Here is a 288,358-nt window from a genome sequence, read left to right as displayed (position 1 = left end):
AGATGCTTAGCTTCATTATGCTGCATATCTTTACACGGAACGCCGTGTGCTTCCGATGAATTATCGACAAGTGCATAGCTTTACTATTCTGCATATCCATATGCAAAACTCCGTGTGGTTGGTGTGAGAAATGAAACAAGATGAATACAAGGAAAACAAGAGCAATACAAGGGTAACGGGAGGGCAAGGAGACGAATGGAAACACAAGGTGAACAATGGGAAGGCAAGGAGAACGAGAAGACGACATAAAGAACGAGAGAAGTACTAGGATAACAAGGAGAATCTATGTAGAACAACGCAACATCAAGGATAAGGAGAAGACAGCTGTTCATTGCAAGGAGTGTGTTCTGTTTATGATATCGGTACCTGCTCACGACATTGTAAAGTATTTCTGTTGATAAAGGACATAGCAATGAAGCTTTCTTTTCCGAAAGTATTTGTTCCCAAGCTATGTACCTACTATTATGGTCCATATACTGCAGGCCAAGAGTATATAAAGGATATAAAGTATTACAGTACGTATATCAAGACATTTGAAATGTGAACTCAATTACCCTACTGCTAAGTGAATTATCTAATGCAATGAATTTTGAATGGACACAGAAAGCGTTATAAAACTATATTCCCCTCAGAATAACTGCAAATTTAACTATTATAATACAAATGACAAACACTAATACAGGGACATTACTTTATTTTTACTTGCATTTTTATTGTACCTGCGCTTCTGAATGTATTTGACTCGCACCCCTTTCACTAATGTCCTTGCTAACGTCAGCCACACAAACTTACGGCCGCTATTGCATTCGAAGTCTGCTAGCAGGGTAAAGAATATAGTGTGTTTCAGAAATATGGTTGCGTTTTCCATAGAAGGGAGAGCCTATATTATTGAAGCTTATTTCCAGAGGCAGGTATTTATGGAGATTAATTTTATCATTTGTGTTTTTCAATATTGGTGTCGCCGGAGATTGTTGGAGATTGATTTGTACTCTTGTTGGATATTAATGGAAATTTTGGAATATACAACTATTTTGAAATTGGAGTATTAACTCTGTATGAATATTACTTTCCAAATAATTAATATTAAAGATTCATTGGATTCTGGTAAAGGTGCGGTATGGCCAATAGACAATATTTGTTGGATTGAGACTGTATTTAACACACATTCATTAAAAACGGAAAAAAACTTGCAGCCCTCAAATAATACTTTCAAATTATTAGTGAAATGTTGAAATCTCCGTCTTTTGAGTTCACTAATGTAATTAGAACACCTGGAATACCATGTAATGTAGCCTACTTGAATGTGCAACAAATCCAAATGAAAAAATGTCCGAAAAAAGAACTCAGAATATGAAATTCGCTATAAAACGACACAATAATAATAATTCATGAATGTGTTCATATTTCGCTGTTAGAACTCTATTTCGCGATTTGTCGTGATTGTTTTATCCGCATATTATTAATCAGAATCACTTAATTCGTAAAGATTAGTAAAAATCTATTGTATATCTAGCCTATTAGGCCTATGTCGTGATTTTCACGATCTCCGTAAATACCCCCCCCCCCCCGCTTATTTCGCACAGGTACGGTGTGTAGCATGACTGAATAACTTTATCTGTGTGGACTGAGCAGAAGTGCAGATTAGAGTTACCGAAAGTACGGTAATATGCTGAATAAAGTAGCCATTTATAATGAATAAAACTGCCTGAGGAGTTGAGTTTGTGGAAAAAAATGTTACTACTCTACTGTATTTTGATAAAATACCGTAAAAGTGATGATCAAACTGAAAATCCTAATATCGTATTTCCCTGTAACATAAATGGATACACTACTTTTCTCTCCTCCTATAACTAGTAAAATGATTTGTTTACATATTGTACTAGTAACACTAAACTCCTGTAATGGAACGGGGTAACAGTGTTTCCGAGTATAGCCAGGTTAATGTTAAAAATGTTGGTAAAAATAAAGTGATGTCCCTGTACAATGCATAAAATAGAGATGATTGTTTTTATTGAATGTTTTAACACCACTTCAGTCTCATTCATGCTGGTCATCATATTATCTTAAAGAAATATGTACACATAACAAATTAAGAAAATTGTTTACAGAGTTATAATTAAAAACTGCTTTTATAGTGGGAACGAATTCATTGAAATTATTCGTGACTGACTGGAAAAAGAACTTACTTACTTATGCCTTTTACAGAACCCGGAGTCCATTGCCGCCCTATCAAATCCATTTTAATGTTATCCTCCCATCTACGTCTCGACCTCCGCAAAGGTAGAACGCCTTACTTAAATAAATCTACTTCCTCTTTTCCAAGTCCTGTCTTCAAATGGGATGTTTTCTCATGAAGGACGATAGGTTCAATTTGACTCCCATATCCGAAATGTTAAGTGCTAAATCTATTCATGCTTTTATTTCCTAGTTTTGAAATTATTTGTAATTTATATTGCAGTTTTTCTATGTTGTTATTGGCTTTTACAGTATTTTATTAATTATGAAATGCATGTGACATGTTCCATATCATATATGCGGTCAGTTGGACGCAGCAAATGAATTTAAGTATTAATATTATGCACATGGGACACATATGATCAAAAAATGTCGTATGGGCTTAGTGGGCTAGAAGAGAACGTTCCCATGTGTTCTATAAATGTGAATCCTCAAGACTCAGAAGATATTATCAAATATTTTGTATCATTATAAATCCTGTGCAGAGAATATAATTAAAACGGAGTTTGAGTCAGTCATATCCTTAAAGAGATTAAAGTTTCATGGTTATTTAATTAACTGAAGCCTTTTGATGTAAAAGAGATAGGCGTAATAGGCTCTTCGGAGCTGAAGTGGCTAGGGATAATGTAATCCATCCAAAGTTGTATTTCATTTCAATTTTTATAGACTTAAATTTTAGTTGTTACATTTCTCAAACATATAGCCAGTTATACACAATCAGGAAGAATATAAAATCAGAGGAGTGAAAAATGAATATCATTTTAAATATATCGAAATAACATCTGCAGATATATGTGTAGCACATTTATTACACAATACTCGTATTCAATGCTACTTGCGTCCCTTAGTTCTAGTAATAATTGAACAGAAGATATGTTTAAAATGGGTTTAAATTTAGGGTCGTTTATCGATACGCTAAGGAAAAACGTTAATTTTAAACGTTAATGTATTCTAATTTTTCCCCTAGTATGTATGCATATGTTTTCCATACGTTTCACATATCTGGTGACAATGTGATCATTTTATATCTCGGTATTTGAAAAAAATACAAATGGATGTCGAAATGTCAACTTCTTCCAAAATGGGTGAGATTTCGATATAGTATGACAAACATAGGAAACACTTTAAAACCAAAAATTTATAACACAAATTTTGCTCCTGAAATTCCGTAAATATTGTAGGCCTATAATACTCTTACTCACGTTGGTCACATGTGAATTTTTCATCGGTGCCAATTTTCACCCATGCCCCCTGAAGACATTTTTAGCATTCTCCAACACATTGAAACCAAAGTTCTGTACCTTGTCAACGTAGTAATACCCACTATACGCGGCAAAATAGTTTTTTTTTTATTGGCCAGGTTGTTTGATGAACTACTTATAGCTTCCTCCCCACATACGCCAAACATTAGATGGCTTCCATCAGTGGGAAAGCCTAACTTATTTTTGCTTAGAGAGCATGATGAGAATTGTTGAGATTGTCAATTAATATAGATAAATACAATATAATATTTGTTACTCAGCCAAATGACAAATCAATGTAAAATAATGACTTATATTATATGGTAATTAAGTTTTAAACATATAAGTTACATATTGCAAACGTTTTCGCCCATTCAAATACCTACAAACGATATCTCAATTGTAAAATGAAACTTCATAATACGATAGCTAATATTTGGTTTAATCGTAAATGCTTAGAAAACCAAGTTATTCCCAAATATGCTACGATTGGAATTAAATAAAAAAAAACCGCGATAAAGACTAAAACAACTGCACAAATAAATTGGAATAAAAATTGAGATCAAGTTTTTGCATAAAAAGAAAGAAAATATAAACGTACAGTTTTATGAACTATATTTAATAATTTCAAAGACCTTTGGACAGACATGGCCTCTCGTCGACCTAGAAATTAATGAAAAGATCCATTCCTTAATGGAAAATAAGTACAACAATTTGAATAAGAAATTAGATAACCTCATAAATAAAGTAGAAACTAAACATAATATTGAACAACAGAATCCAAAACCTAACAGGATAATTAATTTAACCGATGTAGAATTTACACACGAAAAAGTTAACGTTTTGAATCTGGGTGACAAATATAATTTTCCTCAACCTAACATAAACCAGACACTAGATAAGTTAGTAATTGAAACAGAAACAATAATACAGAATTGTGCCCACCCAAATAAAGATTTTCTCAGTCATCAAACCGCAAAGTTAATAAAAGATTACAAAAACAATTCCAAAACAAAAAAAACAATTAAAAAAGCCTAACAAATAAAACGTAAATTAAATAACTTACAGAAAAAATTCAATGATAATAACTTAGTTCAAGTAAAAGCAGATAAATCCAATGCTGTAGTAAGTTTAGATAAAGAACAATATTGTAACAAATCTTTAGAATTTTTTGAGAAAAATCAAATTATAGAAATCAAAAATTATCCTACAGATATTTACCAAAAAGAAATTAGAACCACTTTGAAAACAATGCCAGATATTATCCCACCCAATGAAATGTTTAAATATATCAATGAAAATCCAAAACTTCCGTCTATGAAAACCTTACCCAAGACATATAAAAACCCTATAACAATGAGACCAGTAGTAAATTGCATAAATTCTCCAAATTATAAAATATGCAAATTCCTCCAACGTTTTTTAAAATCTCCATTGAGATTACAACATTTATACACAACAAAAAATTCCAGTCAATTAATTAATAAACTTCAAAATTTAAAGATTACAAAAAAAAACAACATCCTACTGCACATAAACTAAGTAACTTCAATTACATGATTAATAGATTAATACAATTTCCACTAAACAAAAACAATTACAAGAAAGTATATAATAAAATAATACAAATAGCCAACGAAAATGGTTACAGTACTAATTTGATTAAGAAATTAATAAATAAGAACAAAAGGAAAAAAGAACTAAGCAATATATCTACGTTAACAAAACAAAACAACACCAAAAAAATATTTCAGTTTAGCATATAATCAATTTATATCTAGCAAATTAGCTAATTTCTTTAAAAAAGAAAATATTCATATAGCACATAAACCAACTAATAAACTTAAAAACAATTTAAATAACAGACTTCAAGAAGTTAATAAACTCCACAACAATGGTATTTATAGATTGGAATGTTTAATAATAATAATAATAATGATTTATTTTAATAATAATAATAATAATAATGATTTATTTTAGCTGGCAGAGTTAAGGCCGTAAGGCCTTCTCTTCCACACAACCAGCAAAAAGTATATATACATATGCATGAACTTACAAAGAATTCAACAATTTGATTTAGATGAGAGTTACATGTATACAAGAGTTATTTACGAATTAAACAACAAAATACTATGAACTATTAATTAAACACTGAAATAAACTGGGTAGCAGAATTAAACTAAAATACATAGAATGTTAATATATTTCAAATTATATTAGATAATAGAAAGAGATTATTATGAGACAATTTTGAAAATGCAGCACAATCAGGATGATGTCTAAAGAAAAAAAGCAACAGTGTAGTCAGTAATATTTTAAATCAGTATGATTGGAGTGAAATGCTAATAAGGTTATCTTTTAAGCTGTTCTTAAAGGTGTTTGTTGTCTTGCAGCCCCTAATACTTTGTGCCAAGGAATTCCATTGACGCGAGGTGGATATTGTAAAAGATGAGGAATAACAAGATGTTCTATGAAGAGGTATATTTAGCGTGCCACAGATAAGTGATCTGGTATTTACGTCGTGGTTAGAGTATAGATAAGAGAAACGAGACGAAAGGTTTCACATGTAAGGAAAAATATATAGGACAAACCAAAAGAAATTTCAAAATTAGATACAATGAGCACATTTCTGATTTCAAACATAATCGTAAGAAATCCACATACGCCTCCCATCTAATAGACTCTGGACATGAATTAGGCCCAATACATAAAACTTTAACAATATTAAAATCAGGAATAGATACAAAATTAATAAACTCTGCAGAAGAATATTATATCGTAAAACAGATTCAAATAGAGAACAGCATTCTTAATGAAAATTTGATTCAAATCCGGAATCCCCTATACAACTTCTAACCCCATCACAACCAATATCCTTCTTCTTTAGTTGTTTACACGAACACTCACTTCGCCCACGTCATATTAGCTACAGGTCCGATAGCAGCAGGTCGTCCCACATCTTCGTAAGTACGTCTATAAATTAACATTTTCAATCATTTTCAAATTCTTCAAAATTTTTATTTATTATTTCATTACAGATAACTACTTCAAACATATAGGATGTTTCATAGTGACCTATACAGTTGCCACGTTCAAACGACGAGAGTACTTTCATTATCCATTCCAATCGTACTTTTAAATTTGATAATTTGCCACTTCTATTTCATATTTATTTATTTCAGATATAACCCATCAATCATTGGACTTTACTGAACAAGAGTATCACAGAATATTATGAAGTTTAAATCATAACACTACGTTGTTTCTAATGTTAATATTATTTTAATTTTATGACCTGTAACATTACATTTTAATTATGGAGATGTTGTACATCATTAATTTTAAACAGTTTATCTACCACCAATGTAATGACTATACAGTTTGATATTGAGATATTGTATAATTGTGCCATAAGATTTCTGAATGGGCGAAAACGTTTGCAATATGTAATTTATGTGTTTAAAACTTAATGACCATGTAATATAATTCATTATTTTACATTGATTTAGTCATTTGACTGAGTAACAAATATTATATTGTATTATTTTTGCTGTTTAGCCTTCTTCAGATCTTCGCGAAAGTTCCTCAAAGAAATTATCAGTAGATGAGGAATTAGGTAAGCCTAAATGTCCTTGCACAGATGGTGTCTGTGGTGTTCTTGGGGGAGTGGTAACACCTTCAACGCGAATTTCACATCAAATTTCAACTAGAACCAGACCGTACTCGAACATGTTATCCTGCAGTATGTCAGGATGTCAATTCTCTTACGACATTAAATGTTAATCCATATATCATTTAGAATCAAGGCGAAGAATATACCGAAGCAATAGATCTTCCATGTTTGTATCGAGAGTTGCGATTTTTCCTATTTGCCCGAAATCAATGGGAATTAAAATATGAAGTTTAATTAAGTTGTTTCACTGAAAGATGAGTAGTTTCATATATGCAGGTAGATATACAGAGAGAAAAACAGATAGTGGCATTATTTCCCGAAAGATTTGCGGATCAAGCGCAAACCAACCTAAAAAAATCACACTGGCATAATGCGCATTAAGATTGTTGCGCTGTATCTTTATCCACTGGACTAATGCACACGTAATTTTTTCATTAATCTCTTATGATTCTATGCTTATCAATATTAGTTATTACATAACAATATATTTCAAAATTTCATTACGTCTTTAATATAATTGATTAGCCAGAACTGTTCGCTTCGCTGCACATCATGTTATAAATAAACATCACTTACTTAAATCTGTTATATTTCTAAATACAGCTTTGTTATTATTAATAAATAGGCGTAATTAGTTTATTATAAGTTATAAGTCGTTTGCTCGTAAATTATTTTCAAAGTTGTGTTTAGAAGTATGAATGTAACTGTTAGGCCTATTACCATGCAATACACTCTGGAGTTGTTAATTAATTCTACTTTTAAGCTAGGCATTACGTTAGACCTAACCCGAAATAGAATTTTTTTTAAATTTTAGTAGGTTATTTTACGACGCTTTATCAACATCTTAGGTTATTTAGCGTCTGAATGAGATGAAAGTAATAATACCGGTGAATGAGTCCGGGGACCAGCACCGAAAGTTACCCAGCATTTGCTCAAATTGGGTTCAGGGAAAACCCCGAAAAAAACCTCAACCAGGTAACTTGCTCCGACCGGGAATCGAATCTGGGCCACCTGATTTCACGGCCAGATGCGCTAACCGTTACTCCACAGGTATGGACGAAATAGAATATATTTGTAAGAACAGCGGATTGTTCTCTCAGCTGGAAGAAGGCTTTGTCACCAAACGGTATCACTTGCAATAACGTGTTGCACTGTTTTATATTATTTAAAACGTGTGTTGATAACGGATGTATAAGTAAGTTTTTTAATTCTTGTGAGGCTCTTGAGTCTCAGGAGAAACAACGTTTCCAGCAACACAACATAATCGGTTTGTCCATTACCCCATTTTTGCATTTTATTTGATCTATTTTACCTATTTGATATATCATTAAAATGAACATAATCGATATTTAGATCGTAATGGATTGCTAACATGCGTATTAAAATGCGTATTAACTCTCAACTACGCGTCTAGTTCTAGCAATACGCTCTCGTTGTTTAATTCTTTGAGAACGTTCAGCGCTGTTTTCTCTTTTTCGACTCTAGTAAGTTCAAACTCTCTTACTGGCATGTCAATCAAAGCGTTGGATGCTAGTTTCTCTTGCTCGAACCACTGAAATGTTTGCATAGTTATTTCAAAAACGATTCTCCCGTTCTTCCTCACTCTTATTAGGTCTCCGAATTTTGTTTTGCCTCAGGCAGAAGTGTTTCGGTATAACTGAGACTTCTGTTTTGGCATCAAATACAGCACATGCCTGCCTGTCTAACCTTAATATATAAAATCTTTTCTCACAGAAAATTACCCGAAATTATTAATGTACAATTTATACTTACCCATTAAATCAGAGGCGGGTACAATTCGGTTCAATGAGCAGCGTCCCCGCTCAGTCAGGAGAAGAAGCAGAATTTGCGTTGGGATGGAAGGCACTGGAAGTAGCTGCTTGCACGTCTCATAATTACAATTAGGGAAGGGACGCATATCAAACCATTTAGCAGATTAACTATACGTGATACATAGTTTTATTCAGTTCATCAGCTTTTGATTAGGAACCTCAAAAGACTTGTGCTAAGTAAATATGTCTAGTTATACTCATTTCATTAGGTTATTATTAGGAAACAAAATAAATTATTTTCAGATGTGATGATAGCTAAATAGTCTTTTGACTAAATAATACTTGTATTCATTTAAATACAGTACATAGAAGTACAAAAAAAAAACTTGACTAGGAATACAACATAAACAATGAATGACAGACTCAGAAATAGATGTATAAATATAAATACCCATATACAGTAGAATCACGATTTTCCGTCACCCTATTAACCGATTGTCGGATTATCCGACTTTTTTCCTAGCTTTTGTTTTGCTGCAGAAAAAATATGAAGTACTGTACAATATGCTTCTAGGTAGTTTTCCAAAAGTACTTTTACCTTTACACAAGTATATACGTACTTAGTAGGAATCCTTCGCTGTCGGCTATGGAAATAGTTAGCCTAGTTGTAAAATAGTCACTTCCTACTTTCAAAGAAATTAACCCAAGAACTTTCACAAACCCGAGTACCATTCATACCGTATCCTTATTATTCGAGTGGCCGTACGTATAATTTCTCTCCAAATGTCTTCCTCAATTGTCAAAAGAAAACGTATTATGTTAATTATCGAAAAAATATATATATAAATATTTGAGAGGATTGAGAAAGGAGAAACTGTGGTTGATGTTGCTTTAAAGTACCCGAGTACAACTGAAAGCGAATTAATAAATAAGGATAAGGTGCATAAAGTATGTAAATCTCCAACATGGGGCTTGTACTAGTCTTGTATTTCCACAGACAGTCAACCAACAAGCCTTGGTTTTCAGAAACTGTCGTTGACAACCGAACGTTAGTGAACTTCTGATCCACTACAAAGCACGTTAAACACAAGACCATGAAGGAAATCACAAAATTGTTGGCCAAAGTATTATGCACTTAATTTATCAAAATCTTTTATGCTATGGATTATCAGAGTTGTTCGATTAACCGTTCAGTCCACCCCCTTCATTACCACGGATAATAGGTTCTTTTGTACAAAACATTGTTGTTGCATATCTTAAATTTCACCCAGCAGTTGACGAAGAGGACGTCTCTTTTCGCTGAATAAGACGAGTTATGTTTGGTACAGTCGATCTTGCACTTTCAATTCGAAGAACTGCATTGAGATGTTCATCAGTTAGAATAGCTCTTCTTCCAGATTTATTTATCTTCATTAGAGAGAACAGTTTCTCACACAGATATGTTGAGTCAAACATTGATAACAGATTTGCAGCCATTTTTTTTGCATATGAGGGAAATCCCTTTCCGAAAAATGTTCATAAAATTGTGATAGGCTTTTTCGTGATTCATATTTACCTTTCAATTCATTATCAAATTGAATTATGAGCAACTCGCACTGAACATCAGAAGGAACTGCATCAATTATTAAAGAGTTGAGCAGGGCGCAGCAAATACCTTAAGATTCATTAATAAATCGTTTAGATCTCGAAATCTGATAGACAATCCTTGAATTAGACTCTCAAGAACATCCACAAATGCCTGTAATTGGTCTTGTATTACACTAGATGGTCTCGCTGACAATTTGAGAAAATGGGCTGACTCTCCTTTCAAAATATAACACTGCCAAAGCTGCCAAACTCAGACTGCAGCGTGATAAAAGGTAAAGTGGTGCCATCTAGTCTTACAGCACAAACTACTTATTAGAAGTCAACATCTCTTGTCCCTTTCAGGCGCTCATACAGTTAGCTCAAAGAGCGAGCTCTCTCATTGCCCACCTTTGCATTAAATGAAAGAAACACAAATCGAATTCAAAACAACACATGCACTACTGCTCCTCTAGCAGACAACGGAGCCTGAGTGCTGTCTGCCAAGATTCTCGGTAGAGCAAGGTACAATCGCATGGTGTCATCTACAGAGCATTCGTTTACATAATATAAATCGACTGGCACGAAGGCGTAACAAACCGCGGCAAATCATCTCCCGAACTCTCGATAGTCCATTTCAGTAAATCTGTTAGAGTGGCTGTGTTGACATTAGATTGCGTGTTGTTCTTTTGATTGCGTTAGTGAAGTTTTTATACACTAATGTTTGTGGGAATTGCAACACCAAGAAGGATACATGTAGCCTAACTGAAATGAAATTGAATCCACAGATTAGGTACATGACAATACCCAAATGATTAGAATTACAGAACTTTACCTGATCTGTGATCATGAGATTCCAGTATGGCGTGAAGCCTCCGTGAGCTGCAATCAGAGACTCTAAGCGTGGTGACATGGAATAAAAGAGAGCCTGGATATGTTCCTGGGGAATCTCCCTCCACGCAGTTTGTATGCGAGTCCACAAAGCGTCAAGATTGGGTGTTTGGAGGACCATGACGAAGAAGTTGCAGACCTACCATATCCCAGACATGTTCGACGGACAACATATCTGGCGAACGTACAGGCCAGGGAAGTTGTGGTACCCGTCGTTATTCGAAGAATGCTTGCACAATCCTCGCCACATGTGGCCGGGCATTGTCCTGCTGAAATATGGCATGCGCAGTTGTCTGATGGAGTGGCAGACCTCGGGCTCTAAAATCTCCTTAATGTAGCGGTTGCTGTTCAGATTGCCCTGAATGCGTAGGAGGCGAGATCGCATATTGTATCCAATGGCGCACCAAACCATCACATTAGGCGTTTGTCCGATATGCCGCTCGACAATGTAGGTTCTCAGACTGCGTCCACCACGGTAGCATTTAACACGTATGCGGTCATCATTGTAGGGCAAGTTGAAGCGGGACTAGTCCGAAAACACTATGTTTTGCCACACAGCACGCCAGTTATGGCGGTCATGTGCCCATTTCAGTCTGAGGCGTTGGAAGTTTCTGGCCAATGGAAGCCGACGCAACGGCATGCGAGCCACTAGTCCAGGTCTCAAAAGACGGCGACAAACCGTTGACGCAGACAGGTCCATACCCGTTGTAGTACTCCAAAGTCGATTCAACACTTTGGATCATGCTCTACGGTCCATCACGTCCATGCGGGCAAGATGGCAGTCATCCCGTGCTGTGGTCACATGACGTAGTCTAGTATCCGCTCGTCTCTGCGTACGACCCTCTTCTATCCACTGGTTCCACACACACATCACTGTCGTAGCAGCATGCCCTGTACGAGATGAAATGCCACGGCATGACAAACCTGCTTCCCGGAGACCAAATATTCTGCCCCGTTCGTACTCACTTACGTTCTGATATTGCGCCCTTCCACATCGACAAGGCATATACCTGCACTAGCTTCCACGTCTCCACTTCGTTTGGAAGCTCTGCACTAACTGAGCAAGGCATAACTCTGACCTTGTTGGTGACACAAGAGACGTCACTGTTGGGCCTATGTGTACGCCATCTCTCTGGAAACATAATAAATTATTGATGGTACAGTGTTCTACAAATCTCCCGAGTTTGGAGTCGTTCGGGCCATTCTTTCTGGGTGTTACACTTTTCACAATCAGTAGTGAATTAGCTCGTTCATATAAATTCAAAATTTACATTAGAGGAAAGGAGTTTCATGATAGAGACTTATCGGAAAGGTAAAAATATGATTTGGAAGATTTTCTAATGTTACTGTTCCACGTGTCGACACTATACGAAACCTCGTAAAATATTTAGAGAAATTGGGTCAATATGGAATAAAAGGAGCACTTGTACACGTTGTGTACTTATTGAGGAAAAACTGGATGAAATATGAGAAAGACTAGAACACTCCTCATAAAAATAGCTCCGTCATCTCGCGCAAAAATTGGTGTTTCTAAAACCACAGCATATAAAGCCATTCTAATTTTTAAATCCTTAAAAGATATCAGATGTGTTGCAGAAGAAGGTCACCATTCTCAACACCCCTTATATTCCAGATAAGTTCAGTAATAATATAAGTGCCGAGCGTATGCGAGACGGTTTGCCGGGTGTTGCATGGCCTTCGTACCGGTCGCGCGTCGCCCTGTCGGTCTACATTACATAAGCGAATACTCTCTAGTGTATAGAACCTACAAAATTGGACACTTTATTTATTAATGTCCAACCTTCATAACAAAATAAGGTGAAACTTCGATACGCTCTCACACAACAATGTACAGTTGTCAAAAGAAAAAGTGGCTGCTCCCTTGACGCAAAGTTCCTTCGGGTATCTTCACTACAATTCGGAAACATGCTGTTACATGTTGTTGGACCACATTGCCTGATATCTATAGATATAATTAATATTCTGTGTGTTACTTGATAGCGTAATGGTAGCGCTTCGGCCTCTTATTAGTGATGTCCTGCGTTCGAATAATACCTCGTGATTTTTATATTCATTTTTTGTTTTCTATTTAAGAAAGGGAGAGACGAAATATACATAATTGCTCCTTTCACTTTTACGATTATTTTAGTAATTATCATCAGGTTCATTACTGTATTATGCCTTGACTTTATAATTTTGACATTGTGACTGCAAATTTAAAGAAGAAAGATTTCATTCTGAACAAAAATATATTTCGTGGCATAAACAAAACAAACTTACTGGCGTCTGCCTTAGAACATACAAACAATTAAGCGTTCAAAAAACAAAACAAAAAGCCACGATTCAATATTTAATCCATCTTCACATTATCTCGATCACATCTTCAGGATTTTACGAAGACGGTGTTGTTCGAACACATAAAAAAAATAATGACAAGAAATGTAAGGAGTTCAGGACTATCAGCCTGATACCACACTCTGCGAAGATTCCTCTGCGAATACTGAATCGATGGTTTTATTCTAAGATGGAAGGACATTTGGAAGAAGAGCAACTTGGCTTCAGAAAAGGATAAGGTATAAGGGATGCAATTGGACTACTACGAACAATCGGCGAAAGATATCTAGAGAAGAATAAATAAGTGTATGTAGTTTATGTGGACCTAGAAAAGGCGTTTGACAGAGTGGATTGAAATAAACTGATGGATATCATGAAGAAATAATTGTGGATTGGAAGGACAGGAGGCTGTTCAGTAACCTACATTATAGGCCTATATGAAAGAACGAGTCAAAGTCAAGGTAGGAAAATGAATGACTGAAGGAAGTGAAATAGAGAGAGGAGTACGACAAGGATGCCCTTTATCATCTACCCTGTTCAACATTTACTTGGAGGATTTGGTGAAGAATTGTTTTCAGAACATGAGAGAGATAAAAGTAGGAGGAAGAAGAATAAAGTGCATAAGATTTGCTGATGATATGGCGTTGTTAGCAGAATAGGTGACGATACTAAGAGATATGCTACAGAAGCCAAATGACTGCTGTGAGCAGTAGGAGATGAAGATAAATGCAAACAAGACGAAAACCATGGTTGTCGCAAAAAAAATAAAGAAGGTGAAGATGCGAATTGTAAATGAGACAGTAGAGCAAATGGACAACTTCATATACTAGAGGCGATGTATAAGCAGTAATATGAGCTGCAGCTAGGAAGTCAAAAGTAGGATAGCAATGGCAAAGGAAGCTTTTAATTTAAAAAGCAGCATCTCCTGCGGACATCTGGAAAAAGAACAAAGGAAGCGACTAGTGAAGTGCTTTGTATGGACGGTGGTATTGTATCGGGCAGAAATATGAACATTACGACGAAATGAAGAGAAACGAATATGAACATTTGAAATTTGGACATGGAGAAGAATGGAGCGTGTAAATTGGACAGACAGAATAAGAAATTAAGTTGTTTTGGTAAGATTGGGTGAAGAAAGAATGATGCTGAAACTGATCAGAAAGAAAAAAAGGACTTGGTTGAGTCACTGGCTGAGAAGAAACTGTCTACTGAAGGATGAACTGGGAGTAATTGTGAACTTGAAAAGAGTTTGTGGCAGAAGTCAGATGAGAGACGACATTAAAATAGGTGGATCATATGCGAAGACAACAAGAAAGGCGGAAAATGGTAAGATTGGTGAATGCTGGGTTTGCAGTGAATGATCTGCCTTTGGGCAGAACGCTTACGTATGTATGTTGTATGTATGTATGTATGTATGTATGTATGTATGTATGTATGTATGTATGTATGTATGTAATAATATTCGTGCCATGAATCATGCGAGAGAGAACCGCAACTCTCAACACATGAAAAACCACCGGCGCAGCTCATTCGGCTAAGGCGCTTGCCTGCTGAACCAGAGTTTCGTTTGTACGGACTTTCGATTCCCGCTTGGGCTGATTACTTGACTGGGTTTTTTCCGAGGTTTTCCCCAACCGTAAAGCGATTGTCAGGTAATCTATGGCGAATCCTTAGTCTCATCTCGCCAAATACCATTTTGCTATCAGCAAACCCATCGACGCTAAATAACCTATAGTCGATTCAACGTTAAATAATCAAGTAAAAAGAACACATTAAATGGCCTATTTCGAAAATGTAACAGAAGCGGAACTGAAGTAAGAAGTAACTATATCATTATAGTTTAATTATTGATATGCCGGATCACTTTTACCTTGCAAATCAAGCTTTCAGGTATAACTCCCTGTAAAGTTAATTTGAACAATTTTTCCCTCGAAATTATTAAAATTAACTTTACAGGGAGTTTATACCTGAAAGCTTGATTTGCATAATACACGTCACTGTACGTAACAGAAAACCACAATTTAAGTCACACAGAGTTAGTGTGCACTCAATGTTGGTTGCTTGACAGTTGTCAGCCCACTTTGAAGTCTGTGGATATAGAAGGAAAAATTGGATCGGTGTAGGGTAGAGTTCCCGGGTAGCTCATTTGGGAGAGCATTGGTACGTTTAACCAAAGGTCCCGGGTTCGATACCCGACCCAGGAACAATTTTTCCCTCGAAATTATTCACTTTTACCTTGCGTCCCAGGATTCTGATTGTTACATTATTGGAAAAGTTACACCAAGGTGCACTGTTAAAAAATTAAGAATTAAAAAGTTTTTTTTTTTTTTGAAGTCAAATTATTGGGTCACAATTTTAAGGCATGTATCAGTCCAACATTTGTATATTTAACCAAATTTTCTAAATATTAATTTAAATGAATGACAGCGTTTAAAAGTTAGAATTATTGTTTACTCAAAATAAAAAAAAAATGTGACTATTTTTCTTTCCGTGTACCTACCTTTGAATTCTTTAACGCATCGCGTCAGTTCAGCACAGCTTGATGTACGCTGCAATGGGTTATCGCTATAGTAGAGCTCTTACATGCGCCTCATTTAGCAGCTCATTATTAGGACTCAAACCCCGTGTAACTGCCGCACAATTGAATTGGTTGGGTCGGCGAGGGAGACAGAAGCTGAAACTGAAGCAGTCTCCCTGAAGAATTGATCCCTTGGTGATTAACAGCGGCCACTGAATCGAATTAGAACTGACAGTTCACAGCGATGCAGCGGGTTACTCCAGAGACGAACGCATCGGCTTTCCGAGCCGGCGACCCGGGTGAAAATCCAGACAAGTCCAGGCGAAATATCTGCTGGTTAGGGGCGACGTTGTCCAAGTTCCCGCTTCCATGTCGTCATTTCCCCATTTATGTCTTCTTCCTCGACCTCATCTTCTCTCATTACTTCTTCTCTATCACACACTATTCTTGTTTTCTCCTTTTCTTCTGAACCATGTTGAAAAATCATTAGCTCCTTTTCTTTTTCCAATCATATCGTTCTTTTTTGTAAGCAATCTACTGTAGTTATTTTCCTTCACATTCTGCTAATACGTGGGCCATACAGTCGTAATTTCACAATTAAATTATTAATTCACTATCATCTTTTAACTTTTTATTTAGATGGAATTTTGTGAGCCTGTTGTCAAGTTCGATGTCGAAGATTTCGGGAGAGTTGGTGTTTTCAACTTCCTTATACTGTACTGAAAAATTGCTTCAGGGCCTAACTCTTTGCTGTGTACAGCGGTATCTCCTATCTCTTCTACGTTTTTATTTCTAACTGCTTATTTAAGGGAGGATATACAGAAATTATATTTTGATTCCTAACTTCAGGAACACTTTTCACGTTTTTATGTAGGAATACCATTGCTGCAATAACTTATATACTATTTTATGTTTTAAAAAGTTGTGCTCCAAATTAAAAGAAAAAATACCAGAAATAGTAATTCACTAAAATGAATGTGTTAACCATTTTTAAATATAAATTCAAAATTTCTGTGACATTTTACTCCTAAAAGCACAGTATGTCAATCAAGTGTCTGGAGCACAACTTTGATATTGGTTTTCAAAATTACATATTAAGAATGCAAGAAAATAACATATTTATATACCAGGTAAAATTTCCTTAAGAGCCTAAATTATGTCTGTATCTAATAACAGTTCGAAAGATATTATATTATAACTTGTGTGGAATAAAGAAAAGTTTTAATAGTTTCAATATATTCACAGCAATGTTTAGTGTCATTTAAAAAGTTGTGTAGGCCTAACACGGCTATGAAAATAGCGTCACAGCAACAGACAGGGCCATAAATGCATATTACATTTTATGTAATGTATTTTGCACATATGAAAGAGTATTTTAAAGGCGAGAAGATTCTGAAAAAAAATTAGTTCAAAGATGCTGAGGAAGACAAAGACACCGGTGTCGAACGGTACTGTCCTTCACACAAGGTTTATTTATTTAAATTTAATGGTACTTCCCCATAATCATGCAGTGCATTGACATGGCTGAGCAAAATAATGACGGTAAGCTGGATCATCTGGCATTCAGACGACGGATTGTTACTGCTCTCTTAGAGAAAAATATGCGCTCAACAAAAAGAGGCCCAAGCAAGGCATCGCGAATGGAACATGAAGATTCGAGATACGACTGGCTCGAACATTCGGTGATCTAACAGAACTGTCAAACCAGGTGTAGTTTGTGTCATCAGAAGACTGCTGCAGGAAGGAAGTGTGCCATTGGCTTACATGTCAAGTGTTTTCTTGTATATCACACTAATGTGTAGTAAATATTCAGAACTTAGCATGTATGTGACAGTTTATTTATGTCATCACTGTGATCAGTTAATTTTCATTTTCAAGTTACAATGTTGCACAATTTACCGTTCTGAATTATAAATGTGGATTTATTTTGGTGCAATTCACAGTAATAAAAACTGAATGTTCATATTATTACTTTGTACACTTTAAGAGAAAACAGTTTACAGTTTATATCATATTATCACAAGAATGAGTTACATTTTCAGTCTAAAATTACATTGTTGCATTATATTATTGTAGTTTTGATTTACAATGAGATCATAACTGGTTTTATCTGTATTCGCTCCTACATTTTGGACAACTAATTCATATTGCCCATATGTTCTCCTCTATATCCTACCGACCTATATGTAGGACGCCATTTATTTACAAAACCAATGCCATTATTACGCAATGATTGTTAAAAAACTTTTTAAGTACATTTTATAAGGATACGATGAAATTCCTAGTAAAAATAAGTTTCAGGCTTATCTGATAATTTACGCATAAAATAACCCTCGAGCAACGCTTACGTATGACTCATTTAAATGAGATATACAAACGTAGTCATTTACTTTGCAATAGACTGTACCTTAACGATACCCGACCGAACTTCGTTTATTTTCATGAGTTGGAGGGGGGAACAGAAGAATGTTCAATATAATATTGATAGTCCTATACCTTACAACCAATCCTTTTCTTGCAACTTCTTTTGAAACTTTCACCAAGTACACATCCCTACCCCCACGTTTTGCTGCGCGAATAAATGTTTGAAACATGGTTGCACAGATGCCGGTTAAATGGCAGTCGTAGGATTGACCAAGAACTGCAACGTTGGGAAGACCACGTCTCTGCTTGATGCGAATGCGTTTAAATATTTATAAGAGAGTGACACGGTAGCATGTATGAGTACAGCCAGACGTACTACAGCTTGTTTGAGATTTACTTTACGATCCCTTAGGAACAGACGTGTCAGTAAAATATTTGATATCGTGCAGTTGGGAGATGAAACCTCTGAGTGTTTGCTTCCAAGTTACTATACATTCTCTCTTATAAAAGTGTTACCTAAATGTCATGTCATGTGGTAGCATTGCAGATTGCAAGATCATTGAACGCTAATCTCATTACCAGAAGTAAATTGAAATTTTATCTCCTTCCACATCCTACAAAGATTGAGAATGCGTTTCTTATATTCATTCTACATTTTCTAAACCGATGATCTTCAGTATGCTGATTTTATGACCGAGGTGTCTGAGATGTAATGTCTCTTCTGTTTGTGTACAAACCTCAAAAACTATGGCATGAGTCTAAGGAACTAGGCAGGATTTATTAATTAATCTCTTACCTCTTTTGTTGGCTTATCTATTTGTGAGTTACTTTGCTTGTTTTCTAATTTATCTACTTAACAATTCTTTATTTTTCTCTTATTAAGTAGGCTACTTTATTTGTTTATTTGGGTTTATTACTTTGATTGTTACATTCCTTATTTAATTTAGGCTTATTTTTCTAATAATTGGCTTCTTGAATTACATATTTTTTCAATATCTCATAATTTTCCTTCCTTTCTTTAGAAATAAAATTTTTATTTACTTATTACATTTCTTTTCATTAATTTTTACTCATAGGCTATATACATTTTGCGTTTATACGTAATTAGTTTTAATTATTTGAAATTCCAATGATTTCTTCATTAATCATATTTAATATTTTACTATCTAATTTAGTTCATCATTACTGGCTTCATTCACTTACATATACGTTTATGGCCAATTTAAAAAATTTAATTGTAGCTACAACTGTGTTCTTACATATTATTTTATGAAATTAATAATTTATTTTCATTTAGTTATTCATTTATATTTCACTCATATAGATACTTACTTCTCTCCCCCCCTCTCTCTCTCTCTCTCTCTCTCTCTCTCTCTCTCTCTCGTACGGAGAAGTAACCCCAAGGCTTGCAGTGCAGCTTGAGTTTTTAATTGTACTTACCACTCCTTTTCTGTGAATTATTGGATAGCCGAACTGTAGCGCTCTTGTACAAGTACAGCACGCCGCATCGTGAACTGAACCCGGGTTATGATATGGATGATGAAATGTCAATAATGATAGAGAAATGAGTCCGAGGTCCAACGCCGAATATTCTGCAAATCTGCTTCAATTTGTTGAGGCAAAACCCCGGAAAAAACGTCAACCAGGTAACTTGTCCCAACCAGGATTCGAACCAGGGCCCGCTCGTTTCACATCAGACGCGCTAACAGTTACTCCACAACGGTGGACATATACTTACTTACTCAATCACCTCATATTAATTAATTATTTATCGACTTGATGTAATTGACAAAATGATTCCCATATTTACTTCATTTTCCTTTTATTTACATTTTCATTTTCCCATTTTTTTATATGCGAAGTCTCATATTCCAACTTCCAAGGTTGATACAAATTTCTCCTATACACACACACACAACAGAATTCACAAATAACAAGAAATAGGTGATATGATAAAATAATATAACATTAAATTAGAACAAAAGATACGAAAATAAAGTTTTAGAATATAATGGTGTTTTCCAAGCTTTCTTATGTAAACGAATCCTGGGTTATCACAGAAAACTCTGAAAACTCCATACTAACTCTAGAAATGAGATTTTTGAGAACAGTTAGTGCTGCACACAAGGAGACCATGTAAAAACTAAGATATGACAAGAATTAAAAATAATATTCATGAAAAATATATAAAAATATAGAGAGCGCTGAAGACAACATCTGAATTGTATGGATGGTGAAAGAATGCCTGCAGTGATAGCCAAATGTATAGCCCAAAAATGTAGGACAAAATATCAAACAGAGAAGGCGTAAAATATGAAGACGGAACAGACATACTGAAGCATCGAAGAAGAAGAATTTTATTGTAATTTATTTATGTTCCTATTTATGCATTTTATGTTTTCGTGACTCACTTATAAATAAATAAATAAATAAATAAATAAATAACTAAATAAATAAATAAATGAATAAGTAAATAAGTAAGTAAGTAACTGAGTAAATAAATAAATAAATAGATAAATAAATAAATATTCGTTTCTTATTTATTTATTTATTTGTTTATTTATTTATTCATTCATTCATTACACTGAGTTATTCATTTAATATTATCTTAATTTAAGTTTTGTGTATTGTTTTACTTAACTGCTAATTTAATTATTAATATTTAATTGAGCTATTCATATATTTACTAATTCGCAGAACAATCACGTTTATTTTCTTACTTTGGTACTTACTTATTCATGCTTCTCAATTTTATTAGATTATTTATCCTCGGATTTCGTTACATATCGTAGCTCGCCAAGTGCATCACGATGCTGGGTGAGCACTGGTCCTTATACTGGCCGAAATTTCACGAGAAAATTACTTCCTCCATGAGGATTCGAACCAGCGCGCATTCCGTAAAGGGAGACTTAGGCAGGATGCGTTAGGTCACGACGGCACGGCTGGGACTTAATTACTTCATTGCTTATGTAAATTATGCAGTAATTTATTATTTTAATTATACAAGAATGATTATTAATTTTTAAGTTATTCTAGTGTATGTATTTAGGATCGTTGATTGAAATATTTTATGTACCTAACAGGAACACGAAGCAGGCCTTTAAATGCTGTTCCGTCTTAATTATTACAAGGTTTTTAGAACTGGTCCTTTCGTCTCTCAAATGGTGCTACTACTATTCTTCCAACCTCTGGTCTGTAGTCACACAACAAGGATTATTGTATATTTTGAGATATCAATGCAAAAGCTATAATCTTATTTCATAACAAATATGGATGACTGACAGGTCTAGAGAATGATGGGTTACATATGGTAAGTGGGACAACCCAAGCATGTGTAAAGATCCATTGAGCTACCTGCAGAGTTGAATTTTGATACGAGATAGGTATAACCGCTAAATACGCATGGTTCTCAGGGACAAGGCGTTTTTATATTTGTAAATATACCAAATATCTCTCCAAACTTTACTGTTCTTCAGAAGTAGGCTAAGTCCTATTCAGAAATTTATTATCATTACGATTCCAGCGTCCTTGGTTAGATTCGAACCCGCGAATCTCGGATCCAGGGTTAACGACAGTACCGTAGAAGAGGGTAAAGTCGATCAAAATTTTTCAATTTTTTAATGATATTGAGGTTATGCAATGGAGCGAAGTTCCTCAGAAAATAGCATTTTGTCATCATATCCTTCACTTATGAAGGCACGTCACAAGAATTGAATTACAATCTATCAAAAACTGATTTTTTTATTTGACTTGTGATCGAAGTTACCTGCTTAAATAGGGTAAAGGCGATCACCATTGAATTTTTAGTTTAAGTTCGATTTTAAAATATTGCGGAGTAAAGTCGATCACTGTTGATGTTTTTAAAAACAAATTAAGTAGGGTAAACATTGGTAATTCCGTGGCAGTGGTTCTTTCGTGATACTTTTTCTTTGCTCTTTTGTGAACTAACCAATGGTGTTACGAGATCCACATTTCCGCCAAGGGATTGCATATGTTGTCCAGTTTCCAGAAACATACAGCTAAGCTTTGTGTGACTATTGTAGTTGCTTCAGTGAGCTTTTATGTTTGAAGAGAGCAAGTTTGCGTCGACTTCTCAGGCGTACAAATTTTGTGGATGTTTGTAATTACATTACAGGCTTATTACTAAAGGTAAGCATATGATATTTGGTACAAAGATTTACTGTATCTTCATGAAATTTTAGGAAATGTTTTTGGAATTCTAGTTACATCTGTAGTCTATATATAGGCTTAGCTTTACTGATAGAAATCTTGGCTGTTTGAGACGAAATTTTGTTGAGCATTAAGTGTTACAATTTTTAAAATAGTATAAAATGTACTACAATAGGAATTTTAGAAATCTGAAGACAAGATGTGATTACAAAAAAGAAAACGGAGACGCAATGGGTTCAGTGTAGCTTCTGTTTGATTTGTTATCATGCTAAGTGTCAATGATAAGTGCTAGATGACTTGCAAGAATTGTGACAGAAGATGGAACATGGCTCCACCATTTTGGACCGGACACAGAGGCAGACAATGGAGTGGCATCATACAAATTCACCAAAGAAATATAAATTCAGAAGTACCGGTACACCTTCGGCAGGAAAAATTATGGCTACTGTGTTTTTCGATTCAGAAGGACTCTTGCTTGTGGACATCATGCCACACGGTATCACCATTCATTCTGACGGGTATGTTGCAACTCTCAAGAAACTTCAAGTTCGACTGAGTCATGTTCGACGGCATAGGGAGAAGCAGTATGTTCTGCTATTGCACGACAACGCACAGCCATATGTCAGTCACAAGACCACGGACCAGATCAGAAAATTCGGATAGACAACACTAAAACACCTGCCTTACAGTCCTGAACTGGCACCGTGCGATTACCATCTCTTTGGTAAACTGAAGGATCCCTTCGCGGAACGAGGTTAGAAGATGACTCCCTTCTGCACGCTGCTAAAGAGTGGCTCAAACGTGTTGGTCCAGACTTTTACCGTACTGGTTTACAGGCCCTCGTTCCTAGGTTACGTAAGGCAGTTGAAAGGGACAGGAATTATATGGAAAAGTGACATTTTGTTCCTTAAGGATGCATCTACATTCTGTGAAAATAGCAAAGCTGTAGGATGAAAATATAATTTTTAAACAAACGTTATGCATTACTTTTGGAGTTACCCTAGTAATATAGACTATAGTAAAGTACGTAATAAAAGTGTTCACCCTTTCAGGGCAAAGAAGATCCCTTTTCAATTTCAATTTTTACTTTGATTTCATTCTTATTATGTATTGATATGTATTTCTATGTTTTCTTGCTATGAATATTAGACGGAATTACTATGTTTGAAGTCTTGTGACAATTTTCATTTGACTTTAATGTATTTTTCCACAATTCTTCTACCTGTCACGAAATTATCAATGCAATATCACGAAATTACCAAGGTTATCACGAAATAACCAACCTTTCAGATTAAGTTGTAAAAGTGGTTTTTGGCACATATTCAAGAACGTATCCAATCTTTTATGTCTCCAGATTTGTACAGCAAGTTATCGTCTTTTAGATGAAAAAATCGGAATAAGGATATATTTACACATTTGCATTTTAAATTAGTTTTCATGAAATTATCACGAAATTACCAACGTTTACCCTATATTACATATATTTTATTTGTTATAAGGGGTGTAAAAACAATAATAATCTTCAATATATGCCTATACCATTATATAGTGTATCTTTTGTTACTGTGATCATACTATTCGATACAATTATGCCTATAGGTCTCTACTGTACAATCGTGACTATGATTGCCAACTTATAAAACATAAAAACACATTTTAATACTTCACATACCAACAAACAAAGATTTAAGAATTCAGAATTTACATTGAAATACCACCCTTCAATTATAATCTAAAATGCAATTCAACATTGCTTAGGTTTATATCATATGTTATTTGAAATCTTCCCCTTCTTATGTCACTTTAGAAACTACGTTGTCCCCATAGTCAGGTACAGAGGGGTGTACAAAATATGTCCCTTTGGCAGTGCTTCTCTTACGCAAGAAATTCACCATAATTTCGTCTTCCTCTTTCCCCACTATCCCATCAATATGAGCTATACTATGACACTTCTGTTTATACGTGTTAGTTGGATATATTTCGGTGAATAATTTATTCTTCCTGCTGGTTCTGTTTCGAGTAGGTCGATGGCATGATCGACTTAACCCTACAAAGGTACACGTTTTCTTAAAATAATAAGTTTCAATACTAACATTTACGAACTGCAAAACTATTATTTCAGGATACAATCTCAAAGAAAAGTACTTGCGTATATTTCATGTCTCCTTTCACTGCTGACGATAAATTAGAGTTTGTAAGACTTTGTTTTCATTTAAGACAAAAAGTTGAGAACAGCAATTTTCACTTCAACGGTAATTATACAGTGTTCCCATTGTTGGCATTCGCAGGCTTTTTGTTGTCCCTCTCGCTTACATTTACAATGTCAGGCAATGAAGTCAGCATAACAAAATTTTAACAAGTAACTGAGAAAATATATAATTTTCAATAAAAATCGCAAATGATCGAATTTACACCCACTGATTGATTTTACCCACTTCTACGGTAACCGCTACAGCACCGAATACGACAGTATGGAGGATAACTGTCCGTTCTACCTACGATTTTTGACTTAATGTCGTTTGAAAAATCTCTTGAGGATCAGATATCTTAAAAATCCATTAGATAGAGTCAAGTACTTCAAGCGAACGAACAGAAATAGACGCACAGACAGACTTAAAATGACGACAGGAAGACGCATGGAGTAACATACAGACTGGCGAATAGATGGTTGAACAAACATTACAAATATATACAACTTTGCGTGATATGTGCAATGCATGAGTTTGTTCCAAAATTGTCGTAGTAAAATTAATTATGGAGACTCATGAATTGTTACTTAATAATGTATATCAGAATATTGATTATTGCACTTTATAATTTATATTAGAGCTCTGTTCAGAGTTTTAAGTTTATGAAACTCGTAAACAATTAGAAAAGTGACAAAGTACTTTGGAAAATTGGAATGCATTTATTTGGCTCTTTGTTAAGTGGATGGAGCTGTTATGAGTTATGTATGTTGGGGTCTGCAATCCATTTCAAAATTAGCAGTACGGATCGTTGAAAAGTTAGTTGAATAGCTCTGCCTTTAACCATCGACCAGTCGGGAATTCAATATATACTCATTTAATCAGACAGAAAGTATCAAACAATTTATAGAGAACTGTTAGGACTGGGAACAGAAATGGTGTACAAATTGTGAGGAAATGAAGCCAACTATTCAATTTTGCTCTTATTTCTCATCGTCGTCATCCTCAATAGGCTATATACTTAAATAATAATAATAATAATAATAATAATAATAATAATAATAATAAAGACCATAGTTGTGGTCATCGTCATCCTTTCGTCTTAATGTACCCTACAAATTATAATGATGGTGATGATGGTGATGGTGATGATGACTATTATTATTATTATTATTATTATTATTATTATTATTATTATTATTATTATTATTATTATATCATTGTTTATTATTATTTCACAAACACCACAATGTAACTTTTACTATTTAACTTTTTTTACTTGAAAAACAATCCTGTCCCTTAAATTTATATTTAACTGGGAAGGCCATTTTATTTTGTTTGCAAAAATTGCCAAGAATATTATGTCTTCTGCGAAATTTTAAACGGGGATGGTGAATTCCTACAAAGTCCGGTTAGCAGAATTTAGATATGTGAATTCCTACGAAGTGATATGTGAATTTCTACATAAACACATAAAATGACAAGACAAAATTTTCCCTCCCACTTTGTACAGACTTGGGACTGTGCAACCAGAGAGCAGGTTGGTGTGCTTAATAATTTTATCTTGGTTCATTGTCAAAATCATAAAATTGTGAAACAACTAGGCATAAAGACCTTGGTCAAAAACTTATTTGAAAGAATTATGACAAGTACTTGATATTTAGTTTATGTAGGACACTTTCTTAATGTAATCAAATCTTTTGATGCGCCGACTTGAATATTCATGGATGGTCTCTTGTATAAATGCTTCATTCTTCAACGCCTCCTTCTTTCTAAGCGAGATATTGTTAATTGCTGCACTGCAAAGTTTTACGTATGTGTTTTTTGCATTGTCTTCATAACCTTTAATAATGTGAATATATGGAGATGGTGATGATAAAAATTAGCATTTAAGTCTGCATGAAAAGCCTCACAGGCATTAGTAGTGTGAAGGAAAAGAAGACCACATGAAGGCGTGCACGCCCTGGCGGATTGTTGACTATTGACTGTGTACGGAGCGGCGTTGAGGATAGACAGCGACTGTTTCGGAGGACTATTGCCTGTTGGCTGTGTACAGTGTTGAGGGTAGTCAGTGACTGCATGTTAGTAGATCAACTGATTTACCAACCTACAAAACTGTAGGAATTGACATTATCTCCATTTCTTTGATATTGTAGGCACTAACATATCCCCATTTCTAAAATATTTGTACCTGCTATGATTTTGTAGGAATATGTTCCTAAGAAGTAAAATAGACTTGACTATTTTTCTTACATTCGAAACATACTTTCTTAAGGACACTTTTATGGGGTAAACAGTACTCATATTCGTATATGTTACAACAAAAAAGCTATTAGAATTATAACAAACTAGTGGCTTGTGCAGAAAATGTTGCAGACTAAGTTCATTAGACGTTCAAATCAAAATTTTTCAGATTTATTTTCAGTGACGAATACCAGACATTTTGAATCTTATTGCTTCCATAATAATGACATTTCCTCTGAATGTTTTTTATGCCAAATACTTATTCTTGAACCTATCCACCTTCAGTTTTTGAGTTTCAACGCGAAAACGCAAGTAACAATATCAAGACGATCAGTGGGATTTTTATGTGGGAGTAAAGCAATAGATATTTCAGGTCATTGTGGATTGTAGGTGAAAGTTAAAAAATTGTCAGGTTTGCTATGCTTTCGAACAATTAGACATAGCATCTTGGTATAGCTGCTGCATATAGAGCTTGAAATGTACAGGGTAAAACCATTTTATCCTCCTAAGAGATCTTGCTGAAATGATCGGGAGACTACAACATTTTGTAGGTCTCTTAATTTATCAGCAAATAATACATTTTGGTCTTTCCTTAGGAACTGTAATTTTTGCGCTCTCTCGAGCCATTACTGAAGAGAATGATGCATATAAATATCTACACCACACCGTCATTAAGTAGTACATGAAAAAGACCCAAGCCCACTTGATTAATAACTATAAAAAATATTTGATTTTTAATAACAATATTATTATCTTACGTAAGTTTTGTATGCACTATATAGCCGCCACTCAGTAAATTATAGAAATGAAAATCTAATTTAAAATATTCTCTACATCTACTTACATAACCCCAAAACGTTTCACTTTCATATCAATATAGCATTAATACGTATAATTAATGAAAAATAGTCACATCATGGCATTAACTATAATAATATTTCATTTTTAATGGTAATAAAGTCATCAAACCACCTCACGTTTTGTAGATTTTAATATCCAATACACAGCTATACTCAGAAAATTACATATCGCAGAATCAGACCTGTAAATTATTTTTAGTAAGTCTTTAACTTTTAATGACCAATTGAATTTGAGCTCTAAATATGTCAGCAATCCTGCAGATCATGGCCTTTCTTGCAATAGCCTATTGTTTATTGTAGTGTGTGTTTTGTTTTATACTGAAAAGCAATTAGTTCTCAAAACCGACGAAAGATGGATTTTGGAAAATAGGAAAATTATGTAGGAAAACTAACTCTTCACTGAAAGTTATTATTTTTCTGAAAAACTTTGGGTTCCAAGCTTCAAAATGAAGGGTCATTTATTAAAATCCGTTCAGCCGTTTTCCCGTAATTTCCATTACCAGTTAAAATTATATATATATATATATATATATATATATATACATATAACATATAACATATAACATATAACATATAACATATATAACATATCAACAAAGGCACACTGCAGACCGTTATTAATGAATAAGAAAATATTATTATCTAGCCCTATAGGGTAAACATTAGTAATTTCATGATAATTTTATGAAAATTAATTTAAAATGAAAATTTGTAAATATTTTCTTATTCCGACTTTTCCAGCTAAGAGACGATAATGTGCTGTACAAATCTGGAGACATAAAAGATTGGATACGTTTTTGAACAATTGCCAAAAACCACTTTTATAACTTAAGCTAGTTGGTTGGTTATTTCGTGACAACCTTGGTAATTTCGTTATATTACATTGATAATTTCGTGAGAGATAGAGGAATTGTGGAAAAATTCATTAAAGTCAAATGAAATTATCATTTATTATTACTGGACTTCAAACATAGTAATTCCGACTAATATTCATAGCAAGAAAACATAGAAATACATATCAACACATAATAATAATGAAATCAAAATAAAAATTGAAATTTAAAAGGGATCTCCTTTGCCCTGAAAGGGTGAATACTTTTATTACGGATTTTACTATATATTACGAAGGTCACTACAAAAGTAATGCACAACATTTATTCAAAACTTACATTATTATCCTACAGATTTGCTGTTTTCACAGAATGTAGATTCATCCCTTAGGAACAAAATGTCACTTTTCCAAATAATTCCCTTCCCTTTCAACTGCCTTACGCCATCTAGGAACGAGGGCCTGTAGACCAGCACGGTAGAAATCTGGATCAACACGTCTGAGCCACTCTTTAGTAGCGTACACGAGGAAGTCATCTTCTAACCTCGTTCCTCGAAGGGATCCTTCAGTTTACCAAAGAAATGGTAATAAAATGGAGCCAGATCAGGACTGTAAGGCGGTTGTTTCAGTGTTGTCTATCCGAGTTTTCTGATCTGGTCTGTGGTCTTGTGACTGACATGTGACCGTGTGTTGTCGTGCAATAGCAGAACATCCTGCTTCACCCGATGTGATCGAACACGACTCATTCGAGCTTGAAGTTTCTTGAGAGTTGCCACATACGCGTCATAATTAATGGTGGTTCCGTGTGGCATGGTGTCCACAAGCAAGAATCCTTCTGAATCGAAAAATACAGTAGCCATAACTTTTACTGCCGAAGGCACAGTTTTGAATTTCTATTTCTTTGGTGAATTTGCATGATGCCACTCCAATGTCTACCTCTTTGTCTCCGGTTCTAAATGGTGGAGCCATTTTTCATCTCCTTCACAATTCTTGCAAGTAAGTCATCTCCACCATTCGCATACTGGTCCAAAAGTTCACTGCGCACTGTTTCTCGAGTTTCTTTGTGGATTTTCGTCAACATCCTCGGAACCCATCTGGCACAAAGCTTTCTTAACCATAATGCTCAACAAAATATCAACTCAAACAGCTAAGATTTCTATCAGTAAAGCTAAGCCTATATGGCGACTACAGCTGCATCTAAAATTCCAAAAATATTTTCTAAAATGTCATTAACATATAATAAATCATTGTACCAAATATCATATGCTTACGTTCAGTAATAAGCCTGTAATGCAATTTTAAACATCCACAAAATTTGTACGCCTGAAAAATCGACTCTAACTTGCTCTCTACAAACTCAAAAGCTCACTGCAGCAGCTACAATAGTCACACAAAGCGTTGCTGTATGTTTCTGGAAACCGGACAACATATGCAATCCCTTGACGGAAATTTGAATCTCGTAACACCAATGCTTAGTTCACGAAAGAGCCAGGAAAAATTATCACGAAATAACCACTGCCACGAAATTACCAAGGTTTACCCTATTACATGTGTCCTATGGACTTCGTCGATTGCACATATTGCACTCTAATGATATTCAACAATTCAATTCAATAAATTCAATACTACTAGACAAAACATTAAGTAGGAAAATCAAATTTTGCAGCAATGGAAACATGTAAACCCTGCATTATTCTATGGGTGTCAAACATGGTCGCTGACGGAAAAACAGAAGAACTCAATCCAAATCCTTCAACGACAACGAAAAATGCAACACAAGATCCTAGGTGTGTATCTGAGAGATTGAATATCAAACGTGACGCTGCACCAATTATCATCAACAACGGACAACACACAATTAGCCATCAAAACAAAACAGAAATGGGGAGGCCACGCCAGACTTTGGGACGACAGATGGACGTACAAGACTACCATGTGGGACCCCCGTGCAATCAAACGGCTTCAGGGCAGACTTCGACGCAGAGGCGCGAACTTCTTCAAGGAGCTAGCAGGCCAACAGTGGTCCCGAGTAGCAAGAGGAAAAGGTGATGGAAACACCTCGATAATCATCTGAGCAGTGGATGCAAAATAGAACGATACAAAGACAATCAAACTTTACCAAAAACTAAAAACTCACTACAAAAATGCAGTTCAAAACAAAATCATGTACAAATTCTAAAGTAGATTAGCTTACCTCGTTATAAAAGTTAGAGCTTTTCCTTTAGCAGGAGAACTTTGCCTGTCAAGGAACACAATATGCTTTCTTTATCTTTATTATTTACGATTATCACTCACTGTCGTATTATTGTTGTACTTTCTAGCCATTATTGTAATAGTAGTATAATTATTAACATTGCAACACAAAATGAATTGCAGAAAGCTACCCCTGGACTAAGTAGAATAATTAATAAATAGAACATAGATATATTAGTACCAAAAGCAAAAGTGCTTGCTTCTTATAGTAATGAAACGATATGTATAAAAATCATACTAAACGTTCAGTATAAAAAGTTCAAGATAAAAATAACAAACTCAGTAAATTTCAATATTTATGTGCGAACATAAGAGGACACCGATTGGAAATTTTAGCAGAGAAACAATTTCAAACTTTTACAAAATAATGGCGGTCCCAATAGTTATGTATTGTTCAGAATGCTGGGTAGCACTGAAAAGATACAAAAGAGGATTGGTGTGACATAAATGTGATTTTCAAGACAAGTGGCCGGATATTTAATTTTTTTAGTTGGTTATTTAACGACGCTGTATCAACTACTCTGTTATTTAGTATCGATGGCATTGATAATAGCGAGATGTAATTTGGCGAGACAGAGCCTAGGATTCGTCATAGACTACCAGTCATTCGCCTTATAGTTGGGGAAAACCTCGGAAAATACCAAACGAGATAATCAGCCAAAGCGAAAATCGAATCTACGCCCGAGTGCAACTCCGGATCAGCAGGCAGACGCCGTCGTACGGTGTGTAATTTAGTGTCTAGCCGGCCAAAAATCGTTTCTCGAAAACTATTCGCTAAATTTTAATAAAATTTGGTATGTACCTTAAATTATTGAAGTGAATAAGTTTTTAATAGTGAAAATTAAAATAGCAACTAATTTTACTGAAAATAAAATTAGTAATATTGTCAAAAAATGTTTGATTTGAGTGAAAAAATAAATTAATGTTCATAATGTGGAATGCGCTTGAAATTGAAAGCGTAAGATGAAGGAATATTGCTACATATAATACGTCAGATGCAGTCCCATCAAAATTTGTATTTTTGCTGCTAGTCTTTCCTTCGGCAGCACCGAGTAATGGAGGCTCGGAGAGTAACTGCGGCACTACTATTAAAATCGACCGCGATTTTGTCGACTTAATTTCTTTAAAAGAGTAAAAGATCGGTATTTGTGTCTTTCTTGTGAAGTCTTCTCTGGTGTAGTTAGAATTTATTTATTGTTTGTTGCATAGATTGCTGCCTGAGAGTCACTGTAGATGCGAGCACTGTGGTCATGTTCTGCGCACCATTTCACCGCTTCTTTGATAGCGTAGAGTTCCGCCTGAAAAACTGTGTTGGTGGAGATAGACGGATGAGTTTTGTATGCACCTCTATGCCCCCACAATAGATGGTAAATGCACAGCCAACGCATTCATTAATTCTTTATCCATCTGTGTAAATTTCATACGTATGCATATCGTTACAGTTGTGAGATTGATAGCGGTCGAGCTGTAATCCCGGATGTCCTGCGGCCAGAAAATGTGATGTGAATTGTATATCAAAGGATAATTCTTGAAATGTTGTCCTCTGATGCCTTTTATGTCGCTTATTCCTGCTTTGTAGAGTCCGATCAAGTGAAGTGGCTCTATACCAACAATGACTACAGCCGCATCTGTTGATGTTGTGCGATTCGTAGAGCATGTTCTCTTTGGATCTTTAAGAGTCTATTCTGGGTATATTTCTTATGCAGAACTTCCTGGAATGCCGATACACAATAAAGAATTAATGGCTTCTACTGCCCCTCGATACATTATTTTCAAAATGTCGGAATTTAGCCCCACCGTGGGTCTGGTGGCAGTAGACAAACCTCGAAGAAGCTTGCTTGCTTGCTTTTGTTGCCACATACTCGAGATGCGGTCTAAATGTCAGCTTTTTGTCAAGATTAACTCCTAGGTAGTTAATTGTGTCGACGAATGGAATATTTTTTTCCTTCCATTAAGAGTGGAGTTGCGGGTGCTACCTTGTGTCTTCTAGCATTGCTTTAATCTTAGTTGGATTAAATTTCAGTTTGTTTTCTGCTCCTCATTAGGACATTGTTTTAAGGCAGTGTTTGCTGTGGATATAAGACTGTTTATATATTTATATTTAACAAATGGTAGGGCATCATCAGAAAATGCAATGATGCCACAGTTCTGAGATAGTTGCAGCTGAAGCAATTCGTCATAAAGTATATATACTTTAAAGTTTACATTGCTGTGAAAAATCAACGGATATTTGAAAACGAACGAAATTGTGTTGATGATGTTTATAATATAAAACATCATTAACACAATATAAAGTTTCATATTATACATGATGCTTTAAACTTCAGGTTTCCCTTTTGAACTGGGCGTTCCTTATCCAGTCCCAATTTTTCCACAACTGAAGCCATTTGCTCCTCGCATTTTTTCTCAGACTTCTCAAAATGTCTTTCACATCTTAGCTTTTAACATAAACCATTTTTAAAATCGGAGAAACCCGAATAATATGTAACAAAAACACAGCCAAATCTTCAAAACACGTCCACTTATAAAGACGGCAGTTGGAAGATTAGTTGTTGAAGGATACCCCAAGAGGCACCTAGTGGAGCAAATTCATACCACTGTTGGTTTGCGTTCGATATTAAAATTCTCGGATATTTTGGAAAGTATTTCGTACTAGCAGCGCGCTTTGTGTTATGGCCCTAATTTTCATCATTAACTAAGAGTCGCTTTACGATTTCGACTAACATAAAACGAAACTCAAGTCTCGGTTTTGATTTTTCATGTGTGTGAGAGATAGCGTAAGTCGAATATGAAAGGGCTCGGCAATACGTTGCAAGAAAATGTGCTTTGTAAAGTAGTGGTTATTTCCACTGTCCGTATTTTAACAATTACGTTTTAATTATCTCGGTTTTATCCCTTAAAAATTACACTGTCATGCATGGGTTTTGATGATCCCAAATAACTGACCATTATCTCTCATCTAGTTTTTGTGATGGGTAGGGAAATGCTATTAATATTGTTCTATGACATAATGTTTCTAAAAAATCGATAGAAATATTTTGAAATATTATTTTATAAAGTTTAAAGTTTGTTAAAAGTATTCCGAATGGATTGCCAAAAAATAGAACTGTGTGATATAATAACCTTAAGAATATTCACTACCCCGCCACTGTGGTGAATAAGAAATAAGCCTTCGAATAGAGACACTTTTCTTTTGGAACTGAAAAAAGTGCTAAAACCCATTTCAGTATCCTTCCATTCCATTACTATGAAGTACTAATTGGTGGTACAACTTATATTAACCCTATTCAACTTCTGAAACTACATGGAAACAAATGTGTCCGTAAAATACGTATAAACGTTTTATGACTCTTAGTTTTGCAAGTCTGTGTTTTCTCTAGAAGATAAGGCATCGGAACTGGAATCCAGTGTAGCTTAGTGTATAAAGGGTCAGCACGTAGAGCTGAATAACCGAGTTCGAGTCCCGGTGCCGGAGATAATTGTCTGTGTTCTATCCATCCTTCATCATATGATAACGCAGAATTTCTACACGGAAATATCATATGTACTTCGGTACATAATAATAATAATAATAATAATAATAATAATAATAGTAATAATAATTATAATATCTACAAGACAATCGACGACCAGTGCAAGAGCTCAAGGATACCATACCAAATTCAACTCAACATATTGATGATCTTGTCAGAGAGAATAGACGAATAACAATAAGTGAACTTAATTTATTACTTAATGCCAGCCAGGAAAGTATCTATTAAATACTCCACAAACATCTGCAGTGTCACTCATTAACGGTTGGGCAGAAAGCCGGAAGTGTAAGACTTTGCCAGCAGAACCGCAGACGATATCAGGAGAAAGGCGATCAGTTCTTGCATCGCACTGTGACAGGCGAAGAGTCCTGAGTCATACTTCCGTCGCTGTAGCATGAAATGGAAACACACCGGATCTCCTCGCCCTAGAAAGCTTAAGTTGCAAGGAAAGTCATGTTATCGTTTTTCATCGCTCATGGAGGGTCCATTTTCAGTGAAATTTCTGAAATTTGAACAAATAATCAATGCAGCGCTATGCAGACACTCTCGGGTATCTTAGACTAAACACCATTAATAGACGTCCAAGGTTTTTGAGAAGAAGAATGGTTAAAATCCATAAAAAATACTTGAATTTTCACTACGTTTTGAAAGGTTTTCTTTGGGAAACACTACTACACCCCTCACAACCTCGACTTAACTCCCAGCTATTTTTGACATTTTTTGGAGGTTTGAAGGGAAGCCTGATGAGAACCACATTTCTATTGGTCAAAGCAGTGCAAAATATTGTTAATAATTAATTCACTTCCATGCTACTGGGATTATTTGAAGCGGTATCCGTCATCAAGTGTCACAGTGAGAGAATTGTGCTAACAACATTGGCGAGTTTGAAGTAGTAAATTTAATTTATTTCTCTCTATTAGCGATGGCTGGGTTTCATTTCAACGAAATAACATAAAATTACACATTGAATATCAAGAGAAAGAACATCAAAAAGTTATGAATGATAAGTGTAAAGATAGGCCTAAGGCTACTTATGCTCTGTATTGACAGATTTTTATATTTTTGCACCATGTCAAAGATGCAGAAACATACAAATGTTTGAAATTACACGTCGGTTTCGTCATCCAGGGAAGGGAAACGGATAGCTATCAAAATTTCAGAAACGCGAAAACACGAATTGGTATTATAGCAGAGACACCAGGTGCAAATCCGCTACTTGATGTTAATTAAAAAAATAATTAACATAGCTTCCTTTGAAAGTAAAGCCGATATGATTTGCATATAGTAGATTTAATTTATTTGAAGCTACCTGGCCGTGAATAATAACGCTCCAAGGAAAATTTATAGACAGTCCTGACCTGTATTGAAACTCTGATGTCTTTAAGTATATTGTGAACGTATATAATAATCTGAGGAAATGGTGTATCAACGTGGGTAAAATATAGCTGGGAAATCTATATAGTGAGAAGGAGTTGAAAAGATACACTTTCTGAAGTTTACGGCATTATTGTTTATAATTACAGTGGTCTCTAAGATTAAAGTTCTAAACCAAGTTAAGCTAATGTTCCTATAGAATGAGCGATAATGTGATTATGTTCTAGAAATGTTTCCTCCAGTAAGTTTTAATGCTATGTTAAGGTCAATAATGTTCAGTTTTTCTTGCAACAAGTCTACAGGGATATACGTCTTCTAGCTTAATAAGTTTAAAAATGAAATTAATATATTTGCAAGAAAGAGTTAGTTAAGACAAAAGATGAAGTGAAGTTCAAAGTGGTTCTAATAGTATGAATAGAAGTATGTTATGAATTAGAAGTAGTGATAAGCGAAAGTCAAGGGACATGAAATATATAATCAAGAACATGCACTTAGGTTACGTTATTTTTCATTTATTGATGTATTGATTTCAATACTTCTTTATTCATTCATTCATTCATTCATTCATTCATTCATTCATTCATTCATTCATTCATTCATTCATTCATTCATTCATTCATTCATTCCTTCATTTTTATTTATTTATTTATTCTGGTAGAGTTAAGGCCATCAGACCTTCTCTTCCAAACCACCAGAAATACAAATACAATAGACTAATACAAATAAAAAGACAAATCACACTATAAACAAAGTAAAGTACCGTCAACGCGGGCTACTTTGACCCTTAAGGTGTTACTTGAACCCGGAAAAAAAAATGTTTTCGTCGATGTAAAATAACGATTTGGTGTCGAAAGTTGTGGTTTTTTTTTCTCTGCAAACTTTCATCTGTACAAATATGTTCACCTAAGTTACTCCAGTGGTAAGTAAACATTTTTTTCTTCTGGGTTCAAGTAACACCTTAAGGGTCAAAGTAGCCTGAGTTGACGGTAACACAAAAATATACACAGGTTGCAGTCACACAAACTTTGAGTGCTTAAGTATCATAATTAATTATATCCTAATTAATTAACGAACATAAACAACAAACTTGCAAATTTATTCTAGAGTAAAAAACACAAAATGACACTTCTAGCAGTACCTAAAAACAATTAAGTGAGTCAAATACGTCAATGTATAAAGATTGTAAATAACGTAAGTCAGGAACTTCTGGCCCGAATACAGGAATGTCAAGGATCAGCAGGACCGAGCATGTTCAGTGAAATACTGTACTTATATCACGTCACACATCACACCACATCACTCATCACACACAACACAACCAAAACCACACCACACCACACAGCACCACACCACACCACACAACACCACACCACGCCACACCACACCACACCCACAACCACAATCACACCTACCACCATACCACATCACATCACATCACATCACATCACATCACACCACTGTAAAGCATATAGTGCAATTAAAATATGAAGAATCTTGACACTGCAAGATTGAAGATAAAGTTTTACTTACTTCTTTCTAGCAACGATCAGAGAGCTATTTTTAGTATAATGATGTATACTTTGATCACTAAATATCACATGGGGATGGGCCGTTAACTGAACTGTCAATCGATATATGTGGGAGCAACTCAAGAAGTTTAATAGCGCGAGAAACAGCTGACTGGTAATTTTACTTAAAATCTTCTAAATCCTGAATTACTATTGGAGGATAGAATTCCATCACCTTTAAACATTAATTCATCTCGGTCCGGTTTAAGTACAGGGAATTCGAATGCAATGATGAGCAAGGAAACCGAGAAGGTTGAAAAGGTATTAAAAACGTATTTTACTTTTCATGATGAAAGAATTTCGTAATCTGTACTTGCTTTCATAACCACGCCATTTGTTTATCAAATATGTATTATTAAATAAAATTTAAAGAGTTTATTGCTTCAAAGAATTCATATGAATCCACGAGAAGATATTTTTCAGTCCGAAAAGTTTAAAAATAAGGTGAAAATATTTCTATGATATTTGTTTAATTTTATTACTATTTTAAGTGTTACTAGCATTATATGTTACTAATATTTTTTGTATTTATCTGATGCATGTAAGCTATTAGCTAAAACATTATAATTATCATTTTCTTAATTAATAACAGTGTACGTTGCCACATAAATGATTTTCTTAGCATCGCCACAGATACACTTTATTGTACTTGTCACTATCTCTATCACTAGAGAGTTCTTAAAATTTATATTTTCCCCGCCTTTCTTAAAATATTTTGAAATTATACCTCTTGCACCAAAGGGGAGATCTATAACTGAAACTTGATTAATATATTTCAGTATTATTTGTATTTATCCTGGTAATAATATACATTTTGACTCGTAGATACTTTGTTTTTCAGCATTAACTTCCTATGATTGTATGAGAAGATTCGAAGAGAACGTCAGGATGTAGATCTTTGGCTCCCCCTCCTACCAATAACGCATAACACAATATCAATACGGCGGTTGCTGTCGTCTGCGATACAACGAACTTTTTTGTTGATTTTCGAGTTCGTTATTTTTTTTCCTGATTATTATATGCTTATATAAGTTGTGTTAACTTTCGCTAAGTGGTTTTATATTTTATTTTATCAGTCTTAATTATTATTCTATTATTGTTAATATTTATGTATTATTATTATTATTATTATTATTATTATTATTGTTACTATTATTTTAATCATCAACATTATTATTGATGTTAGTAAAATTTATGTAGCCTCTACTGGACTGTACCCGAGCATGACATATGCTCATTTCGGGTATCTATTCAAATGTACCATTTCAAATGTAAATTATGAATTTGAATAAATATTAAACGAGCTCTTAAACGAATCATAAGACAGAAAGCCGAGTTACTCATTTTTGATAACGTTAAGGGCGACATGCATTAGTGTCGGTCCGTGTAACTATCGCTTAAATGTGCCACTTAACTCTCGTTTAAAAGTTCTTATGATATAAGGTAATTCGGGGGAAGATGCCAGTTGGGGGAAGACGCAATTTTCTTTGCAGTTCTTTTATGTGTCAGAAATTGACAGCGCGGATCCTCTAGTTTGAAGAGTGTTGACGGGGTGGACATGCAGCGTGTGCATTTGTCTTACTTTATCGTCTTTCATCGCCGTTATTTTGGATCTTGTGAGCATATAGTCTGGTTAGTAAACACTTTATAATATTTCGTTGCTTATATTTAAGGTTCATAGACTGATGTTTTATTTTAAATGGAATATCTGCTATATACGTGAGTTGTGCATTTTGTTACGCACACTAGACATGCAGCTACGGCAACAACCTTGTGGCAGTAGGCAAGTAAGTGTGAGTGGCGTCTTCCCCCTGTAACATGGTTAAGAAATACATTATTTAATCCATAAATTATGTTGTGGGAAGGTTATTATTTGATAATATTTTACATTATATTATTTTATATATTCTCTGATACTTTACAAAAGGTATCAATGATTAAAAATGTAATTCACATTTCATTTTTATGCAGACGATGACTTGAAACTGCAAAATAAAAATAGATCGGACATCTTAGTCAAAATAAAATTTAATTCGAGCTGCTGAAGATTTGAAGTATGAACAAAAATCGTCATGGGCTGCAGCGAGGATGTGTGGCATTCCATATAGAACTCTGAAATGACGAATGGAATCTTCAAACCTTACTAAATGTTCGCCAGGTCCTTCCACTAGCGGAGCATGTGGCAGTAGACCTACATCAATAGTTGCTTCCATCAGAACGGATAACGGGATTTCATCTCTGAAAACAATCAGCCCTATTCCTCAAGTAAGGAAATCTAAACTCTTTGGGCGTAAAAAACAAATAGCGGATATCTCAACTACACCACAGAGAAGAAAACTATGCGGGAAAAGGCCAGAAAAAAAGAAACCTTCCCAATCAAGAAAAGAAAAGAGATTTGTAAGTTCATCTTCTTCTTCTTCTGGTAACGAAATTAGTCGCGATGGCAGTGGTAATAGTTTTGATGAAGAAGATGATTTTTGTTGTTTGTTCTGGACACTTTTACGCTAAGAAAGGTTCCAAGTTTGACTGGATTCAGTGCATCGCATACAAGAAATGGTTGCACGAAGATTGCAATGGTGAAAATTTGCAGTGTATGAAATGTGGTGCAGGCTCGTACTAACATTCAGATATTGTGTCCTAATTAATACATTTTTGCAACATAATCATGATACAAGTTTATAATTAATTTCTTAGATGTTTATCTGTAGTTGTAATAAAATACACATAAAATATTCCAATGTTTATTTTATGTATGCCATTTACTCTGTTGTTGCATCTTACCCCATACCAAGTGGCATCTTCCCCGTATATATGGGGGAAGATGTCACCCTGACACGAGTTCTTTTAACATGAAAAATTGTCAACAATATACGCACTTGGAAAGGAACCAGTCATTATACAGAGCCAATTATAATTTAAAAACACGATAAATTTGTTTGTATTACCTTATCACTTTAGGTTTGAGTTGTATAGCCAAGAAATAACTTAGTTGTGGCGTCTTCCCCCGAATTACCTTATTAATTGGGGTTACAATTAATTAAGCATGATATTCTCTAGCAGGCCACATTCGAGCGGTTCTCGCAGATAAGCAGTGATTAGCAGTACCTCCTTATCACTTATAAATTATAAAATGTTGTACAGATTTGCTAATGTTATAGATTTGTAAAATTTTATTAATTTCATAATTGAAATATAGGAATAATTCAATGGGAGATTTAATTAATCAATAGCATATAAATATTATATTAATGTATTTAAAACCCTAGCATACCTATCTCAGGTAAAATAGGGTTCTCTGTAAAATTGGAATATAATAAATACATATAAAGCATCATTAACACAATTTCGAGCAATTTCAAGGATCCGTTGATTTTTTACAGCAATATAAACTTTATAATAAAAGTTTAAATCTTCATGTTGCTGTGAAATTTCCAATTAACACACTTTAATATGAAACTTAATAAAGATATGTGTGTATATTATATACCATCATTGACATAGTTTCGAGCAATTTCAAGGACTCTTTGATTTTACACATCAATATGAACTTTGAAATGCAGGTTTCCCATAACTATAAATAGTGAATTGTTTCCCCTTTGAACTGAGCCGTCGATATTGTGCCATGGCACCTGGCTCGTTGAGAAATTTCCTGACAAAAGAAAAACATGACTACTGTCTCCCAACCAGCCTAATCGGGTTACTTTTCTCCCTGTGATTTCTACGTGTTTTCTGAAATGAAACCCAAGTTGAAAGGAACACGTTTTGGCTTAGAACGTAAAAATGTGTGCTGAATACGCCGACGTTGACAAACTTTGGTGCTTCAAAAAATGGGAAAATCTCTGGAACCGATCAATGCAAACCCAAGGCGACTACTTTCAAGACGACAGTAGAAATTAGGATTTCAAGAATGTATTCATGTTTTTATTAGCCACGGTTCTGTGATATTTTGGTAGTATCTCGTATTTTGCAACTGAACTACTTCAGAAATAGATTACGCACAAAGGCAATATGCACAAATATCATTTATACTTACACTCAATTCAATGCTAAAGACAACTACTCAATTATAATCGTAACAATTTAAACCAGAACTCGCATTCAAGGAACATAAAAAGATAGTTTTGCTATAAACAGTCTGTTATCGGATGCTGCACTTGAAGACAACCGCTACTAGAAAGCACTAGATATCATCAAGTTTCTAGTGGAGTCCTTTGTGACGTTATGTGACACATGTGTAATGTTACCACTTACAAATAACTAACAAACACTCGACGAATGTGGTCAGAATGTACCGTAATTGTGAGATGAAGAGTTGTCGAGGATCACCAGGTGTACACAGCATATAATACAACCAACACTGAGGTAACCGCACCAGAATTATTGATGAAACTGCCGATGATACGTAGAAATGAAAGCTGAGAGATAGAGGGTTCTACATTACACGAAATCAACTAATGTATATTATCGACAGACGGACATACAGACGTATAGACAAACAGATAAATGGATGGGTAGATATACATAGAAAAAGAAAGACAGATCAGACATGCAGGAAGATATGTAGAAGGTAGGCAGGTTGGCAGATAGGGTGGATTAAGTTTGCAACAACTATTGCTTACAAGAGCTATAATAAGCGCCAATGAAGCATCAACGTAAACATAACAATAGCGATAAATGAAAGCACCCCCTAAGAAAAAATTGGCAACACCGCTTACTTGTATTCGTCTAGCACTGTTGTCATAGTACAAGTGCGGCAAACATACCAGATTATGGGTTCTAGGATCTCAGAGACTGCAGTCTATTCAAGCCTGTGGTAAAGAATGTGGAAGGCCCATATGAAATGATCGGTTTAACAGCATGCATGGATGCTGACGGGGTTCTAATTAACTGCAGTTGCAACTGTTTTACTCCTTTAAATAAGACATTACTTAAAAAAAATTAAGTTTAAGTTCAAAAACCCCGAATTTCTCATAAAATTAAAAATATATTAGGTATTTTCATTTGTTAAAACATTATCTTATATTACATAACTATATATATATATATATGTATATATATATATATATATATATATATATATATATATATATATATATATATATAGTCAGATGTGTAAATTCTACGTCTATAACAATGCAGAGGTTAACTGAGGTTCAAAAGGTGTTCACCTTTACAATTAGAAACAAAATTATGTCTATAACCTTCATAGTGTGAAAATAAGAGGGTTACGAATATCGAAAAAATATGAGGGTCATTTCATAAGTAATGACAACTATGTTATATCTTCCGAATAACCTAAAATGTGGTTAGTTCAGTATATAAGTTTGAAAACCTGTTGTACACTGTACGGAAAGCCACCGCCAGATTGCGTCTGTGTGCACACACACACGCACAAGCACACGCAAATTAAGAGAGCTAGAAGTTGTGCTCTAATGTGAACATAAGTAAAGTTGAACAGCAGTCGTAAGTAAAAAAAATTGCAGTTCTTAATAGCAGAAATGTTTGTCAGTGTAATTCTGAACTACGAGAAGCATTGGGTGATAGTGCGTTGGAACAATATCCCTACTCGCCTGATCTCAGTCCATGAAACTTTGATCTCATTCCGCAATTGAAGAAGCCGCTGCGTGGGAAGAGGTTTGCAAAAAGGGAGGACATTTTAACAGCGATTCGATGAGAGGTGGCACACATAAACGAATCGCACACAGTCGATGGTATTCAAGACTTGCATCATCATTGCAAAGGTATGTGGAAGCCTTGGAGGATTGTTTGCAAGGGTGTTAGCTGGGGCACAGGACCGAATCTTCCCGTACTCCAGGCCCAAGTAGGTAGCAGCCTAGAATCCTCCCTGCCCTTTTCCGTACCCTCCCCTAATTCAGTTTCAGACGGAGAGTTGCGCCAAGTTTTGTCAGTTATTTACAATTCATGGGCTCTTTAACAGACATTACATTCCTATGGTTTTTTCCCCTTTTGAAGGACAAGAAAACTTCATCATACGAGAATACACATTCAACATTTCTTGACAAATGTAATAAACTCGGGCTGAAATTCTTTCCGTTAACAAATTTTTCTGACTTTGAAGAGAGTATAATGAGAGCTTGGAAGGTGCAAGTGAATGTAGACTGATACATCAATCCAAGGATCTCAATTTCAATCAACACAAAGCTGGTGGCGAAAAATACTAAATTTGAGACTTGCATACGATTCTCACTCCAAAAATTAAATAGGAACATTTTTAGCCTACATATTTGGTTTGCCAATGTTGGACTTTGGTATGGTTGGTGGGTGTTTTGTCGAGGATTTCATGTCAATGAAGCTTGACACAGCAAAACTACAAACGTCTTATGACTATTTACACCTAATTGAAAAGTACATCAACGAAAACGCAATTTTTCCTCCTTCCGTGTTGGCAGAATTGAGTTGCAGTAGGCAGAGAAGTACCAACGATTGCGAAAGTTTCCACAATAAGTACAATAGCCAATTTTATGCATGCAATCCAGGCATATATAGAATTCAAATCCAGCTGGATACCAAAAGAATAATAATAATAATAATAATAATAATAATAATGATAATAATAATAATAATAATGATAATAATAATAATAATAATAATAATAATAGTCTAACAATAATAATCTATTTTAACTGGAACATTTAAAGCCATAAGGCCTTCTCTTTCACTTAACCAGCAAAAAGTATACATATATATGAATGAACTAACAAGCTACAAACAACACAACAATTTGATTTCGATAAAAGTTAAGTTACCTGTATACAAGAGTTACTTATGGGTATGCAGAAGTTACAAACAGCAACTAATTCTTACAAAAAAGGAAGAGTATGTTCTCACTACGATTTCATATTACACCAAGCAGAAAACTTCAAAGCTGGAAAAGTTTCAAGAATCGGATATGTAAAACTCGTCTCATATAAAGTTAAGTGTGGAAGTTAGTGAAAGAGAAGAAATATTGTTTGGAAAATGACGATACTAAGAGGACATATAAAAATAATGACGAAGCATATGAATGTAGAGACTTATGAGCTGTGAGCCAGTTAGTCTCCTGGCGGTGCACCATGGGTAACGCTGAACGAACTGGGAGAAACAACATTAATGAAATTCAGATAGTCGAATTTCATTCATTTCCGTTTAATGTTAACAGAAAATAAGTGTGTTGACTGAATTTAAGATTTACTACCTGTATTGCACCGGAGGATTCAGGGCTATGCCCCTTTCAAACCCATTAGTGTTCGGGAGGATTCAGGGCTATGCCCCTTTCAAACCCTTTAGTGTTCGAGAGGATTCAGGACTATGCTCCTTAAGAACCCTTTAGTGTTCGGGAGGATTCAGGTCTATGCTCCTTACGAACCCTTTAGTGTTCGGGAGGATTCAGGGCTATGCTCCTTTCGAACCCTTTAGTGTTCGGGATGATTCAGAACTATGCCCCTTACGAACCCTTTAGTGTACGGGAGGATTCTGGGCTATGCCCCTTTACGAACCCTTTAGTGTTCGGGAGGATTCAGGGCTATGCCCCTTTCAAACCCTTTAGTGTTCGGGAGGATTCAGGACTATGCTCCTTACGAACCCTTTAGTGTTCGGGATGATTCAGAACTATGCCCCTTACGAACCCTTTAGTGTACGGGAGGATTCAGGGCTATGCCCCTTACGAACCCTTTAGTGTTCTGGAGGATTCAGGGCTGTTTTCATGACCGCGAGAGGATTCGGTCCTGCGCCCGTTTGCAGTGAGTAATTTACTTTGTTTCCTTTTGTGCATAATAAAATAATTATTTCTGTTTACGCATTTTCTTTTTCTCTTACCGATTTCCTCCTGTACCTGGATCCAATTTGTTACTAGCATTGCGAAGTACATTCCAGTGACCTTCAAATGCATTAATGGATTTATATTCCTGCAGTTTTATTGGCTAATATAACATAGTTGCCATGACTTATGAAATGATCCTCGTAAATAATGGGCGGACGGTAATGAAATATTATGGAGGTGTACTTTTAAAGCTTGTTCAAATAGAACTGTAACTAACGACAAAATCACAGAAGCGAGTCTGGAAATCAAGAATATAAACATTGATAGTTTGGGTATTCGATAGATATTATTCACGATATAGTTGTAAGCGTAAATGAGAAACCCCACAAAGATAATATAACTGTAGTCAATTGTCAAAGGATTGTTGTTTTTGTTGTTTAGTCAACTGTCCGAAGACAGGTCTGAACCTCACAAGTGATACCAACATGGTACCATTTACAAGGCAATGTTATATGGCAACTAGGCCAGGAGATAATAGGGTAGAGTGACCAGTTCCTTTCCCCCTCCATTGCATACATCGCCGATTAGCTACATATAACGCTAATCAGACTTCAGATGCATACAAACGATTTATTGTTGTTCTTCTGACTCATATCATCAAGTTAGATGATCAAGTTGATGTGCATAACAGACAGAACCTCAATCAGAGGTAATGCCAAAGGATATACGTCGTTGAATTTCGTTAGCAATTTTGAATGTTCGAATGGCGACATTCAGGAAATAGAAGGAAATTATTTTCTGTTACTCTAAAATATTGATGCTTTTCTAATACTGTCATTACCGCTTACCGGTATGCAATATTTCTACCCACAAATTGGCGCTTATTACCGACAGACGATAAGTAGACAAGTAGATAGTTAAATGGAAGGATGGACGGACGGACGGACAGACAGACAGACAGGCAGGCAGAAGGGGACGCAGAAAAAGGCAGACAGCGAGAATAATAGGAAAAAATGCAGACAATAACAAATGTGACTGGAGAAAGGGTGACAGAAACGAAAGAAATTAACAAATATAATGAAAACAGGAATAGAAATATTAAGTGAGAAACTGAAAGAAAGTAGCCCAATCAGTTGTGTTAAGACATTAACCACGTTTTATTTTTGACCGCAAGGTGTGCGCGCAGAGAGGCACATGTGTGCGATGTAAACACTGAGGAGGCTCTGTTATGGTTGTGGAGGTGTTCGAAATGGGAATTGCTGGACACTTGATGGGCGCGCGAGATCACAGAGTTGTTAAAAAATTCACATACTGAAAAGGGTCCCTTCTCTTGTACACACGGCTAGCGAATAAAAAAACACGATGGCTCTTAAAAACTGAGTAAATGACGGTGGATGGGAGCAGTGTCACACTTGATGCCCTCGGTAAAATGTAGTAACGGCAACGACATTACGCTTTGCAGTGGGTCTCATTAAGGGAGGAGCAGAAACCAACTAACACAATAAAAACTCAACTCGACAGCAACAAAATTATTTTGTGGCTGTTCAAGTAATTTGTCCGCATATTAACACAGTCAATGAAAACATTTTATAATCCAGAACGACGTAGTTCAAATCAGTTATTCTGTCTCTTTTTTTTTTACTCTACTTCGCGCTTCCCTTCTTTCTCTATCTCTTTTTCTTTTCTCTTCAGTCTATTGCCCTCCATTCCTCTATTTCTTTCTTACTTTCCTTCTATTCATGCAAGATTCCATATCTCGGTCTTTGATATTCATTTTTCTTTCCCAACTTCTTTCTTATAATCTTTCGTAATACCCTCCCTTTTTCCTCTCCATAATTTTTCGTTAGGGTACTTTTTAAGATTTAACCTTGATCAACTCTTGACTTATTGCAGTGTGGTAGTGCAGGAACATTCAAATGTTTAAGACATACAAACAGCTGCTTGATCAGGCAAGGCAGGCAAAGAATCAAGGAACGTTTAAGTTTTTGGATCCATAACAAAAATGTTTCTCTATGAATGAACTCATATTTTCACTTCGATTCTTCAGCCCTTCTTTCTTCATTTATGTCTCATTTAATTCCTTTCTTTTCATTATTTATCTTTTGCTAACGTCTATATAACACTTGTCCACACCTGTGGAGTAACGGTCAGCGCGTCTGGCTGCGAAACCAGGTGGCCCGGGTTCGAATCCCGGTCGGGGCAAGTTACCTGGTTGAGGTTTTTTCCGGGGTTTTCCCTCAACCCAATACGAGCAAATGCTGGGTAACTTTCGGTGCTGGACCCCGGACTCATTTCACCGGCATTATCACCTTCAAATCATTCAGACGCTAAATAACCTAGATGTTGATACAGCGTCGTAAAATAACCCAATAAATAAATATATATATATATATATATATATATATATATAACACTTAAACGTCCACACCTATGGAGTAATGGTCAGCGCGTCTGGCCGCGAAACAAGGTGGCCCGGGTTCGAGTCCCGGTCGGGGCAAGTTACCTGGTTGAGGTTTTTTCCGGGGTTTTCCCTCAACACAATATGAGTAAATGCTGGGTAACTTTCGGTGCTGGACCCTGAACTCATTTCACTGGCATGATCACCTTCATTTCATTCAGACGCTAAATAACCTAGATGTTGATATAGCGTCGTAAAATAACCCAATAAAAAACACCTAAACGAATTGAAAAAAAAAATGAAAGATTTTGTGGGACGGGAATTCCACTTTGAGTGTCATGTAAATGCTTACGTCATGTCCGATAAATGGCGATAAACTCAACGAGTGGATTTCCATACACAAGGGGAATCCGTATAAACTTGACTACTTGCAATATACGGGTGAACCATAAGTAATGTGATTGCAGAGGGCGGATCAGGGTGACCAGGTTCCGTGACTTCATGTTACTGATGCAGAGAGCAGAATGTCTGGCACGTGTTCCCTAGGTACAGACAGTGGATATGTATTAGGAACACAGTTTAGCATATACAGTTGCGAAGCTCAATACTTAATAAATATGCAAACATAGACAGTTGAAATATGCATCCATAGATAGTTGCTAGCCATCAGGGTCGCTACTATTGCCTCATCACAGACTCTTTCCCTAGCAGACGATAAAATGTATTGTACTTTTGATATCGTGTTCTTTTGAAAAATTAACACCTTCCTTCCACTATTGAAATACGAAATATATAAGGTTTATATATTATTTTCATGAAGTATATATATTTTATAAACTCACCTTCCTGGATCTTTCGGAAGGATAACTCTGACCTCTTTTTCTTAGAATTTATAGTGTAACAAACGTCTCCTCGTCACATATTATTACTCAAATTATTGTATTTTAGCCATTTACAGTTATTATAACCGATAACGAACATTTCACAGTTACAGAACTTTTCACAACAATGCGAAATACGGCACAGTCAATGCCTTTTCGATCTACCGTAATACAGTATAGGTTTGGGTTTTCTATTTCAGTGTATGGAGCTCAGTGAATTATTATATTATAACTTTATTGCGTATCATAGCTAAGTTTTATTTAGTGTAATGTGTCCATAAGTTCCCTTTACTTCTTGTTGCATAATATGTTGCAGAAATAATTACAAAACTGTGTTATTTTAATGTGAAGAGAATTTTACATGTTGACATAATCTTTTCGCATCAACATTTTAAGTTTAGAATGGACGCTATTTTGAGGTTTAATAAAAAAAAGTATATTGTGTTTTTAATATAGCACATCTACCTTCATTGATAAAGAAAGAAAATTTATCATGCCACTAGTAGATAAATACAATAATTCAATACTCAATTGTAGTAATAAAATACAGACAAATTGAATGTGCGGAGTATCATACATGGTATTATGATTAATTATAATGTATAATTGCGAATTTAGGAATATAAGATATATAGTAAACATAACCTATAATATTTCCATATGAATGGCAGGGCATTGGAGACCACTAAAATTATACAGAAAGGGGTAACTGGGACAGTAAACATAACCTATAATTTCAACATATCTAAATATTCGTGCGGTGCAACTGAAAATTATTGAATCGTGCATAAATGAATGTACAAGAATTTCGCAATATTTAATCGAAATAAAGGCAGGTAGGTCTATTACACATACGAACAACGTAATTTTCACACCAAAAATAATATTACACTTTAACTCGCAAGGAATTAAGTCTGAAGTGTCTCCTAATCATTGTTTTAAATTTTTATTAATGCAATTACACTACATTTTAGAGAAATATATGTTACTTTTTATGCATTCCAATTAATTTATATGGTTGAAACGCCGCCCTTCATTATCGGGTTAAGCGACTCACATGGTCAGCCTTACGGCCTGTATTAGATCACGATGGCAGTGACACAGTCTATTGTTCCTAGTACACACAGCGCTCCAAGCGGCTAGCAACTATCGCGAGAAATGCAAAAAATCACCCCAAGCTTCGCGAATGTATATACTAGACTGTGGTAGGAACATCACGTTCCGCTTCGCAAACAGATGGCGCATGCTACTACTAGTAAAAGCAAATGCGTAGTTATTATGTGGGAATACGAGATATCGGATGAACTACGCATAGTAGTGGGCCCACACTTAAACAGAGCAGTTAGGAACAAGCGTGTGCTATTGGTGTTGTTATTTATAAATTGTCAGAATGCCTAAGGAAAACGTGTGTGCAAAGTGAAAAAGTGAATGTCTTGTATACCAGTTCGGAGGTAATATCTTCAGCATTGAAGGAGAAATATTTACGTGTAATATAATATAATGTAAAATGACGTTAAGAGCTACAAAAAAGTGGCAATGAGAAAGGCACTGCAACAGCAGACATCACAAGGAATACCTACAAGAGAATCCGTCAACATCGGATGCAAATTCAAATGCGACATTTTGCAGCGACTTGTGTGCTATGATGATCGGTACAAATATTCCATTTAAAAAGTTAGATAATCCACACTTTAGAGGCTTTCTACGTAAATATGCAAAGCAACATATTTCCAGCGAGTCAAAATTACGGAAAAAATTACTTCCCCTCTTTGTACCAGGACATTGTGAACAAAATTAGAAATGAAGTGGGTGACTCATTAGTTTCAGGGAGTTATTCTTTAAGATATTTCAAATAAAGAAGTTTAATAAAATTTGCTCGTTTTTGTTTCCTCTTAGGGGTAAAAACTGTTTCATATGAAATATTTCATAGCGCAATTTTGGAATGCCATTAATTTAATTTCCATTATGCTCAGTAAATTTAAGAGAGCAATGTATTATGAAAGTAAATGTTTAAAAGAATTTTAGTTTTGTCATTTAAATATGCAGAAAATTGATCCAAACAAACGTAACCTTTTAAAATTCTTTTTCAAAACAAAACGTTAAATTTCTTCGGATCAAATTTCTACAAATTTAAAGGAAAAAAAAATTCTTCCAATCATTTATTACCATAATACACTGCGCTCTTAAATTGACTGAACATATATGGACTTCATTCAATGGTGTTCCCAAAACTCGCTATTAAATGTTCAATATAAAATAACTTTTACCTCAAAAAGGAAGCAAAACCGAGAAAAACTGTATTCAACTTTTTTGTTTGAAATATTTCAAAGAATAATCCCTCAAATTAATGGCATTACTTAAGGTTCACTCTTTACAACACAAACAAATATTATTCACTTGTACTTTGGTATAGACGCCAAGCATACGCATTCATAATACGTATGAAACTATAGAAAGATAATACAAACTTGAATTACGGACATACAGATGCATAAATAACAATAATAATAATATTTACGAAATATTCCCATGTGCTTATAAACAGTATACTAAGAATAGTAAATATAAAAGAAGAGAATTTCTTCTGAAATTCGGAACATCTCTAAAATATAAAAACAGAAATCAACGAGGTACCGGACAGTGGTCCCTGATATCATCCAGAGAGGAGCAAATTATGGACTTTTCACACATGTGAAAGTTCTGTTGAGAGAAAGCATTAAGACATATGCTTTACATGTTTTTGTCAAGTGTAAAAATTATTAGATTACTGATAAATCAAAATATGGTTATTAAAATAATGTACAAACACTCAGTTTTGTCAATATAATGATGTATGTAAATGTACCAGTACATGAGTATAAGTACATAAATAAGTTTAGTTTTTAAAACAAATTTTACATTATTTGATTAACTTGGGGTCATCAATGACCCCAGTGGGATCCAATGTAACAAATTAATTCTGGTAGTAGGAGGAGTAGGCTTTCATTTCACTTAAAATATTATTGTTAACATTATAATTATCATTACGATTATTATTATTATTATTATTATTATTATTATTATTATTATTATCATTGAAAGGTGGATTGTTATTCATAGCTTCTTTCATTCAGTTCATAACACATACTTAAATTTTACATCAAAATGTATGTATTTATTTCACTTCCATCATCCTAATTCGTGTACAGTTGATACATGTTACCATAGGAATTTTCCTAAATCCCCTGTCATTTTTTCCATTACTATCCTCTTTCTTAACTCCTTCTTTATTAGTGGCAGTTTTTCATACACTTCATCTCATATTCTCTCATTCATTTCTTACTTCCCTCTTGCTTCTTTCTTTACATAATTTTTTTTATTTGTAGCGAATTACAGTTTAATAATAATAATAATAATAATAATAATAATAATAATAATAAATATTTTCCACTAAAATATCTTAAAGCAACAGTAACAAATATAAATGACACTTGGGACGAATTTAAACGGAGAATAAATATGGGAAATACTTATTATTCGGTAGAGAAGCTTTTGTCATTTAGTCTGCTGTCAAAAAATCTGAAATTTAGAATTTATAAAACAGTTATATTACCGGTTGTTGTGTAGGTTGTGAAACTTGGACTCAAAATTAATGTCTTTCAATAGAAAAATTTTAAATTCAAACGTATCACAGGAACCATTTCTCCTATCTTAAAGCATAACCATTTATTTAAAAAAAATCTTATAGGCCTACGAGGAAGCACATAATAAAGTTCAACAACTACATCTTCAACGATCCGCTTTTTCATTACGGTACTTCTGGTTACTTAACACGTAAATAATGGAGTTAAAAACGTATTAAAATAAACTGTAATATTACCGTAATTATACTGATTTCATTAGAAGGCTATACATATACCTTATATGAATCATTTACATTATAAGAACATGTATTGGATGTAAATTTACATGAAGTTAATTAAGTGTAATTACGTGAACAGCATAACTTTATAAATGAAATAAGATATATACTTTTTATGATCGAGGAGAAATAATATCTTAGGCGTGAAATATAAAATACGGATATTGTTCTTCTTTGGGAAGCTAGTTCCGGCTCTTATTTATACCTCTGAATGATAATGCAAGGAATGAACTGCACCGTTGAAAACCTGAACTTACGTACTTCGAAATACGAAGAACATACTATAATCAAAAGAGTAATTTCCACTAGACTGCTTTTATATTTGTATTCTTATATAGCCTATGGAGAAGAGTTCGGACAGAAGAATATATCAGATGATACACAACGTAATGATATACGAAGACTAAGAGGGAGGCAGAAAATAGGACAGAAAATTATGAATTAAACTATGAATGAAAGAATTCTTATTTCTTGCCATATATCGTCGTTCCTGCAATAATTTCTATTTCACATATTTATCGATTTTCAGTTTTTTGCTCTATTAAATAAGTTAAATATTGATACAGCAGTCGACGTGGTTGGCGAGTTGGTATAGCGCTGGCCTTCTATGATCAAGGTTGCGGGTTCGATCCCGGGCCAGGTCGATGGCATTTAAGTGTGCTTGAATGCGACAGGCTCATGTCAGTAGATTTACTGGCATGTAAAAGAACTCCTGCGGGACAAAAATCCGGCACATCCGGCGCCGCTGATATAACCTTTGCAGTTGCGAGCGTCGTTAAATAAACCATAACATTAACATTGATACAGCAAATAATAAAATCTCCTATATGTAACTATATTTATTTGTTTCGAAAATGTAAAAATTTACAGTTTCCTATGAATGGCTGCCATAGGATGAATAAGAACATATTAAGATTAGAACATATTAAGACACTGGAAAAGATTCAAAAACGGACTCTCAAGTGTTGTCGGAAAAATTCACCATTAAAATGGGACACACTCACGGACAGGAGAACGCGAATTTGATTATGCGCACTGTTCAAAACATACAGAGGTGAGCCTGCCTGGAGAGAAATAAAAAATAAGTTGCAGCAGCCAAATTACTCTTCAAGGAACGACCACTCATATAAATTGAGGGAAGGAAGACAGAGGACGGACACTGGAAAGTTTTCTTTTCTCAATCGTACTATCAGGGACTGGAATGCTTTACCTGCAGACTTACTAAAGGCTTTACCAACAACCAAAAATGTATTTAAAAATGGGGTTAAGGACTTTATTATTAGATGGAAATTATACGCAGTATTTAAAGGGTGTAAATGATATTTTGTTATTGAAGTGTTGTATCAGTGAAGAATTATGTTGTGCCAGTGAAGTGTGTTGTGTAAGTGAGACGTGTTCCTGTCAGTGAAGCTTTATAGTTTATAATGGCAGTGCAAAGTATTTGAACAGTGAAATCTTTTTGAAGTGTTAGTGAAATCAGGATAGAATCAGTGTAATGCGTCGTAGTTCCAGTGCAGTGAGTGAGTTGACAGCGAAATGAGTGTAATGTTGAAAGGTACTTGTGCAGGTATGAACATATCATACTCGTGGGTTTTATTTCGAACTTAGGTTTAAGATACAAATTAGATTTATTTTAAATGTTATTTTAAGTGATCGTGCTTCATTTAATTTAGGATATTCCCTTTTATTATTATGATGATGATTATTATTATTATTATTATTATTATTATTATTATTATTATTATTATTATTATTATTATTATTGTTAGTATTAATTATTAGTATTATTATTAATTGTATTTTTAATTAATAAGTTTATTATTGTCATTATTGAGTGTAATTAGTTACCATTGCCACCGGGTACATACCCATTGCAGTGTGAATAAATACATAATATACATACATACATACATACATACATACATACATACATACATACATACATACATACATACATACATACATACATACATACATACATACATACATACATACATACATACATACATACATAATGTGTTTTTTCTTCCTACTGAAAAATTTTATAATTTGCACATAGGAGCTTTTGCAAGAACAACGACGATATGCTTTAATCCTTTGCTTCTCCTTTTAATTTCTCAGTTCATAGTAGGTACATCTCTTTCTCTCCTGTATATGTTCTTCCTCTTTAATCCCTTTTTGTTTCTATTTTCCTATCTTCAATTCTTTTATTTATTTTCTGCTATCTTTTCTTACAGATTTTATTTTGTAATTTGCTCATCTCTCTTCCGTTTTCTTCGTTCCACTGTAGTTCTTCCGTTCCTCTTTCCTTTCCATATCTTCATACCTTATCTACATCTTCACACTTCCATCTCATGGTGCAGACTAAGTTCTAGATTATCTTCCACATAGCTGTTCATATTTGTTTATGTATTACATGCAATATTAAGTAGCTTGGTACTGCGTACTAATGCGAGTTAACTGTACAACTCCTGTTTGTGCACAGACGGTATCGCGGCACAAAGCTTGTCTGCAAATTGTTTATGGTTACGCGTGAGGCTTTGAATTTATTACTTACGCAAACTTAATCTCTGTAGCTCGCTAATTTAAGTTTGTTCAAGTCACTCGGGAATTTGGACGTACGGGTAATAAAGTGGATTACACACACAATTCCCTTAAAGTAGCTAACCTCATTGTCATAATCGATGAGAAATAATTTAATCAGTAAGTTCGGTCAACTATGAAGGAACAGCAAAGTTAAAAATAAACAAAAGAGGCAAATAATAGATTGTATTGAAAACTGACGTCATTGAAGTCACGAATATATTTCGGCCGTGCGTATCAAACATACAAATTGAAAATATAAAGAAGTATGAAAAATAAAAATGAAAAAATAGTAATAAGAGATTAAATAAAAGGATTGAAGATAGAAAGAAAGAATGATGGAAATAAAAAGTAAGGAAAATTGTAAGAGAAGCAGAAATAAACAGGAACTAAAGAAGTAAAAAGCAAACTATGGAAATTACACTCTCATTAAAAATTACAAAAATCTAATCTATATATATATATATATATATATATATATATATATATATATATATATATATATATATAATTTGAACTGGTAGGGCTAATGGAAATTACGGGAAAACGGCTGAACGGATTTTAATAAATGACCCCTTATTTTGAAGCTTGGGACCCAAAGTTTTTCAGAAAAATAGTAGTTTTCAGTGAAATGTCAATTTTTCAACATAATGTTCCTAATTTATAAAATCCATCTGTCGTCACTAATTGCATTTCAGAATAAAACAAAACACAACTACAGTAAACAATATTACACGAAGGCCATGACCTACAAGATTGCTGATATATTTAGAGCTCAAATTCAATAATTGGTTATTAAAAACTTTAAGACTTACTAAAAATAATTTACAGATCTGATTCCGTGGTGTGTAATTTTCTGAATACAGTTGTGTATTGGATATTAAAAACTACAAAACTTGAGGTGGTTTGATGACATTATTACCATTAGAAAAGAAATATTATAGTTAATGCTATGATGTGAGTAATTTTCATTAATTATTACATATTGATGCTATGAAAGTGAAACGTTTTGGGGATATATAAGTAGATGTAGAGGATATCTTAAATTAGATCTTCATTTCTATAATTTACTGAGTGGCGGCTATATAGTATATATAGGTAGTGTATCTTACTGAAAACTATAAAAGTTACGCAAGATAATAATATTGTTATTAAAAATGATATTTTATACAGTTATTAATCAAGTGGGGTTGAGTCTTTTTAATATATTTAATGGCGATGTGATGTAGATATTTATATGCGTCATTCTCTTCAGTATCGGCTCGAGAGAGCGCAAAAATTACAGTTCCTAAGTGTCCATATCAACTACACGATTTATTTGAATTAATTCGCCGTCGTGACCAATTTAGGACGCAGGTAACGCTGCCGGATCCGACATCACAGGTCACTCTATCTATCTGTTTCTTGATCTGTCTTGCTGATGTCTGCCACGAGATTTGTATTTCTGAGCAATCTTAGTCAGACCAAAATTCTTCATAACTTTTTAAATCAGAGATATCGGCCGCGGGTATATTGTGTCTCTGACGAGGAGTCAAGAGACCTTCCGCTTACAGAATCGCTTGCAGACACACTCTTGAAAGAGATTCTTCGTCGCTGTTGCATCTCGTTTAAAAGCTAGAAGCTTTCCACACTTGACATACTTCTTCTTCTTTTATATAGGTCGTAACCTGTTTTTCTTCATGCTTTATCCTGGAGATTCACTAGATGTTGATTGCAGACCATCTTTCCATCTTTGTTGCGGCCTTCCTATACCTCTTCTTCCTAGGGGTTTCATGTCCCTGGCTATTTTTGCTATTCTACAGTATCATCCCTCATTCTTGTAACATGATTATTCCATTCCTTTTTTCTTCCTTTCATAAATTTATTAATGTCTATTATTTCACACTTGTCTCTTACTTCCTTATTTCTCACCCTATCTCTTCTCGTCTTCCCTATTATCGATCTTAATGTATTCATTTTTACTGTTGTATATAGCTGACTTATTTTTTTTTTTTGTGATGGCTCGTGTTTCGGCTCCATAATTCAATATCGGTCTTACCATTGTTTTATATATTTTAACATTTTCTTCTATACTTAAATATTTATTTTTCCATGTTACATCCCTTAAATAACCTGATACTCGGGCTCCTTTCATGACCTGTTCTCTAGCCTCTTTATACGTTTGGCGATCACTTGATATATTAACTCTTAATTCATTCATTCATTCATTCATTCATTTATTTTATTCCATAGATCTTACATGAGCAATGAAGCTTTAAGATGTGGAACATGTCAACATTTTACAATATTACAATTACAATTTTTACAAATTTTTATAGTTTTACAATTTAGTAATTTTCTACAATTTTTACAATTTTTTTACATTTTTTTTACATTTTGGCGAGATGTAGTGAGATGAGATGAGGTCCGAGGATTCGCCAAAATATTATCCGGCATTTGCCTTTTCGGTGGGGGAAACCTCGGAAAAACCCAACCAGGTAATCAAATCAAAGGGGGTAATCAAATCAAAGGGGTTGATGCCAAGGACTCGCCATAGACCATCCGGCTTCAGTCCCACGGCTGGGGAAAACCTCCGAAGAAACCAAAGTCCAAAGGGGGATCCAACCCAAGCCCGAACGCAGCTCCGGATCAGCAGCCCAGCGAGTCTGCCGACTGAGTACATCGATGGCTCTACTAAAAGTATACAATACATAGGCAATCAGATTATTAAATTTACAAACGCAAACGATCATTCATAAGTTGAGCTATATTATAATACAAAACAATTTAATTAAATTTAAATAAACAATTCAACCAGTTGTGATATACAGAAATTGATAATACATATCATGCAAACTACTTCAAATTACAAACACAAACAATTTATCAGTAGAGCTATATAGATTACTATTCAATTTAAAGCATATACAAGTATTGAAACTCCATTACTTCTTCAATAATTGTCCCTTCTATTTCCAGCTTACATCTTAACGGCTCCTTGGATATAACCATAGTTTTAGTTTTCTCTGTTAAAACTACCATATTGTATAATTTAGATGTCACCACAAATTTATGTAATAATCTCTGTAAATCATCTTCGGATTCTGCTATAAGTACTACATCATCTGCGTAACCTACTATATTTATCTGGTTATTACCCATTACATAACCTTTCATTGTTTTAACACTATCAATTAATTTATCCATTATTAGGTTGAAAATTGCTGGACTTAAGGAGTCTCCCTTGCCGTATTCCTCCTTCACATTTTATTTCACCTGTGGTCTGGTTTCTTACTCTTAGACTACTTTAGTTTTGGCGTCCTTGTATATGGCTTCAATGGTTTCGATCAACTTATTAGGTACTAAATTTTTCCTTAATATTATAATAATATCTCGTAGTATAACTCGATCAAATGCCTACTTACGATCCACAAAACACAGGTAGGCAGGTTTATTATATTCAGTCGCCTTTTCAACTATTTGACGAACTGTAAATATAGCGTCTGTTGTTGATCTACTCACTCGAAATCCTTGTTGTTCTTCATTGATTTGGAAGTATGGTTGTAGCTTTTTCAATATCATTTTAGTTAATAACTTTAATGCAGCACTCAAGAGGGTAATTATTAGGATCATTTCTCCTTCCCTTTTTAAAAATCGGTATCGTAATACTAGTTTTCCATTCTTGAGATATTTATCTAAGTTCTAGTATTTTATTAAATAATACTTTTATCTGTTTTCGTATTCTCTTCCCTCCAAACTTCAACATCTCGTTACTAATTTCATCTTGACCAGGGGCTTTTTTATTCTTTAATGTTTTCATTGCTTCATTTATGTCTTCTGCAGTAATTTCGTCCATATCATTCCCATTATCAATTATGTTATTATGTTCCTATTTATTTGGACTTCTTGGGTTTGTTCCATATTCTCACACTTGATATACCTGTTAAAAATTATCTTTTGAGCACTTTCTCTGTTCTTCAGTTGTATTCGTTTAATCAATTGTGTTGATTTTATTTCATATGTCTTCGATTTTAATGTGATGGAGTATTAAGAGTTTTCAATATTTTTTTCCTCAAAGATCTATTTTTTTAGCTTGTATTTTGGAATTGTCTCTTTTTGTTATGATTCAAATTCCACTACCGTATGTTAGAATTCGCCACCACATTTAATGCCGAGTTCAAGAAAGTCTAAAGTTCTACATCCGTGGCGCTGTCATTTTGGCTGTATTTACTGTATATCTCCGATTAGTATTTAATTTAAAGTACTTGTGCTCAATGTTTGTTTAAATTCAGCAAAAGTGGTAACGATTCCGCCTAAACATCCAGGAAAATCGACACGCGCATAGTTTTACAATGCTGCATATCTTCACATAGAATTACGTGTAAGAAGAAGAGACATACAAGGAGAACAAGGGAAATACAAACGAGAATAGGAAGAGAAGGCGAACAAGGAGAATGGGGCAAATCGCAATATAGCGAACGTAGAAGCTCCGCCCACGACCCTTTCCACTTTTCCCCTACTAGCTCACCAGACACTCTGCGTGATAGGCGAGTGTTGTGTCGAATGCACATTTCATGTGGGAGAGGATAACTTCCCCTACTGGCGTTCGCTATATTGCGATTTATCCGGAGAATGGAAAGAGGATAACTGGAATACAAAAAAAAGGGAAGAAAAAGTGAACCAAGGGATTACAAAAGGGAACGGAACGACAAAATGAACAAGTGGGAGTGAATGAAAAAAAATGTAAATATAAGGAAAACAAGTGGAATAGATGGAGAACAAGGTATGAAAGATTAGGAGAATAAGGGCAATACATGAAAATCGAGGGAAATGGAAGAAGAAGGAAAAAGGAGGAGGACAAAGGGAAGTGAATGACAAGAGAAGCTGAATACATAGAATCAAGGGGAATATAAGGAGGATAAGAATAAGACAAGGAGAGCAAGGGAAAGACGAGGAGAATAAGGGGAAGTGAATTGGAAGAAGGAGATTCAAATAGAACAAGTGGAATACAAGAAAAGATATGAAAGAGAGGAAGAACAAGGGAAATATGTGGAAATTAAAGAAATTATAGGCTTTGTAAAACCAGGGGAATGTAAGGAGAGCAAGGAAAAGACGGGGAAAAGACAAGAAGAACAGGGGGTATGTAAGGAGATCAAAGGAAAGTGAATAATAAAAAATGGAATATAAGGAGAACAGGTAAAATACGAGGAGAGAAGTGAAAGTTAAGAACAAGAGGAATGCATGGAAAACAAGAACACAAGGAAAACAAGGAGCAAAAGGGGAATACAAGGAGAACGAGTGGAAATAAATGAGGACAAAGGGCAAGACAAGAACAAGGGAGAAGAGGGAGTTGCATTTTATGTGATGGGCTATTCGCAATTTACTCCACCTCATATCAAGTGACGAGAAAGACATACGAGTAGTTCTGCAACAAAACTTCTTGGTTTCGTGATAGATAAGTAATATTTTATCAATCTTTCATAACCACTTGACGTGCATCACTTTTCTTATGTTATCTTAAAGAATACGAATATTGCTATTGTACAGTATTTTCAGAAACTCATGTCGCTTAGAAATGTGTATTGTCAATTAAGTATTTGCATAAGTAAGTAGCTTTGTGTCTTGAATCGAATATTAATTTTGTGACAAATATATTATTATTATTATTATTATTAGTAGTAGTAGTAGTAGTAGTAGTAGTAGTAGTAGTAGTAGTAGTAGTAGTAGTAGTATATTATCTCTCTATTTTCTTCTCCCTCTATTTCCTTTTCACTTTGTCCTTCTCTTTTTCCTCTTTTTGTCTATTTGTTCTCTCTTTCTCTTTTTGTATCTCTGTTTTTTGCTCTATTTCTCTTTTCCTCTTTGTCTCTTTTCCGCTTTCTCTTCTTGTATCTTTGTTCATGTACTCCAAGATGAAAATGACGCCGACATTCTCTTCCAGCAGCGACAGGACGAGCACAATTTTCATAAAATGTCTTAACAGCGATTGAACGTTGGGATTCACCTCACCGATCCATGTTTCTACAAAGAAATGGTAGTCAGCAATTATTATCAACATCATGAGCAATAAATTCGCGCAGCAAACATAATTATTATATACATAAGTCTATATGTAATTTCCTTGTAATAATCTGTTTGTTCTCTTATGTTTAAAAATATATATTAAAATTAATAATCAATGCTTAAATTAAGAAGAAATTCTATTTATAATAATATTTTATTTTCAATTTACATATTACTTTTACAATTCCCATTCTGCCGTTTTGGACTAAAAATTATTATGCAAATAATTTCAGTTTGATAAGTCTGGGCCATGTTTCAGTTTCTGTCTATATTTTGAAGATTTGATCTTATACCATAATTTACCAGAATATTTTATCACGGGTAAAACGAAATACATATTATAAATATGAAATCATTCCCTTAATGTACCTAGTAAAACGAATAAAATTTTGTACCGACTTCAAGAAATTTTATTTTATTTTATTCTAATTGTTGAAGTTTCGTTGGACAAAAACTGTTTTAACAGAAATGTGTAAGAAGACGTGGTCCATTTTTACTTGGAATAATAAATTCTCTTGAGAAGGAAATGTTCTTGAGTAAGGAAGGAAGGAGGAGCTACATTAGCAAAATAATACAGAAGAAATCGGCTATAGAAACGAGGTGGCGTACGGATGAATAGAACTAGATGGAAGTGAAAATAGAGAAACATGCAGGAAAGGGAAAGACACTGAAGAGGGACAGGAAGAGTAAGAGCCAAATAATGACAGTGATGTCAGATCTTACATCCGGCGCAATACGTGGCAAACTGCTAAAACAAGCAATCTCCAGTTCCATCCCTGTCGGATGATGTTGACATTTGATATACACCTCAACTTTAGAGTCCATTAAGATTTTGGTTTTTGTTAGAAGTTCTCCCGATGGAAGTAATGTATTTTCTTCCTGAAAGTCAAATCGTAGTTTTGTGCCAAAAAGCAGCGGTGATCTGGAGCTGGAGGGGACGACATTCATCACGAGATGAGAGTCTCTGCTTAATGTGCCGTTCCACTTGGAAGTCGAGATTCTACTGCAGAGCACCAAGAAAAAGTTGCCAAGCTCACAAAAAGTTTTAATTGTTGTGCAGCTGAACTTGCGTCTTTCAGATGTCATAACCTTCATTTTATTAAGTGGTCAACCTGCATTTAGTTTGTATTTTCATGAAACTAGAATGTTCAACTATTGCTTATGAAAGAATGAAATTTTAAGGTATGAACAGATTAGGGTACTTTCAATTAAAAATTACGTTTATGTATAAATTAAATATTAATAACAAAATGTTGATGAAGGATAATTCTAAAGAGGAGAATTGTTCATAGTTATAATAAGTTACATCGAAAAATGTCTAAAATACTAATACAAATGTTACATGAATTTTAAGAAATATTATTTTGTGCGAGATCGTGCGTATTTGCTTGTTTTCCGCACAGAACCAATACGCGGTAAGTGTGAAATACCACATTCAGTATTCCCAACGTAATACACATAACAATTTCCCTCTTCTTACCGCTTAAGCGCGACATTCATTTTACTGCTTTAGGCTTTTAACATATTATTTTTAGAGACGTTTAACATAGTAATAATTATAAGTTGGAAAATTACCACTGCAAGTTCACCTAAATAGCAATGTTAATTATTGTTTTTTTAAATATTTGCAAAAATTAAGTAAAGTCTACTACTCCACGAATTGTCTTCTTCGGTGAAAATTTACCCCCACGATTCTTTTTGTATGCTCAAAAAGATTTTGCAAAATGTGATTTACTACTCCACGAAACTTATTGCATTCCTGATACAAGTAACATTAAGGAAGCCGTGAAAAAATCAACAAGATTCCAGATGCCGATGTTATTACTGCAATATGTTATATAAATAATATTGTTAAAATATTAAAATGAAAAATAAATCATTTATAACCTCACCGTTTGTTTTAAGTTCGCATTTATAGACTGGGGGAAAAAAAAGACAGACGTATATCACGGCCTGCTGGAGTAGACTATAGTAAATACAGAAAACATTTTATAGCAACAATATTGCCGTCATTAAACAGAAACCAAGATGGAGATTTCATTGCAACTAATTAGAAATTCGTCTTTCAGGTATGTAATAAACGATCTTCGCACAAAATAATGTACGATACACGAGCGGTATGTTTGTTTTCATGTTCTCGGAAATTAAAAAAGCTCAACTACGTTTCGCTTTTTCAATCTTTTCCTCGACCATGAAAACGTCAACATACCGCTCTTGTAACGTATATTACTATTAAAGTGACATTTATTAACGATGAAATATTTTATGGAAAACTACAGGGAAGACATAAAATAAAAAATGATAAAGCGAGAACTGCTGCTAGTTATTGTTAAATAATTTGTACATGCATTTTAGAAGAATGAGAGTTTTGTCCAAATTAGACCTCAACGTGCCCACCATTGCGAACACGACACAGTTCATATCTTGAGCCTAATTCCTCTCATATATAACTTTGTCAAAGGCTGAGAAAATCTTTGCTCTGAGATCATACACATCATCCTTCACGAAACCCCAGAGAAAGAAATGGGGTTATGTCAGGTCTGGGGAATTTGGGGGCCACAAAATTGGCTCTCCTCGACCACACCAATTGTTACCAAATGTGTCATCCAGATAATCATGGACGTCTATTCAACAATGAGGTGGTGCAACATCCTGTTGGAACACGATACCCATGTTCTTTTCTTATTGCCGTTGTGGTTCGAAAATGTTTTGCAACATGTCCAGGTATGGTCGTGATCGAACTCTTTCCTCTACAAGATAAACGGCCCATACAGATAATAGCGACTTACCGCGCTCCAAATATTAACTTTAGGACTACCCCGTTCCATTTCATATGAGACATGCGGATTTTCACGTCCCCATATAATTGAATTATGGGTATTCAAACGCCCGCTGACATAGAAGATTGCTTCATAAGAATATAATGCATCTATTCAAGAAGCATTTTGTTTATTGGGTCATTGCTGAGTAACTTACTTTGTTTCTTATGCGGTAACAATTATCAGACAAAACTCCCGTGCTTCTTTATCACATTGGAACTGAAATTAATTCTACAGCATCCCCGTCATAAATTATATAGTAATTTTATTTTATGTCTTCCGAAACGAATCAGACTGTATTTCTAGGAGCAAACTACTTGCGACTAACGAAGTTTGAGGAAAATGTATTTTTGAGCTGCAGATTAATTTTAGTAACATAGTTTTAAACAATGCCATTTCCAAAATAAAAAATAAGTAATTTTAATAAAACTCTAAGAAACATAGGCCTACATTTTAAGATGGAAATTTACCGATAATAATCCAATTGTGAAGATTGATATTTCTATTACCGGTATGTAAACAAATTATTAATATAACAAATTACTGTAATGAACTATGTTGTATGCCATTAATTAAATATAATCACAAAACTTCCAAGATGATAATCTAACACTTAAATTCATTAGGATATCTATAACGGACTTTAAATAAATTATACCTTTATGAATCAAATATGAGGAATATCACTTTTGTTGACGTCGTACAAAATTTTGTCCAATATTCTTTTGAGGAGATTAACTCCGTACGTAGATGAAATTATTGGGGATCATCAGTGCGGTTTTCGGCGTAATAGATCGACTATTGATCAGATTTTTTGTATTCGGCAGATAATGGAGAAAAAATGGGAGTATAAGGGTACAGTACATCAGTTATTCATAGATTTCAAAAAGGCTTATGACTCGGTTAAGAGGGAAGTATTATATGATATTCTTATTGAATTTGGTATTCCCAAGAAACTAGTTCGATTAATTAAAATGTGTCTCAGTGAAACATACAGCAGAGTCCGTATAGGTCAGTTTCTATCTGATGCTTTTCCAATTCACTGCGGGCTAAAGCAGGGAGATGCACTATCACCTTTACTTTTTAACTTCGCTTTAGAATATGCCATTAGGAAAGTTCAGGATAACAGGCAGGGTTTGGAATTGAACGGGCTACATCAGCTTCTTGTCTATGCAGATGACGTGAATATGTTAGGAGAAAATACACAAACGGTTAGGGAAAACACGGAAATTTTACTTGAAGCAAGTAAAGCGATCGGTTTGGAAGTAAATCCCGAAAAGACAAAGTATATGATTATGTCTCGTGACGGGAATATTGTACGAAATGGAAATATAAATATTGGAGATTTATCCTTCGAAGAGGTGGAAAAATTCAAATATCTTGGAGCAACAGTAACAAATATAAATGACACTCGGGAGGAAATTAAACGCAGAATAAATATGGGAAATGCGTGTTATTATTCGGTTGAGAAGCTCTTATCATCCAGTCTGCTGTCCAAAAATCTGAAAGTTAGAATTTATAAAACAGTTATATTACCGGTTCTTCTATATGGCTGTGAAACTTGGACTCTCACTCTGAGAGAGGAACATAGGTTAAGGGTGTTTGAGAATAAGGTTCTTAGGAAAATATTTGGGGCTAAGCGGGATGAAGTTACAGGAGAATGGAGAAAGTTACACAACACAGAACTGCACGCATTGTATTCTTCACCTGACATAATTAGGAACTTGAAATCCAGACGTTTGAGATGGGCAGGGCATGTAGCACGTATGGGCGAATCCAGAAATGCATATAGAGTGTTAGTTGGGAGACCGGAGGGAAAAAGACCTTTAGGGAGGCCGAGACGTAGATGGGAGGATAATATTAAAATGGATTTGAGGGAGGTGGGGTATGATGATAGAGACTGGCTTAATCTTGCACAGGATAGGGACCGATGGCGGGCTTATGTGAGGGCGGCAATGAACCTTCGGGTTCCTTAAAAGCCATTTGTAAGTAAGTAAGTAAGTAAGTATGAATCAAATCACTGCTTAGGCCTAATAAACAACGTTTTAGAAAATCACTAGTAGAATACAATTTTAAATTTATTTTAATCCTCACAAATAAGTCTTCCGTATACAGTATTTCAAAATGCATATAATGCTACAGATTCAGCCAACATATCTTACCGGCATTATTATTACCGATCCACAAGGTTACTTTTCGACTCCTGTTTACTTTAAGCCCTGCCTAAGACACAATGCTTTGGTTTGTTTTATCAGTTGTTGCACCACGCCGAAGACACAATTCTGTTGGCATTCCAATTGTCAATATCAGTTAGGTAGTTGTCTGAACTTTACTATGAAATATGACTTTCATCATGGTTAGGTAGGCTATACAATAACTCCTTGAAACCTAACTTCTGTAGTGGTCGCACGACTTAGCTTCACGAAAATTATTCAGTAAGTGACGAAAAAAAAAGTTATATTTTCTATACGAGGGAACTTCGTCCGAAACATTTTGTAACAGAAAAAAAAAAAACATGAGAAGGATGTAAATCAAGATTTCAGGTATAACTCCCTGTAAAGTTGATTTGAATAATTTCGAGGGAAAAATTGTTCCGGAGCCGGGTATCGAACCCGGGACCTTTGGTTTAACGTACCAACGCTCTACCACTGAGCTACCCGGGAACTCTAACCGACACCGATCCAATTTTTCCCTCTATATCCACAGACCTCAAAGTGGGCTGACAACCGTCAAGCAACCAACTTCGAGTGCACACTGACTCCGTGTGACTTAAATTGTGGTTTTCTGTTAACGAACAGTGACGTGTATTATGCAAATCAAGATTTCAGGTATAACTCCCTGTAAAGTTGATTTGAATAATTTCGAGGGAAAAATTGTTCCGGAGCCGAGTATCGAACCCGGGACCTTTGGTTTAACGTACCAACGCTCTACCACTGAGCTACCCGGGAACTCTAACCGACACCGATCCAATTTTTCCCTCTATATCCACAGACCTCAAAGTGGGCTGACAACCGTCAAGCAACCAACTTCGAGTAAGTACACACAGACTCCGTGTGACTTAAATTGTGGTTTTCTGTTAACGAACAGTGACGTGTATTATGCAAATCAAGATTTCAGGTATAACTCCCTGTAAAGTTGATTTGAATAATTTCGAGGGAAAAATTGTTCCAGAGCCGGCTATCGAACCCGGGACCTTTGGTTTAACGTACCAACGCTCTACCACTGAGCTACCCGGGAACTCTAACCGTCACCGATCCAATTTTTCCCTCTATATCCACAGACCTCAAAGTGGGCTGACAACCGTCAAGCAACCAACTTCGAGTGCACACTCACTCCGTGTGACTTAAATTGTGGTTTTCTGTTAACGAACAGTGACGTGTATTATGCAATCAAGATTTCAGGTATAACTCCCTGTAAAGTTGATTTGAATAATTTCGAGGGAAAAATTTTTCCGGAGCCGGGTATCGAACCCGGGACCTTTGGTTTAACGTACCAACGCGGAGTTAGTGTGCACTCGAAGTTGGTTGCTTGACGGTTGTCAGCCCACTTTGAGGTCTGTGGATATAGAGGGAAAAATTGGATCGGTGTCGGTTAGAGTTCCCGGGTAGCTCAGTGATAGAGCGTTGGTACGTTAAACCAAAGGTCCCGGGTTCGATACCCGGCTCCGGAAAAATTTTTCCCTCGAAATTATTCTAATCAACTTTACAGGGAGTTATACCTGAAATCTTGATTTGCATAATACACGACACTGTTCGTTAACAGAAAACCACAATTTAAGTCACACGGAGTCAGCGTGCACTCGAAGTTGGTTGCTTGACGGTTGTCAGCCCACTTTGAGGTCTGTGGATATAGAGGGAAAAATTGGATCGGTGTCGGTTAGAGTTCCCGGGTAGCTCAGTGGTAGAGCGTTGGTACGTTAAACCAAAGGTCCCGGGTTCGATACCCGGCTCCGGAACAATTTTTCCCTCGAAATTATTCATGAGCAGGATGTGATGTTTGTTATAACAATACAAATCATTCTGGGCTTTCCCAAAGACACTCAGGCGAAACAAAGTTTCGACAGTGAAAAAAAGAAGCACTGCACTGAATCAAAATTCCGTCGTGGATTTGTTTTAACATCCAACGAGAAAATCGTGTGCGCGATGCTCGATCACCATTATTCAATTTATGAATCATCGACAGCTTATATCACTGTCCTTCGCAAGTCTTTCGTGGCTACGGCTCAAAAAACGTAGAACATTAACTTATACTCTTTGTCTTCACACTTTCGAATTGTGCATACCGTAACACCAAATTACCTTTCATCCCGTTTCTCTTATCTATACTATAACCGCGATGTAAATACTAGATCACTTATCTGTGGCACGCTAAGTAGCCTATACCTCTTCATATTACATCTTATTACGTCTCTTCTTCTTACTTGGTTACTTAACGACGCTGTATCAACTACGAGATTATATAGCGTCGATAGAACTGATGATAGCGAGATGATATGTTGTGAGATGAGGCCGAGGATTCGCCATAAATTACCTGACATTTGCCTTACGGTTTGGGAAAACCTCGGAAAAAACCCAACCAGGCAATCAGCCCAAGCGGGAATCGAACCCGCGCCCGAGCGCAACTCCGAATCGGCAGGAAAGCGCCTTAGCCGACTGACCTATGCCGGTGGCTCTTATTACGTCTCATCTTTTACAGTTTCCACCTCGCGACAATGGAATTCCTTGTCACAAAGTGTTAGGGGGCTGCAAGACAATAAAATCTTCAAAATAGCTTAATGGATAATCTTCTTAGCAATCCACTCTAATCATACTGACTTTAACGTTCACTGAATAGATGGTATCTTCTTTCTTTAGACATGCAATATGATTGCACTCTATTTTTACAGTTGTCTCGTAATAATGTCTTCCTATTATCTAACATTATTTGAAATATATTAACATTCTACGTACATTAGTTTAATTCTGCTACACAGTTTGTATATCATTCTTTAATTAATAGTTCATAGTAAATTACTGTTTAATTCATAAGTAACTCTTGTATACACGTAACTTTTATCGAAATCAAATTGTATTCTTTGTAGCTTGAAGTTCATTCATATGTATGTATATTTTTGCTGGTTGACTGGAAGAGAAAACCCTACGGCCTTAACTCTGCCAGCTAAAAGAAATTATTATAGTCTATTATTGTTATCATTATATTATTATTATTATTATTATTATTATTATTATTATTATTATTATTATTATTATTATTATTATACGGATAAACTTTCAATTGTTGTGCTAGGCCAGAGCTGGGCAGCAAGAGCGGATTCTATTCTCTCACAGGGAGCCATATGATTTCTTTTCATCCCCTTTCTTCCCCGCCGAACACCGCGCAGCGTTGATTCAGTGACGGATGAATATTAAGTATCCCCGTTTAAAGTCTAGATCCGCTCTCGATGCCCAGGCCTGTGTTAGGCGACGCTACGGGCATGGCTCAACTCGAGCCTCACATACACATGTGCCTATTTAAAGTTTGTTCTGTTAGGTCACACTTCAATAGGAATTTCTTATTACCTGTTTCTCCCTACTTACTAAATAACTGAACACAGTCTTTCGATGGTTGCCTCTGGAAAACGATCGGATACCTGCGTAAACAGATCGCGTATGATTTCTTCTTCAATAGCTACGTTTCAAAGAGGCAAATGAATTGTCATATTGTGTATCTAACTGTAGTAAAAATATGTATTTATCAATAAACTTCAGTCAACTAAATGACATTGACAATGTTAAATGTGAGCAGAATTGAGTCGCCGTCTTAATCCAATATCTGATATAGAAAACGCACGCAAGTGTCCCTTGCCCTGCTTAAAGCAAATAAAAGGCAGCAAAACTCAACGGCCGTCCGCCAAAAAGCAACTATGTGGCTCAGTACAAATACCGGTAACTTAGGTTCGACTCGGTCTATAGTTACACAAAACAATAATAATAACAACAATAAATACTTTCAAAATACAGGAGAAGTAGCGTAATATAATTATAGGAGGAAGACGAATAAAGTGCATAAGCTCTGAGAATGGTAAAATGTTGTTAGAAGAAGTGGAGATGATACTAAGGGATAAGCTACTTAAGCTAAATGACAGCTGTGAGCAGTAAGGGGTGAAGATAAATGCAATTAAGACGAAGATCATGCTTATCGAAAGAGAAATAAAGAAGGTAAACATGCGAATTCGAAACAAGATGATAGAACATGTTGACAGCTTGAAATACTTGGAATATACGAGTACTATAAGTAGTAACATGAGCTGCAGCCAGGAAGTCAAAAGGAGGATAGCAATGGCAAAAGAAGCTTTTAATAGAAAAACAAGCTTCTTCAGCGGACGTCTGTAAAATGGATTAAGTAAGGTACTAGTGATGTGTTTTGTGTTGATGTGACATTTTATGGGGCTGAAAAATTGTCATTATTACAAAGTAAACATAAAAGAGTGGAAACGTTTGAAATATGGATACGGAGAAATATGGAGCTTGTGAAATGGTCAGCATAAGAAATGAAGCTGTGTTGGAAAGAGTGAGTCAAGAAAGAATAATGCTGAAACTGATCAGGAAGAAGAAAAGGAATTCGCTGCGTCACTGGCTAAGAAGAAACTGTCTGAAGGATGCACTGAGAGGAATCGTGAACTGGAGAGAAGTTCGGGGCAGAAGAAGATATCAGATGATACATTAAAATATATGGATCGTATGCGGAGACTGAGAGGTAGGAGGAAAATGAGGAATATTGGAGAATACTGGGTTTGCAGTGAAAGACCTGGCCTTGTGCAAAAAGCTATGAATGAAGAATGAATGATTGAATGAATGAATGAATGAATGAATGAATGAATGAATGAATGAATGAATGAATGAATGAATGAATGAATGAATGAATGAATGAATGAATGAATGAATGAATGATAAGACTGTATAACAAAATTTCAACTTTTTGTTGCTCACAGAAATAAAAATATGCGAATTTATTTAATTGGAATACGCTGATTTCAAATCTGAAGTCAGTTTTTCTCTATCACCTATGAGGACGTGTTCAAATTTTCGCAACATTTGCAGTATCGTTGTGTATTCATACATCATTTTAGGGAATTTTTGCAATGATATTACTAGAATCACTCCATCCATCTTAATCAAATCATACTTACTGGCCTTTAAGGAACCCGGAGGGTCATTGCCGCCCTCACATAAGCCCGCCATTGGTCCCTATTCTGAGCAAGATTAATCCAGTCTCTATCATCATATCCCACCTTCCTGAAATCCATTTTAATATTATCTTCCCATCTATGTCTCGGCCTCCCTAAAGGCCTTTTTCCCTCCGGCCTCCCAACTAACACTCTATATGCATTTCTGGATTCGCCCATACGTGCTACATGCCCTGCCCATCTCAAACGCCTGGATTTAATGTTCCTAATTATGTCACGTGAAGAATACAATGCGTCCAGTTCTGTGTTGCGTAACTTTCTCCATTCTCCTGTAACTTCATCCCCCTTAGCCCCAAATATTTACCTAAGCACCTCATTCTCAAGCAACCTTAACCTATGTTCCTCTCTCAAAGTGAGAGTCCAAGTTTCACAACCATAAAGAACAACCGGTAATATAACTCTTTTATAAATTCTAACTTTCACATCTTTTGACAGCAGACTGGATGGTAAAAAGCTTCTCAACCGAATAATAAAAGGCATTTCCCATATTTATTCTGTATTTAATTTCCTCCCTAGTATCATTTTTATTTGTTACTGTTGCTCCAAGATATTTGAACCTCTCCACCTGTTCAAAAGATAAATTTCCAATTTTTATATTTCCATTTCGTACAATATTCTCGTCACGAGACACAATCATATACTTTGTCTTTTCGGGATTTACTTCCAAACCTATCTTTAATCAAATCATACATTATCCAAAACAATAAAATATATTTTTCTACTAATGAAACAATTTATTGTGTTTTATGTAACGATGTAAGCTAAAATATGGCAACATCTCATTATTTCAAAACTTCTTCCGGGATGACTCACGCCGATAAAATAGCTCCGAAACATCTGTGATAAGTTGCCAACAGTAATCAGCAAAGCATGTTGGTTGCCGATTTACCTTTGTAACTCCTTTCAATTTCTAATAAGTCCTGCTGAAACCTTTCTCCATACTCGTCGCCGACGAGTTCCAAGTTCGATGGAAAGAAATATAAGTGGGAATGTAGAAAGTGAATATTAAGGGACATGTTACGGCCCATTAATATATAATCCCTCAACAAGTGTTCCACCAAATCTCTGAAATCATCTGCTCTGCAGTTTCGAAGATAATTCACACAAACAGATTTAACCCGCCAGCACACGCACATTATTTTATAGCGGTAGCACACGCGTTGGGTATTTTTTACCCCAAAATAAGTAAAGTGTTATTAAGAACAAAACATAATTAATACTGAAATGCTATAATTTTATAATTGTTAGGAATATTTTAAAGTAATTTGAATACTTTTTTTTTAATTTAACAATTAATCGTATGAATACTAAGTGAAAATCTTCCACAGAAAAACACCACAATATTATAATTTTTATCTCAATGCTAACACAAATGTAAAAATGAAAGAAAAAGTATTTATAGGCGTCACTCATCCACTCACTCACTATCACCACTTCCGGTATCAGCATACTCCTCACAAAAAGGCACCGAATGTACCTTACAAATCATCTTGTTGCACCTATGGCATGACGAAGTAATTTTACGATCCTTCTTCCTAGGACATACCTCACATCGACTTGACATATTCATTCGTTTCTGTGTTGGTTGGGTTAGTTCCTACACACCATTCATTCTTCGAATAGTGGATCTGATTTCCAAAGGCAAATTCTTCAATGTCAACCGATGGGCCAAATGATTTTTCACCAATCCAAGAGCCAGTTCTTCAGAAATGATCGGCGGATGATTGATCCGCAAAAGAAAGAAGAATCTGTTTATTCCCATTGTTGCTGGAAACAAAGGAATTCCAGTTCCCATCAGTTGTCCACAAATCTTTAGCGTTGAGTTTTTCTGACCTCAGTGCACCAGCAAAATATAACAGACCAAGAAGTGCTTTTATCTCAGTCTGATCAGTTATCGAAGCATCTCGTTCGCGAACGAAGTTGTTCTGGATAGATCTGATGTAAATATTTGTGTACTTGACAATATCATCTATGATGTTATCATCTATTAGACACGACCAGGTTTCTAGTGGTAACTTTGCTTGGCGAGCTTGTCCCTTACAGCCCGGAAGGTGAGTAACTACATGGCACGCTCTGGTCTAACATTTCGAGGTGGTACACTCTTCCTCCAAGAAGTCCCGTCTTTACCTTTGTAAATAGTAAACTGAGATAGTGGAGCGTTGTCGTCACAGTCGTCATCACTACTCTCTGCTTCCTGTTCCTGTTCTGTCTCGGTATTATGTTCACTTTCCGAAATATGATCATCTACATCTTCCGATTCACCTTGAATAATTTCTTGTTCGTCTTCTTCATCCAGCAAGCCTACTATTTGACGACTTTGTCTAGACTCTAAGTCCATCTTGAAATGTAAAATACAAATGGAACACTATCAAAATTATTCGCTACTACTGCTTCTTAAGCACACGCGCGGGGTATTTCTTACCCGGTCTTTATATAAACATGTGTAAACTTGTGCAGCCACAAGAAAACTAACTCAATCATACGTACAACAATGCACAAAGATCTGAAAGAAAGATACTGAAAACGCGGGATGAATTTAAAATTGATGGACAGTGTAGCCAACAAATAATATAACGCCTGGATATTTTTTACCCCAGCGCGTGTGCTTACAGGTTAAAGGTAGGCCTGTTGTGTCAACTGAAGTGAGAGTCCCTCGAATAGAACATCGTGCAGCAGATATTGTATTTGTGAGCATATATAGATGTCTTCCTTTAACTTAGCCTCATTCTATCTTTGAAATTTCTCCTTTAAATGTTGGAATGCCCTTCTTGATTTGTTTATTATCTTCACAAAGTTCTTTATTAACCCCAGATGTGCACAGAATGAGGTATTACAAGGCACTACTTCATGTTATTAAGAGTAGACACCAGCAAATCCCGTATACCTTAACATTTACAGAGGTTTAACAACTCCTGAGAATAATAAACCGCGACAAAGAGGAGAAAGTTACTCAGATTCATAGAAAATACCTCGCCCCCTCCCCCAGGAACAAACACTTCCGCTATAGGGTGCGGTAACAATATCTCAGGTGATAGAATACGTAAAAAATCAATATATTGTTCGAATTCTGTGGGTGCAAAATCATGGTAATTGATGCATTGTATGTCTGTAAGGAATTCAGTCTTGTATAGTGTAATAATAATCTTCTTCTTCTTCTTCTTCCTTTCAAGTTTTAGGCCAAATGGCATATTACGATCTCACAGTTGAATTTTCAATCCAGCGCTTCTTTGGACGACCGAGAGATCTCTTCCCGTTTGGACGATAGTGGAGCATGACTTTTGGGATTATATCTCTATGCATGCGATGCAGATGATTTATCCAGTTGTTCTGATAATGTTTTACGTGATTAATTACAGGTGCGTTTGTGATCCCATTTCGTATATCCCGCTGTATATCTCATAAATTTCATTTCATTAGCCGTTATTCTGCTTTCGTCTCTCTTCCTCAATGTCCATGCCTGACTGCCTTAACAAAGTACAGGTCTCGCCAAGGTCTTGTAAAGGCGAATTCGAGTATGCCTTTGTACTAGGGAAGGTTTGATAATGGTGTTAATTATTCCCATTATTTTGGTGTATTCAGAAATTTTCTGTGAAATGTCTAATAATAATAATAATAATAATAATAATAATAATAATAATAATAATAATAATAATAATAATAATAATAGAGTGCAGCAGGATCCGTACAGGCCAGTTTCTGTCAGATGATTTTCCAATTCACTGCGGGCTAAATCAAAGGAATGCACTGTGCCGATTGTTTTTTCGGCACCCTGTGTTTTCTTTTTCGTTTTGCTTTAATGATTAGTTCTTTGTTGATCCTGTGTGACTTTATTTCTACTTCTATTACTTTCTTCCTCTCTTTTAAAGATGGCTCTGTATTTTAGTTCTTATTTTCTCCGCTAGTTCTTTTGTATTTATCACTTCATATACCAGAAGACGAATGTACCCCTACGTTCGAGGCGCCATTCCCTATTGGGGGAGTCCACACCTGTGGAGTAACGGTTAGCGCGTCTGGCCGCGAAACCAGGTGGCCCGGGTTCCAATCCCGGTTGGGGCAACTTACCTGGTTGAGGTTTTCTCCAGGATTTCCCTCAACTCAATATGAGCAAATGCTGGGTAACTATCGATGCTGGACCCCGGTCTCATTTCACGGCATTAACACCTTCATCTCATTCAGACGCTAAATAAACTGAGATGTTGATACAGCGTCGTAAAATAACTTACTAAAAATCCTATTGGAGGATTCATAATTGTAACAGTTTCCATGTTTTGCTGGGGCGAGTGCTTCGTCCTAGAGAAGAGTCTTGTGTCGACCTTCGGATAAGTATCCTCGTGGCTGGGCTGAGCGTCGGTGCTTCATATTTCTCCGAGTACAGAGCGCCGAGTTGAGGGCGTTTGGTGAAGAGAGAGAGAGTGTAGTTACTGGCTGATGCGAATGTAGCACTAAGTCCTTGCCTGATTTATAATGGGCGTTTCAGGTTTGAGGTTTATTAGATTAATAGTTTTTGTGACCACTCTCGCTCACTATTATGAATGTATATTTTACGAGATTTAGCCATTTTGTGATCCTCTGTCTAATTGAGTATTATGTTCTATATCTGACCTGCCATGACGGATATATTTAGTGTTGCATACGCTTGCTGAGTCATTGACAGTGGCTGTGCTCGTTATATATGCAGTGTCGACTGTGGACTTCTACAGGGACATCATTTTATTTTTACTAACATTTCTAATATTAACCTGGCTATACCTTTGAGAACCATAAACATCGTTTGCTACCCCCTTCCACGACTGGAGTTCGATGATACTGGCGTAATATACAAACAAATCACTTTACTAGGTATAGGAGGGAAGAAAAGTAGTTCATCGATTTACGTAAACTAGAAAATATCGCGATTTTGAGTTTGATAATTTTCATTGGTTTTTTGGTTAATCAAAATAGAGTACAGTATTAACAATGAGTGTTTTTACTCACGAACTGAGCTGTCCATACGGACGTATTCATTGTGCAGTGTCTATTATACTGTCTATAGCATATTAGCATACACTATAGACAATGAAGTAAAATTGAAAAATAATCAAATATGGATATTTAAACACTTTTTTGAAAATGGTGGCCGTTCATTTCGATACAGGCTTCAGTTCTAATGTGCATAATATTGCACCTAATTCCAATTACCAGTTTCGTCCTTCGTACCAGTAGCTCGTGTTGAAATATTTCTGTACCTACTCTATAAAAGAGTACCTTACGTACTGTAAATTCAATCTTCACTTCTGCCCGAAAAGATAAGATTACTCAGACATACTATCTACTGTCCGTCCAAGTGGTTATGTCGCAGGGTCGTAGAAAGGGGGAAAATCACTTGACAGTTAATTACTTAACGAGGCCCTTTGATTTAAGTTATTTTAAACAGTTGTATAATATTACGTAGACGTCGAATTCCTAACAGAAATTAATGTTTTCAGAAAAGAGCTAAGACAGCCCAGCCACTAGCCTTTACAGAGAGACGAATAGAAGCGGGTAGAGGAAACCGCATCCCGTAGACAAATAGACGACAGTGCCTGTGCGAAAATAATTCATTATTGAAAGCTCTTTCGTCACTGGAAAACGCGAATATATTTTTGGAACGTACTGTTTACTGTGACCGTAAGGCTACTATGACTGTATATGCGGCCTTGGTTCTATGTGGAGGACGGTTGAACTTCATTAGTAGAAGGGGTGGGAATGAAGTACATTAAAAAACTAAGGTACAATAAAAATTGAAGTAAAAATAAAATGATATCCCAGTATATCCAAGTGATTTTGTGAAGGTGGTTGTCCGGTCATGGTTTTTAATTAGGTAATACTCACTTCGTATTTATTAATTAATTATTATAGGAATAGTGGGTATCTCTTTTGTTCATGGTGAACGAGAGTGAGCTAATTTCTTCCGCGTTCTCTCTCTCTCTCCTTTGTTTTTACTCCTCTTTGGCAGGTTGGTTTTTCAGACCTAAATTATTTTATTTATTTATTTTGCTAATAATTGTAACATAAAATATAATATATACAGAAAAACTTTAGCTCAATCATGAAAGAGTAGAACTCGTGCTCAGGGACTGATTCCTGAATTGAAATTATTAAGTAACTTATACAATCCAATTTGTCTTATGTCTACTATACAATTAGAATATATAAATTTAAATTTACATTTTTTCAGTTTTTATAAAATCCATTTCCTATTACAGATCATTTCCTATTAATATCAAGAATATCAATACCATCTAGATGGAAACAAATTAAAAGAAACATAAATGAACCAAAACAAACTTTTAAAGTTCATCTCCTACAAGAAGAAAGTATACTACAACTGTATCAGAAGCGACTTAATCAATATATAGATGAAAGACCAATAAGTAATAATATAAATTCAGAATGGGAAGAAATTAAACGTATAACTATAAAGGCTGCATCAGAAGTATTGGGTAAGAGGACAAAAAAATATAAAAATAGGGGACTCAAAGTTTGGAATGAAGAAATTGCGAACATAATAAATGAAAAGAAAAAAGCATATTTACAGTTCCTAAGTAATCAAACAACAGAGAACCGAACAGAATATAAGAGGTTAAATGCTGTAGTGAAACGCGAAGTGAGGAAAATAAAGCGACAAAGTTGGGATAAATATGTGAATGACTTACAACACGACCTACACGGACGACAAGAGAAAGTATATAAAGTTCTAAAACAGTTGAATGAGAATGAGAAAGATAGACTACAGCATAATCCAATTAAGAATGAAGAATGGAACAAATATTATAAGAAATTATGGACTGATCCAGAAGGAGATAAATTAGTAATAACAAATGTTAATGAAAGTGTAGATTTAATAAGTATGGATGAACTAAAAGAAACTTTAGAAAACTTCAAAAGCAAAAAAAGTCCAGGAACTGACGGTTTGAATATGGAACTATTTAAATATGCGTCGATTAAATTCCAAACGAGGCTTTTGAACTTTATTAATATGTGTTGGAAAAATGGACATTTACCAGAAGAATGGAATATTGCATTGATATGCCCGATTTTTAAAAAGGGAGATCGAACTAAATGTGATAATTATAGAGGAATCAATCTTTTGAACTCAGGTTATAAGATTTATGCAAAAATTATAACACAAAGAATTGCTCCAATCTCAGAAACTATACTGCATGATTCACAAAATGGATTTAGAAAAGGACGTTCCTGCAATGACTGTATCTTCACGATAACACAACTTATGGAGAAACGACGAGAATATAACCTACCAACTCTAATAGCTTTTATAGATTATGTAAAAGCTTTTGATAAAGTTAAAAGAAATTTGCTATGGGAAATAATGATTAAAAACGGTTTTCCTCAACATCTTATAAGAGTAATACAAAGTATGTATACAAATACAAAGTTTAAATTGGAGAAATCCATAGAAGAGGATAATTTAATAGAGATTAATTTAGGAGTACGACAGGGGTGTCCATTATCGCCTACCCTATTTAATATATATATTAATGACGCAGTTGTACGATGGCAGACTATGCTTAAAACACATTTTAAAATAAAAGGGAGAAACATTGATACACTGTTGTTTGCTGACGACCAGATCTTAATTGCAGATTCGGAAGATAATTTACAAAGAGCCATACATGAATTAAATAATATTACAAGTGAATATAATCTTCAAATCTCATATGAAAAAACGAAAATAATGGCTCTTAAAGGAAGAGATCTGTTAAGAGCAAAAATTTGCATAAATAATAAACCCATCCAACAACAAAGTGATTTTAATTACCTTGGTTACATTGTGTCATATACTGGCAATAGAGATGTGCAAAATAAATTAAACAAATTCCAAACACTATGTGGTACAATAAAAAGAACTTTTAAAAGTTGTAATAGGGCAACACTGTTAAAACTTTACAAAGTAATGGCGATCCCAACCTTGCTTTATGGGTGTGAAAGTTGGGTCTTGACTATCTCACAACAGAAGAAAATAGAGGCTGCTGAGATGAAATTTTTGAGACAGGTGGCAGGTTATAGACTCATAGATAAAAAGAGGAATGAAGATATTAGAAAAGAATTGGAAATTCAGAGTCTAAATGAAACAATCATTGAATACAGACAAAGATGGCAAGATCATATACAAAGAATGGATGAAGATCGTATACCACAAATAATAAATAAATATAAACCTGTAGGTAGAAGAAATGTCGGCAGGCCACGGATGAGATGGTCGGATCAGTTTTCTTGAAGACGGAACGAGCCACAAGGCTTATGCCGTGATGAAGATGATGATGATGATAAAATCCATATATAACTTTTTTAATTTAATACTAGAACTATTAAAATTGACAAGATTAGGATACTATTATTCAAATTTATTTCAGTTATTGTTGTGTTAATAAATTGTTACTTGTGAAGGTGAAAGAACTTTTTCTTCTTACTATTCACTTATCATCCAACGAGGTTATCCTTACTATTATCCAAGATTTATTGATTATCATTGGGGAATGGGACCCCATCACGTCTCAGCACTATCATCTTTAATTTTTAATTTTGCTCTAGAATATGCCATTTGGAAAGTTCAGGATAACAGAGAGGGTTTGGAATTGAACGGGATACATCAGTTATTTGTTTATGCGTATGATGCGACTTTGTTAGGAGAAAATCCACAAACTAATAAGGAAAACACACAAATTTTACTTGAAGCAAGTAAAGAGATAGGTTTGGAACTAAATCCCGAAAAGACAAAGTATATGATTATGTCTCGTGACCAGAATATTATAGGAAATTGAAATATAAAAATTGGAAATTTATTCTTTGAAGAGGTCGAAAAATTCAAATATATTGGAGTAATAGTAACAAATACAAATGAATCTCGGGAGGAAATTAAACGCAGAATAAACATGGGAAATGCATGTTATTATTCGGTTCAGAAGGTTTTATCATCCAGTCTGCTCTCAAAAGAGCTGAAAGTTAGAATTTATAAACCAATTATATTACCGGTTCTTCTGCATTGTTGAAAAACTTGTACTCTCACCTTGAGAGAGGAACACAGATTAAGGATCTTAGAGAACAAGGTGCTTAGGAAAATATTTGGGGCTAAGAGGGATGAAGTTACAGGATGGAGAAAGTGACACAACGCAGAACTGCATGCATTGTATTCTTCACCTGACATAATTAGGAGCATCAAATCCAAATATTTGAGATGGGCAGGGTATGTAGCTCGTATGAGTGAATCCAGAAATGCATATAAAGTGCTAGTTGGTAGCCGGAGGTAATAAGACCTTTGGGGAGGCCGAGACGTAGATGGGAAGGTAATATTAAAGTGGATTTGAGGGAGGTGGGATGTGACGGTAGAGACTGGATTAATGTTGCACAGGATAGGGACCGATGGCGGGCTTATGTGAGGGCGGCAATTAACCTCCGTGTTCCTTAAAAGCCATAAGTAAGTAAGTAAGTAAGTAAGTAAGTAAGTAATAATAATAATAATAGTAATAATAATAATAATAATAATAATATTAGTAACAATAATAATAACACTTACCAGGCCTATAAGAGTTCAATAAGACGGTGACAAGTCCAGTGTTGACTTATGATTGTAGGAACTGAGCAATTATTAATCGTGGAGTTGATAAAAAGTGCAAGCCGCTGGAACGAAATTCTCGAAGGCACCAGTTGGCGACTCTCTTTCATAACATGAAAATAACATACCCGCAGACCATGAAATATAAACTATGTGAATGAATATGAAGTTCGAGAGAAAAATATCTAATTTAATCTGGCGTTCTATGCCCGAGGTTGCGGGGTCGATTCCTGGCCAGGTCGGTGGCATTTAAGTGTGCTTAAATGCGCCGGGCTCATGTCAGTAGATTTACTGGCATGTAAAGGAACTTCTGCGGGACAAAATTCCGGCACACCAGCGACTCTGATATAACGTCGGCAGTTGCGAGCGTCGTTAAATAAAACAAAACATAACATTTTTTCTAATTTAATTTTAAATCACAAAAGACATTCCATATTAATATTGCAACGTTGGGCCTCTGTTTACTTTGAATAGTTGGTATAAATAATAAGTAAATAATACTTAAATGATTAAGTTTTACCCTGCCGTCGAAAGTATGTTAGGGTGGAATGTCTCTTGGGTGAGGTAGTACAAAGAGAACACTCAACATAAATAATCAACTATCTGCTTACATTTATTAATTAACACTTCCGGAAATTGGAAAATGAACAAAAAGGCTGCAGTAGAAATACAATCACCGATACTTCACCAATGCATCGAAACTGGCTTGCCATTAAAGGTCACTGAACTGGCATTCACCATTACACACAATAGTAACACCATCTATACCCAGAGATTCTAAGTATAAGTATCTTGCTAGACAAGTCCAAACTTGTCGGATGTGGTAGAAAGCACCAATACGAAACCAAACACAACCAGTGTAATATACACTTGACGAATGCCAGCTTATTCGTGAATTACTTAATACTCTGTATGAAATCAAATTTACTTCTACTAATCACAATAAACATACAATTACTGATGTAGAAAAACCTGTTACGATTCCTGGTAGGCCAGTCTCGAAACCAAACAACAATGGTCTCTCTTCAACTCTCATGAATCCGTAATCACACAGCATACCACACCACAACTCGGTCACGCTTCTACATGTAGTAAGTCACTATCCTCGATCGAGCCCCGACTACAGCAGTACACGTCTCTGCCCGGACTGGGTTATCCGTGATTCCATCACAGATAGTCTCTAAACAAAAACCCCTAGCTCTCCACGGCTGTCACTCAACCATACTCTTCGAGCGTCGACCCCAGACTACCCAGACACAAGCGTCCCTCTCAGGAGAACCGACGCTAATTAATTAATAATTAATTTGGATAGGGCCAATGAAAATCTAAAGCCCATGTCACGTGATAACTTAAAATTCGCTCCTTATACGTGATAAATAAGAGACCATGAATGGTGGAAAGAAAACAAGCTATCTATAAAAGGAAGGAAGAGACCAAAAATGGCGAAATAGAAAGCCATCTATGAGAAGTAAGAGTAACTAACAACAAGGAAAAATGACATAAATAAGAAAGAAAGGAAAGAAAGAAACACAGAGTGCCGAAATTAAAACGGCACAATATTATGTTATCTTCACAATTACAAGTTATTTTGAATGAAGAGGAAAGAAAGCTACCTTGTGTATAGGCAAGGTTTTAAAACGGAACACAATAAGGCAGTTGAACGAGGTAAGAAATTTCCAGTTCTCTTTTTAGTTACATTTTGAGGAATTTAAATTAGAGAAGAAATGTGTAATTGTAAAATAGGAAAGCAACAACAATTGTGCGTGTAAATGATGAGATAAATTTAACATAACCTTCATATCAAACAATACTTGCATAATATGAAGTGCATTCCAGAGTGATGCATTGGAGTTAAATCGCTCGCTTGAACTCGGTCGAATGTCGTACGCTCGAGCGAGATAAGATCGGTCGTGATACGCTAGTAATAAATAAAAGCTTTTTACACTTGCATGTTTCGTCTCTAAGTGCCGTTCCAATTTCGCGGGTTTCATACACTCGTTTGAAAGCACTTCGTAACAAACAACGCATCGAGGTTTCGGTTCACTCTCATTGCCACACCAAGTAAATCCAATTTCAAATAACTCTTGTCATATTCACGGAAGTATTGTTTCTCTGAATAGCTACCACTAAGACTACATATTTCTTTAATGACACTATAATCACTGATATTAACATATTTCTTCACACACAGCTTCTGAACTATTAGCACTGTCTAAATGAAGCGTATCATTTTCTTTCTTTTCAATGATCCGGATCGAAGCCAGTTTTCCATTATTTATAATGGGCACTATTTAACAGAGACATGGACAACTACTAGCGTGTACCACATAAGAAGGAGTTCAAACAACTAACTCCTATAGTCCCGTCGCTCTAATTTCCGGCAGCCAATCGCGTTGCAGGTCGGCTACATTTAAACGTGTGCGTCTTGTGATTCGCTGATTAATTTCTTAAGGCTCGATAAATACTTAATATAATCGCCTACCATTTTAGCTCTTTCGTTGGCGTTCGCAGAAAGCACACGAAGACGTTATTTGCCGCTCAATTATTTGCTGAATTACATTGCGTTTGATTTATTATCATAGGAGCTACGACATGATAATGTTTAACGGTGTGGCAAATAGATTCCTCGTATGATAGCTCGGCAACGTAAGAACAAAAATGGCGAACGATACTACCTACCTAGACTTTATAGAGCCTTCACTTTCTAAGACGTAAGAAAAGAGGCAGAGTCACGCCGGAAATAACAGCGTCGGGACTATAACAGGCAAGCGATGAATCAACAATGCACAGAATTTGTTACAAGTTACTTGTGATTGGCTACAAAAAATATAATTATAAAAGTATTATAATTAATTAATTCCATTTTAAAATATAAGTATATTGATATTAAAATATGCTACAAAAATGATAAATTTGCTTTTGAAGGGAACAAGAGTAAGGTGATCCGCGGAACTATTCTGACTTTAAAAAGTGGTCCCCAGTTCGAAAACGTTTGAGAAACGCTGATGTATGGTATTATAATATTTAATTTTCAGTAATTAACTGAAATAATTTCCAATTTATATTATAGTACAGTGGCATTCAATGTTTGTAAATGTATTTTCCACCATTTCAAAATGATGTAGCATTAAGAAGTTTGTCTTGAAGTGGAAGAGAGGCAAATTTAAATTTAATATATACTGTATGTTATCTTACAGTGTCACCAGTAACATATCTAACGTTCATTAACTTTGGTGTGCGTTTTCAACAAAATGGAACAAAACTTTTGAACCATCCTGTGATTTAAAATATATGATGATCATTTTGTATTTTAACATTTTTTGTAAGTATGTACTCAATAGTACATAAAATTGTTCATATTCCAGATGCTTAACGACGATTGATGTATGATTTTGTTTGGGGTAATTATATTACCCCCTCTTGTTGGTAGTAAGTTGTGGAAAACCTTGGTAGCAGGAGGGATCGCATTTAAATGTAATTGCAAGCAGGACATTGCGTAGGCTGATATAAGAATAATGAAAATACATATACAGTAGGATGGGTAATATAAGTCATGTTATGTTTATTAGTCATTACGTAATTTTAGAATATAAATATAACAATAAAACATAATACGATATAATTTAATGTTTTAAAGTAATGAAAAATTTATATATATAATTTGAACTGGTAATGGAAATTACGGGAAAACGGCTGAACGAATTTTAATAAATGGCCCCTCATTTTGAAGCTTGGAACCCAAAGTTTTTCGGAAAAGTAGTAGTTTTCAGTGAAATGTCAATTTTCCTACATAATTTTCCTATTTTCCAACATCCATCTGTTGCCAGTTTTGAGAACTAATTTTATTTAATCACGGCCGACTTGATTGAATTTCAGAACAAAACAAAACACACACTACAATAAACAATAGGTTATTACACGAAGGCCATGACCTGCAGGATTGCCGACATATTTAGAGCTCAATTCAATTTGTTATTAAAAACTGATTCTGCAATGTATAATTTTCTGAGTACAGCTGTGTATTGGATATTCAAATCTACGAAACTTGAGGTGGTTTGATGACATTATTACCATTGGAAATTAAATATTATTATAGTTAGTATCATCATGCGTCTATTCTTCATTAATTGTATATAATATTGAAGCTTTATTAATGACACGAAAGTGAAACGTTTTGAGGTTATGTAAGTAAATGTAGAGAATATCTTAATTTAGATCTTCATTTCTATAATTAACTGAGTGACTGCTATATATATCTACAAAACTTAAGTAACATAATAATATTGTTATTAAAAATCAAATATTTTTATACTTATTAAACCAGTGGGGTTGGGTCTTTTTCATTTACTTAATGGCGGTGTAGTGTAGATATTGATATGTGTCATTGTCTTCAGTATTGGCTCGAGAAAGCGCAAAAATTACAGTTCCTAAGGAAAGATAAAAAGGTATTACTTACTGATAAAATAAGAGGTCTAGAAAATTTTGTAGTCTCCAGATCATTTCAGAAAGATCTCTTAGTAGGATAAAATGATTTTACGCTCTACATTTCAAGTTCTACATGCACCAGCTATAAGAAAATGCTATTGTTCGAAAGCTTAGAAAACCTGACATTTCTTTAACTTTTGCCTACAATTCATAATGACCTGAAATAGCTACTGCTATCGTCCTGACATTGATACTTGCGTTTTCGCGTTGAAACTCAAAAACTGAAGTTGGATAGGTTCAAGAAAAAGTATTTGGCCTAAAAAAATCCATTCAGAGGGAGTATGTTTCATTATTATGGAAGCAAATAACTATCAAAATGTCAAATATTCTCCATTGAAAATAAATCTGAAAAATGTTTATTTCAACGTCTAACGAACTTAGTTTGCAGCAGCATTTGCTGCACAAGCCACTAGTACAGTATATTTACAGATATTATCACAAAATCAACCGTTAGACTATTCTCATTTGTATTAATTCTCTCTTATCTCTCAGTAGGATACGTGTGTCCTGCCAATATTAACCGATTATATGAGACCCACTGAGATCTGAGGGGCCGTGAATCTCATGGCATCTGTGACACCCTGGTATAGCCGCGTCCATGGCTCAAGTGGTAGGGCACTTGTCTTCCATCCAAACGGCCCGGATTCGATCCTCGGCCAAGTCGTAATGGAATTTGTGGTGGACAAAGCAGACGTTGGAGAATTTTTTTCTCTGGGTACTCTCATTTTCCCTCTATTATTCCACCAACACTCTTCAGCTTCCCCTCATTTCATCTACCATCTGCAATAGTAAAAATAGGCGGGAGTGAAATATTTGATCTTGCACGAGTTTCCTATGCTGATATAGAAAGGGCTTAGGACACCGGTCCCTGGGGCCTATGAGGCTATTCGTCCGCAAAAGGGGACCTGGCTCTATCAGGGCCTGAGGCAGGATTGCCCAGCTGTCACCATCAGGTTCAGGGATTCCACCCAGGGCACCTGTCGGACTTGGATAATTATCGCATAATAGGGCGCACAACGGCTCAAAGTGTTTCTAAGTTCACGAACCTGTCCCAGATCAGCTCTCATAAGAGCCGAGCCAAGATATCCTGGCATCACCAGACTATTTTCTGTAGCCTATATATTTAAATAACAGAGATAACCAGCGGAAGTTAGTTAATCCGTAGCGGTATCTGAAAGTTAACCTCTAACTCTAAGTCGCTTTTAATTTTTTTTTCTTTTTACACTATTAAACCGTAAAATGTCGAAACTTTTGCTCATATGCCACAAATATAGGGTTATGCGTAGAATCCACTAACTTAGATTGTTCCCGGAGAAAGCCGTAGTCTATTTCATTTTTTTTGTCCTAGTTTGAAATTGCGGTAAAGCATAGACAGCCAGCAGACGGGCTGGGTCGATTCTACTTATAAACTGCAATAAAGCATAGACAGCCAGTAGACCGGCTGGGTCGATTCCACGTATAGTCTTATTTTTATTTTTATAGATCAAATGCCTGAGAAGACATGAAAACCCTACCGTGCTTGGAGAACATATAATTATGATGGGTGGCAAGATTCAATTTTTCACAGTTCATATGTGTGTATCTAATACTTAACCACTTCACTTAAGTGATTCGGATTTCGCATATTGCGAATAGATGAAAGGACAGTGACTCATTTTCAAGTTGCACGCCAATTCTGCCAGGCCACGTTATGCATTATGTGTGTATCTGTGAAGAGTTATGTCGAGTATTAGGTCGAGTGTAGCGAATGGGTGAGGATAATGATATAAGTGAGGAAGGGAGAAGGAGAAACCGGTGCCGGCACGTAGCCTACTCCTATCGAATAGCACCAAGGAGATTGCAAGGCTTAACGTATCCATCCCACGGACGAATCATTATCAACAGTGACATATGCCTTCTCTTCATATGCACTTCGGAGAGATTTGGGACCTAACCCAGGCATCTTGGCCCACAATTTAGTGATTAGAAGTTGTAAACTGCAAGCTCTCCTAGTCCCGAGATAAAAATGTTATATGAAAATGTATGACCCCGCCGGGAATCAAACCGGCGCCGGCTGGTCTAGAGACAAAAGCGCTACCACAGAACTAACTCGGCAGGCATATTCGTTACACAGTAATGATGAATGAAAATTGATAAAATAATGGGACGAAAAATTGTTAGCGTACGTTCATGGTAGTACTATTCAATACGTTCTGAATAAAAAAAAAATAACTGAAAGATACATGCAAAATATATTTTTTAACAACACTGCATCACTTACTAGGTTCTTTGGCGTCGGTGATATTGGTGATAGCGAGATGGTATTTGGCGAGATGAAACCGAGGATTCGCCTTAGATTAGCTGACATTCGCCTAACATTTGGGGAAAACCTCGGAAAAAACGCAACCAGGTAATCAGCTGAAGCGAGAATCGAACCCGCGCCCGAGCGCAACTCCGGATTGGCAGGCAAGCGCTTTAGCCGACTGAGCTACGCCAGTAGCTGATATATCTTGTAAATGATATTCAAGTACACATTTTTCGTTTTAATATGACATTATTCCCTGACGAAAGACTGAATATTAAGAATTAAACCATTTATACTCTTAGTCAATACTCACAAATTGGCATCATCAAAGATTAAATTTTCCTAAAATTAGAAAAAGTAATTATTAACTAAATAAGATAAGAAGACAGGTTTTGAAAATAAGATAGAATAACGTCAAGGTTTTAATATTAAAAAAAATTGAAAATAGAGAATTAATGAAGTTATTAATGTATTCTGATAGCTATATTAATTAGTAAAGGTTCAGAAGATAATTTGACTTTATAAATTGAGGGGTTGTGGGCAAGAACATGGTAACCCACATGAAGACGAATTGTGAACTAACATGGCGATAATATGTTAGGGGACATGCTCTATCTAGTGACGAAGTAGTTTGCGTCTATCCCCAAGAGATGGCTTGTTATACTTGTTTTGATAACCCACATTTCTATTCTTTGGAAAACATAACACAGTTACTTTTCCTCATTTTTCTCAAAACCAATAAATTGTGGGTTACCATGTTCTTGCCCACAACCCCTCTATTGGTTTACTACTATATTTTAAATTCAATAAGAATGCATTTATAATAAATTTATTAGTCATCATAATAGCAATGAATCGAAAATGAGTGCATGCGATACAATGATGAAACTAAATTGAGGTTGATTATGTAAGCAACTTGTCAAGTTTGTGTTTAAACAGGAAGGCGGTAGTCTTCATAGGAGTTACGCACACGATTCTGCTGACAAGAAAATATTGCAAGAGGAAAGATTAACCGGCATATGGAATGTACCGATTCAACTATTTCAGGCTCATGACTTACAGTATGTCGACATCGGCTCACCTATTTGAAATAATAAGTTATTGTGTAAAATAGGACCTAAAAATTAAACATAACGTCGCTTAAGAACCAATACCGCGTAACTGACAAAATGTAAATTTTACAGGAGAAGGAAAAAACCGATTAAAAACCATAAAAATAACGCAATAGTCTTGAAAAGTGGTGTATGGCTATGAAATAGCATAACTAATTTGTAACCAAGTGAAAATGGATGATCATGGCCGTAGACATTTGGCCATGTCACTTACGCGGTAATGGAACTCTGCAGTTGACTACATTTTGTTAGTTACGCGGTATTGTGAGACAACTTTAGCAGCTTCAGGCCACACGCCGACAAGCGTTTTCTTTGTGTGAAAACTGCCTTCTGAAAATATTATTCGTGCTCTTGTATATGCCAATGTGCTATCTGAATTGTTGTCCTACCATCTGACTTGAGGTCAAGGTCGGTAGGCTGTAGCTTGAATCAGCACTAGATTACGTTCCAGACAATGATTGCTGCATTCTTAGTCAATCAAATGGTGAAACTATGGGAAAGGAAAAAGAAGACACAGTTCAATGTTTATTGTTATAATAATAATAATAATAATAATAATAATAATAATAATAATAATAATAATAATAATAATAACAACAATCTGATACCAGGTACATTATTTTCACACTACGTATTTGAATAGATAAGTAGAATTGTTACTAAAACGTTGCCGACAAATATAATTTTATAATAAAATATTATTATTACTATTATTATTATTATTATTATTATTATTATTATTATTATTATTATTGACAATGGGCTTGACTGACTTGCGAATAATGAAAAGAAAATCACATAAAATATAATAATGATGATAATTTTTCAGGCACAACATTCGTTAAACACAATTAAGAAATAATTGTAGGCCTATGCTGAAATCACAAAAAGTAATCCTTGAGTAACCCTAGTGTGGAATACTATCATAAAAACTATGGCACAATCGGTTCTATATACAATAATGTGACGGTATTTTAGGCAGGCTACTAATGCTCTTCTTTTTCTGTGCTTTTGCACGAGAACATGACTTTTTTTTTTTTTTACTGAAGAGACGCCATCAGTACTATTAGCTAACCAATATCGCACAAATCATTCTTTAATTCCCAATGTACACAGAAACATCTTTTTGCACACATGGATTTTTTTTCTCATCAACTTTTAGGTTGTAGACAAATGTTCTCATTCTTCTCGATTCAGAACTTGTACTGCCAGTTCTTTTCGTAGGAGTGAAATCCACAAGATTTGATACGTAAATGGTCCTCGTTCCCAAGTCATAGTTTTCCAGAATGCCTGAAAGATGTGTCTTCTCTCATTAGAAATTAAATTACAGCCCTTTACTTTCGAATTTTGGCACATTTTATAACTACACTCTGGCCCCAAATTCCTTGCATCTCTTTCCGTATCATGTGTCACTTTGCCATCTTTCGATCTCTTGTAGCTAAGATAAGCTTCCTCTTCCATTCTAAGTTTTCTGTTTTTCATTTTCTTCCACTTACCCTTGTGTGGCTTTGAACTTCTTTTTCTCTTTTCTGTCAAATTTCCATGAAACGCTTGTAAATTCTTCTCTTTACCTTTTTCTGACGAATGTAAAGATGTAGAATAAGTAGCACTCACGAATTCTTCGGTGTCGTCTACATCTGAAGAGGCATCCGAAATTTGGTGTAGATCCTTGATTGACAGGGTATTGTCTTCAGTTTCTGTCCTATCCTATTTCTAGCTGTATTATTTTAATAGTGTTGCCCTAAATGAAACCAGACTGTATAATACGATCATAACCTTACCGGTAACACTGGACGGATAATCCCTGTTGCAGCAGCCCATTTTCAAAAGGACGGTTCTCTTTTGCATTTGAAATATCATGCAGTACTCCTACGAATACGATGAGATTACTAGTGTTTATAAATGTGATATAAATGGATTAAAAAACATGTGTAGTAAATATTATCATCAACTTAGATCTACCTCCTACCGAAGGAAATGGAAGGATCCAAGCTCAGCACCACTGAATGTAGCGCAAATTATTTTAGCGGCCCATTCACGATTATTTATATTAAGTACTTAAATTAAGCTTGCTGTTATGAGTCCGTAACAAAAGAAAGATAAACGTTGAATAACTGTGATATTTCTTACGCCATACCTTCGTTAATGTTCATAGAAGTTTCTCCAGTCTTGAATGCAGAACATAGCACAGATAGGATTTCGTTCTTGCTAAATTGACTGTCGTCTGATTCATTATCCATTTCTTTTCTTGTATCTGTAGGCCTATATAATAATAAAATAATAAATGTACTATATTTCAGTGAATGAACTTGCAATAAGATTCTGCGGGAATTCACCTCAACTAACATTCAATTTACATTAGTGAAATAATTCTTATATTTACCTTTTAAATAATTGAATCTGAACACTTCTTTAATCTTCTCAGAATATTACACACTGTTGATAAAATTTTACAAGACAGTAACGAGAACCAGCTTCCGAACTGAGGGCGCGCAGGGAGTAGACATAATAGCCTGTCTGTTGTCAGATACGCGGTATTTCCTACCGACTTCTCGTGACTTCAGATACGCGGTATTGTACCCCCTCCTTCGCACGCAGGCCATTCATGCAATCAAATTCCCGCGCTTGTCAATGCATGCAGATGACAATGGAAGTACCATCTGTGCAAAAAAACAGTTTTGACCAAAAATGTCAGTTACGCGGTATTGTTTCTTAAGCGACGATAAATACTGGATAAATAGAGCGACAGGAAACATTGATTTACACTTGTTTATTGTAGAGTTAAAATTTAAAAAAAATGTATTGAAATATTTATGGTAGTAAATTGTGAAAAGGAGAAGATAAATAAAGTTTAAAGTCTTAATGGTTATTACGATTGGTTTAAACATGCACTAAATCCAGACGTAAGTGCAAGTTTGAACCAATAAATTATTGAGATTTGCGATAAATTAATTAGTTTAGAAAATTGTACATTTTTAATGTATAACTGCTTTTGTATATACAGTAGATATTTTTTCTTAAATTATTAAGTTTTGTACTTTTGTGAACTAATATCGATAAATCTATCACAAAATCTATCACAATACTCACAAATTATAATAATATAACATTGCTATAAGAACTGTAATTTCTGGAAGAATTTCCATACATACTAATAATCACAAGCTGAAAGTTTCCTTTATCTTCTTTTGGAGGGCGCTGGATTGAGAAATCTTCATGTTTTCCAGGCTGGTGACAAAAGTACTCAAATAGAAAGAATGCTACGTGGGCATACGTTATGTCAATACAGAAATTATACCGAAAGCGAAACTTTTTTATTTCTTTCCCTCTTTCGCAAGTTATCTCAGGCGGAAATACAAACATGGACGTATAAGGAGAGGTATGATGAAATAGAGACGCTGACGGGAGTAAGAAGAAGAAGGGAACGGTTCAGAAAACAAGAAAAGACAGTTCAATTCTTCTCAAGATTCTATTTCTCCACAGATTTCTGTTATCCTCCCAAACCTACATCATACTCTCTCTATATATATCTGTTCCTTTCTACTTCGTTTGAACGCCGGGGGTCTGGAATTGATTCTAAACATTCATCTAGAAGGTAAAACATGTGGGAAGAAAGGAGATTGGGGGGTTAAATCAAGTGAGAGAAGAGAAGAATATAAGAAATGTGAAAGAAGGGGGATCTGAAAACAGAAAATAGAATGGAAATTTATTGAAGGTAGTAGGATGTGTGCCCGCATTCCTCAGAAAGGGGCCATCCATTGGAGATCCATAACAAGTTTTGTGTTGAAACAGGGAGGTTCGTAAATACATTAAGGGGAGACCTGTAGTAAGCAAAGGAGAAGCTTTTCCCGCAGCAACTGCACAATGAATAACAAGAGATGCGAAATTCGTGAGGTGCGAAAGAGAATTAATCTGTTTCTTGCACGAATATTGCAATCATGTTCATTTCGTTTCCGACGAGATCCCGATTGCAGGAGGAACCTTTTCTTCTGAAGATTGTATCACTTGAATGGGTGAAGGAGAAAGATGTGAATCACGATTCACAAAGCAAATGTACTTTTTCTTTTCTAATTATATTCCAATTTGATTCATTCTTAAATGTCTCGGCCGACGTGAACTGTCAGATATGTAGGCCTACCAGTGAATTGCTAGTTGGTAGTTAATTATTTAACATATCTTATCAACTGTAAATTTTATTCACAGATTACGAAATGACAAAGAGATAATAATCATGGTTGAATGGTAATGTAAAGAAAGTCTAATAGTTTTGGAGTCACTTTGTCCAACAAAATTGTTGTAAGACCTAACAGAATTCGAATCTGTGGTCAGTTGGGTGAAAAGCCATCAGATGCATGAGCTGCAAGATTATAGGCCTAGTACAGAACATCAATTATTAATATTAAAAATTGTACAATTGAGTCGCGGTATGCGGAACAGATAAACCATACGATATTAATGTTACAGTATTTAGGCCATCTCTAGCATTATAAACTGATTGTTACTACATCGAAAAACGTCCGTAAATGGATTATTATAGCACGCGTGCCGAGAAAAGGAATCACGTAACATATTTTTATGACGTATTAGCGGAACGCTTGCTAACTTGGTTATCGCTTCTATGTGCGACGTAACAAGAAACGAAATGCAGGACAGAAGGTAACGTATCATTTATTTCCAATCTTTAACAATTTTGTACCACTTTTGTAATGTTACATAAACCAGTTTTATGCTCGACCATGCCGAAATGTAGTAATTATACACCTGGTAGCAGTCCTTTAATGCATATCATTAAAGTACACCTACTCATTAAAGTTCAGGTGTTTTCAGCCAATGACAACTCAGCTTACAGGTGTTCAGCCAATAACGAGTCAGCTTTGTACCGTTATAAAACTGCAAGTATCGATTATTCTCGGATATGCAATCGAAAGAGAATTTGCGAAAAGTCATGGAGGCTGGAAATCCAATACTGTCGCAGAAGGTTATGTTCTGTTACTATAATAATTAGCGTTAATTGTAAATAATATTCAAATAAATTCAATTTGTCATCTCGTTTTTCTATGTCGAATTCAATAATCAAAGTTACACCAAGTTTAACGGATTACACAAGGTCAATGACATTATTGTTCCTCGGAAAAAATCAATACTTTCGCGTCTGCGCACATCTCACAATTCACGACCTAGAACAAGGTCACTTCCGATGTTGTCAGATACAAATAAAATGCATACATCTGAATACTATAATTTCAAGTTAGAAATATGGTCGAGCATAAATAGTCGTATGAAACTAGCCTATAATGGTAATTAAGAAGGTCGTATGAAAATTATGAAACTCTCTTGCGCTCGTTTCATAAACATCCATACTCGCTTCTTAATGACTATCATTATAGGGTCGTTGCATGATGTACTATTATGGTTCAGATAAAATATATTTAAAAAATAAAGGAACATTGATTTGTAATGAGCCACCGGCGTGGCTCAGTCGGTTACGGCGCTTACCTGCCGGTATGAAGTTGCGCTCGGACGCGGGTTCGATCCCCGCTTGGGCTGATTGCCTGGTTGGGTTTTTTCCGAGGTTTTCCCCAAACCGCAAGGTGAATTCCAATAATCTATGGCTAATCCTCGGCCTCATCTCGCCAAATACCATCTCGCTATCACCAATCTCATCGAGGCTAAATAACCTCGCAGTTGATACAGCGTCGTTAAATAACCAACTAAAAAAATTTGTAATATGACCTGTAAGGTCATCCATTACTCTCTACTCAATGCCAAGGCCAGGCGCAACTAATCGATACAAACATATGAAGACAATTTGTGAGTTATGGATCACGAATTCAATTTTATTTCATAATTTCTTTCCTACAATTTATAATGCTAAGATGCCATAAAGTGTTGTATCCAATTAGTGAATAATCTTATTATGACACTCATGAAAACATCACTAATGCCATAATCATAAAGATTATCCACTTGTTCCATAAATATTATGCCCACAGGATAGATAAGCACACCCACCAATTATTATTATCATTATTATTATTATTATTATTATTATTATTATTATTATTATTCAACTTCAGGTGTCACAAAAATGTACGAGTTAAACTTACTAGAAGCGCTATAAAGCTATACAGTTCATCATGTACTGTTAGAGTTCTTATAATAAAATGAAATCCATTTTAAACTTCAAAGCAGAAGACAAATGGATGATGTAAGTTTACTGTAGTAAGTAGTTGAGGGTGTAACCTTTTTATTGTTTACGTCTATGGATTGCCATAACATAAAAATACGTTTTGCATTATTGTGATGTCAGAAACCTCTTTGAAAATTACATGAAGTGATTAATATGTAAGTGTGGTTAACTCTTGCTATGATTTTTGCGAATTTTTATACGTCGATACCACTCTTGACCGCAGGAGAGGTAAGAGAGTGTAGAGAGGTTGAATAATAACTATATTACAGATAATATTTATATAACACAGCCAGAAGGCACTGCCGAAAATAATTTTGCATGTTCAGTGATAATTTAAATAAAATTATTGAAATAGATTAAGCCGAAATAAATTACAATCTTCAACTAGGACTGATATTACCAACGTTAACATAGCTATTGAAAGAGATAAGAATGAAAAGCAGGAAGCTATTCAAGAGCAAATTTTTGGAAGCGTATTTGGAAGAGTGGGAATATTGGAAATGAATCTAAATAATAATCAAATAAACTGCACCATCTCCATTTAAGTTATAATGCGAAATTGAGACATTTGAATTTTTCAACGATTTCTTAACTTAGATGTAGTTGAGCTTCTCGTAAAATATATTATGCGTATTTCAAGAATTCCAAACTGAACTTGGAAATAATGCAATTCAATTATATTAAGTTACTAAATGGATACGTTCCTATTCTCAGATTAAGAACATTCTGGACAACACGTGAAGATGCCATTAGCGACATTGCTTCTCATTTCATAAAACGGAATCATTTTGAAGAAATATTCTAGTTTTTCTATCCTCCGAACAATGCTAATTTAGACAAAAAAACTTATTGCAGATGATTAATAATTATTCGGAATTGTATTTCTGTGATACATTTGTTCAGGTTGCACTGCCAAGAAACGAATCAGCAATTTCATATGCCACTTCCAGTAAAATAGTGTCGTAACTAGAATATAATTTGTAAAGATTTAAGATACGCTATTTCCTAGTAAACATCTGCTGTAAAAATATTTTAATAAATAGGTTAAAGTTATGTTTTTATTTAACGACGCTCGCAACTGCAGAGGTTATATTAGCGTCGCCGGATATGCCGGAATTTTGTCCCGCAGGAGTTCTTTTACACGCCAGTAAATCTACTGACATGAGCCTGTCGCATTTAAGCACACTTAAATGCCATCGGCCTGGCCCGGGATTGAACCCGCAACCTCGGGCATAGAAGGCCAGCGCTATACCAACTTGCCAACCAGATCGACAATGAATAGGTATCAAAAGCTTTGATAATTTACTATTTCATTATTAGAACTTTATACCTCCAACCAGTAAAACAATTTACGAAAAAATTTTACGAAACTTATCTGTGATTTTCGACATAGGACAGTGTTTTACTAGGAGTGCGATATTTTGGAATGTACGGCTTTAAAATTGATTTATTCGTGATATATCGATACGCTTAATCTATAAAGCAAAGGTTCTTGCATTCCATCTGTTTACTACTTACATTGATTTTGTGTATATGTATATGAAATTATGAAGAAAGATACCAACGTCCGAATGGATCTGAAATCGGACTAGGAGAAACTGTGATCATGAATTTCTGAAAGGTTTTAGAAGAAAAAAAAATTGTGAATCTGAAGTTGTCTCCTTATTTTTATAATTTGTCAAACTAAGGTAGGACTATAGGGCTTAGAGCAGCGTTTTTCAAAGTGTGTTACTCAGATCTTAAGGATTCCGTATGTCCTAAATGATTTTTAAGTATTATTTTACACTTGAGAGGTACTATAAAATATATACAAAAATTACGAAAACAAAGCCCAATAAAAATTAGACACATCACCAGTAATAGTAATGGTAATAATATACAGTACTGTTTTCGCTGTAAGAAAAATCCTAATGTAAACACAAGCACGTGGCTGTCATACCCGTGACTGGCTCACAGTCGAAACACTCACACGACGCAGGAAAATATAGTCCGCATTTGGAAACTATCATCTTGTATTATTTGAAAATAAATAATTGAATTCTAGTTCTTAAATGCAATGAAACATATAACTTCACTCATATGTAAAAGGCTATGTAAAAGAAAAGCTATTTTTATATTTTGTTATGTACTATGAACGCGGATGAATACAAACAGTAATAACGAGGTAGTGTGTTCTTGTAACAAGCTGGCGTCACTTGAGCTCGTAGTTCACGTAAGCACGTGGTACTGAAGTATGGTTTCTGTATCCTCGGTGTGTTTGGTTATTGAACATAAGAGTAGAAACAGTCTCAAAAGCAAATAGTCTTAATTGTATATAATAAGTTATGTGAGTTTTAATCACAGTAATTATAAAGTAAATGTTTCCTAAGCAAATGAATGCATAGTAGTGAGGTTAGGCCTACTTGACGAGTAACAGGAAATGTTTAACATGAAACAGAATATACAACAGTAGGCGGGAACACGTACTGAGAATCTATGGCGCCAAACAGCGGCCAATGAAGCCTCACTTCAGTCACGTGCTATTGTTTATATTAGGATTTTTCTTACAGCGACAAGATTATAGATTATTATTACTATTATTATTATTATTATTATTATTACCATTATTAGTAACATTATTATTATTATTATTGTTATTATTATTATTATTATTATTATTATTATTATTATTATTATTATTAAACATGTGGAACGAAAAATATTTTTCATGTATCGCTTTCATCACCGAATTTTCTGCGTGTGTGCCATGTGCCAAAGAAAAAAAATTCAGGAACCGAGTGAAGCTGCAACTTTCAGTTGAACCAAATAGGCCTAACGTATATAGGGCGAAATAAGGAGCGGAAATATTTTTCTCTGCCTAGAGGTGCCAAATAACTAGATTCGCCCCTGCACCGCACCCTGAGACTTAATGTGTGTTACCGCTTCTTTTATGGACATGGTTGATCGAGTCCGTATAGTCACTTTGCTGTAGACATCATAACTCAGCTACGTGGTGACATCTGTCGACTTCAGCCACGTAGGCTCAAGGGTCATAGACGTCCCGCTAGAGTGCTCTTTCACTCACAGAGTAGCGTACTACTCCTCCTCAGACTGATGGCACCTATACGCTATTTACAATCTAGCACATGCTAGAAGGTGCTATTAAAACGGTAATGATGAATATTGAAACGGTAGTGAGAGTGACGGTGGAATGATGGAAATGGCAGAACCCCGAGAAAAACGATCAGAAACATTGGCCTTATCCACCACAAATACAACCCCACCATCGCCAGGATTTGAACCCAGGTCCGCAGTCATTGTAAGACAGTGTTTCACTAACTGAGCTACAAAAGCATCCTTTTACATATGTTAATGTAGTGTCTGACCACTGATTGGACTATTTGTCAAAGTTTTTCCACCGTGGAAACTTTCTTGATATGTAGTCGTGTAGTGTAACCGTGGAATCCATGTAATTCCTCCTTTTTTCAAGTTTTGCTATTACAGTATATTATTATTGCTGCTATTCTTGTTGGTAGCAACACTAACAATTGAAATAATAATAATAATAATAATAATAATAATAATAATAATAATAATAATAATAATAATAATAATAATCCAGATGAGAAAGCTATAGAAGACGAAGCACTCGAATCAGAAGAAGAAAAAGGATTATCTATTTAATGGAAGAAGTTGGACTAGCGCTTAGAGAAACGGAGAATGGGAAAGTAACAGGAGTGGATGGAAACCCTATTGAAATAGTGAAATGCTTGGGTGGAGACAAGGAGGAAATTCTATCATTATGAGAAAGGCGAATGGCCAGAAAATTTTACGGAGACAGTAGTTGCTTCTGATACCAAAGGAAAATAATGCCAAGAGCATGACATCACAATCGACAAAGATTTTTCTGCGAATACTGAATCGACTATTATATTTTAAGATGCAAGAACATTTGGAAGAAGAGCAATTTCGCTTCAGGAAGGGAAAATATACGAGAAATTCAATTGGGTGCTACAAACAATCGGCGAAAGATACCTAGAGAAGGATAAAGAAATGTATATAATATAGTATTTGTGGGACTAAAACAGGCTTTAGACAGAGTGGATTGAAATAAACTGATGGAGATCCTAAAGATAATTGCTGTGCATTTGAAAGAGAAAAGGTTGTTCAGTAATCTTTATATGAAACAACGAATCAAAATCAAGATAGGAGAAGAAATTAGAGAAGGAAGCGAAATTGATACGTCAAGGACGCTCTTTATCACCTACCTTGTTCAACATCTACTTGAAGGATTTAGTGAAGAACTGTTTTCAGAACATGGGAGGAGTGATAGTAGGAAAAAAAAAGAACAAATTACATAAAATTTGCTGATGATATGTCGTTGTTAGTACGAGAGGAGATGATACTAAGGGATATGTTACTAGAACTAAATGACAGCTGTGAGCAAAATGGGATGAAGATAAATGCAAATAAGACGAAGACCATTATCAAAGGAAGAAAAATAGAGAAGGTAAACTTGGACAGCTTCAAATACGTGGGGTATACTATAAGCAGTAACATGAACTGCTGCCAGGAAATCAAAAGGAGGATAACAAGGCAAAGGAAGCTTTTAATAGAAAAAGAAGCATTTTCTGCGGACCTCTGGAAAAAGAACTAAGGAAGAGACTAGTGAAGTCCTTTGTGTGGAGTGTAGCATTACATGAGGCAGAAATATGGATATTACGACAAACTGAAGGAAAGCAACTAGAAGCGTTTGAAATGTGGATATGGAGAAGAATGGAACGTGTGAAGTGAACAGACAGAATAAAAGACGAAGCTGTGTTGGAAAGAGTGGGTGAAGATGAATAATGCTGAAACTGATCAGGAAAAGGAAAAGTAATAAATTGTCTGGGTCACTGGCTGAGAAGAAACTGCCTACTGAAGGATGCACTGGAAGGAATGGTGAACGGGAGAAGAATTCGGGGCAGAAGAAGATATCAGGTGATGGATATATGGATCATATGCGGAAACAAAGAGGAAGGCAAAAAAAAGGAAAAATTGGAGAAAGCTGGATTTGCATTCAGACCTGTCCTTGTGAAGAATACTATGAATGTATAATAATAATAATAATAATAATAATAATAATAATAATAATAATAATAATAATAATAATAATAATAATAATACATTCCGATTTTAACCATTTTTATTCATGAATGGGCTTAAAGATTTCGATAGTTAAAATATATATAGTTCTTGGAATGGTTTCACCGCGGATTTGTAAACCTTTCTTTTGTTTGAGTGTGAATCTGTGACAACTGCTCGGGTTGAATGATGTAGGGAATTATAACACCGTCATGTGTTTCCCATTTATCATGATCTGTTAATATTACAAATGCATGAAACGTAGCCACACATAATACTTTTGTATTGAACGGGTATTTAAAAATACATACATTACATTTAAAGCTTTGTGAAATGAAACGGTATTGACAAGTGACTTCCTATCAGTGTCAGAATGAACACAGCTTTGCACTTCCCAATATATTGCCACATCACAGAGAAACATCAGTTATATTTTGAGTTGATTGCACGTATAAACCATTCGAGGGAGGGATTTTTTTATTCGTTTGGTTACATTGCTTCTCCCTTGTGGGCTTCAACTCAACATATTTCCAATATGGTTTAGAAATAGTTAGTTTTCATCTATTTAAAAACTAGAGGATCAAAAAACTTGTAGCCGATATTAAGTGACATAGAACTTGTGATAAATTCTCATATACATGGGATTATATTTTGTTTGATCACTAGTGACCTGAGTTTGCATGTCGGAAGATATTATCGTTCGTCCAAACTCTGTGATACTGATGTTTTGTTATACAACTGCCTTTGTTGGCTGAAAATCCTCCCAATAGTCAGAAAAGAAGAGTGTAGCGAATTCTATAAAATGGATTATAATTATGTGGTATGGGAATGAGTCAATGGTAACTCCATATTCTAAAATGAAAGGGAAAATTCGTCATAGATTATCGTTATGATTGAAAATTGTACACAAGTAACATAAATAACATAAATAAACTTTATCATGACTGGTTCTAAACTCATCGTCCTTATCAACCTAACCAATGGCTTTATTCACAGCACTGAATTAAGGGAACGAACAAGTGAAAAATGTGGAAAAATGGAAAAAAATACAAATTTTTGTTTTTATGTTCATAATTTTATTTAAACCTTCTACTTTCATAATATGGCCTCATTTTTTATTTGGGAGCCCTTTAAACCGTGTCACATGACGTTTAAATGTCTGCTTGCACGTGCTTCGTTGCCCTTTAAACGAGCTGTCAGCTCTAAAGTTTATGTTGAGCTTTGTAATTTGAATAAAGCGGGCTAGTTTTTTTTTCTGGTGTGTATCTAGTGAAATTAAGTTTGTTGTCACTCCTGAATATACTATCAGCTTGCCTGTCAGCCCTGCAAATACTTCGTTTTGAAACTGAACGGCAAAATATTGTTTGTGGACCGTTTCTTCTCGAGTTTGTGCGTTTGTACGTGAATATTCATACTTGTTTTGCTGATTTCGTGTTATTTAGGATGTTATTAAAGTTTTACACTAATTTTGTATTCAATTAGTTGTATATATTAGTGTGAATAAGTTAGTATAAGTGCATTAGGTTAGGAATCGTCACAATAACATTCAAGACCACGTGTATAACTCAACATTTAGCATTTTAGGCATAGTTTTAGTTTTCTAAACATGAATAGACTAAGTGACATTCATAATAAGGGCAAGAAACGATCAAAATATGCTAATAGGGCTAAAAATTTAGCAAATATAAGGTGGAAGAATGCCAAAACTATTGTGGAATGTGTGCAACAAGAAAATGTGTTAGGCCTAGTTGGTGATAATGAAGATCAAGTGTCAAAAGAAACAAATAATAAACAAAGTGCTAGTGAGATAAAGTTGATAAAATATGGCAACTTGCAGGAGAATTCAAATATAAGTGCCCCCCAGTGTAGTGAAGACTACACGTTAGTGCATGTAAGTTTGTGGAGTGAACTGTATAAAGGAGTAAAATGTGGTGAATGTGGAATGGATAGTGCAAAAGCTGAGCTTACTGAACCATCAGGCTTTGCATTTAAAGTGATAGTGAAGTGTTATAATTGCAACACAGTGTTGAATGAAATGTATACAAGCCCTAAGGTAGGTAACACTGAGTCAACTCGACCTCCCTTCGATGTAAATAGGAGAATGGTCAACGCCTTTGTTACCATGGGAAAAGGACACTCTGCTATGGAACAACATTGTATGGCTATGGGTATGGCAGGTTTGAGCTCACCATCCTTCAACTCTCACCTGATAAAACTGACGGAAGAAAACAAACTTGTTAGACAACATGTGTTGAGAAATGCTCACTCTGCAGTTAGACGAGCTCACATGGAAGTGGACAGTTCTATTAGTGATAGTGATGTTATAAATATTGGTGTGTCATACGATGGCACATGGATGAAGCGTGGACATACATCAAAGTATGGTTTAGGTTTAGTCATAGATATTTTAACAGGGCTAGTGTTAGATTTTGAAATAATGTCAAAATATTGCAGTACTTGTGAAAAGACAGAAAAAAAAATGGATGTTGCAAGTGACGAATATAAACAGTGGTATCAAAGTCACAAAGATGCTGGTGTTTGTGAGAAAAATTTTGATGGATCTTCAAATGCCATGGAGATGAAAGCTGCAGAAATTCTCTGGACCCGGTCCATTAGGTTGTGTAATATGAGGTACACAACCTTATTGTCTGACGGGGATGCAAAAACACACCATCACCTTCAGCAGCTTCAAGTTTATGGTGAAGGCATTGACATTAGAAAAGAAGAATGTGTGAACCACGTTGCTAAGAGAGTAGGTAAAGGTCTACAGAATATTGTTAGGGAATGGAGAGGGACAGATTCCTCAATCGGAGGCAAAAAAAAGGGAAGTCTGACTGCAGAAATGATACCTCGACTGCAAAATTACTACAGAAAGGCCATTATTGATAATATCCCCGATGTAAACAAGATGAAGAAAGCCATCTATGCAACACTTGACCATGCAATGTCCACGGATGACAGGCCCCTGCATTCAAGATGCCCTAGTGGTGAAAAGTCATGGTGCTTCTTCAACCGGACCATTGCGAAGCAAGAAGCTGTTCCGAAGCATGACTTGAAAACCATGAAGACAGTGTTGCGACCTGATGTTGTGGCTAAAATCATGCCAGTGTACTGTAGACTAGCTAGTGATGAACTTCTTAGCAAGTGCACTGCAGGAAAAACTCAAAATGTGAATGAAAGTGTTCATAGTGTGATATGGCGGAAGTGCCCAAAAGAAATTTTTGTATCAAAAAAAAAACTTGAAGTGGCTGTTACTTCTGCTGTGACTGAATTTAACATGGGTTGTACAGCAAACATTTCCATGAGAGATTTAGTGTCAACAGTGAAATTATCTCCTGCAGCATACAAAATTGGCAATAGGAGAGACAAGCGTCGACTGCAGCAAGCGGCTACTTCAACCAGTGAGAACTTCAAAACAAGCAGGAAGAAGCTACGTTTGTCAAAAAGTGTCACTGAAAGTAGGAAAAAGCAGCAGGAGGGGTCAACATATCAGGCAGGAGGGTTTTAAGCAATTTCCATAATGTGTAAGTACTCAAACATAGTGTTGTACTTTAAAACTTGATTTTCTCCCTTTTAAATTTTATTACATTTTAACATGTTCAAATTGCTCCATATGATGCATTTCTTAACCAATAGTGATGAAATTTTTACCACAAGCCCATATTACCTAAAGGAAAAAGACTGTCACATGGATTTTTAAAATATTTATTATTTGCCAAGATATAAATTGATTAAGATGCATGAAATTAATTTTTTTCTTTAAATTGGCACTCACCCAGTTTTGAATTTTTTTCTCAGTAACTAAGAAGTGCTAACTAAAAATCATGTGATAGATGTTTTATTATTGTTAGAGGAACTGTTCTATATTTTTTTTAAATTCATAATGTTAAGCGTTCATCATGCAGCATTTTTTAAATATTAATTAGTATTAATTGGTAAATAATTAATTTCTTCAAAACTAATTAAGATACATTGATGAAATTTATAGGGATGTTTTAAATACATATCAGCACTCTGTGGTAAAAATTTCAGTCCATTAGCATCACAAATGCATAATTTGAATATTTCACTTGTTCATTCCCTTAAACATTTTTAATTCATTGCTGTAAATTAAAAGCTCTATTATCACAACCAACACATTAGCAACTATAAAATCCATAAATTTATTCATTTATAACTTCTTCAGAAACAACACATTACAAAGAAAAGGCGTACAATTTAAAATTAAATTTAGATACTAGTAATGGATACAATACTGTACGGCACGCGAGAGTAAACAGATTTTATACGCTCCAGGAAATTATCACTCTCGGTTTCGCTTCGGGCGCATAACATCTAATTCTATTCCCCTATAATATAAATTGTTATTATTATTATTATTATTATTATTATTATTATTATTATTATTATTATTATTATTATTATTATTATTACAAATTTTCACCCGTAACTAGAACTTCTGTTCTTTTATGAAAGGGTGGCTTTACGAAAATGAACATATAATAATACATTTACTTACACATATACATGATACTTACGTCACTAGAGATTAAGAGAAGAATATATTGTACAGACAAATAGCAACATAACCATCAGGTGTAATGTGTATCCAGTTGAACATAGCTTCAAAGTATTTTAAATTATATTATAATGTTTAGTCATATTTAGAAGGTGACAGTGTTCACTAATTATCATATATTGTAAGTGTATATTGATTATAAAATTTGGTTAATATGATTTTCAATTTATTTTATTTTTAGATGGAAAGAGATCATAATGAAGTTACATGATGGGACATGAAGATTAGCTGTTGACGTATTCATCACCGTACATGCCTGTCTGGTGAAGTTCCTTCGCCATATTGTAATTCTACCTGAATCCCCTGCGTGTTTCACAAGTAGAAATGGACAGAGAACATCTGTAACAGCGTCCATCCCTGAAGTCTATCTGTGAAAGTGATCGCTATTGGGAAGTTAAAAATCAAAAGAGACAATGATATGAAAGTATTAATAAACTATACCTTTAGAAAGAAACAGATAATGTTTTAATTCCTTTAAATATTTTTATTACACTTAAGTAAGGCGAAAACGGTCCTAAATAGAATCTTTTATAATATACGCCATTTGACTGAAAACTATTTGTATCAATGTACACATTAGTGCAAAATAACGATTACATATTACAGTTTATCGTACATAAAGCAAAAATGAATTTCGTTAACACTAACAAGCAAACATTCTCATGGGTGCAGATAAAGTTCTTTTTCTTCCACCATGTTAATAAGGTCAAAACAAGTGTTTATACAAATTTTGGCCATTCGAGCGTAATTACAAGGACAGTCAAGGAATTAAGTTTTCCTGAGGCCGTTTACAGAAAGAAAACACAATTTCACTGAAATACTTATTGGAACAGATACAGCAACGGTTGAGCTATTTTTCAACACATTCCTCACCGAAACTGAGACATTTGTCATATCGTGGAATCACAGAGAAATGCAGACAGCTGCGGGTGTCACACACTGGTTCCGGTTCAGATCCCAGGCGGTAGTCTTCTGATCTCACGGTATAAATATCTCAATTCCAGTGGCGAATATGTTGAAAAACAGCTCAACAATGGCTGTATCTGTTCCAATAAATCTTTCCATGGAATTGTGTTTTCTTTCTGCAAGTGGTCCCTGGGAATCTTAAATAATATATTATGAATATTATAATGTTTTAGGGAAAGAAAGAGAAACATCACTGTGCTGGGTAAAAAGTGGGATTTTTCGTTAGTTTCCTTTGCATTTCTATGGTTATCATTGTTGTCCGAAGACAGGTCTGGACCACACAAGTAAAACAAACAAGGCATCACGCATAAGGCAACTAGGCCAGAAGATAATGGAGTAAGGTGACTAATTCCTTTCCCCCTCCATTGCAAATATCGCCGACTAACTACATATTAAACTAATCATAGAGACTTCACATGTATGCAAGCAATTGTTTTTCTTCTGACATATTGTCAAGTGAGATGTACTGGCTGATAATAGATGTACAGTGCATATCAGCCAGCATATCAATCACAGGTTTTAATTGCCATATTGTTGAGTTATACATTAATGATTTTATTAGTACTGCTACAAGAATTTTGGAGCTTCGTGCAATGGTTCTTTTCTAAAGGTGGACGTCACACACGTAAATATAGATTTTGGTCTAATAATTACCTCCAGGTTTTAATTCAACAAGTCTCATGATTTCAAAGTTGCAATATGTTGCAGCTTTACTTCGTAAATAATCATTGGTCCATATTTATTCGAAAAAGACAACAGTGGAATAACAGAAGCTGTCACAGTAAACAGTGAGCGTTATAATATTATGATACAGGATTTCGTCATCCTAAAATGAGAAATCACGATGTGTAAAACATAATCTTCGTGCAGGATGGAGCACGCTCTACACCACTACAAAACAATAAGTTACACGATTTTAGATGATCATGTCTACAATAGTTATTTTCCAAAATTATGGCCTGCACGGCCTCAAGATCTCATTCTGGTCGTCTTTTGGTTTTGAAGCTATCTTACTGAACGAGTTTTCGCGGCACACCTAAAACCATACAGCAACTTCAAAATACTCGTACTATCTCGCATGGAATTTGGAATATTCCAAGATATTTTGTGCAGAATACTGTCCATGGTGTGTAAAACATAGTATGTGTTGAAGAAGTGCAGGCATATTCCTGATATTTTGCAAATATCAAATTCCATTCATTGCCCAATACAGTGATATTTACGTTTTATTCCTGAAATATAATTTTTTAACGGTTTAAAATTTCAAGTTAGCTACAATTTTTTTATTCATTTATTTATTTTTATTGCTAGTAAGTCTGAGATGAATACAAATTAATAAATACAAAGAAAGATAAACTAGCCCATTCTTGAATGAGTAAGACTCGTGCTCAGGAGGGGATTCCAATACAAAGAAAAACAAAATTAAAATTGATAGTGAATACAGACTGATTAAAAAGTGTTTAATATGTTAAAACCCAAACTATAAATCCAATACATATTTGAATGGCCATATTGTTTAAATGCTGTGCTCATTGTAGAAAGCTCTATTACTTATAAATATTTAGCCGTCAGAAAATGTATATTTTAATTGATATATTTTGTGTATTCAAGATAATATCTTTTCAACTATAAATAATGATATTGCAATGCGACAGATTTCGAATTTTTAGGCTCGTTTAGCGTAAGCTGAAACATACGTTCTTTAATGCGTCTAGTTTTAGGCAATATCATCGCTCGAGGATTTCTCGTGTTGCATATATTTAGAAACTTTTATGTAAAATTGTTGCAACCTATCCTATTAGAGCCTAAAATTTCAAGATCTAGTTATGACACAGAAGTCTCCTGTCTCTTTGGGAGTCGTTAACTCACATAATATGTATCAATAATGGATTCTTCCATAAATTGTATGTATGTATGTATGTATGTATGTATGTATGTATGTATGTATGTATGTATGTATGTATGTATGTACGTATGTATGTATTTATTTACACAGCAAGTGGGCAAGCACCCGGTGGCAGTCGTACACACAATATAAACAATACAGAATAAAATTACAATATACAATACAATTATACAGTACACAATACAATTATACAATACACAATACAATTATATACATAATGCAATAAGAATACACAATACAATTTAACACAATATACAATTTAACACAATAATAATAAAACATAAAATAACCTAATTTTACAATACAACCTACATATGTATAGGCCCTACATAAGTTTCAATAGTCTTTCATTTTACTCTCATCTCACTCACTGTAGTGGCACTATGACGCAATTCACTGACACTTTAGGACACATTTCGCTGACACTATAGAACACATTTCATTGACGCTATAAATTATCACTGATCGGAACTATTCACTGCACTGTAAAACCATAACTTCACTGACTCACCTCGCTTCACTGATACAACAGTTCAAATAAGACAAATAATTACACCCTTATGCATACATATAAAGAAAACTACATTTAAGCTAAACATTTCTAGTCCAAGGCCCTCTTACACGGTATTTTTAAATAATTTACAAGTCAAACCAAGGGAGTAACTCGTCAGGCTAAATAAATACAGGGACATAATTTTATTTTTACTAACATTTTTAATATTAACCTGTCTATACCTTTAGAGAACCGGAAACACCGCTTGCTCTCCCCTCCAAGACTGGAGTTCGATGATACTGGCGTAAAACACAAATCACTCTACTAGGTATAGGAAGGAAGAAAAGTAGTTCATCCATTTATGTAAACTAGGAAATATCGCGATTTTGAGTTTGATAATTTTCACTAGGTTTTTCTTTAATCAAAGTGCAGTACTGTATTAAGAATAAGTTTTTTTTTCTCACGAAGTGAGTTATCCATGCGAACGTATTCATTATGCAGTGTATGTTATACTGTCTACAGCACATTAGCGTACAATATAGAGAAAGAAGTTAAATTGAAAAATAATCATAATATGAATATTTAAACACAATTTTGAAAATGGTGGCCGTTCATTTCGATACAGGCTTCAGTTCTTTTGTGCGTATTATCGCACTATAGACTATTGCATCTAATTCCAATTGCCAGTTTCGTCCTTCGTACTAGTAACTCATGTTGAAATAATTCTGTACCTACTCTACGTACTGTGAATTCAATCTTCACTTCTGCCCGACCCGAAAATATAAAATTACTCAGACATGCTATCAACTGTCCGTCCAAGTGGTTATGCCGCAGGATTGTAGAAAGGGAGGAAATCACGTGACAGTTAATTACTTAACGAGGCCCTTTTATTTAAGTTAAATTAAACAGTTGTATAATATTACGCAAACGTCCAATTCCTAAGAGAAATTAATGTTTTCAGAAAAGAGCTAAGACAGCCCAGCTTTTACAGAGGGGCAAGCAGAAGCAGGTGGGGGAAATCGGGATGCGACGTAGGCAAACGGACAGTACCTGTGCGAAAATATGATTCAATATTGAAAGCTCTTTCGTCACTGGAAAACGCGAACACATTTCTGGAACGTACTATACTCAGTAACTCAGTACTGCTTACTATTTGCGGTCTTGGTTCTGTGTGGAGTTGGAACTTCCTTAGTAGATGGGGTGGAGTGAAGTACATTCAAAAACTCAGGTACAATAAAAATTGAAGTAAAAATAAAATGATGTTCCTGTACATGTCACCTTAAAAGATTAAATGTTAAATGTCACCTTATTGATAAATTGATAAAATACATACAGTATGTTGAAAACCATGTATTTGTGAGCTTGCGTTCATTGCAGCAACTGTACCTGATCTAGTTCCGTATGAATTTGATCTAGCCACACGGAGAGGATTTGGTGGTTGTGAGCTAATTGCGGAGTGAAGAGTCCAAGAGCCATCGAGTTTGTCATCTCGCAGCGACAAATCTAAAACGTCCATCAAGCTCGTAATTCGGACAAATTGACATTTATGAACACAATTATGCGTATTCTCAACACACAAAACACACACTCAGCATCAAGCACTGCCTGTCATGCAATAGGACTCATTACATCACTCCATGTTTGCTAGACCTCCAGACTAATGTGTCGCTAATTGCTTTACGCACAATGAACTAAACAGCTCCCTATTCTTTATTTCGCTTTATTTCTATTGTACATTGTATCATTTTTTCGCTCTAATTTTATTCTCAATTAGTTATTTTACTGTAATTTCACTTCCATAATACAGCTTACATCTAAATAATAAATCGTCCAATATTTCTCAACAAAGTGTCACATACTGTAATAAAATTCAATCTGCTATAGCATTAATCAATCAGATGTTGACGACAGTGATAATGATGATGACGATGATCCTGCACATGTATTATGGTGCTCTTAGCTATAATAATGTAGAATTGAATCAATGTATAATTATTTAATATACATTTACACACCTACCCTGTTCAACATCTACTTGGAGGATTTGGTGAAGAACAGTTTAAGAACATGGGAAGGGTGATAGTAGGAGGACGAAGAATAAAGTGCATAAGATTTGCTGATTATATGACGTTCTTAGCAGAAGAGGAGACGATACTAAGGGAGCTACTGGAGCTAAATGACAGCTGTGAACAGTATGAGATGAAGATAACTGCAAATGAGACGAAGATCATGGTTGTAGGAAGAAAAGTGAAGAAGATAAACTTGCGAATACAAAATGAGGCAGTAGAGCAAATGAACAGCTTCAAATATTCTAGGGTGTACTATAAGCAGTAACATGGGCTGCAGCCAGGAAGCCAAAAGGAGGATAGAAATTTCAAAGGAAGCTTTTCATAGAAATAGGACCATCTTCTACGGACCTCTGGAAAAAGAACTAAGGAAGAGACTAGTGAAGTTGCTTTGTGTTGGTTGCATCATTGACTGAGAAGAAACTGTCTACTGAAGGATGCAATGGAAGGAAGGGTGAACGGGAGAATAGTTCGGGACAGAAAAAGATATCAGATGATAAACGATATAAAGATATATGAGTCATATGCGGAGACTACGAGGAAGGCAGAAAATAGGAAAGATTGAAGAATGCCGGGTTTTCAGTGAACAAATGTATATATGTATGTATGTATGTATGTATGTATGTATGTATGTATGTATGTATGTATGTATGTATGTATGTATGTATTTATTAAAAACCGGGATGTTTCTTTAAGTTACACTGAGTAATACTACATGCACTGAGCTCTCTTATAATATCACAATTACTTACAATAATTTATAATAATTCAAAGTTTACAATCTAATTTGAAGATTAGGTAATTTTGTTTTTACAGTTCACTTATTTCTCTCGAAATATATGCTGCATTTATATTGATTTTCTGCAAATTGAAATTTACAATCTGAGTTGGATTATTTTGTTTCCATATTTTTCTCTTTTCTTTCTCTATAAAAATGTTCTAAGGTCACAATTAATTATAGCTATCTACCGTTTATAGTTTACAATCTACTGTTAGACTGTGATGTATGTATGTATGTATGTATGTATGTATGTATGTATGTATGTATGTATGTATGTATGTAAGCTTATGTATGTATGCACGCACGCACGTACGTATGTATGTATGTATGTACGTATGTATGTATGTATATATGTATGAATTCTACTACCTCCCAAGTTATTTATGTTGTCTTTTAGTTTAATAAAATTTCAATGATAAAAGTGCTGTTATAAAGCTAAACTAATTATACGAGTATTATAGCAATGAAGACGTGCCTTTAATTCACGTGAAATAATCTCTTCATAATTGTTGAGGGAAGGCTGTCATAATACAAATAAGGCCTAAGAAAAGGAATGTATTATTGTCACAAGTCTCAAAGGATTAAGGCCTAGTGTAACACTCATTATTTTTATTTTTCACATAAAATCCTTTCTTAGTAAGTCTCATTACTTTCTAGACAGAGATATCAATGTCTTTGTAACAACAGCTTTTTAAAATATTGTTCTCTTGCAAATTAACTCTTTTCGAGATGTAACGTCTCTTCCAGGAGAAAGAAGTGTTTAAAATATAGACTCGTTCTGCGGAGATAATTGAATGCTAAAGTATATTTGTGACATCACAGTTTCTTATACTTGAAATCGTAAAAAATCGTAAAAGAAAGACCAAAAGATTATAATGTTTAAGTTTAATATTACAGCTAGCAAAACTCTGTTCAGTACATGCACAGGCATTATGAACGGAAACAAATGCATTTCATTCATTCATAGTTTTATGCACTAGGGCAAATCTTTCACTGCACACCCAGAAATCCCAATCTTCCCCCTTTTCCGTCTTTATCTTAGTCTCCGCAGTCGATCCATATACAGTATCTTAATGTTATATAATATCATCTGATTGTCTTCTTATATCCCGAACTTTTCTCCCGTTCACCACTGTCGCTGTTCAATACATTCTTCATAGAGAGGAGTACAAAATTTCCTCCAATTTCACATGATTAAAAAAATTATTAAGCAATAATTCTCTGAAAAGAAATAGTAGTGTAATATTATTACAAAAGGCGCAATAAATTATTTCAGAGCCGCATGCGGCCTACGTGCAAGTTACTGACATCACTAGCATACGGTATTTGTTACCAGAAACGCATAAAATTCGTGTGTCGTTGTAGTAAGATACGCTGCTTTCTCATTGTTTCCTTTTGTTCTGAAATTAAATTAAATCTCACCTGCTGTGCCACCCTTCATGCCCTTTGACATTGTCTACATAGCAAGCGAGAGGATTGGAGAGGCTGTTATAATGGAATGATTACGTTTGGCATAGTGGATTGGAGATCCATATTGGAATTAAACGCAAAAACAAATCAATTTTTTACCTTTGTTTCATTCCCTGTGTCGGTGCTCTTTGATATAAATCCTGTTCCACATTTCAACCTCCGTATCATATCTGCGTTACATTTAACGTATGGTAGCAAAGGATCTCTCATAACAGAATTAGAAGTATAATTGAAATTTTAAAACATCATGACATGGTTCATATTATTATGAAAACAATTACTGAATGGCTAACAGGCAACATTATTATTGCATATTATGTGAAACCAATTTGTTCTGTTAACGATACATTTTTGTGTTCAGCATTATCACCCTTATCCAAACCGTTATCATCATCATCATCATCATCATCATCATCATCATCATCATCACCATCACCATCACCATCATCATCATCACTTATAATAATAATAATAATAATAATAATAATAATAATAATAATAACAACAGATCGAAGGGTTAAGTCTTCCTAAATGTGCTAAAGTTAAAGTACATTAAATTGGAAATTTATGTTTATCATCATCATCATCATCATTATCATCTTACTGTCAAGTACATAGCTTCATAATATCTATTTTTATTTAGAATTTGGCCTAAGCATTTTCTGTGAACATTAAGTTTTATCTTCGCTGGTAGTGTGCATTTTAAACGAATTTTAATGTGGATACCTTCCAAAGGATTGTTCATACGCTGTGAGCATATTAACTTCATAAAGAATGAGAAACACGTAATTTCTATTACCCCTATGGATCTTGGAAAGTAATGCAAACTCACACACATAATATATTGTGTGTTTGAGTGTGAATATTATTATTGTTCAAGATTCACAAACAATATATAAATAACGTATTTCTCTTTTATGAAGTTAGTATAATGTTTTAATTGGGGCGTCCATTTTCAAACTTCTGCTTGTCCAGTGATAAAAAAATGTGGTAAATTGAAAACAAAAACGCTAGAATACTGTATTAAGTTATCATTGCAGACGTATGATTTGTTGCCGTTTATTTATTATAAGCAAGAATTATTGTGTGAGAATTTGAGAAAGAGCAACTTAATAGTTTTTATTCATTCATTCATTTAGTTATTTATTGATTTAATTATTTATTTATTTAATCTGGCGAAGTTAAGGCCATCAGTCCTTCTCTACTACACCACCAGAATACAAATAGACATATACAAGAAATAAATGCAGAGAGATGAAGGAAACAAATAGTAGTAAAACTGCAGATACAAATACAAAAGAACATAAATGCAAAAAGGAGGAAAATAATAAAATATATATTTAATTTTATTTTTAATTTATTAATAAATTTCATTTGGACAATGGTCGTTTTTGAACTATGATATGGACAAGATGCATTTTGGACCAGTAGACAGCCATATTGCCACGAAGGAAATGTTATTTGGAGCTGTATTTAGAACAACAATCAATGAAAGAAGAAAAATCAAGTAAGTTTTATATCTGAAACGCAGATTTACCTATAAGTCTATAAACTTATAGAATCAGGCGTTACTGTACATTGACAGGCTCATTACTTATTACGATTGTCATCGTCAATCAATCAATCAATCAATCAATTGATCAATTGATCAATCAATCAATCGATCAGATTTTATATACTTTTCTTCTAATTAATAAAACGCTGAACTCTAAAAATGAATGAGCAATAACTAAAATTAACGATTTTGAAACAATTTGGACATGGACACGAAAATTTAGATTTAAACTAAAGGATTGCATACACCTCCGAAAGTAATATATAGCATATATATATATATATGCTATATATTACTTTCGGAGGTGTATGCAATGCTTTAGTATATATATATATTTTTTTAAACCACTTATTCATAGATTACAAAAAGGAATAAGACTCAGTAAAGAGAGAAGTTTTATATGATATTATAAATAAATTTGGTATTCCAAAGAAACTAGTTCGATTACTTAAAATTTGTCTATACAACAAAGTCTGTATAGGTCAGTTTTTGTCGGATGCTTGTCCAATTCACTGTGGGCTAAAGCAAGTAGACGCACTATTACCTTTATTTTTTAACTTCGCTGTAGAATATGCGAGGATAACAGAGAAGGTTTGGAATTGAATGGGTTACATCAGCTACTTGTCTGTGCGGATGATGTGAATATATTAGGAGAAAATCCAAAATCGATTAGGGAAAACACGGGAATTTTACTTGAAGCAAGTAAACAGATAGGTTTGGAACTAAATCCCGAAAATACAAGGTATATGATTATGTCTCGTGACTAGAATATTGTACGAAATTGAAATATAAATTTGGAAATTTATCCTTTGAAGAGGTAGAAAAATTCAAATATCTTAGAATAACAGTAACAAATATAAATGACACTCGGGAGAAAATTAAAAGCAGAATAAATATGGGAAATGCCTGTTATTATTGGGTTGAGAAGATTTGTCAACTATAATAATAATAATAATAATAATAATAATAATAATAATAATAATGGTTTATTTTAACTGACAGGGTTAAGACCATGTCAAAAATCTCAAAGTTAGAATTCATAAAACAGTTATATTACCGGTTGTTCTGTATGGCTGTGAAACTTGGACTCTCACGTTGAGAGAGGAACAGAGATGAAGGATGTTTGAGATTAAGGTTCTTCGGCACAGAGACTGCAACTTGTTCATACGACGTTTCGTCTGCAATATTCGCCGGGCTAATAATAAAACACTATCCCTCGAAATGTTGTCCTGGCTCTCTTCAAACATATCATAAAAATACACTGTCTTTCCCTCCTCTTTCATATAGCGCATTTATTCACTCGTGTTTATCTTGCATTCCGATTTAAAAAATTATCCACCAACTAAAATCTAGACACATGATCACAGCTCTCCTCAATATAATCCGTACAATCCCACCGAATATTCTTGTACTGTTTTCTTCTATTTTAACTGTTCCTCGACTTTAGAATTTCGTACCGAGAAATGTCAGCAGAGACTTTCAGATGTTTAACGAATTTAGGAATAAAATAAGAAAGCATTCATCAACTACTTATCGTTACCAATAGTAGTTGTTTCAGTCTTTTTAATAATTTCTTGTATTGCTTACATGTATATAATAATAGGATAAATATTATAATTACCTCATGATGCTTTTACACACATAAGTGTTCTGCCCCAGGGCAGGTCTTTCTCTGCAAACCCAACATTCTCCAATCTTTCCTATTTTCCGACTTCCTCTAAGCGCGCACGGACGGTTTTTCGTCCGCTTATCCGCCGCGGTTAGAAAATCGCTTTGATAGAACACATTGCTTGAAACGGATGTGAACTCACGAGCGGATATTTTACAGCAGCGGTTTTAAAAACGCAACATGTTCTATTTCCCGAGCGGAGCGCCAACCGCGCAATATTATGAAACACGTGTCAGAATATGTTAGTGTGCACACGAGCTGCAAAACAACCGCTTAATGATGCAGTTGTGACATATTATCCCAACCAATGAACCAATGGAAAGTCTTCGACAAGTAAGGAAATAAAGAGGCAAAAGAAATTAATGTCTAGGAAGCCTAATTTCAAAGAATCCCACCTACAAATTCTGAAGGATAGTAGAAAAGAAGAAATTGATAAAGATAAATCTTTCTTGCTCTCATTATTGCCGACTTTTCGAAAACTTTCACCACAACAAATATTGACAGTAAAAGTGGAATTTTTTCAAGTATTACAAAAATTCATTTTTCAACGAAATAGCTAATCCAGGTCACCCAGTTATGCAGGATATCAAAACACATTTATGCATATCAATTATCACTTCCCCTATCCTTCAAATGTGTTTAGTTCATCTGGAATTCCACCACATGATCAGTCTACACATTTGACTCAACCTGGGCGGATGGTTCCACTTCAACAGATTCAGACTCCTCACACAGAACAGACTTCATCTACAACAATGAATTTATCAACATATGTGCCCTATTCTGAACCAACGCCGTCCTACAGTAGACTACACCCAGAGGTTTTTCATTGTCGCCTAGTGACAGTACAGTGCTCTCATCTGACTTATTCGAACTGCATTAACATAAACATATTAAATAACTTGCTTTATATACTCGTATGTAATGTCTTGTGTAAATTGTAACGCTTGAAACCAAATATAAATATTGTTAACCTTATGGTGACTGCTAGTCTTTCTTCTGGTGCTACTGCCTTTCTCATAATTGTTTATATCCTGATAAGCTATGTGTGGCTGTATGAAGTTTAAAAATACGTTCAATGAATTTTTACTCATTCTAAAATATCCAGAAAAATTTTCAGGATATGATACGGAAATAAAATTTGGAGCTCCCTTATTGTTTAAGTTTCGCTTACAATACACTGCACATGCTGTACAGTAAACAAGAGTACCTTTATACATGTTACTTGTAAACAGTTGTGTGAAACTGCTGCCTAGACCTACATACAGGTGGACTCCCATCAAGACTCGCTCCAAATTTTAATTCCGTATCTGTACAATGAATCTGTCCCTTAAGTAGTCTTTGGCTTAAGAGGGGATGGACCCACATTCTCCTTCTTCGCTGTTTTCGAAGACGTAATATAAATATTACAGATTTTCCACAAAATTCATGTTTTCTTCTTGAGTGTTATCAGCTAGAGCTACAGTAGACTGAGAGAACAGCGGTTTTTTCACCGTCCGTGTGCCCACTCAAATCAGGAGAGCTGTTTTCTTACCGCCGCGGCTAAATATCCGCACGGACAGAAATCCGCTCGTGCGCGCGTAGTCTCCGTATATGAGCCGCATATCTCAATGTCGTCTATCATCTGTTATCTTTTGCACCGAACTCTTCTCCCGTTCACCATTCCTTCCAGTGTATCCTCCAGTATGGACTTTCTTCTCAGCCAGTGACCCAACCAATTCCTTTTTCTCTTCCTTTTGAGTTTCAGTATCATTCTCTCTTCACCCACTCTTTGCAACACAGCTTCATTTCTTATTCTCTCTGTCCATTTCACACTCTCCATTCTTCTCCATATTCACATTTCAAATTATTTTAGTCGATTCTCTGCACTTAGCCGTAAAGTCCACGTTTCTGCCCCATATAATATCACACTCCATACAAAGCACTCCACTAGTCACTTCCTTAGTTATTTTTCCAGAAAAGATGCTCCTTTTTCTATTAAACGCTTCCATATGACCTCTTATTATTATTATTATTATTATTATTATTATTATTATTATTATTATTATTATTATTATTATTATTGTTACCATTTTGGTACTTGACCTTTCGTCATTCACCTACACGACGCCAGTTCTGTAGACAATTTGCTGACAAAGTCGTTGACTAGAGTACACCATAGGTATCTGTTCTACTCAACACCTGCGATGAGATGAGATGATGATGTAAATTTCTTGGTGCTATCTTATCACGGGCTTGACCAACAGAAGTTATAAATCGATGGCACACCGAGGATAGAACCCGGATTCACAGCATTATAAGTCCAGCGCTCTAGCCACTATACCGCCATGGCGACTATATCATCATCATCATCATCATCATCATCATCATCATCATCATTATAATCATCAATATTTATAATGGTTTCACTACCACCACTTACTATCTAACATTATTAAGTTTTACTTTTGTCATTTACTATTTTTTTTTATTGAGTGTCATATTATTGTAGTACGGTACATTGTAGATATTATTGTAAATATTACTCTATGGCTATTGTATGTAATTAGTGTCTGGCTGACGAAAGAGAAGGTCTGTTGACAGCTCAGTCAAATGAAATACTGTATTAAAAAAGGTAGGAATATAACGCATGTCGAACAATTATCAAGGCGATCTTTTGCACTGTAAATCTGACCGCGAAATATATTTTTTTATAATACTATGCTTTTTGAAGGCCCACAGAATTGTTAAACATATGTTGGTTTTGTCTCCATTAATGATGGGGAAACTTTGCCCATTCTTTCTGTTTACATCCCAACATTATTTCACTTCAACCTCAGTAAAAATGTAACATTTTGAAGCAAACTCTTTATTACAATCTCACTCGATTAATCGATGCCGAGTTTCTCCCTGTCGCCACCTGATTCGTTGTCTTCGTTATGACGCTTACCGTTAGGTGGCAGCAGTGTTTGACAACCGATGCGATCGTAATACTGGAAAAACAAGAGAATAGCGTTGCAATGATGTAGCATTAAGCTGATTGGGTTTACCAGAAACAACTCTGCGTTATGGTCCTGGCTTCGAAGTTGGAAACCATAAGCCTCTGTATTCTGTCATGCGTGATGTATACAGAATTTGGGGATATTCTATACACGATTATCGATTTGTTTGAATGCGCTCATGCATTGGGAATTTAGTCTTCTATATTGTATACAATGAAGTCAATAGATTATACCGAACAGGTTTGTTTATCTTTAATAAACCGTACGTAATCCATATAGGCTATTTTGTGTCCGGAAACTAATGTCCAAAGCTTCTGGGATCGTTTCCTTCATTAAACTGTACAGCAGTGAGGCAATACCTCGCTTTATTTTCGCTAATACGTTATCATCCTGGCTTAATATGTAATCTCGATTAAGATTGTATTTCGTTTGGCAATTTTGGATAATCCTACTGGCAAAATAACAAAAATACCAAAACAAACTTCTTAATTAAAATGGTAATTAAAACTGACTAATATTTTTGATTCTCTTTAAATCAAAATGTCTATATGACATAGACATTCATCTCAATTCTCATTAGAAGTATTAATATAAAACAATAGAATCCTTCCACTGCAGAAACTTTGTGATGTGGCAGCGGGCTAGGGTTCGATTCCCGACGTTGACTGCAGTAAAATTTGTGGGAGATAGGAACAAGGTGTTTTTCTACAGATTGAGTTTTCTGTCGCTCATTTGCATATTATAAACTTCATTGTTCTAACGTTTTTCATGTTTGATCTCCCATCTGTTCATATCCTATCCTTTCACGTCATCAAAAATGTGGTTCGAGGTGAAGTGTACAAGGTGAAATGACGTTGGATGAAAGCTATCAGCGTATTCAGAATCTCACCGGACCTGTCGATATCAATGACGTCACGCTGCAGCGAAATAGGAACAAAACTGCTGGTAGATTCAATGGCTATCATGGCGGCTGTACGAGTTGTATGTTACGCTAGCAAGATATTGAGAAATTTTCATACTGTCACCTCGCCCAAAGAAAAGAGAGCACAAACAATGTATTTCAGTAGTAATAATTGGTCCGTTGACATTTTCATTCATAAGTCATAAAAATATACAGAGACAACATTTTATTTTTACTAACATTTTTAATATTGACCTGCTATATCTTCGGATTAAAGGTCTAAAACCGGAAACACCGCATGCTCCCCTTTCCAAGACCGCAGTTCGATGATACTGGCCTAAAATACAAATCACTTTACTAGGTATAGGAGGGAAGAAAAGTAGTTCATCCATTTATGTAAACTAGGAAATATCGCAATTTTGAGTTAGATAATTTTGCATTGGGTTTTTGTTTAATAAAAATACAGTACTGTATTAACACTTAGTGTTTTTACTCACGAATTGAGCTATCCATTCGGACGTATTAATTATGCAATGTATATTGTACTGTTACAGCACATTAGCGTACAATATAGAGAATGAAGTTAAATTGAAAAATAATCATAATATGGATATTTAAACACATTTTTGAAAATGGTGGCTGTTCATTTCGATACAAGCTTCAGTTCTTTTGAGCACATTATCGCACTATACATTATTGTACCTAATTTAAATTATCAGTTTCGTCCTTCGTACGAGTAACTCATGTAGAAATAATTCTATACATACTCTATAAAAGAGTACCTTACGTACTGTAAATTTAATCTTCACTTCTGCCCGATCCGAAAAGATAAAATTACTCAGAAATGCTATCTACTCTCCGTTCAAGTGGTTTTGTTGCAGAGTCGTAGAAAGGGGCGGGAAATCACGTTACAGTTAATTAACGAGCCCCTTTTATTGAAGTTATTTTAAACAGTTGTATAATATTACGTAGACGTCCAATTCCTAACAGAAATTAATGCTTTCAGAAAAGAGCTAAGACAGCCCAGCTACTAGACTTTACAGAGGGGCGAATAGAAGCAAGTGGGGGAAACCGGGATTCGACGTAGGCAAACGGACGACAGTACCTGTGCGAAAATATGATTCAATATTGAAAGCTCTTTTGTCACTGGAAAACGCGAACATATTTCTGGAACGTACTATACTCACTAACTCAGTACTGCATACGCGGCCTCGGTTCTGTGTGGAGAACGGTTGGAAGTTTACTAGTAGAAGGGGTGGGAGTGAAGTACATTAAAAAACTCAGGTACAATAAAAATTGAAGTAAATATAAAATGATGTCCCTGTTTTTTTTTACGTTGTGCTCATTACAGAAACACAGCAGAACACACCATTATGTCATTCGTTTGCCAATTCTCGCCCTTCACAAGAACCAATAAGATTCACTGATGGCGGCTGATAAACACTGCCACCACCTTTGCACGCTGATGGTAGCTTTGCTGGAGCATCAATGACGTCATCGCTGAAATTCGAAACATTGTCATGCCATCTGATTGATCAGCGCTGAGATTAGCAATACGCTGTATGTGATGTCCCACTAGTAGAGACCTTCTTCAGTCGGTTTTCGGAATCTCTGATGTGAAAGAGCGCCCTTGTAAAAAGATACAAACCAATAAAGTAAAAAAAAATCATCAAAATACTGAAACGCGTTACGTCGTCCGCTGAATCAGATATCAAAGGCGCACTGGATGATTGGCTAGCGCAGTGGAAGCAATAATGACAATTAACAAGTTTATAATAACATAACAATGTAACTGACTGAACAATAAATAACATAACAATGTACAAATGAATTGATGTCTGATTAACAAGATGCGTGCGATACAATGAAAAATATTAAAGTGCAATAACAATAGTTAAAATCTATACGTAATGGCTACCTCTACTATCAACGGTCAATGGTCAATGGTCTTATATACAGTAATATGTAATATGATTCCATTTTCCAATGTTCTCGTACGATAGAATAACACATAATACGACCATAGAAACAGTCTTTTAAACTAAATGCATACAGTCCCGCATATAGCTTTCACTTTATCTCATCGATTTTATTTCCTCGGTGTTTATGAACGTACATACAGTCTTGATCCACGAGTTAGCGTATTATGTCTTACCTCAAAACATATTCATAGAAAAGAAACCCTAATCCATATTTCGTTCCTATCACGACAGACAATCATACACATTCAATAAAACCATTCATATAATACGCACACCTGTACAATACTTCACAAAAATCAATATTCGATACAGAGAAAGGGAAAGGAATGCTTATACAGGGTCATCATTTTATTTTTACTAACATTTTTAATAATAACCTGGCTATACCCCTGAATCAACGCCGTTTGCTACCCCCTTCCATGACTAGAGTTCGATGATACTGGCGTAAAATACAAACAAATCACTTTACTAGGTATAGGAGGAAAGAAAAGTAGTTCATCCATTTACGTAAAGTAGGAAATATCGCGCTTTTGAGTTTGATAATTTTCATTAGGTTTTGTTTAATCAAAATACAGTACTTTATTAACAATGAGTGTTTTTACTCACGATCTGAGCTGTCCATGTGGACGTATTCATTATGCAGTGTATATTATACTGTTTACAGCACATTAGCGTACAATATAGAGAATGAAGTTAAATTGAAAAATAATCATAATATGGATATTTAAACAAATTTTTGAAAATGTGTGGCCGTTCATTTCGATACAGGCTTCAGTTCTAATATGTATATTATCGCACTATAGACTATTGTATACCTAATCCTAATTACCAGTTTCGGCTTCGTACTAGTAACTCATGTTGAAATAATTCTGTACCTACTCTATAAAAGAGTACCTTACGTACTGTAAATTCAATCTTCACTTCTGCCCGATCCGAAAAGTTAAAATTACTCCGTCCAAGTGGTTATGTCGTAGGGTCGTAGGAAAGGAGGAAATCACGTGACAGTTAATTACTTAACGAGGCCCTTTTATTTAAGTTATTTTAAACAGTTGTATAAAACGTATACAACCTTGTATAAAATTACGTAGACGTCCAATTCCTAACAGAAATTAATGTGCTAAGACAGCCCAACCACTAGCAGGCGAATAAAAGCTGATGGGGGAAACCGGGATACGACGTAGGCAAATGGACGACAGTACCTGTGCGAGAATGATTCAATATTGAAAGCTCTTTCTTCACTGGAAAACGCGAACATATTTTTGGAACGTACTGTTCACTATGACCGTAAGGCTACTATGACTGGTTATGCGGTCTTGGATCTGTGCGGAGGACGGTTGAACTTCATTAGTAGAAGGGGTGGGAGTGAAGTACATTCAAAAACTCAGGTACAATAAAAATTGAAGTAAAATAAAATGATGTCCCTGTATATAAATACACTAAGGAACGTAACCCCATTTAACTATAGCAAAGCTAGAGCATGCTTCTATTACAATGTAGAATCTCTCATATCCCGATATCTAATGTTCTCGGACGTTCCAACTATACTCGATATGACGTAGAATTGTGCCCAATAGTTAGCGTACTTCTACTCGCAACATAAATCCGTAAGTAAGTAAGTAAGTAAGTACGGTAAGTAAGTAAGTAATGCACAGTCTTTAAGAATCTAGAACAGTGGCGTTATATACAACAATTTGTTGTGATAAATGCGTGAGAAAATTACAACTTTTTGTTAAAAATCGAAAATTGCAACTATGGAATTCACAACATGTTTTTAGCTTCAGAATACTAGCGAATTAAAGAAATGATACCCCTTCATAAAAAAAGCTTATAAATTAAGTTCAGAGCGTTGTATACCTTTATCTGGAGCAAAAGCATTAAATTAACAGAATACCATTATAATGAGATTAGGTCCGAGACTAAAAAATCCAACGCCCACATTTTCTAGCAATACAGAACAGTGCTAGAAGCACAAAATACATGCTATCCCGGTAACAACGCCATTACAATAACAGAAAATTCTGCTGAAACTGATGTGCAGGCAATGTTAGACTATACTTCATAAACAATATTTAATGTCACAAGAATGAAACTGAAGCATTTGTCGGCAGATGTAATATCACTTCTGTCAGCTCCAGATGCATCTACACATCTAGATGTGTCTACTCAGGCTCCTGACCAAGACGACTCCTTTATCTCCGCAGACTTTGATGCTAGCGAGTGAAAGAAGTACGGTACTGTACACATCTTATATGTATGTATATACAGATAAAATACACTACATCTCGCCAAAATATTGTAAAAGTTGCACAAAATTGTAAAAATTGTAGAAAATTACTAAATTGTAAAAGTGTAAAAATTTGTAAAAATTGTTAGTGTAATATTGTAAAATTTTGACTTGTTCCACATCTTAAAGCTTCAGTGCTCATGTAAGATCTATGGAATAAAATGAATGAATGAATGAATGAATGAATGAATGAATGAATGAATGAATGAATGAATGAATGAAGAGGTAAAATAGATTATAACTTTGAATACTCTAAGAAGCAATGAAATGATCATCCACGCCAAAAAACGTTTACTGTGGCTATTTATGTGAATTTACTCGATATTTAATTCCTAATTATGTTACTTTAATGATTAGTTTGGACTTTGTTACGTTCAAAATAATTCAAACATCTCTAGAGGCGTTGACCAAGAAATTGAGAAAATGAACCACTATGCGCTGTGATCCTACTAGAAAAAGATTTGTAGATATGCAGGTTCGTTGAAATTTAAATGGGTAGGCCTACTATGAGCAAAAGGGATGGAGATGTTCTGAATTTGTTAAACACAATGGTCATTAACAACATGGTTTGAGCCTTTGATGATGAAGAGAGTTGCAGTTCTGAAGCTTCTCTGAATGTATTGGAAGAGATATGGCAACGTAGGCCAATAACATGTTTCTTGCATTAATAATTATTTAACACTGTGCCACCCATTCCCGCAAGTCCTTTTTTGATTTCTTTTAATCTGAAATCGAAATAACCGTAACTAGTCGTGTGTTGTGATTCGTACTGTATGAAACAGATCGGAAATGGTGACACGGATTCGTTTCGAAACACGTGTGATTTACTGATTTATGCTGAGTTACTCCTTATAATTTTGAACACCAGGTGGCAACAGTGCCACACAAAACGGTTAACTCTTGGGAAGAACGTGTGTTTATCTTGCGAACCTAGTGGGTTACTGGCTCATCTTTTGTGACACAACAGCAATTCAGGATAAAATATGGTTTGCGACAAGTCCCATCCAATTCAACAATACACGATTTGGCACGGAAACTTGGAGCGACTGAGTCTCTTCTCAGTGAACGAGGCAAACATCGACCATAATTGCCAGATGCTGCGATAAGAAATGTTTGTGTGTGTAACAGAATACTAAAAATCCTTACGACGGATTTCGTAGGAGACAGGAAATTACTCAACGTGCCAGAGGGTAACGAAGTACGTAACTGAAGTTTCGGCCATACATAGTGATGGTGACATCATTATACCAATTATACCTGGAACCAAATGAGAACAGAGTTCGATAATTTTTATGATACTCAATACACCTTAAATGGTTAAAATCACATGTTTTGCGGATGATTCTATTTGCATGGATATGTAAACTCGCAAAACTGCACGAGTCTTAAGCTACTTGCCGATAATTCAAATAAATTACATATAAACTCTGTTTCGACTGGAGAAAGAGGGAATTCGGTGCATCATATAGATTTTCACAAAGTTCGTTGAAGAACTTTATTATGCGATCTCTCTCTTTCTTTCTTTACAGAGCATAGACCCGAGGGCTCAAACTAAAGTCAGAGGTTATTGTGTTTTACCACTCCTATTCTATTTCAGCCGAACGGCCCCGCTCTTGTACAAGTAGGCTATACCGTGAACGTAACCCGGTCTTTGGTATGGAAGATGGTATGTGAATTAAGGATAGCGAAATGAGTCCGAAGTCCAATGCCGAAAGTTACCCATCAATTATGCTTCATCTATTATCAGGAAGTACATCTCATTTGACAATATGTGCCAGAGGAAGAACAACTGTTTGTATGCAAGTCTGACTAGTGTATATGTAGATAGTCGGCGATGTATGCAATGGAGGGGGATAGGAACTGACCACCCTTCCTCATTATCTTCTGGTCTAGTTGCCTCATAATTTGTAGCTTCTTGGTATCACTTTTGAGGTTCAGACCAAACAAAGGAAAACTCTCCAACCAGGATTTCAATCCTGGCGCGCTCGTTTCACAGTCAGACGTACTAACCGATAGTACATAGCGGTGGAGTTTATTATGTCACACTAAAGTAATTCCAGCAAGGTGATGTGACAAGGCTTAAGCCATGTGATTCAGTGTTGAGAATCTAGAGATATGTTTATTTTAGGGCTGTTTCAGTCATTTCTAGGAATCTTCGACCAAAAGATCGCCCGACTTTTAGCATTCCTGACTTCTTTTGTGAGACTATGAATGTTCTCTCCGATGTATTTTAATTGGTGTGTAAAAGAAAGTGTGTATCAAATCAATGAATAAGAATAAAATCTGAGATCTCTAAATGGTCTAGCTTCCGAGCTATATATATATGGCTTGTTTCAATGTGACGTCATGCCTGCCCATTGTCCAGTGTTACTGCTATTACGCAGCATATTATTATATTATACAGTACTTTCGTGTACATCAGTTCCAAACCATATTGCACCTACACCGAAGGCAAAGGGAACCGAAACCAATCATTTGCATCATTCCAGGTTCGAGAAGTTTTAAACATGTAAATGAGGCTATAATTAAACTATAAAAAAAAACAAAAAAACAACCACAACAACCACAATAACAACAATAATAATAATAATAATAATAATAATAATAATAATAATAATGAACGATCATGTACCTTTAGTCGAAATAATCTGTCTTCACGTTAAGGGGAGAGGATGGTATTTTTTTTTTTACTTTTTTCCTATTTGTTGTAAAATATTAATTTTTTGTATGAAGGGAGCTCATAGCTGTAGGAACTCAACTAAATATGAATATTTAAAAAAAATTACTTGGGGGCCCAAATTTGAAAAAAAATATAACCAATGCAGAATTGTACTGAAACCAATATATCTAAATCAAACTTTTTTGCAATGTATTTGCAATAGCATGTTCTACAAACTGTCTGTAACAGAATTTTGATATTAGTCCCTACGTTTGTAAAATATACAATTAAAATTTAATAACAATTTTCTGATTTCCTTTCTTACAAACAAACGGACTTATTTTTAAAATGAAATCAATTAACAAAATTCTGTTACACAGAAACGTTTTCTAATAGTCTAAAGAATGTGTGTTCTAAATTTCATGCGTGTATCTTTAATAGTTCAGAAATTATATCCATTTTTGTCAGGCAATGTTGCAAAAAAAATTGAAGTTACTGGAAACTGATAAAATTGAGAGTGTCATTTAAAAATCCATAGCGTAGGAAGTTCAAAAATGATGTTTCAACATCCGATAAGGGCATAAATACCCACAAAATATTATGCGATACATTCCACATATATCAAAGAGTATTTTAAAGAGAAAAATAATTTTTTTGAAAATTTACTCACTTTTCACCAAAAAATATCATGATCTCCCCTTAAAATAATTAACGTACTCTCCATCAAAGGTACTCTTTTCTGATTTTGTTCTGTTTGTTTTCACAGAGGTGTTCATCAATTCATTCGGTACACAAATATTCTATATGCTAAATAACAAAAATTTTAAAGTTTGTGTTTTTAATATCGTAGTTATTTTTTTTTCAAATCGAATAGGATTATTACTTCCGCGCCATCTTTAATTTAATTGTCTAGCTGTATTAAAGTATTCAAGACAGCGGTTCCAAACGAATTATGGAACGTTATGCGTTCTTCTGTATCACATCTGTTATTATTTCACTTTCGTGCCTATGACATTTCTCGCTTATTGGCATTATTTCGTACTGACCACACCGACATCACAATGTATCTATAATTTGTCAATCTACATTTTCAAAATCTTTATTATTATCATTCCTGCTTTTCGGAGGTTCGAATGGGTATGGTTTAATACCAGACATCGTAAAGCAGGTGAAACTGAAATGTCATATGAACCTGTGACAGATAGTCGTACACTAAGGAAAATAATCGTACTCTCTTCCATTTTAAAATAAAAAAATAAACTTATTTAATAATTATTACAATACATTTAGAAAAGTGAACGGAAACATAAAAAACCGGGAAGTTAGAAGTAGAAGAAGAAGAAGAATAAGAAGAAGAAGATGATGATGATGATGATGATGATGATGATGATATGATGTTCATTATTATATATTTATTTAAAATTGAGAAAAAATGCATTAATACAATATACTCGTAGTTCAAAACGTCATACTTTTACAAAGAATTTAAAGAGATGAACCTTTCCAGGAAAAATGTTGATATAGCTGTGAAGAAAGCTCCTGCTTTGAATTCAGCTTACAAAATGTCCATAGAGATAAAAATTACAAGAAATCAGATCTCTTCCTAAATTGAATAAAAATTAATTAACTTAGAAAGCATGATGGAAATATTCAGATTGTCAATTAATATATATAAACACAATATAATATTTGTTACTCAGTCAAATGACAAATCAATGTAAAATAATGACTTATATTATATGGTCTTTAAGTTTTATATACATGAATTACAAATTGCAAACGTTTTCGCCCATTCAGGCATCTTCAGGCACAATTATACAATATCTCAATATCAAACTGTGTAGCCATTACATTGGTGGTAGATAAACTGTTTAAGATTAATAATGTACAAAACATATCCATAATTAAAATGTAATATTACAAGTCATAAATTAAAATAATGTTAAAAACCACGTAGAGTTGTAATTAAACTTCATATGAACAATTTTACCTATATGATTATCTTAAAGTTAATTGTAATTCGATAAGTCTACTGTAATACTTGATTTATTATTATTATTATTATTATTATTATTATTATTATTATTATTATTATTATTATTATTATTATATGCATCTAATTACTTATGAAAGTTTTACTAACCTATATTATGACATGTAATAATATAATTTGTTATTGTGTCACAGTCCATACATTGCGAACGTTTTCGCCACTTGGCACCATCAGGTATTATTTACAATATCTAAGTTAGTACATATGGAGATGTTTTGTACATCATTAATCTTAAACAGTTTATATACCACCAATGTAATGGCTACACAGTTTGATATTGAGATATTGTATAACTGTGCCTGAAGATGCTTGAATGGGCGAAAACGTTTGCAATTTGTAATTCATGTATATAAATATATATATAATGACCATATAATATAAGTCATTATTTTACATTGATTTGTCATTTGACTGAGTAACAAATATTATATTGTGTTTATCTAAAAATTAATTAATTAAATATACAGGGTGTAAAGTAATTAAACAGACAAATTACGGGAGGTTGTATGGTACATCAAAATAAACGGTTTTCTCTAATGTCATATTTTCCTCAGAGGCTTCATTAAACCAGCAGAAGGCGTACGCGTTCTTCAGTTCATGACGACTCTACACATTCACATTTTGTTGTATATCTTGACCTATGCAGTGCTTTATTAAACCGGTCTGGTAGTGCAGATATTTGCTGCAGCAGGGGAAATAAACGATAATCCTGAAGTCTTTCACCGCGTTAGACATTCCATGTCCAGCCGATGTAACCTTTGTGTACAGGTCGATAGGGGTATTTTTGAAATCTTTTTCAGTGAATTTGGTTGTAAATGATTTTGAACACCTTTTGCAGTATTTCTGATGTGTAAAGGTTTTATAAGATACTCAAGCTATAAAGCATGGGAATGGTTTTTGTTACATTAAGATTTGGTGTCCTCGCGAAATAGTACCTCACAGCACAATATGACATTAAAGAAAAGTGCTTGAATTGGTGTTCCATACAACCTCCCGGAGTTCGTCCGTTTAATTACTTTTCACTCCGTTTATATAAAATAAAATAAATAAAATAAATTACTAAGTAAATTAAAAGAAACAAAATAAAATAAATAAATAGACTAAAATAAAATAAATTAAATTAAATTTATTAGTAATCATATTCACATATCACTCAGACATCTATAATTGGCTGTAACTTAATATGTGCACGTGTCCTTTCATGTTTCAAACAGCTGTACTCATTGTAAATCGTGTAGTTGACTGAATACGAAATGTGCATTAGCAACATTGTATTAATGTCATTGGGGAAAGTGTATGGAAATTTGTGTTCGCAAAGTTTCCATTAATATGAGTGGTACATAAACAACAAAATTGTTCTCCACTTAATGTAACACTGTTATTCCACAGTTTCATAAGGGCATATAGTGACATAAATAAAACAACAAGGTTTAAAATGTGTCACAACTTAAAATAGGGGTGGTTTAAGGTTTGAAGTTAAAATTTGTGAAACTCGCATAAGCAAGAACTCATAACTTGCGAGCTCGAATCAAAGATGTAGGGATAAAAGTGATATCACTATGGAGACCTATAGGAAACTTAAATTTCAAACGAAATTAGTGAGATATTACTTATTTTCAGTTGTGTCACTTTTCAAGCGGGATTTCAATATCATATTATTCTTCTTTCCCACTTAAATCGTACAGTTTAGCCGATGTATTGTTTAAATGCATTAAACTGAATGTACAAACGAGCCGGTAAAATAGAAGACTAATTTTTTGTTGTTTTAATACAGTTTTTTTTTTTTTCAAATTGCAACATTGTCTCAAATAACACTGAGTTTCGTGAAGCGTTAATATAAATATAATTAACGTTAATATAAACGGGATAATCCGCTGTAATACAGTGCGATCAATTATGCTTTCCCTGCGGCGCGGGGTTTTTTCTATGAGCGAGCCCCCACACGTTTGCCGCGCACTGGAGGGAGCAGCAAGCCTGCTTGCTTACTTGTTGACCTTGCTGAATGTCACAGTCGTAGCGCAGCTGTTCCCGGGTGTGTGTTGTGTTCATCGTTTCTTAATTTGACAGCATATATGCTATAAAATAGATTATGCCTCGTGAGTTTACAACGGCACAGCGTGTCTTTATTTACAATTCATATGTGTTAACTCAGCTCGTGAAGTTCGAAGACGGTTTCAAGAAAGATTCCTGAGTGTCGACGCTCCAGATCGTAAACCAGTCCATAACCTTTATAATACATTTCAGGAAACGGAAGTGTCCAGCCTAAAAAAAAAAAAAAAAAAAAAAACAAAACAAAACATAAAAAAACAGCGTAGGGTTTTCACCGAAGAAAGATTACATGACATTCGTAATCGTTCAGAAAATTCTCCTAGGAAATCTCTTCTTCGCCTTGCACAAGAAATGGGACTTTCATATAGGTCTGTGCAAAAGGCTACTAGATTACTGCACTTCAAGCCGTATAAAGTAACTGTGGCACATGCTGTTGTGCGTACGTAGGCGCACATTTTGTGACTGGGCTCTGGAAAATATGAATAATTTAATAAGGAGATACGAAAAATGTGTGAAGAATGAAGGCGGGCAGTTTCAACATCTCATTTGATAATTTGGTAAATAATGAGATTTGGATCTTGTAACGTAACTAGCCTTTATAGAACAGGCGGGGTAACATTAGTAACGAAAGAACTAGCTACATATAGAATAGACTTCATGGGAGTACAAGAAGTTAGGTTAGATGGGAGTGACATATCACAAATAGGAGATTACTTGTTGTTTTATGGGGAACGAAACAATAATCACCAATTAGGAACAGGATTCCTTGTTCATAAAAGAATAAAATCAGCAGTAAAAAGGTCGAATTTATCAGTAACAGGTTATCGTATTTAGTACTTAAAGGTAGATGGAGCGACATCATAGCTATAAGATGATCATATAAAGGATAGTTTCTATGAGGAGTTTGAACACACTTTTGATCAGTTATCTAGATATCACATGAAAAATTTATTGCGGGATTAGAATCCTAAAGTATGACAGGAGGATACTTTTAAACCGACTATTGGAAAAAAGAGACTACGCGTAACTAATAATGACAATGTAGTTAGGTTAGTCAACTTTGCGACTTCTAAAAATTTAATTCTCAAAAGTACAACATTTCTCCATAAGGATATACATAAATATACTTGGACTTCTCCAGATGGATTGACACACAACCAAATACATCACATCTTGATAGATAAACGAAAATATAGGCCTACTAGTATAGCAGACATTTGAACTTTCAGGGAGGCAGACTGTAATTCTGACCATTATTTGGTAATTGGAGAACTAAGAGAAAGACTATCAGTAGCCAAACGAGTAAAGCATCAAGCTAATACTAGTAGATTCAATATCCTGAAATTAAAGGACGAGAAAACTAAGCAACATTATCAGGTCGAGATTTCAAATAGGTTTGACACTTTAAAAAGCTCCGACGAAGTTGAGAAAGAGTTAGATGTCAATAGCTTGTGGGAATATATCAGAGAAAATGTCAAAATTGCAGTTGAGCAGAGCATAGGTTATTATGAAACTAAGGAAAAGAAACCGTGGCTTGATCAAGATTGTTGCATGGTAGTAGAAAGAAGGAAACAGGCAAAAATAAAATTCTTACAAGATCCAGTTGAGGCGAATAGAGATAACTATTTCAATGAAAGACGGAAAGCAAGTCGTACACTTACGAGTAAAAAGAGAAATCACTTAAAGGAAAAATTGAATGAGGTAGAAACAAATAGCAAAAATAAAAACATTAGAGATTTATATAAGGGAATAAAGGAATTTAAGGAGGTATATTAGGCAAGGATAAACATGATCAAGGATGAGAATGGTGACATGCTTGCAGACTCTCATTCAATCCTGAACGGATGGAAAAACTATTTGGGCAACTACTAAATATACATAGGCCAAATAGAAATGATCGGAAAGAAATTCAAATACAAACTGCTGAGCCATTTATACTCGAACACACACTTTCTGAAGTCCAAATTGAGACAGAAAATCTGTAAAATTACAAGTCTCCAGGTATCGATTAAATTCCAGCAGGATTAATACAAGATGGTGGAAACATTATCCAGCGAAATTTACAAACTTGTACTTGCTATTTGGGAATAGGAAATTGTAACAGAACAAAAGGAAGGAGTCCATAATTGTACCTATTTTTAAGAAGGAAGACAAAACTGACTGTAGTAACTTTCGAGGAATATCACTTTATTTGACGTCGTCCAAATTTTGTCCAATATTGTTTTGGAAAGATTACGCAGATCAAATTATTGTGGATCATAAGTGCGGTTTTAGTCGTAATAGATGGACTATTGATCAGATTTTTTGTATAAGACAGATATTGAAGAAAAAATGGGAGTATAAGGGTGTAGTACATCGGTTATTCATAGATTTCAAAAAGTCATATGACTCGGTTAAGAGAGATGTTTTATACAACATTCTTATTGAATTTGGTATTCCCAAGAAACTAGTTCGGTTAATTAAAATGTGTATCAATGAAACTTACAACAGAGTCTGTATAGGCCAGCTTCTGTTTGATGCTTTTGCAATTCACTGCCGTCTAAAGCAAGGAGATGCACTATCACCTTTACTTTTTAACTTTGCTCAAGAATATGAAGTTCAGGATAACAGACAGGGTTTGGAATTGAACGGGTTACATCAGCTTCTTGTCTATGCGGATGACGTGAATGTGTTTGGAGAAAATACAGAAACAATTAGGGAAAACACGGAAATTTTACTTGAAGCAAGTAAAGCGATAGGATTGAAAGTAAACCCCGAAAAGACGAAGTATATGATAATGTCTCGTGACGAGAATATTGTACGAAATGGAAATATAAAAATTGGAGATTTATCTTTCGAAGAAGTGGAAAAATTCAAATATCTTGGAGCAACAGTAACAAATATAAATTACACTCGGGAGGAAATTAAACGCAGAATAAATATGGGAAATTCGGTTGAGAATGTTTTGTTATCCCATCTGCTGTCAAAAATCTGAAAGTTAGAATTTATAAAACAATTATATTACCGGTTGTTCTGTATGGTTGTGAAACTTGGACTCTCACTTTGAGAGAGGGACAGAGATTACGAGTGTTTGAGAATAAGGTTTTTACGAAAATATTTTGAGCTAAAAGGGATGAAGTTACAGGAAAATGGAGAAAGTTACACAACACAGAACTGCACGCATTGTATTCTTCACCTGACATAATTAGTAACATTAAATCCAGACGTTTGAGATGGGCAGGGCGTGTAGCACGTATGGACGAATCCAGAAATGCATATAGAGGGTTAGTTGGGAGGCCAGAGGGACAAAGACCTTCGGTGAGGCCGAGACGTAGATGAGAAGATAATATTAAAAGGCATATGAGGGAGGTGGGATATGATGATAGAGACTGGATTAATCTCGCACAGGATGGTGGACTTATGTGAGGGCAGCAATGAACCTCCGGGTTCCTAGAGTAAGTAATGAGCGTCTTAAGTTTGTTTGTGTATCGTTGTATTTTTGCTTTGCTAATCACCGAGACGCGTCTAACTGGCTAAGCGGCTAACGAGTGGCGCGCTCGCCCATAGGCAAAACACTCCGGCGGAAATCAAAACTGATCGCACTGTATGTTATATTATATACAATAAATATTCAAGTCAATATAAATTTGCCAATTATTACAGAGAGAAAAATAGATAAAGGAACTTGCTTTCAGACTTGTCTTTATAAAATAAATGTCTTGTAATGAAATAATATCGCTAGGCCGTATTTATATTTATCGTTACAAGATATATCTTTATTAATCTGTGAATAAATCTTAAATAAAATGTTACATATTTCACTGCTTGTATTTTGAAATATTACTCATTAGCTCAATAAACACAAGACAAAATTGCTTTGTGTGACTCCTTAACATATTTCTGATTGCTTCATATTTATTCAGTATAGGCCACTGTAGCGGAATGTAGCGGAATTTTGTCAGCTTCGAGTGGATTTTGTGTTTCTGGAGTTAGGCTCATTGAAGAGCGGACAGTTGCGTGTATGACTCAGTTGAAGGAACAGATGAGGCACGGCGAACTGTTTGATTTTCCGACTCTGAAGGCTTAGACTTTGTCAAGTTTCCTCTCGAGTTAACCTACAAATGGAAGTAACTAAACTTAAACTTGACATGCACATCAGGACTGAATGTTGATTCTCTAAAAGGTCATTGAGTCATGGAATCGTGGTTTCCGACATTTGCAGGTACTTCTCACTTGTGACAGTCCGTTCGAAGAAGTACTGCCCAATTATTCCTCTGGAAGACAGACCACACCGTAATGTTGCTCCTGGAAGACTTACGGCCCTTTATTGAAAGATGTGTGGGTTTTCGTTAGCCCAGTACACACAATTGTGCCGGTTTATTGTGCCATTAAGTTTAAATGTGGCTTCATCTGACCGAACAATTAAGTCTTGAAAGTCTTCCCTTTCATCACACATGTTCAAGAACCTCTCACAAAATTCCATTCGCCTATCTGGGTCGTCTTATTTAGTGCGTGGACAAGTCTCGGAATGTAAGGCTTCCATTTTTGAGCTCGCAAAATCCGATGAACACTGGATTTGCTGATACCAATCTCACGCGAACATTGCCTCATTGACTTCTTTGGGGATTGTGCAAAAGCATACATGACTGCATCAACACTCTCGTTATCGGTGGAACTTCTCTTTCTTCTTCTTGATAATTTATAGCGTCAATGAAATGTGTTCTACAGTGTCAGTGAAATGTGTTATAGAGTGTCAATGAAATGTGTTCTAAAGTGTCAGTGAAATGCGTCATAGTGCCACTACAGTGAGTGAGATGAGAGTAAAGTGAAAGACTATTGAAACTTATGTAGAGCCTATACATATGTAGGTTGTACTGTAAAATTAGGTATTTCATGTTTTATTATTAACTAGCCGTACCCGTGCGTTCCGCTGCACCCGTTAGAAATAAATATAAAGTAATTACATAATTAAAATAGGACATTTGATCCAGGGAACATTCGTGTTTGATATAAGAATAAATCATTTATTATGTTACTTAATTTAAATTGTATTTCCATAATTAAAATGCGGTCATTTTCATCCAGAGACCACTCATTTTGTCATAAAAATTATTTTAGGAAATACAGGAAACGAATGTACAGAATAGCCTATCAAGTTTTCTGTGCATAAGAAGCTATTTTAATCTTACCTGTCCTCGATTCACTCAGAAGTTACTGTAATAACATTATAGCATTATGTCCATCTAGAGAAACTACAGTTTCAAATGATGAATTAATAATTAATTATACAAATCAGTTAATTTAGCTTCCGATATTACTTCATACAAATACAGAAACATTATTTGTAGGCTATGTTTCATAGCTTTCGATTGTTGCTGTCCAAGGCCCCTTATAGAAGAAGTCATTTGTTTGTTAATTCATTACACGGCCTTAGATGGCAATTATTTTAATTTTAAAGCTCATTTATCTCATTAAATATCAGTCCTATCAAACTTTTTCAAGAAATAAAACTTATCGGAAATTATTTTCAAAGAAACTTTTGTTACGTAACATTTTTCACAAAAATCAATAATAAGCGAGATATTTTGATTTATTTAATTCAGGCCCCCTTATAATCCCCCTTTTAAATAATGTATTTTGAATGCCATATAGCCTAAAAGCTAAGTTGCAACGAACGTAATTTATATTCCAATTTTCACCGAAATCCGTTCAGCCATTATCGCGTGAATAGGTAACAAACATCCAGAGAGACAGACAGACAGACAGACAAACAAAAGTTTCAAAAAAGCGATTTTCGGTTTCAGGGTGATTAATTATATATGTTAGGACCAATTATTTTTGGAAAATGGAAAATTATCAGAAAAATTTCGGCTACAGATTTATTATTAGTATAGATTGTAATTATTGTGATAAATTGTATTGTGTATTCTTATTGTATTGTGTATACAATTGTATTGTGTATTGCAATTTTATTGTGTATTGTTTATATTATGTATACCACTGCCACCGGGTGCGTGCCCACTTGCAGTGTAAATAAATACATACATACAGCCTTTCAACACATCTTGCACCGTTCTGTCGACTTCAAACTTGTCTCGGATTCTTGTGATAATCTTGTTAGCGGTTGTGTTCTAAATTCAACCCTCCAAAGTCGTTGAACCTCAACAACATTCTTCATTTCCCAATAACATTTCAATATCCACTTACGTTCATGGAACCATAATTGCACCGCCATGTTTATTTGTAAACAGATGAACATGTTTCCATGTTTTCCACTGCCTTCTGAAACATAAACCGCAAACTCGTATTTCTATCGCATTACATTGCTGTGAAATAATATTTCAAAGGGTGTATACATCAATTTTGGACACTCTGTATATTGTATTGCAGCAGCTAAGACGTTTTATTGTTTTATTATTTTTCGTCAATGGTTTAGTTGTTTAAACGTTCTGCCGTGTTATGTTGTATGATTAAAACTTAAATGTAAAATAATTCAAACATATACCGGTAATTAATCTGTTACATTTACTGACATGCCATTTAATAAATATAGCATTATTTATTATTGAAACTTGTGCTAATACAAATGTCGTGATCCACCTAGAAAAAAATTGGAGATGGAATGAAAAACACGGTGAGAGGTATTATAACTCACCACTGCTTGTATTCTCTCTCTCTTTCTATCAAACCTGTTTTAAGCCCCCTAATCTTTATGCGTTTTTTCTATTTCCCCTACCGTGCCCGTGCCTGAGTTAGAAAATGAAGTACATCTATATAATTATTCGCAGAGACTATGATTTATACCTGTTGAGTCAGATGCCATGTCTTCGGTCCAATAGGAACCACTGTCTAGCACTCTAAATTTCTCGCACCAGTTTCTGCAACATACTTATTGTCTACAAGTAAAATCTTAATGCAACACAAGTAATCCTTTTTATACTAATGGCGGGCACATAATCATTCGTCATTCACTCATATGAAACCAGTTGTGTAGACCAATTTACCGACAGAATCGTACCCCAGTGTGTCATAGGTGACTGCTCTATGCTACAATCGCTATGAGATGTGATGATGATGGAGATTTGTAGGGATGCCACAGGGGGGCCGGACCTTCCGGAGATAACTGTGTTACCTGTGCCACGGGCTTCCTCAACACAAGTTATAGGCCCTAAATCGGGTTACACCAGGGCTCGAACCCAGGTCCACAGGACTATAAGTCCAATACTCTACCCACTGGACCATCGTGGCGGCTACAAAAGTAATGTTCACGGGACGAAATGGTTTTCCGGGGACTAATCATACTACTTCTAACCAATAAAACGGTACGAAAGGACGTGTTTTAACCGATCATGGCTGTTTATTGCCACAATTTTATCACTTCACTAGCATTTGTTTATTTTTGTCACTTCCCTAGCATTTGTTTCTTTTTTTGCCAACATTTCAAACTGAAAATTCTCTACGGTACTATAAAACATGTTTTGCGATCGTCATTTGTTTCCCGCACGGGTAGTCAACTGAAAATGGCGGCTCCGTTCAAATGTTTTGGTAAAGCTAACATTATTGAAATAAAATTTTAGTAAGTCAGTTAATATTTTATTGCATTAAAGTACTTTATTTCTTCTAATCTTTATATAGTTTCTTCTGTTTTTATCACCTCTGCACCAGTTGTTTTTTGTTTGACTACATTTCAAACTGCAAATTCTTTACGGTACTATAAAACATGCTTTGCGATCGTCATTTGTTTACCGCATAGATAGTCAAATGAAAATGACGGCTACGTTCAAAAGTTTTGTGAAGCTAACATTAGTCAAATAGAATTTCAGTATAAGTCAGTTAACATTTTAGAGTACTTTATTTCTTCTAATCGTGTAATAGTCAATTAAATCCCACTCGAATTTTGAATTTCTCTAGATAAATCAAAACCTCTAGTGAGATTACTGTTGATAAAACGGGAACGTTTATTCTCCGAGGACAATAACTAAGAATGAGACAGTGTCCCCGAAAATAAGGGACGTCAGGTCACCGTATTTATATGATACCGTTAGTTTAACCTTATTTGAAAACAGTGGCTATCTAAAGACGTAAGTGGGAAGGATGGCTACTTCCGTCATGGACTTCTAGCAGAATGTGGTGGCCACAAGTGGCGAGGTAACACGTTAAAGTACAAAGTGTCCAACATGCCCGACTGTACAACAGACCCTAATTTACCCTATATGATACCGTTAGTTTAACTTTACTTGAAAACAGTGGCTATCTAAAGACGCTGAAATGATGGCAGAACAATAATTGATCTCTGAAAAACTGAAAATTTGAGTCAAAGTCTGCTGCTGCGTCACAAACATCATAGGACCTGGTTGGTGTCGAAAGCCTGTTTAATTTAGTGAAAGGTATAGTGGATTAAATTGCCGTTCAGCCCACATAATTCGAACTAGTGTACTAGAATGTTCAAGGACTCCTCCAATATAGCTCGGACACTAGGATATCCTGAATTTCAGGCTCGAGTGTGTCACTTGTCCGTGTTTATCCAGAGTTATCTAAAAATAGTGGTATCGGACCATACTACCATGTAACCAGACAGGTCACGCCATTTTTGAAACTACAGTGTTCCCTCATTATTAAGCTGCGAATTTTTAGGCACTAAAAACAGTTGAAAGAGGCAGGCAAAATAGGCATTCAAAGTTCTAAAATAGGGATTTAAAAAGGCACTAAGAATTTCTAATTCTTAATGGCTAACACGACCATAGCGTAGCATTATACAATAGTTTCTATGTCATTAAGGCAGTGAATAATTAAATATTCGTCCAGTTGTTGTAATGAGAACTGATGTATATTGTCTGTAAGAATGTTCATAAATTGGGAGAAACTCCCTTCCACTTCACATGAAGTGATGGGGCAATACTTCAGGGATCCAATCTCAGCTGGCGATCAAACCAGTGGGAACACAGTAATGTCAATGTATTTTCCAATCAGTGCTTCTGGTGACTTTTTCTTTGGCATATCTCCACGGTATACTTCACGTATTACAGCAGAAAACTCAACTCCATACTCAATTCACAAACTCACAGAACGGATACACAGTTTAAAACAACTACCCTAATCAACTACCACAATGATTCATGCGGCTTTCTAAATACATTTTTTTTCTTATTGGTTGATTTTAAATTATTCGATTTCTCCGCGCTCTGGTGGCAGTAAAACGTAAGACACAGAATTATCGATAGTTCTATATCACTTGCCTCTGCTAGATAAAAAAGAAACAAATTACAGATTAAAAAAATACAGATAGAATGGCCAGTAAATTCAAGTATAATATATAATACTGATATTTAGGCAACTTTTTAGGCATTTACTAGTGAAATAGGCAATTATAGGCACTATAGAATTCGCATATAATACCCACAATGTCTTAAAATGGATATGCAACCTAAAATCTTCCGCCTTCAGGTTAAGGATTAAAATAGGCGTATAGGCATAAATCCGCAGCTTACTCATTATATTCATGAGAAAGAGAACAAAACGGGTTAATGGGCTCCATTTTTGTAATAGGGACGGTGATGATGATGATGATGATTATGATGATAACGTATTTTGTAGGAAAGGGTGACAACAATTTCAAAGACACATGTGGCTAGACGTCGAAGTAGTGACGCTTTGAATTCTGCTTAGCTGGTCCACACCATGTTTTTCCACCCAGTTTCCTTTTAACTGTCAACTCACATTACGTCATGCGTTATCATTGCCGGAAGAGAAAGGAAGATCGGTGCAGTATCCATGTTATGAAGTTACCCATTAAATACAGAAGCTGTAGGGTGATGAGGGAAAATTTTGTAGATAAGTCTTTTATTTTCATTTATCGACGTGCGGGAGGGGAGAAGAGAAGTTATGTACTCCGCTATCCCATCTATAAAATTACCTGCAAGCGAATTCTGAGATAGTAAAATTTCAGAATCTAGCAGCGCGATACATTATCAACAACCATTTCCGTCACATCCACACGTGTGAGTCGCCCTTGTGGAAATTGACTCTTCCATTCAATTCTCCGATGTTATCGGACCCAAATTGAAGCGCATGGGTTAGTACACTCCATAAGCCATTATTCTATATGTTCAAGATAGTATATTCGACTATGCTCACACAGAAACTCTCGTATTTCCTGCATCCAATATGATGCTATCCCTTGCTACACATGGAAATGTTTACAGCTATGTATAATGACTGACAGAGGTGACGGTACAGATAACGCTTGCATTCACACAATCCCTAAAGACTATACTTCCAGTTCTCGCTTTCCTAAACTGGTAATAATAATAGTAATTCTTCATTTAACGTCCTTTTCAACGGCAGAGGCTATTCAGACTCAATGAAGTGATAATACAGCGATAATGGCCCATTGGCAGAATGAGTATGGCACGGAAAATGAAATTATAACAAGAATATCGACACCACAGCCGATCTGCATGCTGAGAACTTCAGAGAATGTACCAGGGATCGAATACTGTTCCCCTAGGTAAGATTTCATAGAACTCTGTTTCTCTAAATCACTCACTTTTGCAATAATTTTACTTACAATTTGGGAAAACAGTTCACAACTAAAATGTATTATATCCGGTGGATAGCATAGGATTTAGCCCTATATACACTAATGGTCCATCCATCCATCCATCCATCCATCCGTCCGTCCGTCCGTCCGTCCGTCCATCCATATAATATTTGCGTAAAAATATATACAAAGCAGGAAAAGATGAAGAATAAGAATAACTAAGTAGGTAAGAAAAGGACGAAGGAATAAATTAGTATAGGTAGCTGGAAGTGATACTTACTTACTGGCTTTTAAGGAACCCGGAGGTTCATTGCCGCCCTCACATAAGCCCACCATTGGTCCCTATCCTGAGCAAGATTAATCCAGTCTCTACCATCATATCCCACCTTTCTCAAATCCATTTTAATATTATCTTCCCATCTACGTCTCGGTCTCCCCGAAGGTCTTTTTCCCTCCGGCCTCCCAACTAACACTCTATAAGCATTTCTGGATTCGCTCATACGTGCTACAAGAATAAGCAGTCGTGGACAGCCGATAAGTAATGGTCCTCCAGCTTTGGGGTTGAGCGAATGGCTAACAACCCATCACCGTAAAAAACAGCTTGTTACGAAACTTTCAAATAAGCTGGAAGTAATAGGGGAGAAAATATTAAAAATAAAGATAAAAAAAAGGAAAGGAAAAAGAGGAAGGGTATTGAGAAGAAAAAAATATGTAAAATATGTAACAAATATAAAGAGGAAAAGTGGTGGAAGAACGAGAAGAAACAATGAAGGTCAAGAAAGGAGAGAAACTAAAGAACAAGTGAAAATTATGCAATAAAATATTACAGTAATAAAAATAAGAAAATATAGGTGAAATGAAAAGAAGCTGCAAAAAGAATAGTGAAGAATAATAAATAATTGTGTTAATTTAATACTTGAAGTTTTATTTGAAAATGGCTCTCCAATTGCAAAGTTAAAACACTTCGTAACAATTATTAAGCTGCTTCCTATTATATAAATTAAAGCTATAATTCAAAATAAGGAGAGCAATCGATTCAATTAGTTTATAGCAATACGCAGGTGACATACCAAAATGCGTTTGAGTTCCTATACATCAATCATATACACTATCGATTATTCGAACTATCATTGGGTATAATTCCTAATAAGCTTAATTGCGTTAAGTGTACCATATTTTGTAAATGTTTTCTTAAGAAACTACGATTTACCTTTTCGATTAACATCATAAAGTAGAAAAAAAGTTTGAATATACAGATCGTCAATTAAACAATTATCAATACTTTCAGAGCACAACAAACATGGCTGTAGATAATGAAACAATATTTGTTAATTATATAAATGGGCAAGGTTTCAATATCTTATGATTCTAGAGACGAATAAAAACAGGAGGGAGAAACTGAAAAAAGTTTTAGAGCATAACTTTGGATTGTAAAGATCTTATTACTTATGAGTAACAAAACGAAACAAAAAATGGAGTTTTTAATTTTGTCGACATATTACTAGTACAAACTGTGAAGTTAGTGATTCGAAGAACGCAGGCGGGAGCAAGCCTTTAGAGCGCGATGTAGCACGCGACATTTTAGATCCGTAATCTCCGGCGTATTGCACTCATATAACTTTAATTAACCAATGACATGCACACAATTATCATTTTATTTCATTAACCTGTGTTGCAGCAGTTGCTGAAAGTGTGCCCATTAGCATTCTGATATTCCTGAAATTCACTCGATTTTCTTTGTCATGGCTGCCGTAATTTTTGGACTACAGTAACTCTGTAAGATTTCTATTTTAAAAGTTTAGTAGACGTATGGGCTGAAATTTTTGATACGCCTACTTTTGTGCAACACAACGTAAAGATTTAATAGAAGAACGTTTAAGTGTGCATCAATATCAAGTTTTACTTCTATTAGAACTCTTGGACTATCCATTTTAAGAGTTCAGCGATCCCGTTTCTCTTAATCTAATAACAAGATTTCGAACTACTCGCGTGTTCAGTTCAAAGTGTGTCGTGGCTCGCTGTATGTCATGTGGCTAGTGGATGAGCCTAGAGAATTCAATCTTCCTACACTTCGGCAGAGGCGTATTACCTATGTGCCAGAGAAGTTGCCTAGCAAGCACGGCGTTCATACTGAAGAGTACTTACCGATACGTACCGTAACGCCCGTAGTGGCAGGAATGTGAACTGTTTGGAAACAAGTATTCAGGTGAGTTTTTTTTCTTACTATCGGGATATGGGGAGAGGGTTAAGACGATTACTTACGTATTTGTTGACATTAACTTCGACGGTCAACATGGACACGGAGCAGTTGATTTGTTTGTGGAATGTTGCCGTACGCAACCGATGATAACAAATACCCTGCGTACGTCTTGCCCTCGCAAAACACAGTTCGAAAGAGGTTATGGTAGCACACAGACCGTACAGACCGCCATCTGTTGCTACTACGTTCAAGTTATACAGTACACGTTCTCAAGTTCAGATTGAACGCCTTGATTAATAGGCAACTTCTCTGACATAAAAGCTGAAATTCGCTTCAAATCGCTGACTCACCAACAGTGACGTCATGACACACTTTGAAATGAACATCCAGTATTTGGAGGTCGAATGTCGGGGAATTTTTCTACAAATTGCCTACACACGTGTCGGCATGAATCTATTTTGACAGTTGTTTTCGAGTAAACTTTTCCGCCGGCATTATATTATGTAAACAACTACTTTAATGCACAGCACACACGTCTTCTGTGACTAACATCTGAGACTGTACTAAGCTGTGGCAACGATCGGCAGTGTTGCCAGATAAAGGAATCGCAACCGTCGTACCAACTTATGAAAATTGTACTTTAGCATAAAATTGTCGTACATTTCTCAGCTTCCTAATACATATATATGTATATATATATATATAATTCTAGTCCACCGTTGTGTAGTAATGGTTAGTATGTCTGACTGTGAAACGAGAGGGACGGGCTTAAAATCCTGGTTGACACAACTTACCTGTTTGAGGTTGTTTTCGGGGTTTTCTCTCAGACCATTAAGAGCAAATGCTGGGTAACTTTCTGCGCTGGAGTCATTTCGCTGACATTCTCACCTTCATGTCATTGACGCCAGATAACCATCGCAGTTGATAAATAATCATAACATAACTTATATATATTATATATGTCTACAAGTCAATTTCGGTTCCAAATTTTAAGAATTTACCACTAATTATTGTTCACATCCACAATGACATTCAGGATTGAAACAAATCACCACCCAGTTCTTCATCATCAACACTGTTATCGCAGTAAGGCGTGCACGATAACGCTTATTTGGAAACAACTTTGTTATATTTAAAGTCAGCAGAAATTTGATCTTTTGCCGGCGCGGCGGCAGATAGGCCAATAAATGCGGCGGCTGAAAATTATATCAAATTAATTCATTTACAGCGGACTCAAACCCGACACCTATATAATGTCGGCGCGTTTAGACTTATTAATGCTACTGCGATACTATTTCATTGACTATTATACGTTTACTACGTCACACTACTTTTTACCAATAAAATGGTTCAAAAGGACGTCTTTCAACCAATCATGGCTGCTTATCGCACAATTTCATCGCGTCCCTAGCATTTTTTAAATTTTATCGCGTCCCTAGCATTTGTTTATTTTTATCACTAACCCAGCATTTGTTTCTTTGTTTGCCAATATTTCAGACTGCATTGGTCTGGACGTCAAAAAAACAGAAAATTACAAACCACTCTAGTCGATGCACAGCACTTTCAAATATGACTCACATTGGCATTCAAGAACAAGAATTAATAAAGATCACTGGTCATAGCTATGCATCTTCCCTGAAACCCTATTTACAAATAAATGAAGAGCACCATTCGGAAATCCTGAATAAGTTGAGAGATACACCATGTACATCACCGAGTTCATTTCTTTTACGCACACGTCCAATATAACATCAACTGAACCACCAACCACTAAAACATTTAAATTTGAAGATTGTACCTACTTTCAATAATTGTTTCTTTTAAAATTATACAAGTTTATTTTTTATTTCATCATCGTTAATTGAAATGTTTCTTGTTTATTTCATAATCCCTAATTAAAACTTTTCTAACACTCGTTTATATTATTTAGATTATGTTATAGCTTCTGCTATATGACATGAATAGTCACGTATCAGAGATTGTTGAATACTAATATTTATTGAAAATCATCTGTCAATTGGCGTTGATTACTGGGATCGGGATAATTGAAGTAGAATGAAACTGTTTTAATAAAATTGAAACTGAATCAACAAAGCCTTTTTGACCAGTAACCGTCCACAGAGTTCAATGAAGATTCCATAGTTGGCACAACTGATAAGAAAACAGCTAATCGTAACACACTACTGCCATCTACTAGCGTAATATTTATAATGTTGAGATGGTACAAATTTGAAGACAGTATTGTATTTTCGCAAGTCAATTAATATTTTATTGTATTGGAGTACTTTGTTACTTCTAATCTTTATATACTTCCTTCTAATCGTGTAATAGTCAATTAAATCCCACTCGAGTTTTGATTTTCTCTAGATAAATCAAAACCTGTAGTGAGATTACTGTTGGTAAAAGACTTCCTTTGTCGAACAAACAAGGAAGTCAATAAAACTAAATATGTATTAGGCTACTTTGATATAACCGCGCCGTATACGTGAAACCTAGAGTTCAAGATGACGAATTATGACTTGCATGGCAAGCATAGCTACCAGATCGAGTCTCAAACCATTTTCTCCCTTTAAAAGCATATTCATTTCGTATTAGCCAAGGACATACTGAATGAAGAAAACTTGTCTAAAAGGGACTAATTAACCAGCAACTTTATTTCAATTATAAACCAACATTATAAGTTCCAAAATAATTTTTTCCCTTCACTAAAATAGTCGTACAAAATTGCGTACGGAATATAGATCAGTCGTACCTCGTACAATTAGTCGAAATAGACTATAGTCGTACACATGGCAATCGTGACGGTCGGTAACATACAGGCACACTTAGCCTTGAAACATGAAGCAATCAACAGTTGGGATCTTTTCGCTTTCTTCGGATCAGACGTGAAGTGACCGTACTGTAGAATCAAATAAAATAGACTACCCTACTTAAAAATACGTTATCAATTTTTAAAATGAGGGGTAGACGCAGAGATGAATTCGGCAGAATATATGTAAGTATATATCATTTGTTTTAATTACTTGATTTACTTACTATAAATTAATTCCACAAGATGATGGTGATGATGATCGTCATCGTCGACATTATCATAATTATCACCATAATAATCATTTTGAGCACCCATTCACAAGGTTTGACCCTCCATATTTCATTTAATGTTTCACATTTCCTTTACTTCCTCGTTTGTAATACATTACTCCTTTTAAGTTACTGGTACAAAACATCATGTTTCCAGAGTTGTGTTCCATAGTATATGTATATCGATCACTGATGCTTGTGAAGTTTATATTGTTTGCACTAAACTAACAACGTTTAAGAAATGATTAAATTCTGTCATCATCATAATTCCAAGGAATCATGTGTCCAGGCATTGTACAATAATTTTGTTCACGGAAATGCTACATCCGTCATTTCTCCGCCCCAGTTTACATGTCTTTCAGCCAAGTATTTTCTTTAGTATGTGCACTTTTTTCATGACGTATTCCACATCTATTTATGTATGTGTCTGGAAAAGATGTTGGTAAGTATTGTATTTTGAATATACAACGGTCGTATATCTTCAATAGTTATTCTCCATTAATATTAATTGTTCTTCTCTGTAAAAAGCAATTTTTATTTAGTCAACTGTTCGAAGACAATCCTGAACCCTACAAGTGGTACCAATATGGTACCACTTATGAGGAAACTAGGCGAGGAGATAATGGGAAAGGGTGGCAGTTTCCTCCATTGCATACATCGCCGATTAACTACATATTTAATTAATCGGAATTCAGGTGTATACAAACAATATTGTTCTCTCTCTGACACATAACGTCAAGTGAGATGTAGGTACCTACTGCTTGATAATAAATAAAGTAATTATTGAGATATTTTTCTGACATCTCAATATGTCATTGAAACTTCTTAGTAAAATAATTTCTTGGATATTTATTTGCTTTATTGTTTCTCGTAGAGAGAAATACCGGTAATGTATTTTATTAATCTGCCTGTAATAGCTAGTGACCGCTAGGATGCAAAATGTCATCATAGAGTTTGACAAAATTTTTAGGTGATTTTTCGCTTTTAATTTGTAGAACACATATATACCTATTTTTTGTTACAAGTACAAATGGTGGTGCAATATATAAGAGAAATCTTTTATTAAGTGTGCAATAATTCCGCAGTCCACTAGTGTGGAGTAAGGATTAGCATGACTGATCATGAAATGAACGGGTCCGGGTTACAAGATACTTGGTTAAGTTTTTTTCCGTGGTTTTCTTTAAACTCATTAAGAGCAAACGCTCGGTAACTTTCGGCGCTGGACCCTGGACTCATTTCGTCGGCTTTGTATCATTGAGATAACCACAGCAATGGAAAAAGCGTCGTAGAATTACCTACTAAAAATAATCCTGCATGGGATAGCTACATATTATGTGCATTTAATTACAGCACACAAATAAATCTTCTAGAGTATGGATGTTTCGTTAAAAATACTTTCTTTCAAAGATCTGAATATTCTAACTTATGGCGGTTACAACATAGTTGAGGTAACCCATCAATTTCTTGTTTTGTTTATAGATTATAAGAGTATATAATATATTTTCAGAACTCCTGTAGCCTATGGTAGCCTATGGTAGAATGGATAATCCAGAATTAAATGTTTCACTTTCATCTATTGCACTGTGCTAATGAATATAATAACAACAATAATAATAATAATAATAATAATAATCATCATCATCATAATCATCATCATCATAGTAATAAGTTAAATATTATATGATGGATAATAAATGGGAAACCTTTTTTGATCGTTAGAAGAATGAAGGAAGGACGACTACTCTTAAGGGGACAATGTAGTCTAGATGTGTTCATAGTGCGCAATGCTGATTTTAAGTAGTTATTTTTCCGAAATAACATGTTACTCCACATGTTTTTAGGATTATATTGGTGGTTAGTTTGTTATATTAATTGTTATAATGGAGTTTAAAAAAATTATAGTCAAATAACAGAAGAAGAAAAAAATTGTTAAATTCATGCACCTTTCCCTTGAAAACTGTTTAATCTACATGGCAAAAATTGTTCAGACATATTTGCAGTATACTTATCTACATTCACTAGCAAAATTATAAATCTAGCTCGAATTTATCAATTTTTAAAAAGTAATATACTTTTATAAAAATTCTACCGAGAAAAACCTGAAATTTTCAGCACAAAAATACATCTAAATTTTGTAATACATATCATATCAATATAAAAGTGCTACCATTAAGTCGTTCTATGATGTATATAAGCCCGGATTTTTAAGCATAATCAAACAGTAAAGTAAGCAAGCAAATAAGCTTAAAAATGATGAAAATAAGCACCAAAATAAGCAAAAGCGAATACACGGGCATATGATGATAAATTATTCTTAAATACACTGTGGCATATAGTTTTGCCCAATGTTCATTCGTCCGACATTCTTTTGTTTGTGTATTTTTCTAAAAATATCCGAAGCTGCACATAATTCAATTTCCACAACGGAATGTCGAAACCCGCTTATGCTAAACACAAGTCTTTGAAAAATGTATCCTAGAGCTCGATTGTTCACCCACATTTCTTTTAATCAATTGCTGGTTTAATTTAGATTTATTCTTAAACCTCTCCTTATGCCGCGTTGTATTAATATTACTGCAAAATGTCATTTTTTTTCTTCGCAGAAATATTTTTTTCACACATCAAACAAAATAAGACACTGTCGTCCTCACTCAAAATATTACTTCCAAATTCATTCACGCATTTGGGTAAGAACGGTGATTGGGAAGATTTTGTGGGTGGCATTCCTTAACTACAACAGCGAGCAATCACACACACCTTACTGAATCAACGCGTGTTGCACAACTTGCAGACTGCAGCTTGGAACTCGGGGATTCACCATTAATGCACATGACATCATTCCGATAACGCGATAAGGGCGATAACCGATTGACCTGCCTAGTCGCAGAAGATTGGCGGGGAATCCCAAGGTTCTCTCCTAATTAGAACTATACAGTATTGTTTCACAACATCCTGGGTCATACCCTAGCATTGCTTTATTACGCATTCGACTGAAGTTATTTTATTAGCCAATAAAAGAAAGGGAATCGGTGATAAATGACGGCCAGGAGTGAAATATGCACTTCTAAAATTACATTTTTGGGTAAAATAAGCTGTTCTAATTAAAATTCGTAAAATAAGAAGCAAAAACGTTTTCCCGCGAAATAAGCATTTATAAGCACTAACAAACATAGTTAAAACTGCTTATCTAGATGTGTCTTATGAAGTATAACCTCTCTTCTTACCTTTAAAAGTGTGGAAAAGAATATACATTTTGCTTAGAAATCCGGGAATTAATGATCTACAATGAATATTCAAAATGTCAGCTCTGTAATACTAATCGTTTCTGAAATATAGGTGCATATATAGGGTAAACATGGGTAATTTCGTGATAATTTCATGAAAATTAATTTAAAATGCAAATGTGTAAATATTTCCTTATTCCGATTTTTTTCATCTGAAAGACGATAATTTGCTGTACATATCTAGAGACATAAAAGATTGGACACGTTCTTGAACAAGTGCCAAAAACCACTTTTACAACTTAAGCTAAAAGGTTGGTTATTTCGTGATAACCTTGGTAATTTCGTGATATTACATTGATAATTTCGTGAGAGGTAGAAGAATTGTGGAAAAATTCATTAAAGTCAAATTAAATTATCATTTATTGTTACAAGACTTCAAACATAGTAATTCCGTCTAATATTCATAGTAAGAAAACATAGAAATACATATCAACACATAATAAGAATGAAATCAAAGTAAAAATTGAAATTGAAAAGGGATCTTCTTTGCCCTGAAAGGGTGAACTCTCTTACTACGGACATTACTATAGCCTATATTACTAGGGTAACTCCAAAAGTAATGCATAACATTTGTTGGAAAAATTACATTTTTATCCTACAGCTTTGCTATTTTCACAGAATATAGACGCATCCTTCAGGAACAAAATGTGACTCTTCCACATAATCCCCGTCCCTTTCAACTGCCTTAAGTAACCTAGGAACCAGGGTCTATAGGCCAGCACGGTAAAAGTCTGGGCCAACAAGTCTGAGCCACTCTTTAGCAGCGTGCACAAGGGAGTCATGTTCTAACCTCGTTCCGCGAAGGGATCCTTCAGTTTACCAAAGAGATGGTAATCGCACGGTGCCAGTCCAGGACTGTAAGGCGCTTGTTTCAGTGTTGTCTATCCGAATTTTCTGATCTGGTCTGGGGTCTTGTGACTGACATATGGCTGTGCGTTGTCGCGTAATAGCAGAACATCCAGCTTCTCCCGATGTCGTCGAACACGATTCAGTCAAGCTTGAAGTTTCTTGAGAGTTGCCACATACGCGTCAGAATTAATGGTGGTTCCGTGTGGCATGATGTCCACAAGCAAGAGTCCTTCTGAATCGAAAAACACAATAGCCATAATTTTTCCTCCCGAAGGTGCACTTTTGAATTTCTATTTCTTTGATGAATTTGTATGATGCCACTCCATTGTCTGCTTCTGTCTCCGGTCCAAAATGGTGGATCCATGTTTCATCTTCTGTCGCAATTCTTGCAAGTAAGTAACTTAGCACTTATCATTGGCACTTAGCATGATAACATATCAAAAAGAAGCTTCACTGAACCCATTGCGTCCCCCTTTTTTTGTTATCACATCTTAACTTCAGATATCTTAAATTCGTATTGTAATACAATACTTAAAATAGTATAAAATGTAACGCTTAATGCTCAACAAAATTTTGCCTCAAACAGCTAAGATTTCTATCAGTAAAGCTAAGCCTATATGGCGACTACAGCTGTATTTAAAATTCCAAAAACATTTCCTAAAATTTCATTAAGATATAATAAATCATTGTACCAAATATCGTATACTTACTTTTAGTAATAAGCCTGCAATGTAATTACAAACATCCACAAAATTTGTACGCCTGAGAAGTGGACGCTAACTTGCTCTCTCCAAACATAAAAGCTCACTGAAGCCGCTACAATAGTCACACAAAGCGTAGTTGTATGTTTCTGGAAACCTGACAACATATGCAATCCATTGGCGGAAATTTGAATCTCGAAACACCATTGGTTACTTCTCAAAGGAGCAAAGAAAAAGTATCACGAAATAACCACTGCCACGAAATTACCAATGTTTACCCTACATACAATTTTTGCTTTAAGAAAACCGCGTTTAAAGATTAACAACAATTTCTGACTTACTTATTTACTTACTTACAAATCTACACTAACTATAATATTAGGCCTACCACTGCTATTTACGTCTACATCATTATTGTTATTTACAACACTATCACTACATTTACTTACATCCTGCACAACGTTTTCACTTTCATGTAGGTAGGAGAGATTTCTCTTGAAAGAACTGGACAATTAAGGGCAGAATTATTTCTCTCCAAATTAGCTCATGGAGTTTGGAGGTTATGCTCTTCTTTATTCTTCTTAATGTACTGATTACCACGAAATTTATGTTTCTTATAACAGCTATAACTACTGCGTATTTTAAACGCTTATTGTAACAAAAACATGAATTATATAACACAATAACACTGAAGAACTAAATCGAACACCAAATAAATTGTTATTTACTTCCAAATGTAAACACAAGAATCCATTACAATCATTTAAAGTAGAAGAACAGAGCAGGCAATAGCTGTGCTATGAAGAAACGAACATTCCCGAAAATTCTATCAACACAGAAAGCAGAGAAATTCACATTTCAGAGAAGGGGTGTGGCACTACTCATTTAATGAGATGCCCGCTACAATTAAAAACTATTTTTTGTAGGTTAGACACATCGCAAAAAAAAAAGACGCACACGCACGCACGCACACACACATATACACATACATGCATGTGTATATATATATATGTATATATATACATATTCTTGATTAGGGAAATTCAGAGAATTTATTTCCGACAAAACCAATATATATATATATATATATATATATATAATATGATTCTGAGTACCTTGTCCCCTTAAAGTGCATATTATGGATTTATTAATTTGTTCTACAGAATAATATCTATAATATTAACAATTAATAGCTCAGTGGCCAGAGCACTTGGTATGTAGAACCAAGGAACCGGGGTCGATCCCCGGCGCCGGAGCGAATTTTTCTCCTCAAATATTATTTCTCCTCAAATATCAACCCTTAAGTTGAACTGACTCTTTGCACGTTTCATCCTATTGCCCTCTTCAACGAAAACTTATGCAGGATTTTACATTGAAGTTTTCCTTCTTCAAGACGAGTTGCCTTCACCACGGCTATGGAGTCGCATCTACCCCACGTAGCCCTATGAATGGGACTTTACCAGATATTACCCACCTGGCCAGTAGGACCTAGGGCTCACAAATGGATAGGGACGACCACACCCTGGGATGGACTGACACTTCACGTTCCACTCTATTACCCTGTTCCAAGAAAATATATATTTTTTGCTGCATCTCCTATAATAACAAAGTTTAATTTATATACTGAGGAAGTAAAAACTTGTGAATTACTGGAACTACTATGTATTACGGAAAGTGGCTCAACGCTTCGAAGCAACTAGCCGCTGCTGAATGAAATTTCGGTAGGCACGAAGGCATGCGTAATGCACAAAGGAGGGAGGGAGAGATGCGCCCGCATTGAGCAGAAACACGATTAGCTCAGGTTTATCACCGCGTTCGGACGTTCCTCGTGAAGATGGCTCTTCGGCTCGCCTTTTATGACGACACAATGCAAACAGCGGGCTGAGAGAGTCGGTGATAGGAGAGCGGTGAAATATGTTGGGAGTTCCCCCCTCGACAGAATTAGCTGAGTAATCAAGTACCAGAAGCAACGATTACCGTGCCCGCAGCCCCCCTACAAACGATACTCCAACAGCATCGCAAGCAATTCACGAACCAAATGTCTGGCATCGCACAAGTCTTAACTAACAGTTGTAGGACAGTTAAGTCAGAGAATTATAGCAGACGCAATGGATTTTGATATATGGCCTTGCAGGAGTTGCCCAGTGTGTGAACCTACCTATTGCGTACCAAAACAATGGAACAGTACTGACAACGACAAAAACGTTTCCCGGCTAGTTATTACTAACAATGCCGGCAGATTTGTAAGCAAATTGCTTAGAATTTTAAAATCAAATTATATACCCATCTTTTTCATTCAGGATAGTGTCATCAGTGTCCAATTTGCTAGAAATGCTGGAACTTGTGGAGCTGTTCTGTAATGGTGCCGATTTTATTTAGAAAAATTTCAAAATTCAAATCAAACACTTCCCATGTTGTATAAATACTAGGATGACCATAATTATATCAGTTTTAAACCTATCGCGATCTGAATTTTTGACGAAGTTCACCTAGCTATAGGCCTGTGATTTTTCAACCTCTGCAATGCACAGTGATCTGAAAAGACGTAAAAATTGGGGTAAATCAGATACTTGATTAATTACTGAAATGACTTATCAAAGTTTTACTAACAATTATTATGACATATAATAATTTTGTTATTGTGTTACGTTTCATACATTCCCACTTGGTATCATCAGGCATTATTTACAATATCTAAGTTAGTGCATATTGAATGTGGAAAAATATTTAGAAAAAAATATGAACAATTAAATAAAACAATACACACTAATACACATAAAATTCAGAACGTATATATTATTCATCATTATCAACAACAAAAACAAAGCCAGAATTAAGCACAATTTCGATTCATTGGATACGTTTCTACGTTAATTATTATATACTTTGGTTGGCCCATTTAAAAGATTCCTGTGAAATTCTTCAACATATAATTGTACTGTCTACACTTATATAATACCAGAATTTGAAAACAACTATAGTACGATACTTCAATAACACGTATAAGTTTTCAAATCAAAATTATTGAACAACAAATGTTTGGCATAATTATGGCTATTCTATAGTTAACAAATTATATAAAAACTGTAACACATTACAATAATAAGTTAAAATACACATAGAACTGTAGGTACAAAAATGTAAAGTACACACTTGAATAGTGTATTAGAATATGAAACAAATATCAAGTACATAAGAGGCCTATATGCAGTACAATATCTGTTATAATTAAACAAGCTTCCATATATACATTGCTGAGATAAGACATATAAGAAATTGTTTACATCGTACGAATGTAGATGTATTAATGATTTTAACTTATAACTATTACTTTTACTGTTTTAATAATTACGGGTGGCACTATTACTAAATGTAATTGTTGTTGTAATATGATCTATTTTAATTTTTTTTTATTTAATTTTATTGTTTATAATTAATTTGTATTTACTAAATATTACTGCACACTCAATATGTACTAACTTAGATATTGTTAATAATGCCTGATGATGACGTGGCGAAAACGTTGGCAATGTATGGAATGTAACACAATAAGAAATTATTACACGTCATGATATAGGTTAGTAAAACTTTGATAAGTAATTTATATATATATATATAAACATATAATTTAATAAATCAAGTATTGCAGTAGAGTTATCGAATTACAATTAATTTTAAGAAAATCATATAGGTAACATTTTTTAGAAAACTGACTTTAAACGAATTCCAGGATGAAATGAACCTATTGCGTGTTTTATAACCAATATAGACCATATTATACAAGTGTATTACAGAATTCTCGTAGAACATCTTTAAATTATGCTATTTCATTACTATACTATAACTTATTATTATCACGTATTATTATAATATTTTATCTCCGTACTGCGTGTTGCTTTTGGATGGTTTAAAACATGCCTTGCTAATGGGATAAATCAAAATTTTCCTCGTTCGATTTTTCTTCGTCATCGTCCACCTCCTCTGAAGATGATAATTCTGTTGTAATTTTAATTAATTGTGGTGCTTTTATAAGTTAACTACGTCAGTGTACAATAATCCAATCATTATCCTTGGATTAACTCTGATAGAAAAATAAGGTCAGATATTAGCAAAAGTCATCAGAAAATATCTTCATTCGTAGCAGTTCTGGAAATCTTTCTGGACGGTTTGTCGGTATGATTTCATATTTTTTGTTTCTTGCTTCTTGAGCCTCTTCTGACAACTAATCAATTAGAAAGAGGGCAGCAGAAATGGCCGCTGATCCATGTACAAGCATGCACTTATCAATCTCTGTGATTGATGCACCTTGATCTATATTGTAAAGCGAATATCCAAGTCGTTCCCGTCATTTGTTGTGCCACTACTCAGGACTTTTGGTTGGTTCACAAGTAGGCCCATTTAGCTCTTAATCTAGCCTTCATGTGGATTTTCTGATTTTCTACACTAGTTTTATCTTCTTGCTCTGACGGCCTTATCTCTACCAGGTTAAATAAATAAATACTAATTCTAAATAAATACTAATAATAATACTATGCCAGTTTCTGACATCAAGATGATAGGATAAGCTAATTCATGCATGAAATATACATAATGTAGAAAGTTTTTATTTTTCTATTCATGATTTTTCCAAGTCATTCCTTTGATGGCTCCACAGATGCAGCATGAATGTGTTAAAGGGGTATCGCTTATAGCACTTCATACCTTGCCGTCTATCATCGTCATAACATTTGTGTGTTTAATAATTATTGCCTCTTTTCCTGTAATTGTAGTATCTATTATTGTTAGCTGAAGTGTAGATATCTAATTTTCTATGTAGGCCTTTTCTTGTAATGGCAAAGCAGTTGTTTCTTTTTTCCACGCGGTATCTAGGAGAAAATGGGAGTGAATTTTGACATACAGTATATGAAAGATTTCCTGAAGAATGGGGGCGACTCCACTTTTTGGTCAAATTAATGGTTTGCTTGTTTCATACGTTAAAAATTATGTCCGATCTTTTAGTGCAAAAACGATGTGATTCCGAGCATTTGGTAGTTAGAATGGAATTGAAGCTGAGCTCCCAATAGTTTCGTTAAAAAAGCAGGTAGCTCCTGGAGTTTTGTAAAGAATGAACCGAAAGTAATGTCATTAATTTCAGAGAGTTATTCTTTGACATATTTGAAACAGAAGAGTATAATACAATTTCGCTTGTTAGTGCTTCCTTTTGGAAACAAAAATTATTATAACGTGTTTTGAAAAGTTATTGATGTAATTCCCAATATGATCAGGCAATTTAAGAGAGCAGAGTGTATTATGATAATACGTGATTGAAAGAATTTTAGTTTTGTCCTTCAAATGGTGCAGAAATTTCATCTGAACAAATGTAACTTTTTGTTTTGCGAAGGAATTTTACAATATCACATTGTTCGGATCAAATTAAAGGACAAAACTAAATTTATTTCAATAATTTATTACCATAATACAGTGCTCTCTTAAATTGACTGACTATATTTGGAATAAAACCAATGGCTTCCCCAAAATACACTATGAAATGTTTAATTTAAAACATTTTTTTCTCGAAATATATATTTGTTATATCTGGTGTTGTAATTTAAGATATTCCAAAGTAAATGTGTTCAGTGAAAAATGTGGGTAATTATATCAAATTTTATTTAAAAAAAGGGTAGCTCAATTATTTGTTCGTATTTTATCTCTCTAAATCGCTCATTGTAATAAATGAGTGAGTGATAAAATGAAACTCATAGGTATGTAAGACATACTCTGAAAAAGGAAAGAAGTTCTGTTAAAATTTGAATTTTTATAATGCTTTTTGTTGTTTTCAACAACTTTCTAAAAATAGAGTTTCCTCGTTTTTGCAGGGAGCCTTTCATATGACGATTTTTCCTGAAGATGCAGATGTATATTCCTCCTGAGATTCTCAGCATGCAAGGTGGCCCATTTGCGCCGTCTTTTTCTGAACTAGACTTCCCTTTGTGCACCAGGCGCTAAAACGTTGCCTAGTTCAAAGGCTTAGAGAACGGATACCAAAACAAATGCAAGAGTTTGACTCGAGTGTCCTAGTGGTTGAAACGTCAAGTATAACTAGTACAAGGGTTATGAACCAGCTTCATATCTTTCGTTTCTGTTTTGTTACTAATTATGATAAAACAATAATTACAAGCTACAAATCTTTTTCAGTTTGAGTACTACAGTAGGCCATGGCCAAATAACTTATCAACTGAATTGTAGATGTGCATATAACTAAGTTCTTCTGTATTAGTGCCTTTTTAACAGCTAGATAATAATCGAATTTTGTTCTTCTAGGTATAAGTATCATTTACTAATGTTGAGAGTGCTCACTATTTCTTTTACATCTTAAAATCGATTTAATTTTCTACATGGACAAAAGTGATTTTTTTATTTGGTTGTCAACGATATATTGATAGGAAAAAAGTGACATTTATAGGCTTTATAATATACGTATACTAATTTTGACTTTCGAGATTTAGTGAATTTGTCTGTGGTATATAATTTCTGTGATTTCTGTTTGTGTGTATATTGTATTGTATAGGCTCGGAAATCAAGAGTAATATATATTTAAACTCGTTATTTATATGGTTCAATAGTGCTTTACTCATAAGTAGAATAAAATTTAATACAGTCGAACTCTAAATCACATTATAACTACGGTACCTATATAGCCCTCACGTCAGAAACAAATAATAATTTTAGTCAGGGGTCACGAACAAATGATTCCAATCAGGGATCACGTGTTAAATATCAGTATTCTGGAGGTTTCTTTGAGAACAATAGAGGTGTTAATATTCATATGTCGCTCCCATCCAGATGTACATCGTGCTAAGATTTCAGAGTAGTACAAAACAATTAAGATCCAAAACAACTCAGAAGATACGACTACTAACATTTCAGACATTCCAAACAAACCACAGATTTCACAGACTTCGAGCTCTACTGCCTAATTGAAAATAAAAAAAAAAAACAATTTACACAACAAATTACTAACACTGGGTTTGATTTTTATGTAGAAAATTTCTCATCCTTTTTAAAAAACTGGTATTAACTGCCTTCCAAGACCCAAAAATCCGGCATAAAAATTATTATGAGGCTCGAAACAAAAATCTATTATCAAACCAACATAGGAATTATACAAACAGCAGCAATTCAACTAGAGCTAACCAGCGTGATCGCGATTAAAAAAAATAAATACAATTACGAGCTCACTCAATTTTTATTTTATTTTCAGATGCGAAAAGCAATGCGCAGAGTTCTTGATACGAAAACCGAAACATGCAAAATAGGAAATAATGAACTACATGATTTCTTTACAAAAAAACTTCTCTTCCCCAAACGCAGCCAAAAGAAATTCGTACCCTTGTAAAATCACTGAGGTTGACCAAGCTGTAATGGACGACATCTTTGATTCTGAAATATATAAAAAAGGAATAATTCGAGCTACCTGCCGAATAGCCGTTGACACAGCTCCTGGACTTGACAAGGTTCTGGTACGAGATGACGAAGTTAGTGATAGAATATCTAAAATCACCACGCGAATGTTGCAGACCGGTGAAGTTCCTCAATTTTTCACAAATACTAGAATAGTATTATTATATAAAGATCGAGATACTAAAAACGTATCAATCTAGCGTTCTATAGCTACATATTCGGTCATCAGACGAGTAATAGAACGTGTACTGTATTAGATTCCCGTCCGGAATTTAACGAACATGAAAAGGGTTTAACTAATACACCAGGAACATTAATAAATGCATCAATTCTTGGATCCATGCTAAAATCTGCAAAAAAAAAACAACAAAGAAGTTATCACTGTGATTTTCCTACATATCAGGAAGGCTTTTGATAATATAGGTCACGATCATTTGAATATAGCTTTTCATTTGAATAACGATCTGAAGGAATTTCTACGAAGTTATGTGATATAATTATAAATTTACAGTAAGGAAATTGATCTGAAATAGAATCGCCGCAAGGTATAGGCTAACTAAAGCGGTTAGATTCTCACAGGCGTACTACAAGGTTCTCCTCTCTGTCCCTCCCTCTACAATCTAGCGCCTAATCATAAACTGGATGACCTTACAGAAGAAAGTATTTCTACACATTGTGGTAAGATTCTTAATGCTGATTTACCTCCTATTACTGAGCTGGAATTTGCCGATAACATTGCCATCATAGGTGAAAATAAAGTTGTCTCTCGAACTTACGAGTATAAGAATTCTGCGCTTTAAAGTAGTAGGCTTGGAAATCAATCCGCAAAAATGCACGGGAATTTGTATGAAAGGGGCAAACTCAGAGAGGAAAACTTGGTAGTCGAAAAAGGATGTAGAGTAAATTAGGGTCTGTTGGACAGTCGGGCATGTTGGACACTCTGTACTTTAACGTGTTACCTCGCCACTTGTGGGCACCACATTCTGCTAGAAGTCAATGACGGAAGTAGCCACGAGTGGGGCTACTTCCCTTATTGATTTCTAGCAGAATGTAGTTCCCACAAGTGGCGGGGTAACACGTTAAATTACGAAGTGTCCAACATGCCGACTGTCCAACGGACCCTATTTTACCCTATGATTACAGCACTCAAAAGAGGATATTCAATAAAGTATCTCCGTGTCTCCATTAAATACATGTTAAATTTTTATGCAGAGGATACGATTTAGGACCTACGTAAAAAGTTGGACTTACTGACTTCTTCCTCTCTACTTAAACCATAACAAAAATTCCTAGCTCTCAATACATCTATATGTACATCACTGATCACAACGGAAACACATATGCGTCAGTAACGGTTGTATGTTCAACGCACCTGAAAGAGACGCACGAAGCCATGTCGCTAGTTCTTGAAAAAAATACACTATCGCGAATACAAGTGGCTATCTGTGGTGATTAAAAGAAATTATCACTATTCTCATGGGAATGCAGACAGGGTACATCAAGTACTGCTGCTTCATCTGCGAGTGGGACAGCAGAGACTGGAAGAACCACTACATAAAGAATAATTGGTCGATCAGGGATAGAATGCAGCTATCATGTAAAAACGTCCTTCGTGTGCTGTTGGTTGAGCATGCCAAAGTTATCCTGCCACCGCTTCATATAAAGCTGGGGCTCATGAAGAATTTCGTGAAGACACCAGACAACGACTCAGATGCTTTTCGGTACCTGTGTAACAAGTTTCGGGAGTTAAGTTACGCGAAAGTGAAAGAAGGTGTGTTCATAGATCCACAAATAAGGAAGATCATTGCTGACAGTCACTTCCAGGACTTACTGGGTGGTACTGAAAGAGATGTATGGGTGGCATTCAGGTCAGTCGTAGCGAATTTCCTAGCAAATCGTAACAATACTGACTATATGAATGTTGTGCAGATGTACATACAGGCAGCTGGGTTGCAACATGTCCCTCATAATGCAAATCCTTGACTCACATCTTGATTTCTTCCTCGAGAATCTAGGTTCAGTCAGCGACGAACATGGTGAACGCTTTCATCAAGACATCTCGGTGATGGAGTCACGCTACCAGGGTCAATGGGAGTACAGCAATGTTGGCTGACTACTGCTGGACGCTTCAGCGCGACATGCTATATGCTCAGCACAAAAGAAAGTCCACAGCTAGAAAATTGAAACCAAAGACAACTTAAATTAAGGAAGTATATTTTATATGTATGTATTTTATATGTGTATTATATCTTCAAGTAAATGTTAGTATTGTAATTATGCGCCATGTGCTGCATTTTTCTTAACTAAAGCCATGTTAATTAATACTCCATGTAGCAATAAATCTCTACTGAAACTCCTGCCTGTGAGTTGCTAAACATACTGATTGATGTCGTATATCTCAAGAATGGTGAGTCATAGAAACAAATGGTTTGCATATTTGGAATCGGCATGTTTCAGTTCTCTTAGAACACTTGTTTGATATCAAGATATCCACCGAACATGTTTTTTTGTTTTTGTTATTCAGTGCCATCGCTCAATATTACAACAGGACGAAATATAAAGATATTCTAATAACCATTGCTTATTTCCCGCTATCTGGAGCTCGAGTTTCAGACATAATCTCAATGCCATGTATCGCAATCAGCCCTAGAATGTTAGAAACTAGCCAAACGAATGTGAAAGTATTCTCTATAAGCACAAAATGAAAAAACGTTACGAGTGTCCGAAAATAGGACAAGCCCGGTAATTTGCCCCTCTCCCTATACAACGGCTTTTGACTTTACTATTACACTACAGACACCTATTGTAGTTACGTGTGAAAATTGCAATACCTTGAAGGAATTATGAGAACTGAATCGAACTTATTTTACATATTACTGACACTGATGTACACAAATGATTAACGTTTCAGACTAATACACATGAATACACATGAGTACATCAGTATTTTGTGAAACCACCATGACCTGCAATCAGAGCTGCTATATGTCGTGGCATTGATCAAAGAGGCTTTGGATCTCTCCCTGGGAAATAGCCTGCCAGGCTGCTTGCATACGTGGTTCATTGCAGCTGGCTGCTGGAGGTTGTTGACGTACTAGTTGTCGACCAACCACATCCCATACATTTCCATAGGGACATGTCTGGTCAACAGGCAGGCCACTGAAGGAGCTGAATGTGCTGTGCATTGAAGAGAGCTTGAACATTGCTGACAAGATGTGGTCGGGCATTGTCTTGTTGGAATATAGAGTCAGGAGTGCGCTGAATGAAGGGTAAGATTCCTACCTCTGCAAAATCATCGATGTACCGGTTGCTGTTGAGTCTACTCTCAATACGTAGTAGCCGAGGTCGCGAATGATACCCAATGCCACCCCACACCATCACGCCTGGTGTTCTGGCTGTATGAGAATTTTTTTTTGAAATTGTTCAATTCTGCTTCACTGGGAGCTTTACCTGAAAAACTAGACTTGCAAAATATATACGTTACTATAGGTATGTTAACAAAAAACCATAATTCTAAGGCACAAAAAAAGTTCGTGTGCACTGGATGTGGGTCTCTGGCGTCTTGTCATCCCACTCGAGTTGTGTAGATATAAGGGGAAAAATTGAGATGTTGTCGGGTGGAGTTCCTGGGTAGCTCAGTTGGTAGAGCGCTGGTACGTTCAACCAGAGGTCCCGGGATCGATACCCGGCTCGGGAACAATTTTTCTCTTGAAATTATTCAAGTTCCTTATTCGGATGAAATCTATATCCACAGAAGCTATAATGCCCCAAAATGTTTGGCTGATGATAGTATTCTAGTACCTATATCGAAAGGAGGGAGACTAATTACTGTTCATGTGAGTGGATCATATAGTTTGGTCCCCAACATCCTCTTTACAAATAGAGATGGAAGACAGGCCTTTTCCACCAAGAGATGAAAACAGAAAATTGTAAGAAATGGATGAGAACAATGTTATCACTTCGGCATGTTCTGAATGGCAGAGCGTATAATGTCATTTTATGTTGCTCAGTAGTATTCCTGACAGTACCTTACAACATAGTAAACACTTCACCGAACGCAAAACAATATGGTATATGTCGTTTGCTTACAGAAGGTTTTGACTCTGTCATTGTCCCACACTGTTCGTACGTTACTAAGTACTTTAACTGCCTTCCGCAGTCATCCGTCGAGCTTCGAACGAGGAACAGCACGCCCTACATTCCAAGGTTGTGATTACAGAACGTAATCGCGAGTCAGAGAATGTGCATACCTGGCCTAGACTGACCAGCTGGCTGCTGGTCTCACGCCCAAATGCCGAAGCAGAGATGGACGATCATCCAACCAGAATGGAGGTATCGTGTGGTTAGCACAGTAATAATAATAATAATAATAATAATAATATTATTATTATTATTATTATTATTATTATTATTATTAATGTTTTATTTTCGCTGGCAGAGTTAAGGCCATAAGGCCTTCTCTTCCACTCAACCAGCCTTAATCAATACAATACATATGTAAATTACGAATATTTACAATACACTTAAAAGGTTCTCCAGCAACATACTTCAGTTAAGTTAACGACTAGTAGACTACATATTTATTTAAATTTAGATAAACATATAAGGTAAAGTAGTAACTTAATTTATGAGCTAATTTAATTCAATCAATTATAATTAATTTGGGATTTGAGATAGCTAGTAAAATGATGAAAATTAATTTAATATAAGCTTACTAGAACTGAGTTACAGGGAGAAAAAAAAAATATAAATCTAAAATATAATTCTATAATGAGAATATTAATGTAATTGCCATTAGAGGATTTGCAAATCTATTTAGAGAAATTAATGATAATAATAAGAATGGACAGATGTTACTTTCATTATGATACCCCCAGCCGTTATAGCTGGCTTTCGCAACCGGATTTCGCTACCTATCGTAGCTTCCCAAGTACATCACGATGCTGGGAGGGCACCGGTCCCATACACTGGCCGAAATTTCATGAGAAAATGTCTTTCCCCATGAGGACTCGAACCAGCTTGCATTCCATAACGCGAGTCCTAGGCAGGATTCCTTAGACCACGACGCCACGGCGCGGGACGTGTTTGTATAATACAGAACTGAATTAAATTATTATATATTGTATAAGCCTCTTTTACGTAAAGAGGGACCAGAAGTTGTTCATAGTTGAGTATATATTGGGTGTATTTAATTAAATAATTGTTAAAGATGGTTCGGGATGTCCACTATAAAAGGGAATATCATGTGATCTATTAAAAGACTGAATCGTTGACAAACAATCTGCTATGAGTATTATACATTACAAGCATAATAACTACTCCTATTCGTGATACACGGAATGCAGACTTTTCACTTCTATACATGCACATTACGACTAATATGAACGAAATTTCCATTATGGTAAGTCGTAAAAGAAAAGAACAACTACTGTTGTAATTAATGAAATTCTTATTTACACTAACTAAAAGCATTTCATTAGATTGAGTTGCGCTGAGCTGAAGTTGCATCCACTCTTCATTGTAGCCTACCCTCAAAGAGATTACAAATATGTTACACGAAGATTATAGTCTAAATTTTAATTTTATTATTAGGATATATGTAAGCACCTATAACTCTTATTGAATTTGGTATTCCCAAGAAACTAGTTCGATTAATTAAAATGTGTCTCAGTGAAAAGCATAGCAGAGTCCGTATAGGTCAATTTCTGTCAGATGCGATTCCAATATTCACTCTGGGCTAAAGCAATTAGATGCACTACCACCTTTCCTTTTTAACTTTGCTCTAGACTTCTAGAGTATGCCATTAGGAAAGTCCAGGATAACAGAGAGGGTTTGGAATTGAACGGGTTACATCAGCTGCTTGTATATGCGAATGACTTGAATATGTTAGGAGAAAATCTATAAATGATTAGGGAAAATACGGGAATTTTACTTGAAGCAAGTAAAGAAATAGGTTTGGAAGCAAATCCCGAAAAGACAAAGTATATGATTATGTCTCGTGACCAGAATATTGTATACGAAATGGAAATATAAAAATTGGAAATTTATCCTTTGTAGAGTTGGAAAAATTCAAATACAGTAACAAATAAAAATGATACTCGGGAGGAAATTAAACACAGAATAAATATGGGATATGCCTGTTATTATTCGGTTGAGAAGCTTTTATCATCCAGTCTGCTGTAAAAAAATCTGAAAGTTAGAATTTATAAAACAGTTATATTACCGGTTGTTCTTTATGGTTGTGAAATTTGGACTCACTTTGAGAGAGGAATATAGGTTAAGGGTGTTTGAGAATAAGGTGGTTAGGAAAATTTTTGGGGCTAAGATGGATAAAGTTACAGGAGAATGGAGAAAGTTACATAACACAGAACTGCAAGCATTGTATTCTTCACGTGACATAATTAGGAACATTAAATTCAGACGTTTGCGATGGGCAGGGCATGTAGCACGTATGGGCGAATCCAGAAATGCATATAGAGTATTAGTTGGGAGGCCTGAGGGGAAAAGACCTTTGGGGAGGGCGAGACGTAGATGGGAAGATAATATTGAAATGGATTTGAGGGAGGTGGGATATGATGATAGACACTGGATTAATCTCGCTCAGGACAGGGACCAATGGCGGGTTTAGGTGAGGCGGCAATGACCCTCCGGGTTCCTTAAAAGCCAGTAAGTAAGTAACCAGTAAGTAGGTAATTAAGTAAGCACCTAAATCGTTAAAAATGTGCAGGCAACAAGGCAATGAAACATTCAACAAGGGGCTAAAATGTTCGAAATATTAAAAATGTAAGTTATATAATGGATATATGAATCTTTTCACTTATTGTACTGTGTTGCAATTTTAACGTAAGCAGCCATGTTTTGTGGTTACTTAAATGCCATTTCTTTCCACATCTGTAAAAAATAAGACTAATCATTCCATCCAATAAATTAATCTAATCGATAATAAAACTACATAAATTACTAAACCGATTTCTTAGGAAGCAAGAAAGGGGTTATATGCCTATTCCCCATTAAATTTCACTTATGTGAATTTAATGCGACTATTAGGGTACAATTTTACTACGTCATATTACTTTTGACCAATGAAACAGTACGAAAGACGTCTTTCAACCAATCATAACTGCTTATCACACAATTTTATCACTTCCCTAGCATTTGTATGTTTTTATCGCTTCCCTAACATTTGCTTAATTTTATCACTTCCCTTGCATTTGTTTCTTTGTTTGCCAACATTTCAAACTGCAAATTCTTTATGATATTATAAACCATGCTTTCCGATCGTCAGTTGTTTCCTGCATAGAGAGGCGACTGAAAATGGCGGCTCAGTTCACACGTTTTGGTGAAAGTAACTTAATTGAAATAAAATTTTAATAATTCAATTAATATCTATTTTTGTATTAGAATACTTAATTTCTTCTAATCTTTGTACTGCATACTTTCTTCTGTTTTTATCACTTCCCTACCATTAGTTTCTTTATTTGCCAACATTCCAATCTGCAAATTCTTTAAGGTACTATAAAACATGCTTTGCGATCGTCATTTGTTTACCGTATAGACAGTCAACTGAAAATGGCTGCTCCGTTCAAACATTTTGGTGAAACTAACATTAGTGAAATAGAATTGTAGTAAGTCAATAACTATTTTTATTGTAGTAAAGTACTTTATTTCTTCTAATCTTTATATGGGGTAAAGGTTGGTAATATTGTGATATTAATAATATTATAATAGTTATTTTTGAGAATTTTTTACAATTTTACTGAGCGAGAGGAAGATCGGTTTTTTGCGTCAACGTATTAAGGGAATGTTCGTGGACAATTTTCTGCACAAAACCGATACTTCTTTCGCTCAGTAAAATTGTAAAAAAATTCTCAAACAGTAGCCTATTACCATAATATTGTAGTATCACAATATTACCAAACTTTACCCTACTTTCTTGTAACCATGTAATTGAGAATTAAATCCCAGTCGAGTTTTGATTTTCTCTAGATAAATGAACACCTATAGTGTGATTACTGTTGATAAATAATACGAAACTCCTATTTCGGAAATTATATAAAATTTAGAACTCAGTTTTTCTAGATAATTTCTTTGAAAAACGGTAACGGATACGAAATTCATTTTACTTCAAACTGCCGAGAGAAAAATCTGCATTAATATAATCCGTTGCCTCCACAAGATTCATGCATGCTGAAGCAGGTAGGTTCATTATTTTATACTACAAAAACTGTCAGAATTATAAAACAGAAAAATACATACTACAACTTACCCGTTTTACACAGTAACTTACTAACAGAAAAGTATCCTTTGGTCTGTAGTGAAGAATTAGTCTCTATCAATTTCATTCCTTCATTAACAAACAACTTGAATATTTTTTTTTTGGTGTTACAGAGATTTTTAGCATACCGAATCACTAAGCAAATTAAAATTTTCAAAGCTTTTCGAGTAACAGACAGAAACTGAGAAAAGTTCCGCCAATATGTCGTCATGTGTATCTCCATACGTTTATCTTGAGACCATTTCCTTACCAGCGCGCACATCTACAAGAATACTGAGTGCTAGAGATAACAACAATGGTTTGTAATAAAATAATTTTAAGTTTGAAGTCCTAACTTTCAAGGGCGAAATACGAATTTAACTTTTTTTCCAGTGATAATAGTATATCATCCCTAAGATATGCGTTTAGAGGTTCTGCAAAACTTAGTCAGGAGGTTTTAAATGATGTAAAATATATTTTGCATTAATATCCCTAACTTATCATTTATTTGTTGATTGCACAATGTTTCTCGCTATCATAACATAAATACTGTACTAGGTCACAACACGATAACACGCTAGAAATTCCATTCCACACATCATGTCTGTCTTCATCACCTTTTAATTTAGTTACTTCTCGTCACTGGAATTCTCTGCAGGCTGAAGTCAAGGGCTGCCGAACTTTGATTTATTTTAAATATATATTGGAAGAATATCTTATGATGAGTTGTCACACCTAACGCGTTGCAATTATTTAATACAATAAGTTCCACTGTGTTTATTTTTATTGTTTATAGTTAATTCAATTGTCCTTAAAATGATATTGTGTAAATAGTATTTTTTCTAATTCAATGCTCATATGTTTACCGCATTTTTGTATACTTTTTATTAAAATGTCTGCTTATGACTTTATCATGCAAATCTTGTTTATTTATCACTTAGCACCAATATGTATTCCACTATGTTTATTTTTCTTTTATTATTATTTTATCGTGCACATTTTATCCAAATTATCGGTTTCTTGTTTAATTAAGTGAATCCTCTTTCCTTATAATTTAATACAAATATGTAGGCTATTCCAATATGTTTATTTATATTTTAATGTGTATATTTTAATTAATTATTGGCTTCTAATTCTATGTGATTCGTATTTGATTGTAACATCATTAATATACATTCCACTATACTTACTTACTTACAAATGGCTTTTAAGGAACCCGAAGGCTCATCGCCGCCCTCACATAAGCCCGCCAGCGGTCCCTATCCTGTGCAAGATTAATCCAGTCTCTATCATCATACCCCACCTCCCTCAAATACATTTTAATATTATCCTCCCATCTACGTCTCGGCCTCCCTAAAGGTATTTTTCCCTCCGGTCTCCCAACTAACACTCTATATGCATTTCTGGATTCGCCCATACGTGCTACATGCCCTGCCCATCTCAAACGTCTGGATTTAATGTTCCTAATTATGTCAGGTGAAGAATACAATGCGTGCAGTTCTGTGTTGTGTAACTTTCTCCATTCTCCTGTAACTTCATCCCGCTTAGCCCCAAATATTTTCCTAAGCACCTTATTCTCAAACACCCTGAACCTATGTTCCTCTCTCAGAGTGAGAGTCCAAGTTTCACAACCATACAGAACAACCGGTAATATAACTGTTTTATAAATTCTAACTTTCAGAATTTTGGACAGCAGACTGGATGACAAAAGCTTCTCAACCGAATAATAACCCGCGTTTCCCATATTTATTCTGCGTTTAATTTCCTCCCGAGTGTCATTTATATTTGTTACTGTTGCTCCAAGATATTTGAATTTTTCCACCTCTTCGAAGGATAAATCTCCAATTTTTATATTTCCATTTCGTACAATATTCTGGTCACGAGACATAATCATATACTTTGTCTTTTCGGGATTTACTTCCAAACCGATCGCTCTACTTGCTTCAAGTAAAATTTCCGTGTTTTCCCTAATCGTTTGTGTATTTTCTCCTAACATATTCACGTCATCCGCATAGACAAGAAGCTGATGTAACCCGTTCAATTCCAAACCCTGCCTGTTATCCTGAACTTTCCTAATGGCATCTATATTTATTTTTATTTTATTAGATAATTTTTAACCACCTCTTTTGATCTCATTATGTAAATCGTATCTGTATGTAATTGCTTAAATCCGATTCAGTTGTATGTTGAACTATGTAAGCAAGTTTTAATCCTGGTTGAGTGTAATGGAAGGCATTACGGCGTTAACTCTGCCAGGTTAAATAAAGCCATCATTATCATTATTATTTATACTGGAATACAATGGGTAAAAGGTGCAATGTTCGAGCTCTACAAATGCTACTAAACTCGTCTACAGACTTCTCTTAGAAATGAATTACTGTTGATATATATATATATATATATATATATATATATATATATATATATATATATATATATATATATATATACAGGGTGCTTAAAAAATACGGGGAATAATTTCAGGTATGTATTTCCCACATGTAGATAATCAAAATAGTTCATTACAACATGTGTCCGGAAATGCTTCATTTCCGAGTTATGGCCTTCACAACATTGAAATTCACCGGAACGTTTTTCTTTCCGCAGGTCGTTGTCATTACAGAAGATGTTCAAAATGTCCACCTCCTCCTTGAATACAGACCTCACATCGATGTCTCATTGACCTGCGAACACGATCCCAAACTCCAGGAGTATTGCGTATGTCCACAATTCAATTCCGAAGGGGTTCCAAATCAGGCAACCAATGATTTTAAATGGCTCCACAAGTAGAAATCGAGAGGGTTCAGATCAGGTGAGCGTGGAGGCCAAGCAATTGGGCCACCTCTACCTATCCATCGATCAGGAAACCTTCGATCCAAGTACCGGCGAGCCGTACGACTGAAGTGTGCAGGAGCGCCATCATGCAAGAAGTGAACGTGTTGACGCTTGATCAGTGGAGTGTCTTCTAAAACATGAGGTATGGTGTTTCTCAGGAAGTTTGTGTACGCCTGCTCCGTAAGTCTGTTTACAAGTACATGGGGTCCAACTAATCGATCACCAATGATACCGGCCCACATGTTGAGGGAGAACCGCACCTGGTGATGAGATGGAACAGTTGCACGTGGGTTTTCATACGCCCATACAGGCTGATTGCGGAAATTTGTTATGCTATCTCGTGTGAACTGTGCTTCATCTGTAAATAATACTAAGGCAGGAAAGTTCGGATTTACACCACACTGCTGCAAGAACCACTGACAGAACCTAACTCGTGTAGGGTAATCTGCTGGTGACAGGGCCTGTACACGTTGTAAATGATAAGGATAGAATTGATACTCTTTCAACAGTCTCCAGACAGTCGTATGAGGAACATTGACTTGCAACGCTACCCTTCATGTGCTAATAGGAGGAGTCATGTTCACAGCCTCCAGAATCTCCTCCTGTACTTCTGGAGTTGTAGATCTTGGTCGTCCCCTTCCCAAACCAATTTTCCATACTCACACAGACGGTAATGGAGACGTACAAATGTCTTCCGATCTGGACATTGTCGCTGTGGGTACCTCTCCTGGTACAAACGACGAGCCAGCGCAGCATTGCCGTCCGCCTTACCGTACATGAAGTGTATCTCTACAGTCTAACGCCTACGCAACACTGAATGTAACCTTCGCCTCGGAATGAACTGTCAGAGTGCCCTCTTAATGTCTTCTTTGACGGCAACGACCTGCGGAAAGAAAAACGTTCCGGTGAATATCAATGTTGTCAAGGCCATAACTCGGAAATAAAGCATTTCCGGACACATGTTGCAATCAACTATTTTGATTGTTTACATGTGGGAAATACATACCTGAAATTATGCCCCGTATTTTTTAAACACTCTGTATATATATATGCCATCTATGTGATTCCCTCTACCGTCGTATTACTAAACTTCAAGAACCATTGTGGCTGTTAATTCAAATTATCCGGCAGGTGGTGGAGATTTACAGTATATAACAGACTTATTTTTACAGGTCTTTTTCCAAATAAAATGTTAATTTATCTTATAAAATATATAAAGTAATATCTTCCGACTGAACTACGAGGGCACAAGTATAGAAACTTTTGCGGAAAAATTGGCCCAATCCCCCTCCAAGATTTTCTGATAATTTGTAGATGTTCGTCCAGGATGTGGGGGGGGGCAAAGGCTAATTGGGATCTTCCGGTATTTGATCGGGTCAATAAACCTGATAGAACTAATATTTAACCCTTGCCGTTAATTTTGGTGAATTCCAGAGGGCTCAATTTGTCAAATCCACTCTCTTCACCTCCACGCTTGAGTCCCATGGGATCTATTAAGATTCGAAAGAGACAGTGGTGTGCGGAAAGCAACGGAAAGTTAACGCATTTATCCTTCCCAAGAAAAACAGCAAACATGAGTACAGGAAGCTTTTAACAGAAAAAGAAGCATCTTCTGCGGACCTCTGGCAAAATAACTAAGGAAGAGACTAGTGAAGTGTTTTGTGTGGAGTGTGGCACTGTATGGGGAAAAACATGGACATTAAGACGAAATGAAGAGAAACGAATAGAAACATTTGAAATGTTGATGTGGAGAAGAATGGAATGTGTGAAGAGAACAGACAGAATAAGAAATGAATTTGTGATGGAAAAAGTGGATAAAGAAGGAATGATGGTAAAATTGATTAGAAATAGAAAAAGGAGTTGGTTGGGTCACTGGTTGAGAAGAAACTGCCTACTGAGGGATGCACTGGAAGGAATGGTGAACGAGAGAAGAGTTCGGGGCAGAACAAAATATCAACTAATAGACGACATTAAGATATGTGGATCATGTGCGGAGACTAAGAGGAAGGCAGAAAATAGGAAAGATTGGAGAATGCTGAGTTTTCAGTGAAAGACCTGCCTATGGACAGAACACTTAAGTATGTCCATGATGCTTGAAATGTTGTGGTTGAAAACAGTCGCTATTTGAAAAGACTCTAGTCGATTCCATGCCCACTCGACTGCAAAATGTGATCGAGATGTGGGTAAGAGAAACTAAATATTGAATCGTGGCTTCTTGTTTTGTTTTTTGAACGCTTAATTGTTTCAATGTTCTAAGGCAGATGACAGTAAATTTGTTTTGTTTATGCCACGAAAGATATTTTTGTTGAGAATAAAATCTTTTTTCTTCACATTTGCAGCCCTAAAGTCATAATAAATAATGACAAAGTCATAGCATAATACATTCATGAACCTGATGTTAATTACTATAATCATAAAAGAGAAAGGAGCAATTATGTATATTTTGTATCTCTCTCTTAAAAACAAAAACAAAAAAAAACATAAAAAGCACTAGGTTGTAGTCGAACGCAGGACCTCACTAATAACAGGCCGGAACGCTACCATTACGCTATCATGTAATACTAAGAATACTTTAATTATAACTATAGATATTAGGCGACGTGGTCCAACAACATATAACATCGCCTGTCTCCGAATTGTAGCGAAGATACCCGAAGGGAACTTTGCTTCTGGAGAGCGGCAACTTTTTCTTTTGACAACTGTACAAACAACATTGTTATATACTGGATATTCCCTTCATTCAGCCTTGGCATGTTTTCGATCCTGTATCTCCTATGTCATATTATGCGTTGTTCTTGAATTATACCGACCACAAGATCAAACAATGCCTAGTAGTCAAGCAGGACCACGGACATCCTTGACGAGGAATATGCAGGCCTACAGCAAGGTGATTTATGACTGCCTCATATTCGATCCTTGGTACGTACTTCTTCTCCTTCTCATTAAGATTAAACGTATTCTTTGTTTTCTGTTTCATCAAGCACTGGTTTTGCGCCATTTATTACGATCAGGAATTCCCTGATAATGAAGATAACTATCCAATACAACACAATTTTATTGATGAAATATATGGCAATAACTTTTCAAGTTCGTAGATGATCTGAGCACATATCAATTAACATATACTTGCTGTACATTATCTGAAAAGTTTGTATTTAATCATAGTCACTACATTACCGCAGAGTCCAACTAGCCTACTTATGAATGCATTGTAGTTCAATTAGTTCGTAATCCTCATAAGAATTAGCACGCAAGGAGACATAACTCTATCTAAGAAGATCGCTGCTTTAGGAAAACTGTAATCACACTGTATAACCCAGTTCATCATGTGTAATAAGTGCGCTCGAATACTATATGGTAGTCGAGATCTTGGGTCGAATCTTACCTGTTGTAGATATGACTTTTTTCGATGTATTGTCCTGTTTTATCTTAAAGTCCTGCCTTTACAAAAATCCCATCTTCAGCCAGATCAGTGTGTGTTGAGCCTAGAAAGAAGAAAGGCATCTATAGTATTGCTTAACATATGTTTAAATGATTACCAATTATTACAAGATTATGTAATATAAGTTAATTGTAGTATAATAATACAATAATAATAATAATAATAATAATAATAATAATAATAATAATAATAATAATAATAATAAAAGTAATAATCATCATCGTCATGTAAAACAAGTTAAATCAGGTAGTCTGTTAAGGTCTCACATCAGTTCAGTTCTTAGTCGGGCTACCAACATTTCTCCTTCCACGACATGATTTTCCCAGTTTTTCTTTCTATTGTACCCATATGTAATATTGGTTCGGTTTTGAGTTGTTTCAGAACATATTCATTTGTTTTGTGATTCCATTTTGTGACTTCTGGAGTATGTCTGCAGCGATTATTCTTGAGGAGTCTGATGTTTTTATGGCCTAAGCCTCGCTCCGTAAGTTAAACTGGTCTGGTAACAAGAAAATGGAAAATATTGTAGAATGTTGAGTGTTGAAGATACTTTTGATCTTTTCAATAATTAAGCTCGTTTAGGCCTATACATTGACTTAGAGATGTTGTGTAATAATGTAAGTGTGTGAAATCACCAAGCTAAAACTTTAATTTAAAGATATTTAAGTCTCAAAAATTTAACAATAATGATTTGTAGTACATTGGACTTTTAAAATACTATTTAGAAGCTTTCAGTTATGTATTTAAAAACTACTGAATTATATTTATTAAATTTGGATATAATGTACAGGGACATAATTTTATTTTTACTTCAAGTTTTATTGTACCTGAGTTTTTGAATGTACTTCACTCCCACCCCTTATACTACTAATGTAGTTCAACAGACCTCCACACAGATCCAAGACCGCATATACAGTCATAGTAGTCTTACGGTCATAGTAAACAGTACGTTCCAAAAATATGTTCGCGTTTCCCAGTGACGAAAGAGCTTTCAATATTGCATCATTTTCCATTTGCCTACGTCGCATCGCGGTTTCCCCCACCTGCTTCTATTCGCCTCTCTGTAAATGCTAGTGGCTGGGCTGTCTTCGCTCTTTTCTGAGAACATTAATTTCTGTTAGGAATTGGACGTCTACGTAATATTATACCCATATAATTATTTAAAATAACTTAAATAAAAGGGCCTCGTTAAGTAATGAACTTTCATGTGATTTCCTCCCTTTCTATGACGCTGCGACGTAACTACTTGGACGAACAGTAGATAGCATATCTGAGTAATTTTATCTTTTCGAATCGGACAGAAGTGAAGATTGAATTTACAGTATGTAAGGTCTCTTTTATGGAGTAGGTACAGAATTATTTCAACATGAGTTACTAGTACGAAAGACGAAACTGGTAATTAGAATTACGTACAATAGTCTATTGTGCGATAATATGCACATTAGAACTGAAGCCTGTATCGAAATGAACTGCCACCATTTTCAAAAATGTGTTTAAATATCCATATTATGATTATTTTTCAATTTAACTTCATTCTCTATAGTGTACGCTAATGTGCTGTAGACAGTATGATATACGATGGATAATGAATACGTCCACATGGAAAGCTCAGTTCGTGAGTAAAAACACTCACTGTTAATACTGTACTGTATTTTGATTAAACAAAAACCTAATGAAAATTATCAAACTCAAAATCGCGATATTTCCTAGTTTACGTAAATGGATGAACTACTTTTCTTCCCTCCTATACCTAGAAAAGTTATTTGTTTGTATTTTACGCCAGTATCATCGAAATCCAATCGTGGAAGGAGGTAGCAACCGTTGATCCAAAAGAATAGCCAGGTTAATATTAGAAATGTTAGTAAAAATATAATGATGTCCCTGTATATGTTTGTTGTCCGAATCGTATCAACGTGTATTACTGTTACAGTTGCATATAAGTGAAAACACGTATACAATATAATACATTATAGAAAAAGAATTGTTCATAAGCATACAGTTTGTATTGTGCGAGGTGTAGTGTAATCTGTACTTTGATAATGTAATTGAGAGGTTGTGTGTGTAATATCAATTAAATTATAATTGGATTACTATTACGTGATGCACGGTTCCGTTGTACGTAATCAATCACCTGCATGCGTAAACATATTATTTTATTCTGCCCATACAAGTAGGATGTGGTTGCTATCTGATACTGTGGCAAATTATCTAAACCGGAAGTATGACTATGAATGTAGTAAATATAAAATTATTATTATGATAAATATTTATTAACGAATATGTGTTTAAAACTCACGTGGTTCATTTTAGATATCGTGTATAAGTTAGATAGAAATAAACTTTCATATCAGACAGATCCATGCTTAGATACTCTTTATTCCCTAATTAATTTTCAGCCCCCATTTTGAATATTAATCCCCTAGTTTTCTACTCATGTAATTACTGTCTTCTACATCAGGGATAACCAAAAATTCATCATCAGCAAATGGTAAATTATGTATATGCAGATCCTCTTTTGAATTCTACCCCATCGATTAACATTCTTTTGTAATTCATTTAGTATTGTATCAATAAATTACATTTTAAACAATGTAGGTGACACCGTGGTTCCTTACAGTAAATCTTTTCTATTTTAGATTTCTTGTCTTAAATCGGACCCTATTTTAACTCTATATATGTTTTCAAACTATGTTATCTTCCTCAGATATATAAGTTTGTGCTTTTTTCAGCTCCTTCCATAGCAGGTTTCGCGGGACACTATCATAAGCCTTTTTGAAATTATAAAATATGAGGCCTACATTTTGTTGTTGCATGTTGCATTTTTCTAATATTTGTCTAATCGTGAAGATGTGGCTCATCGTTGAGTGATCTGCTAAAAATTCACTTTACTTCTTTACTTTTGAAATCTTTTTCTATCAAAATCTTGATAGAATTTCTAAATATGTACAGTATTTTTATTAGGGGGTTTATTATAATCGTTCCTCTATAATTCTCACATTGTTTCTTGTCTCCTTTTTTTGCATATCGGTACCATTTATCCTGTTTTCATCTCTTGTAGTATATCTTCACCTTTTAATATTTTGTTAATTAGTTTTGTTACTAGTATATTAACGCCTATTTGCGCATATTTAATTAGTTCCAAATTTACATTTCCTGGACCAGGAGACTTTCCTTTTTTCATCTTCTGTATTATATTCCTTACTTCATCTTCCGTAACTGTCCTTGTTATATCTATGGGGCCAGATTTTTTTATCTTTTTTATAGTCTGGTTGTTGTCCCGTGAGTAGAGTATTAAATACTCATACCAATCCTACATTCGTATTAGAGTTAGTTTGGTATTATGTCTTGTTTTCTCTCTCAAATATTTTCTTAATGTTAAAGCTTCTCTCAATTTTAAAATCCTATCTGGCAATTAATTTTAACATATTTTTCTCAACTCTTCGTTTTTTTCTTTCGTGATAATCTTACTTGTTTCTTTCTCTTTTTTACACACATTTTTTATCTATATCTTGTTTTGAGCTCAGACATTTGTGGTATGTTTTTGTTTTTCCATGCATTATTTTCGAAACTTCTTGTGTAATCCAAAGTTTCCTTAATTTATTTTTTTAACCGTAGGCCTACTTAATATTTCGTTGACAATTTGTTTTATCTTTTCTTTTATGTAATTCTTATTACTTTCAAAATTTTTATCTAGAATATTTTCTAATCTTCTTTTATATAAATCCTTTATATTATCATCGTGTAACAGCTGAACATTAATTTCTTCTTTTTTCTTTAATTGTTCTGTATTTTGTTTTTCTATTAATATTTTAGCTGTTGAATATATCCATGGAAAATACTTTAGATATAACTAATAAATTGTCTGAAGCACAGTTTTCTCCTCGGGAAGCTCTCGTGTCTAATATTTGTATATATCTTTGTTGTTTCACAATCGCATAATCTATTATGGATCTTAAAGTTCTACTTTCACATGCCCATGTGTGTTTATGAATATCGCTGCGTTTAAAAATGTGTTGTTTATTAAATTATAGTGTCTACAAATTTCTTTCAATCTTTCACCATTGTAACTTAAAATGTCTTCTCTAAACTGTCAAACTATTATACGTTCCAGTCGTCACTGTAAAATCAGATAATCCATCGAGGATTGAACCAAATCCCTTTGATGAGAAATCATCATTTCATTGTCTACAGCTAAGCCACGCTCCCATGTTCCTCTTTCTTTTCACATTATTGTGTCTCAGTAAAACAAAGTTTTACAAATGCTTGTTGTATCGTTATTGGAAAACCGTCAAATTACTTGGTGTGCTTCCGAGAGCAGAACACGGTTGAAGAATTCTATAGGACATCTAAGTTACTCGAGTCCATGTCCCAAGTAGCATCAAATACCATCAATATCCAGAAGAAGACAAATACGTGTGGATAAATCGACGTAAACAGAATACTGGGTAGAACTTGTTTAAGAGAAGCGGGCGAAAAAGACACAGAGTGAGCGAGGAAAACAAATGAAACACAGAAAAGACAAGCGAGGGACAAGTGACAGAACGGATGCACTGTAGCAACTGTAAGAATTCGATTCGTAAGGAATGCGCTGGGATATGCAATACCAGCAAGACACAAGACGGGAGACGTCGACCGTCACTTCCCCAAGTCACTCTTATGGTGCAGAAATTTCAACTGCAGTAGAGAGCAGGAAAGGAAGGCCTAATGGCGTCAACTCTGCAAAGCTAAATAAAACACCATCATTATCACTAGGCTATTATTTGAATGTGCTCCAAGCTACCTGCAGTTCCGAACACTGGCTCAATAGGCTACTTGATGTTACTGTAATTGACCACGCAACCATCAGTCGAGTCACTTTCTTCGCTATTAAAATACACACATAAGTCATTTAAAAACTCATCAATCAATTCACACTTATCCACAAACTTATCCCTATACTAATGTTGTGTTCATTCATCTACGACAGTGGTTATCAGCATGCGCTGAAATGGATAAAGGGTAAGGTGTATCTCGGAATAGCACCGTCGTGCAGAAGGGAGAGAGAGAGAAAGCATACTCGCCGGCAGCCACGGATGCACGATAGTGCAATGTCTTACCCGCGGGTAAGAGATGCTAGCCCGAGAATGCACTGTGCAGATGACCGCTCATCTACGAAATAAATGTGTTCATATCTATTTTTTTTAGCCTATTGCGTCTTTAACTGTTATAATCATCTGTTGTAGTAGCATCTAGAAAATTATTTATTTATTTGTTTGTTTGTGTATTTATTTATTTATTTATTTATTTATTTATTTATTTATTCCAGTGTAGTTAAGGTTATCAGTCCTTCTCCTCCACACCACCAGAAATACAAATAGAATAATAGAAATAAAAAGGAAAAAAAACACTATAAACAAAGTAAAGCCACACAAAAATATACACAGGTTACAGTCACACAAACTTTAAATGAGTGATTAAGTATCATAATTAATTGTATCCTAACTAATTAACTAACATAAACAAGAAAATTGCAATTTTAATCTAGAGTAAAAAAAAATATAAATCAACACTTCTAGTAATACTTAAAAGCATTAAATAATACAAAATTTTCCAATTTAATTTTGAATTGTGTAAAGTCCGTGAGTTCTTGACGTCATTAGGTAAAGAATTCCACATGCGAGGTATTTCTACAGTGTAGGAGGATGAGTATATAGACGTTTCTATGATGAGGGATAGAAAGAAGTGCTTGATGCCGGTTTCGAAGAGTTGCAAGAAATTGAAAGCGCGATAAGAGATAATTCGGAGTAGAAGTATGCATGATTCTAAATAGAAGAGACAGTGAATGTATTGTTCTTCGTTCCTTCAGACGCACCCACGAAAGTAACTGGAGGGAAGGCGTTATATGGTCAAATTTACGAGTATTGCATATGAATCGTATGCACACATTATGAACACGTTGTAGTCTCCCAGCTAAGAGTGAACTTATATTAGTTAGTAAGGAATCACAATAATCAAAATGGGGCATTACAAGCGCCTGAATAAGATTCTTTTTTAGACTAAGTGGTAGAAATTCTTTCATAGGAAATGAGTGAAGTTTAGAAAATATTTTTTTGCAAGTGTGTGTTACTTGAGTGTTCCAATTTAGATCCCCATCCATAAAAGTGCCAAGATTTTTAACTGTTTCCAGGGAGGAAATGCAAATAAATTTGCAAGTCGTCAGTATACATATGGTATCTGCAGTGTTTTATCATTTTAGTCACGTCATTAATACAGGAACATTATTTTATTTTTACTTCAACTTTTATTGTACCTGAGTTTTTGAATGTACTTCACTCCCACCCCTTCTACTAAGGAAGTTCCAACTCCACACAGAACCAAGACCGCAGATAGTAAGCAGTACTGAGTTACTGAGTATAGTACGTTCCAGAAATGTGTTCGCGTTTTCCAGTGACGAAAGAGCTTTCAATATTGAATCTTATTTTCGCACAGTTACTGTCCGTTTGCCTACGTCGCATCCCGATGTCCCCCACCTGCTTCTGCTCGCCCCTCTCTAATAGCTGGGCTGTCTTAGCTCTTTTCTGAAAACATTAATTTCCCTTAGGAATTGGAAGTTTACGTAATATTATACAGCTCTTTAATTTAACTTAAATAAAAGGGCCTCGTTAAGTAATTAACTGTCACGTGATTTCCTCCCTTTCTACAATCCTGCAGCATAACCACTTGGACGGACAGTAGATAGCATGTCTCAGTAATTTTATATTTTCGGGTCGGACAGAAGTGAAGATTGAATTTACAGTACGTAGAGTAGGTACAGAATTATGTCAACAAGAGTTACTAGTACGAAGGACGAAACTGGCAATTGGAATTAGATGCAATAGTTTATAGAGCGATAATATGCACAAAAGAACTGAAGCCTGTATCGAAATGAACGGCCACCATTTTCAAAATTGTGTTTAAATATTCATATTATGATTATTTTTCAATTTAACTTCTTTCTCTATACTGTACGCTAATGTGCTGTAGACAGTATAATATACACTGCATAATGAATACGTTCGCATGGATAACTCAGTTCGTGAGTAAAAACACTTATTCTTAATACAGTACTGTACTTTGATTAAAGAAAAACCTAATGAAAATTATCAAACTCAAAATCGCGATATTTCCTAGTTTACATAAATGGATGAACTACTTTTCTTCCTTCCTATACCTAGTAGAGTGATTTGTGTTTTACGCCAGTATCATCGAAGTCCAGTCTTGGAGGGGGGAGCAAGCGGTGTTTCCGGTTCTCTAAAGGTTTAGACAGGTTAATATTAAAAATGTTAGTAAAAATAAAATGATGTTCCTGTATAAGTCATGAAGAGTAAAGGTCCTTGTTGAATTCCAGATTTCACGATACACCATTTAGAAAAATAATCGCTTACAATGACGTATTGTTGACGTTCGCAAAGGTAGGATTCAAACCAAGTAACAGGGCTTTCCGAAAGATTCAGAAATCTTAATTTACGTAATAGAAGGTCCGTGTCTACTGTATCAAATGCCTTACTGAAGTCTAGTAATGTCAGTAATGTTATTTACGTTCATCCGTGGCTTCACGTATATCCTCATTCACATTTAGTAATGCTGTAGTCGTACTATGCCCATTTCTGAACCCGGACTGGTATTCGTCCAGTAAGGCATGTTCGGTTAGATAGTTCATTAGTTGTTTGTGAACAATACGTTCCAGAGCTTTTGATAGAGCACGTAGGATACTAATTGGAAGGAAATTATTTGCACATAATGGGGTTTTAATTTTGAGGATCGGACGGATAAAGGCTTTCTTCCAGAGGTTCGGGTAGATAGAAGTTATGAGTGAGGAGTTGAATATATGTGTTAATGTCGGCAGTATTATGTCCAATATTTTCTTCAATAATATTATACTAATATTATCCACACCTTCAGCTCACTTTAGTTCACTTTTTCCAGACAAGTGGCCTTAGTTTTGTTGTCGCCTTCCTATGCCACTTGCTTCTATGAAGTGTATTGAAAGAGCCATTTGCGTAATCGCCTTCTAGGCATTATTTCGGCCTTACGTTGTGTAACTATAAATGAGCGTTTGGAGTTCGTCATACGGAAATTAACAACCTGCCATTTTGTTTCAGTGACTAGGAAAACCATGAAGAAACCTAGTCAGATTGACCGGCCCCGAAGTTTGAATGTGGGACCTCCCGAATGAGAGTCTAGTGCATTATCAAGGTGTCACCTTGCTCGCTAAATTAATTTTCTTCTTACATGCAGGTATGAATTCACATATATACAGGGACATCATTTTATTTTTACTAAATTTTTAATATTAACTTGCCTATACCTCTGGATCAACGCCGTTTGCTACCTCCTTCCACGACTGGAATTCAATGATACTGGCGTAATATACAAACAAATCACTTTACTAGGTAGAGGAGGGAAGAAAAGTAGTTCATTTACGTAAAGTAGGAAATAGTGCGCTTTTGAGTTTTATCATTTTCATTAGATTTTCGTTTAATCAAAATACAATACAGTATTAACAATGAGTGTTTTTACTCACGAAATGAGCTGTCCATGTGGACGTATTCATTATGCAGTGTATATTATACTGTCTACAGCACATTAGCGTACAATATAGAGAATGAAGTTAAATTGAATAATAATCATAATATGGATATTTAAACGCATTTTTTTAATGGTGGCCGTTTATTTCGATACAGGCTTCAGTTCTAATGTGCACATTATCATACTATAGACTATTGTACATAATCCCAATTACCAGTTTCGTTCTTCGTACTAGTAACTCATGTTGAAATAACTCTGTATCTACTCTATAAAAGAGTACCTTACGTACTGTAAATTCAATCTTCACTTCTACCCGATCCGAAAAGATAAAATTACTGAGACATACTATGTACTGTCCATCCAAGTGGTTATGTTGTAGAGTCGTAGAAAGGGAGGAAAACACATGAGAGTTAATTACTTAACGAGGCCCTTTTTTTTTAAGTTATTTTAAACAGTTATATAATATTACGTAGACGTCCAATTCCTAACAGAAATTAATGTTCTCAGAAAAGAGCTAAGACAGCCCAGCGACTAGCTGGCGAATAAAATTTGTTGGGGGAACCGGGATACTACGTAGACAAATACGACGAGTGTACCTATGCGAAAATGATTCAATATTGAAAGCTCTTTCGTCACTGGAAAACGCGAACATATTTTTGGAACGTACTGTTTACTATGACCGTAAGACTACTATGACTGTATATGTGTTCTTGGATCTGTGTGGAGGACGGTTGAACTTCATTAGTAGAAGGGGTGGGAGTGAAGTACATTTAAAAACTCAGGTACAATAAAAATTGAAGTAAATATAAAATGATGTCCCTGTATATATACATAGGTATATAACACAGGATACATACACAAGGACGCACATACAAATATACATACATATCGTCATTAGGCTTTGAAGCTCAGGTCCCGATGGAGGAGATACAGGTTGACTGGTAGCGAAATGTTGGACGGAGGAGGGAGAACAGGCTAGGGCTTGTTTAAATTAGTATTAATATATTACTATATTTAACATGCTCTACATTTTAAGTAAGTTTCATATACATCTTGATTACACAATGTTTAATACTGTATCACTTCGGAATATGTATGATAAAAACTTTGTGTTAAATTTTAAGGTACCTTGTTAAAATATTTCGACCTATTTTGGGTCATCTTCAGAGTTCTCAAGAGTTCTGAAGATGACCCAAAATATGTCGAAACATGTTAACAAGGCACGTTAAAATTTAAAACAAGAAAGTTCTTATCATACATATTCCATAAGTTTCTTGTTTAATTGTGATGCCGACGGTACTTCATTTTACAAGCACGAAACCTTGTCTGGTTCAAAGTTTCGTGCGTACTAGCACTAAAGCTGGGATATTTGGAACTACATGAAGTAATTGCGATGTCAAGAACGAATTTCAATTGGAACAAATTTTAAATATTTGCATTATGAAATTTCTTCCACAAACAAAGAACTTACAGTAGAAATAAGTAGGCCTAATATTATTTGAAATGACAAAATATTGGGTAAAAATACAGCCTTAATTATGGACTAAAATGTATAATGACTTGATTTTGATGTACCGGTATCTACATTAAAAATTGTACCGTATAAATCCTAATTAGAAAGAGGAGATATTTAGTACATGTAATTTAAATTAGTATTAATATTAGTATTGTGGGTCCCAATCACCACGGCATGGCGCGTCCTCAGGTTGCGGATAGAGGAGACGGCCTCCAGATATGGAGTGTAGCTGCGAATATATTGAATAAGCAGTCGTGGACAGCCGATTAGGGGTGGTCCTCCAGCTTAGGGGCTGGGCGAAGGGCTAACAACCCATCACCGTAAAAAACTGCTTGTTACGAAACCTAACAGTAAGCCTCGGAATGGGACTGATTCTCCGGCACGACCACAGCAAAGGAAAAAGATTATAAGATTTGGTACATGGAACGTAATTAGTCTTTACAGAACAGGAGGGGTAACATTAGTAGCAAAAGAATTAGCTAGATATAGAATAGACTTCGTGGGAGTACAAGAGGTTAGGTTAGATGGGAATGGCATTTCACAAATAGGTGATTACTTATTGTATTATGGGGAAGGAAACGATAATCACCAATTAGGAACAGGATTCTTTGTAAATAAAAGAATAAAATCAGCAGTAAAAAAGGTCGAATTTATCAGTGACAGGTTATTGTATTTAGTACTTAAAGGTAGATGGTGCGATAACGCAGTTATAAATGCTCATGCCCCTACAGAAGAGAAAGGCGACCATATAAAGGATAGATTCTATGAGGAATTGGAACAAAATTTTGATCAGTTACCTAGATAAAACATGAAAATTGTATGGGGGGATTTCAATGCTAAAGTAGGACTGGAGGATATTTCTAAACCGACTATTGGAAAAGAGAGCTTTCACATAACTAGTAATGACAATGGAGTTAGGTTAGTCAACTTTGCCACATGAAAAAATTTTATTGTCAAGAGTATAACATTCCCCCATAAGGATATACATAAATATACATGGACTTCTCCAGACGGAATGACACGTAACCAGATAGATCACATCTTGATAGATAAAAGAAGGCACACTAGTATAGTAGACATTCGAACTTTCAGGGGGGCAGACTGTAATTCTGACCATTATTTGGTAGTTGGAGAATTAAGAGAAAGACTATCAGTAGCCAAGCGAGTAGAGCAACAAGCTAATATTAGTAGATTCAATATTCTGAAATTAAAGGACGAGGAAACAAAGCAACGTTATCAGGTTGAAATTTAAATAGGTTTGCTGCTTCAGCAACTGCTGACAAAGCTGGGGAAGTGCTAGATGTTAATAGCGTGTGGAACAATATCCGAGATAATATCAAAATTGCAGCTGCGCAGAGCATAAGTTATTATGAAACTAAGAAAAAGGAACCATGGTTTGATGAAGATTGTTCCATTGTAGTAGATAGAAGGAAACAGGTAAAATTTAAATTCTGACTGGATCCAATTGTGGAGAATAGAGGTAATTATTTCAATGAAAGACGGGAAGCAAGTCGTACACTTAGGAATAAAAAGAGAGATTACTTGAAAGAAAAACTGAATGAGGTAGAAACAAATAGTAAAAATAAATACATTCGAGATTTATATAAGGGTATAAAGGAATTTAAAAACGGATATCAGGCAAGGGTAAACGTCACCAAGGATAAGAATGGTGACTTACTTGCAGACTTTCATTCAATCCTGAACAGATGGAAAAACTATTTTGGGCAACTACTAAATATACATAGGCCAAATAGAAATGATCGGGACAAAATTTAAATACAAACATCTGAGCCATTTATACCGGAACCCACACTTTCTGAAGTCGAAATTGTTATAGAAAATCTGAAAAACTACAAGTCTCCAGGTATCGTTCAAATTCCAGCAGAATTAATATAAGAGGGTGGAAGCACATTATCTAACGAAATTTATAAACTTCTACTTGCAATTTGGGAAAAGGAAACTGTACCAAAACAATAGAAGGAGTCCATAATCGTACCTATTTTTAAGAAGGGGGACAAGATTAACTGTGGTAACTTTCGAGGAATATCACTTTTGTTGACGTCGTACAAAATTTTGTGGAATATCCTTTTGAGAAGATTAACTCCATATGTAGATGAAATTACTGGGGATCATCAGTGTGATTTTAGGCGTAATAGATCGACTATTGATAAGATTTTTTTGTATCCGACAGATATTGGAGAAAAAATAGGAGTATAAGGGAGTATAAATCAGTTATTCATATATTTCAAAAAGGCGTATGACTTGGTTAAGAGAGAAGTTTTATATAATAATCTTATTGAATTTGGTATTCCCAAGAAACTAGTTCGATTAATTAAAATGTGTCTTAGTGAAACTTACAGCAGAGTCCGTATAGGCCAGTTTCTATCTGATGCTTTTCCAATTCACTGCGGGCTAAAGCAGAGCGATGCACTATCACCTTTACCTTTTAACTTCGCTCTAGAATATGCCATTAGAAAAGTTCAGGATAACACAGAGGGTTTGAAATTGAACGGGTTACTTCAGATTCTTGTCAATGCCGATGACGTGAATACGTTAGGAGAAAATCGACAAATGATTAGGGAAAACGCGGAAATTCTAGTTGAAGCAAGTAAAGCGACAGGGTTGGAAGTAAATCCTGAAAAGACTAAGTATATGATTATGTCTCGTGACCAGAATATTCTACGAAATGGAACTATAAAAATTGGAGATTTATCCTTCGAAGAGGTGGAAAAATTCAAATATCTTGGAGCAACAGTAACAAATATAAATTACACTCGGGAGGAAATTAAACGCAGAATAATTATGGGAAATGCTTGTTATTATTCGGTTGAGAAGCTTTTGTCATCTAGTCTTGTGTCAAAAAATCTGAAAGTTAGAATTTATAAAACAGTTATATTACCGGTTGTTCTGTATGGTTGTGAAACTTGGACTCTCACTTTGAAGGAGGAACAGAGATTAAGGGTATATTTGGGGCTAAGAGGGATGAAACTACAGGAGAATGGAGAAAGTTACACAACGCAGAGCTGCACGCATTGCATACTTCACCTGACATAATTAGGAACATAAAATCCAGATGTATGAGATGGGTAGGACAATGTAGCACGTATGGGCGAATCCATAAATGCATATAGAGTGTTAGTTGGAAGGCCGGAGGGAAAAAGACCTTTGGGGAGGCCTAGACGTAGGTGGGAAAATAATATTATAAATGGATTTGAGGGAGGTGGGATATGATGGTAGGGACTGGATTAATCTTGCTCAGGATAGGGACCAATGGCGGGCTTATGTGACGGCGTCAATGAACCTTCGGGTTCCTTAAAAGCCAGTAAGTAAGTAAGTAAGTATTAATATATTACTATATTTAACAAACTGTACATTTTAAATAAATTTCTTTTTAGTTTGTACTTCATATTACTTCATTTGATTCTTAGTTTACTGTATTTTGTTATCAACAGATTTAGAAATTTACTACCCGAAAAAAACAGGTCACTATGACAAGGGTAACATAGATAGTGAATTCAGAGGCCGTCAGAGTCAGTGGGTGGACAATTGGGGGTTGGAAGGACAGGCACTGTAGCATACAACGTAAACAATACTTAGATTGTACACGCCAGCAAAATAATATTTTGTTGGTGATTTACCTTATTTTTAAAACAAATTAAAATGAGAATTGGAATATTTGATGTAGGCCTACGATATATAGCCTACAATAAGTTATATACAACATGGAGTGAAGAACATAACTGATACACAAGGTATAGCATAAAATGTACGTATTATAGCCGATCTCTATTGACACTGTAGTTTATTTTCATTTCTATTTTCTTAGTTGATGTTTACAGCGTTCCACTGAATCACAATTGTCATTATAAGTGTGTGAAATGTCGTTTTCTCCTCTTTTCTGTGAAACAATTTTTGTACTGCGAAAAACTCCGCTCAACATCACACGACGTGATTTGAGCAAAACGAAAATACGGTATATTATCTTATGTGAGATATTTTTTTTATCAAAAAGCATATCTCTTATTCCATATAAATGTAAATAGCCACTGTTTTGTGAAATAACTTTATTTAGTTTTCATTTTACTGGTTCGGTAAGTGTCGTTTTTGGTGTCTTGTTGATATTTTGGGCAATTTTATCGACTAGTTTTGGGGACTGTGCTATTTCTGTGCCACCTAACTCAATCCGACCGACATTCGAATACGAGCCTCCTGGTTTCGCGGCCAGACGTGCTAACCGTTACTCCACATGTGTCGACTACTTTTATTTATGCATATCTTATATTTCACTTCACTATACATTTTTATTTTAACTTACCACATATGCAGTCGCCGGGACTTGATCCGATAACCTTTCGATTTGTAGTTAGACGATTTACCACTGCGCTATGAAGCGGTTTGGTAGACCCATCTGTCGTTTTTGAACTTACTTTGCTCCATGTTTTCGTTCTCTTGTATAAATTTATAAAGTGAAACAAAACAGGGACTAATATCACTAATCGTTTAGACGAAATATGTACATTGTCAGCTATGCATTACACGTGCAACTCGCGACAGGATCATCTTGGCTGTGAGATATATTTAGAATATTGTACACTTCTACTTCAAAATATATGAGAACTCACTTTGAATAACTTACAAGATTGCGGAATCAACATCAGGCTTTATTATCCATTCCTCGTAAATGTACCTCTTTCTATTCATCCTCTTTTACCGTGTCAGTTTGTCGCCTAAGGAACTCCTTACCTCGTCATGTCAGGGATTGCCGAACAATTAATCAATTTAAATTGAGAATGAACAATTATCCTACTTAGTTCTACATGGAATTGATTCGTGAGTGTTAGCTGTTTTTATAGGATATTCTGTATTGAGAATGAACAATTAGTCTACTTAGTTCTACATGGAATTGATCCGTGAATGTTAGCTGTTTTTATAGGATATTCTGTATGTTTATATAAATTGTCATTTATGCCTATTATAAAGTAGAATTAGGATATAAATTGTACTCGTAATTACTTAATTATGTATCATGTTTAGTCAATATTTCATTATATGTAAGCTCCTTAATGTGCACGATAACGATTTTATACAGTGCGTTCGTAGATCGGCCTGACCGTTCCGGTGCGGCCTTGGACTGGGTGAAGATTGGCGCGCCTGCCGCCAGAGTTACACGTAAACGACCGGCAAGCCATGAGTACGGAATACTAACTATTCTACTAACATTAGGTTTAACTGCATCACAACAGATGTTGAAAGTGATGACCTTCAACTCGAACACATTCCTTATATCTCCGAAAACAATTCTGGTTCACTCGCAAAAGTTCATGTTGACTGATTGCCTGTATTTCTCTCGTGATATTGTCCATCAATTCTTGTAACGTGTGCGGATGTGATGCGTGCACTTTATTCTTTAACGTTCCCCATAAATAAAAATCGCATGGAGATAGGTCAGGGGAACGAGTTGGCCACAATTTTCGACTAATTATTCTGTCACCAAACACACTTCGCTATAGAATTCGCAGCGGTGTGCGCTGTAGCTGAATCCTGCTGAAACCAGCTACTCAATCGTTCATTTCTTGTTAGTTACGAAAAAAATATTTAAAATTGAAGTTACATAGACGTGTGAATCTACTGTCGAGTCAAAAAATATGAGACCGATAATTCTACTCGCACTCACTGCACACCAAACGCCAATCTTTGCAGCGTGGTAAGGAACTTCATGTATAATATGGGGATTTTCGGTAGCCCAGTATCTATTGTTCCGAGTAGAAATGTGACCATAAAGATGAAACCACGCTTCATCAGTGAAGAACGTTAAGAGTGGGTCCACGTCGCCATTATGAACGGACTGCACAAATCAATTGCAATAATTAACCCTACTTACAGGATCTTGTGGTTGTAAAACACTACAGTTACCCTGTACGGCTTACGTTTCAGAAGTTTCGTTGCCACAAAAGCTGACGTCTTGGAAATGTTAACCTCTTGTGCTAAACGTCGCAGTGATTTGCGGGGTGAGTGCTCTAACCGGGCCCTTACGTCATTAAGCTTCTCTTCTGTCAGTACACGGCGTTGTTGAACACGTTTCTTGTTCAAAAAAGATCCTGTACGTCTCACTTTATTGACAAGGTCATGAATAGTTTACCTGATAGGAATTCGAACACCTGTAAACCGATGTTCAAGTCCTCGGCACTTTCTTGCAGAAGAGTATTTCACATACGCATCATAGAAAAAAATACGTTGTTCTAAAGTGTACTCAACCATTATTAATAGACAATTTATCACCACGAGACAACACAATTTTACTCACAACACGCGCACAGACGTCTTTCCCTCACGACAGATCCAACTCGACTGTCTGGCGCGTCAGCGGTAGCTACAGCGCTACTCTGGCGGCAGGCGCGCCAATCTTCACCCAGTCCAAGGCCGCCGCGGAACGGTCCGGCCGAGCTACGAACGTACTGTATAAAATCGTTATCATGCACATTAAGGAGCTTACATAAAATGAACGCACTGTATTTAAGTATTAGGTCTACCATTAATTTTACTACTTTTGCTATTTCTCTTGTTTCAATGTATATTTCACTTCTGGAATTATGGAAGAGAAGGCCTCATGGCCTTAACTCTATCAGAATAATCAAACAGACAGACAGACAAACAAACACAAAAGTGCACAAGCGCGGAATGCGTGGACTTGGTTAATAAAAAACATAAACCAAGGTGACCTAAATTTCGTATATGCAAGATATGTAAGCAGAGGTCCACACCTTTGGAGTAACGGTCAATGTGTCTGGCCGCGAAACCAGGTGGCCCGGGTTCGAATCCCGGTTGGGGCAAGTTATCTGGTTGAGGTTTTTCCGGGGTTTTTCTCAACCCAATAGGAGGAAGTGCTGGGTAACTTTCAGTGATTGACCCCGGACTCATTTCACCGGCATTACCACCCTCATTTCATTCAGACGCTAAATAACGTGAGATGTTGATACAGAGTCGTAAAATAATCCAATAAAATAAATGTAAGCAGAGCACGAAGGAAACTTCTTGATTTGATGTGGAATGTGTACGCGAAAATAAATCCAGGTAAGGATCACGCTGGCACTGTATGAGAGGCCCACACAGCTGTTTGTTCTAAATGCCGAACAGTTCATAAAAGGCATCGTAAGCATGTACTCCGTATATGGAAAAGATGGAACGGTACAGATTTAGAAGAGGGAAACAACTAGTACAGCGCATCGTGCGACACGGAAGACGGGTATACAACAGAGTAAGGTAAGTGAAAAAACGGCATAAGGGAAACGTTCAAGCCATTTAATGATTCTGATCAACTATCTTTTCTCCAAATAAAAATAACTACAACCTCACATAGCACTATGATAAAGAATGAATAAATATTATTAATGTTAAAATTTCACAAAAACAAAGTAGCTGATATATTTCAAACATACAAATCAAAACTTCTATGTAGTTTTTTTTAGTTGGTTATTTAACGACGCTGTATCAACTACGAGGTTATTTAGCGTCGATGAGATTGATGATAGCGAAATGGTATTTGGCGAGATGAGACCGAGGATTCGCCATAGATTACCTGGCATTCACCTTACGGTTGGGGAAAACCTCGGAAAAAACCAACCAGGCAATCAGCCCAAGCGGGGATCGAACCCGCGCCCGAGCGCAACTTTAGACGGGCAGGTAAGCGCCTTAACCGACTGAGCCACGCCGATGGCTAAAAAACTTCTATGTAATCTTACTTTATTATTTCTCATGCCTTTTACTGCGAAAGAAATTCCACTTTAAATTTTTTTTTTTATAAAAACAAAAGAGGATAAAACATTTTCTTTAATCTTGGCTTTATCTTTCTGTATTGTTTTTTCGTCTCCGTTTCAGGTTCTTTTTCCAAATACCCAGCTTCATTTAGTGACTTTGGCAATTTCGTCATTAAATCTATGAATATTTGTCTTTTTTAGGTTATTGATGTTCCCATCTCACTGAAAATAAAGGATTGTACATAAAATAAACGACAAATATAGGATATGAGTTTTTAGACTTTCACGGTGACTATGATTGGAATTAGACTTTTGAGTATTCCACCGTGTCCTGGAATTTGAGAATTCCAGCGTTTCGGAACTACATACAGATTCCATAATCATGGTAAGACCAGAGAGATCCCTACTCTGTTGGACTCGTTATTACGCCCGGCTAATCCGGACGACTGGAACCTATATGTAGTTCCGAAACTTTGGAAATGTCAAGTTCCAGAACACGGTGGATTACCCAAAAGCCTAATTACAAAGATAAATAAAGCATTGTATCAATAATCACAGTTTCAAAGAACAATTCTTTAGAAAGGGCATTTGAACACTCTGTATACATGAGGGCTGACAAGCGCATTACGAATTAAAATTGTCCACAATTCCTTTTCATATCCTTTCGAAAACTATGTTTGAACTCTGTGGTCGCGTGGTTCAAGCATTATGTCTTAGACTACTTATACGGAATCAGATCTGAATCGAGTCCTCTTGAGGGAAAAAATTTCTGATGAAATTTCGGCTAGTGTATGGGTCCGGTACTCATCCTGCATAGTGATAAATTCGGAAGCTACACTGACTAGCGAAATCCGGGTTCGAAAGTCAACTATTACAGCTCGGAGTCTGAACGTACTAAACACACTTCACTCCCTATACTAGTTGGAAGATCGTTCATTTCTATTGAGGCATGTGGACATGAAGGAAGCTAACACCTGGTAGGCATTGGCCCTAAATGGGGTGCCGCGCCACGGATTTATTTCAATTTTAGTTTTTTTTACAAAAATACGGAACCACTTGTGTTTGTGTGACGCCGACTCGATCGTCCGATAGTGATGAGTACAGACCAGATGTTCAAATTAAAGAAGGTGAAAAAAACAGGCAGAAATCACTTACAAAATATGCAATGTAGATAGTAAAATAGTATTTATATTTTTAAATAGTAATATTGGACTGGAGGGAAAAAGACCTTTAGGGAGGCCGAGACGTAGATGGGAGAATAATATTAAAATGGATTTGAGGGAGGTGGGGTATGATGATAGAGACTGGATTAATCTTGCACAGGATAGGGACCGCTGGCGGGCTTATGTGAGGGCGGCAATGAACCTTCGTTTTCCTTAAAAGCCATTTGTAAGTAAGTAAGTAATATTGCTTTATTAGCAAAGAAAAATCATAAAAGTACTAGTGACATCCTTTTTAATGCTGTTTATCATTTGTTGCATATGGCTACAATGTGTGTCTTCTGATTATCAATAGGCTACTGTAATTTTGTCGTTTGTGATATAATATAGTTTACAGAACAGAAAAAGAGCGTTTGCGTCCACTATGGTAAATTGAGGAAATCGACGCTCCTTTCTTCTGGTTGGCCATCTTCGTTACAGCAGAAAATATTGCAGTATGTTGTGTCACAATATACTTCTTCTCGTGGTTTACAGATTTTCACACAATATACAGAGTCAAATTCTTCCATCTATTGATGAAATATGACCTCCAAGCCTTTCAACAAATTTGTTCAATTCAATTATTATTCAGTTCAGTTAAAATGCTCACTTGTCGCATGGTGTCAAATTGTTAACTGAAGTTTAATTGCAAGATTAAAACAACTGACTTTTCTTCTCAATATTTTTGTATTAACAATGAGCATACTATGAGTGTGTGATCTGTATATTGTGAAAGGAAAGCCTAACCCTTATCGAGTTTAATAAAGAAGATGCCGTCAGAAATTTCTCAATAATGTTTTAAATCTGTGTTATAGTGAAAATTTACGACGATCAGGTAGCGATCTACTTAAACTTTAACAAAATGTTAGAGCATTTCCTTCACAAAATAGACTCTACCACAAGATATTCTTTACAAAAATTGCGTAGGAATAAAAAATAACTTCTAATTCCTGGGAAACGAGCACTAAACTACAATAATATAAAATTTGAAAAAAAAAAAAAAGATATCGAGTGCGAAAAGACAGAAAAAGGAAGTATAATACAAAATAGGCAGCAAAGTACAAAAAATAAAAAATAAAAAATAAAACCTTCTCATAACCTTCATGAATACCATGCCTGTTCACTTAAATTTTTCTCATGGTCACCTATAAAAAAAGCATTTTGCCATAAATCTGGGCTCTGTTGATGACTGTTGCTCCTGCTTTGAACAAAGATTAGTAGAGGACAGTGGTGGTCGATTCTGGATGAGTCATAGACCCACATAAGATGCAAGAGCCACTCAGATTCTTTCTTTCCTGAGGGAAAAAGTGACAGTACATATCTAATTTAAACTAATAAGACAACATTATGTACAAAATAATTATACTCATATACTAATAGTAGTGTACCATGCTTTAAAACCATTTCTTAGAACTTTAATTTACAACCAGTTTTTATTGTAAGCTCTAATTAACAAAAATATTAATAAATACATTACTTTGAAAGTAAAACCGTATGTCATTTATATTCGTACACTTGAGTAATTTTGATTTATTCGGGGTGCCGTGTCTTAATGGTAACAGCGAGTGTGCATTACCGCGTGCTCTAGGGTTTGTTTTGCTTCAGCAGTCAGTTCTGTTCAAAATGGGCAAGTCGAAGGAACTCAGTGCTGAGCTAAAGAAGACGGCAGTTAGACTGGCTCTTAAAGGTTATTCTTTACGGAAAATAGCCAATATAGTAAATAAAAAGTCATTCCACGATACAATACGTGGTTAATAAATTCAGATACCGTGGATTTACTGCAAAATAGAAAAGAAAACCAAAAGAAAAAAATACTAAATGAGAGGGGGAAAAAGTTTAAAATAAGACAGATAAAATCAAATCCACGGTTAAGTGTGCCGAAACCACCTTCTCTCATGAGAAAAACCACCAGGAAGTCTGTTAGTGTAACAACAGTGCGACGTGTATTATATATATATATATATATATATATATATATATATATATATATATGGATTTCATGGTAGAAGGATAGAAAAAGGCCCTTTTTAAGTAGAAAAAATCGAGCTTTAAGAATTAAACTTTCTAAAGTTCATGTAAATTAGGAGCAAGAATTTTGGGATAGTGATGAGACCTAGATTAATGTTTTTGGATCCGATGGTGCCCATAGAGTTTGGAAAAAGAAGAATGAGGCCGATAAAGTGGATAACAATCTTCCCACTGTGAAACATGGAGGTGGCGTCATAATGATTTGGTGCTATAAGTCTTCGAAAGGCGTGAGTAACATCGACTTAATTGATGCAATTATGGACAATGTAGTCTATAACAACATCTTGAAAAATAATGTCAAGGAAAGTGCAATAAAATGGATTTGCCGTCTGTCTACATTTTCCAACAAGACAACGACAGCAAACATACGGCCGAAATGAACAAACACTGGTTGATATGGAACGTCCCGAAACAACTCCATACTCCTCCTCAATCACCCGATCTGAATCCCATCAAGCATTTGTGGTCCAAACTTAAGGAAAATATACATAAAAATACAATTTCGTCCAAAGAACACCTCAAAACTGTTGTGCTGGAAGAATGGCGAAATTTCAATGCAGCAATGAAAACGTTGGTAAATTCCATGCAGAGAAGGTGTCAGGCAGTGATCAAAGCCAGAGGATATGCAACTAGGTATTAAACGTAATTGTTTATGTTATTTATGAGTTATTTAATTTTGTTACTAACTGTACGAATACAAATGACAGGTAGAGAAATTATATATTTTGTTAAATTTCCTTTTTTTACGTGTTTATAGTATATATGGAATTTACTTTTTGTTTTATTTGTATTCATAATGCTACTGAACAGAATTTTCAAAGAGAAATGCAATACCTTCATTTCATGTGTCTTTTATCACCAAAGTTGTTACATATTTTCATCTGTACGAATAAGACTGATAGACACTGTAGCACTCTAAGGTACGGCAGACCATCACCATTCGTACGTATACCGATTTGACGCTTGACATAACTCATTCTACCATGGATGCATAAGAAAAGTATTTGGGCTAAAGTGTTTAGGATTGCTTATGTCCCGCACGATATGCATCTCTATAGGCTACTTACATGATGTGCTCAGAGCACAAATTGTCCAACCCACGAAATTATATTTCCACTTTATCTCTTTGTGACAGTGCACGAAATGCGAAACACAAATGAAAATTGTACTGAAATCTCATGGAAAAACTGAGAATTACGATTAGGCCTATTTACATTTTTAAGAGTACAATATGAGGAGCTCCTTAAAGCAATAAATACGTTACACAAGTTTTGTGCGTTGAGCACCTTATACAGGTTGTTTCCGAGGTGGTGTTACAAACTTTCAGGGAAGATGGCGAAGGGCACATGTATCAATTAGAGTTAAGGAACCATGGTCCGGAAATGACTGAGTCGAAAGTTATAAGCAAATATAGTTGTGTGGAGATGGAATTGTAATTTGACACCACGTGCCCTTCTTCCCTTAACCTTTGGAACAGTCGTGGAGAGATGACATAGGCCGGATGTCTCCTACGTGGGTACTGGTACCCAATATAATCTGTGAGCTTGTCTACTGTTCCCATTAGCTCATCCTTATTCAAAAATCAGGTCTACATATTCCGTTCTCGTGCACTCCTCCATTTCACTAGGACTGATCGACTGGACACTGCAACTTGTACACATACACTACTGTCTACAGACGTGCATATCAGGACCGACCATGTCCGTTACACATTACGCTATCTGCATTGCTTTAGCGTAGTTTCCTGTCCCCATCCCTCAGACAGCGCACTGAATGGAATACTGTAAGTAGACAATCTAAACAACGTCAGATGAATACAGTATGTGTAAGATGTACAGAAAAATACACATAAATAAGGTGTACGGAGGAATAAAATTATTTCATTTCCACACAACTATTTTTGCTTGTAACTTTCGACTTGATCATTTCCGGACTAGTGTTCCTTATCTCAAATTGATACATGTGCCCTTCGCCATCATCCCTGAAAGCTTGTAACACCACCTCGGAAACACCCTATCCATCAAGATATTTATGAACTCGTTTGGAAGTAAAGATATTCACTTGTATGTCACTTTATGGTCATCAAAGTATGATCATTCTATAAGCGTTTACATTAAAAACTCTTTATTCTAATCATTATATTCTTCCTAATATAACATAATATAATTTTTAAACTTTGTACCGAATGATTCACTCACTAGAGGCCCAAAAATTTTCGCAAGAAAGTTACTACAAAATATTTAGTGTGCTATTGAAATTATATACACATAAAGACGTGAAACTTGTATATATCGGATCCTATTTTTCTGTACTTGATTTGGTTTGTTCATGTGGTCTCATTTCGTTCATGTTTCAATTAGCGTTGAATATATTATTGAGCTCAAGAATTTACACTATCGAAGAGTGTGCGGCCCTTGTTTGCAAATATTAGTAACCGAGTTTCTTTAAAGCGTGCTGAATGGCATTTCGGAACACTTTTATTGGTCCAAGTGTACCTTCGAAACGTGATATTCAGATGTTACTAACAAAATTAGAGGAAACATACTTATATATAGAAAGTCGAAGGCTCTCTGTCTCATGATGTACAATATATTGAGGGTAAATTATAGGCAACACCATCGAAATAATTACGGGGACTTTTCTAGTAATCTAGACAAGTATTCTCCTCGTGTCGAAAAGCTGTAAAACTGACTCAGGTTGGTTTATGAGTAACTTCCAAGAAACCGTGAAGACCGATTCGAATTTTGTTTTGGTTTTAGTATTTACTTTTATTGGCCTGTCCATGGTCTAGCAAAAGCTCGGAGTTACGACAATGATTTTTAACCTCCGACTGAGTGACTGCGTGCACCATCAGGGATATCAACGATTGAAATACAGAATAATTTCAAAATAAACTGAACTTTGTATTAAAATGTAAGTCATATTGATTTATGAGTTTTTCAAAGTTCATTTCAATGTCACAATTAATACGCGGTCACGCGATATACAGGTATGAAATTAATATGTATATATTACAACAAAATCCATTCCTCTCTCTCTGGACTCTTCCGTGCTTCTCTCCCTCAAGTAGAGCTGTTATTGGTTCTGCATTATAAAGAACACAGGGAGACGGCGAGATATTGGAATGCTGTACCGACCTCCAGGAATCTCTTTATAAACAAGCTCATCTTGTCCCGTTTCTCTTTTACCTATGGCACTTTACGAATAAAGTTTTCCCAGTCCGTATGTGGAGTGTAATGTATGCCATTTACATTGAATTCCATGCGAGTAACACAAACGGGTAAAATATGGCGCAGTTAGAAACAAATTCACATCCACAGGTGGGTATCTTAATTCAGAGGTTGCAATAAATGATTTTTATGCAAGATACAGAATTATAAAAGTCGTGACACGAATGTATTACCTTATTTCCCAGTCATATTCATTACTCTGTTAAATTACCTTATTACCGCATGTTTCTTGTGCGGTTGTGTAATCTGCTGACACTATTGTTTGAAATGTATTACATTATTTTTCTTGACATATTTTATGTTTTCCTTGACATGTTGATTGGTAACAACTATGTCGCAATATGGTTTTTAAATTATTACCTAAATCAAGATGTCCTGCAACCTTACTGCAGTGCAATCCGTTCCTGGTAGAGCTCTCAGACGATCCGTTGCCGTCAACCTGGCTGCAACAAGAAAGAAACCCTCGGCCACGCGTTGGGCTTTTGTCGGGATCTGACGCCTCTCTTCTTCGCAACAAGGGTTGGGGAGTTCATGAAGAGGTCAACTGCCTTTCTGAAGAAGAGTTTCACAGAAGAGCGGACATAATAGCATTAAACAGACAACAACAAAAGTCTATTATCATAGATCCAACTATACGCATGGAGACAGATCTGAACCAAGCTCATTACGTCGATCATGAAAAGAGAGCAATTTATGAGCCTTGTATTCCCTACCTTAGTGTTAAATATAATATCCCTCTCTTCAATTGGTCAATTATAAGTTAACTTTTTGGTGCTCGGCGTTTTTTTACCAATATTTACATATAATTTTCTAAAAAAAACTACCAATCCCATATTTTCAAATTGAAAAAATCATGAGTCAAATTCTTAAAGATTCACTACAAATTGTATAATTTCCTTTAAACCACTGAGAACTTTAAATTAAGGAATGCCATATGCTAATTTTCACTAAAATCTCTTATTTGTAAGTTTAAATTGAAGGTTACCTTTCAAGATTTTATTTTATAATAATTGATATCAACGATGTTTAATTATTACAATTAAAATAATATGTTTTATTTAACGACACTCGCAATTGCCGAAGCTATATCAGCGTCTCCGGTGTACCGGAATTTTGTTCCGCAGGAGATCTTTTACATGATAGTAAATTTATTGACATGAGCCTGTCTTATTTATATTACAATTTATTTTACAACAATATTCACCTTCAATTCATTTGCTAATAAATTTCTGATCCTCTTGGTCATTCCTAATTAAGGTCGGACGATTTACTTTCCTTTCAATACATCTCTATAGATTTATGTTCGGCGTGTTTTCATATAATGTACTGAATAACGTCGTCAAGATATCGTTTTTAACCTTGTGTCTCAATTTTAAGGTAGGTTATAAACTCTCGAAAACGCACTTCCATATTTTGTGGTGCAGAATCATAGATAAAGCTGTAATCTCTTTTGAAAAGGTGTCTCAATTTTAAGTTATAATGTTTTGAAAACACTCCCATATTTGTGGTGCAGAATATATCGTAGTTGTTCCTGCAATAACCCTATGTGACATATTTATCGATTTTCATATTTTTGCTTTATTAAATAACTTAAATAGCGATACAGCAAATAATAAACTCTCCTTTATGAAGAGTCCACTGCAAGAATGATGGATGTCATTTGGAATACATTTTGCAGGAGAAGCGATTGAAAGTTTGAAATGCTTAGCGCTCAAAGCTTAACTGTGAAAATCCGATTATTACTGGACAGTGACAATCAGTGTTAATGCCATGTAACTCTCTATGTACATTCTCTGTGTCTTAAGCTATGCATTGACAGTCTTGGTTCATTTTCGAGAAGAAAGTGACATCCATCATTCTTGCAGTGGAATCTTCATATGTAATATTATATTTCTTTGTTTCGAAAATGTAAGAATTCACAGTCTCCTATGTACGGCTGCCATAGGATGAATAAATGTGATTTTTTTTCTTCCTACAGAAAATTTTTATATTTTGCACATAGAGGTTATCGCAAGAACAACGGGCGTCCAAATACTGTCAGAAGAGGGGAGGCTGAACTCACTTCCTCCTACTTACTGCATGAGAATGATACGTTCAAGCACACTACATATTTAAAAAGGTCTGTACTAATTCCTTCCAATCAGTGGCAGATCTGCGGATTGCAATGTCATTCATGATTTATGAAAAGACAATAATAGGCCACATATATTTTTGCCTCTGTTTTTAATCTACCTTAACTTTATTGAATTGAATTTATGCCATGTTTTACTTTTTACCAGTTCATAAATATTTGTTTCAAAAGAAGAAATGCAAAGCCTCAAACTATTGTCACTTAACATGTTGCGATATTTATTCTTAAAATAGTTCAGTTTTGAAAATGTTTGTTCACAAATTAATGTACATAGAACAAAATATTGCCATTACACCTGATGCCAATAAAGAAAGTCTAGAACATTTATTACAATAATAATAATAATAATAATAATAATAATAATAATAATAATAATAATAATAATAGTGGTAGTAGTAATAAAATAGTGAAGTTCAAAGCTTGCAATGAATACAATATTTTTAGGTACAACAGTAAGGAAAATTATTATTATAAATATAGCACAAGTTATCACATTATAGATATACCATTATCGGGAAATATGAAAACAAAAAGATAAAGTAAGTTAAAATAATATCACTAGAATATATAAAAAAATGTGATTACGTGGAAACATGCAATACAACACTTGTCATAATGGTGAGTTAGTTTGGCAACTCGTCATAAGATAATTTTCTAACTTGTATTTGAAAGATTTCAATGTTCTGCAGCCCTTGACTTCAGGCGGCAAAGAGTTCTAGTGACGAGTCGCAACAGTGAAAGATGAGGAATACAGAGATGATGTGTGAAGTGGAATTTCTAGCGTGTTATCGCATTGCGATCGAATATTAATATTATGATAGCGAGAGTATGAAAACGGGCAAATAAATAAGAGGGGGATGAAGTGTGCATAATTCGATATAAGAGAGAAATTGAGTACAGATTTCTCCTCTCATGCAACCTAAGTCATGATAACTTTTCGAAAGAAGGTGAGATATGATCACAGAATCGAACATTACAAATGAAGCGGACGCACGCGTTATGAACACGCTGTAGTTTCTGAGCGAAATCAATTCTGAGATCACTGAACAAAACGAAGTGAGGTAGAATGAGTGTCTGTACCAGCGTCTGTTTTAATTGAGATGGATAATGATACAAGAGAATAGAGAATGCATGTAATATGTGTATCCCAATTGAGATTAGATTCGAAATGCACTCCGAGGTTCTTTACGGTAAAGAGATGATTGTTTTATTCAGTTTCACAGGTGGAATATTCAGGTTGTTGACATCAGGAATTAATGTACGGTTCGCGAACAGAATAGTCTGTGATTTACATGCGTTTAGGTTAAGTACAATTTGTTGAGACCAGGAAGAGATGGAATCAAGATTTTCATTAAAACTATTAATGTTGTCATTTAGTGCATCGGGATGGGTTGAAATATACAGGGACATCATTTTATTTTTACTTCAATTTTTATTGTACCTGAGTTTTTGAATGTACTTCACTCCCACCCCTTCTACTAATGAAGTTCCAACTCCACACAGAGACAAGACGGCAGATAGTAAGCAGTACTGAGTTACTGAGTATAGTACTTTCCAGAAATATGTTCGCGTTTTCCAGTGACGAAAGAGCTTTCAATATTGAATCATATTTTCGCACAGGTACTGTCCGTTTGCCTACGTCGCATCCCGATTTCCCCCACCTGCTTCTGCTCGCCCCTCTGTAAAAGCTGGGCTGTCTTAGCTCTTTTCTGAAAACATTAATTTCTGTTAGGGATTGGGCGTTTACGTAATATTATGCAGATGTTTAATTTAACTTAAATAAAAGGGCCTCGTTAAGTAATTAACTGTCACGTGATTTCCTCCCTTTCTACAATCCTGCGGCATAACCACTTGGACGGACAGTAGATAGCATGTCTGAGTAATTTTATCTGTGCGGGTCGGGCAGAAGTGAAGATTGAATTTTTCATAGAGTAGGTACAGAATTATTTCAACATGAGTTACTAGTACGAAGGACGAAACTGGCAATTGGAATTAGATGCAATAGTTTATAGTGCGATAATATGCACAAAAGAACTGAAGCCTGTATCGAAATGAACGGCCACCATTTTCAGAATTGTGTTTAAATATTCATATTATGATTATTTTTCAATTTAACTTCTTTCTCTATATTGTACGCTAATGTGCTGTAGACAGTATAATATACACCGCATAATGAATACGTTCGCATGGATAACTCAGTTCGTGAGTAAAAACACTTATTCTTAATACAGTACTATACTTTCATTAAAGAAAAACCTAATGAAAATTATCAAATTCAAAATCGCGATATTTCCTAGTTTACGTAAATGGATGAACTACTTTTCTTCCTTCCTATTTGTGTTATACGCCAGTATCATCGAACTCCAGTCTTGGAGGGGGGAGCAAGCGGGGTTTCCGGTTCTCTAAAGGTATAGACAGGTTAATATTAAAAATGTTAGTAAAAATAAAATGATGTCCCTGTACAACTGAACGCCGTCTGCATATATTTGATATCTATGGCAAGGCAAAAGATATAAACAATCCCCAACCTTCTTTTTCACTGCACTTTATGGCCGTGAAACTCTGAAATGCAACTAGTTTCATTTTTAATTCGTGTTGAGCCAGGGATTTTATATTTTTATTTTAATTGATTTTCCAAATCACATCCCATTTCTTCGACACGCCTTGTTACAGTGTTTCGCAGAAGACTCACATATTTAAATATATCTACCAAATGACGCCATACTTCCCCAGCCGCTATTATGAAGAAGTCTTGTTAAATTCTTCTTCTCTAAATTACTTTATTTTTTTTTCGAAAAATTTCCGCATTTCTATGCGAAAGCTTGACAACATTATCAATATTAGAAACATAATAAGCTTGTGGTTTCAAATTTTTAAGTTTCCTTGATTTGGCATCGCCTGGAAATAAACAATCCTACATAGCATTACATTATAAAACAGAATACAATGTGATTTCCCCATAATGCGCACAACAATAACTTGCAGTTTAACGTTGCTGTTTACATACATGTATTATTATGTTTACCATAGTTATTATGGTGGAATTTATTGAAATCTCTTGCTATGTTATAACAGGAGATATATGATTAAAGTTATTTGCAAATAAGGTACTTAATACTATAACACTCTAGAATAAAGGAGTATTCTTCTTCCCGTTCGACATAAAAGTTAGGCCTACTTCTTGATGCTGAAGACGACAAAGCCGTCCGTCACTGCTCTGTCGTTTAGAAATACGAACACGAGTGCAGCTCCCTAGTTGCCCAATGCGGTGGGATCGGTAAAACTACAGTTTGAGGGAAAATTCACTCATGGGTTCCAAGTGGGCACCGTTGATATAAAGTTATAATTAGGGGCCGTACTTCATCCTACGGGACAATAAGTTTAAGTATTATTGCAGTTTTTAAGTGGACAAGGTGCTTGCATATGCCAGCGACGTATTTGGCTGCCTGCTCTCGTGACTTCTATTTGGTCAAGTTGGAGGGAACAAAACATGGACCACTTTAGAAATTTCACTAATATTTACAATGTATTGTAATGCAAGGTATTTTATTTAATAATACAATAGCCTACTTATTTTCTAAATAGTGTATAATAGTGTAACTATGTTCGATCAATGTAAGCCTACATATTTTAGAATAGTGCAAATAGTAAACATAGCGTATTCTAGTGTGTATAGTGTAAAGGAGCTGTCAAACATTGACTACTTTGAAGACTCGATTATCAAAAAGTGCTTTTCATCTCTAGAATATGATCTTTCTTTATATATTACTTCTGCAGAATATTATTTTTATTTTCAATACCGGTATATCAGTTTTCCTTCATTATGTTAATAATTTCTTTGGTCCAAATTATCTTATTTAATTCTAAATTCTAAGCTGTTATCTACTGAAATGGATGTCCTTAGAAGATCAGCCATGAAGTCAAGATTAGATAGGGTCAAGAACGAATATATTAGAAGACTTATGCATAAAGAAAAACCAGTCGTCTAAGAAATACAAAGAAGACAATTAATTTGGCACGGACATATTAAGCGGATGGAAAATGAAAGACTGCCGAAAACTATCTTGAAATGGGTTCCAAATGGGAGAAGAAGAAGAAGAAGAAGAAGAAGAAGAGGGCGACCGCGAGATACATGGATTAAAGGAGTTAATAATGCTATGTCACAGAGAGAGTTACAAGACGGTGATTGGGAGGACAGAAGATAACTAGGATCCGGAAGGCGACCCTTCTCACTGTGAACCCGGATATATCATATTAAATCTAATTGTTTAACTCTTATACTTACATGTAACTGAATTCATCTACATTTCGCTCTTACTATTATCAAAATTATTATTATTATTATTATTATTATTATTGTTATTATTTTTATTATTACATTGTTTCCTGTATTTATGTTATTTATAATATTTTCTATGTATATTTACGCTGGTTGAGTGCAAGAGTAGGTCTAAGATCTTAACTCTAACAGTAAAATAAATAAATTAAATTAATTAATAAATATTTTAAATTGTGAGGATCGTAGTGTCATAATTTATCACTAGAGTCGACCTGGTTGGCGAGTTGGTATAGCGCTGGCCTTCTATGCCCAAGGTTGCGGGTTCGATCCCGGGCCAGGTCGATGGCAATTTAAGTGTGCTTAAATGCGACAGGCTCATGTCAGTAGATTTACTGGCATGTAAAAGAACTCCTGTGGGACAAAATTCCGGCACATCCGGCGACGCTAATATAACCTCTGCAGAATTTCGAGCGTCGTTAAATAAACCATAACATTTTATCATTAGAATGCATTGTGAATAGTCTGTGGGGTCTACTGTAGATTTGAATAGTGAATAGAACGTCAACTGCAGCGCAAACAAGATGCAAGTGTTCTGTAATAGTACCTGTGCCGCGCACGAAACATGACATCGCTTCAATATAGTCTATGAACAACTAAACTTACCTCCGTACGCCCTGGGACAAATACGGTCCATAATTATAATATGTAGAACACGTCTATGTTTGTGGTGCAGAATTATACATAAACAAGTTTTCCTCTTATATCGACGTGTCCATTCAGGAGAGGAGCACAGACTGGAGACTACCCTCTTAAGTATGCTGCTTCAGCGGACTCATTGTACAACTCGAAGCGAAATTTAATAGTGAGCATTTCCAAGGCCCCCCACGCGCTACAGGTGCTCTGCGGGCCACCTCCGAACTCCCATACAACCTATAGAATCCATTTATCATTCCGCATAGGCAATAACACAATCCCTCAACTCCGGTCCCACGAGCTACCGTGAGCCCAATAAGCCCAGGTGAGAGATCACGGTACATAGCACTATCATCACCAACTAATGAAAACAGACAATGGGGTCTGAGTTCGGTGACGGTCCGCAGCAGACTCTGCATCGGAGCAAGTTCGAAGTATGGGGAAGATATGGAGATAGTAATGAAAAGGTGTAAATGTAATTATAATAGCGAAATGAGTCCGAGCTCCAAGATCGAAACTTATCCAGCTTTTCTGCTTCAATTGGTTGAGGGAAAACCTCGGAAGAATCATCAACTAGGTAAACAGTTCCACCCAGAATCTGAACCCGGGCCTGCTTGTTTCATGATCAGACATGCAAACTGTTACGTTGGACCAGTGTTAAGTACCACCGTCAGGCTGCAGAGACGGAAGACGACTTAGAGATAAATGGGAAGAAAGTGTGAAACCGAAACAGATTTGATAGTCTAAACCAGTGGTCGTCAGCACTCGCTGAAATGGGTATTGGGTATAGAGAGCAGGGAAGCCTGCACATCCGTGCATTCTTCGTGGGAGGAAGAGGGAGGAATCTGGCCTTAGGTGATACGGACGATCAGTGGAGACTAGAGTAGTAAGCACTAGACACTTGTGAGTAGTTTGTGTACGTACACGATGGCAGAAAGTTCAAATAGTGATTTACGTAGGTCTTCCACCCCTACGTTGTTCAATTCTTCATGGGAGGAAGCATTTTGTTTTACAGAGTTTTGAAATGCAGCAAGATGTTTAATTTGTAGTAAGGTACTCAGAGATTGTTTCCCTAGGCCCGCAGAATACTGCATCGGACATCGTGTCTTGGACGAGACAAGTTTCGTCTCGGACCGTCTGATACTGAACAAGACTGTTTCGGTCTTTGTAGAACTGTCGACAGTCTCTAACAGTTCGCCACGACGTACATAGTTTGTTTTCCATACATTGCTATTCTCAATTGCGACCTGATATCAACTGACAATAAAATCGTAATAATGATCGATTATTTTATGCGTTTAAAAGAAGAAGATCACATAGATTGAAATTTGTTCGATTCATCTTCCAAACCCAAAAATTTATGTACTTGGTTTTATAAGTACATAAATTTCAACAATTTCAAGGGAAAAATTGTTCCGGGGCCGGAATTTTTCCCTTGAAATTATTCAAATCTGCTTTACAGGGAGCCTCATCTGAAAGACTAGATTTGCATACATAAATTTCTTTCAAAACTTCTTCCTATACTTCATATATTAGGTTTCTCCTAATGATATATATATATATATATTTTTTTTTTTTCAGAATTGAGGGACCCAGTCAGATAAGAGAATAAACTACAATTAGAATATTTACATAAATTTAAATATTGTGCCGTGTGTGCTCATAAATTCGAAATTTTACACATTTTAAATATAACCCACCATTAGAATAATATGTTGTCATAGAATTTAGTCCAGGGAAATTATTTCCTCACATTCCAGTGAAATACAAGGATTTTTGGCTTGTCTCCTCCTTTGACTGGACTCCACAATTTCAGAGGTGACTTTTTTTTTTAAGTTATTTGGCATTAAAAACGGAAATCCTGATCATTTATTAACTATGTAAAATATGCGTACTTAAATACACATATAAACATTGGATGCTTCATTACACTATTAGTACTATTGAATTCCACTGAGTTACGTAATTTATGGTACGAACGAAAAGCCGCCACTGAAATATTGCTTACCCGTCCGCTCCCATAAATGCACTAGAGGGCTCGAGGGTAAGAGACGCTAGCACGAGCGTGCACTCTCTTCACGACCGCTGGTCTAAACCTTAATTGCAAGAAGAAGAAGAAGCAGAAGAAGATGGTGGTGATAAAATAAAAGGAATTCAACTTCTTAAGATAAAATATCGCAGTAAGAATATGGAAAAAATCTTAAATAAATTCCAAACCTCTCATATAAATTAGAAAAGTAAAAGTTTGTAAGCCTAGGCATCAAGGACACAATTCACAAGTCTTGAATACATCTGAAGCAATCCTATCGCCTTGTTTCAAATTTGGAAAGAACTACTTCTGAAAGTGCATTATCTACATCGTGCCCACAATTCTGTTTCACATTCCAAATTCTTTCTACGGTACTCGTTTTGGCAACACAATTCAGAAGGGAAACTGATTGAGGCATGAAATAAAATAAGGACAGTTGGTATTGAATTGCATTACAGGCTTCACTGGATTGCATATCGAATATTTTATATTCTGTGTTGCAAGAAGTATATAGTAAGCAAAGCGAAAATCGAATGATCAATGAACATGTGCATGTAGGCCTATATAGAGTGGGTAAGGACACGCACAACTTCCGCATAGCTTGATTCATTGCTAAAATACAGTAGTTTAAAAAACTTACTTTCATCAAAGGGAGCTTAAACTGGACGATCTGTGGTTAAAAATGTTTTCAAAACGGCTTTTGTATATTTCAAGACAGAAAGCAATTCACTGCATAACATTTAGTCGAATACTTTGCAACATTTTTACATCGGCTGTTATGAGCGTTAAAAGAAACCTTGCCACTCGATATTCGATATTCCTTGGATTGACTTCATAAACACGATCTTTGAGACGTCTTCGCAAGAAAAACAATGGAATCATATCTCGCTCCCATATTACAGAGTGAAAGTGAAATAATCTTGCAGATTTTCAGAGCGAATAGCTCATGATGTATGTAACAAAAACTATAATATCATATTGGTGGAAAGTTAATAGTTTTCTCAGAAAAAAAGTTCTTCTTTTTCAAATATTTAACAATCTCTTATTCGGTAACTATTACGAGCAGGATCGTGATTTTTGTCCATATCGATAGAAAATCTAACAAAGAATAATTTATCCCTCTGGCATATTTCAATATCAGGCACGGTTTTCCTGTAAATTTAATTTTTAAATCCTCTAAATTCAAGTCATTGCACAATGCGAGCAAGTGGGAACGTCTTGGCAGAGAGCAGCTCATCTACCTAGAGTCCTAGGCACACAAAGTTCGTTGACCTCTTACATCTGTATCACGAGTAGAGTGTGTTAGCGACGATGTTGCCGGACTGCTGAAACTTCCAACTTAATTTTCTAATTAACCATGCATTTAATCACAAAACGTATTATAGGTTTTCTATTCAGTTACGTGTACCCTATTGTCCCTTTCAATCTGAAAAGTCATTTCACTTCCACTCTGTACAGGCCTCCCGTGTCCTAATCTACTTCCGTGGAATTGTAACGTTTAACCGTTAGTGTGGAAAACGTCGGCCACGTAAGTGGTTAGCATGCTCACTTTCTATTCAGGCGTTCCAGGTTCGGTGCCCTGTCTGGTCTGGGTGGAGTTTGTGTTGGGCAAAACAAATGATTTAGAGGACTTTCTCGGGGTACTCCCGTTTCCATCTTTCATTACACCAATACTCTCCACTTCCCCTCATTTCACCTATCATCTGGAATAGTAAAATTAGGCTGGATAATATCTGAGGTCAATACGGGTTTCCGTTGCTCATCTAGACTCTAAGGGTGCTATTCATAGACATTTCGCAGCACGCGCTACGAGCGTACTAAGCTAGCCCCGGCTATCCACTAGTTACTTGTACAGAATTCAAATCATATCCTATCGCTAACACTGGTTTATGAATACGAAAAACGCTGATCATCCACCGAAAGCCCGCGCTAAAAATGTCTATGAATACGGCCCTAAGGGCTTGGGACTCCAGACTATGGGTTCGGGCTAGTGAGTAGCGGATAGAGCCTTACCTTCAGCGCCTTGAAAGGATGGCTCGCCTGTCAGTGTTGGATTCACGAATACCATCCGGGCCATCCGTCGGACTTAGACAATCATTGCGTATAAGGCGTGCAATGGGCCTAAACGATCTAATTGCAAGGATCCATCCCGGATAAAGCCCCGTGAAATCAATCAATCAATCAATCAATCAATCAATCAATCAATCAATAAATGTGAAAAACGTCAACTTAGAATATGACTTTTTTTACTCTGTCACACGTTAAAAGTGTCAAAATTGTTAAAAAGGTATTTACCTTCGACAGACGGCCCGTTTCGACGCTATGTGTCGTCGTCTTCAGTGTCTCTTGATCCACTGGTGATCTTGACTCTGCGATGTGCAGTTGTCGATGGTAAGGGTGGGGGTGTGTTGTTCCTATGGTGGGGGTTGGCTGTCTGTATGCTATGACGAACTATGACGTCAAACAATGTGTGCGTATTGAACTGTAGTTGTGTGTTAAGTATATATTGTATTCTTATATATTTCGTACTGTTCTGGGATGTTTAACTGTGAACTTTATGGTGTGATGTGTAAAATTTCCATATCTGTTTCTATATTATTGTAGTCATGATTATTGTCGATAATGTGATCTGCATAATTTGATGTAATGTAAGGTTTGGTTATAGCTTTAATATGTTCGTTGTATCTTGTATGAAAGGATCTTCTTGTCTGTCCTATGTAAAAATGTGGGCAACTATTGCATTTTAATTTGTAAACTCCAGTTGAATTATATATATTTGAATGTTTAGTGTGGTTATTTAAGTATTTCTGTGTTGTATTATTTGTTTTGTATGCAATTTTGTACTTTAGTTTTCTGAATGAAGTTGCAATTTTGTGGGTATTGGTATTGTGATATGTTAATGTTATGTATTTATTCTCGCGTGCTGATTGTGTTGGTTTGTTCTGTTTTTGTTTTGCCTTTTTTATTAGTGTGTCTATTATGTTAGGATTGTATCCATTGTCTTGTGCTATATATTTTATTGTGTTTAATTCTTCAGTGTACTGCATACTAAATACCAACAACAACAAACACGCAGAGAAAATAATGTACTGGCATCAATATGTAGATGACATAATAGTCTTATATAATGGAAACAAAAGACAAATAGAAAACCTACATCAACAACTCAACAAAATACACCCCAAATTAAAGTAATACAGTAGAAATGGAACATAAGCAAGCTATAAAATTCTTAGACATCACCATAACCAAAACAAATAACAGACACGAATTCAAAATATACAGGAAACCCACTACAACCACAACACATATACACAATTCATCAAATCATCCCATACAACATAAACATGCAGCTTTCCGTACAATAACACACAGATTAATTAATATACCAATGAACAATGACAACTACACTGAAGAATTAAACACAATAAAATATATAGCACAAGACAATGGATACAACCCTAACATAATAGACACACTAATAAAAAAGGCAAAACAAAAGCAGAACAAGCCAACACAAACACCACGCGAGAATAAATACATAACATTAACATATCACAATACCAATAACCACAAAATTGCAACTTCATTCAGAAAACTAAAGTACAAAATTGCATACAAAACAAATAATACAACACAGAAATACTTAAATAACCACACTAAACATTCAAATATATATAATTCAACTGGAGTTTACAAAATAAAATGCAATAGTTGCCTACATTTTTACAGACAGGAAGATCCTTTCATACAAGATACAACGAACATATTAAAGCTATAACCAAACCTTACATTACATCAAATTATGCAGATCACATTATCGACAATAATCATGACTACAATAATATAGAAACAGATATGGAAATTTTACACATCACACCAAAAAGTTCACAGTTAAACATCTTAGAACAGTACGAAATATATAAAAATACAATAGCACACCCACAATATATACTTAACACACAACTACAGTTCAATACGCACACATTGTTTGACGTCATAGTACGTCATAGCATACAGACAGCCAACCCCCACCATAGGAACAACACACCCCCACCCCTACCATCGACAACTGCACATCGCAGAGTCAAGATCACCAGTGGATCAAGAGACACTGAAGACGACGACACATAGCGTCGAAACGGGCCGTCTGTCGAAGGTAAATACCTTTTTAACAATTTTAACACTTTTAACGTGTGACAGAGTAAATTTTATGTTTTTAACAAAGTCACATTCACCCAAAGATAACAAAATTCCGCATAATTCAACATAGTTCTCTTGTGCATAGTGTGTCTTGATTAGAAGTGTATCGTTGAGAATGTGGTACCTATTTGTCCCTGATTGTATCCCGAAAACTGAATGTCACAAGGAAAAAGTTTCAGAACGATTTTCATTTTTCATTTGACTAAGAATCTCAATGTTGAAAAATCTTGAACGAGAATTTTCGCTGATTGGAAATTCGCAAAAAGTGTGTTTTATTTTATAAGTTAGACAAAAAAGTGGCTTCTTTATCTGTGTAACCATTTGTATGTCTGCCTGCCTAGCTACCCTTCCATCCATCTATCCATCCATCCATCCATCCATCCATCCATCCATCCATCCATCCATTTAACTGCTCTACTACTCGCACATAATAAGAAAATATATTAAGATTCACTGACAAATTGGAGTTATACTAAACCATTATCCTTTCTCATACTTAAACACATGATTCCAGAAGGGAAAAGTACTTATCTGTGAGTTAAATGTGTCTAAGTGAAATAATCCTGCAGATTGAAAGGAACGATAGGGTGAACTAAAATTGATAGTATACTTATATTACGTTTTGTGATTAAATGCACGGTTAATTAGAAAGCTGAGCTGGAAGTTTCAGCAGTCTGGCAACATCACCGCTAACACACTGATCTTTCTTCTCGTAATACAGATGTAAGAAGTCGATGAACTCAGGTCTCTCTGACTTAGTCAACTATCTTCCATCATCTTCCTTTCTGGCTACAATGTTGAGAGCTGGTCGCATCGGTCAGGGCTTCAAATTAGTGATTTTTAAATTAAGGGGAGGCAGAGGTGAAATTTTCGAACAAAACTGAAGAAAACATGAAAATTTGTTTTTTTTTTTTTTTTTTTTTCATTTTTATTATCTTTATTTTCGTATTCCGATGTTAGTTTTTGATTTTGTGCCATTAAAAGTATGAAATTAAAACCAAGGTAACTGTATTACTATAATATTCCCATAATAAACGAATACTTATCATTATTTATATACCTTCTCTCAACATATAAATAAAAAGAAATATTGAAAATTTCTTACAATATGGTGCATGCAGCATTTTATATCAAACGATACAAAGTTTTATAGAGTTATTAATATTTACAGAGCTATTGTACTTAGAAAGTTGAAACTTGGTATTTCCATTTCTAATATCATACTTAGTATCCGTGATCATATTCAAACAAATCTGATAAATGTTGTGGATTTTGAAATATTCACTTCTGCCTCCCCTTAAATTTACAGGAAAACCATCCACGCTAATGAAATACACCAGAAGGATAAAAGATGCTTTATTGGATTTTCTATCGATATGAACGAAATCACAATCCTACTCGCAATAGTTACTGAATAAGAGGATGTTAAACATTTGTGGAAAAAAGAAAACATTTTTTTTTTCTGAGAAAACTATGGACTTTCCACCAGTATGATATTACGATTTTTCGTTACATGCAACATGAGCTATTCGCAGGATTATTTCACTTCCATCCTGCATAGAGAATCTATTTCAAGTTGTGCCAAGGTTCAGGTACATTTATGTCTTACAAGACAGATTTATTCTCCATATTTCTGTTTTCCATCCATCATTCCACCACATGTATGGAAACCAAAATAACACCATTTTTTTTTGCGATAGCAACGGGAAACTATTGCATCACACCATATTTGGCAGAATATAATCTCCACTGGATCCCTAAGGCGAAATTTTCATACATTAAATAACCACAGGATTCTGCTGTGATGGTGTCTAAATATTCTGACATGGTGCCTACCAGAAAAATGAGCAACATTGTATCTGTGTTTTATATATGGTAAGAATCTGACTTTGACTCCTCCTTGTTGTTTCACGAGCCGCCACTGAAAAGTTATTTTACTCTATTGAAATATCTACTATCTCTTGCACTGCTTATTTATTTAAGCGTCTTGAATATAACACGCCCCGCGTGCATATGAATGCAGTTTCACATATATTCACAAAGTCCGTTACATTCTGGCCCACAGAAACCATTAACATTGTTTATTAGCCTTTCTCCACTTTGCTCCGTTGGATTGTATTAAACTACGCTTATCTTTCCGTATCACCGGATATAGGTGCTGCTATCTGCCGTTGAAACATTACTCAGTCCTTAGTGCAAAAGCCGGTCTAATATTACTCTGCAGAGCTGCCTCAACGTGTTACGTCCCCGTTCAGATGTTCGTATAAATTATACAGAGTGCAGAAAAGTTCGACCGACAAACTTTGGGACATAGTAGATGGGTTAGAAACAAGAAATTATAAACATAAACTCGTGTTTAGATATATCGCTGAAGGGTATTGAAGCCAACAAGGTAATACCCCTTAATCAGACTGGTAGCTGAGATTAACGTGTGGATTAGTTAGACCTTGTTTTCGTCTAATCGAATGCAGAAGACGAAAGAATTCATATGCTTACAGTTTCTTATATTAAAGAATACAATTAGCAGTAATACAAAAACAAAATCTATATATAATTTGAACTGGTAATGGAAATTACGGGAAAACGGCTGAACGGATTTTTATAAATGACTCCTCATTTTGAAGCTTGGAACCCAAAGTTTAAAAAAAAAATAGTACTTTTCAGTGAAATGTCAATTTTCCTACATCATTTTCCTATTTTCCAAAATCCATCTGTCGTTAGTTTTGAGAAATATAGCTTTTCAGAATAAAACAAAACACACACTACAATAAACAATATTACACGAAGGCCATGATCTGCAGGACTGCTGACATATTTAGATTCCAGATGGCGTATAAAAATAATTTATAGGTCTGATTCTCTGGTCTGTAATTTTCCGAGTACTGCTGTGTATTGTATATTAAGGACTACAAAACTTTAAGAATGTTTGATGAGTTTATTACCATTAAAAATGAAATATTATTATAGTTAATGACACTAATTACACACATTAATGCTATATTGATGATATGAAAGTGAAACCTTTTGAGGTTTTATAGACAGTAAGTAGACACAAAGAAAGAATATTTTAAATTAGATCTTTATTTCTATAATTTACTGAGTAACAGCTATATAGGCTATATTGTTACTGAAATCTATAAAACTTACGTAAGGTAACAATATTGTAATTAAAAATGAAATATTTTTATAGTTATTAGTCAAATGATGTGGGTTTTTTCATATATTTAATGGCAGTATGATGTAGATATTTATATGTGAGATTCTCTAATTTTCCTAGGTAGTAATGAGTCATGCTTCCTATTTTAGCTGCGTCTTAAAACTAAATCAAAATTAATTTCATATTTCTTTGGTTTAATCGAACCTGAAATTTTCTTAACTCTCACCTATAATCCGCAATGACCTGAAATAGCTAGTGCATTACTCCCACATGAAAAATTTCCTCATCATCCTGACATTGTTACTTGCGTTTTCGCATTTAAACTCAAGAACTGAAGATAGATAGGTTTTCTAGGAACTGTATTTGGCATAAAAAGCATTCAGAGGGAGTATGTTTCACTATTATGGAAGAAAATAACTTTAAAAATGTCTGCTATTCTTCATTGGAAATAAATTTTAAAATTTTTAATTTGAACTTCTAATGAACTTAGTTTGCAGCATTTGCTGGACAAGCCGCTAGTAATGTTATAAAATAGCATTTTAATTTTTGCTTTCGATGTGGAAGATTCCGTTACCAAACAAGCAATTCACGATTTTACCGAAAAGTTATTGTAGGCATAAAAAATACAGAATGTGTAGTGTGTTGCCTATTTAGAGAAGCAGTGCACTGTCAAATTCGGAGATCTCTAGAAACGAAAGATGACATTTCCAGATACAGGTTTGTTGTTGTTTAGTCAACTATCCGAAGAGAGATCTGAACCTCACAAGTGATACCAATAATGTACCACTCTTGAAGCAATTAAGCCAAGAGACAATGGGGTAGAGTACCACTTTCTTTCCCCCTCCATTGCATACATCGCTTACTAGTAGTATATTCCACTAATCAGATTTAAGATGTATACAACAATATTGATCTTCCTCTGACACTTATCGTCAAGTGAGATATACTGCCTCATACTAAATCGTCACCTGAATGCAAGAACTAGGTAACTTGATTTTTCATATTTTATGACATTGCCTATTTACTTATTTATTGCACTAAGGAATATATCTCGTTTTCATTTACCTATTAGTTATATTGGAAAATAGATATCGCTGATATTCTTCTATAAGTTGCCTAGCTCTTGCATTATATTTTGTGCGATTTTTGCTATGCTATAAAAGAGGTAACTAAAAAACGCAAATTTCGAGTTACGCAGTGCTTGCATTCACGTGACGAAATGTACTGTACATATCAGCCAGAACCTCAATCAGTAAGATAGAGGTTTATGGTTAGAAATTGCTTGTCTTCGCCTAATAAAATATATCATGATCGTTTGTATGAAGATATTATAGACCTGTTCTCAAGAGAAATGTTGCCATATTTCTAACGAAAGTGGTAATGAATAATTTCAAGGGAAACATTGTTCCGGAGCCGGGTATCGAACCAGGATCTTTGGCTAAGCGCACCAACGCTCTACCGACTGAGCCACCCAGAAACTCTACCAGACACCGATTCAATTGTTCCCTTCATATCCAAATACCTCAAAATGGACTGACAAACCGTCAAACATCCAACATTGAATGTACACAAACTCTTTGTGACTTAAATTGTGGTTTTTTTGTTAACGACCAGTGACGAGTATTATGCAAATCTAGCTTTCAGGTATGGCTCACTCTGAAGCAGATTTCAATAATTCCAAGGGAAATTGAGTCGATGTCTGGTAGAGTTCCTGGGCGGCTCATTCGGTAGAGCGTTCGTGCGCTTAGCCAAAGGTCCCGGGTTCGATACCCGGCACCGGAACAAATCTTCCCTTAAAATGATTTAAATCAACTTCACAGGGAGCCATATGTGAAAACTAGATTTGCTATAATTTATATGAAATTGTTCTGCAGTGTAGAATGATGTCTGCTAGTTTCTTGCAATGTTCGAACATGAGAGAGGCAAACAAGACATTAAATGAAAAATTAAGCAAGATTGTGTTAAAATCCTTAAACGATTAAAACATGAAGGGATGGGAGCGGAGGACAGCGAATATTTCCTAACAAGGTGGAATAAACAGTCCTCCTTCTGCAGAGCGAACATCAGAGAATATCAAACTTCACCATACTCGACAAACTTGAACCGAGCGCCTGTAATATACATCGCTTATATTCACCATTTCAATGTACATAATTACTGTTCAATCTATGTATGTATAATTAAAAATATTTTAAAGTCACCAGTTCAAATAATTAAAACAAAGTCATTAACTGAACACGCCAACTTTTCTACAAAGCTTCTTTGATTTACGGGAACAATTACTTTTTATAATGAATGTGGATTAAGAGCATTTCTCTTCATCAAATATTATCGAAGATAATTTTTTTCTTAGTTGGTTTTTAATCACTATGTATTAACTAGGCCAACTAGCTTATTTACCGTCATTGGGATTGGTAATACCGAAATAGCATTTGACGAGATGAGGCCGAGGATTCGCCATATATTATCTCATATTCGCTTTACGGTAGGGGAAATGTCGGAAAAACCCAACTAGGTAATCAAAGCGAGAATCGAACCCACGCTCGAGCGCAACTCCTGATCGGCAGGCAAGAACCTTAGCCGACTAAGCTACACCGGTGGCTGAGAATTTTGTTATACAAAAATATGCCTACAACTTTCATAATATTCTTAAAAGAAAAATCTTTTATTTTAATGTACCGAAGTACATATGATACTTCCATGCAGATATTCTGCGTCATCATACGATGAAAGAGTAATGGAACGGAGAAAAATTCTCTCTGGCGCCGGGATTTGAACCCGGGTTTTCAGCTCTACGTGCTGATGTTTTTATCCACTAAGCCACACCGGATACAACTCCGACGCCGGTTAGAATCGAATCCACATGTGTGGACTTCGGTCCTGCGTTCATAGACATCTATGACGTAGTGCAGAGGGCGGCCACTAGAGGGAACCCAAGAGTTGGAGCTTAATCTGAGACGATTCTAACCGGCGTCGGAGTTGTATCTGGTGTGGCTTAGTGGATAAAAGCATCAGCACGTAGAGCTGAAAACCCGGGTTCAAATCCCGGCGCCGGAGAGAATTTTTCTCCGTTCCATTACTCTTTCAAAAATCTTTTGTATTACAGGTTACTGAAATGCATATATAAATCATTTCAGTGATGTTCAGAATGTTCTAGATACCAATGGGGCGTTACATACATATATTCCAGTGCTCATGAAGCATTACTTCCTAAAATTGCGATTTTGTACATAGGTTAAATTAGATCTTAAAAATTTTTGGTGAAAAAAGAAATCAAACTAACGTTTTTTTTTTCAGTAATAAGCTGAATACCGCCTCTATGGCTCAAGTGCTAGCAGCCAGCTCGTGAGCGAATGTGGTGGAGAAAGTAGATGTTGCAGAGAGTTTTTCTTGGAGTAATTCCGTTTTCCTGTCATTTCACCAAATTCTCTAACGCCACTCATTTCATCTATCATCTGCAATATTAAAAATAGGCTGGGTTCAATTGTTAGCTGTACTATGGATTTCTGATGCTAATGTAGGAAGGACTTGGAGCTCCGAGTCTCTGGGATTTATCAGACTACGTGTGCGGAAGGGATCTGGCTCTATGAGGACTGAGGCAGGATGGCCTACCTGACACCCGATAAAGACAGAGCTTGGAGTTCCGGGCCTTTAGGGTTATTAGCCTATTCGTCTGCGAAACGAGATCTGGCTCTATCGATGGGCTACCTGCCAGCATCGGATTCACGAATGACATCCAGAGCACCTGTCGAACTTGGATAATCATAGCATACATAACGCGCACTCATAATGGGCCAAAGCGTGACACAGTATCTGGACCTGTCCCGGTTAAAACTTTCGTAAACCCAAGCCATTATTGGCTGAATCATTCTTCACGACCTTCATTGGGTTTATTGTATCCGTGTTCTTACTTCCATGGTCATCATAGACCAGCGGTGGCGAAAATGTAATCGTGCGCCGAGCCGCTGTGTAATCGACAAGGTGCATAGCACTTATGGGGGGAGACGGACACCCGAAGGGGAAGTGAAGCAACTGTCTGACTTATTAACGGATTTTCATTTTTCTTACGTCAAGCACTTAAATATAATTTTATACAATACAACGCTACAAACTAATGTTTAGTACGTGTAACGACGAAAGAAATGAACAATAAATGAACAATATCACAACCTAAAATTAACTGTCTTCAGAATGTCTCTGCGACAAAGTTTCGAAATCAGGAATTATGCCACTTACTGCCAGTCGTAGTTGATCACGAAGGTATTTGTCTGTCAGTCGTGATCAAAATTTGGTTTTTGCTACTTTAATTGTTGAAAATAATTTTTCACAAATGTAAGTTGTAGCGAACATGGCTTCAACAGAGCAAGCGAAAGAACGAAGCTTCGGATATTTATTTTTTGGCAAAGATTTAAAAGTTCAACATTTGTCATTTGACATCACATAGTAAACCAGTGAGAGTTCAAATTGAAGAGCTAACCGCATTATTCGTACATCTGCTGAAAAAGGGTCGACGTAGTGAGATGATGATTGATGATGATGATGATGATGATGATGATGATAACAACAACAACAACAATAACACTTAACCTGTTAATGTTTCAACAGTAACATGTAGTATAATGCCGTTTTATGTTATACAACCGTTGTTTTCCTCGTCATACTTGTGAACAAATCATACATTTAATATGCTCATCATATTGACAGCAAAAAAATGCGTCCTCCCATCCTACTTGGAACTTTCGTACATGGTTTCGAGAGAGATATGCCACTCGTAGGTCAGAGACAAATACAAATGGGACGGAGTTTGACTCCAGTGAGTGAGAGGGTGGGAGTTGGCGGAGGTTAGAAGCAAGCGAAATGCACAGCTATCACTGCGAACCACAATGTCTCGCGAGTCACGTTTCTCGCCACGGCTGTCATAGACTATGTGACAAATAACACGATCACTTTAACCGTCTGTTGTGGGGTAAGGAAGCGCTTCCGCCTCGTTTTCTTTCACAAAATACGGTTAACGTTATACCACTACGACCTCAAAATGTTTGTTCTTATATCCTTTTGCATCCTGTATATTACATTTTGAGGAGGAGTCTGTGGTCGTGTAGTTATGGACACTAAGTGAAACAGCAAAGATTCTAGCGTCATATAAAAAAATCTTTATTTAGAGTCAACATCAATGCGGTTTTTCCGCTCGCTGACGTATGATTTTTAATTCCAACGGGTGTGGGGAAGTCCAGGAAGGTTTATCTAAAATGCAGCCGGTTTATGTAGTATTAAATGTTGTTTTTATATTACAGTTAGAGCATAAAACGGAATTAATTTCTGTTACGCTGACTAGAATGCGCATTACCAGGATTAAAAAAAGAGGGGAGGACACAAGCTTCCTACATTCAAATAACATTAAAACCTGTGTAAACATTACGAAAAAAGTATCAAAAGAAAGCAAGAAGCTTGTAACGTTGTGGGAGCAATCCCACTTTCAGTGGAATCTGTGCAATGATTAAACACGTTTCCAGAAAACAATTTTTTTTAGGAAAGTCCACATTTTTAGAGATTTGATGTAATATTCATATTATTGTCTCTTCCTCTTCTTCATATTTTCCCTCTCCCTTATCCCTTTTCTCATTTTCTTGATTCTATTTCATGCCGTACAATCTTACTGCGTTTTTCTCATAACTTTCATCCTCTTTCGTTTAATTATTTATTTTCCTCATCTGTTATCTTTCTACTGAGCGAATCCAGAAATGCATATAGAGTGTTAGTTGGGAGACCGGAGGGAAAAATACCTTTAGGGAGGCCGAGACGTAGATGGAAAGATAATATTAAAATGGATTTGAGGGAGATGGGATAAGATGATAGAGAATGGATTAATCTTGCTCAGGATAGGGGCCAATGGCGGGCTTGTGTGAGAGCGGCAATGAACCTCCGGGTTCCTTAAAAGCCAGTAAGTAAGTAAGTAAGTAAGAAAGTAAATAAGTTATATATATTATTTTAGTGTACCGAAGTACATATGGTATTTCCATGCAGATATTCTGCGTCATCATACGATGAAAGAGTAATGGAACAGAGAAAAATTCTCTCCGGCGCCGGGATTTGAACCCGGGTTTTCAGCTCTACGTGCTGACGCTTTATCCACTAAGCCACACCGGATTCTACCCCGGCGTCGGAAGAATTGTCTCTGATTAAGTTCCAACTCTTGGGTTCCCTCTGGTGGCCGCCCTCTGCACTACATCTGTGGACATCGGTCCTAGATTCATAGATATCTATGACGTAGTGCAGAGGGAGGCCACCAGAGGGAACCCAAGAGTTGGAACTTAATCAGAGACAATTCTTCCGACGCCGGGGTAGAATCCGGTGTGGCTTAGTGGATAAAGCGTCAGCACGTAGAGCTGAAAACCCGGGTTCAAATCCCGGCGCCGGAGAGAATTTTTCTCCGTTCCATTACTCTTTCATCGTAAATAAGTTATTTTTCTTCATCTTTCTATTCTACCAATGCAAATTGTTGTCCTAGCACCAAGCTTACGCCTTTCACCGTTTATAAAAATTTGAAATGTACTTCAACTTGGTTGAGACGTTATCCAAGGGACGAGGAAAATTGTGTTGTTATTGACAAGTCTTGTTAGTTAATTAATTACGTTTTATTTAACGACGCTTTGAACTGCTGAGTTTATAGGTCTGAAAGCGTCGCTGATGTACCGCAATTTTGTCCCGCAGGAGTTCTTTCACATGCCAGTAAATCTACTTACATGAGTACACTTAAATGCCATCGACCTGGGCTGGGATCGAACCTGCAAATTCGGGAGAGAAGGCCAGCACTCTACCGACTGCACCACCCAGGCCGATCACGAGTCATGTCGTAAGCGGGATTTATAGTATAAATATTAAGTTGCGAGACGAGGGAGGTGGGAATGATATAATTTTGACCATTAGGTTAGAGTTATATTATAGTTACTAGCCGTACTCGTGCGCTCCGCTGCACTTGTTAGAAATAAACAGAAAGTAATTACATAATTAAAATATGACATTTTGTCTTGGGAACATTGGTGTTTGATATGAGGATAAATCGTTTAATATGTTACTTAATTTAAATTGTATTTAAATAATTAATATGAGATCATTTTGGTCCAGAGACCACTCATTTGGTGCAATGATAATTCCTTTAACATGTTTCTTAATTGTTATTACACGCAAATAATTAAAATATGATCATTTGGTTCACAGAACATCCGCTTTTGGTGCAAAGATAATTCGTTTAACATTTTTCTAAATTAGTCTCCAAATTAATAGAGTGGATTGTGTATGAAGATAATTTTTATGTTAACCTTACTGTGTATCTTTTTTATTGTTAACTTTATTGTATTCACGCCTTAACATCTGTTGTCAATTCGCGTGTTTAGAATGTGTGGGTATGTCAGAAGGCTGTTGTTACTCTTGTTGAGTTCCTGTTTCTATTGGGTGTTGTAGATGGCTTGTTTTCATGTAACTCATTATAGAGTTTGATTAATGTTTTTAGTATTGGTAACTGAGGCGGTGATTAATCATGGCATGTATCTTTTCAATCCGCCATTTGCCTTTATGACTAAGGGAAATCATGAAAAAATCCAGTCAGATTAGTTTGCCACGAGGTTTGAGCCCGGGTCATCCCGAATGCGTGTCTCAAACACTACCGTCTGAGCCAACTCGCTCGGTTGTATATCATTGTTTATTCAAACAAAAAATAAGGTATCCTATATAAATATTATTTTAAGAAACACAGGAAACGGATATGGGTAAATTATGAGCGCAGGTACGCCATTTCGTGACACCTTTTAAAATAACTCAGCTCCAGTGAGCTCTAAGATAAAATGCTAATTTTTTTGGGCTGTATTTTTGGTCCAGTAAAAATACTTATCTTTACGACAAAACTCTTAATTATTATGTTCTGTGAACGAAAAGAAACTTAAGTGTATAAAATTATAGTATTTTATGTGGACCAAATGAAGTTTCTACAATCAAGTTACACAATATTTCGACAGAATATCAAGTTTTCTGTGCTTAAAGATCTATTTTAATCTTACCTCAGGCCTCATATGTAGTATTTCATCCATCTAGAGCAGGCCTGCTCAAGGTTTGCGCTCTCCGAGCCGGCTCACAGCTCTTGAGCGGAATGCAGATATTATCTGCGCTCTGTATCTGTATCTCTGGACTGGAAGAAGGGGTGATCTCGTACAAAATATACACAAAAGGAAGTACTATTACGACTGTTTATGAAATGAATTCCCGTTCAGTGTTTGCAAAACTATCTTGAACTATCATTAATTAATAAAGAAATGTTTATTTTACAGAAAGAATAGAAATTCTATAGCTACTTAAGTGTATAATATGATTTCGTTATATTTTTATTTATCAGTACATATCAGGTTTTATGCTGTTGGTAGCTGAAAGGAACAGTAGTTTACTGATCGTAATGAAACATCAATTACAGATGTTCGATTTCTGCCTTTATTAAAGTTGATTATAGAAAACAGTTGCTCAGAAATATAAATGTTGAGCCAAACATAGAAATAATTTTCACGTCCAGCCTGTGTAGTCGTGGATAATATTGCTAATGTTTAGTCTTGTAAAACTCAACCAGGCTAGTAGTATTACTCAAGCGGTCTTTAGCCCTTAGGTCACATTGAAGATCAATAAGTTCCAGCTGTAAATTGTTAAATGTTATGTTCCGTCTTTTAGATTCCTCCATACTGTACTGTAGCAGTAGGTAAGCAACGTGTAACAGTTACTGAGAATAGGCCTACACACTGCACTCCACTAGATAGCTGAGTGGTAGTTTCCCTCTCCTCTACCTATAGCATATCTATGTCATTCTGACGTATCTTCCTCTCCGTTTCGGAGAGAGGTAAAAACGGTTGTCCCGCTCCGAAGGAGCGCGCGAGCTCGTTGAGCGCTGTTTGTGCAGGTATGATCTAGAGAAACTACAAATTTCAAATAGTGAAGGAATTATCCAAATTAGTTAATTAGCCTCTGAGATTACTTCATACAAACACACAAACTTCTCTGTAAATTAATGTTGATAAACATCAAGGCCACCTTAAACAGACGGAGACATTTGTTTTAATTTCATTATAGCCATCGTCGTTGTTCCTGCAATAACTCCTATGTGACACATTTATCGATTTTCAGATATTTTCTGTATCAAATAACTTAAAATAATGATACAGTAAATAATAAAATCTCATCTGTGTAATTATATTTCTTTCTTTCGAACATGTAAGAATTCACGTTCTCCTATTTACTACCAGTGCCATGGAACGAATAAATGTGTTTTGTCTTCCGACTAGAAAAAAATCTATATAACATTTTTCATGAAAATCATTAATAAGGGAGACATTGCGATTTGTTTAATTCAAGCCCCCTTATAAGAATTTGGAATGCCATGCAACCTAAAATCTTAAGTGACAACGAACTTAATTTTAATTCCAATATTCATATAAATCGGTTCAGTCATTATCGCGTGAAAAGCTAACAAACATGCATACAGACAGACAGAGAGAGAGAGACAGACAGATAGACAAACATACAAAAATTTCAAAAATCGATTTTCGGTTTCATGATGGTTAATTATATATGTTAACACCAATTGTTTTTGTAAAAGTGAAAATTACCAGAAAAATTTCGATTACAGATTTATTATTATTAGTATAGATAACATATTTACTGTAATTTAGAGTATTTTATTTAAATTTCAGCAAATTTTAAATTAATTTCACTGAAAATGTTCATTAGAATTACACTAATGTCATTTTCGTCTTCGTTCTGGTCCTTACCCAATACAGCATCCTGAAATTCAACTTGGGTCCTTTGGATGGTTCCTCCCCGCAGTCTTTTCCCATTGTCTGTCTTAAGTCTTGCAATATCGCGTGTCCCCACTGTTTATCTGTATTGGGTATATACGCCTACCACACGTAAAATGTTTTCCCGTTGATATCTTCTATTCTCCTTTAGTCTATAATTGATATTAAAATTATGTAGATCTATTTTTTTTAGAAAAGGATCATTGTCTAAGTAATCTTTGAGGTTGAAGCCAATTTATCTTAGAAACTGCATTGCTGCCGTCTCTACTGTTCTCTTGCCTGCTTTTTAAACAATGTCTGAATCCAGCCTCCTTTTTCCTTTCGGCCTTCTTGGTCTTTATTTTCTTACTTGTAAACTGTCCTTAATTATTTTCACAGTTCCATATCCTACCATTACCATATGACTGTTGCAATCCCATCTTCATCAGTTATTATATTCTCATATTCGTTAAATTTGTCACTGCTGTCTGGTGGTTTCACTTTTCATTTTGTCTAGTCTTCTCCTGCCTGTTATTTTGTTTTTCTCTGTTGCCTCCAGTATTTGTTTGAATTTTTATGCTTCCGCTCTTGTCTCATAAGCATTTGTTAATATTGTTCTTACTAAGAATTTATAACTTGGGTCTCTGGTTCTGTTCTGTTCTGTTCTACGAATTGTGCTATTTAAACAATGTATAAAAAGACCTCTTTTGTACATTTAAATGCGATGTTCCATTATTTTGTTATTTATATCCCAAGTTATTTTGAACTCACATGTTCAATTAATTAACCAGACATCTCTAATAATTAACTTATTAGATAGGAGGGGTGTTTACTGTTTCCCTTTGTTTTTAATTTGCTAACTGATATCTTCATATCGAATTACTTACTACAAATCATGAAATGATGTAAAATACTATAACATTTCATTATCTTCGTTGTCAGAGATGGGCATAGCATCAACCCCGTAGCAGACAACAGTAATTTTATTATTTCCGATGTTGGTTTTGTAATTTCATTTCATTATATTAACAATCATGGATTCAGCCTTCCTGTCATATTTATTCATTTAACACTATTTTGTATAAAAATTACCGTTTGATCTAGTTTTAGTAATATTATTGTCATACAGTATATGTATTTATTTAATATTATAAGCCTGTTAGTAATATTATTTTCCTCTGTATTTTCCAAAATCACTGATTGTAGACTTTTTTTTTCTATCGGTAAAGCATTTGAATGCAGATTTATTATATTCCATTGCTTTTTCTGCAATGTATTCAACATGATTGGATCTGTAAGTAAATACCCTCTTCTGAATTCCTGTCGTTCTTTTCTCAGAAGGATCACTTATGTTATTTTTATTCATCAATTTCATCATACCTTTCGGTAACGAATATACGAAGTTAATATACCTTCCCCTACATCGCATTAGTTCGAAATTCGGTAGAAAAGGAGGAGATTAAACAGAAGAAGAAAGAAAAGTTGATTCCTTTGTATTTATCTGCTCAATGTTTTAATCTTCTCTTAAACGCTGTAATTAGAATCCTTGTCTTTAATCCTTATGTAGTCGCGTGGGGGTCAAATTGACCCATGGGTATTTAAATTTAGCTGTATTTTCATTATTACGTTGGCCATACTGTTCATTATTTCCATACCTTCCTAAAACAAAGATACCTTTCGGTCATTGCCATTGATGTTAGTCTAACAGTTATCTTGGGTGAGTTAGACGTGTTGATTTGTCACTGAGTCAGACGACCCCCAAGCAACTGATAGTATAACTTTTTGTGGCAATAAGATTTTCAGCTGAGAGAGTTTTGACGCCTTCATCGGCATAAGTAATGAAAATTCAATTAGACCGTCTCTGCTTATCTGTATTACTATTATTATTTTATTGATGATAAGCAGAGATGGTCTAATTGAATTTTCATTACTTATTAGTCAGCTTATCGGAACAATCAATACAAGATGAAACTATTCATCTGCATACTTATGAGGTGAGAATATGTTTATTTTATGTCCTTTTATTTCTTTCTATTTCATTAATTATTTATTTAATTTATACAGTATATTGAATAGCCCTAATTCAGGTAAACCGCGTTTCTTTCAGATAGAAAAGTAACGAATTACATCAGTGCCTAAGCCATATTTATTCACAACAGCCCTCACACTACAAATCTTAGGAAATATATTTTTTAGAGAAATTGGCTATGAATTGGCCAAACAACAAATAGCGAAGAGAGCAATGACTAGCCACATTCCAAGACATCCTCGAGCTAGTGCTACTAAAATTGCTAAAAATCGACGCCCCCCCCCCACAGACGAAAGAAATAGAGGAGAATCCCCGACGTCCAAGTGTAGTGTTTTTTTCCGAGAAACAAAGAAAATAAAACAATTTTTGTCTCGCATCCAGGAAAATTATGTGCGAAAGTCATATGAACATATATGCATAGAATGCCTAGAAGATAGGAAAATTGACGAATATGTGTGAATTCCTCCACAAGGGTTATTAATCTTGAAGTTTTGATTACATTATTTGGACTATAATATCTTAATAATTTATGTAATATAAATTCATGTTTTACTCTATTAACATCCATGAACATTTTGCAGGATTTGCAATTGTGTTATTTTCTGTATAATTCCACTCAACTTTTTGTGTTTTTTTAGGGAAGAAATGTTCAACAACTTATAAATTAATAGTATTAGTAAAGCTATTTACATAAAAGTCATTAAGGGCCTTAATTTTTTCGATTTCCTTTGGGGGTCAAAACAACTCCCACGCGACTACTTAAGGGTTAATTCTGTTGGTGCTTGAGGTGTTAAAATCTGCTTATAATTTTTACAGTTCTGCAATTAACATTATTATAATGTCTAATGATATCATTATTTTATGATCTGTTTCAGGAGACTTTATTGTCCTTATAATTTTACATATTAATTAATAGCTTCATTACTCACTTCAATACTTAACTATCGCATTTTATTTCTATAATACTTATTATAAATTGAATATAATTCTTCAAATTAGGTTATTCAAATTTGATCTTATATTTTTGATGTTATATATTCATTAATATATTTTTTCTTGTTATTAATCATTTTAAGTATTCGTCTTTGAGTTCCATAAAAACATCTTTATGATCTATTGGTATATTATTTCCAGAAATGTCCTTTATTGATTCTTATAGCAAGATTAACTTCATTTCTTGTATATGTGCTGTAAATTTAGTTTGTCTTTTTATAAACCTAGATTACATAACTTTCAACACTATATCACATAGGAATACAATCCATGGTGCTTACTTTCATTTTTTAATTTGAACTAAATATAAACGTTTGTGTTATTAAAAGGCTCTAATTTTTCCACAAAGTTTTTTTTAACACATGTTATTAAGGAACGAGATGTTTGTTTTTATGGTTATCTTAAGATATTTCTTTTCCTTTTACCGAATGCTGCTTCTGACGCATATGAAATAATAATTTGTTTAATTTCTCACTTTTTCATTAATTTCATCATTCGATATTTTTGGTAACATAATGTAACATTTTATATAGGTACTGTCTAATTTTATCTCCTAAAAGTTTATTATTTACTCTCTCTCTCTCTCTATATATATATATATATATATATATATATATATATATATATATATATATATATATATACACACACACTCATAGTGTTCTACCCAAGGGTAGATCTTTCACTGTAAACCGAGCTTGCTCCTATCTTTCCATTTTTTGCCTTCCCCTTTGTCTCCGCATATATTAATTTATCTTAATGCCGTGTATCATATTATGATATCTTCTTCTACCCGGAACTCTTCTCCCGTTCGCCATTCCTTCCAGTGAATCCTTCAGAAGGCAGTTTCTTCTCAGTCAGTGAACCAGCCAATTTCTTTATCTCTTCCTGATAATTTTCAGCATTATTTTGTCATTAAGAAACTCTTTCCAACCTAGCTTTATTTCTTATTCTGTCTGCCCTTTTGACACGCTACATTCTTTTCTATATCCACAGTTGACATGCTTCTATTCGTTTCTCTTCTCTTCGTCTTAATGTCTATATTTCTGTTCCATATAATGCAACACAAGGCACTTTCTAATATTTTTATAATATTAGCTTTCACAATATCCTATGTTAGCTGAATTTAAGAGCTTAAAAACGCAACTTTTCTGCACAGTTAAAGTGTATATCTCTAATGACGTAATAATATTTCATTTATGATCTATTCAATTCGTTAGCTTTATATCGTATCTTATATTCAAAAATGGTATTAAGATTTCTGACTTGATTAATTGTACTGAATTGAAGTAAAATACTCCACAGCTATTGTTGAATCCTTGTTACACACCAGGCATTATGTAATTCCCTAATCTTGCATTCGCATCTTCCAGAATAGCAATAGTTTGATTAATGGTTCGCGTACCAGTGTTAATGCTTTCGTACATGTTTTGTAAAATACTTCTTTTACATTATTTACCTTATAATTCTTCAAGTGCATATGACGTGAATATATTTAAATATAATTTATGTTCTGTGTTGCTAATAATACCGATGAGATTCTTTCATTGACAGATTTATAATGTTTAATTACGACTTCATGGGATTTATGCCCTTTTCTACTTCTATCCGTTCTATTTTCCTTACTCCTCTGTAGAATAATTGTTTATTATTATTTATTTATTCATCTGGTAGAGTTAAGGCCTTCAGGCCGCACCTTTCACCCAACTAGAACTAAATAGTACAAATAATATATGATAAATATGTAATAATTACTAATTTGTAAACATTATACTTTATTTTTTTAAATTTCCTTTCACTTTGCTTGTAACATAACAAATATTCCAATTGCTTTTCTTTCGATTATAAAGGTAGGGGAGTAGTGGGTACAGTGAGACACAAATTATTAAGACATATGTATGCAAGTGATAATTCAAGTACTTTTAAAATCAAGTGCAATAGAAATAGACATTAAAACATGGAGTATAATAATACATAAACAAAAATGTTAATAGGTAAAGGACATAATATACAATACGTGTTTGTCAAAATAATGCAATGTCTCACTGTTCCCATTCAGGAGGGCACAGTGAGACACCACAGTGTCTATTAACGGACATTGAAATAATTTACATTTATTTCAAAAGAAAGAAAAGCTTGCTGTCTCTTTATCTTGACATGTTCTGTAGGCTTATTTAGAATCATTTTGATGCCTGACTTCGAAACCATTGAAACATCTGGAACATTTGGAAAAGTGAATTTTTCAAACTTTTGCGAAAAAATGAAATGAATTTTTGGTGACAACAAAGCTTATAATTATACGAATTTAATGAAATTCTTGATTATTTTTTAACATTTTCTTAAATTTTATGAGTAATTTTTTATTTATGAAACCATTAAAATGTAATGTGTCCATTATTTGCAGCTACAGTTCCTAAATTGGTTTTTAGTATGTTCATTTTGAATGTTAGTTACTGGTGAAAGTAACATAAATACAGTTTGTTTTTACAAATCATTGGCACATGGGAACAGTGAGACGTCTCAGTGCACCCTTCAATGGCATGTCTCACTGTTCCCTTTACGCATAGTTAATTTAAAAATAACGCCATCACTTCAGAATTAAAACAAGAAAGACGAAACTCTGCCAAACACAATCTCAAATACCATAGTATTTGCATATCCAATATAACCTTCATTAAACACAAGCAAAATTTTACTTCTAGAGTGAAAACTTACGAATTATTTTTTCATCACTCACATTTATAACTACAATCAAATCGAGTATGAAAATACTGTTACTTTACTCATGCAACATACAACTCCACGGTTACCAACATCTCAACATCAAAATTTACTATCTAATAAAAAATGCCTCCCTGTTCTCCCTGTCTCACTGTACCCACTTCTCGCCTATTCTTTAGCTTCTGTATCGGTACTACATAACATAATCCTTTTTTAAACAAAACTAGCTTTCAGATATAGCTCCCTGTAAAGGTGACTTGAATAATTTCAAGGGAAAAGTTGTTCCAGGGCATGGTATCGAACCCAAGATCTTTGGCTGAGCGCATCAATGCTCTACCGACCCAGAAACTATACTAGATCACGGCTCAATTACCTTTTATCCATATATCGCAAGTGGGTTGACAGAACGTAGGACTTAATTTTGTGATTTTCTGTTAACGAACAGTACCAGCTATTATACAAATCTGGCTTTCAGGTATAGCTCTCTTTAAAGCTGACTTGAATAAGTTGAAGGAAAATTATTCCTGGGAATTATTCATAATTCCTTTTTGTTTAGTTACTGGTTCGCATTTTATAATTTACTCCATATCAAATTATGACTTCTTGTAATGCAAATATGAGGCGCTCAGCGCACAAATGACCCAACGCACAGAATTTGCATATTGAGTTTATTACTTTAAAGAGATCCTCATAAGTTACAGTTCTCTTCAAAGTTTAAATCGGCCTAATCATAATTCCCAATTTTTCCATGATATATCAGCATTCTCATTTGTGTCTTGCATTTCCCACACTGTTACAGAAGTAAAATGGAAATATAATTTTGTGGGTATGGCCATTTTGTGCGTTGAGCGCCTGATACATTCTTCGTATTAGAATACATCAAGGTGATAATTGACATTAACCTAGGATAATAATCATCATCATCATCCTTCTGGAATTAGGCCTCTGTAGACCTGTTTCGGTCCCATCTAGCAGTCTTCTTAAAGGTCTTCCTGGTCGACGATGTCCTCTAGGTTTATAATGCTTCATAATTTTTGAGATTCTTGAATTTTCTATTCTTCTTACATGATCTAACCAATTGAATTGGTATCTGCTGATTTTTTTCTTCTACTGACTCTACTTGTAATTGTTCTAATATTTCTTCATTCCTTTTTCGGTCTAAAAGAGTATATCCTGCTGTCCTGAAAAATTTCATTTCCGTTGCTTTGATTCTGTTCATGTCTTTTTTCTTTAATGTCCAAATCTCGCTTCCGTATAAAAGGGAGGGTAATGCTAGTGTATTATATATTTTTATTCTTGTAGATTTTTGTGCTAATTTAGCTTTTAATGTATTGTTATCATTCATAGAATTTATGTAAATTTGGTAATTTTCTTGTTCACATCTTTTTCATTTTGATAAGATATTTCACAACCCAGATAATTGAAATTTTGTACTTGTTCGAGGCATTGGTTATTGTGTATTATCTTACTTCTAACTGGGTATTGTCCTAAAAATGCCATTACTTTTGATTTTTGTGCTGAAATGTCCATCCCAAAATCTTTTAATATTTTATTTATTGTATATAATCCTCTTTGTAAATTATCCTCTGAATTGAAAATTATGACTTGATCATCGGCATAGAGTAAGATATTTATTGTTAGAGCACTGGTTATTTTGATTCCTGATGTGTAGATTTGATTCCATTTTAAAATAATTTCATTTATATAAATATTAAATAAAGTTGGTGATATTGGACAACCTTGTCGAACTCCATTATTAACTAATTTCCTTTCGGATATATGCAGTTATTTATTTTGACACTTATTTTGCTGTCTGTGTAGATTTTTATTATATTTTTGTAATAGCAAATTTGGAATATTTTTATCTTGTAATATGTCGAAGAAAACGTCTCTTCGGACTTAATCAAAAGATTTCTCAATATCAATAAAAGCTATACGGGTTTCTAAATTAAATTCTCTTCTTTTTTCTAACAATAGTTTGATACTAAATAATGGATCTACACATGATCCCCCTTTTCTAAAGCCATTTTGACACTCCAGAAGGAAAGTTTCAGCATGTTTTTTTTTTAAGTTCCATTTAAAATCCTACTAAATATCTTATAACATGTGTTGAGGATACTAATCCGTCTATAGTTTTCAACATTTTGTTTATCTCCTGTTTTATATATGAATAATAATAATTTAACAAAATCACCGATGAAGTTGAAATTTTATAACGTACAGAATTATTTTTATGCATTTCTCTCCAACTTGGATTGTAGAGACTTTATAGTATTAGAATGTCAAATTTCGAGGGATTCACTACATTCTTCTTTCATAATCCATTACCAAGCCTCAATTTCCCTGCCACTCATTCTTCTTTCATTCTTCATCATCATTATTGTAATCCTCACTGTCATTTTCATCAGAGTCATCATCATCAACATCCCAACAGCTAATAACTCTCCGCTCCTTCTCGTGTTACTTATTATGAATCTAATTCTAACCCTCAATCATTGGCACTGTGTCATACCACCCTCCAGGCATCATTTACGAGTACTTGTGTCTCTCCTTCTCTTCTAACTAGTTATTTCCTAATTATTGTCAACCTTCTCTTTCCCATAATCCCCCTCATTATTCCTGCTCATTTTCGTGTTCGTAATCATGCTGTTCTTACTTCGTTATAAAGTATGGTTTGCGTATAAACAATGCATTTGTTTGGAACTGTATTTTGCTACTGTTCAAGCAACATAATTAAGACAGAGGCGAGGAAAATACACCTAATTCCTGTGTATGAACACGTGTAAGAGACAGAAAGAGAGAGAATTCCAGTTCAGATTTATCTATTTTAATCGGTCGTGTAACCACACTGTATCAACTGCCAATTATCTAGAGTCGATGGAATTGGTGATAGGAAGTTCATGTTTTATAGATAAACCCCGGAATCATTTAGGATCACACGACAATCATTTACTAGTTCCGAGAAGTTCTCAGAATTAACCCCACTAGATAATGGGTCCAAACTGCATTCGAACACACGCTCGAAGTGCGAATCCTCGACATAACATATGGACCAATGGCGCCTATTGATTTACTAGTAAGTGCCCGCTGAATATGAATGGAACATTGGATATAAATTTATACATATAATTTGCTATAAAAACAACAAATTCATGATAAAAATATAGGACCAATATTTCGCTCAGTTCAAGCAGAAAATACTTATTTGTAGACAATGCTTCTCGTAAAATGTCTGCCGTCCCTCAACCTGTGTTATATTTGTAGAGTACGGATACAAAAGGGACATCCATTTTTTTTTCAAAGCGTGTTACTGTATTGTGGTATTAAATCTTCACCAAGTTAAAGTTTTATTTTGAGTCAAAATTACCAGTATCATATTAAATTGCGTACTAAATAATTATAGCGTTCTTATTAACAAAGGAAACTATCCATAGACCAATGCTCATTCATTCTTAAAAGAAAACGAAAATGCAATTTTTTATTGAAAATTACCAAAATTTCACCCGTCACCCCCTTAACTCATACAGTAAACTATAATTTTATAAACTTGTTTCATAATATTACTATTGGGTTGGTGCATAAGTTGGTACTTCGGTTGCCATGGGTTTATTTATCGATTGCCAATTTTTTTTTTATTAGAAGCTCAGTTGACGTGCTTGATTTTACATATCGAAGTTTTCATTTTTGCAGATAGTAAGTGGAGCCGTGGACGCAATAAAATGGAGTGTCAAGTGGAGAAAGTGGAACATTTCCGACATATACTTCTTTTGAGTTCAATAGAGGGGCGAAAACAGCGGAGGCGTCCAGAAACGTTTGTGTCGTGTGTGGAGACAATGCTATCGGAGAGAGCATAGCAAGAAAATAGTTTTCTCGTTTTAAGGCGGGTCGTTGTGACATTAGTGACAATCCACGTTCAGAGAGACTTTCGGGGTTTGATGGAGACCATTTAAACACATTAATCCACAATGAACCACGTCAGTACATCCGAGAACTGGCAAATGTGATGAATTGTGACCATTCCACCATCATGCGACATTTGAATTCAATGGGCAAGATTAAAAAATCAGGTGTATGGGTACCGCATGCTCTAAGCCAAAAACACAAAAAACAGCGGGAGGCAATATGTGGATCTTTACTTTGATTGGCTCGTGAACAACATGGAACATTCCTATCCAATATCGTTACTGGTGACGAGAAATGGTGTCTTCATGCTAACATAAGTAAAAGCAAGGAATGTTTGTGCCCGAACAAAAAAAGAAACACCTAGTACAAAGGCCAGAGCATATCCACAAAAGATAATGTTATGCAGCTGGTGAACGTGAGAGGGTGTGCTGTACTACGAATTGCTTCCCCGAGGTGTAACCATCACTGCCGGTATTTATTGCCACAACTGAGACGTTTTGCACACTCAATCCAAGAAAAACGACCAACAGGACTGTGTGAAGTGATGCAAGTCCACGATAACGACCACCCGTCCGCTCTCTGCTAACCTGACACAAAACACTATCCAGGAGTTGGGTTGGAAAGTCATTTCGCACCCACCTTATTCACCTGATCTTGCGCCCTCAGATTTTCATCTTCTCCGATTTCTTGATCCGTGTATCCACGTCTCTACCGTGCTTATAGTCTACTGCAGCACGTTTTCATTTCGCCTCGACGCCATCTTGCAATCAGCGCCCTCTTTTCGTGCATATTTCCCTTCATATTTCCTGTCTCGCCGCGTTATAGGTTACGCTGGAGAGGGGGAGGAGAAATTGTTTTCCTTATAGCTGTTCGCAGTTTTACTAACTCACTTGGGAAACTTGTTTCGTTGCGACGACATTGAATTGTTAGTAGACATCGCCTTGTGCTTGAACATTGGAGTATTCAGGATAGTCGTGTCGTGATTGTACGGATTTTGAAAGTTCCATTCGGGCGGCGATGTATGCAGGCAAGATTGTTCCTTTATATTTGTTATTCATTAGCCTGTTCTGTTTTGTTAATTTAGAAGCGGCTTACGATAGCGTTTTTCACCATTGAGGAAGGTTTGTTTAGACGTTTGTGTTTGCGTAGCGAGTTTACTTCCGGGTATAGTAACGACACCAATCAAAATCTAAATTGCTACTCGTGGAATATTCCGGAAGGGATTTTGATCGCCAGAATTTGACGTCATATTCTATATTTGGTGGTTCATTTGAGAATTCTGCGATTGATAAGAGTTATTGCTATCATATTAATTTTAAATTGTTATCTGCCTCCCATTGGAGGTAGCCCAGAAGGACTCGGTATACTCTCCTACATGAATTTTAAAATATTAAATGTTTACATAAATTTGTTGACAGAAAATTAAAATAAACATATATGAATTATAAAGTGAAGAAAGAGAAATAAAACAGAGTGAATATGATGACTCAGAATTTGGCAACAGCATTTCAAAACTTAAGTTATGTCAGTAGTAAGTGTCAGTGGTAGTTCAAAAGTCTTCCTGAAGCTTTGAAGGAACTTTGGAATCACACCACGAGCACCAATAAAAAGACCAATCACCTCAATGTTTTCAAGCTGGTATTTTGCTTTGAAGTAATAAACTGTTGGCAGATAAATGTCGATCTTTTCTCGATTAACATTCTCAGGCTGGCTACTCCCCGTTTCAATCCTTATGGTAGGATCAATTATATAAACTTTCTTGGTAGCCTGGGAATACGCTATGATGTCAATACGTCTAGAGGAGGCATTAGTAGCAAGGCAAAAAACTTCCTCTTCTACTGTCCAAGACTTTTTTTTTCAAAGCATTTGCAATTAAGGATCGAACATGATGTCTGGCATTTCGGAGGAGTAAAGCTCTGTTACACTGACCTTGGACTTGGGCAAGGGTTTCAGTCTCCCGGCAAGATCAATGAGTAACGTTAAATTGGTCTTCTTCATTTTCGAAATAGTGTTTCTCTTTCCCTCTCTCTCTCTTTGCTTTATTTATTATTAATGTGCTGGTATGTTGTGCGAATGTGTGTTTGATGTTTTATTTTCATATTCTTTATTATTATATATGTAATTTGTCATATAATAATGGACTTTATATTCTATCTCCGTTTGAATTTTATATCAAGGCAGTTCTTGTATTGGCGTCCCGAATAGGGATTTGTGTGCAGTCAAGTTGGAACATGAATGGAATGTTTCCTATGATATTTATGTAGCAACACAGTTAAATTGATTGAAATATTTGTATGGGGATGATGCCAATTTTGATTTTATCACATACTAGAGATGGCACGGGGGATAGCATTTAATTCTTTGTAATATTCAAATTTGTTACACACATTTTCCTTGGTATTTTCAGATTTCTTTGTAATCATTTGTAATTTTTATGTTAACTTCATTATTGTTACTGATACTTCATCTTCTCATTTATATTATGTCTAAAGATTTCATTCAGTCAATTACATTGTTTGTTATTGTACACAAGCATTCATTATTCTAATTTATTGATTGTCCCATGCGGTTAGCTTCCACTGCGCCCACTGATCAACTCAATCAACTTTACTACCTGACGAGTGGCAACATATGTGGTGATATTAGGTGGTAATCAGGTGGTTGGTTTCTCTCTAACAACCTTCAAGGAATTCCCTTTCCGGAAGTAAATGCGCTCCGAATATGGCTTGACTTCTTTATCTCAAAACAACGTTATTTCTGCAGACGTGGAATCGAGAAACTACTCCAGCGTTGGCAGTCTATTCTAAATAGTGAAGGAGAATATATTGTTGATGACTAACTTTCTCTTATTGTATCTTATGTGTTTAATAAATGTAAGAAAAATAGCTACGAAATTATGCACCAACTTAATATTTGAAATTTGTTCGTTAGTTTAACGTGAAATAACAGTATTGTATTATTACTTCTTCCTTTACAGTTTTAATTTATTTTAATTTTGTTCTTATTACAGGAAATATCTATCATTAGCTATAGGTACTTTACAATCTCTAGAATATTCAATTGAAATGGGAGTGTAGAAATATTGTTTTTTTTTTTTTTTTACTTTAGTTTGAAATAAGCGTATCGTATTGTCTGTATTCTCCGAACTTTTAATTAAATTTAGGTTGTAGAGTTAATCTAAAATTTTGCAACAGTTTATTCGTCGTGAAATAAACAGCGTTCATTCTCCGTTCGCTAACAGAGTTTAAACACAGAATTAAACGGTATATCGTCTGTATTTTTTCAACGATTTTAAAAACAATTTATATTACAATGATCATCGGCTAGGAAGGTAAAGGGTTGTTCACAACACAACTTAATGTGTGCTGCCTGCTGGTTGCAGCGTTGCAAGATCTCATAAAATATAGTTTAAAATGTACATTTTTCTGGAAAACTATTCAAAGCAGTAAAGATTTAAAAAACTTATTGCTTGAATAGAAAAAAATATTCTAATACCATATTAGTCCCAAATTAATTCACTTCTAAAAAATTATCTAAATGTTAACATTCCTTTATTCGATAAGTATTACCTGCACAATTCTGATTTTCGCTCGCAGCATTAGAGAAACTGGTAAGGAATGATTTACACCTTAACAGTTCCAAATTAACTAACAAAATTATAGCGCATCGTTATTTCCTACAATTAAGAGTTTGAAAACTCTGCTGGAATGACTAAGAGACGGAATGCTACTATTCAGACCGAGCTCATTAACCGGCATTAAGCTGTTGCCAAATTATAGAGATTTTCAACTTATTTTTTAATTAGTTACAATGCACTTAATTACAAAGCGCATACAATTTTTCTTATTTCAATGTAGTCTATTGCTCCCTTCAATCATACATACATACATACATACATACAGTCGCCCTCGGTAGCGTAGTTGGTATAGCGTTGGCCTTATATGCTCGAAGTTGCGGGTTCGATCCCGGCCGAGGTCGATGGCATTTAAGTGTGCTTAAATGCGACAGGTTCATGTCAGTAGATTTATTGGTATGTAGAAGAATTCCTGCGGAAGAAAATTCTGGCACACCGTTGACGCTGATATAACCTCTGCAGTTGCGAGCGTATTTAAATAAACCATTATTGAAATTTTACATACATACATACATACATACATACATACATACATACATACATACATACATACATACATACATACATACATATTGTCTATGATCTGATATCTTATTTTGAACCGATCTCTTCTTCCGTTCATCATTCCTTCCAGCGCATCCTTCAGTAAGCTGAGTCTTCTTAGCCAGTGACCCAACCAATTTGTTTTCCTCTTCCTGATCAGTTTCAGCATTATTCTTTCTTCACTCATTCTTTCAAACACCTTCATTTTTTATTCTGTGTCTCTATTTCACATATCCACATTTCAAATGGTTCTAGTCGCTTCTCTTCTCTTCGTCTTAATGTCCTTGTTTCTGCTCCATAGTATGTCTCACTCCACACAGAGCATTTCGCGCTCGCGTGTGTGTGTATGTGTGTGTGTTTTACAAATCGGTATGCTAATACTTACTTTTTTCTTCATAAATTACGAATATTTGCAACAGTTTCGTAACATTTATAATCTATTATTGTTGCATATCGCTTTTATTTGCCATCGAAAGTGTTCTCTTCAAATTAAAAAATTTACAAGGGAACTTTGTGTCGTACAGTATAAGGAGAATATCTGTCTCCATTACTTACCCATAAGATTAAGGTGGAGAAGGAGGGAAAACAATTGCTTTATATTGCACTTTGTAGCTTTGAAAATAATAAAACTTTGTAATAAAAGCAGCTGCAGAGAAGTTTGCTACCTGTTCAGAATCTTGTGATGTTTCATTGTCATTATTTTACAAGCGCCTTGTCAAAAGCACTTTTTATTTATTTTTAAGGCTAAAAGGGATAGCATAATTGTTATTGTTTTGTTTAATTAATTCTGAAAGTCTCCTAAACTCCATTAGTGTTATAAAAACAAGTCATCGCTTCTTGTGATGTCACATAAAAGCGAAGAGTAATTTAAATAAGGAAATAAGAATTCATATTTACTTTTTGTAAGCTTAATAAAAAAATATGACAACTTTTTATTCCTATGTGTTTGCACCTCAACCCTACTTCATTATTTCACACAGATTTCTGGAATGGATGCAAATTCTATTCATGGGATGCAATTATTACAGACAAACCTACATCATTATCAAGAAGAAAGAAGTGGGAGGATGACTTCAAGGGGGTGTGGGGAGAGGGGATTACTATATGCAAATATAAAACAACCGTCCATAGCATTGTACATCCTCCCCTACTACAAAGCAGTGGAATTCAATTAACAGATCTTGAGCGGGAGGGCGGGGTTGCTAGTGTAACTGGGAGGGTTAGGCGGTTGACAGCCGCGCCGACCTCTTTGATTCCGCAATTACAGTGGCGGCTCTAACGACCCGAATCATTGTGATCGGGGTCGTTGACAAGTAATCCATTTTCGCTAACTTTTATTTCAGTTTATGAAAGGAGAACCCAGCTCTTTAAGGCTCAATTGCAACACAAGACGTCAGTCAGCTAAATTGGGACCAAATAACGGCGATATCTGACAGTTATTAAGAAGGAAGTTTTAATAGGCCTAGATTTCATAAATTCCGATAATTTTCCTCTGATTTTTGTTCCGTTTCCATATTAACCTGCTCTGTTGATAATTATTGTAACTCCTTATCTTCTCCAAAATTGTTACATATTTTTGCTGTTCTGCTTTTCGCGATGAGTTTGTTTCTGTACTGCAATTAAAAAATAAATCGCTGTTGAACGCCTGTGTAATCAATTCTTGTATTGCAATTATGTTTAAGGTTATAAATACAGACCTGTAGCTTCTCATGGTACAATGTAACATCAAATAATTCCCTAGTATTGCTGTCTGATTTACTAATTATAATTATTTCAAACCGGCTGCTTATTGACACTGTACTAATTCCAAAAGTATCTACGTCGAAGGTAGGAAAATGGTGAGGCTGAAAATTCACTATTGAATTACCTGAGATTCCATACACAGATTGGAAAAATTTCGGAAAGAACATATCCTGATAGCGAACCCGTTAAAGGAACGAGTGTGTCAGTATGTACTGTATATATACAGGTTGTTTCCCATGTGGTGTTACAAACTTTCAGGGATGATGGCGAAGGGCACATGTATCAATTTGAGATAAGGAACCCTGATTCGGAAATGACCGAGTCGAAAGTTACAAATAAAAATAGTTGTGTGGAAATGAAATAATTTTATTCCTCTGTACACCTTAGTTATGTGTATTTATCTGTACATCTTACACATAGTGTATTCATCTGACGTTGTTTACGTTGTCTGCTTACAGTATTCGATTCAGTGCGCTGTCTGAGGGATGGGGACAGGAAACTACACTAAAGCAATGCAGACAGCGTAATGTGTAACGGACATGGTCGGTCCTGATATGCACGTCTGTAGACAGCAGTGTATGTGTACAAGTTGCAGTGTCCAGTCGATCAGTCCTAGTGAAATTGAGTACACGAGAGCGGAATAAGCAGACCAGATTTTCGAATACGGATGAGCCAATGGGAACAGTAGACAAGCTCACAGATTATATTGGAACCAGTACCCACGTAGGAGACATCCGGCCCATACCATCTTTCCACAACTGTTCCAAAGGTTAAGGGAAGCAGGGCACGTGGTGCCAAATTACACTTCCACTGACACAACAACTTTCGACTCAGTCACTTCCAGACCAGGGTTCCTTATCTGAAATTGATACATGTGCCCTTCGCCATCATCCCTGAAAGTTTGTAACATCACCTCGGAAACACACTGTATATTTATTAGCATTGCAATTGGGTTTGCTCCCGGTGACAGTGATATATAATGCTATATATTATTCAATAACACTGCAATATTTACAGCAATAAAAACATGTAAAATTAAGTGTAACTATAGGCTAAATAAATAAATGCAATAAACCTAGTATTTATTAATAAAGACTAAAATATAAATAATGGCTGCTATAAAGCATACCATTATCTGATTGAGATTCTGGCTGATATATAGATGCATCTACTATCAGGCAGTACATCTGACTCGACGATATTGTGTCAGAGGAAGAACAACTGTTTGTATACATCTAAAGTCTAACTAGTGTAATACAGTATGTAGCTAGTCGGCGATGTATGCAATGGAGGGGGAAAGGAAGTGACCACCCTGCCTCATTATCTCCTGGTCTTGTTTTATTTTTAATTATGGTTTATTTAACGAAACTCAGAACTGCAGAGGTTATATCAGCGTCGCAGATGTGCCGGATTTTTGTCCCGCAGAATTTTTTTACTGACATGAGCCTGTCGCAATCAAACACATTTCATTGCCACCGACCTGGGCCGGGATCGAACCCGCAACCTCGAGCATAGAAGGCCAGCTCTATACCAACTGAGCTTGTTGCCTCAAAAGTAGTACCTTCTTGGTATCACTTGTGAGGTTCAGGCTATCTTCGGACAGTTGACTAAACAACATAAATCATACCCAAGCTAAAGTAAATCTATATATTTCATTTAAAACCAACCATTGTCAATTTAAGTAATTAAAAGTCGTAAATTATATAAAGAATATTAAAGTTTGCAATCAAATGACTTATCACATTTACAATTCCATTAACACCTGATATTAGGCCTACTGTAGATCGATTTTGAATAAGTTTCCGTATTGAATATGATGTCCTCGGTCCATGTTTTCACATAATTTTCAATACGTATTGAAAACGGCCTGAATATAGGAGTTACAAATACGGAAGCTGTAATTTCGAAACTAGTTATGTTGTCATCGACATGTTAGCATGTTGGTCACTCTGTAGGCCTTAGCTATAAACATTAATGAGTTTTCTTAATAAGGCGCATGAAAATTTAAATATTCTGGCTGTTAATGAAGAATGGTAAAAATGGCTTTCAGAAAATACAAAATATTATGTGTTAAAACACGCCTTTTAAACAAATGTAATTGAGCTCGTTGTTTGTAAAAAGCAGATACATCAAGCCAATGACGATCGATCACACGCTTAGCGTATTCAGATAGTTTTGAACATGATACTCTTTTCATGCGAGATCAAGTCGATCCGATCCCACTTTTTAGGTGTATCGACCTTGAGACTCAGATCGTTTTGAATCCCCGTTTTGATGCCAGCTGATCCGTGATACGGGCGGCGTAATTTCAACATTTCGCAAACGGGGTCGATAACGACTGACGAAATTGTTGACAGGGAAGAGGAGATTTTAAATTCGGTCGAGAAAAACCCGGACCGAAGCAGTCGCTTAATTTTGCAATACGAAGCTTTTTGTTTACATCTCACGTTGAATGAATTCAATGCCTCTGTGAGGAATCTTACGCATTGCGATGTTGGCAGCGTGCTTAAACTTTCGATGCAATTATTTAATTAACCATACACAACCGGATCACTAACAAGAGACACCTACTTCCCGACAATCCACGACCGACTCAAAAGCCATCACTTCAAACCTACTTTCGTAACAACGCAGTTTCTTTCTGGACATGGGAAATTTGAAACTTACTTCGACAGATTCAACATTCCAGCAGACATCGACTCTACATGCTCCTGCCGCGAAGACCTTCACAGTGTGAAACACCTTCTATTTGACTGTCCTATTATTGAAGCAAAGACATTTCAAATAAAGACACATCTTCTGGACTGAAACATCGAATACAGGACTCCACTATGTGAAGTGATCAAAAAACCTTGTTGCTACAGACAATTTATAGACTTGCTAAACTTTAGCTTTAAAAGACTGTAGATATATATTTCACCATTATCTCTGTAAAAATAAGCAGTAAAGATAAGTAGTATACCGTATAACAAAACTAAAACCCTAGCATACCGCTTGGTGACTTAGGGTCCTTTTCCACGAATATTTGATAATGATTAACCATACACTTAATCTCATAAGGTAAAACAGATTTTTGTTTATTCTCATTTAATCTATCCCTCCTTTCAAGTGGAGGGTTATATCTCTTCCACCCTATATATATATATATATATATATATATATATATATATATATATATATATTTGAATTCTTTTTTGTTTTATTTAACGACGCTCGCAACTGCAGAGGTTATATCAGAGTCGCCGAATGTGCCGGAATTTTGTCCCGCAGGAGTTCTTTTACATGCCAGTAAATCTACTAACATGAGCCTGTCGCATTTAAGCACACTTAAATGCCATCGACCTGGCCCGGGATCGAACCCGCAACCTTGGGCATAGAAGGCCAGCGCTATACCAACTCGCCAACCAGGTCCACAGCTATTTGAATATTATGCATAACAAACCCTACAAATGGTATGAAGGAATGAAAAAGGACTACGTACTATTGAATACCTACAAAGGAATAGTATATGTTGCTCTTCTGAGATGGTCTGCTGGCAGCATTGTTCATAATGCGAGTAGGGAAACAGCAGTTTCTATTTCTCTTTGCTATAAGAAAGGGTATGTTCTTCCAGCACGACGGTACCCAGGTACATATTAGTAGTCAGGTGACTAAAATCTTACATCCTCGAACGATGTACCGGCCGCGGTGGTCACATGCATTAGCCTTAATGTCCACAGCTTTTACTCATGTCGATTTTAGTCTGTGGGAGTGGATGAAAGGCGAAGTGTAAAGAAACAGAAGGAACTAATTGGTCCGTCTCATAAACATTACTGCCCTCATAAAATAACAAGAAGACTACCCCAAAGGATTAACACTTACTGTTGCCAACAGAGCGGAAAAATGCATTGAATTATTGAAATATATTGATATCATTGTAAATAAGCAATATAAAATAATCATTAGGTCATATTTTGTCTTACCTTCTTGCCATTTATAACGCTTGTTATGCGTAACATTCAAACAGCTGTATTTCCACACAAATCGAAAATTGGACATAATATGCCTACATGAACCTGTTTTACTCAGAATAGTTCATACTAACATACTCTAAAATATTTGCTATTCCTCCTAAATCATTATTTCTATATATGCATGAATGTAGTTCATCATTTGGATATTGTTAGGATTCGATATGTGTCTTTCACGTTTGGGAGTTGATACCGAAGTCATGGGGTCGCATTATAACCACAGCATATGGTTCCTAATTCCAGTGGCTTGAAGGAGTCACACATTTCCAATATTTAACTAACCCACCCCCTGCTTTATGCAAACATTTACAGTTTTATACTGAATTCCTTCCCATTGGCGTTGTTTGTGTATGGAAATGTCTCTATGGCCAGTCCCCAATACCTTTGTCCCATATGTTTTTAATAGCAATGGAAGACACCTGTTCCCTTTGTCCAATATAATTTTGTCGGACGTGTTGCACGCAGAGGTCAAGGCACAGCTTGACAATTTACTACCGCAGACTCTAACCCCACATGAGCTTCTGGAGGTCTGCTGACACCACGTCAGAGAACTCTTCTACTATCAGTTAGGCAAAAGTCTATAAATTAGCTCAAACACCGTTAGGGTATGAAAGTCCTCGATGGATTGGTAATAATTTTATCTGCAGTAGAGTATGTAACGGTTAAGGCAAAGTTGTACCTGTGCATGGAAAGTCATTTTCTATACAAGTACGGCACGAATTGTAACGTTGGCAAAGTGACAGAATATGTTATCATAAAACACTCATACACGTTAGAGGTCTGCACGGGCCGAAATTCTTAAGTCCGGCCCGATCCAGTCCGATCCGAGCTTAATCGGACCCGAACCCGATACGAAACTCGTGATTAGTTCATAATTATCAACGCGAGCCCGACTCGAAACCCGAAGACCAGCAGATAAAGCAGAGACCAGAGGCCACAGGGGTAAGGAACAGCTGCAAGAGAGATCACTCCAGTAGGACCATGAGAAAGAATAATCTCCCTATCTCCCAGATAAAACAAATAAGACAGAGCAGAAACGAGACGAGGCTTGGAATACCTACATCTATTATTCCGATTGTAACTTTAGCTGCATTGAAAGGATCAACTGCTCTCCTGAAGTATCACCTATATTCGAAATGAAACTAAGTTCATTAGCATTCTTTACTTTTTTGTAACACTTGCCTCTCTAAAACTAGGTATAGTTCCACCAATCACAAAATGTATTTGCAGCTATATACTGTACGAGTTTCATTGTCAAAACAAAATTAATGGTTCACTGAACTTGTAAACATTTATATGGTTAAGTACTCTTTGTCCCTTGTGGTAGCTCACGAATAGTGGGAAGATTTCTAAATTTCAATGAAATAGAAGTCGAACTAAAAAATAACTTATGATACCGGTAGTCTACAGTTCCAAATGGGTAGCAGGAGACATCTAATCGTGCATGCATTAAAATCTTCGAATTATTTTTTAATCAATGTTTGCTTGTAAGAAGTTCTTGTACAGTTTTTGTCAAATTTCTTGTATAAATTTAACAATAACAATTTCACACCATTCATGATTTATCTCGTAATATTCCCTTCAATATTTATAACAATCTACTAATTTCGTGAAATTGAACAATAAACTTTACCCAATGAATTTTCGTAATAACTACTTTGAATCGGTTGCATGATAATTTTATTTGCTCAGTCAATGTAAAAATCTAAATAAAGTATGTAATTACTAACATAACAGATACACACTTAGTCACTAAAACACACGAAAGACACATAATACAAACTACATAATTTTTATTTTTGTAGTCCCAAAATTTTCCAGACCGCAAAGGAAAGTAATTAACATTTTAGTAGGCCCATTTAATATCTTGGAAGACGTTTTCTCAGATATGAAACCCATAATCATGAAGAAAGTATTGTAATGTGTATTTGATTCGTAATTTTTTTAGTTGTTTCTAAGCATGTATGTATGTATTTATTCACACTGCAATGGGTATATACCCGGTGGCAGTGGTAACTAATTACACGCAATAAAGACAATAATAAACACAATTAATAAAAAATACAATTAATAATAATACTAATAATTAATACTAACAATAATTAATAATAATAATAATAATAACAACAGGGAACATCCTAAATTAAATGAAGCACGATCGGTTAAAATAACATTTAAAGTAAATCATGGATCGGATCCGTAAAGTATGGATTCAATTATAGATACAATTCTCCTGCTTCAGAATAATGTTCAGAATAAACCTAACTTAAAAAAAATCGCAGATAAAAAAGGATTTTGTTCCTTTGGGCCCGAGCCCGTCAAGCATACGTAAGTGAATTTCAACCCGAGTCCGACTCACGGGCCGGGCCGGGCCTAGTTCCGAGGGCTTCACCTGAGCCCGTGCAGACCTCAATACACATTGACATCTGTATCGATAATGTTGCAAGCATCGGTATCGGTGTATCAGTATCAGCCAGTAGCGTTGCCTGTATCAGTGTCGAGAAACTCCGATACCGGAAAGGTACAACAATGCAAATATTTGCTTGTTTCAACGTTTATGTGCTAGTATCCTGTAGCGTCTAAAGTTTCATTTTAAATTACGAACACTATCTGCAGATCGGGAGTTTTGTTTAAAATTCTCCAATACCGGTATGCATAAGTTATATCCGTGTTTATGTAATTCTAAGTTGAAAGACTACTCAAACAACTTAGCGAAATTGCAATAACATATCCTGTTGACAAGTGCAAATAAGAATAACTTCTTCGATGTTCTTCTTCGGCGCCTTAAAACGCCCGACAATGCTATTGCAACTGCCATTACGCTGATGCCTAAATGATTCTGTCTCATTGTGCAGCCTTGTTCTCTATACAGATGTCAGATGCATGTATCGCTATTTATATCGATACAGATCTCAACGTGTATGGGGACTTTATACTCGATACAGATCTCGGATGCATATATCGCTATTTGTATCGATGCAGATATACATAAAAGTCAATGGGGGTTAGGGTGGTCCTTAATTTTTAACTTTCGATAGTGCTAATAAAAATCGTGTGAAGTTTGAAGTCTATCCGACGAAGGAATTGGTGGCGCATCTTTCCTGAAGACTGGCGGCGGAACACTATTCCCGAGGAAAGAGTTTTATTATAGGTTGAATTTATGACTTAAGGTTGTTCGTGGTGTGGGTGTGGTTGGAGGGTGACAATTAAATTATCTGGATTCTAAAAAATTATTAGATAGGGATTTCCTGTCTACTCGACCGGATAAAAAAAGTATTTAAATGAGTAAGATTAGATGGAGGGAATGCATGTCGCATAGCTTCAAGTGGGACACTCCTATCCGCCAAGTGGCAATTGTGGCAAATATGTATTTCGTATTGCGTAGATCCACTGTTGTACAGCTAAGATAGTGATGGAGATTGATACGATTTAGCGTTTACGATTGAAAAATAATAGAAAATGAAGACAATAAAGTCTGATTCGTTATTTTGCTTAGGAACCCTACGCTGTCATCCACCTCCTGATGAGGGCTGTGTTCGGTCTTTGTAAATTTCCAGACTATTGCATGGTTGAATTTTTTCCGAGATTTTCACCAACTGTAAGGAAATTGTCAGGTGATTCAATGCTAATTATAGGATTTATTTCGCTCTCAAAATTTTACCAAAGCTAGATATCTCAACTAATACTGCATCGTTTAATAATGCATTAAAATTACAGTCAGTGAGTTCGGAAAAGATCCTTGGGAATATTAGGAAAAAGTTAGTGATGTTTAAAATCGGAATTAGCCAAAGGCGTAAAACTCTGCTAAGAAGAGAACAGCAACTTTCTTCTCGACATCTAGAAATTCAGGAGTTCACTAAAGAGTAGTCATAGGCTATCCTTACCATTACATAACAGCAGTTATGAAAGCATTTGTGGTGTGCAGTAAAGCATTACCTGAGGCCTCAGGTCGCGGTGCAAAGGGATGTTCCCCTCTTGGCCTCTTAGAGAAAGTTAAAAAAGTATTACCTGTATCTCTGTAATATTACTCTAAATCAGGACAATTTCGACAACACAGTCGTTAAGGCGAAAATAAATAAAGAAAAGTTATTTCTCAGAACAATTGGATATACTTCGGTGGATAACAAAATTTATTTAAGAATTATATAGGAATTATAAGGCGTTATGTTGTAAGCTAGAAGGTGGCTGGTTCGAATTTCGACTTCATTTCCTGCATTAATCTCACCTTTCGTCCAGTCCACACTGTGGAGTAACGGTTAGCGCGTTTGGCCGCGAAACTAGGTGGCCCGGGTTCGATTCCCGGTCAGGTCAAGTTACCTGTTTGAGGTTCTTTCCGGGGCTTTCCCTCAACCCAATATGAGCAAATACTGGGTATACCTTATTTTATTTCATGGTGTGCAGTTTCATAGAAAAAGACTTTTCCGACAGACCTTCTACTGCCCCTACTAATTGGTTGTCATAAATAAATGTCTTCCTTACTGTGACGAAAATCTTGTCTTCTCCTGTTAGTAACCAATCACAACCTTCGTTCAGAAGAATTGACAGACTCCCGTCAAATCCACGTGGAGGCAGAGTTGCTGCATTTTTTCCGAATTCAAAGAATCCCGTCAGTCTCATTTCGAGGGTCGCCAGGATTTTGGCAACTGTGCAATGTTGGGACGAGGGGACAGGATAGAATTCTCAGAGGTGATTATGTAGGAAGTCATAAATCTGTAAGTGGGTGTTCAAAGGAGCCACTGAACTGCACTCCTTGAAATAAAATAAGGTTTAACTTTCGGTACTAAGCCCCGGACTCATTCCACCGGCATTATCACTTTCATCTCATTCAAACGTTAAATGACGTATGATATTGATAAAGCGTCGTAAAATAACCTAGTAAAATAAAATAAAATAAATCTTTCATCCACATATTGAACCTGGAGTTTAGCCTTTAACAAGGATGAATACCAAGAGTATTTACTTAAGAAATAAAGGCGGCTGCAACTATGTAGGACAGACATCATGACTACTCCACCGCATGGAGCAATGATTAGCAAGTATGGCCGTAAAACGAATGGACTCGGGTTCAAATCCTGGTTGAGATGTTATTTATATGAGTTTTTTTCCCAGGTTATCCCTCAACCAATTGAAGCAGAATTGCTAGTTAAGTTCGGATTAATTTCGCCTTCATAATAAACTTATCTTCTTTCATCATCATCATCATCATCATCACCATCATCATCATCTCCGTTTCTTTCCTACTTTTCGCACTTGCTCCGATGTAAAGTCGGCTGTCGGCCGTCGTCGAACTTGAATCCCTTGGATATCGTTGTTGATGTTAGCGCTACGTACCGTAGGCTCTCTACTGGGTTCATGGTAGCTCTTGGAAACGGGGTTGAGGGAGAGTGTAGGCTGTAGGAGAGTTCAGTGGCAGCGTGCAGAGGGATTGTAGCGAGGGGAGGTCTTTAAGGAATATGCACACCATTTCATCCTGGGTTGTATTAAGGGTCCACCTGAGCGGCCTCCGTGCGAGTCAAGTCCCAGTATGTGCCCTCCCCCGAAGGGGGACTAATACGCAAGCAAGTAGACACACAGACATTCCTACTGCTAGTAAAATCGATTATTTATAAGGACGGGACCCTGAAACTCCCCTTATCATAATATGTAAGCTTCCATCGCCCGCATTATGTATACATTTAACCTACTTTTACTCTATAGAATATATAATTCAGAGTTATTACTAAGAAAATATTTATAATTGCGAGCACAATAGGGATATCTTATGCGACGTTTTACCGTTAGATTGCAGCAGCATTCCAAAAGTCACAGCATATTGTAAGGTTATATTATGTCATAATGCTACAGTTGATTATGTTCTCTCGCTTGTTGGTTTTCTGTGCGTGTCAAAATTATATATGTGATTATTTTGTATAATCTAGTATAATTTAATGTAATTTAGTATTTTCTTACTTCATAATATAATTTAATTTACATGAAAAAATAGCGTAAACTTGTATCATAGTGAGTGATTCCCTTAAGAGATAGATGGGGAAATTAGCAATATGGAGAATATACATACCGTACGGGATTGAATGTTCATTAACACAAACGAGATAGCAATGACCAAGGAAGCTTTCAATAGAAAAAGGAGCGTCTTGAAAAAAAAAACTAAGAAAGAGACTAGTGAAGTGCTTTGTATTGAGTGTCGCATTGTATGGGGGGCAGGAACTTGGACATGACGAAGTGAAGAGACGCGAATAGAAGCTTTGCAATGTGGATATGGAGAAGAATGGAACGTGTGAAGAGGACAGACATAATAAGAAATAAAACTGTGTTGGAAAGCGTGGGTGAAGAAAGAATGATGCTGAAACTGATCAGGAAGAGGAAAATGAATTGGTTGGGTCACTGGCTGAGAAGAAAGTGCGTACTGAAGGATACACTGGAAGGAATGGTGAACGGGAGAAGAGTTCGAGACAGAAGAAGATATTATATTAGATGAAAGACGACATTAAGATATAGGAATCACAATTAAATTGAGGAGACGAAGAGAAAGGCAGAAAATAGGAAAGATTGGAGAATGCTCGGTTTGTAGTGAAAGATCTGCTCTTCGGCAGAACACTGAATGAATACATACATACATACATACATACATACATACATACATACATACATATGGATCATCTTGATAATAAACATCCCAGTTAATCAAGAGTTTACTGGAGGCCTAGAATCATTGAGTAAACTTCGGAGACTCCTACAGTATTGAATGTAATCTAAGATAAGACAGTTTCCTGTCGAGGATGCATATGTTATTACAATTTTTCTTTGTCCTCTCTCAAAATGAAACTGTAGCCAGTAATTCCTTACTTGAAGTAGTTCTTTTTTGTTTAAAAGCTTACACTTTGGGGGCGCAATTTAATTAGTTATGATTTTTAAATATTAAAGCGTTTGTTGCATATGTTTTTATTACAATTTTTCTTTGTCCTCTCTCAAAATGAAACTGTAGCCAGTAATTCCTTACTTGAAGTAGTTCTTTTTGTTTAAAAGCTTACACTTTCGGGGCGCAATTTAATTAGTTACAATTTTTTAAGATTAAAGCGACACACTGAGATGGAAATAAAGGTACATTATCCAATATTGGACGAACCGCAAGAGTCTAAGTAATTTTCTACTAATGATGGATGTTTCAAAGATCTCCGTGTTTCCTTTCAGCCACTTGTGAAACTTATCACACATAAACCCTTTGGACTATTTTTTGTTTTGGAATTGTAAAAATCGATCGGGTTTAATTAAAAATTTAAAATTCATTATGCGATGCTCGCTTCAAATTACTTGAAAAGCGATTTATTTTATTTATAAAATGTGTTATTCGGACTTTTGTTGTTTTTGTGCTATCTGCTTTGAATTAGATTACACGAAGAACAAGCAGTATCCTGTCAAAATGAGATTGAGTGACAACGGCATTGATGCAGCAGCACGTGAATGTGTGATGACAGCCGGTCTGAGCTGGCTTTATCAATCTTTCGGGACCTGATTCGGGACCAATAATCTTTTCCTGGTTTTTACATAATATCATATTATATTGTATTGCATTATATGAACACAACAAAATCTTGGAATTTTGAGCTGTTTTTAAGAATATTTCATATAAGTACTAATACAATACGTAATTTCTCAATGTTTATACAGGCACATCACTTTATTTTTACTAACATTTTTAATATTAACTTGCCTATAACTCTGGATCAACGCCGTTGATCCCCCTTCCACGACTGGAGTTCGATGATACTGGCGTAATATACAAACAAATCACTTTACTAGGTTCATCGATTTACGTAAACTAGGAAATATTGCGCTTTTGAGTTTGATCATATTCATTAGGTATTTGTTTAATCAAAATACACTACAGTATTAACAATGAGTGTTTTTACTCACGAAGTGAGCTGTCCATGTGGACGTATTCATTATGCAGTGCATATTATACTGTCTACAGCACATTAGCGTACAATATAGAGAGTGAAGTTAAATTGAAAAATAATCATAATATGGATATTTAAACACATTCTTTTAAAATGCTGGACGTTTATTTCGATACAGTCTTCAGTTCTTTTGTGCATATTATCGCACTATAGACTATTGTACCTAATTTCAAGTACCAGTTTCGTCCTTCGTATTAGTAACTCATGTTGAAATAATATTATGCACCTAGTTTATAAAAGAGTACCTTACATACTGTAAATTCAGTCTTCACTTCTGCCCGTAAAGATAAAATTACTCAGACATACTATCTACTGTCCTTCCAAGGAGTTTTGTCGTAGGGTCGTAGAAAGGGGGGAAATCACGTGGCAGTTAATTACATAACGAGGTCCTTTCATTTAAATTACTTTAAATAGTTGTATAATATTACGTAGATGTCCAATTCCTAACAGAATTTAATGTTTTCAGAAAAGAGCTAAGACAGCCCAGCCACTAGCTGGCGAATAAAAGCTGGTGGGGGAAACCGGGATGCGACGTAGGCAAATGACGACAGTACCTGTGCGAAAATGATTCAATATTGAAAGCTCTTTCGTCACTTTAAAACGCGAACATATTTATGGAACGTACTGTTTACTGTGACTGTAAAGCTACTATGACTGTATATGCGGTCTTGTATCTGTGTGGAGAACGGTTGAACTTCATTAGTAAAAGGGGTGGGAGTGAAGTACATTCAAAAACTCAGGTACAATAAAAATTGAAGTAAAAATAAAATGATGTCCCTGCACATAATAATAATAATAATAAAATAATAATAATGATAATAATCCGTGGCGCTACAACCCATGAAGGGCCAAGACCGAGCAGCCGGCTGCTGACCTCACGGCCACATGACGAAGCAGAGGTGAACGGTCATCCAACCAGAATGGAGGTATCGTGTGGTTGGCACGGTGAGCTCCCTAGCCGTTATAGCTGGTTTGCCTAACCGGATTTCGCTACGAATCGTAGGTCCCCAAGTGCGTCACGATGCTGAGTAGGCACCGTTCCCATACACTGGCCGAAACTTCATGAGAAAATGTCTTCCCGCATGAGGACTCGAACCAGCGTGCATTCCGTAACGCGAATCCTAGGCAGAATGCCTTAGACCATGATGCCACGGCGCGGGACAATGTTTATACATACTGGAAAACAAATACACACCCAAAGTTCATCCCTCAAAGTACACGCAAGCTATCTGTTGGTGCTAGTTGAGAATATCCGTATTGAATAAGCATATTATGTGGATCAAAGAATACAAATTACTTATATACAATTTAGAGTGATGAGAATTCTAGGAAGGAATCTGTAATTTTGACGGAAAATTTAAATGGTCAAGGTGTTCTCTTATTCATACAGGATGATGACGGTAATATTACTAATAATTATTATAATAATATTAAATATTTTATTGCTCCTTGTTTGTGTATACAAATTTAGTGATCATATTTTTAATTACGTGGAAAATATTTGGTTATGGGTTTTAGAATTATTATTCTGTATATTATATCGAACCCAAGGATGTGCGTCATGCTGACTTCACCTTAAGAAATCGAGCTATATGTCTTTCTTATGTGAGGCCGGAAAACTCAAATATGGAGGAAAAATATCACAGGAAGAAGTACGGAAAATTATTCGAATGTGATCAAAACCAATTTACAGGATCCGCCACTGAAGACATGTAAGACTGAAGCATTAAGACTTAACAAGCTGTTGAGCCCCATTACCCTTGTGCAGATGATAAGGGAAACGAGAGAAGCCTGAAGTTATAAATATTCAGTAACCCATGTGTCTTGAAACATGTGTAGAGGAAATTGTACGGTATACAGGCAACACGTAAAGCAGTGACTGCAATTAAAACCGTGCAATAAGGGACTCGAAGGAATGAAAAGGAGTTTTCTCTGTCCTGAGTAAATTTATTAAACTTTAAGGCGCTACAGAAGTTACATATTTAAAAGTTACTGCTTATAACAAGATCCATACTGTAGCCTAATTTACAGCTAATCTATGCTGTTTGTGTAAATTAGCAGAATACGTAGTTTTATAACTAAATTGTAGCCTCCACGATGGTCTTGTGGCTAGAGTGCTGACTTGTAATCCTGTAGACCCGGATTCGATCCCCGGAAGACCACCGATTTATAACTTGTGTTGGACAAGCCCGTGGGTGTTCTTTCCGGGAGCTCCGGTTCCCTAGTAGCATCCCAAAAACTCTCCGTCATAATCTCCTTTCATCTCTACAAGTGTAGCGTAGACCAGCCTCCTAAGGCGCACCCTGGCAACGGTTCTGTCGGGAATACAAAAACACACAAAACACAACACAAACACAAGAACACAAGAAATACATCACACTAACATACGAAAACAAAAACACACACAAGATCGCATCCTCATTCAGAAAACAGAAATACAACATAGTACACAGAACAGAAAACACACTACAAAGACATCTAAACATACAAACAACACAAACAAATAAATACAACCACACAGGCGTATACAAACTTACATGCAATAGTTGCGACAGTTTCTACATTGAACAGACAGGCAGATCATTCCAAACTCGATACAAAGAACACATTAAAGCAATACATCTACATATGCCGAACACATAACCAATGCTAACCACACATAAAATAACATAAATACAGACATGGAAATCCTACACATTCAACCCAAAAAACCAAAAACTCAACACACTAGAACAATATGAAATATACAGACACACTAAAACACACCCTAATCAAATTCTCAACACATAGATCAATTTCAGAACACACACACTATTTGACACAACTCTTCATCACTCGAACGCACCCACACAACAGGCAGCGAAGTTGAGATGGCACCGGGACACAGAAGGGTCTGGGGATGGTGTCAAGTAACACTGAAACAGCTATAAGCCGCACATGCTTACTTAATTAACACGAACAAGATCGCCATTTAATCAATTATTTATTATTAGTAATTTCATAAGAATACATCTTACTCCTCAAGAATAATATCTGCCGAGATGAAGTTCATGAGAAGTACTGCAGGAGTCACAAATTGAGTCCACAAAAGGAATGATGATATCCTGAAAGAACTCATAACCTAACCACTATTACAATACGCAAACAATGAAAAGAAAAACTGAGAAAACCACGTCAGAAGCATGAAAAGAACACGCATCCCGAAACAAATCTTGCAATATGCTCCACGTGGAAGAAGATCCATTGGTCGCCTGGCTAAGAGATTGACTGATGTGAGGCCGTAACAGACCACGTGGTCTAATACAGGTCTTGGATGATGATTATGATGTTCCTCATAGGTTATCTCAGCAAGAAGGTAGCCCTGGAAGCAAAGCCATCCCATTATAGGCTCCGAATGATCGAATGTGATGGGAGAATGAAATTCCCATCTAACGATAAAATAAGCACTCAGTAACACTGGGGATATCACTCCTACATAGACCATGGTGTACCTTGGACCGGTTTCTTAATCCGAGAGACACTGCCACCTAATGAGTCTCCCCAATAGCACTTTTCTTCTTTGTATCGTGGTGGAATGTCTGTTCCAGTCGGCAGGTGATTGCACAAGAGCTGCGTGTGCAAGAGCAAAAAGTTGATTTTTCTTCTAAAAAGTAAATTTCCTTTTTCCAATTGTTTGAGAATTATATTTTAACTAGTGTACGAGGATTATTGCATGAATGTACATTGGATTCCACGTTATTTGGTGAGTAAACTGAACATAAAACTTTAACATTATATTACATTCTAGCATGCTGGTTGCCATGTATGTATAGTAACAGACACTCGTGGAGGCCTACTTTGGGCCACGACTGCATCTTGTACCTGTGCCGGCGGTTCATGGTACAATAGGTGACAATAGTTTTTGTTTATGTGTGTTTCAGTATTGGAATAATAGACAATAAAATATTCCTCGTAGCAAAGATGGAAAGAAGAGAGAATCTGTAGATGCAAATGCTTTGAAAAATGCCCTTGAGGCAACTAATTCTGATGATCCCGAAAAGAGAATGTCATATAGACAGGATGGGAAAGTTTTAAATGTCAATCGTTTAATTCTTACCAGGCATTTAAACAAATTTTTAGGTTTGCCGAGATGAAGTTTTTGAACATTCTGTAAATTATTCAGTTAAGAAGTTTTTTCAGAATACGAGAAAAATTACCTGTGGAAAAAATGCGAAGTGGACGAACGAGAAAGAGTGTTAGGAAACTTCCCTACAAATTTGCAAAGACGAATGGAAAGAAATATCCGCAAACCTGGAATGAAGAGCAGATAGCAGGAAAAGAATGGATGCGCGGTTTTCTTAAAAGACATTCCAATTCACTGACAATATGGAAACCTGAAGCAACAAGTTTAAGTTGGGCTACAAGCTTTAACCGCTACAATGTTGAACGTTTTTTCAACATCAAAGACATCCACAGCAAATTTGGCCCTATTTCTCCCGAGTAAATATGAAACTAGGACGAAACTGGTCTCAGGACTATGCAAAGACAATGAAAGATTGTTGTTCCTGAAAGCCTGAAACCGTTAGGCAGTGCAACATCGGGCGAAAGAGCGCAATTTGTGACTATGATTGCAGCTGTGAATGGTGTTCCTTACCACCCATGTTTATTTTTCCTCGCGTGCACTTCAAAGACAGAATGTTGTTTGGTGGTCCTGTATGGTGCATTGGACCCGCCAATATATCAGGTTGGTCAAACAATGAATCTTTTAGGGGTTTCCTGATCACTTTCTTGGGTCAGTGAAATGTTCCAAGAAAGATAGGGTTCTCTTTATATTGGAAAACAACGAGATACATCTCTCTATTCAAACTCTGGAAAAGGTATCAGTTGCTGGTGTAGTGATGTTATCATTCCCCCCCACACACTTTGCACAAGTTCCAGCCGTTGGACTTTTCTGCCTATGCTCCAATGAAGACATATACAATCAGGCTGTCGAGTCATGGCTGCACAAGAACAGGGGAAATACTTTTGACATCTACGTAGTTGCGGAGGCTATAGTGCATTTACACCACAAAATATTTTGTCGGGATTTCGTAAATCGGGCATCTAGCCACTGCATACAGAAATCTTCACAGACGATGATTTCTTGGGCGCCTATGGAATCGATCGAATTCCAGATAGTCAGCCAACAGAAAATGTTACAGCAACACCAGAGAGCGTACAAGAAAACACAAGTCCACTCATCACGTCAGCAGATTTGGATGAACCAACTCCTGGAACCATTTTTGATGCTGGAAACGAACGTTCTGGCTCAGTTACTCCCCAATCTAAGCATGAAGTCCCATATATTGTCACTTCTGAAGAAGTTCAGCCGTATCCAAATGTTACGCCAAGGGAGAAATCAAACAGGGCAAGAAGAGACATGCTGACTGAATCCGCAGCTACTGTACTTGGACGAACAATAGGGAATACAAAAAGAAGGATTGGTTTGATAAGGAATGTGAAGAAAAAATTAAAGAAAGGAATCTCGCAAGATTAAATTCCTTACCAAAGAAAGTCAGAGCAACTGCCGATAATTTTATAGTAAAAAGGAATGAAGCAGCTAAGATATGTAGAAAGAAGAAAACTGCTGGGTAACTTTCGGTGCTGGACCCCGGACTCATTTCACCGGCATTATCACCTTCATATCATTCAGACGCTAAATAATCTAGATGTTGATACAGCGTCGTAAAATAATCCAATAAAGAAAGAAGAAGAAAAGGAACTATCTAAACTCAATGCTGCTGGAATTAAACGACTGGGAAAAATATGAAAAGAAACGCTTCTACTCTAGAGTGAAAAACTTCAGGAAGGGGTATTAGCCCAGAACGGATTATTGCAGAGATTTAGAAGGAAATTTGATTGGTGATAAGGAAGGAATACTGGAAAGATGGATGGAACATTTTAGAACTTTACCAAATGATGATAGAGAAGGACGGAGTTTAGAACAAAGAGAAATGGGAATTCAAATATATATATATATATATATATATATATATATATATATATATATATATATATATACCGGAAGAAGATGAAATAATAGCTGCTATATATGGCAGACGAAGGATAACAAAGCTCCAGGAGAGGATATCATTGTAGCCGAGTTATTTAAATATGGAGGAGGTGAATTTGAATCCCATTTTGTTAATATGACTAAAGAAGTTTGGGTTAATAAAGATATGCCTGATGACAGGAAGAGTGCAATAGACCAATACATAAGAAAGGGGCAAGACAGTCTGTGACAACTAGAAACGGATAACACTACTTAATGTAGCATATAAGGTACTTTCAAGAATAATACCAAATAAAATGGGAAAAAAGTTTAGTTTGTAAAATACAGTTGGAAAACACCAAATAGGATTCCTGAAAGGAAGATCTACTATCCAGCATATATTCAGCCTAAGGACCATTATGGAAAGATGCTACGAATTCAATATCGACGTTCACAAGCTTTTTATTGAGTATAAGCAAGCATACGATAGCATAAATAGAAAGGCCCTTATTGAAACGCTGGTTCAGTTCTACATTCTACGTTCTACGTTCTAGGAAATTGATTCGACTGATTAAAATGACCCTAATAGGTAGCCTAATATGGGTAAAGTATCCATAGATGGAGATGTATCTAATAAATTTGATATTAGACGGGGAGTAAGACAAGATGACGCGCTCTCTACAATATTGTTTAATATTGCATTAGAAATAGTAATCAGGAAAATGGAACTAAATTCAGGAGGTACGATATATACATAATAGGATGACACAAATACTGGCTTATGCAGACGATATTGTTGTAATCAGCAGATCTACTCAGGAATTACAACTAAGGTTCTCCCAATTCGATCAGGAGGGAACTAAATTAGGATTGAGGGTGAACACGAAGAAGACGAAATATATGATTACTTCTAGAGATGAAACTAGATGGGCAAATAGTATTAATATTTACATACAGAACTATAAGTTCGACAGAATTCGCAGGTTCAAATACTTAGGTGCAATAATTTCAGAAAAGGGAAAGAAATTAATGAAAGGTTACAAATGGGAAATATATGCCACTGGGTCCTGCTCCCTCTTATGAAATCCAAGGATCTTTCAAAACATTGGAAGAAAAATTTATATATAAAACAATGATTAAACCGGTAATTACCTGCGCAGCAGAAAGATGGTGTATGCTAAGGTGTGAGGAGCTCAGAGTTGCAGCGTGGTAAATGAAGATACTACGAAGAATATATGGACCTAAATATGAAAAAGAGGAATGTAGAATTAGAACCAATGAAGAACTCTATGAACACTATTGTGACCCCCAAATTGTGAGAACTATCAAGAGTGCAAGACTTAGATGGCAGGGCACGTAGAAAGAGCAAGGAAGGATCTCTATTACAAATGATATGGAAAGGAAAACCGAGAGGGAGAAGATGTGTAGGAAGATCATGGAGGAAATGGATAGAGAATATCGAATAGGATATGAAAGAGTTGGGAATAAGAGGATGAAGGAGGAAGATGCATGATAGAGAAGAATGGGCTTCGTTAGTGATGCAGGCTCTAGCTCTTCAAAAGCTGTAACGACATGGAGATGAAGAAGAAGAAGAAGAAGTTATTTATGCAACAAGTGGATAATCTTGATGATTATGGCATGAGTGAATGTTTGTCCCACGAACGATTGTCATAATAAGATTATCCACGAGTTGGGTACAACACTTTATGACATCTTAGCATTATAAATTGTATGAAATTAATTATAAATCATTCATAGCTGACAAAGTCTTCATATGTTCAGATTGAGAAAATCTATCTGCCGAAATCCCTGGCGCCCACTATAACTGTATTTCAGTAAATAATATAATGATAATGGCATGTAACATTATTAAAATATCATTCATTATGCTTATGACATAGCTGAAGTCTCATCTGATTTCATAAATACATAATCTCTAAATACTTCATAATATAAATTCATTGTATATTAATTAATTTGACCAATGCACCATATATTTTTATTCAATATTCTTTCAGTTAGTCCCGCGCCGTGGCGTCGTGGTGTAAAACATTCTGCCTAGGACTAGCATTACGGCATACGCCATAGTTCCAGTCAATGGGTAAGGATTTTTCTTATGGAATTTCGTCCAGTGTATGAGATCGTTGCTCACCCAGTATCCTGATGCACTTGGAAGCTACGACAGATAGCGAAATCGAGTTACGAAAGCCAGCTGTAACGGCTGGGGAGTTAATTGTGCTAACCACACCACACCATCATTTAGATTGAATTATCGTCCACTTCTTCGGCATGTGGATTTGAGGACCTTAAAAGAACTGTAGCGGCACTGATTAGTAGTAGTAGTAGTAGTAGTAGTAGTAGTAGTAGTGGTAGTAGTGGTAGTAGTGGTGGTAGTGGTGGTAGTGGTGGTAGTGGTGGTGGTAGTAGTGGTGGTAGTAGTGGTGGTGGTAGTGGTGGTGGTAGTGGTGGTGGTGGTGGTGGTGGTGGTGGTGGTGGTGGTGGTTAGTGATAATTATTTCAATAAAAGACGGGAAGAAAGACATATACTTAGGAATAAAAAGACACATTCTTGAAGGAAAGACTGAATGAGAAAAAAATAGTAAGAATAAAAACAATAGAGATTTATATAAATGCACAAAGTAATTTAAGAACGGATATCAGGCCAGGGTAAACGTGATCAAGGATGAGAATGGTGACTTGCTTCCAGACTCTCATTCATTACTGAACAGATGGAAAAACTATTTTGGGCAACTACTAGATGTGCATAGGCGAAATAGAAATAATCGAGACGAAATTAAAATACAAACTGCTAAGCCATTTATACCCGAATCCGTACCTTTTGAGGTCAATTGCAATAGAAAATGTGAAGAAGTACAAGTTTCCAGGTATCGATTAAATTCCAGCAGAATTACTACAAGAGGGTGCAAGCCAATTATCTAGCGAAATTTATAAGCGTGTACTTACTATTTAGGAAAAGGACAGGAGTCCATAATTTTACCTGTCTTTAAGAAGGGGGACAAGACTAACAGTAGTATCTTTCGAGGAATATAACTTTTGTTGACGTCACACAAAAGTTTGCCTAATATTCTTTTGAGAAGATTAACTTCTTCTATAGATGAAATTATTGGGGATCATCACTGTGAATTTAGGTGTAATAGATCGACTATGGATCACATTTTATGTATTTGACAGATATTGGAGAAAAATGGAGTACTATAAGTGTACAGTACATCGGTTATTCATAGATTTCAAAAAGGAATTTGCCTCGGTTAAGAGAGAAGTTTTACGTGATATTCTTATTGAATTTGGTATTCCCAAGAAATCAAATCGATTAATTAAAATGTGTGTCAATGAAAAGTACAGCAGGGTCCGTACACGCAAGCTTCTGTCTGATGCTTTTCCAATTCATTCCTGGCTAAAGCAAGGAGATGCACTATAACCTTTACTTTTTAACTTTGTTCTAGGCTATGCCATTAGGAAAGTCCAGGATAAAAGAGAGAGTTTGAAATTAAATGTGTTACATCAGCTGCTTGTCTGCGAGGATGACGTGAATATATTATAAGAAAATCCACAAACAATTAGGGAAAACACGGAAATTTTACTTGAAGCAGGTAAAGCGATAGATTTGGAAGTAAATCTGAAAAGTCAAAGTACCGGTATATGATTATATCTCGTGACCAGAACATAGTACGAAATGGAAATATAATAATTGAAAATTTATCCTTTGACGACGTGGATAAATTAAAATATCTCGGAGCAACAGTAACGAATATAAATGTCAACCGAGAGGAAAATAAACGCAGAATAAATATGCGAAATGGCTGTTATTATTGGGTTGAGAGGCTTTTGTGAAATTAGGACTCTCACTTTGAGGGAGGAACAGAAGTTAAGGGTGTTTGAGAATAAATTGCTTAGGAAAATATTTGTGGCTAAGTGGAATGAAGTTACAGGAGAATGGAGAAAGTTACACAATGCATAACTGCACGCATTGTATTCTTCACCTGACATAATTAGGAACACCATATCCAGACGTTTGAGATGGGCGAGACATCAGACATGTAGCACGTATGGACAAATCCCGAAGTGCATATAGAGTGTTAGTTGGGAGGCCGGAGGGAAAAATATCTTTGGGGAGGCTTAGACGTAGAAGGAAGAATAATATTAAAATGGATATGAGGGAGGTGGGATATGATGACAGGAAGTGGATTAATCTTGAAGAGGATAGGGACCGATGTCGGGTTTATGTGAGGGGGACAATTAATCTCCCGGTTTCTTAAAAGCCATAAGTAAGTAAGTAAGTAAGTAAGAAGTAAGTAAGTAAATAAGTAAGTAAGTATTATTATTATTATTATTATTATTATTATTATTATTATTTAATTTATATATTATTTATCTTACTATACCTTCATTTGAAGATTTCTACATTCGTCACTCGTTTGATAACAGTGTTTATATTTTTTTATACATTAATTCATTCATTACTTTTATAATTATTTTACATATAGTTAATTCTTTTTCGTATTTAATACATTACTAATTTATAAACTTGACAAATGCTTCATGTGTTGAATATTTATTTTGACATTAACTGGATGTTTAATTGTTTCTTTGTCTATTTGTTTACTTATTTATTTATTGCTTACCCATTACTTTCTTTATCATGTAATTAATTATATATATACTTTGTTGATTTGTTTAATTTGTGTAATTATTTATTTATATATATATATATATTTATTTATTTATTTACTTATTCACTTACTTATAATCTCTGATTGAAGTTCTGGCTGCTATGTACGTCTATTACACTGGTCAACTAAATGAAACATATTTTTTTTTTTGTTAAAAGATAAGGAATGTGTGATTATTATAGCATGTATCCTGCTGATTTGAGATCTGTTTTCAAAGATTTTCTATCTCACAGGATTTCTGAATAATTGTATGAAATGTACTTCAAACTTATCTTGTACTGGTAGTACCTTGTAACATTTTACTTAAAATCATATTTATTTACCTAAAATGTGCGCGATATAGATGTTTAGACTCTACTTCGCTTTAAAAACATCTCTTTTGAGTATTAAGCAGTGGTCCGACAGAATATTTGAGCTCCATTTTTCCTAATAGCACCTTTCCATTTCAGAAAAATCCTGATGAAAATGCTTCCCATGTTCGTCGCTCACTATCCGAAGGTTTTAAGAAAAGAAAAAATAGATAAGAATCCAAGAAGTTATTTGAAACATAAGACACCCCATCATATTATAGTTATGAATCAGCTCACTAACAAATTCTCTATAATCTTATGATCTATGGTTCCTAGAAAATAGAAAGTAATGTCTGTTACTGTTATCCTTAGGTTTCCGATATATCATTGGAACTCGAAAATCCATATGATGAGATCATTTTAGCCTACTAGTTAATAGAATTACATGGAGCACAATAGATTTCAGGGGCTCAGTTCATGTCCTCATCTATTTTGCAATCAAAAGAACACTCTTAAGCTCTTCTCACTAGTGTAGTAAAATTCAAAGTTAACTAATCACAAACTTAACAAACACTGTTTATGTGATTTATACAGTATTTTGAGGTATGTTTCACTTTATAAGATATACTTACCACACTTAAAATTAAGACAAAACAACACGGGTTATGAAACATATTTCATGAATGTAAGTTAAGTTTCAACTCAACTGATAATTAATACTAACTCTCGCAGTCTTATGAGAAATAAAATTCATTTTCATGAATTCTGACTTCACAGGCAACAATGATCTAAAGTTATAGATCAATAATTATTGTTGAAACAATAAAATGGAATATTGAAATATTTTCTTTCCATCAGCATTTAAGGACTGTATATAGCATTAAAAAATCAATTTTTGTAAAATTACAAAAAAAATGGTTGGTGGTAGAAAAATCTGGACTTTATTTTTGGAATCAACAGATGAAATTACATAAGAAACTGCAGAAATTGTACATTTAACAAAATCAATATGGACCAGTGTTTGAGGCAGTAAGGGAGATGGAGGCAGGTTGGCTACAGAGGCACATTGGCGTACCAGTTTTATTTCTGTAGTTATCCGATAGATTGTAGCACCAGAAAGACAATATGATCTCTGCTTTATAAAGCACGGAAGCGTCAGACCTTTGTGGCAAGCGGTAGAAGAAGGAACACATAAAGTTGTTTTTGCAGCAAGATAAGTAAATTTTCACCATCTCGTGATTATTTTTTATAGGGCACATATGTAATTTTAGGTGAACTTTAAATACATCGTTGGAAAGTACATTTATTTGGCTTTGATTGTGTTAATTTCATTTTATCATTCATTACTCTAATTCGTAATTTTTAACCAAAATTAAATATCTAGAGCAGAGGCAAGTTGACACAATTGTTAGGAGGCAGATTGGCACATTGTTTAACCTACCCCGCTGTGTTACTTTAAATGATTATATCAATTATACAATACATGTTTTACTTATTCACACAATTTGTTATTATATAAGTTCAATATATGATTGTAAATATAAAAAAAAATATGTTCATTGCAGTGAATAAGGAAATGAGGACATAAAAAACTGACTGAGCGACTACTACTAATGATAATATGATGCTACGAGCTGTCAGTGCTGTAAAGTTAGAGAACAGAAGTGTGGCCTAGGGGCCAAGGATTTTAACATCCCATTCCAGACTCCCACTCGGTATTGTAGGTAAGCTACGGATGAGGATATAAGCGGAGAGGACAGAAATTCGAAAACGAATAATGAATATATTCAACAAAAATACAAAATGAGACTTTAGTAGTGAGAAAAGGAATCTTAAGATCAGTCGGGGGGGGGGGGGAATATATATATATATATATATATATATATATATATATATATATATATATATATATTCAAGAAGGGAAAGTAGCGAAGAAGACGGAGAGACATATTTCCTGTATTGTGTTAAATCGTACTCTGAATATGCACCAGGTGACAGTGCTTGTAGTGTAAATTATGGCACATAATTTTTATTACTGGAAACAGAAAGTTTGTATGCATGAACTCTTTCTCAGATATTATGTCATAAGAGAATATCATATATATAGTCATTTACAAGTTCAAAATTAATTTTTCTAATTTGTTTTTCTAGGATGCAGTTCTTTTATCTGAGTGTTTAAATCCATGGTTAAGTATTTATGTGTGTTCATATTTTGAACCATTTGCGTGTGTAAAGAAATAAATAATAAATTTAACAAATCTAATATTATATGCAGTTTGCTCTTATTTAACATGTAGGCAATTTACCCCACACCATGTGTTAACCCGCCTCCAGGACGGGGTAAATTGACTCAATCTACATGTTTCAAAATAATACCAAATTTTAAATTTAAATCGTGGTGAAATCTAAATTAAAATATCTCTCTACATAGCCAAAGATCCACGTAGAACGACCATTTTCGAAGATTTAATAAAATGCTATGCAAATTACAGAAAATACAATGAAACGTAAATTTTCAGCCAACCTGCCTCCCTCTCCCCTACATGATAATACTGTATATTTCAGGGGAAGAACAATGTTTGTATACATCTGAAGTCTGATTAATATAAAATGTATATAGTGAGGATGTATGTAATGGGGGGGGGGAAGGAACTGGTCACACTACTTCATTATCTCCTGGCTTTGTTGCCTCATGAGTGATACCTTATTGGTGTCACTTCTGAGGTTCAAAGCTGTCTTCGGACAGTTGACTAAACAAACATGACCTATTTATTTATTTATTTACGTATTTACTCATTTACTCATTTTATTATATATATATATATATTCATGAGTTTGAGCCCAGGAGTATAATACTTAAATACTTAAATGATACATACAGATAATTCACTCGTGACAAAGTTCTAAACAATATGAAGGAATGCTAAGTAATATTCCGAACTGTTACCGAATTGTGAAACCTTCAAATTTATTGGAGTATAACGCTACATACTCGTCTGTCGATTTACTAGACATGAAGAAATTGCATTACTTATCGACAGGGTGAATAATGGTAATTCTCCAGGGAAACATGGATATGTATTTGAATTGTTAAAGGATAGTGCCTGTATTCTGCTAACTGAATTCAGGACTGATTTATTAACTTACAGAATCATTCCTATTACACAGTGAGGGTCGATAGCATTCCCTGTGTAGTTCACCATTATGGACAACTGACATGTCTGTCGACTACTAAACTAGCAGGCCCGTGTTCAGATTCCGATTATCAAAGACTTGTCTAATTGGGATTTACTCCGTAACTTTTCCTCAATTCACCTAAAGGGAAATTCTGGATAATGTACACGATTGGTCATCACTTTGATTTTTTCATCATTATCATATTCGTCCTCAGTATTATATGAACAAGATATACTTATAATAAAATGCACTGCAACCACTAAGTTTGGGATAAATTTTATGTCATTCTTATAGCGGGGCTCAATCTTGAGGATTTATATCACTAGCTTAACCATCATTATCACTTGTTATTTATGTAAATCGGGTGATCACATTGATTGCGTAAGTTACATTGTCACAGCTATCATCAAAACCCCTCGCAAGATATTTTAAAAATTGTAATGATATGATAAATTTAACTGAAAATTGTTTTTCTGCTGTGTGACCCATAGCTCTGGGTTGGTTTTCAATTATAATTTCATGTATACTTTCGATTTGTTTTCATCACTCCCAGTTCAAAGACATTTTAGTATATTTTGCTATATTTACACATACGATTAGGTTCTTACATAAATATTCGAATGTACCCAATGAGTAAATTATCTATGAAACGTGGGCGCGGCATGGAATTCACGGGCCGCGGAATCATTGTTTCTGGTCGGCCTACAAGAAAATTTCGCCGTTATATACTAGCAGCACTTTAAAAACAGAATACTACATACTGTATTTTAATTTTCAAGAAGTTTCCTACTTATCCTTGCCATGTCAGGACATCCTGATATTGTCTGCCATCGTTTTCCACACATTGCTGGCAACTAGAGATCGGCAAATGAGACAAGATTCATGCCCGTAACTGCCTGCCGTCAGGCTTGGGTTCCGGCGCAGCTGCACAGCAGGTTAAAAGTTGAGACTGGCCCATTCAGCCCGGGTTTTATAAGTCCAGTCCAGGCGGAACCCGAGAAAGCCTGCTTGTATGCTCGTATTGTATAGTGACTTGCATTCACGAAAGCCAGTCTACGCTGGTTAAGATGACAGAGTACTAGTTTCAAATCTAAGTTCATTGGCTATTTAGTCAGTCTAAAAAATCTTTATTTTCAGGTTCAACACGGCAGAAAGTCTTGATCAAAGTAACATAGTTTTACAATTTATTGCGCTACAGAATTTCATAAAATAATATAAATATTCTACTTTTAATTTTTGTACAAAGTGTATCTGACTCAAGAAATAACGGCAGATAATTCTTGATTAAAGGAATACAGTATGACAATATATTGCGCTACAGAATTTCATAAAATAATAAGATAAACATTATACATTTCATTTTTCTACAAAGCGTATCTGACTCAAGAAATAATTCTTGATTAAACACTGTTTTACGATTTATTGCGCTACAGAATTTAATAAAACAATAAGACAATATTATACAGTTCATATTCCTGCAAAGTGTATCTGACTCAATAAATAGTAACATTTCGTAACTTGTGACTAGTTGAAAGGGAAGGGAAGGGAAGGGAAGGGAAGGGAAGGGAAGGGAAGGGAAGGGAAGGGAAGGGAAGGGAAGGGAAGGGAAGGGGAGGGGAGGGGAGGGGAGGGGAGGAGAGGAGACGCTAAATTTATGTTTCAATTTCAAAAGATCAAGTGTCGGACAAGGTACATGAAAGTCACTTAATTTTCCCAGTTGATCACAGGGCCTATCGATGCCTCCAGAGTAGTTGTCGACGGTCGGATACTTACATATTTCTGACAGAGTACTTAGTAAAAGATTAATGTTTACAGCCTAGAGTAGATAGGATACAAGCACTATAGGAAAAAGATAGAAAGAGGACGAAGAACAGTTTTAATGTACATGTTACAAAGGCTTATTATTTCACATTCTACTATGAAATTCAGGTGAGGGAAGATAATTGGACGATTTCAAAAGTTTTTAAAAAAGCTACAGCTATACAGCTCCAAATATCCAGTAAGTGTTTGAAACAGAAGACGAAGTCCTACAAAGAAAAACGTGGAACCCGTCTGTGCCAAAAACAGAGACGTTGTTAGGTTTCGAAACACCATGGTTGTAATTGTAATTTATTTATTTACTCATTTGACATTTCACTTATACATTATTTAAACATTTTGATAAATCGCGTGTTTAGGTACGTAAGCGATTAAAATACATAATTAATTGACTAATTTCATATTTATTTATTCAACGACTTATTCCTCCATCAACAATTTATTTTTAAATAATTAATTATTAATTAATTGATTTTCATTCTATTTATTCGATCATTAATTAATTATTAACATATTTGACATATCAATCATTCAGTAGTCCATTACTCATTCGCAAAATAACAAATAATAAATTAAGCCATTCTCATTTGAACCTCTCAAAAACTAATAATAATAATAATAATAATAATAATAATTATTATTATTATTATTGTTATTATTATTATAATACGTTTCTACTATTAATGGACATTTACGTGCAAAGTCTCTTCCATTGATCTGTATCTTATCAAAGTCCTTCCAACACTTCATCTAAATTTCTGCCTCTTCACATGGTTCCTACATCTTATATAGGGTTCATCTAATGTTCTCATCCCTGTGGTTTTTAATTAAAGAGCTTTCCACAAACCTTCAAGAATCAATCCTTTATATCTAGCCATATCACTTGACCCTTGGTTTTTCATTAACGTTTTGTAATGTACAGGGACATCATTTTATTTTTACTAACATTTTTAATATTAACTTGCCTATACCTCTGGATCAACGCCGTTTGCTACCCCGTTCCACGACTGGAGTTCGATGATCCTGGTGTAATATATAAACAAATCACTTTACTAGGTATAGGAGGGAGTTTTGTCGTAAGGTCGTAGAAAGGGGGGAAATCACTTGGCAGTTAATTACATAACGAGGTCCTTTCATTTAAATTATTTTAAATAGTTGTATAATGTTACGTAGATGTCCAATTCCTAACAGAAATTAATGTTTTCAGAAAAGAGCTAAGACATCCCAGCCACTAGCTGGCGAATAAAAGCTGGTGGGGGAAACCGGGATGCGACGTAGGCAAATGGACGACAGTACCTGTGCGAAAATGATTCAATATTGAAAGCTCTTTCGTCACTGGAAAACGCGAACATATTTATGGAACGTACTGTTTACAATGACCGTAAAACTACTATGACTGTATAGGCAGTCTTGGATCTGTGTGAAGGACGGTTGAACTTCATTAGTAGAAGGGGTGGGAGTGAAGTACATTCAAAAACTCAGGTACAATAAAAATTGAAGTAAAAATAAAACGATGTCCCTGTAGTCACATCAAATCCATGTCACAGGGGAGTATTCTCAATAATAGTTTGAACTGCGTTTAATTTAATCTGCTTACAACTTAATCCATGGCTTCAAATCTGATCCTTATTTTCAACACTTTCTTGACGGTAGATTAGTTGAAACATCCCGAAAAGACAAAGTATATGATTATATCTCGTGACCAGAACATTGTACGATATAGAAATATAAAAATTGGAAATTTACCCTTTGAAAAGTGGAAAAATTCAAATATCTTGGAGTATCAGTAACTAATATAAATGACACTAGGGACAAAATTAAACGCTGAATAAATATGGCAATATTATTTGGTTGAGAAGCTTTTGTCATCCAGTCTGCACTCAAAAAAACTGAATGTATAAAACAGTTATATTACTGATTGTTCTGTATGGTTGTGAAACTTGACTCTCACTTAGAGAAATGAACAGAGGTAATGGTGTTCGAGAATAAGGTGCTTAGGAAAATATTTGGGGATAAGAGTGATGAAGTTACAGGAGAATTGAGAAAGTTACACAACACAGAAGTGCACCCATCGTATTCTTCACCTGACGTAATTAGGAATATTACAACCAATCGTTTGAGATGAGCAGGGCATGTTGCACGCTATGGGCGAATCTAGAAATGCATATAGAGTGTTAGTTGGGAGGCAGAGACGTATATAGGAGGATAATATTAAAATGGATTTGAGGAAATTTGGATATGATGGTAGGGACTGGATTAATCTTGCTCAGGACAGTAACCGATAAGTAAGAAAGATTACTTTAAACTACTGTTTAAACCGAAGTCTTGATGTTCTGAATTTAAACCTATCAGTTGGTAATCCTGTGTTTCGGATTTTCATTACTGAAATTTTATGATAATTCTTGTTAATAAATAATTTATATTTTCTTATTTTGTATATAAGATCATATTTTATTTAATATCCTACAAATTAAATAATGTTAATTATATTCATGTTATTGCACTCTGATGGTGCAACAGTGGAAAAAAAATGCTGGAATCAGGTAGATTCCCTTATTAGCTCGTAGGCATGATGGCTGGCTTCAAATAAAATATAATTTAATAAAATTGGAAAAAAAAAACTGAACAAAGAAAAAACCATAAAAAAATACAATCAAGAGTGATAAAAAATTTAAGGGAAAAGAAATGCAAATTAACTGTAGAAACATTGAAGGAAAGGAAGGACATCATGCAGTCAACTGCTCCAGTACACAGAGGATGTCTTGCTTTTTGAAGAAGAAAACATGCTTCACAGTGTTCATCCTTCACTTGCAGATGACATTGGTACATACAGTGGTTCTTAACCGTTGTGTCGTAACACATGGCTGTTCCATATACTGCTAAATATTGGACAAATCCTTAAAATAACGAAAATGTTGTAAAGGAATTTTTTATTCACATTAACGTTGTGTAAAAATGTTTGTGTTCATTTCCCTGACATTCTACGAGTGTATATTACATTGAATTGAATTTCTGGAGGACAGGACTACGACCCAACACTGCGACCTTACAAGATCTATTGCGCTGTCAAGTTAGGCGCATTCCTAAATCCACAACGGCTGACTACACTAGGGTTCTCTTGAGTACTCAGATTTCGAGCAAGCAACCCCACCCGTCCCTAGGCCAATCCCCTTCGTGTCGGGGACTGCTATGGAATGATGATGCAATGGAAAGATGTTGACGGAATGATATATTTGCCTTATGTGAGGTAAATTGAAAATATTGGACTAATCCTTAAAATAACGAAAATCTTGTAAAGGAATTTTTTATTCATATTAACTTTGTGTCAAAATGTTTGTGCTCATTTCCCTGACATTCTACGAGTGTATATTACATTGAATTGAATTTTGGAAGGGCAGGACTGCGACCTTTCAAGATCTATTGCGCTAACCGTCAAGATAGGAGCATTCTTAAATCTACACCGGCTGACTACACTAGGGTTCTCTGGAGTACTCAGATTTCGAGCAGGCAACCCCATCCGTCCCTAGGCCAATCCCCTTCGTGTCGGGGAGTGCTATGGAATGATGACGCAATGGAAAGAAGTTGACGGAATGATATATTTGCCTAATGTGAGGTAAATTGAAAACCCCGAGGAAAACCGCAACTTCGACCTTGTTCGCCACAAGTGTCATTGTGGATTTTCAAAATCCCAGGTCAGATCGGAATTCGAATCCGGATCGTCTACGTAACAGGCTGAAGATCAAGCCACTCAGCTATCGCATGGGTACGAGAATTTATTACATACTTATATTTATTCTTCTTTCTTTCTTTCCCTGAGTTTAACCTCTCCCTTGTAGGTTCATTTACACGACCCACGCCACACGGGCCTTACAGGGCCGCGACCTGTCGGGAGAGGAATTAATCTATGGATCACATACATACTTTTTTGACCACACAAGGACATGAAGGGCCTCCCCGGATGAGGGATCAGCTCAGTGCCAGGGCCACCTCCGATACAACACAAACATTTAAGACATTACACAGCATTCACTCACACATATGAAAGGATTAAGGGAAGGATCACCGTGCATGGCCTGACTTTCAAGAGGTACAATCCCGGCATTTGCCTGGAAATAACTGAGGAAACCATGAAAAACCTCAGGATTGCCGCCCCTGGGATCGAACCCCGGACCTCCCGAATGCAAGGCCAGCCTTCTACCACTCCGCTAGCCCGCTCGGTCTTATATTTATTCAATTTGTTTAGTCACTTTATTAGTTAGTTAGTTAATTAATTAATTAATTCATTCATTCATTCATTCATTCATTCATTCATTCATTCATTTTGTCTTTGAGGCAGCCAGCCAGTCAGTGACTTCGTAGGTTAGTTAGACTCTACTACTCTTCTCCCATGTACTTGAATAGCAGGGTATGGACTGTGTGAGAAGATCTACAAGAATAGGAAAGACAGAGAATGAGATGTACAAACGAGAGAAATATATCTGGGTTTTACGTGGCAGGATTTACGGTTCATTAGGCCGCCATCCACGGCTCGAGTGTGTCGACACGCTACCTGTTACAACTCGCGATAAGCCTTGGAGCAGTGTCACACCGCTGCTATCCTGTCACGTGACCACTCTGCCTGACTGGTAATTAATCAAACAGGCAAGAGTTTCTAGAACTGAGGTTAGATTGGCCTGGACTGGGACCGTTGCAAGACACGGCACGCTTTTTTCGTCGGTTTTTTTCTGACATCATTTCTTTCTTTCTATTATTTACTTTCAGATTTGTTATTTCTTCATTTCCTTTTATGTTTCTTTCTCCAGTCTATTCGGTTCTCTTCCTACGATTTACTTTTTCACGTCTGCATGTTCTGTCCAGTACTAAGGTGCCATTCCATATAGTCGACCGACACATTTTCAGGCAAGTTTTGTCTCGCCTATGATATGTAAACTACGTGTCATATTGCAATGAAGTAAAAGGCCATCGACAGACGAAGGATTTATGTATCCAATGTTTTCTTGAGTTGGAGCGAGTGACGTCATCTAGCCATACGCGGGAGGTGGGAAGCTGATGCACTAATAAAGTCGCAAAGCAGTCGAGGCAGCAAAATAATTGGAGAATGTGAAGTGATAGAACGTTCACAGTGCTGCCAAATGATTGGTAACGAACCAGACTACAATCTTAATGGAACAAAATGAGCAGTTAACAAACTCAATTAGGAAAATTCACTAGTGAATTTGAGTGAAGAGAGTAAAATTCACTATGTCGAGGCATATTCAACGCAAATGGGAGTGGGCGTATGAGCATTAGTTACGGTATATTCAACATAGCATCCCGAGAGCCTACTAACGCGTAGAAGTAGCAGCTGAGTGTGCGATATAGCCTATCCCGATCTTTTTTACCTCTCTAACCACACTTTATTTTTCTATCTTCCTTTCTTTCTGTTTCCATAATGTTGTCTCTTCCCAATCTTATTTCTATTTCTTTCTTTATCTCATTCTTATTCGTTTTTCTCTTTACGTTTTATATTATTATTCACTGTTTTCCCTCTGTTTCATTTTTATCCACTGTTCTTTTCATGTTACGCACTTTCTGTACTGTAGTTTCTCTCTGACCATTTCATTTACTGCATTAATTTGTTTTTTCCATTTTATATCCGTCTAGTCCTTCCTGTTTATCTGTTCTCGTATTCTTTTCTGTATGTATGTTCCTCCTTCCTTTATTTGTTCTTGTCTGTTTTTCTTGCCATTTTTTGTGATTATTTTCCCTTTCATCCTCTTTCTCTAAATACAATTTAACATTTCAGCATTTTGTTTTTTTTTTTTATTCATTTTGTTTCTCATTTCTTTGTTTATGATACCATTTCGTTCCTCTGTTTATTTTTCTTCCTCTATCTTTATAATTTGTTGTTCTGTCTCGATTTATTTACTTCCATCCTCATTTTTAATTTGCATTTATCTTTCTATCTTTTTACCTATCTTTCTCAGTCAGTCAAATAATTATATTTATTCATTAATTCATTGTTACGCATTCATTCCTCTCTCTTTTCCATTTTCTCTAAATTTTGTTTCGTTTCCTGAAGATAAAACCAGCCAGGTATTCCATAATTTTATTCTGGTAGCAGCTCCCGTCCAGATATCCCAAAAGCTTGCCATTATTTTTTCGCATTACTCTGTCAAGCATATACGAAAAAAAATTGAGGCATGTACTTTCATTGTTTATTTGTTTTGTTTTCATATACTGCCTGAGACAAAAGTTTCTCTGTGTAAGTAAAAAACACAAATTACACAACACTGAGAAAACTAACTTGAGTCGCTTGACGCAATAAAGTGTCTCCACCTCTGCTATGGCGTCATCACTGCAGTGGAGATATTTTCTGAATCCCCTTGTGACAGCGCGCAATAATGGAAGACATAAAACGTCTTGCACACCCTGGGTTAAGCTAGTTGGAGAGGGCGCCAGCATAAATTGCGACGGTGAGCAAAACATTGTGATAATTAGAGATTCTGATAGTGTTCCTTCTGATTCTAAGTAAACAAAAATAAGTATAAAACGTAACTCAAGAAAATTGAACATATGTGTAAGTAATGTAAATGAATAATTCAATAATTGATAAATAAACTGACAAACAAACATGCACGCCTACTGTAATAAGGCAGACATACAACTAATAAATTTAGGAAGTAAATAAATATATCCCAAATAATAAATAAGTGGAACATAAATAAATAAATTAATACATAAGCTAATAAAATTAATATATTTATGAATAAATATATGTTCTAATGTAGGCTACATTACACACAAATTTCACATTGTTCATAAGAATCAGTTTACCACTGTGGACCTGCAGATAGCATACTTGATTTCAAACCCAGCGGTCTCTGATTTGATTCCCGGTATTAGTGGAGATTTATCTCCATTCCAGAGTGGCTTGCAATGTGGATCAGTGTTGCCAACACATAAATTGTATCCCCGTCAGTATAACACCTGGAAATCCGTTAGAATCCGTCAAAAATTAAAAAAAAGACCCAGTTAAATATAAAGCAAATTTTAGCACAACTTACTAACAAATTCTGATTAAAATAATAATTCTTCAAAATCTAACTTGATTACGAGGAAATCTGAAACAGGAGATTCTTACGGATCAGGCAGGGCTGTTCAAATAAGAAATAAAATCTCTAAAAAATTAAACAATTAAAAATTACAGCATCTAAAAATGTCAAAAGACGATGTAAATCGTAATTTCCGCCAGAAATTCCGTCATCCGTCAAAGTCATTTTTTTCCCGTCCGCTACGTTGAAATTCCGTCACTTTTGAAGGAATTTCCTTCCAGTTCGCAACACTGATTTGGATATGTCTAGTGTTGATCAAGTGAAGTTCCTTTTCATACGACGCAAGGGTTTGCAAGACAGCATAACATGAGAGATGACATTTTTTTTTTCAAGAAAAACAAGAACATTGCCGCACATGTCATTAATATATCACTTGGGAAATAATGCTAAAGTTCCATGTCAGAAATTAATTAAGTATCCAATAAATTTACAGCTACTAACTGTAGTGCACGCTTCACTGATCCAAATTACCTATGAAATTAACAGGGTTATCTCAGTGTTTTGAAGGGCAATGATAGGTTAACCAATGATACTGAAGCAAAATTGATTTATTTTATAATAATTGTAAAGAAAAATGTCCCAATGAATATTTATTGCTGTTCAATTAGTTATCAGTAGTGAAACCTGTGAAATGTTGCTTCCTATAGCTTATTTTTCTCATAAAAACTTTTCTTTTAGCGCAGTATTTTCATTTTTTAAAATATGAGAGGAACCTCCTTAGTTTATCGATAGCCCTATTCGACCATTGAGAGAGATCATCCAAGAGTAGACAAGGCATCTTTTAGAAAAATACTGTCGCTGCCAGACGTCTGCATCGGACGTTTTCGCTCGAGCGCCAAGTACTTCATAGCATAATCCGATGGGTAGCGCACATGCATGATGAGTAAAATTGTCGCGAGTGATAAATCCTCGAACGGTATAAGCCGAGGGTTAGATATTCGTTCTTGTTACAGTGATGAACTGTGTAGTAACATCATAGATGTTTATTATTTCAAAACTTTGCAGTGTTTAACCAACCTCTCCATAGTACAACTACAAAACTTGCTTTAAAATGTAATATAAATGTTGTAGGCAAATGTTTTTTCTTTTTTCCCCACACAGGAGTGATTTTCTTTTTGCCATATCTGATAGATGTTATTGGATGTAAATGAACGGAGAACACAATCATGATAATGCAAGAAATGTATCAAGTTTTCTAGTAGTAGTAATAATAATAATAGGGTAAACTGGGGTCTGTTGGACAGTCGGGCATGTTGGACACTCTGTACTTTAACGTGTTACCTCGCCACTTGTGGGCACCATATTCTGCTAGAAGTCAATGACGGAAGTAGCCACGAGTGGGGCTACTTCCGTCATTGACTTCTAGCAGAATATGGTGCCCACAAGTGGCGAGGTAACACGTTAAAATACAGAGTGTCCAACATGCCCGACTGTCCAACAGACCCTAATTTACCCTAATAATAATAACGATAATAATAATAATAATAATAATAATAATAATAATAATAACAATAACAATAATAATAATAATATCTAATAATTAGTGCATCAATCTTTGCGTCTGTAACAGTTGTGCAGCATGATTATTCGTTTTATTGTATATTCTGTGACGTTATCTCTGTACTAAATTTATTATTAATTTACTGCTATATAATAATATTTTACAAAACGTTTCAACATTGTCGCAATATATAGGCGGAACACTATCCATGGATCTATCACATTATATATGTGGTAAATCAAATATTGAATAATTATTTATTAGGAATAATGACTGTATATTGAAGTTTTTCATACTATTTTATTTAAAACTTCATGTTACTGTTTTGGTACGTTCCATTAGATGTGTGTCATAAACGCAGAAAATGAAGCCTTATTTTTACCGTGTGAGCAAAACATATGTGTATCTTATCTGTCGCCTTCCATACAAGATAAGACATGTCGGTGAGATGACCTTGTACTGTGCTTCTGTTTATTATGCGCGTATCACGACCGATTTTATCTCGCTCGAGCGTGCTACATTCGACCGAGTTCAAGCGAGCGATTTAACTCCAAGGCACACTCTGGTCGCATGCCAAATATCACAGCATTCCATATAATGGGAGATTAACTGTAAAAGTGAACTGAGTACTATGGATTATAGTGAATCAAGTGACATGTGGATTTCTAGAATGTTGAAAACCTGGAGTGAGTGTGTGGCTGTAGTAACAGAACATATGAGACGCCTCAAATTTGAAGCGTTTGATAACCTCTTCCAACCAAAATCCAACCCCGAAATTTCGTCGCCATATATTCGAAAGTTGAGGAAACTTATCTAGAATGTACTCTAAAATCAAATCCGGTCGTTCAGAAGTTCGGTTTGGCCATAGATCGTATCCCTATCGTTTTTTTAGTTGTTACGACGGTTTATGAACTGCTATGGTTATTTAGCGTCTGAGTGAGATGAAGTTGATAATGCTAGCGAGATGAATCTAGAGTCCAGCGCCGAAATTTACCCAGAATTTCCTCTTAATGGCTTGAAGGAAAACCTCCGGAATAAACCTCAACCTGGTAAATTGTCCCAATCAGAATTTGAACCCGGGTCCCCTACTTTCACGGTCAGACGTGCTAACCATTAGTCCACAGCTGTGGATTCGTATCCCTAGCCGCGGGAAAAATATCGATTGAATCACGGCACGGCTTCCATTGCGGAACAATGACCAATGCCACGAAAGGAAAAATGATTATCTAAAATATATACAGGAACTGGAAATATTCAACTTTCAGCACGAAATAGCTCAACACAGAACCAACTTGGCTGGAACATGTCAATAGAATAGATGATTCTCGTATTTCACAAAAATTCTAACTTCATATGTCAAGAGGAAGAAGGGCTATTGGTAGAGCTAGCAAACGTTGGACTGAACAGTTTAATCCTTCGTCAGAACAAGACAAGTACATTGTGCTTAGTCTATACTCGACTGATAATGTTGAAATGCAATGAATATAGCTAAATATGTACTTCAGAAGAGAATAATATAAATGTAACATTTATAAGACACGCTAAAAGAAATTACAGGGAACAAAAATATTGGGCGATTATTTAATAGTGATAGTAGGAGGAAGAAGGAAGAAGACAGTAGTAGGAAAAAGTGCGAAGATTGCTGTAGCGGTGTAAGCAGAAAGAGAGATGATAATAAGGGACATGTTACTGGAGCTAAATGACAGCTGTGACCAGTATGGAATGAAGATAAATGCAAAGACGAAGACCGTGGTTATAGGGAGAAAAATATAGAAGGTAAATGTGAGAAATCGAAATGAGGGTATAGAACAAGTAGACAGCTTAAAATAATCATGGATTGTACTACAGCAGTGACTGCCAAACATCACGAAATTGTGACTTAATAAAAATGCAACCCGCACACCACTGTCGCAGGTTTAGGCGTGGAGTGGGTATCTCCTCAGGTACTGCAGCGAATAACAGTGCAGAGACGGACTGTGACAAAAAAAACAAAAACAATATAATATTCTTCCACTTATTAACTACACACACACATTTTTCCGTGTTAACTTTCATCCTCCTATTCATTATTTTTGTATTATTAATAAAATAAAGTATATTTTCTTCTTATGAGGGCATAATGCAAGAACTTCAAATAGAACCCATTATACAGTTCATCAGCAAATATCAACTTCAGTGGAAGGGTCATCTCGAACGAATGAATCGATGCAGAATTTTCAAAAGCACTGTTTCATTACCATCCATATGGCAAAAGATTTCTAGGCCGTCCAAAGAAGAGATGGACTGAAAATTCTAGTTTGAGACCGTAACAGGCCACTTGGCCTAATACTTGTTAGGAAGATGATGATGATGATGATGATGATGATGATGATATTTTCTTACTTACCATAAAAAGAACGTGTACTTCACATCAGCAGATATTTGAAATTAGAAATACTTACCAGGCTGGTCACGAAGTCGTAAATTACACTACACACTTCAAAAAAAAGTCGAAGTATTTTACCCCGATGAAGACATAGAATCCGATACTTTTTAATTGTTTGTTTATTAATGAAATATTCAAATTATACTACATACGTCGGAAAAAACGTCGAAGTATTTTACCCCGATTAAGACATAGAAGCCGATACTTTTTTATTGTTCATTTATTAATAAAATATTCAATTTACAGGTAAGGGCTGTGTACGTCCACTGCTGATAAATGTCTTGTCTTATATCGAAGTGATGGCTGTAAACCAGGGCTGGGTACATTACGTAATTCTGAGAAATGAGCGCTGTGTGCTTTAAAGAGCGGGTCTCGCGAGCGGTGTGACGTATGCATATTGTACGTCATTCAGTGTCGGTGCAGTGGTGAGTGTGCAGAATGACGGCGAACTTTGAAGACGGAGCTTCCGCTCATACACTAAAGCGTCCCGCTATTCCCAATGCTTTTAATGTATCATGGGAGGAGGAGTTCTTTTTGGTAGAGAGCAGTGGATTAGCAAAGTTTTTAATTTGGCATAAAACACTCCAACTGATTAAGAAATTCAATATCCAACGACATTATTCTTTACAACATGCTACTGAATATGACAAATATGTTGGTAATGAACGCCATAATTTAATACAACTTAAAGAAAATGTTTCTCAGGTACATTATATTAGAGTATCTATTTGATATTTGCATTGCATTATAAGTTATTATACTTTTAGTGATATATAATATATCATATTATATATCATGAACTGTAATATACTATACTATGATATATCATAACATTTGTATAATTTAAAATTATATATTTCTAAATGTACTATAATAACTTATAATGCAATATAAATATCGAATAGATACTCTAATATAACGTACCTGATAAACTTTTTCTTTAAGTTGTATTAATTTATGGTCATATCATATCTTCTATCGTATAGTATCATATCATATCATATCATATCATATCATATATCATATCATATCATATCATATCATATATCATATCATATCATATCATATCATATATCGCATCACATCACATTATATTATATTATATTATATTATATTATATTATATTATATTGTATTGTATTGTATTGTATTGTATTGTATTGTATTGTATTGTATTGTATTGTATTGTATTGCATTGCATTGCATTGCTTTGCTTTGCTTTGCTTTGCATTGCATTATATTATTTTATATATTAACAGGATGACAATAATGCACTTAGTGAATCGGCTATGAGAATTAGCTACAAAATTTGCCACGAAATTGCAAAGGAATTGAAAACATTCAACGAAGGTGAATTCATCAAGCGATGTTTAATTTATTATATTGGCAGATGAACTCTGTCCACAGCAAGTAGGGGAAGTGGAAGCCATACGCCTGTCTCGTAGAAACGTGGTGAGGAGATTGCAGTATGTGCGTATGGGTTATGTAAATAAGCCTAATGATTCGTGTGTGTGTGTGCATAGAGCGAGGTTTATTTCATTAAATTAATAAGAGTGTTATAAATTCTGTAATGTACAATGGATTGATATAATATCCTTATAAACTATTATGTACTGAAAGACTGAATGACTAGAACAACCGTGGCTCTTGTTACATTAATGCAGGGAAGGTAGCTGTAATGCGAGTCCGCCACTGCGTGAGCGTTCTGCTCTGGCTTGGAATTGAAGTGGCTTTCGGAGCGAGAGCAGCTCTGGCCGACTAGACAGAGCCGCTCTCATGCCCGGCCCTGCTGTAAACAGAGGGTGGAGGTATGATGCCATGGTTGCGCTTTAGTGGAGACAGGGGCATGTGTCGCGACACAGCTTTTGGCGATGACTGTACTACAGTATAAGTAGTAACATGAGCTGCTGCCAGGAAGTCAAAAGGAGGATGGCAATGGCAAAGGAAGCTTTCAGTAGAAAAAGAAGCATTTTCTATGGACCATTGGAAAAGTAACTAAGGAAATGACTGGTGATGTGCTTTATATGGAGGACGGCATTGTATAAGACAGAAACGTGGATGTTACGACAAAGTGAACAGAAACGACTAGAAACATTTCAAATGTGGATATGTAGAAAAATAGAGCGTGTGAAATAGACAAAGAGAAAAGATATGAAGCTGTGTGAGAAAGAGTTAGTGAAGAAAGGTTAATACTGAAACTGGTGAGAAAGAAAAAAATGAATTTTCTGGGTTACTGACTAAGAAGATACTGCCTATTGAAGGATGAACAGGAAGGATTGGTGAACGGGGGAAAAGTTCAGGCAGAAGGAGATGATAGACGTCGTTGAGCTATCGGGATCGTGTGCGGAGACAAAGCGGTAGGCGGAAAATAGGCATAATTAGAGAATACTGGGTTTGCAGTCAAATAACTTGGCCTCTCTGGGAAACAAAATGTGAATATAATCCACAAACCTTGGAATAACTTCATAGCATACGGGGAAACATCAATTCTATATCTCAAAGAAAATTCAGCAAGTGAAGAGCCATTTATGAAGCAGATGCCACAAGTGTTATGAAGAAGAAGTTTCAGCGAGTAATTGTTTAATATTGGAGAGTGAAATACCGTTTAATTATTTGTAATTAATATGATTTTAGATTAATAATTTGAGGATTAATGAATCACCAGTAACACAATCTATCCGTAACCGGCGCGTGGGAGCGCACAGACCTGCAGTCAAATGATTTGTCGTTTAATAGTAGGAAAATATTTTTGTGCGAGATCGTGCGTATTTGCTTGTTTTCCGCACAGAACCAATACGCGGTAAGTGTGAAATACCACATTCAGTATTCCCAACGTAACACACATAACAATTTCCCTCTTCTTACCGCTTAAGCGCGACATTCATTTTACTGCTTTAGGCTTTTAACATATTATTTTTAGAGACGTTTAACATAGTAATAATTATAAATTGGAAACTTACCACTGCAATTTCGCCTAAATTGCAATGTTAATTATTGTTTTTAAATATTTGCAAAAATTAAGTAAAGTCTACTACTCCACGAAACTTATTGCATTCCTGATACAAGTAACATTAAGGAAGCCGTGAAAAAATCAACAAGATTCCAGATGCCGATGTTATTACTGCAATATGTTACATAAATAATATTGTTAAAATATTAAAATGAAAAATAAATCATTACATAACCTTACCGTTTGTTTTAAGTTCGCATTTATAGACTGGGGGGAAAAAAAGACAGACGTATATCACGGCCAGCTGGAGTATAGTAAACACAGAAAATATTTTATAGCAACAATGTTGAAGAAAGATATTTTGGTTTTCCGAAGTTGCCGTCATTAAACAGAAACCAACATGGAGATTTCATTGCAACTAATTAGAAATTCGTCTTTCAGGTATGTAATAAACGATCTTCGCACAAAATAATGTACGATACACGAGCGGTATGTTTGTTTTCATGTTCTCGGAAATTAAAAAAGCTCAACTACGTTTCGCTTTTTCATTCTTTTCCTCGAACATGAAAACGTCAACATACCGCTCTTGTAACGTATATTACTATATTTATCTACTACAAGCAACAAAAATAAAATTTTCAGTAGTAACAAAAGACTGTACAAAGCTCAACAGAATCAAAGGCGAAGAAATGAGAAATAAACTCACATATCTATAATGTTCATTAAGAGGAAATGGTTTCATGATATATTAAATATTAGAAAAAATTGCCTGAAATAAGATTTCCATAGATCTGATCGTAATGTTCCCAGTTTTTCTTAATAATTTTTGCTTCAGAACAAGATTTTTGGGTGCTGAATTAAACTGTGATTGGTATTTTTTACGTTGCACGCTAGAAATTAAATTTGTTTTCTTTCTTCACGATAGGAACAGTTTTCATTTGTCCGCCGAGTTAGCTCTGTGGTAGCGCGTCTGCCTCCAAACTAGCCGGCCTGGGTTCGATTCCCGGCGGAGGCAGAAATTCTCATATAAAATTTCTGGTCACGTAAAATTTCTACCTCGGGACTAGGAGAGATGGCGGTGCACAACTACTAATCACTAATTGTGAATCAAAATGCCTGGGATAGTGATTCGTTCGTCGAAGGGGGACTTTAAGCCTGCGAACCTCTTGGTGCTATTCGATTCGAGTAGGCTAAGTGCCGGCATCATCATCATCATCATCATCATCATCAGCCAATCCCTACATTAACTTACACGAACACTTAACATACACCCACCCTAGTATACGACATAACTCTTCACAAATACACAACATACACAACGTGTCCCGCCGAAGTGGTATGCAACTTGAAAATGAGTCACAGTCCCGTCATCTATCCGCAGTATGTGGAACCCGAATCACGCAAAGTGGAGTGCGTAGGCATTAGAAAAACACACGCATTTTTCATTTCATTTTTACACTTTATTTCAGAAACTATTTAACTCAGGAAATTACAACTTTCAGTGCATAGCAATAAATATATGACAATCTTAACGACACAATTATTTTAAAACAGCTTCAAAAATTCTAATTTATTTGGTCTCATTTTTGAAAATGGAAAAAAGTATATTTTGAATGACGAACATAATGTACAGGAATAAATATTATAAAGATGTACGATTTTAATTTAGTGTTTTCTAATCTGAGAGAAATTTAATTAACGCCAGAAATATAAACTACAAATTAATTGTATCAATGTAGAGAGATGAAATAATAATAAACTAAAAATTAATTTAATTTATGAAAACTAATTCCTAGCTCGCAATGCAGTAGATAAAAATCATATCAGATTAATTAAAGGGCCAAAATTCCCTTATTCAGCACAATTAAAAAAGTTAACATAATTTGAACAAAATCTACGGCAATTTGAATCAAGCATTCTTCTTTCTTATGATTTTTCATACACCATAACAACAATCTTCCGTTAAATAGCAAAGTAAAGAAAACATGGGAGAATCTATTTATAACTTACAGAACAAGATACAGATTGACTAACATTGCTGATAATTACCTAAGTATAAATCTCGTAATAGACGTGACCGAGACAGAACAACAATAAGATGATGTGACCTGTCACACTGTTGCCTAATCTCTGCAGTAGCGACAAATAGACGAAATTAAGAAGTAAAATAAATACATATTATTAAGTAACACATACTTGAACGGGTTCATAACATATATATATATATATATACCTTAATTGTTTAATATATATAATATATATATATAATCATAATACCGGTATGTAAGATGATTTTATAAATTAATGAATAATAACAATGAGATTAATAACATTGATAACATGAGCCATGAGGATAAAAATTATATAATTATCCTTATAAAGACAACAATACACCTGCAATTCCAGACAAGTGGGAAGCTAGCTTAACCTCAGAACCAAGGACTCCACGAGTTTTTAAGCGTTACAAAATGCTTAGGGGAAAATTTGAGGAACGGAAAACTGTAAAGCCAGGAGATTATCTTCCAATATTAAAGATACATTATGATGAAACACTTTCATTTCGCGAACAAATTGCCACAGAATCTTTCTGTCTGTCGTAAAATTAACATCTATTAGCAATCATCCTTACTTAGGTGAACAAAAATGCCTCTAAATCTCATAAACGGAATTCCTCACATTGACAGGATTGCAAAGCCTACGAAAAAGTTAATTCTTCATAAAAGAAAACAATGTAAATATACTACATCCCTGTCAAGAAGACGTCACATATATATATATATATATATATATATATATATATATATAGGAATAAAAAGAGAGGTTACTTGAAGGAAAAACTGAATGAGGTAGAAACAAATAGTAAGGATAAAAACATTCGAGATTTATATAAGGGTATAAAGGAATTTAAGAACGGATATCAGCCAAGGTTAACGTGATCAAGGATGAGAATGGTGACTTGCTTGCAGACACTCCATCAATCCTAAATAGATGGAAAAACTATTTTGCGCAACGACTAAATGTACATAGGCCAAATAGAAATGATCGGGACGAAATTGAAATACAAACTGCTGAGTCATTTATACCCGAACCCACGCTTTCAGAAGTCGAAATTTCGATAGAAAATCTGAAAAAGTACAAGTCTCCAGGTATCGATCAAATTCCAGCAGAATTAATACAAGAGGGTGGAAGTGCATTATATGGCAAAATTTATAAACTTGTACTTGCTATTTGGGAAAAGGAAATGGTACCAGAACAATGGAGGGAGTCCATAATTGTACCTATTTTTAAGGAGGGGGACAAAACCACCAACTGTGGTCACCTTCGAGGAATATCACTTTGTTGACGTCGTACAAAATTTTGTCCAATATTCTTTTGAGAAGATTAACTCCGTACATAGATGAAATTATTGGGGATCATCAGTGTGGTTTTAGGCGTAATAGATTGACTATTGACCAGATTTTTTGTATTCGACAGATAATGGAGAAAAAATGGGAGTATAAGGGTAGAGTACATCAGTTATTCATGGATTTGAAAAAGGCATACGACTCGGTTAAGAGGGAAGTATTATATGACGTTCTTATTGAATTTGGTATTCCCAAGAAACTAGTTCTTTAATTCAAATGTGTCTCAGTGAAACATACAGCAGAGTCCATATAGGTTAGTTTCTATCTGATGCTTTTCCAATTCACTGCGGGCTAAAGCAGGGAGATACACTATCACCTTTACTTTTTAACGTCTCTTTAGAATATGCCATTAGGAAAGTTCAGAATAACAGGCAGGATTTGGAATTAAGCGGGTTACATCAGCTTCTTGTCTATGCGGATGACGTGAATATGTTAGGAGAAAATCCACAAATGATTAGGGAAATCACGGAAATTTTACTTGAAGCAAGTAAAGCGATCGGTTTGGAAGTAAATCCCTAAACGACAAAGTATATGATTATGTTTCGTGACCAGAATATTGTACAAAATTAAAATATAAAAATTCGAGACTTATCCTTCGAACTGGTGGAAAAATTCAAATATCTTGGAGCAACAGTAACAAAAATAAATGACACTCGGGAGGAAATTAAACGCAGAATAAATGTGGGAAATGCCTGTTATTATTCGGTTGAGAAGCTTTTATCATCCAGTCTGCTGTCAAAAATCTGAAAGTTAGAATTTATAAAACAGTTATATTACCGGTTGTTCTGTATGGTTGTGAAACTTGGACCACTCACTTTGAGAGAGGAACATAGGTTAAGGGTGTTTGAGAATAAGGTGCTTAGGAGGGTATTTGGGGCTAAGAGGGATGAAGTTACAGGAGAATGGAGAAAGTTACACAACGCAGAACTGCACGCATTGTATTCTTCACCTGACATAATTAGGAACATTAAATCCAGACGTTTGCGATGGGCAGGGCATGTAGCACGTATGGGCGAATCCAGAACTGCATATAGAGTGTTAGTTGGGAAACCGGAGGGAAAAAGACCTTTGGGGTGGCCGAGACGTAGATGGGAGGATAATATTAAAATGGATGTGAGGGAGGTGGGATATGATGATAGAGACTGGATTAATCTTGCACAGGATAGGGACCGATGGCGGGCTTATGTGAGGGTAGCAATGAACCTTCGGGTTCCTTAAAAGCCATTTGTAAGTAAGTGTATATATATATATATATATATATATATATATATATATATATACACACACACACTTACTTACTTATTTACTTACTTACTTACTGGCTTTTAAGGAACCCGGAAGTTCATTGCCCCCCTCACATAAGCCCGCCATTGGTCCCTATCCTGAGCAAGATTAATCCAGTCTTTATCATCATAATCCACCTCCCTCAAATCCATTTTAATATTATCTTCCCATCTACGTCTCGGCCTCCCTAAAAGTCTTTATCCCTCCGGCCTCCCAACTAACACTCTACATGCATTTCTGGATTCGCTCATACGTGATACATGCCGTGCCCGTCTCTAACTCTGGATTTAGTGTTCCTAATTATGTCAGGTGAAGAATACAATGCGTGCAGTTCTGTGATGTGTAACTTTCTCTATTCTCCTGTAACTTCATTCCTCTTAGCCCCAAATTTTTCCTAAGCACCTTATTCTCAAACACCCTTAACCTATGTTCCTCTCTCAAAGTGAGTGGTCCAAGTTTCACAACCATAAAGAACAACCGGAAATATATCTATTGTATAAATTCTAACTTTCAGATTTTTTTACAGCAGACTGGATGATAAAAGCTTCTCAACCGAATAATAACAGGCATTTCCCATATTTATTCCGTGTTTAATTTCCTCTCGAGTATCATTTATATTTGTTACCGTTGCTCCAAGATATTTTAACTTCTCCACCTCTTCAAAAGATAAATTTCCAATTTTGATATTTCTATTTCGTACAATATTCTGGCCGCGAGACATAAGCATATACTTTGTCTTTTCAGGATTTACTTCTAAGCCTATCTCTTTTCTTGCTTCCAGTAAAATTCCCGTGCTTTCCCTAATCGTTTGTGGATTCTCTAACATATTCACGTCATCCGCATATATATATATATATATATATATATATATATATATATATGTCTAAAAGAGTTAAAACATTGTCGTTTGCAGTGTGCGCATAATTCAAAGGTATTTTCTAGTCATGGAAACACTGCCTTGTGCCACTTTAATATGAAGTTGGAAAACATACATATGGGCATGGGATAATTACCATCAGAGTTATCTAAAATCCTACATTTTGTGGTTGACATTTTGTAACATCTAGCTGCTTTGTGGCTTCAATCGCTCGTGCTACACTCTTTTGTTCATATCCAAAAATTTTAACAATTATTATGTAAATTGAAACAGTCAACAATCCAAACAAGGAATAATAATTAAAAATTCTGAATGTGTGCAGCATATTCAAACGGACGAAGCCACTTAATTAATACATTTTTAATAGTCATGAGTTTAAAGCTGTAATTACCCTCAAAATAGACAAGTACAACGATCAATAAAAGGATTCCGAGCTTTAAAGCTGAAACGATGAGCCAATGTGCGTGCATTGAAATAAATAATATTTTAAATATATTATCAATGACCTTTTGCTGATATCTCAAAGTTTGCAATCCGTAATTAGGCTATAAAATAATACGACATTTAGGCCAATGTTATTATTTATAAGTTCAATTAGAAAAACCTCAGTAATCTTATTCAAAACTAACACATATACATATGATTTGGGACTAAGAGGGATGAAATTACAGGAGAATGGAGAAAGTTACATAACACAGAACTGCACGCATTGTATTCTTCACCTGACATAATTAGGAACATTAAAGCCAGACCATTAAGTACGAGAAAAATTCGTACCGGCACCGGGAATCGAACCCAGGACCTCTCAGCTGTGCGCGCTGAGTGCTCTCTAACCAACTGAGCTATGCCGGGACCCGATTCACGACGCTGGCCGAACTCCTCTCGTAGTATCGTGTTACGGCCTTACTGCCTGCACTTGAGACGATACACGTCATATATGTACAGGAGCGCATATTACATGACTTTATGGCCATATGGCGTCGTAAATCGGGTCCCGGCATAGCTCAGTTGGGTAGAGAGCACTCAGCGCGCACAGCTGAGAGGTCCTGGGTTCGATTCCCGGTGCCGGTACGAATTTTTCTCGTACTTAATGGTATAAAAACAAACTGACTAGTTATACTAGTCGAGCAAAATATAATGAGGTGGGCGAGACCTCATTCATATTTGATACATATATGATGTTAACAGTTTAAAGAAACTGTTGTTGAATATGGCCATAAAGTCATGTAATATGAGCTCCTGTACATATATGACGTGTATCGTCTCAAGTGCAGGCAGTAAGGCCGTAACACGACACTACGAGAGGAGTTCAGCCGGCGTCGTGAATCGGGTCCCGGCATAGCTCAGTTGGTTAGAGAGCACTCAGCGCTCACAGCTGAGAGGTCCTGGGTTCGATTCCCGGTGCCGGTACGAATTTTTCTCGTACTTATAGGTATAAAAACAAACTGACTAGTTATACTAGTCGAGCAAAATATAATGAGGTGGGCGAGACCTCATTCATATTTGATACATTAAAGCCAGACGTTTGAGTTGGGCAGGGTATGTAGCACGTATGGGCGAATCCAAAATGTTAGTTGGGAGGCCGGAGGGAAAAAGACCTTTGGGGAGGCCGAGACGTAGATGGGAGATAATATTAAAATGGATTTGCGGGAGGTGGGATGTGATGATAGAGACTGGATTGGTCTTGCTCAGGATAGGGACCTATTACGGGCTTTTGTGAGGGCGGCAATGAACCTCCGGGTTCCTTA

The sequence above is a fragment of the Periplaneta americana genome, chromosome 12 (genome assembly GCF_040183065.1).
Source record: "Periplaneta americana isolate PAMFEO1 chromosome 12, P.americana_PAMFEO1_priV1, whole genome shotgun sequence".
NCBI lineage: Eukaryota > Metazoa > Arthropoda > Insecta > Blattodea > Blattidae > Periplaneta > Periplaneta americana.
The sequence above is the reverse complement of the archived record's forward strand: the minus strand, read 5'-3'. Positions refer to the sequence as shown.